The 288,358-nt window shown below is 40.5% G+C and overlaps 15 protein-coding genes and 1 long non-coding RNA gene across 16 annotated transcripts; 4 read left to right on the top strand and 12 right to left on the bottom strand.

Moving 5' to 3' along the window:
* Positions 1-65,423: 65,423 nt before the first annotated feature.
* Positions 65,424-74,266, bottom strand: LOC139288961 (uncharacterized). Its single transcript, XR_011597451.1, has 2 exons — positions 74,048-74,266; positions 65,424-65,540 (listed from the first exon to the last, which is right to left on the bottom strand). It is a non-coding gene; the product is annotated as an uncharacterized lncRNA (long non-coding RNA).
* A 948-nt stretch (positions 74,267-75,214) lies between these two features.
* Positions 75,215-79,436, top strand: foxf1 (forkhead box F1). Its single transcript, XM_070908024.1, has 2 exons — positions 75,215-76,246; positions 77,445-79,436. The coding sequence occupies exons 1-2, from the start codon at positions 75,268-75,270 to the stop codon at positions 77,606-77,608; spliced, it is 1,143 nt and encodes a 380-aa protein (XP_070764125.1). The 5' UTR covers positions 75,215-75,267; the 3' UTR covers positions 77,609-79,436.
* A 1,037-nt stretch (positions 79,437-80,473) lies between these two features.
* On the bottom strand, positions 80,474-88,086 carry mthfsd (methenyltetrahydrofolate synthetase domain containing). Its single transcript, XM_070903544.1, has 9 exons — positions 88,032-88,086; positions 87,575-87,678; positions 86,964-87,077; positions 86,792-86,905; positions 86,359-86,472; positions 86,137-86,227; positions 84,838-84,950; positions 84,280-84,405; positions 80,474-82,887 (listed from the first exon to the last, which is right to left on the bottom strand). The coding sequence occupies exons 1-9, from the start codon at positions 88,057-88,059 to the stop codon at positions 82,162-82,164; spliced, it is 1,530 nt and encodes a 509-aa protein (XP_070759645.1). The 5' UTR covers positions 88,060-88,086; the 3' UTR covers positions 80,474-82,161.
* A 4,492-nt stretch (positions 88,087-92,578) lies between these two features.
* On the top strand, positions 92,579-107,161 carry dbndd1 (dysbindin domain containing 1). Its single transcript, XM_070918463.1, has 4 exons — positions 92,579-92,609; positions 95,977-96,123; positions 100,738-100,875; positions 107,007-107,161. Exons 1-4 carry the CDS (start codon positions 92,579-92,581, stop codon positions 107,159-107,161), a joined length of 471 nt encoding a protein of 156 aa, XP_070774564.1.
* A 3,228-nt stretch (positions 107,162-110,389) lies between these two features.
* Positions 110,390-119,734, bottom strand: LOC139288617 (mitochondrial inner membrane m-AAA protease component AFG3L1-like). Its single transcript, XM_070909952.1, has 17 exons — positions 119,383-119,734; positions 117,851-117,941; positions 117,674-117,727; positions 117,457-117,575; positions 116,762-116,911; positions 116,583-116,657; positions 116,206-116,330; positions 115,825-116,098; positions 115,527-115,664; positions 115,141-115,294; positions 114,937-115,044; positions 113,149-113,274; positions 112,912-113,022; positions 112,367-112,482; positions 112,007-112,207; positions 111,393-111,587; positions 110,390-111,170 (listed from the first exon to the last, which is right to left on the bottom strand). The coding sequence occupies exons 1-17, from the start codon at positions 119,500-119,502 to the stop codon at positions 110,943-110,945; spliced, it is 2,385 nt and encodes a 794-aa protein (XP_070766053.1). The 5' UTR covers positions 119,503-119,734; the 3' UTR covers positions 110,390-110,942.
* A 3,337-nt stretch (positions 119,735-123,071) lies between these two features.
* def8 (differentially expressed in FDCP 8 homolog) lies at positions 123,072-131,952 on the bottom strand. The gene is made up of 12 exons (XM_070918340.1): positions 131,861-131,952; positions 130,598-130,723; positions 128,259-128,353; positions 127,956-128,105; positions 126,791-126,932; positions 126,219-126,383; positions 125,729-125,856; positions 124,929-125,042; positions 124,533-124,613; positions 123,914-124,054; positions 123,615-123,724; positions 123,072-123,234 (listed from the first exon to the last, which is right to left on the bottom strand). The coding sequence occupies exons 2-12, from the start codon at positions 130,707-130,709 to the stop codon at positions 123,141-123,143; spliced, it is 1,332 nt and encodes a 443-aa protein (XP_070774441.1). The 5' UTR covers positions 130,710-130,723; positions 131,861-131,952; the 3' UTR covers positions 123,072-123,140.
* A 6,548-nt stretch (positions 131,953-138,500) lies between these two features.
* Positions 138,501-139,478, bottom strand: mc1r (melanocortin 1 receptor). Its single transcript, XM_070921103.1, has one exon. It carries the CDS (start codon positions 139,476-139,478, stop codon positions 138,501-138,503), a length of 978 nt encoding a protein of 325 aa, XP_070777204.1.
* A 2,922-nt stretch (positions 139,479-142,400) lies between these two features.
* On the bottom strand, positions 142,401-159,426 carry tcf25 (TCF25 ribosome quality control complex subunit). Its single transcript, XM_070903654.1, has 18 exons — positions 159,114-159,426; positions 158,337-158,483; positions 158,143-158,214; positions 157,244-157,368; positions 156,097-156,162; positions 155,909-155,991; positions 154,421-154,551; positions 153,805-153,904; positions 152,194-152,287; positions 151,950-152,042; positions 150,253-150,358; positions 150,004-150,163; positions 149,738-149,825; positions 149,307-149,465; positions 149,123-149,213; positions 147,918-147,997; positions 147,696-147,771; positions 142,401-143,699 (listed from the first exon to the last, which is right to left on the bottom strand). The coding sequence occupies exons 1-18, from the start codon at positions 159,333-159,335 to the stop codon at positions 143,532-143,534; spliced, it is 2,061 nt and encodes a 686-aa protein (XP_070759755.1). The 5' UTR covers positions 159,336-159,426; the 3' UTR covers positions 142,401-143,531.
* A 1,057-nt stretch (positions 159,427-160,483) lies between these two features.
* Positions 160,484-163,230, bottom strand: cyba (cytochrome b-245, alpha polypeptide). Its single transcript, XM_070902509.1, has 6 exons — positions 163,099-163,230; positions 162,696-162,765; positions 162,106-162,180; positions 161,914-161,997; positions 161,706-161,787; positions 160,484-161,302 (listed from the first exon to the last, which is right to left on the bottom strand). The coding sequence occupies exons 1-6, from the start codon at positions 163,154-163,156 to the stop codon at positions 161,111-161,113; spliced, it is 561 nt and encodes a 186-aa protein (XP_070758610.1). The 5' UTR covers positions 163,157-163,230; the 3' UTR covers positions 160,484-161,110.
* Positions 163,231-163,697: 467 nt separating this feature from the next.
* mvda (mevalonate (diphospho) decarboxylase a) lies at positions 163,698-167,829 on the bottom strand. The gene is made up of 10 exons (XM_070908536.1): positions 167,724-167,829; positions 167,449-167,519; positions 166,881-166,995; positions 166,633-166,770; positions 166,197-166,396; positions 165,866-165,940; positions 165,477-165,695; positions 164,987-165,102; positions 164,709-164,817; positions 163,698-164,238 (listed from the first exon to the last, which is right to left on the bottom strand). The coding sequence occupies exons 1-10, from the start codon at positions 167,797-167,799 to the stop codon at positions 164,158-164,160; spliced, it is 1,200 nt and encodes a 399-aa protein (XP_070764637.1). The 5' UTR covers positions 167,800-167,829; the 3' UTR covers positions 163,698-164,157.
* A 1,271-nt stretch (positions 167,830-169,100) lies between these two features.
* pdcd5 (programmed cell death 5) lies at positions 169,101-172,092 on the bottom strand. The gene is made up of 6 exons (XM_070905127.1): positions 171,935-172,092; positions 170,584-170,624; positions 170,178-170,239; positions 169,961-170,052; positions 169,791-169,862; positions 169,101-169,694 (listed from the first exon to the last, which is right to left on the bottom strand). The coding sequence occupies exons 1-6, from the start codon at positions 171,998-172,000 to the stop codon at positions 169,644-169,646; spliced, it is 384 nt and encodes a 127-aa protein (XP_070761228.1). The 5' UTR covers positions 172,001-172,092; the 3' UTR covers positions 169,101-169,643.
* A 623-nt stretch (positions 172,093-172,715) lies between these two features.
* uraha (urate (5-hydroxyiso-) hydrolase a) lies at positions 172,716-174,216 on the bottom strand. Its single transcript, XM_070909537.1, has 4 exons — positions 174,163-174,216; positions 173,281-173,420; positions 173,010-173,145; positions 172,716-172,805 (listed from the first exon to the last, which is right to left on the bottom strand). The coding sequence occupies exons 1-4, from the start codon at positions 174,214-174,216 to the stop codon at positions 172,716-172,718; spliced, it is 420 nt and encodes a 139-aa protein (XP_070765638.1).
* Positions 174,217-177,027: 2,811 nt separating this feature from the next.
* Positions 177,028-186,134, bottom strand: LOC139285621 (heterogeneous nuclear ribonucleoproteins C1/C2-like). Its single transcript, XM_070906219.1, has 6 exons — positions 186,121-186,134; positions 185,422-185,472; positions 181,230-181,399; positions 180,270-180,383; positions 178,909-179,066; positions 177,028-178,412 (listed from the first exon to the last, which is right to left on the bottom strand). Exons 1-6 carry the CDS (start codon positions 186,132-186,134, stop codon positions 178,374-178,376), a joined length of 546 nt encoding a protein of 181 aa, XP_070762320.1. The 3' UTR covers positions 177,028-178,373.
* Positions 186,135-204,919: 18,785 nt separating this feature from the next.
* Positions 204,920-241,175, bottom strand: LOC139285222 (C-type lectin domain family 18 member A-like). The gene is made up of 11 exons (XM_070905736.1): positions 241,092-241,175; positions 237,412-237,639; positions 237,180-237,277; positions 236,527-236,648; positions 235,948-236,055; positions 235,762-235,854; positions 235,168-235,274; positions 234,906-235,035; positions 234,631-234,727; positions 233,720-233,811; positions 204,920-204,999 (listed from the first exon to the last, which is right to left on the bottom strand). The coding sequence occupies exons 1-11, from the start codon at positions 241,101-241,103 to the stop codon at positions 204,920-204,922; spliced, it is 1,167 nt and encodes a 388-aa protein (XP_070761837.1). The 5' UTR covers positions 241,104-241,175.
* Positions 241,176-245,626: 4,451 nt separating this feature from the next.
* Positions 245,627-251,227, top strand: LOC139287612 (fibulin-7). Its single transcript, XM_070908734.1, has 8 exons — positions 245,627-245,695; positions 247,820-247,979; positions 248,056-248,226; positions 248,829-248,954; positions 249,774-249,947; positions 250,037-250,174; positions 250,549-250,684; positions 250,864-251,227. The coding sequence occupies exons 1-8, from the start codon at positions 245,627-245,629 to the stop codon at positions 251,225-251,227; spliced, it is 1,338 nt and encodes a 445-aa protein (XP_070764835.1).
* Positions 251,228-261,182: 9,955 nt separating this feature from the next.
* kif7 (kinesin family member 7) lies at positions 261,183-269,770 on the top strand. Its single transcript, XM_070903150.1, has 19 exons — positions 261,183-261,561; positions 261,786-261,983; positions 262,124-262,523; positions 262,628-262,975; positions 263,373-263,565; positions 263,674-263,841; positions 264,090-264,248; positions 264,445-264,590; positions 264,754-264,869; positions 265,310-265,465; positions 265,560-265,765; positions 265,997-266,194; positions 266,675-266,800; positions 266,983-267,159; positions 267,241-267,456; positions 267,749-267,955; positions 268,097-268,295; positions 268,598-268,759; positions 269,085-269,770. Exons 1-19 carry the CDS (start codon positions 261,231-261,233, stop codon positions 269,471-269,473), a joined length of 4,095 nt encoding a protein of 1,364 aa, XP_070759251.1. The 5' UTR covers positions 261,183-261,230; the 3' UTR covers positions 269,474-269,770.
* Positions 269,771-288,358: the final 18,588 nt, after the last annotated feature.

Raw genomic sequence — 288,358 nt, 5'->3', positions numbered from 1 at the left:
TTACTTTATCCATTAAGAGGTCGGCATCCATTGGCAGTTTTGGCTCAAGCACTGTGGAGAGAGAATTTCAGTTTGATTGATTTTGATTTGATTTAGGTTTTCCAAAAATTACTTACAGGCTAGAGAATAACGAAATGAGAGGAAAACATTTCGGAGCGCTGGACAGGAAGAAACGAGCCAGATACCAGCGGTAAAGTCACCCTGACACAGAGACACAGAACAGACAATGAGCTCTCCCTCATAAACTCAGCAGTGGAGCTTCAGCAATCTGGCACACACCGGCATACAGTGACACACACACACACGCCACCAGTAAATGTAGATATTTTAACATGAGCACTGTCTCATAGTGGGAGTTTAATCTGTGGATGTATCTGCATGTGTGAGCTTGTTTTATCAGTAGTAGGATTTCTCTGGCCACCACCAAGCAAGGATCAATCAGGCGGCAGACAGTTGAGGGCAGACGTCACCCACACACTCCTCCTTTCAGTGAGTCCTGGCCCACCCAATCTACTCCATCAATCAATGGATTAGGTGCCAAAAACTCTCTTTCCTGATCCAACAGTCTCTCTCCCACCCCAAACACACAAACATATCACTACAGATCTTGCTCACTTACACTGCTGACCACGCTGTAGCCCACCTCCAAAGAGCAAAGGTGAATTGAGGGTGTGGCGGATGGCCAAGGTGAGGCACAGCTTAACTCTCACTGTACCACACACAGACACAGAATCACAAATATGTTTAGGAGATAAACATAACCAATAAGAGCTCATCTGATCTTTCAAGCACAATTGTGCACCAAAAAGTAGTTCAGGCATTAATTTCAGTCTACTTCAGCCAAGCAAAGTTTCTTAATGACCACCCATGCACACAAATCCACACTGACATGCGGAGCAACGCAGGCGTGCTATTCTCCTCATCAAGCGTGGGAGCCGGAAGATAAAGAGCAGATGATGCGCGCAATGCGGGTACATTTGTCTGAGTGTATACAAGGTGGACGAACATGACATGTCTGATTTCACGATCCGCAAAGGTCACAGGCCACTCCAGTGTTTTTTGGAGTATCCTGTTTCAGCTGAGTCAAGATGGGTCAGTGCGTGAGGCAGAATCCAGGAGAAGGCTTCTTTACTGGGGGAGTACACCAGAGCCATAGATCATATGAAGACAACTATCAGGGCAGGTCAGCCACTCAGTGGAGGCCCAGAAAGATTGAAGGTTGATAGGGTCGTGGGTGTTGTCTGGCTGATTATATCAATGATGTTTCACCATGTATTTCTCAGGTCTTTTGCGTTTTTACTGCCAGTACTATTCCCTTTTGAACCACCAGTTAATGGTATGGCATTCACAGAAAGGTAAAAATGTCTCCAGTAAGCTGCAGACGCACACGGATGAGTAACTAGCCACAAAAGCGTCATCAGATTTACAAACACATAGCAGCAACTATTTTTCAGATACGTTAACAGTGACAGCATCCCCAAACACTGATGTCACCTCCTGGTACCCCTGAGTGAAATAACTTCACCATGACAGCATTCAGCAGCAACACGTGCAAAAAAAAAAGAAAAAAGTCTGTCTGGAACGAGGAAACAAAAAAGTATCATGGAGTAAAAGCATTCGCTGATATAGATGGTGATAAGATTATTGGATGTGTCTTGACACACAGCCTCCTGCCATGATGGGGAGTTGGTATAGTACATTATCAGACTGCCTGGGGTAAATCAAGGAACGACATGTCTACTTTTCTTCCAGAGTTCAGGTCCAGCTTCTGGTTTATTTCCACCCTGTTCGGGTCAAGAGTGACGCACATTTGAAATGGTTAGAAAAATAATTGCTGCTTTTTATTGCAGTGGTGTCATCCCAACACTGAAGAAACCTCTCCAAGTTACTATTTGGGTCTACGGCCTGGACCCACATATTGTGCAACAACAGAACCAGCTTGGCCAGGAAACCAATGCTAACACCACAGACAGGGAAAAAAAGGTTTTATTCTTGTGTGTCTGTGTGGCAAAGCAAGCAAGAAACCGGTCAGTGAAAGGTCTTCTGTATTTTGGCATTCAAGGGAGTGCAAAGGGAGAGGGATGATGGTCATTGATAAAAAAACAAAACATTATTGTCATCACAACACAAGAGATTTGTATAATCACAATAACTTTCTATGACCATGAATGAGATCGCCTTTTAATTTTCTGCACATTGTTTTCTAGCTTTTGTGACCAAACATTTTGCATAAGTTGCTATATGGTATTTTCTAAACCTGGCTATTATAATTTACCCACCATATTTTGTTCCCACAGCAAAAAAAGTTTCAAAGAGGAAGAAATCTTCATGTTTTAAATCCGTTCTGTGATTGTTGAAAGAACTACTGCAATATAATCTTTTTTAATAATGGCACATGCGGCAATTTGTACATACATTTACATTTAATGCACCATATTTACCATGATACTAAATGAGCTAAATAATGCATTACTGTAATAACCCAATACATTTGTCACCACACATTGGTTGTGTTACAACAATATCAACAATGTATTTTGACAAGAAATGTTTCCACCATGACAAAACAAATGTATGACATAAAAAAGAAAAAATGACATTTTTCAGCTCGATACTGAGTTAGATTTTTGTGAAAGATGTTCCACTGCACGTCCTTACTGCATATCTGAGTCAACAGGCAGTCAGCGCTCTCAGCAGAACACTGACTTGTGTTAAATTAATTTATCAGCCGTGTTGTTATTGCGCTGACATGAAGGGTTAGCAGCTCAGATAATGCAATTTATACAGTTGAAACAGTCTAATAGAATAATACCGGATTGTGTTGTGTGTGTTCATGTGTATGTGTTTGCATGCCTGCATGTGTGTTTGTGGCTATGACGTACCACTTGTGTGTGTGTTAAACAGCCACTGCTTGCCTGCTTGTATTTCCCCTGCAGGGATACTGATAGTCCTTCAGATAAGCCCCATCTCCATTTACAATTACAGCTCCTGAGATTGAGTCTTTTTTCTCTAATAAGTAAATTACCTCTAATACCTTCTGTGCTGTACTTGGCTGCTCTCAGCCTGCTCAGGCCCTCATGGAAACCAGATGTTACACCAGCCTGCCAGCACATACATACACCGTCTAATGTATGCTGGGACAACGCACAACCAGCACTCAGAGGCACATACGTTCACATGCAAGCACATGTGCTCAATGGATGTGATAAGTAGTCGGTCATCTTTTTTCATTCCCTCTTTCAACCTAAGGTGAACCCTTAACCTTACCTTCAACATCTCCAATTTTATACACTTTGTTCCTCTCAACACCACTTTCCCCCTCTCCTACCTCGCTTTATTTGCCCCTCTGTCACCATCGCTCCTGTCCTTTTTATCAGCATGGCCAGCTTTATCCCCACTGGACTCATTTTTTTCACACAAAAACAAACACAGACTTTGTATTGAGGTTAGGGCCAAATCCAATTGGCTAATGAAGGTATCAATCGATCTTGAGGTGTAGCAGTGTTAGCTGGTGGGGGGGCTGGACCTCTTGGTGATCAATAGCTCCACCTGGAAGACGTATTTATCCACACTGCTTGTTTGACAGTCCTCAAGAGCTGTGTATCAATAATGTAAACACTCTGAGGCTGTTAACTATTGCTAATGATATATCCTCAGTTTACAGATGTATCCATCATTGGTTGACGATAACTTCTGGTTTTGGACCGTGGAAAGAGAGGGTTAAAACCGGTACCATATGTGGTGCCCGAAGTTTGATGAGTACATGTGTGCATGTGTGTGTGGTTGCAGAATATTGTGTGTTTATATGTATAATGTGTGTGTGTACTGTATGTGTGTGTGGTTGGGGAAAGGAGGGGGGTTAGTGGATGCTCACCGATAGTCCTCCATGAGTGTTGTGCCATGTGCGCAAGTGAACATGCTGTTTCATACCATGTGGTTTCCAAAAATACTGAGGTATGGACACCGGCCCCCTCCCCATCTCCACCCTACACAAACACACAGCCAAACACTCAGCACAGACACAGTGAGAAAGCAGAGGCTGACCCTCCATGTATGCTGTTGTCTGTGACCCTTACCTGTTTCTGTGGGTTTTACAGGCAGCTTCACACCGCCATGTCACGCATCGCCACGCCGAAGGCCCCTGAACACTGACTCTTTGTACAGCCACAGCAGTGCGTGGGAAGGATCCTCTGCCACACACTACACTGTGTTCATCTGTGTGTGTGTGTGTGTGTGTGTGTGTGTGTGTGTGTGTGTGTGTGTGTGTGTGTGTGTGTACATCTCTAGCTTCACATTTGAATTTCTCAGTGGTAGAAAGTAAGAGCATCTTCTCAAAAATGTACATTTCATGTAACTTTATATGGCTACTTATTTTAATGTATTTGTATTTTTTTACTCCACTACGTTAATCTGACACCAATTGTTACTTTGCACATTACAGATTTTGCACACAAAACATGTGATCAGCTAATAAAATATACATTGCTCATAGATTAAACTGTCCAAAAGCACATAAATTGTTCACAGTAGCTCCACATCAAAATGCTGCTTATATGTTGATTAATAGTAATCCTGTAATGTATTATCTGTAATAATTGTGATGTTTTTATCTAATGAAATAAAATTGTTTACATTTGATCATTACATTTAGCTACTTCTGTACTTGCATACATGTTTGAATGCAGGACTTTTTTATTTTACTCCTGACTGAGATTTTGAAATCAATATTTGAGATCATTAAAATAATCCAATAACAATATACGGTATGGTTGAAATTTGTTTATATATTTATGTATCAAGCAACCTATTACAACTGAGATATAAACATTTCTTAGAACATTGGGACCTATCTAATATTTGACTTGTAATAACTAGAGGCTCGGGGGCAATCTGAAAAATAAGTGCCTCTGTATAATTGAAGTGGGGAGGATATGATACATATTACTGAAGCCATAGGGTATGTTTATAATAACCAAACTTCTTTAACGGGTAGAAGAAGAAGCCCCACTCAACCCTGTTGAAGGCCTGGTCTCGTGAGAAGGCCACAGCAGGGGCTGGACTATCCATATTTCTCCACATTACGTAGAAGCCTTCTCAAATTATCTGCAGATAATGGCTGATTTATCTGTCAGGCTCTAATTTTCACATTGTGGTATTGCTACATAATTGATAATTGACCTGACTATTTCATGTAACACTGGATTTCCTCTCTCAGGGAACGTCAAATTTATAATATGAATTTTTATATGGCATTTATTGTCTTGCTGTTTTACCTGTGTTTTACGTGTATGTTGGTGTGTTTTGAAGGGTATTTTCTGTGTCTGTGTTTCTCATAAGTGTGTGTGTCTGGACATCCTTGGTGGAGGACAGTGGTGCATGTATTGGAACAGTGCAGGGCAAATGAGGCCCATCTGGAAACCATTGGCAAAGGCTGAAGCCCTGCAGCTACAAGAGCTTCTGCTGTCCTTATCCTCCTTTCACGGGGCAAAGCCTCTCTCTCTCTCTCTCTCTCTCTCTCTCTCTCTCTCTCTCTCTCCCTTCCTCTCTCTCTCTCTCCCTCTCTCTCTCTCTGTCTGTCTTTTTTTGTCTCTCCATTCGTCTCTCTCCCTCTCAGAGGTGCATACAAACCTTCATGCACAGAAACGTAGGTATAATGTAGATAAACTTTCACAGGGACGCATACATATACACAGAGTGACTGACATGACACACACACTCACACACACATAAATACACACACTAACATCCCTGTTATTGGCAGCATCTCTTCCATTCTGACCCCAGAGGGAAGTGCTGGACTCGGCTGGAGATCCCTATCATCGCGGCCCCAGAGACACTGAGCTGATTGTGTGTGTTTGTGTGCTTATGTCTGTGTATGTTCATGTGTGTGTGTGTGAGAGAGAGGTGGACATAGAGGAGCCCTGAGGCCACAGGAAATCCACAGAGACAGACAGACTGAGAGAGTGAAGCCTGTCAGAGAGAGAGAGAGAGAGGAGGAGACTGGGAGAGAGACGGGGGGAAAAGAAAGCTGAGGGAAATAGAGGTAGAGTGAGTTTGTCTGCCGGTGTCTCTCACAGAGACTGAGGTACTTTGATAGGTAAAGACAGAGCTAATTTCATCAGTGCACCTAAAGTGGTATGCTCACAGCCAGTGGAGCTGTCAGTCATCTCCATCTTATTATTTTAACAAACAGCTGTCTTGATGTAGGTGGAGGCCAGATATCTTAGAAAGCACATAACCTCACAATAAAAAATCGTAACCTCTTTTGGTTAAAACTGACCAGCATTTCTGTCCTCTAAATAGTTCTTTGAGTCATTTTCCTGCTCCAGCGTTGCTCATCTGAGCGTGGATTCAGGAGGCCGCAGCCAGAGCAGCTACCAGCAGCAGGCTCTTATGACTCAAGGCCTTCTGCTTTGCTCCACTCCGACCTGGCTTTGGTTGTCCAACTATTTAAATCTATTGAAACTTTATTAGGCGAGATGGCCGACCCATGTATGTTTCCCCTTGTGAAAGAGTTGCTTTGTAGAGGGGAGCAGCCAGGCCCATCCACGGCCCCTCAGCATGTCTCGGTCACTGTTTTCCCCTCTCCGTTGGGATTATTTTCATCTCGGCATATTGTGATTTCACTCAGGCTGCTCCTGCGGCCCTTAACAGTTCACTTCCACTCGCAGTGTAGAACCTTCATGGCCGTGCGCTCTCGTTTCACAAGACCACCCACACACACAAATTCATCTGCCGTCTCATTCGCTCCTTTCCTCTGTCTCTTTTATATGAACACAAACACACACACACACGCACACATTAGACAGAGCTCTATCCAAACAGAACAATCATCATTTATCCTCCATGATGGAAAAAAATCATATAGGGGAAAAAGGGAAAATCAGTAAATAGAAAGTGGAAAGGCTGTGTCTAAAATACTTCCCGGTGTGCTTTTCCTCCAAACTCTACCAGTGGACGTGTGTCCTGGCTGTGTTTGATTACAATGACTGGGCTCAGTCTGGGGACTTAATCTCACCGGACTCCATTTGGTTCCTAATCCCTCGGTGCATTATCTGTTTAAATGTCTGGGCTCTCCATCTACATCCCTCTCTGCCCCAGGCCTGGACCAGCATCACCTGGGGGCCTGAATAGAGACAAGCATTAGTTGTGGTGTGGCAGACCACCACTTGTCTTATATTAAAGGGTCAGTTCACCTAAATCAAGCACACAAAAATAATTCCTCAGCTCACCAACTAACCAATTAAACGTTTTAGCAGCATGCCTTTCAAAAAACAGTTACTAATTTTAGAAACTGCCAAATAATCAACAAACCTCACACATTTTTTGCTTTCAGTATAAAATGATTCTTAAAAAAAAAAGACAAAGACTTGTTGCTGTTGAGTTGTTCAGATGTAATTGTTATGCAACATGAATTAAATTCATCACTCACCTCTGTTTTGAAAATTTATTTCAACTCTTTTATTTTGGATAATATGAGGGAGGTTGCAATAAAATCATTAATTACCAGGTAATATCTTATTTATTGTATGAAACGATGCCTATCCAGCTTAGTAAAGTTGATATTAATTTTCATTATCTGAATTCACACAGTACATTAAATTAAAATAGTTTTACATAAATAAATATATAGTAAGCAGTTTAAATTAAATAAATATGAATTTAAATGAATTTGTTTTGTGTAAATACTAGTATTGTGACATCACACATTAAACAGATAATCTCAAATGTATAATATATGTTTATATAAAGTTTTATTGTTAGGATGCATTGCGAATAGAGTCAAAGACTTGTTCAGACACAAGCACATGGTCAGAGACACACAAGCACACATTCAGCCACCCACCGAGGGTTTTTAGAGCCATGGTGGATATCAGATAGATGGCAGATCCTCTAAAGCTCTAAAACTGAGCTTGCAAATTACCATCACCTCCTCCAGTCTTTCACATGCATACCTACTTTCTTTCAATCCCCCTCTTTCCTCCTGCCTCTCTCTCTCTCTCTCTCTCTCTCTCTCTCTCTCTCTCTCTCTCACTGACATGCAGGCTCTCATGTTACTTTGTGTAGCTTTTGCATGGTTTACAAGACAGTTAGGTCTGGAGAAAGCCCTGTAACTAAGACAGGAAGACCAGAGTTGTTCCTGAAAAGGCTTCTCAGTGACACTGTTTTTACTGGCAGTCGGAAAGAAAGAATTCCAGCTCATGGTGCGCTGTGGCTTGTGCACATTTATCAAGAATAACCCATCCAATATAATAAGAATTCATTCTTTTTCTCTTTCCTGTCTTTTTGATTTTGTCGTATTCCAGCATAAATATGTTTATGTTATGCTGCATATCCATGTGCCCACAAGTTACTGATGATACAGAACAAACTGTTGTTTTAATTGACTGTGAAGACTAAAACTATATTGCCAGTCTGAACACATTTCTACCTGTTATTGTTATTATTTTGACTGTAGAAGGGCAAACACAAAATCAATTCTCAAGCCAGAAATCAGAGATCCATGTGCAAAGTGTGCAGTGTGATGGAGAAGTACAGTGCAAAAAGTATTTTGGAAATTGTACAAATTGCTAATCTGACTGATATTTATTAAAAGTGTACTGTACTGTACATTGTTAAATATTTACAGAGGGCAACACAGACTTGTTTCTCATAATGAAAGGCAATAGTGAATCAGTGTGAATGTAAACTGACCTTACAACATAACTCTACTCCAACAAATACTACTATACTGACAAATACTATGACTACTACCACTACTTCTGCTACTGTAATAATGATAATATTATAATGATAATTTATTATGCACCGTTTAAAATTAAACTTAAAGTGAAGTAAGTATATTTTGCTCTTGTTTTGCGCTTATGTTTTTACATTTCATGTTGTATAATATACCAATATGAAGGATTGAGATGGTGTTATGTACATTTCAAAAAAGTCCTGGCCTCATGATGACACCAGTTCCCACTTATATAAAATGATGTTCAACTATTCACTTCCTGCTCACTTAAACCCACTCCTGAGAGAGAGAGAGAGAGAGAGAGAGAGAGAGTGCTTGTGTTTTATGTACACACTTACATTTGTGTGCGCTTATGTGAGTTTTCAGGTGTTTCTACCAATGATTTCTGTGTACACGTGTGGGTGTATGTTGTGTGTATGGCAGTGCACATGTGTATTTTTTGTATGTGTATGTGTGTGTGCGTGCACGTGTGCGACAGAAAGAAGACAGAGAGAGTACCTTGTTAGGTAAATTGTTTGACATTCACGTGGAAGATGTGATAAACAGGAAACAGTGAGACCCCCCGCAGTGTCCCATAGCCACACGCCAGGGTCATACCAAACATCCCCAACATAAACATGTCTGATACATGGACATTTATAGTTATCAGCCCTGTCAAAACATCAAAGCATAGCATGAACATTGTCTCCCTGCATACAAAAACGGATTTTGTGATATGAGTCTGACTCACAAACCCTGACAGCTGCACACTTCCTTTTATTAAAAAAAAAAGAAAAAGAGAAGTTAAAGTGCCCAAAAAGTGTGAACACATGCTTAACCAACCAGTGCTTGTGTGACCAAATACTGTATGTGATTTAACTGATGCAGTACGTACTAAAATACATTTTGATGAGAATAAGAGCTTGCCAGTTTTGGTGAGATTAGTTGTCTATACATCAATTCATATTCAATATAATTTCTGTATTTTAGATGGCATTTTTAAAGGAAAAAATATAATCTAAACTTAAAGCACCACCATCAATCGGTCCATCCTCTGAAGTCTCTATTGTTGTTCAGACTCATCTCAAAACAATACGACTGTACAGATTTTGTTCTCTACAGTGAAACCTGAGGGCAAAGTCAAAGAGCGAGGCATAAACGACATGGTTCTGAGTGTAGTACATCACTCTGGCAGTCATGTGGTAAATATTGTGTTTCCTGTCTCCTCCTTAACTGTTTTGGTAATTGGCTTGTGTTAACCCTGTGACCCAGTGACTGCAGGCCCAGGCCTGGCCTGTGTGTGTGTGTGTGTGTGTGTGTGAATGTGGTGTGTATGTGTTTGTGTGTGTCCATGAGTGCATGACGAAAGACTGAGTGAATATGTTTTACATAAACTATAATTTGATTACTGTGTAGTAATCAATAATTCAAGATTTGTTTAAAGAAAATGTTCAAGGGATGAATGGTTACTTACTTATAACTACTACTGAATGTTTATGAAAATGTAATGCACCTGCCGAGTATTTTGTATTTTACATGCATCATGTCGTTGTTTCATGTTGTTTTATTTTTTGTTGTCATGGTTTTGTCTTAATCTGTATAATTCTTCATTTTTGATTTTTGTGTACAACACATACAGGAGCTGACTTTTGGTAGGAAACTACATTTACAAACAATTACTACGACAACAATAATGACAATAACTCTGATGATGATCATGATGATGATGAGGAGGATGATAATGTTATTACAACTACTACTACTAATGTTATTTATTTTCATCCATTTCTTCCCATGTGGCTGTACTGTATGTGTATAAATATATGAGTTCACAAATGGTGCTGTGCAACACTTCTCTGGCACAAGTGCATAACCAAAATAAAAGACATACAAGTCAGATTGTGGTGGATGGATGCCACACTGCTTTGCTAATTGGATTACATACACTCTTGATCACAGGTCCACTACGATAAGGTGTTTACATGACAGTGACTGTGACTGACAATATTTGGAGTGTTGCTTTAAACTGGTGATAATAAAAATATTAAAGAGCCTGTAAACACACTGATTCAGTGCATGAGAGACATGAAAAAGATGAAAAAATGGAAGTGGCTTGGCACAGAAGTTGACATTGAGGTTGCATTAAGTAGTAGTTGTGTGATGGTCGTGTTTTCCTGCCCAGCTGCCTGGCGGCTGCATCAGTTCTTCCTCAGTGCTGAAACTGCTGTCAGACTGTCCTGCCAAGTTCAACTGAATCAAGTTTAATCCACTCTTAATTACTACATCTACTGACCCTGACACTGGTCTTAGGGTCAGACTGAGAGTTTGCCTTTTTATTCAAAAAATGGTCAGGCTAGATATCCTACCTGCTCACTCTCTCTTGGTGGCTCAGCATGACAGTGTCAGCTGTATACTTGTAACTCTATAATAGCAAAATTGAACTTGGCTCCAAGCTCCCTGGTCTGCAATGATTTGTATTTTCCATGTCATGTACACGAGGAAATAAATTATTGTAACTAAATGCCATGATTACGAGTAAACATCTACTGTGTGGGCATGTGCGTGTGTGCATTCAGTTAGTCGAAGCACGGGAAAGCTCGGGGGGCTGAGACTGGGGCCAGTTAGCGCTGCTGAGTGGTTGGAGATACAGAACAAAGGAGCAATTAGGGAGCTCCTCTGTGCCCCCCTTTTGTCCTGGGAGGCTGATTAGATTGGCTGTGACGTGCTAACAGGCGGAGGGTTTTCCGTAAACCCTCTCATCTCTCTTCCTCTGTCCCATGTACTCTTGCTCTGCAGTCAAGTTATCAACACTACAAAATCTGTCATATGAGGATTACATAAATGTTGGCTTTTAGCTTATCAGAAACACTTCAAGAGTTTGGTCTGGGAATAATGTAAGATCTTGAAAAAATAATTTGTCATGTACAGCATCTTTGAATCTTTTAAAAAGCATATTTTACATTTATTATTATTATAATTAGCATAGAGGTCGAACATGCATTGTAACACACACAAGTGCATAACAGACACTGATTTAGACTCTTTGAGCTTTTCTCAGGTTGCGACCCACCACAACAATTAAGAAATGTTTACATGATACATGATCGTTGACGCAGACTTCTTAGAGTAGATGTGTGTGTGTAGATGAAGACATTCATTCTAAAAAAGAGATACTCATTAATAAAACAAAAAGAAACAAAATAAAGTCATTTTTATATTTTGACTGCTGACATGAAAGTGAAGGTTATCATAGTCTACTATGCAGTCATATGTAAGTAGCTGCTAATGAAACAGTTCATAAATTTAAAAGAGAATCATCCGTTCAAGTTTCATTCACACAACCAAACCAAATATATGTAAATATAGTAAGTGTTCATTCATGGCATACAAATGGTTTTCAAAGGCAGCGGTGCACAGTTATGTGCCATGACAAAAAAATCCCAGCACTTTAGAAGCTGATTTCTTGAGTTAGATCCTCCTCTCTTAGTGAAAGTTTAGCATCAGTGAAATCAGCTTCTTTAGCATTTACTTGGAATAAAAACCTGCAGAATCTCAGAAAGCCCAGGATTGGCTGTGGCAGAGGGGGAACACTGGTTGCATATGTATTTTGCAGACACCGGTGTTCGATGAAACAGCACCAGCTGAGCCAAAATGACATCACAAGGGGCCAGCCCTCCAATCATGTGCCGCTTCAGTCAGTGTCCAATTAGGCCGCCTGCACTTCCACTCAGCCATCCGGCCCTATCGCAGTAAGACATGGAAGCCAGTCCAAACACAACATCTCTTTGTTTCCACTGGCACCGGCCCCTCAACAGCACTGGCCTCTCATCAGCTCTGATCTGTAACACTCGCTCATTCTGTAAAACTAATCTAAGACCATGAGTCCAAGTGTAGCTTTTGGGTGTATTTACAGACAGCTGAGCCTCATGTGGTGCACACGACAAATTTCCCACACTGAGCGAGACAGGATTGTTTTTGCAATTGAGAGGAAAATTGTATCAAAGTGAAAAGGAATTAGCGACTGTGAGCATTTTAAACAGCCCCTGAAAGATTTAATCACACCATCTGCTGAAAGAAATCACAGTCAGAGCAGCATCAGATCCTGAATGACCAGAATCCGAAGTCTGTCAATCTTTTCATGCCATGCACTCAAAAGTGGAAAACAACAAGCATTTCCCCGCAGTCAAGTGATGAGTCATTCTTTTCGTGCCATGTATGGCGTTACCATGGCAGTGCGGGGACAGGGCTATTATGGTCCATCCCCAAGGAACAGGAACACGACAGAGAGATATGAGCGGTATCTGCTGCTAACAGAGTCCATGACCCGAGTGTGTAAACAGTAAGCTTGTGTGTTAAGACAGGAGAGGACAGAGTGGGGACAGGGCTCACGCTCCAGCCAAAAAGACACTACTCTCCCAGCCACTTTCAGTCTGCTATTAAACATCCCACACTCTTTGAGAGAGAGAGGTTGAGAGCGGGTGACAGGGAGAGAGAGCTCATGGGGAACTGTTTTTGTGTAAAAATAAGAAGAGAAGTGAGCATGTAAAGGGACAGAGAGAGAAATAAGGGAAGGATAAATGCAGCATTTGTGTTTGTGCATGTGAGAAAAAGAGACAACCAACCTACGTCTAACTGTCATCAAAAACATCTATATGTGTAATGTGTATCATATAGTAATTAATGTATACTATACTATGGGTGCAACGAATGATTATTTTCATTATCAGTTAGTCTACAATTTTCTCGATGGATCGATTAGATAGAGATATATTTCAATGTCACACAAGCAAATTGAAAAATTGAAACAGAGAGAGCGAAAGTGAGCACAAACTTGTTATTTGGCCCTAAAACACACCAGAACAATAGCATACTATCACACAGTCGACGCAATTCTGAGGAAATCCTTGATGATGGGCAGACTCGGGAACGACTAAGACGAAACCTGTCTAGTAAGAGAAGACAGGCTGTTTTAATGTAATCGGCAAGCTGTTGATTCACTTCCTCACTGAATGCACCAATTACTCCAAATTAAGAGAACAACTCTTACAGAAAGCCAGTATCATATGTCCAGAAACCCCCCATCAGACAAATGAGGGTAAACATTTTGGGTGAGGTCTCTTGCATGCAGAATATACTAGAAAACCAATGAACTCTCTTTTGTTCTACTGTTTTTTGTTCATCTATATATGTCTATAGGATTGTACGTTTTAAGACATTTGTCTCCTCTTGATACTTTATCTACTTTTTGTTCTCATGAAAATTCAGTAATATCTAACTTATATATTACTGAATTTTCATGAGAACAAAAATGCAGCATTAACATTTATGCTGATGTGCTAATAAAGCTTATTTGATTTTGAGAAAGAAAGAAGGAGGCTGATACCGCTTCAAAATTGCCCAAATGAGAGAGTTACAAAGAAGCAGAGGGAATGAGAGGCTCAGGTACTGAGAGACGGAGAAAGCAATGGAAAGAGAGAGAGAGACCAGTACCACTCCACTGTTCTCCTGGGTGGTCCCAGTTAGGAGGAGTATAGAGGACAGGCAAACAGGCAGATGTAAACTGTAAACCAGCTCCACTCTACAATGGGCCAAAATGCTGCTGGCACTGGCCGCATAAACAACATGAGACTACTGCACTGACTTTTAGGGAAAGACACAGCAACAATGACAGAAAGAAAATACAATGCTGAGCTAAGGAAAATGCTGAACAATTCAAATATGATGAGTCACTAGAGTTCAGAAAGAGTGGGGGAAGTAGGACTACAGTTTCTTGAAAAGTAGAATAGTTGCCCTTGTAGTAAACTTTAGATACGCAGGTCATATAATAGCCTGCAAAGCGTTGGCTGACTAAGGAGATCAGACAGCCACACGCACACATACATACTGAGAGCTACAACAAGTAGGAAATGACACAATTTGCTTGTGATTCCAACTGTCAAACATGAGGACGTTGACCCCGGCTGAAAGGGAGCAGTGTAATCTCATAGCAATCAACTGTATGCTCAAAACGGAGCCATGGCCCTGCACTTTACCTTGTCCACAGCAGAACAGAGCCACGAGAAGGTGGGGGAGCTGGTGGAGGAGCCGGTGGACTGTGGTCGGGCCAGTGGGCGCGGAGGGGGGGACTTCAAGGGCCGTGTTTGGTGACAAATCCTCTCCTGTGGATGACCTATTGGGAAACATGCATGTCTGGCTTTCTCTGGTACACTGGAAAGGAGACATGTTGGACTGGCTGGGAGAGACAGGAGAGCAGAGCAGGCAGGCAGGCAGGCACCCATCAGACCTCACCACAGGAAATTAAAGTAAACAATCAAGACCTCGCATCCTGTCCATGAGACCACACCACGCTCTGATCAGAAAGGTTTGTGACTGTGTGTGAGTGAGTATGTGTGTGCATGTGCACCTATGGGTGTGTCCATAAGGAGAAGACTGTAGTTCAAATGGGTCAGTGTTCTCCGTCTTCTCAGTCATTCGAGGATCTGCGTGCTTCAGCTCAGTGCAAGTTGACAGATTAAGAAAATTACACATTTCCTTCCATCATGTTGTGTTCGTCATGCATATACTACTATTCTACTGAAGTCTAATCTTCTTTTTAATTTTCTACTCCCACTCACTCCTCCTCTTTGCAAGTAATAACCTGATGTTGCAAGAGCTCAGATTTTCTTGGTGTTTAGATATGTACCACCACTTTGATGTAATGGAGGTAAATTAACTTTTGTTTGTGCTTACAGCATTGAAAAATTACATTTAAAAAAGATAATTCACAGATCTCACATGGAACTACTTTCTACTAAAGAAATTGTCCCTTTGAGATGTGTGTCAGAAAAAGATGCTGCTGACAATTTGTTTTAAAGTATTTGTTTCAGAAAGGTGAACTCCAAACATGAAATTCCATTAACTTCCATTTTATTGAGGTGGAGGCAGATATCTGAGATACCTCAAAACCTGGGCACAAAAAACCCCAAAACTATATGCGTTGTTAGATACCACTAGAGAAGGGAGAAAATGTCTTATCTTATTCAGGGGAACCATCACTTTAAGGTGTATTTTTAAGCAAACAGAGAGAATAAGATGACAATCTGCTGATGTGAATCCTTATTCAGCAGCAATGAAACACTTTACAAGTCTCAAACAATACAACACACATAAAGTTAACCTGGGTGTGCAACTGCTGATGTTTGTCTAGCCTCACTTTTTTTGATTCCTGTCCTCTCCTCATCACTTCTTCCTCACCTTCACGTCCTGCCCTCTTAATCCGCCTACTTCCCCCTGGCTTCTTCTGTCCTCCCTCCTTCCTCCACTCTTCCTCCCCTGCCTCCCCCTCAGGGGTTCTCAGGTTACCACGCGTCACTGATCCAGACAAGCTGGGGATTCTTTCATCGAGCAAATTACAGGCAATTAGGAGCCCAAAGGATAACATTTAGTGTGCAGGGGAAGGCTGAAGCAAGAGGAGAGAAGGTTGTGCTGTGGAACACCCACACCCTGGACAGAGAGGGAAGAGAAGTTTGTGTGTTGTATTAGGTGTATGTGTACATGTGTAGGCTAAGTCCTGATAACCAACTCTTTAGTCCTGAAGACATGGTAATCCAGCAACCTTGTCCCCCACCCCAATGCTGGCACGCACACAGACACATTTACTCCACAAGAAGAAAGCAAATCCTAAGTGAAGAGAACCAAAATGACAGATACAGTCACAATGGGAGTGCCACACACACAGGAGTGTTTAGAGTAGCAGCATGGTTAAGTGAACCACAGCCATATAAACTGCAGCATTCTTCAGGACTTCTTCAGCTTCAAACCAATATGTCTCTCAGTTCTGTGTGTGTGTGTGTGTGTGTGTGTGTGTGTGTGTGTGTGTGTGTGTGTGTGTGTGTGTGAAAATGAGAAAGAGAGAGTGAGTGTTAGTATGCGCTGCCATCATGCATTTATCATTCTGAACTGACTGTGAGGGAAGACTGAGGAAGTTAGGTCCGAATTGGATGAATAAAGAGGAATGGAAAAATGTATCTCAGCATCTCCGCATGATGGGATTTGATTTCTCAGAGTATCTCGAAATGGGTCCAATTTATGCTGCGGGAGCTTTGCGCTAAATGCACATTTGGTTTGTGTTCTGTTTGAGTGGAGTTCACGAGGTCAACTCTCATCTCACTGATCACTGCTAATAAGATGAGGTTTCATCAAACAATGAGGAGAATACTAGAAAGCAACTCCAGATGGTTATTTTACCATTTATCAGGCAGGGAAAGGCTATATCTATCTATAAAATCGTCAACAATGTTTCAGAGGAAATAAAATCTTGACATATTCCTCACAAAAAACGTCATGACAACTCTATGCCCTGTACTCTCACATGGACACCACTCATTTGGCATGTGTTCAATCTCCTCAACTTTTTTTTTCAGTGCCTGGAATTAGCAAACTCTTACAGCAAATTAGCCCTCGCTGTAATGAGGTGAGAAAGAGAGAGAGAGCGAGAGAGGATGAGAGCCCAAAAGGACGGTGCTCTCTACAGCTGTGAACAAACCAGGGCCTGGAAGAGCCAACATCATAATTCCAGGCCTATCATTGTAATCACAGCTCCATCACAAAATGGATTTTGTCAGGGCATGCCAAGTCCACTAAGAGCAGCTCCAGTTAAACATTAAGCAGCTGGGCTCTCTCTCACTCTCTTGCTAATTTCTCTCTCTCTCACACACACACACACACTCACACAAAGACAAATACATATTAAGACACACAAATACATCACATGGCTTTGTTTGTGTATTTGTGAAGGATGAAAATCTTTTGCAGCCGAGTGTGAGTATACCTGTGTGTATGCGCATGTGTGTATGTCTCTGAGTGTGCGTTTGTGTGAGTGTGTGTTTCTAGTGAAGCCTGGAGCTGGTTTGGATTAGCTCTGTGTCTTGTTCAATCTGACAACAGTGACGTGTGCCCCGGTGGCCTGCACTATTGCAGCAGCGTGAGTGTGCGCATGTAGCCTTGCTTGTTTGTGTGTGTATTTGAAAGCATGTTTGTGCATTTGCGTGTGTGCTTGCGTGTGTGTGAACTTGTGTTTGTGCGTGTACTGGCCACATCACTGCTGGCTGGGAATGCAGGGAATGCTTTGGGATCTGACCCCACCCCTTGTCCTTCTTGCCCGGCCCACTCCAGAGGGACACTGATGGGGAGTGATGGGGGTGCTCGTAGGGGATGGAGGTGGGGTGGGGGTAGTGACAGTTCAGTAACACTCACCAGAGCCTGCCGTCCCATGTCGCAGAGTGGCATCGCCCACCCTCAGTGCCAGAAGGGAGAGTTTATTTTTTTAGCTCCTGCTCTCCCTTGCGCCGGCTACAGAGGACCACCGAGCGCGGGGTCTTTCTCTCCCTCTGCCCTAAGCCTCTTCTCCCCCGGCCGGAAGGAGATTTATTGGGGAGGGGGGAATGAAAGAAAAAATGCTTGTGACCTCCACTTAACTAGAAGTAAACACACTGCTGTGGTAGTTTAATCAAAAGTGCACGTCTTCTCTCACTGTCAGAGCAGCAGGGTTATGGGAGTGCTGTACACAGGTTGTACTGCTGGATGGGAATGTAGGGATGTCAGGGGCCTTTACGATTTCCTCAAAATGTGATGGAACATGTCCTAAAATAGACAAAAGGGGGGAACAAAAGTGCTGCTGAATTTCTGAAATAAAACTGAAAAAATACCGACAATTTATTTGACTGAGGACTAAAAAATAACACTTGTGGCATCTGGTTTGAGTGACTGAATTCAGTTTCAAGAGTGAATCAAAAGTTTAAGATGAGATATTATATATATATCAGTTTACTCACTGATTGCAGCTGTGTATAAGAGCACAACTCATCTTCGAGGATATCGCCATCTGAAATCAGATCCAATCTTCCTGCCCAGCAATTAAAACACACACACACCACTAATAACCTACATCTGTTTGACATCATTATTTTACAAGGAAGAAGTCTCTGCCACTTGTTTGGCTTTTTCAGTCCAGTGCTTTTAGAGCCAGTCTGTGGGTAAATGTTTCTACAGACTTGTAGGGTTATGATCAATACATTGAGCTAATTAACCTGGCTCAGCTCATATAAACCTGTATATTAGTTCTTTTTATATATACAGCATGTACATATTTATATAGTAATAAGCAGAATCAGTGTCATGGAAATTCTGGAAAATCTCTTCTTATTTTGCTAATTTTCCTGAAAAGATATCATGAGTTTTCCTAATTTCTATTCAATGCTACTATTAAATGTATTAATGATTGTAGGCTTCTCTTTCATTAGTAGCCAACGTATTGCAACAGTAGTTAATTTGGTAACCCTTAGCATTTATAAGTACATAATCAATCAATAAATGGTTTATAACTCACTGTAATGGAGTTACAAGCATGCAGAGCATTTCAAGTGTTGTATGTGTTGTATTTGTCAACTATATGTCCTCCGTTTAACCATTCTTGGTGTATATGCAGATAATAAATGCGTTATAACATAATATAATATATAGTTGTGATTATATCTAACCATGTCTTCGTGAGCTTTAAACACCTTTATATGCAGTTTGAAACCTGTGTATAATTTGTGTACAGCTAAGCTATACTGTGTTATCAAGAATTCATTAACTGTTTATACATCAGTTGTAGTTTCATGAGATGAGTTACAAATGTTGACCAATTGTTGAAAATATATGTAACAAAAATCTAAGCTTATAACCACATTAGAGTGTGTTACAATGTGTTATAAACCAGTTATTAATTGTTAATAAATGTTAAATATGGGGAGAAGTTTAAAATAAAATATTACTATTGATTTTAAAGTATTAAAAGCCCAAGATATACTGTGTTATTTATTTAACAATAAAACATATCACTCATTTACAGTTCAATCATATAGTTTCATGTTACAAATTAATGTAATTGACAATTTCTGAAATAATAAAACAATCACGTAAACCTGAATAATGACTTAGAGCTGTTTGATTTTCCAGTAAAATGTCTAAAACACAGGTGCATAATTATGCTGATACAGAGCGGGAGTGAGACATCAGTGTTAAATGCCAGTGATTACACCACTGTTCTTCGCACTGCCAACAGTTACACAATGTTTTTCACATATCAGTGAATAAGTTTTCCATTGGGGCCGTACTGCCAACTCTTCTCTCTTTTTTCCCTTAAAAACATAGTCACTGATCCCTATCCCACCCCCCATATCTCCATCCAGCACCTTCCAGTTCACAGATGAACAAAAACAATGTTTCTTCTCTCAGTTTCACCTTTCTGCTGTGTTTTGTACACTGGCCTGCTTCTGACCTCCTCCTGTTTCTCGTCACCTCCTGACATTTTCTGGTTATGAATTCAGTCAGTACAGGACGCAATGTGGACACAGAGAGATGTCCTGTGCATCTGAAAACCACACTGACCATTTTAGAGTAGAGAGCGTGTCTGTGGAGACATACAACTCTGTACACCACCAGTACTAAACAAACAGGCTCCTGCTCCTCTGGGGAGCCGGTGAACGCAGGTCCAGCCGTCCGATCAGCTCCCCTCACAGGGCAGTGGTTGTGTGCGGCCTGAGCCTGGCCTTCCTGTCTAGACCGGTGGAGATAGGGTTAATGAAATGCTCAACGCTGTCTGAAAGCTGTCTGAACATTGGCCGCGGCATCCATCTTCAACTCGTTCCCGCTGAAGCAGACCATCACACCTCAGCATACACCTTTGATTCTTCCGTCCCACCCCCTCGCTCTCTTTCCCCTTCACTGCCTGCCTCCTTTTCCTCCACCCTCCACCCTCCATCCTCGACCACTAACTTACACTCACTGTCACTGTGGAATTCTTCCTCTCCCCCCACCCACGTCTCTTTTCATCACACGCATGCGCCCTTTCTTTTAATGCAGAAGTACCGTTTATGAGACAGTCCTAGAATAAATGGTGGTCAGCAGTTCAGCATGTTGGCTCGTCCAACTCTCTAAATATGGATGACTGGACCCAGCCAGAGGGAAAATGTGGGAGTGTCTAAAACAGCGGCTGGACGGCTCTGCCAACAAGAGCACCTGGTCGGTGTTAATCACAGCTTAACATAAACACCGCTTCAAAACGACTGCACACATACGACCAAGTGCACGTGCACACAAACCGTCTCCTTTATGTGTGGGGACACATACACGCTAGCAGAGTGCCACACAGACACTTGCTGATGTAATACACATTGCACCCACGCAAAAGCATCCATTATTGCATTTTCCACAAGACAGCCAAAAAATGAATGCAGGAAAGCACATCCCACTAGTCTGATATGCAAAAAGGCCATTTCATTACCACTTCATTATTCAGTCTGACTTTGACTTCTAGTTAGACATTTTCTGCGAGGGGAGGATTTGATTTTGCCCTAACCAGTCACTCCAGACTGATGTATTCGGCCGCTTTGACGTCATATTATGATGACAACAAGGCTGCTTTACCCAGCTCAGTTAGCCTAAGTCCAGCAAGTTTACAGTGAATTGCAGGTGGTCAATATTAAGAATAAATATCATTCATAATTTTCGCTAAGACAGTGTTCTCTGGCAATAACGTACAACAAGTTGTTCTGATATACTTTAAGGATAATAATTCTAAAATATTTCCCTCCACCAAGTTCATTGTTATCTTGTATCAGGACACCTCAGAGTCCATTATCACTGTCACTAAATTCAGATTCCTGAGGGAATATTGCTGTTAAAAATGACTTAAAATAAAAATCCAGATGTTCCAAAATTCTAATTGCATACAGGGCATCAATGTATGCAACAATGTGCTGTAGTCACAGATTATTTAGAGGTGCAAAATGACGATAAAAGAAAACATCGAAAAATGAAACAAACATCAGTAGTCAGTCAGTATCAGATCATAGCTTAACTCATTTTTTGTAATCAGATATTGTTTTGTACTCTACAGAATAAGCTTTCTTTTAAAGATAATGGCTGGAGCTCAGCTACCTCTGTTGAATCAATAGACATTTGTCTTCTTGACAAAAGATGAAATGCAACACACTGAGGGTTTTCACACAATACACACACAGACAGAAAGGGGGTCTGCTACAGTCTGCTCTTTTCACTACAAACTGATTTGTGCAACAAGGCATTTTAAATCGGTCTGGTGGAACTTGGCCATACAAGTATTTATCTCTCTGGGACCTGAACTCGGCCATAATGGATCATCCTCACTGTCACATAAGATACAGTCATCTCTGTAATAAGTAAACACATGCTGTCACACATCAGATCATCGGCCAAAGCTCTCCAGGCTCTCCAGCGGAGGGGGCCCTTGGTCCAGCATCTCTTCCCAGCCTGTGTTGGTGTTTGTTGGGCAAACAGGAGTACACGTCTGGCCTGGGTGCTGAAAACGACCATGCTTTATTACCCAGTGCCTGGGCTTGGATAAACACAGTCAGCATGCCACGAAAAGATCGTGTGTGTTCGTGTGTGTGTGTGTGTGTTCGTGTGTGTGTGTGTGCTCATCAGTCAAAAGAAAAAGATGTATTATCTGTTTAAACTCCCTCAGTGCAGACAGGCCACACAGCAGGCCTGCTGCCTATTTCATTTCAGTTTACACAATCTGGCCTTCCTCTCATATCTGCAATACTTAACATTTTAAGTTTCCATTCCTATGTAAAGTCTGGTAATCTAATAGTATTAGTAAAGACAAAAGTCTTCATTTGTGCTTCCTTACCCTCCTGTGTAATAAGCTAATAAGCCCTCAATCTGGCAGCCACAGTGTCCAGGCCTCAACCACAACAGACCAGGTCTTGGTTTTCAGGACAGCCTCTGGTTTTACTGGAGAAGGACAGGATGATGGGATGATGGTGGGTAAATTAAGACTAGTTATGAAGAAATACATTATTGACAGTGATGGAATAAGAATTCAGATCCTTTAATTGAGTAAAAGCAGCAATACCATGATGTAGAAATACTCCTCATGGTCTTGCATTCAGTACAAAAAGTAAAGAAGAATTACCATCAAAATATACTTAAAGTATCAAAAGTATTTGTTGTGCAGAATGGCCACTTTCGGATAGTTAATATTACACCAGTGGATTATCAAAACTGACGCATTAACATGTAAGCAGCATTTTAATGTTGCTGCTTTACTTTATATAATGTTGGATTGTTTAATCTAAAACAATATATACAATTTTACCATATTTTATTCAGCTTTAAACTAACTGCTATCTGTCACATAAATATAGTGGAACAGAAGTGTAAAGTAGCATAAAATGGAAATGCTTAAGTAAAGTACAGTACCTGAGTAAATATACTTACATCCATTCCATCCACCACTGCTTACTCGTGAGTCTTTGACTGTCTTTATCCCTGCAAACTTAACAAAGGGAGATAATCCTATCTCTGTTTTGAAAGTGGGAAAATGTAAATCTATTGTGCATTTTTTTCTTTTTTCTTTACATTGTTGCGTTCATTGTAGGAACTTTGTTTTATGCTCTTTTACAGTGAAACTCGGATTGAACCTGTGACCTTTGCTTTATGGGAGGCACTGTAGTGGGCTCAATTCTCCTGTGGAGCCAGCTGGAGTCTCTTCACTTCCAGCCCATTAGTACTCTGTACATCCAGCGGTGTCTCTGTCAGACAACAGGCCTGATCCACAACGCATTTACCAGCTCACTTCACTTCTCACTCGAAGATCAACCACACAGGAAGAGAGGTAGTAAACTAGGATCAACAAGTTAGTTTCAGTGCGTCCCCTCACTTTTTCACCCTAAAAAAAAAAAACACTCACACACACACGCTCACACACGCATATTTGGTGACCTGTGTGGTTGTGAGGCCCAGACCTACCAATTCTACTCACACATTGATTAACCCTGAGAGTGTTTGGCCATTAGAGCCCGATCTGCAGAAATCAAACCAATATGTGAACTCTGTGATTAGTGTCAAAAGTGTTACAACGCCTTTCACTCAGAAACCAGAGCTCGGTGCATTCCAGTCTTGCTCCCCATATCTCTGGTATGAAATACAAATACTCTACGATGAGGGAGAGAAGCACGGGAGAGATGCAGGGTGGGGGTTATCGAGCAGCTACATTTTTTCCATGGCAATTCAGAGAACATGTCACCCTGGTGCTCCTTCTCTCCCACCTTCTCCCTCTCTCACACACACAACACACAGATACACTCACACAATCAGTTAAGAAAATATTTCTCCATCGTCAAATGTCCAGAGGCTACTGAGGCAACGCAATTCTCCCCAGTGGGAGGCAGATCAAGGCGAAGTCTGCGCTCTACCTGCTTTACTGACAGACCTCCCTGAAATCCACTGGCCTGCCTTTCAGCTTTAAAGGCAGCCGCACTGCACGAATACAATCCAATAACCCCAGAGGGCGAAGGGCAGCAATACAACAGAGGCTTTTTCCCAGTGCAGGCAGAGCCCCTGACTCTGAACACAAGCCAAAGACATAAATGCCTCCTGTATAGTTTACGGTGTCCAAAGAACCCAAAAGCCAAGGACAGGAAAGAAAGAGAGACAGTAAGGTTACAGTACAATGGCAGGGGTGATGGAAGGATGGGGAGGTAACAGGAAGGACTTTTACCACACTGCGTGGGTGATGAGGACACAGAGGCGGTGCAATGGTGTAGTAGGGATGTGTATTTACACTAGGGGTGATTTTTCTGCCCCATCCCCACCTCTGATTCAGTGGCAATGTGCTGACTGGAAACTGCAAGAAGGTCACTTTCCATTTCATGTCTTTCAACTCTCTAATAGACATCAATTTAGAGGAATTTCTGACCTCGACTTGAATATTTGACATAGAGCTGGTCCCCCTGGAGACACAACTTTCTTGTGTAGCATAATAATCTAAATTGTAGAGTCATAATTGAGATATGATATCACGTATCTCTCTTAGGGCTGTCTGGCATGAAGGCAGAGGCCGAGCAGGAAGTTAGCGATAGGAACAAATTGTTAAGAGGAAGGAAATGTTTAAGTCCAGAGGGATGATATCTGCTGATTCTGATAACACACCTCTCAGGACAGTTTAAGACACTATCGAAGTTGTGCAAACTGTACAAGCACTCTGAATTCTGTTTTTTTCTCTTTTGGTGACTGACTAATCCATGAAACATCTTGTAGAGGTTACATGACTACACTTCACATGTGACTGAAGTAATTTAAACATCCAGACTTGTTCCTTCATGGTGTTCTTACCGTTATCACCTAAAGCCACGGCAGCCTGTGTCCTCTACTCTGAAACAATCAGATTATATTCTTGTAAACTATCTGTCTGGAGTGAAATACATGGTACTGTAGCAAATGATCCTGAGTTAGATGTACGGGCAACTATCCAAGAGCCACATTAATGCCAACAAGATGCAGGTTAAATGGCATTTGCAGGCATTTTTTGTTGTCGGGTTGGGATTTCCTCTTGATCCTGAACAGGAAGTGGTTAAGAAAAGAGATGAAATGATGGGATGTGCCATTATGGAGCAATACAATGAATACCAGAAAGTTGCAGTAAAGAGATGCAGCCATAACATTTACATAAAGGATACCTATGTCTGAATAGTAATAATTAATACTAATTCATGATAATTAATTTAACAGATGGATGAAGTTACGTATTCCATGTTTAAAAGTGGCTCAACCTGAAACTTCTCTTCTTGTACAGCAAAATCATTTGAACAAATTATTAATATTATTAAATTATGAGTGTGCACAATCTGACCCAGGTCTGTGCTTTACACACATACATACCTACATGTCGCTGTAAAATCTGTCAAGTTGATCTTACTGGTTAATACCTTTATGCAAACATGGCAAGTGATCTTAATTTGTTCTTTCCAAATCTTGGAAACTTAAAAAACAGTGACTTAACTGAACAGATCTGTTTACTCAATAGAATTCAAGAAATGGATTGCCTTAGAAAAATTAAATAAACAAATAAAAATTAGTCAACAAGGTGATTTAAACAAAATGACATTCAGGGTACCTTAGGACAAGCCAGAAGCCAAACATGACCTGCCAAAATGCAATTGTGAATAATGAAATTGTAGCTGACAAATTCAAATATATATATATATTCAATTTGAACTAGAACCTGGAGATTCAGAAAAACTCCTGTGTCCAGCACGCTTCAATTTCTGGAGATTTCTGCACGCATGTGTACTGCTGAGCTGTCTCCAGGAAGGCAAAGTTACAAGTCCACTTTACTCAAGTGAACTTAGTTTTATAAATCTTTCAAACAAACAAAAACAAGTACAGTACTCAAATTACATCAGTCAAATCAAATAAGTACACTGTTATAATTTAAGAAAGACCCTAAATTATCATGCTTAGCACTATTTCTGATCCATACATAAGGGGACTCACTCCACAGAGGCATTAATCTGAGTCTACCGTCTTGTGGCTCCTCACTCCTCCCTGCCGTGTGTGATGCAACATACCAGCCTTATTGACAAGTTTTTGTTGCAAATGGAGTGTGTAACGCGGTGTGGCCGCCCAGGCTGGAAGGTGCACATGTGGGCCGCAGCCCTGCAGTGGAGGGCTGAGTCTAAGGAGGTCTGGAGTTCTTCTCTCCACTGGTTTAGTCTACATGACCAGAGGACTAGGCCCCACATCTGGACCTGACCACCATCAACGCCATTAGCACTAACACAGTGCCGAGGCACGTGTACCCAACACAGGATATTAGAGGACAACACAAGCTCTTACAGGTAGAAACATGGGAAGAGACTGTAATACTTGTCACTAATTGAAGAGCTGAATACACAACAAACACACAGATCATGTAAAGTATTTTCTAAAGGGTGTGCTGCACTCTGCATGTAAAGCGTCACATGCACGTGTTTTTCTCTTAGCGTAGAACCCCAACAACAACAACAACAACAACAACAACAACAAAAGATTGCAAGAGTTTTCTTGCTCTGCATAGCTCACGGCGTATGGCTTCATCTATCACAGTTCAGGAATGAGTGAAAATGTGTATGTGTGCATGTAAGTCTGCATGTATGGGTGCATAAATGTGTGTGTAAATGTTTGCAGCTCTGATGTGAGGAGCCTCACTAAGGTGTTAGGGGGTAGTAAACAGATATGGAGCAGAGCGAACTCTTATGGTCTACCTACTAGCAGGCCACTCACAGTTCACTACACATAGCACACTGGAGTGCTCTTTCTCTTTATGACTTTCTGTCTCTCACACACTCCGTCTTGATCTCCTCTGCTCAACTTCAGAGCAGGACACAGTATCACAGGTTAGATGCGTTTTCTTTAAACTCGATAAAGCCTCCCACCCAATCACCTCTGTTTCCACACATACACACACATCTGGGGTCTGCCTACCTCAGCCGTAGAAAACATAAGCGTCAGTTGATCACAAAGAGCAGATTGTTTTCCACTACCTTTCTTTTCTTTTTCATTCTCTCTGTCCTTTTGTGACACACGTGGGAGAGAAGTAGCATCCAGAGTCGCATGTAATGGCAAAATTCCAGCACTCGGATGTCCCCTCTTCCTGCTATTCTATATATGTCACCAGGCCTTTTTAGAGGGGGCTCTTATGGGAGCCTTGCTGGCGAGAGATTTGTCTTTGCACACTCACGCACACTTGGCATGCACATACATGCATATACACAAGTCACACAGATGCCTGACACACACATACACATCCAAAGAGGGGCAAATGTGAGGGATCAGTTGCAGGGTCTGGGTATGCCGAGGGTTGTGGTCTGACACCTCTCGCTGTCTGTGTCGCTGTCAGCCATGGGAAACACTGCTGCCCAGGAGAGCTCCGGCCAGGGGGTGACGTGATGGGGCAGGATGTGTTTCCAGTGGTGAGGTTTAACCATGCATGTGGACATGCTCAGAGACCTGTGGAGGAAATTCTCAGCACCCCTTGGCCTCTTCATCTCGTGGGTGTCAGGAGCAGCTGGCCACACACACACACACACACACACACACACACACACACACACATTTTACCCAAAAATCAGCTCCTTCACTGTGAAGCAGTAAACCTGATATCATCTTCACTTTCACCTGTTAACAGGATGTCTTTACGTGGAGTCTTCCTCGCTATTTGACATTTACTATACTTTTTTTAGGCTAAATACACTGTCGGACAATCCAGAGGAGCAGCGAAAGGCCCCTTGGTGACCATATGGTGGGTTAATAACACTAGCAGGAGTGATTCAACCAGTTCTGCAGTGGAAGTTCTGACTGCTCCCTGATGCTATAAATCCAAGCCTGTGATAAAAGCATCAGTCATTTGCATTCAAAAGCTATCTGGAATTTTGATTGTTCCCATTGCACAGCACACTGATTTCCTTTGACAAGAATATGAATGGTTTCTGTGCTAAATGGACTGTGACAATCCTTCAGAGTCTCACAACATAGCCACACGTTTTCAATCACAAACTGCACCCTACCATTTATTCTCTTCTTTCTGTCCAACCTCCCAGTGTTTATTTCGCTGACTCCCTCTCTGTAACCCATCCCCACTCTCTGGCCTGGCCCTGAAACTCTCTTTCGTGCCCTCTGATAGAATTAAGGAGTCCTTGAACCATGGTGATCACACTTCCTGAAGCAATTACTATTAAGCAGCGGTGGCCAGAGAGTGTAACATGGAGTGCTCTACAGAGGCGGGAGGCTGTTTACATGGAGCACGGCAAGAAGCCTGGTGACACCCACACCAAAAGCAGCCAGAGGTGCTTTCCATAGGCTGGTAAAAAGAGGTTGGGGTGAGTGGGGGCAGAGGGCTCAGGGGGCACCGAGTTGTTTTTACAGGATCCAAGCTGTCAGGATTTACCCACACACTATGAAATGTTAGGAAACGTTACATTACAGACAGATGTACGTCAACCTCACATGGAAAATCTGAGGTCTGGTTTCACACACTGTATACAGAGAGACAAGGAATGAAGGCAAGATGAAGAGAGGTGTAACAAAAACCAGGGTCGCTCACATTCACAGCAATTTGGAAGTTGCTTATAATATGGAGATTTTCATCCCATGGCATGGTAAGCATGTTTCAAAAATTACAGAATCAGAGTAGGTAACAATGCTTGTTTCTAAATTTTGACAGCACCCTTTGATGTACTCAGAGGAAATATACATTTTCCATTATGTTTTGAGACTGCTATAATGCTGGTATATTCATCAAAAACAAATAGAAGTTCAAGAAGATCTGAAGCAAAATTTGAACAGAATTCAAAACCAGACCATTATCCCTTCTCCTCTCTCCTATCAATAAAGCCACCTCGTCCATCCAATAAGCACCAATCATTTTTTTCAACATCATGGTCTTCAGGACAAATTCAAGCATAAACCCGCTGTTTATTTTTGGAATGGTCTGCGTTAAATCTAATTTGTGCAGGATGGGTGTTGGGAGACCCAGGAATCCCCTGCAGCCTTGGAGGAGGAAGAAGAGGAATGTGACCCCCAAAGGTCAGCAGTCCCCTCTCCCGGGTTACAGGGGCTCCTGCACAAGGGCTGGGCCAGGGTCACAGGTCAGTAGGCTCGCTCATTCGGCACTGCCCTGGCGCCTGCCGGCACAGGCCTCAATTTGTAAAGCGGTAGAGGGTGACCCCAGAGGGCCTCTCCTGGCTTCCCTGGCCAAACACAGGTCTTAAACACTACCAGCCTCCCCCTGATTCCCTTGTCTCCCCTTGACTCCCCCATCCCAAAACCAGGACCTATAGTCTAACACACACACACAAACGCACTCAACACCAATCCATCCTTAATAAGAGGAATTACCCCAGGCAGCGGCAGAAGAGAAGGGGTGGGGGGAAGCAGGTATGCCGCCGTCTCCGCCTCATTACTCAGTGGATTTATGTAGGATCATATGCCCTGTGTGTAGTGGCGCACTTGGGCGCTTAACTCCTTGACCTGCACTGTAAATAAGTAAATTAATAAATACAAAGCTAGGCTGTCTGGGGATATAGGTGGATCAGAGAAACTCAAAAGGGTTGATAGAGCAGACATGGTGCAGAGGTTGTCATTAGCAACAGATATAAGCTCCATGTACATTTATAACGATATTTCAAATTAATAAAAAATGTCATACGTACTAAAATACTAGAAAGTGGTTGCTGTCACAATAGCAGTCTGCAGCTCGTGCTTTGGAAAAAGCATTGGTAACCTCCAACGTCTGTCTGTCTGCTTCTGAGTGAGTTGCCAGTCTGTCTGTTTCCACTGATGAGAGAGACTGAGCTGTTTCTGATAGTGACTGTTACAGAGAGACCAATTATCCTGGCCAATGAGGACAGGCCTCTGACAGCATAATTACAGGCAGCCTTGCCTTGCAGCAACCATATGCCTGTGTATGGCTACCCGTCACCCAGCAGTTGGGAACAGGAGACGAGAGGAAGGCCGAGTCGGGACATGGGGGTGGGTCTGAAGGTGTCTTAATCCACCAGGACCCAATGTCCTGTCTTGTCCCAGACTCTGGGGCCTCTCCATGGGCTGCTGAGAGTCGGAGCTGGGGCCTGATTTGGCCCAGCTGGAGGAAGCGGGCGATCAGAGTTCAGTTGGTGCAGACAGAAGTAAAGTAAACAGCCGTGGTCACTGGGCAGGCCGTTAGCAGGCCTCGGACAGATGAGCAGGGGGCCGGGAAGACCACACACATACACATTCAGCCAGACCACACAGGGGCCAGGGCTCAGGGGCCTACGCACGCACGCACACGCCCCATCGGCAGGGTTCCCCTGTGGGCAAAAGCATGCTGCAGGTCAGGGCGGAGCAACATGGAGCAGAGAAGAACAACAGACTGGCACAGAGCTGGACTGGGACCCTCCGGGTGCCTGGATGAACCTTTACATAGCCTCAGAACCAGAGAGGTACCGGCAGGTCTGACCCAGTGACTGGAGACATAATCCTCCTATAGAGCAGAGCTGTAAGAGAGAGTAAACACAAACAGGAAGAGATTCATAAGTAGGCTGCTGTTCCACTGCCAAATCTTAAAGTGCATTTTGGAGAGTCTTTCCGCCTCCATGTTGGAGGCACGCACTCTCTTCTAGGGAAAAACCACACCAACATTAGCTGGGAAATCACATCATGTTGATAAACCAAAAGTCAAATAAGCAGTTGTCAACAAGATTTATTTTGAGTTATTTGCTTTATGAAACATCCCAAACAGGAAAACAGCTACATTGTGGGACATAGCTTATTGTTTTATCGATTATTGATCTTTACATTCAGAACATGTTACGTGGCACATCACATCATAGGTCAGTACATTTTAGAAAAATAGTTTTGTCAAATAAATGCATTTGGATACAGATTTTTTTCTCATTTGACAGATGTTGAATGGGTGTGTGGTAACATGAGCTTGTGTTTAGTATTTGGTGTAATTGAAATCCCTCAAAATCTCTAACTTCATATTTAATTCACTAGAATGGTATTTCAAGAAAAGTAAGACTCTGTTAGGGGGATGAAAACTAAGCAATTGTTCCTGTGTGTTGCTTTAAAACAACACACAAACATTAGGAAATTCATAACTATCACATAAAATGCCATGCTGGTTATGTTTTGCTCTCCCTCAAACCTTCACACACACACACACACACACACACAGTTAGGACTTTGGCAAACACATTAACACGCGAAGGCTAAACAAAAATAAATTGTCAGACACAAACACATACACACACACACACACACACACACACACACACACACACACACACACACACACACACACTCCTCTCCACATAACCATCAGTCTCTTTCTTTATCTGGACAGTGTCAGAATGACCCATGGGAAAGCCTGTGAATGTGTGTGTGTGTATCACCCTGACATAGGGTGGAGTGAGGAGTAATGCTCTCAATCACAATTACTCCCCACTGCCACCAGTCATGCCGCCTGCCTCGCATCACCTTACCATGCGCGCGTACACACACACACACACTGAAACACAAGGTCAGCATTTCCACTGGAAAGACATGATGTACTCTGAGTTCGGCAGCGAGTCCAAGCTCACCTCCACCGAGGATCTAGTGCAGCTGTCAGGGGGATCAGGCAGCGCAGGGCCGGACTGCACCATCTGCCTGCTTACAACACACACCCTCCTGTGTATCAGTAATCCTCAGCACCCTGCCTCCCTCTTCTTTCATCGCTTATCTCCACATTTAATACCACATTTATGATAACGAATGACAGGTAGCTTGGGCGGCGATCCCTCCTCATCTGGCCTTTATCTCATAATGGTACGAGCTGCATTCTTCCTTCTAGCACAGGGCCCTGCAAGCCTTGATAAATTCTGATCACAGGGTGGGCAAACCGCTTGCTAAAAGTTTTTCTGGCCGTAAAAGGGGGCAGTTGAGAAATAAGCAGGAGATTTGCTGCTAATGAAATATGCAGGCCTCGTATTTTGTCAGTGAGAGTATGTGTGAGTGCATCCTGCTCGTGAATGAGAGGAGGCACAACCAGCAGCACTGCTTTATTGTATCGGGAGGCGTTGTTGAGCTGACCTAGAGATTCAAGGTCTTTTTGAGTAAAAGGAAGGACTCCTTGACAAGGCCTGATTGAAATCTGAAGTTGATGCTGACGTGAGCTATGTTGGTGTTTTTGAGCTAAGCAGAAGTTGACAGTTTGTGTCTGGGGGTCAAGCTCAACAAGGACATGGGTATAGTTCAGTGTCTGGACAGGAGGCTGGGGTCACTGGGGTAAGACATGGCTGTGATTTGAGGTCACAGATGCATGTCTGAGGAAAAGGATTGGCCGCAGTTGGTAAAGGCAGAAAACGCTATTGGGAGGCAGACAGATGATTTAACACTGTGATGGGGAGGTTAGGTCAGGGTTGTGGGGAGTCCGGGGGGTTTGTGGTACTGAGGAGTCAAGGCAGAGAGTTTCAGGGGGCGCTGCAGGACACTTGTCTGCTGGGTAAGGAGCTGATGAAGGTCACGGAGCAGTGAAATATGGCTGTCAGGTAGAGAGGAAGAACAACACAGACTCTGTCCTTCCTGCCTTAACACAGAGTGTCTGGGTCCCTGCTGGGTGACACGGTGAGGTCATGTCCCGTTCGTTGGCTGAGACAAGGTTCTCACACAAATAAGTACATACATGTACTGACAAGACCCACATCCTATAGAAAATGATTGGACAAAAAGATTTGTCCTTGCAAACAGTAAAATAAGGTAAAGACGATGGGAATGTTGCTGTAAGAGACACAGTATCATCATTTTATTCAATTTTTAGAAAATCCTCATTAATGATAATGAGGATAAAACCAACGGACGAAGCTGACAATAACTTTATAATTGAATAGTTCACTTCCCAGTTACCAAATCAATGTAGGTAAAAATGTAGTTTTTAATAATAATTAATACAATGCAAACATAATGTACTCTTTCTTTATTTTATTATCATTATATATGTATTAAGTGAATAATATTTTACATATCGTTCTTCTACATCAAGAGATTTTTAACTGAACTGAATGTATTTATCATATTTTATTTAATAATTGAGACCTGCAGAAGCCTTGGCCCAAATGCTTCAGAGGACAAGATATTAATATAGCCTGTTTTCAGACATGAGGCCGGTGAGACTGAGCCTGATTTGAAAGTTGAAAGACTTTGGCTCTGATTCCACTATTGTTTGATCAGACAGGAGAAGTCCTCAGCTCTCTAAATGGGTCCTTAATGAGACTTGCACGTAGGCCACTTCCCTTTGACCCCCGACATCCCCAAGCTTGTCCCGCGATTCCTCCTCGGAAAAGGAGGACCGACTGGCGAGGAAACCTTGCTGAGGGAGTAGAGCTACAGCACAGGAAGGAGGGAGAGAGAGAAAGAGCGAGAGAGAGAGACAGAGAGAGAGACAGAGAGAGAGACATAGAGAGAGAGAGAGAGAGAGAGAGAGAGAGAGAGAGAAAGGTGACTCATTTCATTTTTCAAACGTGGGCATTTTGGTCCTAAAATGCAACAACACACTTCCCGTCTTGGCTGTTGCCAAATGCTGCGTCAATTGCGCAGGCCGTGCATGTGTATCAGTGACAAACCGACTGTGTGCAGATGGTGACCTCTGAAAAATCCTGAATAAAAGTGATGATAAAATTATTTATGAATATCACTGAAAAATGGTCAATAAAATGTTTGGACGTGTTAATAAAAAAGTGGTATGAGCCTTAACAGCATGAAAAATAGTATCACATTATTAATATTATTATTATTATTATTAGCCTGTAATTATTGTTGTTGTTGTTGTCATTTACTCTTGTAATCTTATACACCAATATCGTATACAGGACATATATATTTGTAGACTGATAGTATTACTAATATCAATATATATATACAAAAATGTGATATAGGCCTACTTTATTTTTTAGAAATAGCCATGGCTGTTGTAATGTCTATTTTGTTTATCATGTAGCCTATTTATAGAACAGTAATTTGTGAAACAGCAGCAATCCACTTTAAAACGCGGAATTATTCTCAGTGGTAAAATCCATATTCAAAGTTATGGTTTAGGTTTGTCAGAAAAAGAAAGAGACGGATGGACTCAAAGTGCACTCTGTGTCTGGCTTTGAGATGTGGACTGTCATCCAACTTTCACTGCTTTCCAGATGATGGCTTCTTTTTCTTCAGTTATTATGGCTGTCTAACACGCCCCGTACCAATGACGCTTTGCACGGGTTATAACCAACACATTGTGCATGAAACATTATTTAAGTCTGCTCTAAAAATAGCACCTGCACGCCGTCTGTTTTTCTGCTCTGTCTAAGAAATGAGTACACTACCAGGCCCATGCATGTCTGAGCCTAAATGTATTTATCATTTTGTCAGAAAAATAGGGGCGAAAAAATGACCATTCATTTTGTAACCAAAAAATCAATGATATCAGGACTGGCAATGGTCAAATGAAGATGCAGCCATTCGCAGCTCTATATCAAATTTGTTATCCCAGTGATGTGACCACAGAATAATACTGTATCAGTCATCAGTGACTGAGCAGTCTGTAAATGTTGTTGGCAAATGGGAAAAGAATTTGGCTCTAAAGACAACAAAATTCTATTTAAGGTTTTAATATCAGGTTAGTATTTCTAAAAAAAATCTAAAACCATATTTGAAATCAAATGAAACACAACCACATGTGGGATTACAGTGCATTGTCCTCTGCAGGTCAAGGTCAGGCTTAGATTTGAGCTTACTGTTCATTTTGCACACATGAAAATGGTTAGCCCATGTTCCAACCTGAAAATGAAACAACAGACACACTATTACATCAAAAAGATGAGACATTTTTAAATTTTTCACTTTGCAGAAAGTAAAAAAAAAAAAGTTTTCTTACCACATTTTATAGCTATTGTCTCACATTAAAGGTACTTACATTTTTATCCTCCATAACCCAATAAACTGTCACTTAGAGACCAGTTTAATTTCTTGGTTTGTTTCAAGCCAAGTGTCAATTCAACTCTAGAACAATAAGAAAGGCTTTCACAATACTGAACATGTGTTTTAATGTTCACTAATCAATATCACATATACACAAGCACACATACACACAATGACATGAGTGTGCGACTGAGTGACATGTATGGGTGAGCGTACGGTTTACTAATAGGCCCCTCTAGATGGCGTTAACATGCTTTAAGGTCTGTGGGTTATGATCTGAAAAGAGACACTTCACTGAAAAAGAAAATCATAATTGCTGCTCTGTTATTTCCTAACGTCTTCATAAAAAAATCATCTCATCTTTATTTCATTCTTTTGTGTCAGTGACGTCCACAGAATGTGTTTGCGTTTGGCAGCAGCTGATAAGTTGCTTGTTGACAAAAGTTATTTTGAGCGCACAAGTGCAGCATAGCATCAAAAATATGATTAATAGAAAAATGTGAGTCAGAAATTAGATAAAGAAACGACTGAAATTCTATTAAGATCTATGATGACTGAAATGAAAAAATCTGCACAAAATAGCATCTCTCTCTCTCTCTCTCTCTCTCTCTCTCTCTCTCTCTCTCTCTCTCTCTCTCTCTCTCTCACACACACACACACACACACGCACACACACATGCTCACACACTGACCGGGTCATCATTCAGAGACACTTTGCCTGTTGCCCTTTCACATATATTCACATATCTGCTGCACTAAATGCTCATAATTGATGCATCTGTCGGTCAGCTGGCAGCACATGATTGGGCTAAAACAGTCCTGCGAAGAGAGAAGGGTGGGGGGGGGGGGGGGGGGGGGGGTAGATTAGAGTCTCACAGACCCCTTATATCTAATGATTTGGGGTCCCAGGGTCCCAGGCTCCCAGGCTCCATGGCTGTGTGGTCCTGAGCAGACACAGCAGGCTCAGTGAATAGCACCCCCCCCACCCCCGGACAGAAACAACATTCACTCTCTGGATCAAATAGCAGCATAACACTCCAGTCGACATCAGATCTCATTATGGCACAAAAGAACTGTTGTGTCACTCAATATCAAACAGAGACAAGCATTTAGACAGCTTACAAGGTCAGTGTCACCAGAATGTGGTTCACCGTAGTGAGAGGATTTCACCCAGTAGACTTCAAGGTATTTTCAGTCAGTTTTCAATTCTAAATTGAATTTTGAGATGAAAATAATAAATGGACATTCTTTATATATTTTTTTCAATGCTTGATTTTTAGAAAGGAATTTGTTAATTGCTGGTGTTTCTCATGTGTCCAAGTTTTTCCTTCATCTATATATAGAAACAGTAATGGAATACAATCCTGAGGCATCCAGAGATGGAATAAAAGCCAAGGGGATCTGAGTGATTGCTACTATAAAACGTCTCCCAGGCCTTGTAGAGCTGTAAAGGACAGAGAGAGATAGTCGGACAGGCCTGTTCTCAGGCTGCAAACAGGCATCTGGCTGCCTTCAAGACAGCTCTGTCTCTCTCCCTTTTTTCTCTCCAAGTCCTGGTCTCTTTCTTTTTCTCACTTTCTCTTTGTTTCTCCTTCTATCTGTCTCTGCTCTTTCTTTTTTGCTCTCTTTTTTCCCCTTAGCTCTCTTTCAGCGTTGCTTTTCCATGTCTCAGTGTCTCTTTTGGTCTGTGTCTCTCCATGTAGAAAGCATCCAGCATTGGTCTGACAGGGCTATTTAAGGGTATGCATGCGTGTGTGTGTGTGTGTGTGTGTGTGTGTGTGTGTGTGTGTATGTGTGTATTTGCGGGGGTTAAGGCAGAAGTCTGGGGAAACAGTAACCAGAGAGTGTCCCTGAAGTGTCGGATGGGGTCACAGAGAATCGGGGGTCTTCTGTGACCCATCACGGAGTAGAGCGGTCGACAGGGAGTTCTTATCACACCGCACTGTCATTCACAAATCAACCTCTCCACACACACATACACACACACTGACACACACTTAAATGCATTCAAACCAATGACAGACTTTTCTCCTGAGTTTCTCTATATGCAGCTGTTGGCATTGCATATTTCATGTGCCAGAACAAAAACTTTACTGTCCAACCTTTATTTGTTGCTCGTCCAGTTTCCCATAGAGAAGACACAAACACACATGCAAGCATGCGTAGGCGCAAACATGCACAAGTACGCGTACAAACAAACAAATACGCAGATTGACGTCGTGCTCAGACATTATGGGGTGTTGACGTGTAATTAAAATTATGTTGAAAGTAACTCCAAGGCTAAAATGTGCACCACACGTCACTTCAATATCAAGGTAAACAGATGAAATTTCAGAGTTTCCAACTCAAAGTTTTTCTTCACATGCAAAAGCTCTCAGGAGTAAGATAAATGACGAATCATACCCATTAAATCTAAATGTACCCAAATTCCTGCTCACTCATTACGTGCAGAAAGTGGATTAATGCTTGTTCAAGTGTTTTAATTCCAGTCCTGTTTGTGTTGTGTGTGTCTCTGCCTCTATGGTGTGTGTGTGTGTGTGTGTGTGTGTGCACGCAAGCAGTTGGGGGACTAGCACAGAATGAGGAGAATTCATGTTAGTCAGCTCTCAGAGAGGTCTCAAATGTCTGTTTTCCTGACGTGTGATCCATAAATATTTGAAGTGGAAAGGGCTGCGCTGCGTTGTAGGACAAATCTAATTAACCCAGAACTTCCTAAGGGTTCCTCCGTATGTGGGGCTGCGTGGGTGTTTCTTACATCGCCAATTCACCTCCCTAAAAGGGTCTGACTCCTCATTTAAGCCACTCAAACCTTGATACATCAATCAGTCACTTGAGTTAAAGACCTGATTTTGGAAAAGGAGCTGAGCAAGACTCATTATGAGAAAGAAATGCTGATTTCTCCTTTCCATGTTGTGGCTTTTAGGTTTGTTTTTATTAATAAATGTTCATCATAAATTCTGAAATTGGCTTGAGAAGTGTTGTGGGTTCACACTCCAATTCAGGAGTTTGCTTAGACTAACACAGAGTGTTAATATAAATTTGAAATTATTAAAATACAGTGCAGAGATCCATATGCTGCATTTTGACACAGCTTCCTAAAAGATGATAGCCTGTATTTAAAGAGTGTTGCCACTGTGGTGAGACAGAAAAGAAAGACACAGACAACCATATGACCAGAGACAACCCTTTTTTCTGTCATTCTGTCCTGTTTCTCATCAGACGTTCCATATAAAGTTCAAATTACGTCTCTTGGCATTGTCTTTTACCTCAGCCCAGTCTGTGTGTTTGGTACACAGCTACAGTAGCCTATGATTCAGTGCATTATGCATCTCTTCCCTCTCTGTTCTCAATCTGACCCGGGCAGGAAACGCAGTGCCTCTGAAATACTAAAGTGCTGCTGATTCCGAGATAGTCTGCCATCCCTTTTAGCCAGATGAGACGTGAGGCCTCTTCTCCTTAAAACCAGCGCTGGAACGCCCAATTGAAAAGACGGCTTGGGTGAGGATGCAGGGGAATGAAAAGCCGTGCATGGATCTCATTCCTGAGGCCTGGGGTTGCTGATTTCATTAGAGTGCACCACACTATTAGAGCCACCTCAGTTTTGCTTTGCGCTCGCTCCGAGCCTCACATTTCCATAATGCAGCAGAGGATTCAGTTTCACACAGAGGGCCACGCTCAAACCATTTCCGCCGTAAACCGCTCGCTTAAGTTATTATACATTTTCACAATAAATACAAAGGGAAATGTGGCCAGCGTCTTGTTAGAGGAGGTTAGCTCCAAAGCCACGTCAACCCACATGGCGTTCCTGTTGGTACAGTGTCATGTGTTGACTTACTCTGTGATAGAAAAGCACTCTAATCGTCCTTCCTTTGTACATGTTCCACTATTTTTCTAGCTGATTTTTATCCGCAACACTGGCAGCCAACTGAGGAGTGTCTGGTCTTTGGTAGCTGCATGAATTGCCATAAGGTGAATGAAGGGGCTGTGTACTGTAACAGGTATATCTTCAACTCCATGAAAGATCACCAAGCCTGTTAGGAGGAGTTTGGCCTCATAGGCAACCAATGAGATCTGTTCAGGTATGCACTCTCAGGGATGCCAGCAGTTATTAGACACACAGACGGAGGGCTAACGCCTGCTCCAGATGTTCCAGCACAAGCAGCAACAGGGAATTGGATGAGACCTTGAATTAAAAAGCATCACACACTGAGCATGTAGTGCACTTCCCCTGTGCCCCTTAGAAGTGCTATTCTATTTCACTGCATACCACCAACAGTGGACCACTGAGGCAGGATAATGAGAAGGGCCAATTAGGAGCTGTTGGACGGGATGAGACATTTCAGAACAATACTGCCTTTATTATGATTTCTCAGTAGCATTAACACAGCCAGTGTGTGTGTTCATAGTTGAAGCTGCCTTTGGAATACAGTCACCAATAAAATCCTCCTGGTTTAGTATTTATTATCAAAACAACAAACAAAAAGGGGGAAAATCAGTTTTTGGATCAGCGGCAGTCAAGTTATTATATTAGTTATATATATATAAGTGGGTTTTTTTTGTTTGTATAGCTTTGTTAATGGAGTTGTGCTCCACATGCTAACCAAGAGTGGTGTGTCTCCTGCAGTGGTGGAAAGTAGCTCAGTACTCAAATACTCTCAAGTACAGTTTTGATGTACTGACACTTTCATTGAATGTTTCCATTTTATGTTTCTACTCCAAAATACGACGAAAATACTGTACTTTCACTCCTTCGACAGTCGTAGTTACTAGTTACCTTGCAGATTAAGATTTCACATACAAAACATATGATCAACTTATATGATCCATTGCTATATATGAGACTGGCCAGCACTATATCAACCAGTTAAGATTAGCTCCCCCAGATACAACCTTAAAATGCTGCTAATAAAATAATCAACACTTTGCTGATAATACTACTGTACTTTTACTTCAGTAATATTTTAAAGGCAGGACTTAGTATTTTTATTCCTGAGAATTGCTACTTTTACTTAATTAAGGTACGTCTTCAATCACAGGCCTGACATGTCCTGGCTCTTTCTCTCTCTCGCACACACACACACACACACACACACAAACATTCACACATATTCAGTATTAGGAATATATTTACACTTGAAATATGATTTGAGTGTCAGAGTTCAGTGTTAGTTCATGATTTGCCTACATGTCTATTTGTAGGTGCGTTTTCACCCGAGTTTGTGCATTTTGTTCTAACATACCTTTTATGTATAAAATGACCAAGACAGAAGTGCAAGACCATTTACACATTTTCTTTTTAACTGTGATGCTAATGAAAGGCTACTTCATATAACAAATGAGACATTACAAAGAGTTGTTTAGTCTCAGAGGTTGTTTAGTGCAGACCACCTCAGGCCCTGAATGACAGAGTGAATGTTTTCTTTTGCCTGCATGGTCCCTTGTGGCAGCAATCAACCTTGTCATTTAAAGGAGTCTGATGGTTTGTCTCAGTATTTATTATTAATCTTATACGTGTCTTATTGTAAGAAAAATGAAAAGCATTTGCTCAACACATTGCAGTCTGGTAGCCAAAGCAAGGCATTAATATCAGTGCCTATCACAAAGTGGAAATTTGTATTTGTCATCATTTCACACTATAGGTGACATTGTGAGCAAGAAAAGCTCACAGGGTCCTGCGAGTTAATAAACTTCAGGCTTTATGAGTCATGATTTAGTGTTTTGATTGTGTATTTGCCAAACCATCGTGACACTATTAACATTTGTGGGGGTGGACAAATTGAGTTTCCCAACTCAGACAGAAATCCACAGCAACTGATTCATCAGCTGCCCCAATTAATACACCCTCAAAAGGAGAAAATAGTCCATCTTAAATGGCTCTGTACTTAGGTTAATTTGTCAGATAAGACAAGATGAAAAACATCATGTATGAACCGGATGAGCTGACAAGCATCAAAGAATGTCTTTGTAGATAGTATAATTATTTAACTAGTAGTTTAAAACTTTACCCTAATGGATAAAAAACTGATTTGTGGAGTTTTAAGCTTCAAAATAATGGCTCCCCTCTTCCCCCTTCTCCCTCATTTGGTCTTATCTAGGTTGTAGTGCTTGATGGTGAGACAGTGTTAGATCATAGGGGGAAATAGAGAACATGCATGCCATGTCGTCAAGTCCGATAAGAGACTACTCAGAGTGTGTGTCTGTGTTTAAGTGCAAGTTTATGTGTAAGTCTGTATGTGTTTGTCTGTGTGTGTGTGTGTGTGTGTGTGTGTGTGTGTGTGTGTGTGTATGTGTGTGTGTGTGTGTGTGTGTGTGTGTGTGTGTGTGTGTATGTATGGCGTAGAAGAGTCTGGGTCTCTGATTGCCTTTGCTAGGCTTCCCACATTAAAGTGGCCTCTGCCTCAGGGAAAAGATTCCTGACTGCATGGCAAAAATGGAGAGGGGTGGGGAATACGGCGAGGAAAAGATATGGGAGAAGGGAGTAAAGTGGGAGGGTAGGGGCATTTAGGTGAAAAGGAGCTGCCAAAACAACTCCCAGGCTTCATCTGGCCTGCATCCAACTGTCTGACACACACTTGTTCACTCTCTCTCTCTCTCACAAACACACAAATACACACAGCTTCGCCCCCACCACATGTTCCTAAGTGCGGACCGCACAGGGGGTAGCCCCCTAACCTCCCTGCCCCCATATCCCGTTCCTCTCTTCCCCCTCTCAGCTTTAATTGAGAAGACAAATGGATCTTTCAGAGCCCACTACCACGCCACCATACATCAGTCATGACAATGTTAGCTTTATAACGGTGGGCTTGCCGTGAGCCGAACCATATGTTCGGCCCGCGCCACACGCCCGAGCAAACACCTCAATACCATGCTAATGGCGCCCCAGTAATTGCCTGTTGTTTTATTATTAAAGGTAATTTGGGTCCTAATGGAATTCATTCAACATTGTGCGTCGGCCCCACCCAGAGGGCAGTGTGGAGAGGCCACTCTTCCTGTGTCAGACATCAAGAAGCCCTTTTATCTCTCCTGAGATAAAATATTATTCTACATGATGAAACATGCTAAAGAGAGCCAGATACCATCCCCTTTTGCATGCTAGCCTCCCACTAGCCTCTAGACAATGTATTTTCCCATGGGCGGTTGCTTTGATTAGTCTTACTCATTGTTTTTCCGCTCATATTCTCAGCGAAACGGGTATCTTCTCTACTCAAATTGGAAAAAAAAAGCTTGCCCTTTGAAAAGAAAAAGGTTGTTTTGTTAGCATTCAGGTAAGATTTGATAGCACTTGAGGCTGTAAGACTCATGGGAGCTGTGGTTATTAAATGCTAACAAATATTATTATAATTATTATTATTATTATTAATACAATATTATTCTCAATAGGCATTTCAGTTCAAACAGACAACCTCGCTTTCTTGTTTAAGCTTTTCAGAAAGAGTAATGAAAGAAACAATCTATGAGGAAATATGACAAACGAAAGCGTAACACAAACTGCTAACCCTAGTGTCAAGGCATTTAAGTTAACATGCCTCACATTAAGTTTCCTCTGTGTATGAACATCTAGCAACATTGACGTTTATGTGACTAATGTTAGCTACATCTCAATGTTGCATTACTACCGAAGTTGTCCATAGCGCTCTATACTTTTCAAATGCTGCAGTATTGCTCAGTCAAGTTTGGAGAAACCAAACCAAATGCAGAGCACAAGGTGGGTAGTTCAGGGGGCCTGGGAGAGTGAACATCCCCAGGAGTAACTGGCATCAGTGGTGATTTGGGGTTATTAAGAGCCAGCAACATATTACTGAATGCACTTTACAACCTGAGGAGAAGATATTTCGACCTTATCCAGTGGATTTGTGGTCAGAGAGGTGTTAGTGAAATAATTATATTAACATAAGAAGCACAAAACAATATAACTGGCCACCATGGAATTTAATGCATAAACAGTCACAACATAATCAGCTGAAATGACAGTTTGCCTGCTAGCAGATGAGCTCATCATTTTCTAATGGCAGCGTCTGCTTCAGATTAATGTGAGAGGGCAGAAAAAGAGCACTGAAGCCCGATTTATTAAGGCTAGATACAGAGTTATGTGAGCGTGATAACTCTGAATTGTATAGCTGTAAAGGAATATGATGGAGTGTATGACAGCAGTTCATCTTAAAGAAAAGCAGATACTCCTCAGATATGTGAGAACATGTCACATAGACATCCATAAGATTTACTCATGTGCTGTGACATACTGGTGACTTTTTCAACCTCTGTCAGTGTGAGGTCACACACACATACACTTACATACAAAGCTCTGTATGTCCACTTTATCTTCAGTGTCTTTTTGCCCTCCTCTTCCTTCATTGTGATCTCTAGTGAGTTTTCAATTCTTTCAGCTGATGCATTCCTCACCTCATTACCCTTTGCTTTACCTTTTCCCTCACTTCTACCTCATTTCCATATCTCTTTGTCAGTTCCCCAACACAGGAAGCCAGTGTGGTACCCAGGGATCATCTGAGGCTGTGTGATCATCATTGCTCCTCTTCCTGCTCCCATGGTTTTTTATGCCTGGTGTCCAGCATGCCTATCCTCTGACTGGACTTACTCTCATCTGGGGCCAAAAACACCAAAATAACAATCTTCCCTCCCCTCATGTGCTCACTCTTACACTCTGGTCACTTTTCCACAGTCTATAGATACCCACATATGACACATGTCTCTGAGAGAGTGGTCACCATGACTCCATACCTCATTTTATTACATAATTTTGAGCATGTTTAGAGGTGTAACCCACAGCATGGCAGATTCTTTCTTTGACTATTAAAATGTGTCCTGGCTCTCTCTCTTTCTCTCTCTCTCTCTCTCTCTCTCTCTCTCTCTCTCTCGTTCCCAGCAGCATGTGAACATTAGCCAGGGTTTTTATCAGAGGGCTTCCAGCGGAGCTCCAGCAGGCCTTCCCATGAGAGGAGGCTACAGGAAGTCGTAGGATGATAAAACTGGGCCATTACTGGGCCAGCACAGGACCCCAGGGTTCATTACCCCCCCTCCTCCCCTCCTCCTAATCTCACTCTGTGACTGCAGCACAACATAATCCTGAACACACCTCAAACTCAATCTGTGCTGTTTTATCATTCACATGCAACTTTTAGCTTACATACTGAAATTCTGCTTGTGATACGGGAAAAGAATATGCCTGATAGTCTGACTGTATTGAACAGTTTTCAGTTTCATTTCATTTACTATTTGAATCGCTACAAATCTGAAATGTAAAAAGATTCAGATGTCTGGAGTCAGGCTAGATAGAAACAGTTTAGAGAAGGTCACTTTTGCACAAATGTATGAGAGAGATAAAAAGTCTCCAACATGAGATTCGTCAAACTCAAATAACTTTAGAGGAGGAAGTAGAATTTACTTTTTAGTCCCCCAGCATTAGGCTATTACTCAGCACTCTGCCATGCCCTGAGAGTGGGTGCAAGGAGGACACAAGAATAAAAACAGCTGCCTCTGAGGTGACGTCACAGCCTTGAACACCGCTGATGTAGCTCCCGAGAATAGTACACGAAAACATGGAGCTGCAGCTCTTGAATGGTAGCGTGGGGATGCAGAGAATTAATTGGCAGTGGTGGTCTTGTGGAAGTGATGACAGCTGATAGAGAGAGCAGCTGGAAGTGACAGCAACACCAGAGCTCAGCACCATGTAGCACTCAGCGGCAACACTGATAGACAGCAGCACAGAAACCACCAATGAAGGAAACGCAGATACACAGAGGGAGAGAGAAGTATGTTACTGATTATTTCATAACATGACCAGGACAAGATGTTATTTGCCTGATTTGTCTGTCATGTTTCTGCCTTTTCATTGTTATTACTTTACAGAAATGCTGAGAGAAGAGATGCTGAGAGGAAGTTAGATGGGTAGATTGATACCACTCTCATATCTGTACGGTAAATATGAAGCTACAGCAAGCAGCTGGTTAGCTTAGCTTAGCTGGAAGCAAGGGACAACAGCTAGCCTGGCTCTGACCAAAGGTAACCAAATTCACCTACCAGTGCCTGTAATGCTCACTAATTAACACATCATTTCTTATTGGTTTAGTCCTAAAAAAGGAAATAAAAAAAATAAGTGGAGGTGAATTTTGTTAGTTTTGGACGGAGCAAGGCTAGCTGTTTCCCCCTGTTTCCAGTCTTTGTGCTAAACTAAGCTAACTGGCTGCTGGCTGTAGTTTCATATTTACCGTACAGTGGTATCAATCTTCTCATTTGATTCTCTGCAAGGAAGTGAATAAGCATATTTTGCATAATGTTGAACTAATTGTGATACCATCTAGACACAAATGTGTTCAATACACATGTTCAATTAGTACACGTGTTTCTAAATCTTTTTTTTTTCACATGAAACTCTTATTATTCTTAAATATAACCCTCCACTGGAAAGCAAGGCTTGGTAGTCAAATGTATTTTCTTTTTATTTTCATTTCAGTTTACCAGAATCACCCTTCTTTATAGTAAGTAGGTTTATATAATGTTTCTTGTTGCTTCTGACATTCGTCTGCCAATCCAGAGAGAGCAGCCAAATGACCCTAATGCTCTTGGGACCCCGTGTTCCCCTCCCCGCTCATACCAGCAGATCAGCCCAGCTAGTTTCCTTATCTGTTCACCACTCAATTACCCTGTGCTGCAGAGGGCATTTGAAGCCTCAGACGAGCGGCCTGGAGGTTACAGTGGGCTGAACTGGGAGGAGGCACAGGCTGCTGATGGCCTTTTAACCCTCCTTACACACAGATAATGAATGACTGGATGGGATGCAGTGGCTCAGATGTAATTATGTAAAAATGTTCGTTTGTTTAATAAGCTTAATCTCTATGGCAGTAAAGTTGCTGATTATTTCATCTGCTGGTTCATTTCTCAATCTCATATACACCTAAAAAAACATTTGTAAAAATCAAGACAGACCTCCTCCCTCAGCCAATGAATGCTGAGCTGCAGTTTCCAGTGGAGGCTGACAAATAGTGTTTGACAAGTTTCAGAGAATGTGCATACCAAAGGTGAAATCAAATTAGTTGAAGAATCCATAGCAACTGTCTTTACTAAAATGTGTATCCTAGGTGGTAGTGCACATTTAACATAGAGGGGATGATCTTCAACTTTTTGATAAGAAAAATACTGGAAATAAAAAATAAACAAGCAAAGACATTTGAACAGATTTAGTAAAATGTTGAATTGTGTGTTAAATATATATATATTTTTTATTATTATTGAATATTATTCAAAAATAGCAGTCCAACAGCAAAGATACAATAATAACTGATTATTTTAATTTATATATATATAATCTTTATACCCCATCCTCATGGTGGTGGAGTGTGGTGAAACACTAAAACTGGCACAATTCCACGGTTGAGATTGTGTCCATATTGTGCAATTAAGAAATGTAGGTTCTGGTTGTCAGATTGCACCTGTCCATTACTTAATGCCAATATAGTAATAGATATATAAACATATTTCTTTTCATTATTTATACCTGATCTGTCAATGTCATTGCATTCTACTGGATTTTTTATATTAAATCTCTAATAACAACATAATTAACGTACATCAAAACTTTCATAGCAGGGTGTCCGGAAATATCACAAGTCACCCTCCATACATATATATGATGTGAGACTTGGGATACTTCCTGGTACATGGTTTCTTTTGACATTGAACAGAGAACATTTCTCTTCTTATGGTACCTAATGAGGCCTAATCCAGAAGTCTGCATGAGTCTGCCATGAGTCAGGGAGATACAGAGATGGAAGCAGAGGTGCATTGAGCTTTGAGAGAATGTGACTGTGGTGAATGGAGAGGGGAGGACAGCACAGAGAGCTACCGTCTCTTGTCATGCCTGTGTCTCTGCCTGCAGGATGTTTCCCTCCTTTTAAGGCAGCGGTGATGTTCAGCCTTCTTCAGCAGAGCAGCTACAGAGAGCAATATAGCACTTATTACGCAAAAGTCCAAGGAGCTACATCTCAATTATCCTGAGGGATGCTCTTCCCCATCACTTAAATGTCCTTCCACAAACGCACACAAGCTCTTTACAATATGATCGTTCCTGCTGTGAATTCTTGCTGTTGTTATCATTGAGTAGCTTTTGATTTTTGTATTTTTTTCATGGTGATGATCCAAAAGACTCTTTTCCATTTCTCTTTATCCCAAACACAGAAAAAAAACTCCAGTTAAACCTGTTTCTAATTTCCTTTTCCTTTTGTGAATCCCTTGGTGCCATTTAATTAACATTTCCATCCTCATGCACAAATAGACCTGTTCACCTCTTCACCTTTTCATCTCACTCTTTGTCAGTGCTATTTAACACGGGAGATCAGGTCTGATTTTTGCTACTCTGTCATGTTATCTATCATCCACAGATAGAGACTTATCTCTCTGTCAGCACCCGGCTGCTTCATATAAGCTATCACACTCTCGGTGACGGGGTCTCCTCACCTGTCCATCCGTCAAAGCAGAGACGCTCAGTGGCATCAGTGGGTGTTTATGTGTTTATCAGTAATTACAGGGGAGGTGTTGAGACTGAAACCAGCTGTGTGCGACTCAAGCTCAGCCTTCAGTCAACTGACATGCCTTTGACAGTCGACAACAGCGAGAGAGTAAAACCTCTTCAACATGTCTGCAGGTCACAGTATCCAGTGTGAGCACTACTGAGAATATGTATTCTGCCTCTTAAAGTGATAATCATTGGAGCTGAAATGGTACGCACATGGGAAGTTTTTTTATATGAAGCATGTGGTCAGCTGGAGCGGGAGGGATTCGATACCGAGCTCAAGGACACTACAACAGGGCAGATTATTACTGACACCAGAAGCCCTTTGGTTGAAGGGTGGTCCCTCCACTCACTACGCCACTCTGCCAGCCTGAATGCCATCAACAGAGAGAGATTTAAGAAAGACTTTGTTGTAGGTTTGTGTATATGTACATGCCTGCTACGTGGGTCTCATGTGCATGTGTGCAGAGATCCGACTGCAGCAACGTTCTCCCCTCTCTCTTTTTCTTCATGTGTGTTCCACGTGTTCCAGCCACATTTCTGCAAATATTTATACCGGGTGTAAAACGCTCTTGATCTCTCTCCCCTGTTTACTCTCCTGTTCTTTCTCTCAGCCGACTCTCACACTGACCTTTTTTCATCCTGACTGAGAGTGACAGGAGGGAGGGGACGAAGAGTCAAGGGGCAGAAAAAGAGCAAGTGAGTGGAGAGGGAGGTCAGGGGAAGAGAGAGGCAGCAAGGAGAAAGCCTTTGGTGGAGAGAGAGAGACCTGTAGTGAGCAAAGGGAGCAAGGAGAGAGCGCTCAGCGTGATGGATGACTTGTCATCTTATAGAAATGAAAAGCCCAATCTACCAAGCCCTCTTTTGGCTAAAGCACACAATGCAGTCGTGCAAGGAGGCCCATTGGGCTAATTGTGGAGTAATTTGACATCTGTTGACGTCTGAAAACGTGTTAGCTACTACTGAGAGAGAGAGAGAGAGGGCGGTGTTGTAATGATCCCTGCTTGATTTCTAAATGAGGCACATGCCGCTGACCAAGCTGGGTGCACACGCCTCTGAAATGAGAAAAAAAACACAGATCCAGTTACAGGACACAGTATCACATTTGGGGTCTTTGTCATCAGCTTAGCTGTATTCACAGCGGCTTGATCAATGGGGTTTGTGTAATGGTATTCAGCCTGAAACATGAAGTGATGTGCTGCTGAAACTAATGAGCTTTGCCGTTGGGTGGCCTGTTGGACACCACATACACACTTAAAAACATATACATCTCGCTCATCTTCCCAGCATTCATTTGTGATTTTACTCTATAAAATAATACTGGCTTTTCAACATGATCTAAAATCCTAATCTATGGCTAATATTCCTTGACCGGGATCAGTAACAGATCTTATTTTGCTATCAACAGCTGTGTGCCATAAAAGGCAAACACATCAGTCATGTTATTCATGTATTTTGGAGATACCTGTCATCAGATATTTGGGGCATTTTATTAAACTAACTGTTAAATCATTAAAATCTCAGTAGCAGAGGAAACATTTCTGCTGTCAGGACTGTATTAGAAAAGCTAATTCATGGATTATTTTTCAACAATTGACATTTCAAAGCTGCTACCAGGGTGCTAACATGTCTCCAGCTGTGACGAGTCCTTCAACTCTACCTCTACATTCCTTCCAGTGTAAAAGGCTGCTGTTTTCTGCCTGTGGAGGGGAAACAGAGCTGGTAGCTGGATTCCTCTGCATGGTGTTGGCAAAAGCTGTGGAAGAGGCCTTAGGATCATTAGTGAGGCTGGCATGAGAGGTTGAAGGAGATCTGCTAACACTCTGCCATTATTCTGCAAGAATGAAGACAGCTTTTCGCCTGACTCTAATCACAGCGGCAGTTTTATCCTCTTTTAAATGGCAGCTGTCAAAATAGGTCTTTTAACACAAAATTGTTGGGCAGCGCAGGCACGTTCCAAGTCTCTGCCCATAAATAAATTGCTGACCGTGGCGTGCTGTAGACCTCTGTGTCCTCCATCACACCCTGTGCACGACCTTGCAACAGACTTGCTGACTGGCCTTGCTCTCCTCTGTGCAGAGTCTTAGTAAACACCTGGCTGAAGTAAAACACAATAAAGGAGTTCAAGACAAACAGGAAAGAAAACATAAAGAAGAAGGATGCTGTAAGCAGACATTGGCGAAATGGAAAATTGTTGGATATAGACGAAGAATCCGAGGCGCGGCTAAAGGATTAGAGAAGAGAAAAAAAACAAGAAAAGCTGTCCTCTCTATGCACCAGTGCATGACATCACAGCACTCCCAGCTTCCATTAAGGCCTAATAAATGAAGGGCTAACGAGGCAGAGTGGGTGGGAAATATGGGAGGAGGGGATGGAGGGGGGTGCCCTGCCACTCCAAGCCTCTGTCAACCCCATCAGGAACACTTGAAGGAGGGGTGGGAGGGGAGAGAGGTTTGTAGCAAAGCAAGGGTGGAAGGAGGCTAAAAAAACCTCTCGGCCCATTAGAGAAATCAGGCCGGGACTCTAAAAACACCCTGAGAGCAGAGAGGCCGAGTGGCCCTGGTGTAAACATACGGTGGGTGGCAGCCCCCGAGCGCTCTGACAGCCAACGGCGGCCATGATGGATCTGTGGAGTTATCTCATTTTCCACTGTTTTAATTAGAGGCCAGGCTGTGAGCCTCGGCAGCTGGCTCTGCTGTACTGACTCCTGCGGCCTGACAGAGAAAAATGTCCACTGATACTGCTGCCAAGTTCAGCCTGACCAGAGAAAAAAAATCCTACTTCTGGGATCCATAACCCTGTTTACTGAACAGGTTGCACTTTAATCAATATTACACACAATAATTTGAGCCGATTTCTTTTCATATTTATGTAGCTTTCACAATGTGTTTCAATTTTCTAACTCGATTCAAATGAGAGAGCGCCATGTGCATAATTTGGAGGAGAAAAAAAATCACCTATATTTACAGCTAATTAGAGCCATGCATCGACAATGACAGAATGAGTTAAGGTATCAGGTATCCGTCCACAAAATGGGTCTGGAGTAGAACTCATGGTGCACCCTGTTATTAGGTGGCACTCTCAACCCTGTAATCCAGCGGAGCACCACAGTGATGGGGTCAGAGAGGATGAGCGACAAAAGACTCAAACTACCTCACACAGTTTCTGAGGGGCACATATGAAGTTTATGTCTGCATGTATGCAATTAGAGGTAGTCAGGCATAATGGACACAAAGTTTGGTCAAATTAAAAACCGCTTAAAAATGAAATTCTCCTAAAAATATTGGATATATCGAGTTGAATTTTCAAAATAATGTAATGTAAGAAAGCCTGAGATGTATTCCATAGTTGTTCTGTAATTTCAGCGCATTTAGTTGGTGTAGTAATTTTGTAAAAATCCCCCCGCCTGTAATTTTTTTGTAATTTTAACAGATTTAATTTAAAACTTATAGGGATACAGAGAATTAAAGGCTCTGTGGTGAGAAGGCTTAGTAGTGGTCATTTTGGGCAAAACTCTTCTTCTGTAATCCAAAACCAATAAAATCTATTTCAAAAACCTTATAAAATGAACCAAGAAGAAAATCTGATTTTATTTCATTTGAAAATGTCCATGTTCATTTTCAGTTGTAATTTATACTTTTCTACTCTACTGTGGTTGCAGCTGTTTAACTATAATAAATCATTCTGTGTAAAAACTAAACAAAATTTCTTATGATGATGTACATAATTTTGACTCGGCTCAGAAAAGATGGACATTACTTTAAACTTTCTTCTGCATCTGTGCACAGTAATTCAGATGTTTTATATAAATTTGGTCAAGTAGAGTCAATTAAGGGATGGAAGTACAGGCTGTGAAAGATTGAAGTTTAAAAGAAAAGCTGTTTATATTCCAGTGAAGAAAGTTGTCGATATCTGAATTAATCTCTGTTATCTGTTATTAGAGCATGAGCAAAGAATTTATACAAGGACATTTCGCAGTGATGTGTGGATAACAAGCCTTTTCTTTTTATAACCTCGTTCTCTTACTTGTTGAAAAGAGGAGAAATGGAAAGAAAGTGCAAGCGTGAAAGTTGTTTTACAGAGCGCTGGAAAAGAGGAAAATAAAATCATGTCATTGTTGTTTACACTGGACTCCCCCCCCAACTGAAGGCCTGTGTGTGTTCCTCCATTTTCACTGTTTAGGCTGTGTGTTATTGTGAGTCGGCCTCAAAGGACATTTTGAAATTCACCACCATCAGAGACCAATTTAGAGTTACTTTGCTGCGGAATATTTTTTTGTGTCCTGTGTTCACACGCGAATTCACACAGAGATTTGTTTTTGTGTTTAAATACATACATTTATTCAGTTTTGAAATCTACATAATAAAAATGATAAAAAACAATTCACCAATATGCATAACATTTTACAGATCTGATAATTTAGGCCTGTTCAAACTTTTATTTTAAGGTCATTTGTGAATATATTATTACATATGTTAAATTTTTCTGAGAACAATTATCAGTGTATGTTGACGATCATTTGAGGATGTGCCAGGCATACACGCCCACATGCATCTAGATGCACACATGGATGCTTTATGAGCTCAGCCAGTGTATTGGAGGTGAACTTCCTGTTGGCACCGTTCTGTAATTTGCCTCCTGCTCACAATAGAATAATCAGCCTGATTTTACAAACAGCCAGTATCTCACGCCTACCTTATCTTTAACTTTTCCCGTTCACTCTCTTATTGTGTCCCTCACCACGCTGCTGCTGCTGCTGCGCCCTCAGCCTCCTCGTCTCTCCTTGTTTCTCCAGCCTTTCTCTCCCTCTCATGTCCTCTCTGCCTGTTTAGAATGAACAGCGGCCTCCATTGTAGAATGGCAGGGTGTTATGACAGCAGGCTACTGTTAACTGTGTTTGGTTTGGGAGGACAGGGGAACACACACATACAGACGCCCTGCAATGCACACACATACACAAGGACATTGACATCTTCATCTCCAGAACTGCCATTGTACATGACCATGCTCACACACATACATGGACACATATGCATGCACACACTCATGCGTATCTGGCATCAGTCTCTCCAGATGGAGCTCATCCCCTCCCTGCCTGCAGCCATATTTTGACTGTTTACTCAGAATTGCTCTATATCTGGCCATTGTTAAGCCTGCTTGGCTCTGTGAATACATTCAGAAACATGTTTGAAGTGGGAGTATAGTATGTGCTGCATGTGCCAGCGGAGAAGCACTGCAGTATGTGTGTTTTCAATAAGCGCTGGGTCATGAATGTGCAAGTGTTCGGTGTGCAGACATCTCTGTGAGGCCACTAACTTGTGAACTGTTTGACCTGCGCAGGTGGGTGTTATTCTCCGAAGCGCGTCCTGCCTCCTCAAGACATTTGTTTGTACACATGATGAGTTAGTGTAAGCTGCAGCAGGATGTTTGGGACCTGAACATGTGTGAGAGTGCACATCAGTGTGTTGGATGGTTGGTGTGTGTGTGCATTTTACACCCAGACGTTACCATGAGAGTTTGCAATGCCCTTAAAAGTCGTGTTATCCCTCCTGAATTAGAGGCTTTCATTGAGAAGCTTGAAATCTGTCATTGTGTTAAATTACATGCCTCCTATAGTGGTGTAATATACTGTAAACCGTAGCTGCTGCAGTGAGAGGAAAATAAACACATTTGAATCTTAGAAAATTGTGGAAAAATGAAATGGTCGACAGAGCGGAGCCTCATTGCGCTATTGTCTTCCTCTTCTCCACATTCACATTTTCCACATTTAGCATTGGCTGCTTTGATGCATGCTGAAGGAATGCAGGGTGAGTAATCACAAGGGGGGGAGAGGGAGGAGGGAGGAGAGAGGTGGATTACACTGATGAACTGAAGAGGTGATGGAGACAATTAAAGAGGCCACAGGGTGAGAAAAGATGGACATTTAAGAAGAAAGAAAGGGAGGACAGCGAGGGAGAGCAGGAAAGAGAAGTAGAAAGAGAGTAAGAGGGGCCTCCCTGGTCGTTGTTACGCTGTGTGCGATCATTTGGGTTGATTTGGATTAATGCTTTAATTGGGAAACACACACAGACCGTTAACATCTGTATCCCATAGCAGTGGAGTGGCCGCCAAGACAAACCAGTGCTGCGTCACACTGACAGATTCCCTCCAGTAACAAGAGCACTCAAGCAGAGGCTCAGTGTGAGAGAGAGACAGGGATTTAATGGCAAAATAGTCCGGGCTTAAGACTGGGGAGCTCTAGGTCATTAAAGTGGCACTGCCAATCGAGAGCTAACATCACACACACGCACGCATACACACATACAAAGAGCATCTGTAGAAGAGCAGAGAGCTGGAGAATTACAGAATTACATCTGGTTTCACAGTATTTCCACACTGCCCCGTGTCCTGTGCGTACAACAGAAAACGACTCCCCACCATTTACAGTTCCCTGAAATATTGTTAGCTGGACGGCCTCATTGTTTTTATTTTGTGGCACTAAAAGTAGCAGACTCAGCAGGAAGGTTTGGGAAATCAAATGTCAAACTAACACAGTCAGGGTTCAAGTATCTTGTGAAAAACCTGCTGCAACTCTTAATGATAGTATTAAAGTAAAAATATGGTTCTTTAACGCCAAGCTGAGCGTGCTATCCTGTCTACATTGTGGCTGAATGTTTCTAGCTATGATATTTGAATTTAGTTACTGAAGCAGATGCCATAAAAAACTATTTCTAACTATTTCTTCATGTTGCCCAATGTGAGAAGGAATGAGCAAAAGACTCATCAAAGGTGATGCTTGACATTGTGCACATGGTTGGTCATCCACCCACAGAGGGAGATACAGTGGTGGTGTGACGGTTCACTCACACACTTTGCTTGCGTCACTGGGCCCTGCAGCATCATGAGCTATCAAGAAAATATTATGTGTACAGCCCCAAATCACAAATCACAAATGTGTTCACCCTCTATCCTTAGACCCTAGGTTCAGATGAGGAAAAAGTCTCTCCACAAAAAACCTTCAATGGAAGAAACCTCTTCACTACAGAGGAGGGATCCCCAGAGGTAAGTACAAAGTAGACCAAAGTGAGAAGAGTAACATAACAAAATGAAGAAACAGAACCGTTAGATAGATGGATTTGCCAACATATATGAAGAATAAATTGTTGTTATTCATCTTTGTCTTTCACTGAGATGGTTTAAGTTAAGTTTAACCACATTACCTGACAGTTATGTAGACAGTTTGTCTTTCATTCTACATTAAACAGCCACATATATATATCGTGTCAGTCCAGGGCTATGTGTTATGTCAGAGGGGTAACACTGTAGCATACATGAGCATAAAATTAATGAGCGCACACATTCTTACGGACAATTGTGAGAAAGTGTTTTCACTGTGACACGCCGTCATTCATACGGCCGGGCTGCCTCAGAACAATGTAAGGCTACACACCCTGTCTGTGTGACTCCATGACCTTTGGGACCCCCGTCCCCCTGACTGCCTCTCCTAGAGAGACTGGATCCCTACTACACCACTCCAGCGCTGACCCCCATTCATTTGGACCGACCCTTCTTATCAGGTCTGCCAGTTTAGGCTGTCACACACAGATGCATGTAACCAGCCCCTCCTCTCTGCTCCACCTCCTCCGCTCCACTCTCCCTAAACCATACACATGTCAAATCTCTCTAGTTTCCTTCTCATGCATTCGCACACATCTGAAACCACAAGCTGTGGGAAACCATGCTGACTCGATGTTCACGGACAGCGCAAAGAGCGGAGTCGAGTGTCGAAGGCCTCAGTTTCAGCGCGTGAGGCCAAGAAATCAGACCTTGCGGAGGGTGATTAATACAGCAGAAAGCCCAGGCTTACTGAAAGGCCACAGCATCCAGACAGCATTCCAGCAAGGCTCGGAGCGACCGTGCTCTCACACACACGCACACACACACACACACACACACACACACACACACACACACAAGGACTGCCAAGACAGCTTTCGTGACTGCTTCCTCTCGTCCCTGTACGGTTTCACATTCAACCCGCTGCGTTTGATCATGCAAGCCTGCTACATGCTCACGTCACCATACCTAATTAACAACGAATGGCGAGGGGAGACACTTACACGCACACAAACACAAAATAGCAAGTACAGTGCATACCCCACCCAACACAGACAACACACTCCTGAGCAATATGACCCCTTACTCATGTATGGATTAACAGTGCTGCCTGTCAGACACACACACACAGTTGCTCTCTGGCTGGGTACCACACACAGTGACCACTTGGTAGTAACTTACACACACTCTCTGCAGAACCGTCAAAATTATTAAAAAGGTAGTGACGTATGAATGGAAATGAAGAGGAAAAACAAACACATCGCATAAGGAAACTCCTTTATTCACTGAACGGGAGTACTGACAGTAGAGGAGGATGTTTACAACACAGATAACGACTACTCCAGGCTCCGATTTCATTTCAGGAAAGCTTGTTGCACCTAATGATCGGTTTCCATCAAAACAGCAATCTGACTTGGAGAAGAGGAAAAATCCACGGGGCGGGAAAGAGAGAGGGAGAGCTCTGACATCTTCCTGACACTTTAATGACCACCTGTCTTCACTGCAGCATGTTGACAAGTTTCACCTCAACAGACTGTATCTCGCTCTGTCTCTTGGCCCTGGGGCTTTGGGGTTTTGGCCAACCTCACCTCAGAAGTGTGAAAATATAACATGCCATCACAAGACAGCCCTGGTCTAATGAGACAGAGCCCAGGGGCATGCCCACCGCTCCACATATCAGCAGCTGGTGCAGTCTGATTAGCTCCATCGTTAACTTAATGAAGCTATTCCAGCCTCGCTATATGGATTCATGTGGAGGGAATGGAGAAAACAAACTGTTTAGATGTAGGAGGATATCTCTGTTTGTTAGTGTGAGTCTGTCCAGTTATGGGTGACCCCCTCATCATTCACCAGCAGAAAAACAAAAAGATCAGGCAGGCCCCAGGGAGTATAAACAAGGGGTGGGCCAAATTATGGGTGCTAAAATGTGGCAGAGAAAGGTGGTTTCTTTGTGCCTATTTACTGTCTAAAAATACAGCAATGCCAACCTCAAAGGACTGCGTGCCCACAGAGGTATCCATGCCAGCACCTTTTATATAAAGCATCTTCTCTTAACTTGTGAAGTGTAATGAGCATCCTGAAACGTTCAATTACAGATTTTCTACTAAGGAGGTAAACAAAGCATCAAACGCAGCTCAAAACAAAGCTCTTGATGAGGAGTTTGTAGGCAGGTAATACTGGATGTCTCTGAAGTTATGGGGGTGGAACGTGTTGACAGTGTTAGTGTTTTCCCTGAGAGAGCGGCGCTGGTGTTTTGCCATATTTACGTCAGTATTTACGCATGTGAGTCCAGGTCCTTTGAGAGGTTTACATATTGAAGGTAATAGGATAACTCTGGCCTCAACCAGCAGAGAAACAGGTGCTTATCTTGTCAAAGCTGTTGTGCTAAGCCAGCCTTTGACCCCTGGTTAAGAGCCAATTGAGAAATTAAAACAAGAAATTTGCACGCCTCTGCCCCCTTTCCCACTCTTTGCTCTTCTCTCTTACGCATGCAATCGCAGGCACAAAAGTGCATGCATGTGGTAAAGGTCAGCCAGATGATGAATCATTTTACAGCTATTTCCCAGTATCCTTTACTGGTGTTCTGCAACCCAGCTTGCTGAAGAGAGCAGTAAATGAGAAGGGAAAGAAAAAACAAAAAAACTGGAGGGTGTTTTTTTACCCAATACTGGACACACAGAGCTGAGCTTGGGGTTTCTGGCGTAATGTGGAGGAAGGGAAGATCGAGGGGTGTGAGGGGGGAGTGGAGCTCGCCGCTGTGTGGGGTCTGTTTCGTGTGCGTTCACCACCGGGGTCTGGGTTATTGATTTTCAGGCATGAAGCAGGAATATTGTCCAGGGTTTTACTTTGCTCTGCAGAGCCTGCCAAGCTCTTTCTAGTAAGCCTCCTCCAATTACACGTCTCTCTCTGACAGATAGACTGACACGTCTCAATATAACTGCAAACTGTAATATAACCGCATCATAAGACTGAGCAATAGTGTTATTAACAACAGTGAATCCATTCATTCCATTTTCACAATCAAAAAATCATTGAAAACACAGTTGTTGTTGTGGCGTCTGACATTTCAGGTTACATACATTTCATTACAACTTAAATTTAGTCTTGTGATTTTACAGTAAGGCTGTCCAAATCAAATATTTCTTTTTTCCTCTAAATGTTTTAAAAGAACCCTACACATGTCAAACAATTCATGTTTAATGCTGCAACAACTTGCAACACCTCCCCAATGATTGACAAATCAACTGTTCTCACTTTTATTTCCATGTCAAACACTTCACAACAACAATTAAATAAATGTGGCACTACTCTTTCTACCACAAAACTTTTTGACTCCATTTCAAAACTACATCTAAACCACTGGTGAAATTGTTTCAATTTGTCTTGAATTCTTGATCAATATAGTCAGAATCCACATTTATTATTGGGATTTATTTTACAACAAATAAATATCATATTTCATAACATAACAAATACTGATAACCCACAACATTTTATCTCTGTTGGTGGGATCTAATAAAATCAGATCAGATCTCCCTGTTATCGGATTTGTAAATGTTGGTCTAGTTATCAGGCTGGGAGTATGCTGCTGATACTTCATTAGCTTTTGTCATGTCCGTCATCATACCCCTCACAACACACATAAAACACAGACTCAAGCACACACACACAAATGTATGCCTACGCAAACACACATATGCATAAACACGGATGCATAAACAAGCAGCTGGATACACTGAAGGAAGAGCTCAGGCAGACCAAAGCAGACACGCAGAGCTTGGTGAGAACTAAATTATATGAGCGTTGGATATCAGTTACTTTGAAAAATAAAGTGAAGCTCAAAACACCATTTCATTTAGGATGCAACTTGTATACAATTCAAAGCAACACACAAACACCAGTGCATCGCAATCAAAAGACATTTTCACAATTTATTTTATTCAGAAGAAGTGCTATATAATGATTCTTTGTGTAATGTGAACGACATCAATCATGTGCCACTGATGGGACAGCGGTTCACTTCATAAAAACCCTCTTACAGGCACATGAAAGTTAAACAAATGAAAGCACTCCAGTGTTTTGCCGCTCAAAGAAGGTGATGAAAAATACGTGGCCATGCGGCAGATACTGGGGGCCAGGAATAACAGCATGAGGTAAAAAATAAAAAAAACTCTCATATTCATGTATTAACACATCTCTTTGGCCTCAGCTACTGACTGCTTTAAGTTTCCCTCCAAAAAGCCAAATTTGGGGAGAGCTACAGTCTGGCCGACAACCTGACAGCCTGAGTAGCCCCGTTGGTCAGGCCTCAGTCCAGAACTGTGGCTCTGAAAATTATGCAAACTGTCACAATTAAGAAATAAATGACGGCTGAATTGGTTTGAGGATTTGTTCATGTCATCCTCTTGGATGTGAATAAAATACTAATACACAATTTTTGGCATCATGATGAAAACAGAAGGGTTCACCACATCAGGACAAATTCAAAGTACAAAGAAACTATAGTAAAAAAAACTTGAAATCCTCTGCACGCTCTGATACTCCACGTTACAGAGATAGACATGAATTTGAGGTTTAAACTCATCAGAATATAATATAAATGTGTCATTTTTAATTATCGTAATAAATTATCCCTTACCAAAATAAATCTACTTCTTCTGCGGTTGTAAATGTTTAACCCTGCCTCCCACAGAAAGAAGCTGTCAAGTGTTTGGGGTTAGTTAAACTGAGCCTGTGTGTCTCCCCGGTAATCTTCAGGCTGCTGAGGGCTGTGGAGGGTAGAGAGTGGCCGGCCCTGCTGCAGCCCGAGGGGCTCAGGGCAGATCTGGGATTGAGGTTGATAATGAGCAGGGGGATAAAGTAGAGTTATAGAGGTCTTATCACCTTGAGCCCCTGGGTCACACGGCACTGCTGGTGGTCACAGGCTCCTTAATCATTACAAAAACTTACAGCTCTACTCAGCAAACAGGTATTAGTTGTATACAAAGAGATTAGTCCGCTAGAAAACTGCATTTTCAGCTCCGTGAGAAGGATAATAAATAATTGGAAATATGTTGACTTTCTGTGAGGATTGAAGACTTATAGCCTTATAGCACATTATATATTTTATTTTATCTTTTTAATTTTACATAATTTGTCCAAAATATGACCGCCAAACAGAATGTGCTTCCTAATGCAGCTGCAGCAACTCTTGAGGACAGGGTGGCTCGACTCCTGGTCAGTTGAAAATTGGCCCCTGGGTGATATCTGTGTTGGGCGCAGCACCCAGTCAGAGGGAGCTGTGTAGGGGTCAGAGAGGGAGACAGAGATGAGTGTGGTGTGGGGTCAGCCAGACCTCAGGCTGTGATTTGTTGAAGTGCATCAGACGGGAGTCGACCAGAATCTGAATAAATCACCTCAATGGCACCAGTGACAAAACCTTGATAATGCCCCTATTTTAAGTGCATTAGTGCGCCTCTAAACAGGCATTAATTAATGTGAGCCAATAAGTGGGTCAATTGTTCAGCCTCTTTTTAAGAGAACACTCACTTTTTAGTTTAAAGATCCCCTCTGGACATGTTTAAAACATATATAAAAATACTCTGCTTGGATCAATATCTGATAATATTCTGTCTGATCAGGTTTTTCCACAAAAAGTTCAATAAACGTGTTAATAATTCTTAAAAACACATCTACCGTTTCTCAATTTAATCTACGAATATGCAAATATTGTTCTTTTCCAAACTTTAGCTGCTGGACACAAGATCCTACTTCACTGAAGTCCATTTTAGTATATGCGTATCCTGGAGGCTTCAAGTTTTGCACATCACACTTATGTGAGGTGCATATTGGACCACGATTGGTTTCCCTCCAAACTAGTTGTGATGTCATAAAATCATATTTGTAGGTACACATCTTAAACTGAGAATTAAGGTGAGCACAGAGAAACTTCCCCCCCTTCACCAGAGGAATTCAAAAACTGCTTCATGGTGTCAAACTCTGCACATACATCATTCTGCACAGTGAAGGTCCAAGAAGATCCGAGTGTCGTAACAACAGCCTCCTCAACAAGAAGATGGGAAGAAAATTGGAAGAGCTTCCCAGCAAACTTGCAATGTTGCACAATTTGAAGTTGAATTTGCGCTGGCACAGCGGGGAAGAGGAGGTCAGTGGAACTTGTAGGAGTAACACGCGTGATCCCGGCCAGGATGAGACAAGCCAGTATTGTCTTACCATTACTATTCTTACTCCAGGCCAACCGCAGACACAGCAGCTGATGAGAAGATTGATTGGAGGAGGTTAAAAAGCCATTTGATACTGCTTAGTTTGATTTAATTACGTGTTTTTGGATTAAAACAGTATCAGCAGCGGTGGGCCAGCAGGCAGAGCGGCTGACAAGGAACAGAGCTGCTTTCTGCTAATCACTATCATTCCACTTGTTAGGTAACTCTCTATTACCCTTTGAAATGAAATAAAAAAATCTGAATATTTTTCACAACAAACGCTATTCAGTACTAGCAGCAGTAGTTCATCAGCGTTTCCGTGGCAACAGTGGTGAAAACAGGAGCAGGCCTCCACTTCAGTTCCCTCATGTCAGTATGTATCCCATTATGGTTGTACTGTGCGGACAGAAGAGCTCTGCCTGCTCGCCACAGCTTTATTTATTTTACTGTCTTTCATCTGCAAACCACCACCAATCTGCATCAGAGGGAAATCCACTCTGTGTATCCCATAGGTGTCATTTAGGATTGATTCCCTGGAATTAGCAAACGTCAAAGTGGAACCATGTGGCTGTCTGTCTGTCCATCTGTCTGTCCTTACCAACACCTGTGATAAGGCTCTTTAGACACGGAGACTTTGGTTATCTGCACATTAATTATGGCCTCCAGGGATCCACTGAGAGTTCACCTCTTGAGAATCTGTCACTATCTGTTAAATATTAAGGGCAGAAGTGATAATCAGCAAGTAAAATCCACTACTATCCACATCTGAGATAAACGCTTCAGAGGCTCCTGTGTTGACGCCAGATTAACTGTTTTTTCCCTTGCTAAAACATTCACCATCCACTCACCAAACACACACAACGTTAGAGATCGCTGCTGCTGATTCACTTTTAATTTGTTTCCGTCTCTGTGGTACAAAACCAACAAAATGTCCAAAACCTGCCATAAGAGACAGCAGTGTAAACATACTGATCACCTCTACTTCTCGATGGAGATTTTTTTTGTAAGCATGTTTGAGCTCCTCTGGTTAACATGACCTCTTCAGAAAAACTGATAAATCAGCGTGAATCCACTTTTAGCCCAGCAGAAATCCCAGGTCAAACAGACATAACTGGACTCCAGCATTTAAGACCATCATAGATCAGACACAGACCATTATTGATTATCATCTTTGAGCAGTAGTGGCTACTTATTTAGATATGTACGACCGTATGAACAGTGATCCATAACCCTTTGGTTGTTAGAGAAATCGTATAACATTGAAGTAAACAACGGGACCACCAACAGTTTCAGTATTGCCGAAGTTATCCTCACTGTGTTTATCATACGAGTCTCAACATCACCACCACAGAAAAACAGGGAATTCATCACAAGGTCCTTAAGTGGTTCTTTACTTGAATTCTTTGGCAAAGAGCAAGACGTTGAGGCTTAATTTAAGTCTAACAAAGTGATTTCACACGTAAAAGAGTTAGTGTAAAGAATGTTAATTAAAATCAAATTAAAAACAAAAACTACTTTTTTATTTAGTTCTTTGCCTGGTCGCTCAATGTGCCCCTTCACCATGTATTTTTAGTCTGCGTGTTTAACATCATCTCTGCTTTCACTCAAAGAAACTCTTTTCACAACGGAAGCTGAGTCCAATTTAAGAGTCTTGTCATTTCTTTAATTTTCACATTTTAAGTTCTGACTTGATGATGAGACAAAAATGGTGCATGGAAAAAAGTGTACAGTACATCAGAGGAAAAACCTGCTCAAATAAGACCTGAAGAAATATAAAAAGGCACCACCAACAACTTGCATTAAGTGAAAATGTATTACTGAAAACAAACAACAATGTGAAATACATTATGAATTAAAAATGTAATTTTATCTTTTATGCATTTCAAAAGGAAAAAAAAATACCAGTACATAGAGTATGCAACATATAACAATGAAAAGAATACAGTATGATAGTAATATTCAATATAGCAGCAATTATTGCACAAAACACCCTCATAATTACATGAATACCTCTAAACGTCTTTAGTAACATACAAATATATATATATATATATATATATATATATATATATATATATAAATATTTCAGTCTGGTGGCTGTAGACATGTTCATGTCCATCTTGTTTAAGGATCAATCAGTTTATGCATACATCGTTTTTTGCCTTAAATTTTTTTTCAAGCAACATGGCATCACTGATGTTTTTGACTGCATGAAGTAACATTTACATTTCATTGCTACATGCAGTCATTCAAGCAATTCTTCCTTCATTTGCTTGATGGAGAGAGGGAGACAGAGTTGACTGATCCTACATGAAACATCTGCCACCTGATTGATTCCTGAATCCAATCGCCCATAGCAACGGCTCGAGCTTGGGCTTTTAAAAGAGCCATTTCACCCTAATACATGGCCCATTACCAAATGGCCATTCATCACGTTAACCCTACCTCTAGAGAGCTGCCAGTGTCTCAGGCAGTACAGTGCCACAGTGCTTTCTGTCTCCAGTCAGGACACACTCAGCAGCATGTCCACTTTGCCATGACTGTGTTTACCTCAGGAATACACAAACGCAGCCTGCCGCAGGCTCTATTAACGAAGCGAGAGGAAACCTCTGCTGATACACAGAACATAGACTGATTGACCCTCTCATGTTATACACGCAGATACTGTACTTCATGTACCTTATATGTCACGTTGCAGGTTTGACAGTAATGTAAAACAGTAAATTATTATGTATTGAAAGCACTCTACATGCAGTTTATGATTTTCTCTCCCGTCCATGATCTCTCTGATGAAGATATAGCACTAAAGGTTGGTACTAAATGTTCCAGAGAGGACACAAATGCAACAATCAGCGCACTCTCATAAAAACACAGACAACTATATTTTAAAAATTTCACAAAAATAAACACTTTCGCCAAACCTTTAATTAGCATGAAGCCGTGTGCTTTAGCTGGAATTAAGGAGCTTCAGGCCCAGCTGTGGTCAGCCTGATTACTTAATAATATGGTGATAAACACAACTATCAATCAAAGCCCCTGACAGGACTTACAATTCAGGAGAGATCCGCCAAAATAAGAGCCGCTGACTCTCTCATTGTGGCGATGTGTATGGGGGTGTGTAACAGGATACTCGCTACAGTCAGCAATGAAGTTACTTGCACCAACGTAATGATGGAAAGAAATAAAGTGTCACTTTTATTTACCGAGCACAACTGCAGTAACTACAGCTGTCTCCTGAAAACAACAGTTGTGCAATCTAAAATCTAAAAGTCGCTCAGTGTGGAGGACAACAATGGCACTATGTTTGAAACACAGTAAACACACCTTACAGGCCATTGAACATAAAGTCCTCTGGAGCGCAAGGCAATATGTGTCCAGTGTGGTTCATGCAGCAATGATACTGTAAGATTCACATATATCATAACCACATTTTATACCACAATGAACAAATTCTCTTTAGTGAATTTTATTTTAGAGGCCAGAAAGTATACAGTAACCTGTAAGGCATATCAGTCACTGTCGATATAAACTGATAAACTATACAACTGATTGTTGTAAGATGTGTCAGATGAAGAGGCTGAAAATGTAACATTGAGACAGTTTAATGGATTAGTGTAAAGACCTAAGCACCATCTCTGCCTCTGAGATCTCATTTCAAAATCTACCTTGCTTGTTTTATCACAGTCTAGACCATTAAATGACTTTTGGGATCTCTACAAACTTTCATGTATTTGGTATTTTTATGAAATCTTTTCCACAAACACAGAAATTAGTCATTAGAGGTAACTCTTGCTGGCTTGCTCTGAATGATCCATCACAGGTATATACCTGTGATGGATCCGTCAGACAAAATGTCAGACAAAATATTGAATTGGCTTTTAAGTAGCAAAAATGATAATAAAGTGCTGCATAATAATTTCTTAGGCAGGTGTTTAGTTACTTTTTTTACATTTTCTTTTGCAGGAAATCATAACCAGGAATTTGAATTGTGGTAAAAGTTTTTATTTTATCTTCATATCAATATAGTATATCAATGATAAACTTGGAATCTTTTTGTTGAACTTTTAACTGTAGTTTTGGTGGAGTTTTAATTTTTAAATTATATTGAACAATCAGATCCTCTCCTTGTAGCTGAGGGGAAAAAAAAGGAAAAACATTTCAAGATGAAATACACAGTGAAATGTGTCGTCATCAAGCTGAAAACTGTTCTTGAAGAAACATGGAAAGTGTGGCGATGCAGGTTTTTATCCTATAACACCTATCCTCACTGACTACCTCTTGTTTTTGGTCCGAGTTGCCTTTTCCTCATCAACAGTCTACCGCGCTCCTAATGTTGTTGTTTTGTGTTGGTCGAAAGTCTTCGCAGCCGAGATGACGTGAAATAAATTCTGGCTCTCAGAGGTAAATCACTGCAGCGCTGGGGGACTGCAGCTATTCTCTCTCACCTCGCCACTTTTAGCAGACCGTGGCTGATTTCCTTCCTTGCGTGACTCCGGAGTGTAAACACACAGCCAGAGTGACTCATCACTATTTCTCACTTCCATGGTCTGATATAAACACATGAAGGGGTCAGGTGTCATTTTGGGGTGGTGAGTGGGTGGGTGGGGGGCCAGTATGTCTCCCCATAAGACATCTCCCATTCTCCAAAGAATTCACAGCTTCCTGTGGCCAAAGCCGCACGCCTGCCCACTCCAGTCTGGAGGAAGGAGAAAGAGAAACACAGTTAGGAATAGGGAGAGGGAAGGACAGACAGTTTGGGTGATAGATTACCTTCTCTGCCACGCTGCTCTTCAGCAAAATGGAAAGAATGCAGTTGTGATGAGCCTGTATTTCTTTTCACCCCAGACAGGACAAGAAAAAGAGTGATGGTTGGAGACAAGATGGAGGGGATAAAGTTGGGCATTTGTGTGGCACAATTTAACCATTCTGTTTCTTCTAGTGGCAAATTGATTTATAAGTCATGAAACCTTGTTTATGTGCGCCTGCCAACTTGTCTTTTGGGCCGATTGGCACTTTGTTAAAATGGGATGTCTAAGAAAGTCCTGATCAGCACTTTGCCCTCTTGAGCCCTGCGTTATTGCAGGGTAGTCGGGGTGGAAGGGAGGGATAGCCACTTCCTTTCAGGCCCCAATCTGAAGAAGGGCCAAATACAGTCCAACATCAATCACTTTGCACTCCACCGCTTTCCCAGTACCATTGTTATAGAGCAGACCAAACGGAAAGAGGCCGGTAGCAGGTGGAAATAAAAAGCCCTTTGACAACTATAGGCTAAGATTCCTCCCAAGATCGTCACAACATTTACACAAGCCAAAGGGAGCAACGTCTGGCTGCCAACACCGGTCAGGACACACACACACACACACACACAAATATTCAGTCAGCAACATTCTCATATGCACTGATACATGAACACATGCAGCCATAAACAACCATTACAGGCATTCAAACAAAGTCACCAATATTGTAATCTGCGTGTACACATGATGCAGCCATGGACATACATGTACACATGTGCACAGAACTCACCAACATGACAGTTATTGTTACAAACAAACAAAACAATCCTCTTCACACAATAATATTTGCTGCACCGCTCTGTTGAAATTACATTAAAATTGTGGTTTCTAGCAATCCTTTGCAGACAAAACCTTTATTCGATACATTTTTGTCGAGGATGTAAATGAAGACACGTAGGAGCAGATCATGGGCTCTGATTAAACAACAGCATGCTACTTTTTGCTGTAATAATTGTTTATTTTCCACAACACTCAGTCAAATGGAAACACACACTTCTTATCACTTCTGATTCTGGCTCATAATCATCAGATTCAGATCTTTTCTTCAGTAAGTAATCCAGGTGATCTTTGTCAAAGCATGACTTTTCATGAAGTACAACTTCCAAAAAAACAGGCTATTTTCTAAAAACACGGAGGTGTAGATAGTTTTAAGTTCGACATTCAGACATTCAACGAGGGTCCTCAATAACTTTTAGTTGTGCTGTGCTGAAAAAAGCTCGGCTGATGTTGCACAGGTGTTGTTTTTACCTCATTATCTGATATTGAAGCCTGGCATCTTGTGCAGCTTGACATTATGCATTCAAACTGACACTTCACAAACTTTATTTTCATCTGGGCTTCCTCCCGTTATATACACAACCTCTGGCTTTTAAAGAAAAAGCAGCTAAATTCCAAATCTCCTGTTGTCTTTTCACCTACAGCATTATCATTTACACAGATTTATTTAGATTCAGATTACATATTTCTATTTTTTTGAAGGCAAATCATGCTTCATCATTTCATTTTTCAGGTACATGGTTAAAACATTTATGTTATTTTGTATGTTTTGCAAGCAGCTAAACTTAAACATATACATATGCACAGTAAGAAGAAAAGAAGAGAAGCAGCACAGCGCAGCATTTCTAACTACTTCCGGTGCACGCCTGGCTACTACCTAATTTCTTCTTCTTCACCCTTCAACTAGCCTTTCCTTCACAGGTTGCATTACACCAGCGGCAGTTTTTGTGCCTCTCTCGTCTTCCTTCCAGCCTCTCCCTGTCCTCTCCTTTCTTTCCCTGGCACTGCCCACCACACCACACCTCTCCCACAGCTGTACTCCTCTCTTCACTTGGGATCATAGGCTGAAACCTGGCAGGATCACTGTCACATGATGCCCATGCGTGTGATGCTTCGCTGGGACCCCCCTCCACTCAGGAAATGCTCTCGGCCTTTTTCCCACCCTAGTGTTCCGCTGTGGAGAGCCGGGCATTACAACCAAATCCAGTTACCATCCCAAAGCATTCCTGACTGATTCCAACCACGGCCTGGCTCTGGGTTCCCACAGACAATGAGGATATGCTGTCATTTCAAACCGGCTGGAGAAATGGGTATCAAATTGTGAACTACCAAAGCTGTTTATGGCAGAACAGAGGAGTTTGAGCTCCACAATGGGCAATTACCATGCCCACTCACCCCCCTCCCCTTCATTCAATTTGTGGTTTGTCTGTAGGTGGGTTCGGTTGTGCTCAGATTAAAAATAGCCAACCCATTCCAGACAAAAACTGCGAGAGACATGGAACACACATTGCACAAACGATATCTCCCATTGTGGCGTGCTGTTTGGGAATTCTTAATTGCTTTTTCCGAAGCAGCTTGCCACAGGAAAATCCCCCTTCAGAGTAAAGAAAAAAAAGAGTTGGTGGGCTGCGCATAAACACCACAGATATTATGTAAACGCACATTGTAAACACATACGTATAAACCCATGTCGCCCCATGTGCACCCATCAAACTGCCATCAAGGCCGTATCAAAGGAGCTAACCTGCAGCCGAGCCGGTTGTGGCCTGCGTCTGCCCTCCCTCTCCCTTTTGTGTTCTCCACTGTGGTTTCTGCTTCAGCTCTTATTATTGATGTCTCTCCCTGCATCAGACAGACCATGATGGACCGGCCCTGGGAGGTGTGCAAGGCCGCAGGGTGGGGCACCAAACAGGCTCCCACTCACTGCGTGGGACTGAATATTCCTAGAAAGGCCCCGGTAGAGCAGAGAGGAGCGATGAGGCGGTGTAGGAAGCATCTGAAGGAACATTTTAATGTCTTTTCACTGGACTTTTTCTGGGAATAAAGAACTGGATAGCGATGCACAATAAAAATGTTTTTATCCATATTGATTATCAATACTTTGTGATAGCTGTAGTTAAACTGAAGGTGGTCATAGGAGCAGAAATCAGGTCTGCTTGAACTCAACATGCATCAAAAATAAGAAAAATATATATGATTACATTTTATATTGACTTTGTGAATTCTAAAATGAACTGCCTTGGAGAAATAAGAAATTGTGGAAAGTTTTCCCAAATTAACTCTTCAACTCTTAAAACATCAGTAACACTATAATTCAGCAGTCTACGAGTTTACATATTTAGACATATTTAGACACCCAGTCTTTTACTTTTACACATTTTTTACTTAAACAGATTTAAGGACAACACACAAACGCAACAGAGGGACAAATGTTGTCGTTCAACATTTAGACAAAATGACTTTGTGTCAATAACTTTAATTATCTTTGATGAACAAACACCAGGGAAAATCAGTTGGACTTTATCATTCTATCCCTGATAAAGTCTGATATGTTGTATTTTTATGAATATCTTAGAAACCAAAACTAAATATCCCAGAAATCCCCCTGGACCCATTTCATTGTAAAACTTGAAAATATTCAGGAAGATCTGTAAATAATTCCTAATCTATCTTCTAATCATATGATTTTGCTGTATAAATTGAGGATGAATAACAAATATAACAGCCCACACTGAACCCACAATCAGATTCTTTTCTTCATGCTTTAACCTTGAAGTCTGACCTCGAAGTAAATCATGCTCATATTTTCATTGTTTTAATATTTCTTTTCTGCATGATTTGGGTGTTTTGTCTCATTTTACACAGAAAACAGCTCACCAACTTAAACTGAAATACCAATTTGCTACGAACAGGTATTTAAAATTATGGAATATTTTCACTGCTGAGTGCTGACCACATTTGGACAGTTTGGAATTCGTAAAACCTCTGGACCTGCCAAATCCTCCCCACTGCTGTCCTTCACGTCAAATTATGTGGTACTGCCTGTGATCACAAAATAAACCAGAGAGGATTTCACATGTGCCTTTATTCTTTTTTTCATTATCTGAAAGGCAGGTTTTATTTTTCAACACACAGCCGTCAAAAGGAGACAGAACCAAATCTGCTTCAACGTGTGACACACTAGTGAAGACTGAAATAAGAAAATGGCAATCTGACTGATGTGAGTGCAGCTATCTTTAATTTGACAATATGGCACACCAGGGACTGTTGCGGGAAGGCATGTGAAGGCTCGCTGAGGAGGCCGGGGTTCTCACAATAACGCTTGTACCAATGACTCATGGATTTTGGCATGATGAGCTCCCTATTTGCAGAGCGTTGGCTGTTTTTAACAAAAAATAAATAAATACTTTGTGTTGAATGCTCCACGATCCAGGACACAAACGTCAAAAGACTACCAGATGACCTAAAACTCAGACTTCTACTGTTAAATATATTATCTAGAATTTTACATTGTATATCTAACACAATAGGCAATTAAAATCACTGATATTCAAGATTAATGTGCAAACATACATCTTATTAAATGTCTGCCATATCCAAACATCATCTCTCTATGATCAATTATAGCTGAAGCCTGCAGTTGATAATTACGCAGCACTTTGCTGCAGGTGTGCAGCGGAGGCCGACAGGTGGGCGTATGTCTGTGTGTAACACGTGACCCGTGCATCCTTCTAACCAATGAGCAATATCAAAAACAACTCCAGCCAATTATTTAGTAATTACACTGACAATAGTTTCAAAATAGTCTGTGTTAAATGTAAATGAAATGCAATGTATAATCCCCCAGTCCAAATATTCTTAGGAAAACACAATAATGAAAAACACGATTCTGATCTAACTTCCATCATTATGGCACGTTGTTACCAGCCGCCCTATATTATAAAGTCCGTTATTAAACTTGATCAAGTCGTCTATCCTCTGCTTAAATCACGTGTGAGACTTTTTTAAACAGATGAAATGCGACGAAAGATAACAGCACTGAACTAAATGTGTCTGAGATCAGATTAATTAACGCCTAACATTTCCCATCAGACTGTAACACTGCAGCAGGACGCACGGGCTGGAAATATGAACTGATATTTCGTTTAACCGCTTTTAAAACTCTATCGAGGCAGACAGCAGGGTCTGTAATGCCCTTATAGCTGGTCTGGGATCAGTGTCGTGCTCAAGGACACTTCAACTGTTAGTTTGTATGAATTACCTGAGGCCTGTTTCCAGGACATCGCTGTGAAATTGCTGTGAAAAGGACCATTAACACAAACATTTAATGTATCCACCTATCATGTAAGGGATGCTGTGCCAAGTGACTACACACAACCGGGCTCGGGGCAGCTATCTCGCCAAGAAAATTAAAAAGTCATCGAGCGCACTTCTGCTGCAGCTGATTACTGGAGAGGGTGGTGCCCATCAAATACACTTCAGATCCATGTAGAGACGCAATGCGCGCAATCAGAGGTCTGCTAGCAATCCCGTCCTTTCTCGTTCACATAAACACCACTTGAACGAAAATATACACGGCCACCTACAGCGCAGGGAAAGTGATGAGGGGGTACCCACCTCGACATTACACTGTTTTCAATTAAAGCGACAATTCTGAGTGAACTACAGGCGACACTGCAGAGACAAAGAGCCAGAAAGCCAATTAAGATGCACCTTAAAATCATTTGTTTGACAAAGAAAGTAAAAAGACAGTGGAAAGTCTCGTGTACACCTAAAAACTGTTAAAACAACTATATAGATTACATGTAATATACAATAATTTAATCATTTTTTAAATTCAATTTAGACGATGTATGCAATGGAAATCAATAAAAGAGTAAAATAAAATATAAAAAATGTGTTCATTTCAGAGTTCCTGTAAAGACGAGATAAGACAGCAGCACAGGTCTATTTTGTATTTTTTTAATCTAGAGTATTTCCGCGCAAAACAAGCTTGGCACTTGTGTGTGTGCATCTAAGAGTTACATTATTTGCAATGTTGTCCTTGATATTTTTAATCCAACATAACATGAGAACATCAAATAAATAAAATTTGAGAAATCAGTATGTTATTTAAAAAAAACAACAACTCTGCTATCAAACTTCCAGCCACGTGCAGGCCTTCTGACTAATATGTGGATTTGTAATTTGTAAAATCCGCTATGTTCATTAATTTCAGTTTTTCAACATTTATGGGATCTTTAAAATATATTTATCATTTCTTTTTTTAAATAACATTAATTAAAAAAACATTTTACATTTTCCCTCCAGATTATATCGGATCAAGACAAACGTTTTAACAAATGACATCAAACGTGTGCAGAACAAAGAAGATGAGCGTTTACTTTAGGAAAGTCGTTTGCTCTGCTGTCATTGTGTGATTATAAGTATTGCTTCAATACCTGATTCAAGTTCAAGGCGGATGAACTCACGGCCAGTTGATCGATCACTCTGTCTCACCCTGCGGCCTCTCGGTGACCCTCTGCGGCCCTCTTTCACCACCGAGGACAAAAAACTGGTTTATTTCTCAAAGATGATCGAAAATGTTATCTGTAAGTTTAACCCTTAAACATTCACTGAGTAACTTTGGATCAGACCTCAAGTCAAATTACCCTGCTGACCGCAGCAGCTGCTGGATCTATAATCCTCCGGGTGTGTTTGTCTAATTGGTATGAATAAGCAATAATTCTGAAGTTAACCATGTCGTGACTTGCACAGTGGAGTGTGAGGGAAAACACAGCCTGTAATATCATGATTTGCGCAAAAACGCGAGTCACAAGACAAATCTTAACTGTAACTATCAAAATATTATGGCTGAAAATAAAGAAAAAGGCCTAAGTTATATCTTTTGGGCCTGTTGGTGCAGCGTGCCATGGTATACAAGAGTTTAAGTTGACTGGAGGAGAAATGTAACCAATAAGAAACCATGTATGTGTACATTTATGCAGGACGATGCAACAGCGCGATTTTGAGGGGTCTAAACTTTGTTTCAGGGCCCTAAATAACGGTGAGACGGTCCGGAAAGCCTGTCAGGACTGTGCACTCTGCGGTGTACCTCCACCTAAGTGGCCGAGCATTCCTGAGGATGCAGCGCTGTCAAATATTTCATGATGGGACGTCATGGAAAAGTGCATGACTTCGTCTGCGATGGAGCAACAGGGAAGCTCTGACCTCGGGACTGAAGCCTCAGTAATGACGAACATAATCTGCCACCGACGCTGTTACAGCAACTGTCTCCTCTGAACGAGGGAAATATTCCTAAAATTCTGGATTAAAAACTTTCGTTGACTTTCGCAAGAACATTATGATATTATGAGGATACTTGTTACTTCTGATTGATTGCTGTTTTATCACTGTTGAACATTAAACTTAAATAGTGCCATAGGTGATACAAAAATACGTGATTTTGGAGGTTTTTACGGGTGAAAGAAGAATGCAGCGGGGAGTAGCTGGTGTTTTGTGTAAACATTTAACCACGGACACTGGCTTTGGATGGACATGAAAGTTTAAAAATATGCAGTATATGGGCCTATACATAACAGAGAAAGAATAACATGACATGGGGCGAATGAGCGTGTGAGAAACAAAAAGCGTCCTAATGGACTGAAGTCATCAGCGGTAATTAAAGGCAGTGGGCAGAGAGGGGACGGGAGCGCGCCGGCCCCTGGTGCGCGCTGGGTGGTCCGCGACGCTGATAAATGTTTGGCCCTCACTGCAGGCGAGTGGCCGAGCAGGGACCGGTTAAAACAATACTTACATTCATTTATCGATGGGTTTAAATCTCCTCTGCAACAGCAAAAACTAACAGTGGCACGTCTGTCACCTTTGGGTTGACAATGACAATTTGACAATGAATTGTTTTTCTCAGTTTCCATGTGGCAAACAGCCTGAAATAGAAAATAAATAAATAAAAAAGGGCAGCGGCTCGTGTTTTGGGACTGGGCAGTTCCGGTAAACATCAATAAACCATTTAAAAATTCACTTATACATCGGAATTTAATTCATGTTTAATGTTTGCTCAAATTGAACTAATAAACATGCTGCCACATTATTTTACAGAAAAAAAAAATATTATGAGAGCTACTGGAGACCTTTACGCACAGTCTCCAAACTGGTTTTACGCACAAAAAATGTCATCCACTAGTTTTTCCGGCGTTATTTTCCATTGTGTCAAAACCAACAGTCATCATGAGTATCCACTAGAAACAGTAAAGCCGGCAGAGATCAGAGGCACAACACGCTCAACTAACTGAGGCAAAAGGTTGCAGGCTGCAGCTATCGAGATCTCCAGGGAACAATAAGAAACCTACTGTCAACAGTTTTAGGTTATAGACTGATCGTCTTTCAGTAGCTCTCGCTCACAGCTGTGTAAAAGGCAGTACAACGACGTAAAATTAAGCAAACACAAACAGATAAACAAACTGGTGCGCATGAACGACATTATAGGGCTTAAGCCTTAATTTAAGCTTCGTTTTTTCTGATTATCCTATGAGATATTATGTCACATAAAACAAACCAAACAACCCAGCTTTTCCTTTGAGGGGCACAGTTCTGCTGGTATTCTGACTGAAAAGTGTTAAATCCACTTTACCTTCATTGCTGGATCATTCGATGGTAAACTGCCTGCAGGAGTCGATCTCAAGTCCCCGTCCGAGTTTCTGTGCTCACAGTTCGGCAGAGCCTCCACCTCGCTCCTCCTGCGTCTCTGCGTAAATATTATGACTGCATTGCACAAACAATATTCATGTGTAAAAACGTCCAGGACGCCGCGAACAGACGGGCATATCGCATCAGATTGAGTATTAGCCGATCTAACGGGGCTTTTGCTTGATTTTTTATTTAAAGAAGGCCAGGGAAAATGTTTACATCTTGCTGTATAAACATCCTGCCCATGTTCCTGTCTATCTTTTACAGAAATCAGGAGGGTGGTTTGAATATGAGGGGGCATGTTAGCTGGTAAATGCTTTTCATATGATAAAAATGTTTTTTGTTTTTTTTTATAAATTTCAAAAGTTTAATAAGAATTGAGACATGACCTCTGTGCCGTGCTGGTGCATCAACCATGTGGCCTGAAATGGAGAGATACTGACTGCACGGCAGGTTTATGAATCTACACAGTTTATAGTGCTGAAAATAAGAATTGAAATCTAACAAAGTCACATTAGAAAACAAGGCGATCACAATCTGCACCCAAAGGCCCTGTAACCAGTATTACTCTCAGTGTGATCATGTAATATATTATATAAGCCATCTAAATGTCGTCCTGTTCTATAGCATATAGTAGTATATGGGCTATTATTACGGGCTATATGGGAGATAGATTCCATATTTCAATGTAAGGAAGGGGAAAAAAACATTTCCCTGAAAAGTGAACGCACACAGATGTGCATGCTTACAGCCCACCACTGGAGTAGGAGGGAACTGGGCGGGTCCCAGCATTAGGATGGCCAAGACATCCAGCTTCCAATGCGCTGATGGCAACAGATAAGTAAAAAGTGAGCTCCTCGGACGCACGACAACACACCAACTGAAGTGGAAAGCGGCTCCTGTTCTGCTCCTTATCCCATTTCGGACGCTGCGTACAAGGCGGTACGGCTTCAGACTGCTGCAGGACTGATCCACGAGCAAGAAGTCAGAGTTAAGAAGACAGTCTCGCGTTTGGCTTGTGCGTTAAGTTTGCCTACGGTTCGGTTTTTTTTGTTTTTGTTTTTTTGGGTCTTTTTATGTCAGCAAATTAGTATACGGCTTTGTAGTGTTTACAGGTGGAAAGCAACTACTTTCGTTTGCCATCTCCAAGACTAAATTGAACTAATGACGGCAGAGGTCCAGCAGCCCCCAGCGCAGACTCCTGCCCAGAGCAGCCCGATGTCTGCTCCGGAGAAGCCGCACGGACAAACGGCGGTGATGGAAACCGCCTCTTCCACTACGAAAACCAAAAAGACAAACGCAGGGATTCGCAGACCAGAGAAACCCCCGTATTCATACATAGCTTTAATAGTCATGGCTATCCAGAGCTCTCCGACCAAGCGCCTGACGCTCAGTGAAATCTACCAGTTCCTGCAGAGCCGCTTCCCGTTCTTCAGGGGCTCATACCAGGGATGGAAGAACTCCGTGCGTCACAACTTGTCCCTGAACGAGTGCTTCATTAAGCTGCCCAAAGGCCTCGGTAGGCCAGGGAAGGGCCACTACTGGACTATCGATCCGGCTAGTGAGTTTATGTTCGAGGAGGGCTCCTTCAGAAGGAGACCCAGGGGTTTTAGGCGCAAGTGCCAGGCGCTGAAGCCCATGTACAGCATGATGAACGGCCTGGGATTCAACCACATCCCCGAGTCCTACAACTTCCAGGGGAGCGGCGGGGGCCTGTCCTGTCCGCCCAATAGCTTGTCTTTGGACAGCGGGATTGGGATGATGAATGGACACTTGGCAGGTAACATGGAGGGGATGGGTCTGTCCGGGCACACCATGTCACACTTGTCGGCCAACAGTGGACATTCCTACATGGGAAGTTGTACAGGATCCAGTGGGAACGATTATGGCCACCACGACAATTCCGCCTCCCCTCTGCTCACCAGCGGAGGGGTCATGGAGCCTCACCCCGTCTACTCGAGCTCGGCCTCGGCGTGGGCTCCGGCCCCTTCGGCCTCTCTGAATAACGGGGCCTCCTACATAAAGCAGCAGCCTCTGTCTCCTTGTAATCCAGGGGCCAACCCGCTGCAGCCAAGCTTGCCCACACATTCACTAGACCAACCTTACCTGCACCAGAACGGGCACAGTACTACAGATTTACAAGGTAAGCCCAACTATCTCACGTCTCCTTCATCTACTTAAAAAAAAAACTGTGACGTGTTGAGTAAAAATGCAGCGGATTTTATAATGAAACCCTGTAAAAATCATAGGAAGAAAACTGCAGCAGGAGTATTTACAAACACCAAGACCATTTAATTACTAAGCAATATTTTCTACGTTGGGTCAAGCCTGATGGTTCACAGATTTTAATGGTCTTACGCCAAATGTAGGCCTAATGGAAATGTTGAGCAGCCTCCCATTACCTCATCTGAATATCGCTGTATTTATTTAGCTGTCAGTAAACACAGGCTTATATATATATATATATATATATATATATATATTGTACAAAACGGAAGGAGATTTCAAATAATATTAAAGAAATTTAAGAAAATGACTCAACTAAAAGAAACACACAAAATACAGAACTCCAAAACAAAACCCAGATATCAGGGCTATTAAACTCGCACGCTCTCAGTTTCTGGAAGTGGGGAAAAAAAGGGGACGAGAGGGCAGAGACTGCCGGGACAGTTTAAAGCCGTGCCAATCTCCGGACAAGAAAAACAAGCACGGCTTGGACCAGCCTGCCTTGCCCCGAGGCCCCGAGTCCTCCGGGACTGGCGTGCAAGAGGGCCACTATCAATTAGCCCTGCAAGCCCGCCTCCCCTTTTCACTATCTTAATCGTGCCTGCTAAATGGACGTGGGGTCTATGAGGAATACACACATGTAGAGTGAAGCTCCACATCCGGCCTCTACAAATCAAATACAGAATTGATCTTAAAACATAATCGTTACATTTAGAGAAAACGCTCCACATAGAGCAAAAATATGGTAGAACAGGTGTGGAGTATCAGGATAGACACTCCGTCTAATTTAACATAGATGTTTCAAGTTACTACAACTAATATTAATCTATTAGGCCTATTATATTAATATGATATGTTAAGACGTCTTTTATTACTAATAGGGCCATGCATTAAAAGTCAAGGCTAAGGCTGCTCTAAAAACAAATGTCCATCACTGATAATTGACAATTAATTAACAGCCTACAGAGAGTATTTATATAATGTTAGAATTATATTATTTTTAGACGTTTTTCAGAGCTTTAATCAACATTCGTAGAAACTGTCTCATTAAATTTTCTCGTGACATTGCACATCTTCATTGTTTTTAATCTATATTTTAAAATACCTTTCCGCAGGTATTCCTCGGTACCATTCCCAGTCTCCAAGCATGTGTGACCGGAAGGAGTTCGTCTTCTCCTTCAACGCCATGACGTCCTCGGCGATGCACTCACCGAGCAGCGGCTCGTACTACCACCACCAACAGGTCGCCTACCAGGACATCAAGCCCTGCGTCATGTGATGCCTCCGCGGACGGTCTGCAGAACCAGAGGACGGTGTCACAGACTCGAGCCGCGCGGCAGAGCGAACAGAAGCGAGAACAAAACGAGTAAATAACCACTGAGAGACAGAGAGAGGCCTGCCCCAGCCCTGGAGAGCGCTCACTGCCATCAAGTAGACCGGACTACCTTTCTCTACTGTTTCACACAGCGGCAAAGACAACGGAGACAGGCCAATCACAAAGCAACCGCATAATAATAATATATAATAATAAAGACTTTTTCATGCCATCAACATCGACCAGCGGGGTAAAGACTGGCTGTATGAAACCCTGCTGCTGTTTGGTACTTAGTCCTGCAGAGCGGATGACTACCACTTCACACTTTTGTTCATGTTTATTCTTCTTGTTTAAGTAGGCCAATGTAAAAATGCACACGTCCATTTCCTCCGTCTGAAGTTGTTACTTTTATTTCCTTTGACAAATTAGACTGAGGCTCTTCTTCTTCGTTTGTTTTTGTTTTTTTGGACTTTCATACCAGCGTTGAATTTTGAAATGAACAATTCTGGACATCACATATATATATGTCCATGTATACTGTGTAAAAATGATGAAGGCACTTTTTGAATAGCCTATAAGCGCAACTTTTTATTTATTCTGTAGGCCTACATATTTTAATTTCAGGCGAATTGGCCAAGGAGGTATATGCTTTATTGGCAATATTTGTCAGGACGCTTGTTATTTGTTTTAAAATGAAAATTGAGGATATATTGTAAGCACTGTTATGTCGTTTGTGTTAGCTAGACCATTACTTTCAGCACTGTATACTTATATATTGTTAGGAAAATTAGCAAGGGTCCATCAGTGAGGGCTAATCTTTAGGCTATATTACAACAAATCATTTGTAAGAAATAAAATATATCTGTTGGGCTGTTTACGCCTAAATCCACACAAAAAACAAGACATATTTCGATTTCATCCCACACCCATAATTCATGGTAAAACTCTGTATCTCAAGCCGGCGATCATTGTTACACAATCAACCCAAAATTGGCAGAGAGAGGTAATTTGTTTTTCCTTAATCATCACAATATTTATCATAAATCAACAGAATTCTTAATACATGTATTGACTTGCAATTAATCATTATCAAACTGAAAAGGAGGGTAAACTGAGTTCATGTGGGTTTAATCTACTAAATATTTGGTGACGCTGAAGCCAAAAATGTAAAGCACAATACGGACATAAGGTCCACACTATAGTACTACAGCAGTACTACAGCAGTACTACAGAAAACTGTTCTAGGAAGTTCACAGTGGTGTCTTGTTATATTGCAGTAAAACCTGGCCTATCAGTCTGAGCAGGTCAAGTCTGTCACTGTAAACTGACATTAAAGGAACGAATCTGATTTTCCACAAAACAATGATTGATTATAGATTTAAAATAAATGGCTTTTAAAGTCAATCGCATTACGCCCTCTATGTGAAGACAGTGTCCGCAGCAATTAAGGCGTAACGAATCAGAGGCAGAGATCTCACTCGCGTTTGGTTACAGGTCGAAAACCTGCAGCACTGCTCTGGTACGTTTACAGTTGTTTCCTCAGAGGGGTGTATGCTGAATATTTCAGGGGAGTCCGAGATGAATAAACATAAAAAAAAATCCCAAACTAACTGATAAAAGACAAAAAAAAAAGGTTGAATGGGTTTTACATAAAATATGAAAGGATGCTCTTAAAAAACTCTTTACCTGTTAAATATTACAGAAATATCCACCTCAAAATGTATGCAGAGGCTTGGGAATAAGATGCAATGGAACATGTACACAAATAATGAATAAATGTCTTATCACACCATGGAAATACTACATAACTACAAGTAATGTTACAAATTACTAAAGGCACACAAGTCAATTTCCCTACATAACCTTCTTTGGATTCCTTATTATTTGTTGATTATAGCAGTTGTAAAGTTTCTAATTGTTAGTTTTACCAGCTGGCTGCATATTGCTGTAATATTAATTTGAACTTATTTGCACAAATAAGAAAATGAAGATATCTTTAAGGATTTTAAATTATTTTAGTTTGAATTCTGGAGAAATCTGTCATTTTGAACATAATAACAGCTCCTAATGTAGAAAAACATGGTGGGCAGAAATCTATTTGTGAGCATCCACATAACCCAGTGCTATTACTCTGATGCACCTCTTGTAAACTACATGAAGGAACTGAATTGTAATTTCACGTCTTTTTTGTTAATTTATTCTGTAAGTAATGCTGTTGAGGCTGCAACATGCTGTGTTTGAAAACTAGAGAAGCTTTGAAATCTCACAACATGACCACTGCCTGAACCCCAGTAAAATGAGCATGCCACGGAGCGCAGGGGCAGCACATTAACAAACTGATGACATTTGCCGAGGTTCAGTTCTCTGGCGGGGCTGAGGGAGCAAGATGGGGCTCCACAGCTGTTCCCTGACCAGGCCTGGATGACAGCTCCATAAAAAGCCTGAGGTCTGCTCTGTGCAGACAGACATGCTGTGTGCTTGTGTCTCAACACAATCAGGACTTCAGTGAAAACAGGACACTCAGTCTGGCGCTGCAGACTGACACGAGAGTGATCAGTTACCAGGTAATAGTCGCAGAAAGACACAGCAAAAGAAGCAGGTTATTGGGTGCATAAGTCTGGATGAGTGGCTTGTATTGTGCTACTCTTAGTATTTCAGTTTGACTTAAACTCTTGTTCTGTTTACTACTGCAAATAGAGCTGTTCAAAATGACGCGTTACCCGTCAAGAAAACACTAACTGGATACATAATACACAGTTTGCTCTAAATCACAAATTTAACAGCTAAAACAATTCATAGTTTAAATATTTATTTGTATTCGTATTCCAATCCGTGGTGTGAGATATCATGCATAAGTTTAACTTTAACTAACCTTTAACTACTGCCTCTTGAGCAGAAGAATCTGTTATTTGTACGGATAGTTTGAGGGGTAACAGACTTTGTTACAACTGGACTACGACGATGTAGGAGTTGAGGTTTTTCAGAGTTTGCAGTTTAAACTCTAAAAAGCACAATCAGTACAATTTCTTTAATCTAAAAAAATGTGAAGATGCGCCATCCCTCAAATATTTCTCAAAATCAAACACTAAGACACTCAGCCGAACCAGTACAGTCAAACACTTTAGTAGAGAATGTTATAATGTGTTACAAACAGATGCACTAACACTAGAACAGTTCATGGTAGCATATTGGTTCTGTTAAAGGGTGCAAATGGCTTCATACTCAAACTGACCCAGACAGAATGCCATGAATGTTATTTTTTATCAATGAAAAGGTACAAATATCACTGCTTAAATGTACAATGTCTATTTCCAAAATATTCAGAAAAAAACCTCAGCAAGTAGAAACCAAAAAAACAAAAGCTCAAACCTCTAAATTGGTTATCTTTAAATAAAATAGGTTTAGATGTTTATAATCTGATTCTAGATCCAGATCAAAATCAAAATACACTGATAGACAATCATGTTGATGTTTAGAGAATACTCAAGTTCTGGGTTATATGCAAGGACGAATTGTGCAGATTTTCAACTGAGTCAGAATCCTCGTGACAAAATTATGGCTATTTAAATGCATCTTATTGCTGCGGTCTGTATTCAAAATGGCATAACAATTTGCTAATATGTTCACGTCTTCTAAATTTGGTTAAAACTGCACAATATGCTAAAGATTTATGGCAACTTATGTCAAATTGGCCACATTTATTTCACAGTTTAGCAATGGAATATGAAAAACATAATGTTTTTAGGGTCATTCAAATGTTACAGATTTTGTGAAGATTGGATGAAATTAATTTGAGTAGTGAAAAATGTGTTTTGCAAAAATATTCAAAAAGATAGAAAATGTGTGTGGTCAAATATTGGTGTGGCCTATATGGATGTAAAAAAGGTTCGAACTAGTCATTTTACTACTAGACTTAATGGGTCAGGGATCATCAGGATTGTATGAAGTGAATAATGACCACATGGTGGCACTATCTGCAACAAAAACTAACCAGTTCTTCTTTGGCTCATGACCTTTGTTAAATGTTTGTAAAAATAACCGACAAGCAGACAAATGGGTCTGAAAACATGACCTTCTCAGAGGAGGTAATTAAAGTTGGTTGTGAAAATAAAACCTACTCAACAAAATACTGTACATACAGTCTCAAAGGGAAATAACTAACTGTGTATCTCTAAGAATGACCAAAAAAGCACCTTCAAGGAATGAAGGCTCTGGAGACACACAGAGAAGGAGGTGTGTGTGAATAAACAAGGCACACAGATGTAGTGATAATATTGTGAAATGATATGTACAAAATACTTTTCCAGTGAAATGCTTTATGATGCTGGGATTCAGCAATTGCATATTTTATCCATATTTTGTTAAGCTCATTAGCCGTAGCAGTCACTTTAGATGTCTAAGGTTCATATAACTGAGGTCAACAAATCCAGATATATAAAAAAAAGAAAAAACCTGAACTCTTCTTAAGGCATTTAACGTTGCTCCACAAATAATACTTATTGGGCTGCTTATGGCTGTTACTGCTCAGTCACTTCATTGGTGTCACTCTCAGTAGATTTCGGAACTGTTGACGGTCTTGGCCTCCTATTAGACTGACCGGCCCTCTTGCCTCCCCTCTGGCTCTTGGCCAGCTCAGCCTGCAGATTGTGACCATTCAGATTGAGACCCTGCAGGGCCTCCAGGGCCTGCTCTGCAGCCTCAGGGTTGCTGTAGTCCAGGAAGGCCCTGTGTTGAGCTCCCTGCCAGGTGAGCCTCAGTGGGGCGGCCTCCCTCTCTCTGAGAGCGGTTTTCAGCTCACTAACACGCAGCCCTGCAGGGATCCCCCCCAGGTAAACTGTGGTCACACTCAGAGGGAGCTTACGTTGAGACATGACTTCACTTCCACCCTGCTCTGGGCCTTTCTCCTTAATGTTCCCTCCACTTCTGCCCTTTCCTCTCTCGTTGATTTCTCCCTCTTTGCCTCCTCTGCCATCTCCTCTGCTTTCTTTCCTCACCCTAGCTGGGCGCTGTCTGGGTTTCTGATCGGACTGCTCTGCTCTTTTCTCCTGTCTGGATTCTCCCTCAGCATCCTGCTGTGTGTTCTGCCTTGGCTTCCGTCTGGTTTGCCTTCTGGGTTGACCTGTCTGCAGACCGGGCTCTGCTGCAGCAGGAGCTGCCCCGAGTGTTACATCCTTTCCGGCCTGTTCCTCCAGAGCACGCAGCTTCTTCAGGATGGGGATCTTCTCCAGCTTTTCTGTGTCCAGCTGAAGACACAAAACCGGACAGGCTCAGTAAGGCTGAAAGGGGTGGGGTGTCAGTCACACAGAGCGAACAAATAGTACTGCTCTGAGCCAACACACCATATCCACAGATGAGTTAAATTAATAAAACGAAAGCTGACAAATGAATTGGTATTATTCCATCCTGCTAACAGCCTGTGCTACAGTAATAACTATCTTTATAGCAGCAGGACATTTCACTTCCCAAGCAGTTAAAAATAAAGACTGTTCTCTTGATTTGTTGGGCGTTTAAGTGTGTTGGCAGCCTTTGATGCTAACCAGTCCTGTAAAGGATATACGGGGCTATTGTTTTTACACTGGCCTGCTTGACCCGTCGTTCCTTTGCCCCTGCAGAGCCAAGCTGGCTGGGCAGAGCAGCCTTTGATGATCAGACATGGCCTTCCTGCCAGTGAGGTCACTGGGTCCTGTTTACTTACAAGCGTGTCTTAAGGAACCCAGAGGTTACACACAAACGCTGCACATGTTCAGAAGATTGTCCCCATCATGTCTGATTAAAGACAAATTATCAGGTGGAAAAACACACGGCATCTCTCTGCCAGTGATTTAAAAATGATACACACACACACAGTTAACCAATTATTGTTTTTTGGCTGTTTTTTCCCCAATGTTTTTCAGTCGTTTGTGTTTATAGCTGGTTATTAAGTATTGAGTATATATACTTACTGTATGTACTGTATATAAAAAAATATAAAACCCTAACTCATTTTGTTATTATTACTGAATAAATGAGGGAACAGAAAATAAGACAAAAAGAGTAATACTGTGACAATTATCATAGTTCAGAGAATGAAATGCATACAGAAGCAGAGCAGATATGAGTCCTCTGATGAGGTGTGGTGTCATTACATGTCCATCAGAGGGCAGTGTCGCTATTTAGCAGGCTAAATATTTTGTTAGGCGCTCTGAGCATCTCTGTACAATAAGGTTATAGCTGTTGCAGTTCAAGTTACAGCACAATTGGCACACATACACTTTATAAACAAAATGATCTGCTGACATTTTATTCTAATCTGATTCTGTAAAGATTATCTTATTTGTATATCACTTTTTAGCTGCCAAATGCTTATTTCCTTAGTCTGAAGCTGACCTCTCCTGCCTCCATACTATTTTGCATTAAAAGAATTTCATAAGACTAATCCATTTTAATATTATAATATTAATCCCCCCCCCCCACAGGGATCAATAAAGTATTTCTGATTCTGATTAAAACATTACATTTGAATTGAAGGATTGAATCATGGATGGAACCAACCTTAAAATCAAATAAACCTGAAATTTAAATCTCATGTACTATAGGTCTGTATTGTGGACTTACAGTAGAACAAGCCACAGCAAAGAAAAGTTATTTAAATTTACCTTAGTCCAGATGATTCCCTGTGGCTTGGGGATCTGGCAATCAGTTTTAATAACTCTGGTGGGTGTGAGGATGTAGTCAACAGTCAGGTCATGACTTTCCACTAACTCCTCTGGAATATCCATCACCTGAAAACACAAACACACCAATTATTAGGATTTGTTTAAAATCATATTTTCAAGTTAAAATTATTACTTTTGCTAGTTACAATTTCTAAAATATGAGTGTACTCACATTGGTGTATTGGTGTAAGTTGATGACCTTTGGAATTTATGTCAGGCACTTATTTTTGACATTTTACACACTACATGGCAAACTGCTGAATTGAAAAAAATATACATAATAGATGAAAATATAATTTTATCTCAAGACGGTGGAAATAACAAGCAACACTTAACAAGTGATATCTTTACTGCTGTGATGTTTATATTTGATAAAGTGACTTAAAGCGCAGATAGCTTTACGTAAATGATAATCTAACCTCTACTGAGCAAGATGAAAAAAACAATCAAGTCCCATGACACAACATGTTCTCTAGTCTGGTGAATGAGTAAACTCACCTGGCAGTCATGGACAATAGTAACCACCACAGTAGACTCATCCACAGCTCCCATTGAGGCCATCATGCCATACTCCATGTCAGCGAAGCCCTCTCCTTTTCCAATCCGAAAGCCTGCAGGAGAAAACAGGAGCCATAAGAACTTCTTTTTAAAAAGGCAGGTTTTACATTATGAGATACAGAGAATAACAGTCGTATTTTCTTGCTTGGACTGTATCATAGATCCACTTTATGAATATAAATCAGAAATAACCAGCATCTGCAGCACATTCATCATTTAAAAACAGAGGATTTTTAATCTATAATCTGCACTGAATTATAACACACTGACATACATAATGGCATCGGCTGTAGAAATGTTTTCAATTCATAAAAATTACTTAATGAAATGTAGACTGATGGGAACATGTAGGGACCCTGTGCAGCAAACGCTTCATGAGAACCATGTGGTGTTGTAGACTTGGAGCTATTTGGAGATGTATGCATTATGGTAAACATGTCTGTTTCACCGCAGCAGTTACCTCAGGCATTTTGAAAATGAGGATCAAAATGCATTGTGAGTGATGGGACAATTTACATGGAGGGCAGAACACAGCAGAACCCACAAGGAGCGAAATGGATCTGATTATGCACATCTGCCCTCATTCTCATTTCTGTTCTTCTCCCTGACAGGGTGTCCTGGTGCCTCAGTGGGCTAGAAACACATGCAATGATCACCACACAATATTTAATATGACTCAAGACCTTTGTGGAAAATGACAGGAGACTGAAAGGGCAAGTCATGTGACAGTGTAATAAACAACCCTTACAGGATATAATTCCTAGTCTTCAGTACTGGTTTAGCAGGGACAGTATCTAATAACAGACTCTGAGTCTTTGGTCACAGAGTCAAACTCTGCTGCCCATAGACACTGTGATGTTCATCACACTGCACAACACACAGGTATAGGATGGAATAACATACTGAGGATTCTGCTGCACATAAACTCTTACCAGTCGTTAGTGTTCAAGCTGAAATAAATGTAATTTCTCTAAATCAGCAACAATACAGGCCACACATGTGGCTTCAACTACTGTTTATTTATGGGTGTGGAGTGTGTTTTAATCTGTTTTTTGTTAGACTTTATATACTTTATTGTCTGTGTGGTAAAATTGGACTTGGGCTCACAGCACATGTTAATTATACCATAATTATAAAAAAACATAAAATTGTAAATTTGCTAAATCTTTAGGCTCCCAGTATTTAACTGAATTGGTATGAAGTGGTGAACCGTTGGTGGAAATGCCAACTAACAGATACCTTTCTCTGAGACCGCCACAGAGCCAACCACCACCAGGTCTACCTTCACTTTTGCATCCAGGCCAACAGGCACACTGAAGTCTTTCACACCCTGAAGGAAGAGGTTCAGCAGGCAGGACGAGAAGAAAAATAGGAATATGTTAAATGTTGGGGGTTTATGAATCATAATGGAATTCTGGGTGAAAATGTTAATCAAAATATGTAAAATCAGCAAGTTCAAACCTGAGAGGAAGAGCATATGCGTAGCTGCTCTTTGCTGGCCCCCTGGGGAGGAGTAATATTGTTGAAAAGACCGGTGCGAAGACGAGGAGTTGGGACCAATAAAGTTTTCCGCGCCTGCGAAGATTATCCCAAAAATTAGCCACCAGACGTTTACAGTTATTAGACGCAAAGCATTGATGTGTCTTAAATGAGGGTGTAGTACAGAAACTTGTAAACTTATTTAGCAAGATCTGGGGTCTAATAGAGGATTTGTAGTCATTCTTCTTAAATAATTCTTATGATGATTTCTAACACATCTTAATAATTTAAACTCCCACATGAAGGTCAAATTGACATGGTTACAAAACAGACAAGACAGACTAAACACATTTCTGTAATACAGCCTGAGGCACTCTTGTTCTTGGTGTTTTTTCCCACTGCAGTGCAATGCTACCTGTAGCACTGCCAGCCGGGCACCCTCCAGAGGTTTATCAGGATCCACCTTCACCTCAGCTGCCTGGGTGAACACCTGCAGCTCAGACACCCTGGCACAGGCTGTAAAAGCACCCTGGTTGAGAGGAGAGGAGGTCATAAGGGTTGATGATAGTTTGATAATAGCAACTTACTTCCAGAGTGACAAAGCGTGCCTGCTGCTGGGGTCTGTCTGGGTTTACTTTGACTGTCTGGCTGGACTTGAACTCCTGCAGGTCTGCAAGCCTGTCGCATGCTTGAATTGCACCCTGGCCAGTAAGTACACAGTGAAGGACGCGCATAGATGCACAGACAGAACAGCCATTAATCATTCATAATTCAAGAACATCAGTCAAGAGCTGCTGGGCAAACCCGATACTCTGGTGTCATTATTGTAGCAATGTTTTTACCTATAATAGCATGTATTTTCTTAAATATCTGTTATTTACAATCATTTAACATGTGACTTGACCCGAGTGTGTGGTTTGCCATCTCTGCCATTTGCTTGAAATATAAAAAATGTGTGTTTTATTCTCTTGTTTGTACTCATATTTGTAATATATACTACAAATATCACTAGACTAGACCACCCTGTATGAATAAAACATAAATGATGGAAAATAACTGATATCTGATCAAGACAGCAATGTCAACCATGTATATTTGAGATAACAGTTCAGTTGCCAGTGTATTCATTTGGGTCACAACTACGTCGCAACGCTGGGTTGGTCCTGAACTGCTCCTTCAATTAAATTGTAAAACCTGCCTTGAAATTTGGGATTCTGTTGTGAACAGGCCTTGGGAAATTGGCCAGATTATTTTCTTCGATGTAGTCCCAAACTTTCTGACGGATGTCCCATTTCGACGCCCCTGGAGAGAAAACGGAACAGACACAAAGTGAAGCAAGACGAAGCAATGTTAGCTAGCAAACCGTTTATAGCTGCTCCACATTAGCATGCATCGACATTCACTTTGAACGATTTAAGAAAACAACACGAACATTTAACTTACCAAGATTTATTTGTATAACAGTCTCCATTATGTTATTGGCGATACAGACTAGTCTCCTCTACAAGGGAACAGGCTTTATGACCAATTCAAAGTGAAGCAAGACGAATCAACGTTAGTTAACAAGCTAGCTAAACATTTACAACTGCTCCACATTCGCATGCATCGACATTCATTTTTAACGTCAGAACAAATGTCACGAACATTTAACCTACCAGGATTTATCTCTATAACGGGCTCCATTGTGTTATTAGTGATACAAATTAGTCTCTTCTTAAACACTCGGTTACACTACACGCAGTAAAGTCTTACACGTGAGCTCTGTAACATAATACCGAAGAACAGCTGCTTGTCAGTGTTTATCATTTCTACGGCGCCACAGGAAGGTCAATCTTAACAAAACGCGAAACCGAAGGCGTCGTGTTGTGTAAGGCCTGAAACTGCCAGGCAACCAAACGTCGGCGAAAATACGTTGAACAAAACAGCGTATTAAAGCACAGGTTTGAAATACCTGTTCTTTACGTGAATATGTCTAATTTTGTTTAACTGAATTGCTCTTCCATCTCCTACCTCTAGGCTACTAGGCAAGGCAAGTTTAAGTGTGTTTAGCACACTTCATCAACATGGCAATTCCAAGTGCTTTAGAGAAGACAAAAAAAGTGTGTTTTCTAGTGGTGGTTAAGCACACTTTGACCTGATAAATTCACATTACCAACTTCATTTGCATAGGCATAGCAAACAATGCATTTGTGAAAACGCAAGCTACCCTAACCCTGAAACCAACTTAAAATAGCCTTTTGAAGCCAGACTGTAACAGTGATATCTGGGATTGTGCTGGTCAAGCTGGTTTAAAGTCTAGATCAAGAAGGTTTTATGTTCAAGTCAGGCAGCCAGTGATGGGATTAAAGGGGATGACATGGGAACGTTGAAGGGTGGGATGGAGCATTCTTACAAGGGCTGATGCAAATACTTGAGGTGCCCAGCCACATGGATTTGCAGGAGTCCAGAACTGAGACGATTATAGCTGGAGGAAGAGGATAGGCAGTGCCCCTGTTGAGGTAGGGACCAATTCAGCATCTGTTGTGGAGTACAAACCAGCAGGATGGGGTTGTGGTTCATTGTTGGTCTTGCCTGACAGCTGGTGGTCTTGAATGACACAGTAATTGTTGGTAGTCTGTAATTGTTGATGAACATAGAATGTGTGGGATGTAATGACAGACAAGTGATATAATGTAAAGATGTGGGGAAACACGAGTGGGCTCTGAGGAGCACCAGGAGAGGATACAGTACATGATAGCAATCGCGTAAAGTGTGGTCTGAAAATGTGGCTACTCAAAGGCTTTTTAAATCTGGATCCCCAGCCACTGTAAGCCTTTTGTCATTTACTCATTATATGAAGTCATAGTTCTTCAGGCTTTAAGATGAAAGCAGAGAAATTTTGAATCTGAACATTTGGATTCAGGTTTCAGGTCAAGATTTATGCTCAGAATAGTTGCTCTTGTAGTCATTATAAATAATTCAATATTGGGCATATCACCACCAAGGACACTCATATTCATTTTTTCCATTTAGAAATTCAACATTCCTTCACCAGATGTGTTCAGTACCTCCCTTGTGTGGTCAGTTGAAACTGAAGGAGAAAGGAGGAACACATTGTAATGCCACTCAAAGGCCACAACAAGCTCTGTTGAAACCCTGTTTTCCCAGTACTGGTTTTGCTGGTTTGCTTAGTTTTTATTAGATTTTAAGATAGTTTGTCAAGTCACCAAGCTATGTACGCACACACACACAGTCTCTCTCTCTCTCTCTCTTCTTTAAACGACACTACGCCACAACATTTTCTTAAATTTTACTGTAACTCAGTTAAAGTAGAGCACCACCTGCAGGCCTTTAGATGTCACATGCTGTTCAGCCCAGTAACTGAACAGCAGAGATTTATTATAAAAATATAATGTCCAACCACTTTCTATCATCTCTATATTTTCCACCATCTTCACCTGAATTCTTCTGGACACTGCATTCCCAAAGTCCCATGAAAGAACCGCATCTCTACACAGTGTACTTTACCTCCCTGAAATTATCACATTAACCCTCTGCACGTGGGCCCTCATGGTGCCTGAGTCATGTTTCCCGCAATCATACTGGTCAGGACTTTGCAGTGAAATTCCAGTGGACGGTTGTGTTTGTGGCGGTTTTCAAGTAGTCGCAGATGGTCTGAAATATCCCAGTGAAGGCAGAAGGCTCGGAGAACAAGAGCTGTTTGACAGTCTTTCCCTGGTATTGAGAAAATGAGGAGTGTGTTCCCCTGCTGGTGAGCACTCTTCTATACATGGAGCTATCAGAAGGGAAGACGCGAGGGGGGAAAAACATTATACTTGTGAACTTATAAGGCTCTTTGTAACAATAACTTTAATACATAACTGTCACATCTGTATTTAACTGGATAAAAAATGAAGAAAAAGTGAATTTAACTTATTTACATCATACAATCTAAAACTTACAAAAACATATGAGAATTTCAATTTTGATAACACTTAAAAACAAACTCTAAAAAGCGATTTGTAGAATTAAAAAGGCAAAATATCAACAACAAAATTACATTTATGTATATAACAAGCAAATTGAAAAAGATGACAAAGTTGCAATTGTAACATTTCTTGTTTGTAAATATGTTTCAGATTAAATGTAAAAGTTCAATTTTATTTTACCAGTTTAATTTCTGTGGAACAGCCGACATGTTGAAGTGTCATAGCAGGAAAAGTGCAGGTGTTTTTAATTAAATTAACATTAGTTAACATTAACAATGGCTCAGTTTAATTCAACTGCCCCTGAAATCCACCACAGTGAGCCAGCATGAACAACACCAGGACCCTAAAACTGAAGCAGCTAAATGGAATTCAGCCATCACTTGTTTTACACCTGTGCTTTTCCTGCTGTGACATGTCAACATGCAAATTAAATATTCTAAAATGTAAAGGACAAACATTGCTTTTGCTCTGTGATTTTGTTAAATGCAAATCCAGTATTGCTCCATACTGCATGATATCCTAATGTGGCAAAGATGTCGGTCAGTGTGGAAAAGTTCTTTCACATGCCACTTCTGTCCAAGAGAGCGTAAACAAACATTTGGTGGACAATTGTGCAGTACACAGGAGTGAACAAGTTCAACTGCTGTGCTCTCTAAATGATTTCACAAAAGTTTGAAAGTCTCTAACACAGTTTATTAGCTGATCACGCAGGTCTGTTACCACACACACGTGCAAAGATCCATCCTGCTGGTTTGAAGTTACTTTGAAAACAGCAAAATCAAATTGAAAATGTTAAATGTGGATTATCCATAATCTTAGCCAATGATTTATCCTGGATAACTACTTCAACTTTTTTTTTTCCAATTAAGAGATCTATTGTGTTTACATTGTTCTTAATTTAATGGCTAGGCCGGCTCCTGGCCTTCCATTACCCTAATAAAACCAATTCCATTAATGTAAGATAACAGAAAACAAATGACTTGATATGGCATGTGTTTGTTGTCTGCTGTGGCCTGTCTGACTTAAGTCTGTTTTGTTATTTGTCATTATGCACGTGCAACCAAACTAGTTTCCCCTCTGGGGATTTATGAAGTTGCCAAATCTAATCGATACTCCATAACATTTATTTTGGGGGCCAAATAATAATGTTTTCTAACTAGAAAGGAGCTAAAATTACTCTTTGTGTTATTGCCTCTGGTGGACTCTAGTCACAGACGTAGATGGAGGGCTGTGAGCCCACTCTGTTGATGGTGGTAGAGTTTGTGGTTTGTGGTGGTTTTCTGGCATGGCAGCATAATCACATGATTACTTAAAGGTGTCAGATCCCACCACTAGAGGGCGAGCCCCACCAACAGATTCCCTTCAGCAGAGAGGCACACCATTTCCTGCTTTTCTGAAGGTATGGCATTCAGATTTCCATTAAGGCTCACAGAAAAGTAATTCCACGATGGGTGTATTTATTATTTTTCATGATTCTACACCTGTATGTCCTGTGTTTGCCTCTTTTAATCATCTGCCTTGCTGTCATCCAGGCACCATGCCTGAGCTGTGTATATTTGACATGAACTGACCCATCATCATCATTAAACAACTTGCCTTCAAGTATATTCACAAATTGTTATGCCACATCCGTGCACATACACACAGGGATACTCATTCACACACAGGCGCACACACAATTTCCTCCCTCCAGTGGTCCATAAACCTCCCTGACACCCCATTCTCTCTTTGTCTGCCTGGGCAGGCTGCCAGCTCAACCCTCCCTCCCCTCTCTTCTCTCTCCCTCTCCCTCTTTTACTCTGGATCTCTCTCTCTGTGTATTCTGTATACCAAGCCAAGCTTCACAATGCTGCATTTACTAAACCAAGTGGCTTAGAAATTTGCAGTGATGTCGCTGTTCCCAGACCTCCCTCTCTGTGGTGGACGCGCTCTGTGAGGCAGTGCAGCACTCAGACAGCTCTGATGGCAGAGTGGGGCAGGTGGGCTGTGCGAGAGGAGAAACCAGCATCACCTGTTTGGGAAATCTAGAACAGAGGAGGACAAAAAAAGAAGGAGGAGGGAGTCTTTGGAGAGTCGAGGTCTCGCTGTGTCTACCCGTCCCGCCCTACTCTCTCTCACATGCACACACACACAGACACACTCTCCCCTCGCCTCTCCCTACTTCCCTCCCTGTTTGTCTCCTCCACTCTCCGATGCTGGTGTGGTGAACAGCAGGACACTCTCGGATGAGCTGCATGGAGGCACAGGGAGGGGCAGGGAGCCCAGGTAAGAGCCATTTTCTATTCTTTCTTTTCTCTGTTCAAGATGCATGTTCAAGATGTTTGTAATTGTACAGACACTTTCTCAATGGTGGGACTGAATGATATTTGTCAGAGGAGCTGCTCTTGAATCATGTCTCTACATTATTTGTCTAGTCAAGATTGTCTAGTAGAGTTGGTCCTTGATATGTATGTTTTACAGGTTTTTTTATAGGTTTAAATGTAGCAGTGCACCAGGACTCTTTGATAATTTTCCCCATATAGGATCCAGTTGTGGAGGGTTCTTTTCATATCCACACACTGTAGGTCAACCATGCAAAAGCTGGACTGATGAAATACAAATTGCAGCACAATAGTGGGCGCATATGGCCTTTGTGTAAAGGCCATCCAGAGAAGCTGCTGTGTGGTAGCACTGCTCAGTCCTCAGTGCTCCACTATTGCATCCACTAACATCTAAACATTCAATGGGCTGATAATTTTAACTGTATTAAATGACATATCCATGTAGGACAGATTATAACATTGGCTTTGATAAATAGAAAGATATGCAACTCATAACGTACAAAGTGAGGCAAAGCAGTAGAAGGGTGGTTTATTTGTCAGTATGTTACATTAGCTGCCTCTGAACCTGCAGTGTTCACTCAACCACTATTAATATGTTGCTTTAATACTCTATTGTACCTTGGGGCAAAACAATGTCTCTGCAGCCACTATAAGTTGCAATTTCAGCAGTAATATTTTTTTTTTTATGGGGGATGCTTTTGTCCTGCCATGGCTTTGTTCCACTTATCATTGTTTACATACACTACATGTCCACGCTGACCACCAGAATGAGCTGCCCATGATAAACTGGGATATTATTTGTTCATTATGATGGGATTGAATTAGAATGAACGTCATTATTATGATGTATCACAGGACAGGGTCACAAAGTGTGACTTCTGGATAACAGTGTTTGTATTGTGGCTGTTCTAAACCAACAGCCACTCTGAATTAAGAAATTAGCAGTAGATAAACCATTTCTTGCCCTACTTGTGAGGATTAGTATTAATGTTGCTAGAAAATGCACCAAAAAGACCATTGCAGAGTATATTGTAAAATAAACAAGCATTACTGTGAAGTACAGAAGATAGAGAGCAATCAGTACGCACAATGAATGACCTGGCGAAAAGGGTGCTGGGATGTTAATCCCTCCTGTCTGCGCTACAAACATTGATTTATTGAACCAAGACACTGAGTTTGATTCAACTTTTGGCAAACATACAGAATATCATTCTCTCTCTCCTTTCCTCTCCGTCTGTCTATCTAGGGTTAGATGATTCACAGACAGTCACGGCTGACAGCTTGAGACAGGGTCAGCCGTTGCCTGAAAAGACCATATTTCTGATAGCCGTCTATCTTTTGCCAACAGTGACTTATATTTGCAGTGTCTTCGCAGCCGGTTTGGCAGGTGGTGGATAGATCAGGCCATCTGGGTAAACATGTCCTCCTTTACATGCGGATAATACTGTGACTTTCTCGAAAGCTCTTTTCTTCTGTCACCGATTAACATCGTCGCTGAGAGCCAGACTCATCTTCCACCAAAATACTAAACATTGGGGCATATATGAGCGCACAAAACGAGAAAACTGTATAGTCAGAACAGCAGGAACCTGTGTAGTTACACAGGTGATCCTGAGAGATTCATTTTGGGTTTATTTGTTTATGTCTTGGACGGTATGTGTATCTATGGTCTAAAACAGTAATTTCTTTATGTGACATACAGTAAAGCCATGTGTATTCCTGATAGAACTCAAATAACTCATGAAAACATGGTAAATGTGCTTTTTTTATTAATGGTGCTGCAACCTCAACAGCCCAGTACTCTTGTGATGACATTTCCCTGGAAAAAGGTTGATTTTAGGGTTAATGGAGATCTTGGATGGATGGATGATAAATGATCTCAAAATAATGGTAGAATGGTCAGGAACAGTAATCCAGCATGATTTCTACAAAATCAGTGTTTGCTGAAGTAGGTGATGGAAGTGAAAACCGAATTTGATGGTCGATAGTCCAAATATTGAACAAACATTTCTTCATAACAGCAGAGAAACGTTATATTCTTTTGGTTTGTGTGGCTCCTCGCTGGGGGAAATCAATCAATAGCCAGCAATGAACACTGAGAGTCTCAGGGTAAAATCAGAATCCATCATGTTTTGGCTTGGCTTTGGCTGTAACACACTTTACATCTAAAATGAGAAATTCAACTGTCGAGGACCATACTGCAAGTAGAAATGGCCTCACCAGCCATCTGGTCCATCAGGATGCTGCTATACTCCCACACCACTTTCCATCCGCTCTGCATGTTATCATATAAAAAGCCATACTGCCATCATTTTTGCTAAATGTTGCACTCCAGATGAGTTTTCTTCTGTTATAATTTCCTTTTAAATATAGTTCTGTAGTTGTCTTTACTTTGTTGATAAATCTATTGTATGATTTCATCCAACATTGATTTGTAGCAACCAATCATCATATCATCCTATCACATAGAGGAATTTCAGCCTCCTGTAATTTGGAAATTGAGGTAGTTTATGTTGTAATTATAATTCTCTGTATTCTTTCAATTAAAAGTGCATCACTTCTGTGCTCCTGTCCTTACCTCAGTCAGCCTCACCACATACCCCGCTGTGTTTTCAGCTGTGTCAACCAGGTGAACAGAGTTGGTGCATTCTCCTGCATTTGAAGGGATGCTATTTTAAGTCCCTTCTATTTTCAGACTTTGTTAATAGTCTGTGTGAACTTGTTTTTCTATTTTGAATGGATGTTTGAGATGTTTTCTTTTTCCAGCTGGCATGAGTGAAGAGCATGACCAGGCTCTCAGAGTGCCTTTTCTTTAGAGAAAACATTTAAATGACAATAATGTAACAACTGTTGAATTGTATGTATTGAAAGAAAAATGGACAAAGAGTAAAATTGAGATATTCAAGCATTACATGGACAGGTGGTGCAGTTACCTGGGGACTCATGTCAGGTTTAGATTTGGTAATTGAGTTTGAAAACACAACATTGGGTACACAAGGAGGATAATAACTGAACATGACTGACTGGCACTGGAGCAAACGATGACTTCTATCAGTACCTGTAATCTCTTAAATGATTTCATCCCCTTCATTACCCCAAGATGTGTCTTTGCAGATTTTACTGCAGATTTTACTGCCTTAAATTGTTCTGTGTAAGATCTAGACCTGAGATCTACAGGAAGTTAAGTAGTGCAAATCAGCCAGCATCTCTAATGTGATCTTTTATTAAAAATCTAAAAACCTATGATCAGTATATCCGCCTTTTTATTCTCTGTGCTTCCTCTCACGCTCTGTTTCTGTGTGTCCTGACAGAGCCCAATAAAGACATCCAGAAGCTGCTGAAGCCCTCCAGCTCAGGTGACCTATCCAAGGAGTTGTTCCAGCACCCAGCAGGGGAGGGGGAGGAGGGCGGCCTGTCTGGGCACACAGCAAGCCTGCTACATATCACTGAGAAGCGACGTGAGTACCTGGGGGGGAAGAGGTGAACGTAGGGTGATATGTGAAACTGTGATGAATATTCATTGGTGGTAAGGAGGTGTCACGGGCTAATTATGAATGGAAAATGCCTTAAGCAGGATACCTGATCAATAGTGCACTTGCTCAAGTGTCTCCAATATAGAAGGAAATGAGGAATGTTAAATAAGGCGGGCAGAGGATATCCTGCTTCTGTTAAAAGAGTGTCTTATCAGTGACAGTCACTACTGGATCAATCCACAGTAAAATATAGTAACACATAATGAATCTGTGTGAATCCTGTGGAGCACTAATGCATTAGTTACACACATTTCACACGTATAATTCTGGACTATCTAAGTCCAGGTTGAGCCTCTCTGATCTTGAAACCCCCTGAATGATCACTGTCTATTTTAGGTATTCTGGTCCCACATTCTCAGAGACCACTGCAGCTTAGCCTTGGTTGAAAGGACTCATTGTGCATCCGTCCCATACAGAGCCCTCCCTGTACGTGCCTCACTCAGAGCCCAGGGCACAGAGCCGCAGAGACGGATACTGAGGCTACATGGGTGACAAGGCAGCCTTTATCTGCTCCACTAACTAAACACTCAGAGAGACAGCGCATTCAGAGGCTAACGTCTGTGTCTCTGTGAGTTAATGTGACCCACTAGCTGTGCCCACCTGACAGGTCAGCTAACAGTATGAGGGCTGTGAAAGATCACTGCTGCTTCAATTGTTCACATCTGAGAGAACACGTAATCAAAAGTATCATCCCTCTTATTACAGTACATTAATTCTCACCACTATCATTGAGACATCAGGAGTCAAATTTACCTGCTCTATGAGTTTTATGGAGATTATTCATTAAAGTTTTGTGCCACAGAGCCACATTGCAGCTTCATCTTGAATGGCACAGAAACAAATTCCTTCCCAGTGCTACAATTTTGTCTCCAGAAAGGGGGACCTCAGTTGATCCGGACTCATCTGCAACATTTATTTTTTATGCAAACAGCCTACTTTAAAAAGACAACATCTTAATATCCCAGATAAGAGCAAGTTGTCAGTTGGTTTGTGGCAACTTAATCACTGAAAAACAACAAACCCACATAAAACTGCAGTGCGGATAAGTTGCCTTTTGTTATTGTTGTTGGGTGGATGTGCAGGAATTGAAGATTAAAAATGCATGGTGACTGCTGTTTACTATTCAGAGAGCGAAAAAGGTGTATATTGTTTGCTTGTATTGATCTCTAATAGCAGAAAACACGAGTCAAAGGGAGGAACAGAGAAATGTGGGGTTAAAAACACATCTGACATCTTATTTTACAGCTTAAATTAAAACATGTCACACAGCTCGTCTCCAGTAAACCATGCTTTATTCATCTAACATTTTCGGTTAACTTGCCATCATCATGGTGGTGAATAAAGCATGATGTACTGGAGAAGAGTTTTGCGACAAGTGCTCACTGGTCTGTACTTTGCGTTCCCAAAGTTACCTGTCAGTTGTTGATTAGGAAACAATGCAACATAAAGTAACTGGACTGGGTTACAATGTTAATGATTAAAACTATCAAGTGGTGAAAGGACGAGTGCCTGTGGGCTCAGTCACTGTGAGGAAAAAGCACTTGCAACAGAATATGTTGTATAGGGAGAAAATCTTTTGGCATTCCTTGTTTGATGCTATCTAAATATCTCGTCTTCGCTCCATCAGAGTCAGACGTCATTACAAGCTGCTCAGGCTGGACTGATGACCTCAAATGAGCCAGTAGTGAGGGAAGGGGATTACACACAGCCAGCATGCAAGACGCATCCCTGCTCTGCTCTCTTATCTCTTCTCCCAAATGTGAACTCCTCCCTATTCTTTGTTCCGTCAGTTGAATTTATCTGTACCTTTCTACATGCAGGAGAGGAACGGGAAAGAAAATGAAAAGAAAACCTTTTTTATAGAAAATCAAATTGACAGAATGCAAACAATGTGATATTCTGAATTAAAGAAAACACAATTACTCTTCAGTGAATTGGAGGGCTGTTTATTTCACACACATTAACTAAAAAGGCATACATATTAAGTGTGAGATTAAGAGCATGCTGAAAGATATTTCAAGAAGGAGTCAAAATGGATCAGAACACACAAATTCGACTTTATGGGCCACCAAGCTGTATGCTGTAAGAAGAGGCGGTGGTCTTCCATCCATCCATCTGCTTCAGGCACAAAGTCCTCAGTTTTTTTTGTCTCAGCATGAATTCTCTATTGTCAGTCCTGCCCACTGGCGTCTCAGAGCTCCCCTGATTGGCTTTTGAGATGGAGGCAGTTGTTTCAGTGTGTCTGCCTGGGAGAGAAAACGTACTGATCAATTATTCAAGAAGAAAGGGTGTGGGAGAGGAAAAAAGAGATGGGGAGAGGTGGTTAAAAAACAAGCACAGCAGAATGGGAATAACCTTGTAACCAATCGAAAATAATTGCAGAGAATAATGCAGTTTTATACGCCTTCCTTCCTCTTCATCGTTCTGTTTCTTGCCTTTGCCTCAATTTCTTTTACATTTACCTTACTACGTGGCTTCATCTCTCTCTCTCTTCTTTCATCATTCTGCCTCTCTGCCTCTTCCTCTTTTCTCTTCATCCCCTCCTCCACAATTTCCAGCCTCCCTGTTTCACTGCCTCCAGTTTCTTCACTCTTCCTGAAAAGGGGGTCAAAAAGACTGATAGCTGTATAAGCAGGTAGCTTCCTGTAAAATATATTCACAAACACAGTCAAGAAGCAATCTGAAGTGATGGAAAATATGAAATGAATAAAAACAAACAGGTTCTATGTGATTCTTGTCAACCAATAATTGCATATTGCAGTGTTTCTCCACTGAATACAACCAACACCTATCAGACAACAGACCTAGAAAATAAAGCTTTGGATGTGAAATACTTCTGCATGTTGACTGCTGAGCCTCTCCATTGCTGCTGTTTAATCATATGTGGTGCAGTGGTTAATGGTGTGATAATGGAGTTAGTGGCTATCTTAACCCTTTAATGAAGTTTCATGTAGCTCATGTAGTTATTATTTGTCTTAAAGGTTTAAAGAGAATTAAAAAGGCACTATCACCTCCATCCTCTCTTTACTGCGATTTTCACCTTTCTTTGTCTTCCCTCATCTTCATTGTCATTCTCTCTCCCTATTTCTCGTTTACGGTTTCTAACATAATTTCCTGCGGAGCATTTATATGCTGGCCACACGGTCACTGTGGCTTTGTGAATATTCATGCATGTCATATCTACCTGGGTCATGGCCGGCATGTGACCCTGTCCTGGATATGAACATGACAGTAAAACTGGACGGTAGAGCAGAAGGTCTAGGGTGAAATAGAGGACAGGTGAGGTGGGTCTTTGATCGTCTTGGTCGCCTTTAGTTAAAGATGGTTCATGAGGACTGAAGTTTCATCACTCATTTCTTATTTGTATTCTCTCATTGTTCGTGCTTCCTTATTTTTCATTCCACGTGTCCCCTGGCATTTCTGGTGTTGAGTGTTTTTAATATATTTGAAACGAGGCACAATGACCAGCCACCGACTTCAGCATGACAATCAGTCTTCTTTTAAATCAATATGTGCTCTATCAGGTGGACAATGCTGGGACTTAAAAGTAGCAGCAGACAAACAGCAGCATGATAGTAGGCTCTGCTTCTTCAGTCTGAAGCATTGTCTTAAACAGCCTGGAAAACAGCAGGCAAACAACATATGATAATAACAGCTTTCAACCTGTCACGTAACCCATTGTTTTCCCCACAAGGTCATGCCCACAAACACCCAATAAAGTGCTCCGTTCAGACTTGATGTTGCCTGGCAGGCAGGCGTCCACTGATTCGTAACGAAATACGAACACACCTCCGTCTGCAGTGCAGCCGCCAAACATCTTTCTCACTATAATGGTAGATTAGTTCAGCTCTGTTACACAGAATTGGTTCCTAACTTGGGTGATGCGGAGACAAGCAGATGTTCCTGGACCCTTGCTAGGCTTTATGTATGTATTACAGAGTCTTTGAATAAATTTCACTTTACATACATTACATTGAGATTTAAGCTTTGTAGGCAGCCTGATTGGAATGCTAAGCCTGGCACGTCAATGCACACCACATGTTGTGTGCAGCAGCCTGCCGACGAATCAGAGGCTTGTGCAGAAATGAACAGGTGCAACACACCCGGGAGAAAGATGGAGGTCACAGTGTGTTAAAGAACTGGCTATTTTCATCTCCACTGACTTTAGCTCTTGTTTCAAAAACACACAGGTGTCAGGCTGAAACAGAGACGCTCACTGATACAGTGGTGAGCTCAGAGGTAGATTCAAGAAAGCTACTGTGTGTGAAATGTTTCTGAAGTAGAGAACACTCAGCTTTACAAGAGATGTACAGATAAAAGAGTACAAATGTTCTATGTTGAAATCAATTTCACAATAGTGCAGCAAGAGCGAGTACAATGAAAGAGATTCAAGAGCGGCATTGCATGATGGGCTGTGTCTTCAGAATATATGTAGTGCCACTTCCCACACTTCATTTTAATGATCCACTTTTCTTCTGCACTGCCAGCAAATATGAGTTAATCTCCCAAATTCTCCTGTTTTCTCTCTCTGGCTTGTAGAACCTCTGAGTAGTGTGTCTTCTTTGGAGGTCCACTTTGACCTCCTGGATCTCACTGAGCTGACTGACATGTCGGATCAGGAGCTGGCTGAAGTCTTTGCTGACTCTGATGAAGAGAACCACAATGAGTCCCCAGCAGGTAAGGCCTAATGAAAACAACGATTCACTCAAGGGTCACAAAGACTCACAAAAATGTAAATAATGTGCACATGTACACTGCAAGCAATAGACCATGCACTTACATACATGCACTTAACATTTCAAATGTGTCGTTTAGGTGTGCAGGCAGATCTGCTGAGCCATGAGACATGCACATATTTTAATGTATGCAAGTGTTAACACAAATCACAAATTATTATGAGCCATGTCGTGTGCTAGCATTTTCTTTCCACTCTTTTGCCCTGTAGCTTCATTTTAAAAAAGCTTGGTTGGGTTAGTGACTTGCACATAAAGCATTTTCCAAATTAAATGTCCTCCTTGCATTCCTTTACCTCAACTCAGTGACAAATACCTGTGTGTGTGTGTGTGTGTGTGTGTGTGTGTGTGTGTGAGTGTGAGTTTCATATAGTTATGGCCCAGCAGGGTCCTAAACAGGCCTGCTGAGCCATAATGATTTGAAGTGACTTCTTCAGGGACTCATCAGAAACATATTTCACAGTGTCATGGATAAACTGCTCTTAAACATTTTAAATGGTCTCACTCTGGTCGATTTTTATGAGAAACAATTTTATTTAGATCCTATCAATCATTCTTGAAAGTAGGAAAGAAAGGAAACAATGTTGTGTTGAGCCAAATTAATCAAATGTGGTAGATGGGCTTCATGTGCATATTAAAGAGCAGAGACAGTTCACCCTGCATGTGTGTCACAGCGGCAGGTACGGGATAAAAATGATTCTGTAAAATGAAGCACAAAATCTTTGCCATGTTTTATTTATGACCTGGGAGCCTCATCCTGCATGCGGACGGTGAACTCTCTCCTCCTCCGACACTCCTGCCTCTCAGCATGCGCACAGGATTTCATGCCAGCTCAAGACTTAAAGGGCCACTGACACCGCTTATACAGTGCCTTTCAAACATCGTATATTCCATACATGGACTGTCAAAACGTTTAAAGCATCAAACTTTCCTTGATAAACATGTCAGACTTTCAATTGTGATGCTGTCATCAACTAGGGGTGTGACCAACCCTCATACTTTGTTTGGCTGAGAATACACAATAAGTTCAAAACAGACATTCAGTGACAGGGCTGACATGGTCATGATGGTCACATTGTGGCAGTGACTTAACAGAGAACCTAAAGGTGGAGGTTGATCACATGTGTATGCAGAGAGATATTGTTTGAATCCACTGAAGCACAGTGCTGGACGAAACCGATTTTGTATGTAAGGACATACATTTCACTCTAGTGGGGAGACAGACATTTTAAAACTTATATATCAGGGTTTTCCTCATATTCTTTCTATGCTGCTATCACTTTTATTTTCTCTTAGATTTCTTATTATAGCATCTCCTCCTTCTTCAACAACATCGTTATCTCCCTTCCTTCTCTTTTCTGTTCATTACTAATGTTCCATATCATGGCACAGCTTGTTATGGGTGAGTTATGGTCCCATTGGGCCATCTGTGCGATATGCTGCTGTCTTCAGCTCCACAGCCAATCATTTAGATTAAAGATGTTATATAGCTCTTAGTGCAGGGGCGCATCTTATGCGATAACCATTTTCTTTGTTTCTTAGTAAAACCTTGTGCATCGTTGAGTGTAGAGTACTCTGTGCTCAAGTAAAAACTAAAACTGAAAACGGTCCAGTTTATAATTTACACAGTGAGGATTCTTAATTAAGGCTCACCCACTTTATTTCTCACTGCTGCTAGTGATAAGACAACTGTAGTGTAAGACAGGTTTGTTCCATGATGGTGTGGTAATCATACTATACCAACACTAGATCATAGGAACAGATTTATTTAAACCTGCAATAGCAGTTTTTTTGTGCAGTCCAGTATCTCACTTCTTTTAGCTCTATTTTTGGTCTCTACCAACTCCTGAGAGAAATATCAGGCTCTTTAGCAGCTAAGCGCTCCACTATGTTCACCAGCTAGTCGCTGACTGTGTCAGTCTGCTGTTTGGTGCCGCAGTGTTTACAAGTCTGTAAGTAATACTAGTATATGACATTTACCTCCCCATGTTCCACAGCCAAGCAGAATAAACAGTTTTAGCTTGTCCAACCTTTCCAACTGTGCTCTCCGACACAACCACACCAAGTTTCCTCAAACTCTTGTTTGACCACAGCTGCTTTTCAGTAGCCAACTGCAGGAGATGCAGCAGCCAAGAGGCTTCCAATCCAAGGCCTCATCTCCGCTGCTCTGCCTTCTGTCAATCAGGATGAAGTCCTGCTATCAGGAGATACTACACAGCTGCACACACTGTTATGGTGTTAAATGATTTCATTTACACAGCCTGAGATCTGTGAGAAAAACTAAATCTCAACAAGGATTCAATGTTTGCTCACTCAGAATGACATTTTCAGATGCAAATGATAACCTCATAATAACCTGTGTCATTCACTCCTGTATTTTCACCTGCAAAAATCACCTGAATAAAAATAGATTGCCATCTGAGAATGTGGCAAACATTTCTTCCTTGTTGAAAGTCTTCAACCTTCCAACATAAGATGTATTATTTTGAGCAGCGCCTTTCTTCAACTTGCTTCTCTCACTTCTACCTGTGAGCTGTTTTTGTCTCACGCTCACCACAGACACAATCCTCCTCTACTTCTCCCTCCGTCTCTTAGCTTGCCTTTATCCGTCATTCCCAATCTCTCTCTCTCTCTCTCTCTCTCTCTCTCTCTCTCTCTCTGTCGGACTCAGTTTGGCTTGTACAGAGGAAGGATAACAATCCCAGATATTGGTCATATGATCACCAAAGACATAACTGTCCCAGTGGTTTGAACATCACTGGAGCTGAATGTGCCAGTAATTATATGCAAGTTAAGGTGCTTTAAGTTGTTGATAAAAGTGTCCATCGAACATCTGATATATTGTGTAGGAGATACTATAGGATGCTAAATCTCGATTTGTTTTCCACCATACGGAGTTGTTGCCCTGTCGCATATAAATTTGTCATTATGAAAATAAATTTTTCTTAATTCTGCAACAGTATTTTAGATCATCTAAAACAGCGAAAGTATATGTTTCACACAAACAAACATTTTCTATTGTCCCATGCAGATGTGCTGTGCAGACAATGACACAATGACAGTGGGGTGTGTGTGTGTGTGTGTGTGTGTGTGTGTGCGTGCGTGCGTGCATGTGTGGGAGAGAAATGATTTATCCAAACACCAAATTATTGCACAAATATCAGCTGTGAGGACCAGCTGTTCTGTTTCATCTGGATTCCCTAAAAACCTCCCTCATTATTCAGCCCTGTAATTTCATGCAAGATGATTTTTGTCTTGAACAACCCTGCTGAAACTATAATAGCAACATATTACTAACTGAATTGGGACAAAGACAGTATAATGAGTGTAAGTTGGTTTAAGGACTGCAATTTAATTAATTTGTGTCAACGTTTGCATTGTAAATGTGTTAGTATTGAGCTGTGTTCTGTGAGCAGTAGACTCTATGTGAATATGCTGAGTGTGTGCCACTGTGTGGATGCCATGTAAGCGTTGAGGGAGAGGTTAAAGGAAGTACAGTGAGGAGAGGAGAGGAGAGGGAGAAGATGGGTGAGCGAGTTCATGCTAAATGTAGGTTCCTGAATAATTCACTTTTCCCTGCTGGAAACAAGGCCTGGTGCTTCAAATCCATTTAAACAGTTACCATAATCTGAGTAACTACACTAGCACATTATTTATGGATGCTTGTGTCTTGTTTGTTTTGTTTACTCTGCTGTCTGTCTTTTTCCATTTTCCCTTTGTCAATTCCTATGTTCCTCTCTTCAACTTTCAGCTACTTGGCAGTTTAAAGCCTAATTCAGATCATCATTCTTTCAGGGACGGTTCAACCAAAATGAGTGAACATGATGAGTTTTACTTCATAGCTAAATTCCAGAGAGCCGACAACATACACTAATTAGAGATTCATCAAGCCTCTCTTTCTGGAAGGCACACAACAAAAGGCTGACTTTGTCCAGTAGGTTTGCTCTTTGTTTCTCACTCAAATGAGCTTGATGAACCATAAAGTTTACCCACATCCCAGAAAAACTACCACAGGCATAGCTTTGGCCTCTTTGTCGTTGGAGCGGTAACAGGGTTTTTAACTGATGACACTGCGGACTATAACCTATTGTGTTTCTGTATGGTTGATTTTGTTTTTCATGTTCAAGTAATATGAGTTGTTTCAGAGCAGGTATTTGACCAAGGATGTGAAGGGATGAAGTGATGCAGAAAATAAGGAACAGAAACAGAAACTCATTGTCCGCTCATACTACTACTACTACTTACTATGCAGCATGTAATGTATCATTCCCATTGTTTGACTGCATTATATAGACAGTGTCTCCCAAGAGGTTACCATCTCTGACAGTTTATGTTTGGTGTTTGTGGTGGAGGACAGAAAGATCTCATTTGAAAAACAACTCTACAACAAACACCAGCAAAATAAGTATTTTTTTTTCCAATCTACTGTCAAAGATAGAAAACCTGCAGTGATGTCCCTCCTAAGGAAGTGAAGCATGTTGTATTCTAGCCCACAGAGAGGCGGTGCAGCTTTCTGTCTTGGATCATTCAGTGGTGATTTATCCTGTAGGAGCACAAGACCACTTTTTATAGAACAGCTCCTTTGAATGTAAAAAGGTCAAATGCCAGTCAACTCACAGCCTTTGGGGCAGCTCCAGGCTTTTGAAGACATTAGAGATTATCATCTTTGAAAACTACTTGCCCCACTTCACAAACACTAATTGGGATGTGCTAGGATTAGCATACACAAATAAAACAGGTGCTGTTTCCCTAAAATGGGTTCAAAGACAAGGACATTGTCACAAATTTGGTGTTCTACAACAGTTGTTGTCCCTGTACCTTCACAGGTTTTCTGTAGGAGAGTCTATTGTTTCAAAAGCATTAAGTTATGCAGCAACAAGCTGTCTGAAGAATCTAATGGCTGCCAGCCAGCAGCACAGAAGTAATAGAGTACAGTACCCCATAGCTCAGGGTACTCTGTGTGTGTGTGACAGCAAGAGAGCCAAGGGAGAGAAAAAAAGGGAAAATCTATGCATGTTATGGGGAGGTATGTACTTACTTTATCCCTCAGGTGTGCAAATGTTCTTCTGTGTGAGCTTTTCAATTATTTTCTTGTTCATTTGTCAAATGTCAGGGCGAAAACAGGTAAACAGAAATCAGAACAATGCACTCAAGGAATGCAAAAATTACATGCCACACACACACTCACACATTATGCAGAATGTGCACATGGCAGACACACATTTATATAACTACGTAGACGCGACAAGCAGTCATCAGCAGGTGTTCATGACGCTTGCTGCAGCAGACTCCTTCATGCTGCTGAGGAGGTTGTTGTCTTTCTCATTAAAATCCAGTGGAGACGCCATCAATCTTCTGAGATCAATATGTCTTTTCTACCTCACCCTTCCTCTCTCTCCCTTTGTCTCTCTCTAATGTAAGTGAGGATATGGATGTGGCTTTAGGGAGATATATAAGCCAGGTACTGAGTGTGACCTTCACTTAACAGACCTAACATTAGACTGATATAGGCAATGTCAGGCAGAGCGAGTTACCAGCTGTCTATCAGTCATTCCCTCTGTTGTTTTGTTGTCCTCCCAGTAGGTTGGACATCACCACCAAGTGGTGCAAAGTGGGACTGAAAGAAAAAAATCAAAAATTTGGTGGCCAATATTAAAAATACAACAAAAGAAACAGTCGGTATAAGATGGCCAAGTTGTTGTGAGTTTCAGCAGAGAGGTTGTTTATGGTATTTATATATTTCCTGGTTTATACAAAGAGAAAGCAGCTTTGTGTGTGAGGAATACTCTTGTGAATCATTTTATATGTCCCTTTAGACATGTCCCTAAAATGTAATCAGTGTGATCCCGGTAATCTTACAATCTGTGGCCTGTCTAGAAATGGCTGGTGTGTATGTGTGTGTGCAGGTATGCTACATAGACTAAAGGCTTTTAATGGCTGGGAGAAAAGTAAACAGCAACTATCTTGCAACTATTTAGTAGGTTTATATGACATAAAAACGCTGCATCTATATTTATGTCTGCCAGGACTTTGGATTCCTGTTGGTAACAAATAGTGGTGTGTTTGGTTCCCCAGGTTCCCACCAGCCTGTGCTGCCCAGAGGTGGGTACATGCGCTCCCCCTCGTGGACACGCTGCAGCAAAGTCGAGACCCCACGAGAGAGAAAGCACCACAGCGACTCGGACACCGCAGAGCCCTTAATGAAGCTGGAGAGGCCGAAGCAGCCGTGATGTCTGATGTGAAACAGCTGGACCGCAGAGAGAGAGAAAACCCAGAGCCAGCCAGACACAACCAGAGTGGGAACACAACGCGGACCAAGAGGCCCCCATCTGCCACTGTGCACTCACATAACGTTTCATGGTGCTGAACAGACGAGTTCTGGTTCAACTCTGGACTTCGTGCTCTACGCTCTAACTAAAGATGTTGAGATGTGCAATACATACACTCTCTCTCTCTCCCTCTCTCTCTCTCTCTCTCTGTCTCTATCTCTCTCTCTTAAACACACACACACACACAATCATAGTTTTTTTTCCATGCAAGGGGTTCTTAATGCACTCTGGGCTGCCAGATGATTTTAAGCTTTGTTTTTTGAATGACAGACAGGGTATGAGGTGAGCAGAATATTAACAGCACCTCCATCCTTACAGCCTCTCAGGGTGGGAAATAGTCTGGACAGCGAGATTGGTTCCTAAATTCTGTCCGCAGCTTGTGGCTAGAGCTTCCATGTGAAGTTCAGATGCTGGGATTCACATTGAATTACCAGGATATGATCTGAAACATAAATCAGCAGAACTGCTCAAAGTAAAATATCACGCTGAGGCTATTACTTAATGTGTTGGCTTGAAAATGTGACTTTTCTTCTCTTTTTCTGTTGCCTACAATTAAGGTAACTTAATCAGTGGAAGTGCACGTCAGTGAGGCCACACTCTTTCTATCCATCACACCTTCTTCATCTTAATGAAGAAGGTGTGCTGTTATTATAATTGCCTAAAAGGAAACATTTGCACTTCTTTCACTGAATTGTATTTACAGTGCCCCACAGAATTATTGCCATTTGGTGCAGATGACACAAAAGATAAACAGATCAAGTAGTGAGCTATATGCAACACACTTTTCCATACTCAAATACTTTTTTTCAAATTTTGTTTAGATGGAGGATTTCTTTATCATTTAAAAAAATGATGGCTGCCAGAATTGCTGCTGCTACGGTAATTAGAGTTGGTCCTTCAAAGTTGGGAGTCAAACTCCATCAACTTGATGGGCAATAATTGATGACGTTAGAGGTGAAGGGAGTCCGAAGGACTTCAGTAAGCTTTGTGTGAATGCCAAAAATACAACAAAGTGCCAACAATTTTGTAATCATCTTTTAATAGATGAATTGAACTCATGATGCAATATTTCACATCTTTCTAAGCAAAAGGTCGATAGCCGATTACTTGATTTATTTATCTCACGTGTAGCTTGTCTATACCAGGTGTGCCAATAATTCAGAATACTGTGACACGATGGATGAAAAGTGACACTGGGATCATAGAAGAATTAATAAAAGTTGTGAAAAAGTATGTTTTATTGTATTGTTTATTGACTACACTTTGGAAAAGCAGCCTCATTCTGTTCTGTGTGGCGGGAACATGTGTTTTGAGTTTCACAGTATTAATTTACACCACTATGAACAAATCTGTGGTCTTCTTTATATACAATTCATTGGTGCAATATCAAAAATTTAGCAGTAGGTTAAAAATGAATTTTGTGTCCACTGTAGATACTGTTTTCATGTCAGTATCAATGAAAACAAATGCTTAAATAAGTGTGCATAAGATTGTAGTATGTGTTATTTAACAGCACCACACAAACAAAATGGTGGAATAAAAATGTTGTTAAAACAAATGTTTAAAAAAAGAGACGGAGAGTAACAATATAGTTCTTCAATTTTTAGAAATTAGATTTCCCTGAAAGAGAAATTGAGGACTGACAAAACAAGATAAAATAAAAAAACAGAACAGTGGGGTATAAAAATTGTTTAATATCTGCGTGAGGCTGTTTCATTTATTCGGACATCTCAATGTAAAATCCACAAGTAATATTCATAAAGCAAGGACATGAACAGTGCATTGTCAAGCAGGCACAAAACACACCATATTTTTCATACACACTGATATACAACCAGCCTGCTCATCATTTATTAATGATTTTCATAATGTGGATTTTGACACCAGCTAACGATGTTCCAGTGACACGCTGGTCGGGGCCATCTATTGGAAAACCTGATTAAATTCCTTTAAAAGGGCCCACGTTGCTCATACTGCAAGATGTCAGTTCAAGTACATTTTCACATTAAACCTGTTTACTCAGCTCAGGAGTTACTGGTTTAACCATTACGACAGTATTAACATGATGATAACAGTGTGTAACCAACCCTTTCAGGAGCGGTCCTCAAATACATGAAATGAGAATGCTACATGAATAGTTATCTATCTTAGCTTGCTTGGCCCACAATTAGAGAAAACATTCAAACATAAGCCACAATTGACTGAAAGGATGACTTCATGAACAACAGCAATTTGTTGTCATGTCAATGCATGTTTGAGGAGGGTTTCCAGGTACAGAGATGAAGAAGGCCACCTAATCCCTCCATGGAAAAGCCAGTTAATCCTGACTTTACTTTGAGCCCTCACTCATTTGTGTTATCCATATGAACTACAGTAAAGCACAGCAAGCATCATCCAGGAGGTCATTTCATAAGATTAACAAAAAAAAAAAGCATAACCAGACTGTGTGAGTATTATGACCAATTGTCCAGAGGATAATGTCATTTTAAGGCAGTTAAGAATACAGAGACTGTGAGGTAGTGTGAGTGAGTGAGGAGTTAAAAGTTTTAAAGCAAACATTTCTGCAGTGTGCTGCCATTTCATTAGCTTATATTTGCTTCTTTCTCAACTCAGTTGTTCCCAGTTCTAAAGTAACCATCAACCTAAAGTAATGGATGTCTACATCAATGCTGACTCTTATTACTTCGGGACACTGAGGAGGAGAAAACAACCTACAGTACATGTGATCCAATAACATTTGTAATATCAGTCATACGTGCACAAAACAAATTTACAAACATGGAGATTTAACAGCTGCCTTTACTGATAAATTAATGAGAACCAAGTTGAGGAGACTTGAAGTCTGCTGGAAGACTATAATGGGACGAAAATGTATAACGTATCTATGTTGGGACACAACGTCCCAGAAATGTAAGAATGTCGTCATTGTACAATGATGTGAAGAAAGATTTGAAACAGTCAAAAGTACCTTTGAAATTAAACATCTGCAAAACAAGAGAAGAAACCTGGTTTCACCACTCAGAGAAAACATTTCAAATATTTCACTATCAACATATGAAGTGGTGGCTGAGACTGGAAGAGTTCTTATTAGATTTACAGATTTATGGAAATCTTTAGCACTGACTAAAAATAAGCATATATTATGCTGAACTTAAGTAATAAGAGCAATGGGCCTCAGTATAAAATGTATCTCATGTGATACCAGCACAGTGTGTAACTGAACAATACACACTAATGTACCGGTCACATGATGTCAACATGTCACATGTTTTTTTGTGACCTAAATAACTTTCCTAAGCATGACTACAGATTATTCTGTGGTCTGTCTGTCCGTGTCATTGCACTGCAGGAGTGAAGAAGGCACCTCTTGTGAACTGAAAGCCACAAACTGCACTCTTCACAGAAGTGTTAGCTTACTGACTTTAAATTGCCCTAACATTCAAATGATGAGTATTTTTTTAAATTCCCACTGGAACAAAACGTCCATAAAGAAATTGCATAATCAAGGCCATTTAAGACCTGTGCAACACAACACCGTCCCTCACTTTGCAGCTGTCCGTGAGATGAACAAGGGATTTTTTTTCAGTGCCCTGACAGGCTGCAGTCTGGACCAAATGGTGCTGCACTCGAGAAATATTCACCTAAATCCAGTGGAATATTTGCATTGAGGCTGCGTGACCACCTACAGGTAAAGGGCTGATTTGTTTTGCCGATTCTGTGGGTGTTTTTCATCCCCTTTGTTTTTGTTCCAGTTCTTTAGCCCTACAGGTAGAGACGTGTCCTCCTCAAATTCCCCCAGCCCGTCAACAAACTCTTCATATGATGACGTCTCTAGAAAGGGCCGAGATCCTAGCAGCTCCACCATGTCGGCCTTGTCCAGAATCTCCTTTTCTAGAAGACGTTTCGCCACCTGTAACACATGACCAATAACAGTAAACAACAGGCATTTTAATGACGATGGCTAACTTAAGGTGCCATCTTCCTCACAATCCTTCTAACCAGTGTTTGAAAATGCTAATTTAAGCAAACCACAAAAGAGCCATCAATTGCTGCTTCACACTGTTCGGTGATCTGCTCTGAAGTACTTTTCGTCTTTTGAATCGTTCTCAGGACAGATGATAACAGTTCTCACCTTCTCCACCATTTCTTTCTTATCGGTGACGAGCTGAAGTGTTCGCTGGAAGGCAGTATCTATAAGCAAGCGGACCTCCTGGTCTATAAGCTGGGCTGTAGGTTCGCTGAAGGGTTTCTGAGTTACTATGTCACCCTGCTGAGGCAGGTCAAAGGACACCTGACCCACCGCCTCGTTCATTCCAAACTGTACAACCTAAAATATGAAGAGAAATGAGCACTGTGAGTCAAATTACAACGGTGTTGCTTCAATTCAAACCAACCACTTCTTGTGTGGCTTAGGGTCTTCAAGTTGGTACTGTAGCAGTTTGTCTGCAGGAAGCTACTTGTTCGTGGAGTTCAACTGAAACAATAATATTAGCGTTCAGTGACTCGTGAGCTGCTGTTTGAACATGTATTCTACGTTCACTTAACATACAGAATGAAATCACTCATTTTGTAAATAGGGTTGTCGTTCATTATTACCTATTTTTAAGTATTAATATGTGTCATTACCACATATTGAACTACTTCTATTTCAGCAGAGAGTATGACTCACCACTGAGTCCCAATCACATAATATTTCATTAGTGTATATTTTGTATCCATGATCACATACAATAGTTAATTGATTACCTGTGCATAGGCAGACTGCGTGACTTTCCTGAGGTCATCCTGTGCCCCTGTGGTGATTCGGCGAAAGAAAACCTGCTCAGCCACGCGACCCCCCAGCATCATGCACATTCTGTCAAACAGCTGCTCCTGATTGAACAGGTACTGTTCCTTGGGGAGATACTGGGCATAGCCCAAACCTTTTCCTCTGGGAACAATGGACACCTGAGGGAGTACATTATAAATCAATTTAATTATCAATATAAGTGTTTGGGGAAATCCTAAAGTGATTGTAGAAGGTAAACAAAAGAGGATTATGCAAGGTCTGCAGAGGAATTCAGACAGTCAAGCAGCAGTGCGAGAGAAAAGAAGTGGTCTGAGTACCTTAAGTAGGGGGTCTGCATGTTCTAGGAACCAGCCCGTCACAGCATGTCCTGCCTCATGATACGCCACAGTAGTCTTCTCTGGAAGCTGCAGTACCTGAGTCTTTTTCTCCAGACCTGAGAGCAAGGAGCATGTTATACCAAACAGTTTTGTACAAGCATTCAGTAGATACAGTTGAGGGGATGGTGTCTTTATCTTTGAGTAATGCATGAAATCACACTGTTAGTACAGTGGAATCACATACTTAAAAGGGAAGTCTCAATGAGATATATTAGGACATATTGTAAGTTACTACATTAACAGCCTGTATGAATATCAAGCACTAAGTTCATATTATAAATATAAAATAGTATCCAATATAAACAGTATGACAGTATATAATTGATCAAAACTTCATACTATAGAAGTGTATAACAAAATTAACCACTTTAAGACCATTGCTTTTACTACGAACTAACATAATGAAGGTGTATAACCCATATCTAACAGTCATCCTATGAGTATTACTGTCATAATATCAAGTGTTATTACATTTGGTCACTTACCTCCAATAATTCTGTCGACTGCCAGCTCAAAGTGCTTAGTGCTGACATGTTGGTTGAGGTGACGTGCAGCTATTAGAGCGGCCTCATTACACACATTAGCAATATCAGCCCCTGAGACACACAGGGAGACACAACAACCACGTTAGACTGTGGTGTTATAGAAACAAAATACAGCAACAGATACAGGAGACGAACTCTTTGAAAGGATTAACATGAACTCATATCTCTTGTTCTTACCAGTAAAACCTGGGGTTAGTGCAGCTAGCTTCCTGGCCAAAGGCTCTACTTCTATACTGGAGTCCAACTTCAGCGGTCTTAAATGCACCTTAAAGATGGATGCCCTGCCTTTAATATCTGGTGGGCCTGTGGAAAAAAAGGCAACAAATATTATCATGTATTTTATGTTTCAGGACATCTTCTTTTTACTCTAAATTACTTCAAGTCAAACTGAAGCAGTATAAAAGAGGTGGTGAAGGACGTAAGCTACAGAAAGTCACATATATTTTGTAGAGCTGTGCACCAAATCCTGTGCAACAAACTGGGCAGTAAAGTGCAACGCTGAAAGACATTGCAAATCCTGTGACAGCTCTTGCTGGGAGAGGACTGTTTTCATGGACAAGCAAAGTCAAGGTCAATGCGGACAGCCTCTCAAAAATCTGAATATTTTGGAGCGTATATCTGGAGGTCTGCTGAGAGTGACACAAAGGTAGTCGAGAGTAAAGGAGCATTTGAAGGACCCTTTAACCTCCTAAGACCCAAGCTCTATCTTAATTTCTCTTTGCTATTTGGGCTTATTGGGACCTGATAAGTATAAAAACTAAGCATCATCTGTTGACATGATGTGGTTCCGCATACGGGGACAATTTTGAATTTCCATATAAGCAGAATTCAGTATTATGGTATAACCCAAAATGTGATGCCCACGCATGTGGATGCCAGGTCTTAGGAGGTTAAGCAATCATTAAACTTGTAGCCTTATTAGATTATTTAACACAATGCATTATTCATGCAGGTTAAAGCTGCATTTATTTTGTTTAATCTTCATTATGATGTAATACGTTATGTAACTAATTAGTGATCAAACATTAATTAGTTATGTGACTGTTTTTTAAGCATCTTTATCCGGCCAATACTGTTTACATGTAACAACAGAAAGACTAAAGGAAAGGCAACACAGAAACTCAACAACACAGTGCAGAGCGGTGTGTCCCATCCCTCATGCTGGCCTCCAGTCAATCTAATCCTTCTTTTATGGAAAGCCAGCTCTCTCATTTTGACCCACTTTTCTTTGTCAGAGAGAAAACTGCCCTGCCCACCATTGTCCAGCACTGCTGGCGCAAAGTAAATTAGATCTTAGCAGGCAGAAAAAGATCAACCATTTTAACCCCAGAGATAAAAGCGCACAGCATGCAACACACGCTTTTAATGACATAACATGCAAACAGGTGCACAAAACAAAACAAAAGCAAATCTAATAAGGTCGAAGCTCATTTGTATGGAAACCATTCAGTGAGTACAAGATATGAGTGTCTGTCAAGCGTAGCAAGTTAAATCTGGGTCTGTGTGGTGTGCAGTAGTCCACAGGTGGGGAGGCATAGTAACATATTCATGCATCAACGTAGAATTATAAAACCCAAGAGGGGAAAAAGAGAATAAAAATGCAGGTCTGAGAGGAAACTTGAGTTCAAAGGAACAAAAACTGCATCACAAAAATGGAAAAGTCAGCCTGGTTATTTGGGATGATTTCAGGGGCAAAATGTAAATAAAAACCTGTAGATCACTCTTAATTTGCAATAAGTGGTACTGCAGGGACAAGATAGCAAGGAGGTCGGTTGCTTAAGTAAACCAAATGTATCTTAACTAATTTAGAAATGACAGTAGACTCACAGGAATGTTAAAAACAAACTAGACAACCTTGACAGTGATAAATGATGATGTAGAGAAAAGATTTAGAGATAAATGTCATTCATTGAAATTAGAAAGCTAGAGAGGAGACAGCTGGATCAGATGAGAGCTATACTTTACCTATGTATATATGTCGATCAAAGCGTCCAGGCCTCATCAAAGCTGGGTCCAGGATATCAGCTCGATTGGTGCCCGCTAAAATGATCACGTTAGTGCTACTGTTGAACCCTAGAATGATAAAAACAAATAGCATACAAACAATAAATACTGCACCAGGAATGGGACAAAGGCGCGAACACTGACAGAGATTACATAACTGCCTACCGTCCATTTCCACAAGCAGCTGGTTGAGGGTGTTTTCCTGCTCGCTCTGGCTACCAAAGTTCCCTCCGCCTCTCTTCCTGCCTACTGCGTCGATCTCGTCAATGAAAAGGATGCAGGGGGCATTTTTTCGAGCTTTGGCAAACGTATCCCTTATCTAATATGGAAAAAGCAAAGAGATGTTTAATCAGTATTAATTACTACCGTAGTTAGCATCATTTCCAACAGTGTTATTAATGTATTATTTAAACATAGAGAGAAATGCAATAGTAGATTGTCCTCTATGTTCGATCTTCGACTTCACAATTCAAAGAATTATTGTGTTTACAGATGATAATCAGCTTCCAGACTCCTTGGCAGAGTCAAGAGGCATTTAGCCCAATACTGACCCGAGCTGGTCCCACGCCAACGAACATTTCCTGGAACTCTGAGCCATTGACTGTGATGAATGGGACGTTAGCTTCTCCTGCAGTAGCTTTAGCTAACAAGGTCTTGCCAGTGCCAGGTGGACCCGATAACACTGCACCCTGAAAACAAAGGTGTTACTGTGTTACTTAATGACCAAAACAAATGACTCAGTGAATACATCACCAGGTGGAGAAATTTCCCTCCTAATTTTCAGCTCATACACTTACTCTCCCCCCCTACCCTATACCACAATCCTTTATGATATACAGTATGGCACACCTTTGGGATCTTGGCTCCTAGGTCCTGGTACTGCCGCGGGTTCTTCAACAAGTTGACAAACTCCAAAATCTCCAGTTTGGCCTCCTCACAGCCGGCAACATCCTTGAATCGAATGCTGATGTTGTCTTTTATTACCTTGGCTTTGGATTCGCTCATGCTAAAGGGGTTTCCCCGCCCCCTACCTCCACGGCTTCCTCCCATTGGTCCCTGCCGCGTGGCAAAAAGTAAAAAGCCGACCAGCAGTAAGGTTGGGAGAATGCTGACAAGGAGCGCCCTGTGGGGAAAGAGAAAGCAGCTCCGTTAGCCATCAGCATCAACATGAGCAAATCCAAAATGCATAGAAGTCACTTCAATATGAAAGTTATCAGATGAAATTCTCACCCATCACTTTCACTGCTGTAGAATACAGGTACTTTCTGTGTGCAGTCCAGGCCCATGTCTTGCTGGGCCATCTCCAGGTTGTGCTCAAATGAGTCAACACTGCCAATGTTGAACCACAAATAGCTCTGAAACATACAACAGAAAACATATAACATGCAGTATACAATATATGCTTATACACTTTAAACAAAGTAAGACTGTATTACTTTTAAAGAAGAAATTACAAGGAAGAAATAAATTCTTCCTCTAAGAAATGAAATTAATAAATTTCATAAATTGCACCATTGTTCCTTTCAATAAACTCACGGGTTTTGCTGCTACAGCCTAAAACTAAATCATGATTCGAAACCAGGACTGACCAACAGAGTGCTACTAACCACTTCTGATGTTTTCACTCCATGGGCAGGAATTACTTTGACATACTGTTTATTCACAACCTCCAGGTGATCCACCTGCGTAGAGAGCACAATAATACATATGTTCACATGGCAGCAGAAACAAACGTGCAGACAAAAAGACACCCACATTCAGAAGATTCCAAAACTCTGTCTCTCACCAAGCCTCTGCTCAAGTAGTGGTGCACAAAGTCCTTCCAGGAGATCTGGACCCCCGTCTCTCGGAAGTAAAAGTATAGAAAAGTTGAGGTCATGCCTGCTGCACCTATTGCAATGTTCCGCACAGCTTTTTCATCCCAGGGAAATTCCTCCTGTTAGATAAAAGAAGTGTCGGAAGAGAGAGAGACCAATCGATTAAAGGTGTCAGCATGCCAATGGATAACATGCCTCTCTTCTCACCCTGCAGCTGCAGCATGCTGCCTCTCAGAACAACTATGAGCACATTTTTAACAGTACAGTGTGACTAGTACAGTACTATATGTTAAAAAATCAAATATCAATTTCTACATTTGAAAGTTTAGAAAGTCTGACAACAATATATCAACTTATATTGATTTTCTATATTTCTACATCTACTATAACTATATCATATCTACAATAATTGTATCATAATATAAGGATACTATTATAACAGTATTACAGACCAGGATAGTCATTTATGTGACTACCAAATTATTGAGAATGCAACTTTAACTTGCACTAATAAGTAAGTAGAATCAGGTTTAGGTTTTACCTTAAAAAATCTCAGGTTCCAGCATTTTAGTATTCGTTATTAGTGTTTCTGTGTAGTGTATTTTACTGAGCCGGATTTTAATAACTGAGGAAATAACAGTAATATTCTGGCTGTGATTCGCACCTGAAAGCGTGTCCACCAGTGTGACTCTTCCTTTTTCCCTCCTCTTTGTTTTTCATCGCCATCATCATTTGTGTCCCGCCCTTCACTTACAAGAGATTCTGGCTTTTTGGTATTTTTATCTAAAACAGTAACAGAAAATCAGTCATACACTGTAGAAGAACTGAGAACAGAGGATGCATATAATGCTGCTTGTGACGATGACTCAACCCTTCCTCACCTTCAGCTGATTTGTTGACGCTTTCTTCACTCTTTGGGAAAAACTTTTCAAAACCTAAACCAATTCAACAGCAAACACACACACACAACAAAAGAATTACGTTCAAATGGCTCACACTGACCCTAAAAAGATTTAGGTCAACATTACATGGTGTTACAGCATTAGGGGTGTAATTACCTCTTGGTGGTTTGTTTGAGCTGAGGAACCGAGCGAGTGGGAAACTGTGTTGATGTAATCCTCCACGTCTCCGTTGGATCAGCGACGTCTTCTGAAATAAAGATACTGTATGATGAATTTTAGCAGTGAAGGCAGCGCCATAAAGACAAAGACTTGTACAAGAAATATACAGCCGAAGGGCCTTAACTCAACATGCTATATGCTATATAACAGATGTTGTTACACCTCATGATGATCCACAGTCCCATAGTATCTGCAGCCTTTATGAATCAGTCATGCAGACTAGCTTTCACGTTGGTATGAGAAATCTGTCCGGCAACATGTTTTCTTCCAAACAACCCCAAACAACATTATTTTCAGGCTTACTGAAATCTCATTATGACCAGGGCCTCCTGGCCTGTGTTACGGTTAACCTAATTTCATTAAGTCATTACGACATTGTTGCAGATAACACACTTATATTCGACACCGAACAGTTTCTATAAAGCTCACATGGTGTTTACTTACATATCTGTCACCTGTGCATATTAAACACGGCTGAAATTATTCTTAAGAGGTTACAAGCCCTGTTGGAAGTTGCTAAAATATGTGTTTCTTCCACACAACTGCAAAATGTTTGATCATTAGAGCACTACTGATCCTGGATACTCTTTAATCCCAATACCATTATTGAGAATTCTAAAAATCAGACAATATTATGTAAACTGATTTTGTCTACTTACATTTTTCATATCAAGATATACTGGAGTAAAGATGTGTTATTGTTGAAAAATAAACTTGATCATTAAAAAATAAAAACATATTTAAAATGAGAAAACCTCAAGTCAAATAAACATTAAAATGCAGGCAATAAAACATGTATAGCAATTTGTATAGCAACTAAGATATCTGTAATAACCCAGTATCCGCTACTAATATCAGCCTGTCAATGTATCGCTGGGCTCTATTTACCATGCAAAGTTCGCCAGAGAGAGAAATCACAGGAATAGTGTTAAAATACAGGAGATCAATGTATCAATGTAATCCATATTTCCATTCCTTTTTACAAGAGTCATTCCCCAATGGAAAATATCCCTCATGTGCCAGCTCTATTCAATAACTTGAATCTATTTTAAAACGTGAATGCGACTGAATGAACGAATGAATTAAGAATGAACACAGTAATGGACACAGACACGCCCCCCTCAAACAAAACATTATGAAACTGAGGAAACCGACTTATAAACGAAGCATTATCAAACGGAAATATCGTGAGAGTACAAACAAAGTTCGTGCAAAGGAAAGACACATAAACAGTGGTGCAGTTTGTTTGTTTTTAGGGGGGTCTGATGCCTGCACGGAGGAACACTGTGTTCTTTCCCACGACAGACCTGAAAAACAGTCTCACAGAGCTGCAGCTCATGCAGCTCACTGTTATTCAACGAACTTGCAAGTAGCTGTTTGCTAGAACACGTTTACATTCATCGTTGTTTTGTCTGAGAGGACTGCAGCGAGTTTGCATAACAAGAAGAACAAAAACTATGTCACCGTACCGAGGCGAGTGCGCCGCTGCTGCGAAAAGTAGCTGAAATTGTGGATAAGTCTCGGCTCCACGTCCGGGCCGTCCGAAACCGGTTCCGAAAGTGCCCGACACTCACAGAGAGCAGCCCCATCGTGTCAGCTACTTGCTCTCTGCTTCACTGGACTGATCCTTGCGAGCCATCAAGAAATACCGTACACCAGATGACAACAACCACACGTCATCTCGCGAGAGTTCGGTTACAAAAGAGCATCGGGAGGTTTCAGATGAGGGAAATTTTTGCCCTTTAAATTAATCCGAAAGGCAGATTTTTCTTTCACAATTTGGGGCTTAAATCCTGTCCGGAAGGCCTCCAAGCTGACGCATTCACAGTTCTTTGTTTAGGAAATAATCTTTTTGTCTGGCAGTCTACAGATATGTCAACACATCCAGCATTCATTGCGTCCAAGAGGGACACGTGGTCATGTGGACGGTGGTGATAAACTTTCCACCTCCCTGAGAGAGGATTTCCTCCATGGGGTTGAGGAAAAGTGACGCCCCTCTGTGACTGGAGGAGATGAAGAAACGCCACATAGTCTCCTATGATTATATAATGATCACTCCCCCTTTCTCACCTGGCACAAGTCTTTCATAGAAGTCAAGGACTGGAAACAGGCGCTCAGGGGTATATGTATTTTTGGATGTAGGTGTAGCAGAACGTAACACATAGTTTTCTAATTTACAGTAATTTTGTGTTAAGTTGTTTTTGTTGACATGTTTGTCAACATGTGCAAAAATGACTGTAAATACACAGAGTTTTGGTGGTTGAATTTGAATGAGACAGAAACAGTTCATGCATTTCCAAAGATGTGGTCATTGAATGCATTTTGTGTCAAAGCAATGAAGTGATCAACAGTTAAGTCTACACTGACTTCTGTTAAGCTGACTGTGTGAAGAGTTCTCAGTATTTTTTGTAGCATGTTTGTTTGGTTTTTTGTTTGGTTTTTTCAAGAGTCAACTTTATGAGACACAGGATATTATAGGTGGGTTCACTGGGTTCATTCTGTATTCATGCAGCAGTCTGTATGAGACCAGACTTGGTATCATTTTCAACTGCCTGTTATATCTTGTATTTTAAATTCTAACATTAATAATAGTAACATACATTACAAGGAATTTGCCGTGGTCTGAAGGTGCTATTGTTTTGACAACAAATATGTAGAATATAAAAGGTAAAATAAGAATAAAAATAAAAACAAGATAAGAGTGGATTTGAATGAACAATGATTGGATTTGAATTTGGGTCCAGTTACACAGGTCATACTGTACTTTGCATGATGTTGCATAATGATTGGCGGGAGTCCAAGTCCTGGACCTGGACATTTCACTATATAACCAGTGGTGGAAAGTAAGTACATTTACTAAAGTACTGTACTTAAGTACAATTTTGAGGTACTTGTACTTTACTTGAGTATTTCCATTTTCTGCCACTTTATACTTCTACTACTACATTTCAGAAGGAAATATTTATTGCTTTAACGATTAGTCAATGACAGAAAATTCACTATTCTCAATTTTGATCATTGAGTTATCGGTTTGATTTGATTGGTCTTCTATGATTGTAAACTGAATATCTTTTTGACTGTTACCAGACTTTTGAAGATGTCCCCTTGGACTCTGGGAAACTGGGATGGACATTTTTCACAGTTTTACGACATTTTATAGACCAAGCGATTAATCAAGGACTAATCAGTAGACTAATCAATAATGAAAATGATCATTAGTTGCAGCCCTAGAAATACTGTACTTTTTACTCCACTACATTTATCTGACAGCTATAGTTACATCCAACTTTAAGATTTTACGTAAAATCATGATAAAATAAACTACCCAGCAGTATAAAAACATTTTTAAACGCTGTGATTTTTAGTTTTATTCATGTTTACAAATATTACAGATGTAAACAGACGTTTCACAGCATCACAAACCATTCAAGTATTAGTATTAGCTTGTTGTTTAACACCTGTCAATAAGTTTGAGAGTAATGCATGGGTCAATCTTGCATCTTGGGGGCTACTTTTGTTGACAGTTGAGTAACAGATTGTACTATTTAACATAATATGTACATGGATTACCAAATGGGCCCACGGGGCAGAGGTGGTGTCAAGGGGTCAGGTGAGGGGGCCAGAGAGCTGCTAGCTAAAAAAATAAGGGAGAGTCTTACACATCTGAGCCAATGGGGCCCATTAAGTCATAATTCATCCATGAAACGGTGAAAGTTGAACTTGACTTGATCACAACACTGCAGCTTTAATGCATTTCATTCCTTTATTCATGCACTACTTGATGTTTTACACGTCTGTCCATTTGTTTGAAAAAAAACAAAACATCATGCTGAAAGATAACACAGCCAAAACTCATTGTTTTAAAACAAATACTTAACGCCAACATTTACACATTACCAAAGGTGTCACTTAACATCTTTGTCATCTCTGGACAAAATGTGCTATAGGTACTTCAAGACTGAAACCATTAACATGATGGTAAGTGTATTAAGATGTTTGGATGACGGCTGTATGCAACCTGACAGTCTTAGGCACACAATGTTCACATCTATCTGCTACACTGCACTAAACTGAGCTGGATTAAACACAGACCCAACTGTCTACAATGAGTTCAGTATTGAATGAAAACATATTGAACTTCCATATTCCTTTTCTTGTACTGGCAATGCATGCTTTGATTATACATCTGTTGCCAATATATGTATCTGTATTTTAAAGTATGGTTTTATTGATTGTATATACACAACCTTTCTTGACAGCCAGTATGCAAGCCATATCATTTTTTTTTCCAGAATCCAGGGTGGCTAATTGACAATCATCAAACTCAAAGCAGGCCTATACTTTAAGGTAAAAATGGAAAATGGAATGCTGAAAAGAAAATATTGCTTTTAGGCCTGGAAATATATTTTTAAGACCTTTTAAAGTCTTAGTAGTATGAGACAAACAGCGTTGGAAATGATGATGGAATATGTATAAATAGGGGAAAAAACGAAAGTTACAGTGATGTTATGATCACATAGTTTTACAGATTTAATTAATTTCTTATTGTAAACACATTAAACACTATGCATCCTACTAAGTTATATGACCTTTTAAACTGATGCTCGGATATGACATCTCAGTGCAAGGTCACTCACTTCACTTTTTTTAAAATAAAAACATACAACTGGAAGCTGAAAGGCAAATTTCTGGTTAATATAATGTAATGATTTTGTCTTTGGATGCTGGAGTTGTAATCCTTAAAATTCAAAACCATTTTTCGTATATGGCAACCTTAAAGTGTAGTATTCAGCAAAAGTTGGCAGTATAGATTAATGCAGTCGAGGCTTGTAACAGTTAATATACAACTCCTGCATGCATCACCTCTACTGATGAGGTGGCTTTTCTCTATAGGGCTTTTATTTTGTACATTTATACAAGCAGACACACACACACACACACACACACACACAAACACACATCAACACGAATCACTCACACGAACACACATACACAGTGTTCAGTACATCCAATTTTAGTATGGATTAAAAAGTTGGATAAAAATATATATATATTAATTTCCAGATGGGTTTCTAAGTACCCTGCTTCATTATGTAGTGAACAGGAAGATAAAGACACTACAGCTCTGAACAAATGCACAAAACAAAAGACGAAAAGCTTCTATCAGACTTTCTTGATCACAAGGCAAAGTGCAACATCCAGTAACAACAGGTGGTCCGCTCCAGAGCTATGCATCTTTCACGTCTGACTCCTCGTCCTGCTTGCGGTCAGTCATTCGCGTACATCGTGGACAAGTTGTGGAGTTGTCATAGTAACAATCTCTAAAGAGACACATAACAAACACCAACATATTAATGGTGTCCGTTTGGGTAATGTGTTGTTTTTCATTTTAAAGGGATAGCTCAGTTCAACTGTACTGTTGCTATCTACAGTATGTTCAGTGGGACAAACTCATTAATACCTTCCTTATTTCTCTGTATGCAGTTTGAAGGTTTGTTAATTTGTGGTCTTAAACAAGATTAGCCCAATAACTGGACGTCTTTGGGATTACGAGTCGTTCCACTCAAAAGTCCACTTTTCTTTTTTAGAACTGAGGCACTTTGTACCTGTTACCACAAATGTTTTCACAAATACATTTTAAACAGCTTACAATCACATAATTTGCATTATTTTTCATTCTGACTGGTTGGTGGTGACTAACCTGTGGAAGACGGCAGAGCACTCGTGGCAAACTGAGGTGTGACTGTCAAAAGGGAACAGGATGTCTCCTTCCTTGCACAGCTCACACACAAATCCTTTGGCCTGACAACGCTACAAATACACACATACAAAATGGGACAGAAAGTCAGGGTTTCAGGACGGTTATGTGTTTTCTACTCCTTCAATAAGTACCTATTGCCTAATAATAGATACTACAAGGTTACGTTACGTGTGACCACACCAAAGTATGCTTACTAACAAAGGGAAGTGATTAGTATTGTTCTTTGTGCATGAGCTCACCTCACAGTCTAGTTTGATGTGCTTAGCAAACATGGTGTGGATCTCTGTGAGGGAACAGCTGAGTCTGCCACTGGAGATGTCAATCAAATCCTGTAGTGAGTACATGTCATCGTTCTCCACAAAGTGCTGCCGATCGTGTAGCTGGTGAACACAAACACAAAAGAAAACTATTTATGAAAATGTCTTATAGGATCGTAAAACGTATGCAACTTGCATACCATGACACCCAACCCTGCAGAGGGAAAATATATTAAATAAATGTATGAGATCATACTAACCAAAAAGCACTTAAACGTGGACTAAAACAGTTTTTTCAATACTTTTGTCTGTTGGAATGCCTTTTTAACAGTTTCACAAATATCAATGCACATGTTGCAAAGTTCTAACATACTAGGAGGACAAATTACAAAAAAGTATTTGAGCTGATACTGAACTTGTCCCAAGAATAGTCAAGTCAAGTTGACTGTATTTGTAGGGGTCTAATGTCAAGTACAGTGTCTCAATTTAACATCAGGAACCTTTCTCCACTTCCACCACACGGTGGTGCTGTTAGATTGACTTTGCACCATGCAAAGTCAATCTAATTTGTGGTGAATAGATATTGTAAACACATGCTGACCTGTAGTAATAGCCGAGCCTCCATGGCCTCCTTACAGGTAATAAAATAGGGTTTCATCAACAGAATATCTTGGCGCAGTTTCTGTAAAGGAAAACACACATTTTGCTGTCAGTCACACTTAATGATCTCTGTGCTAACAGTACTCCATACAAAAGCTGTTTGATTTTCAGCATAAAAGCACCTGTTGCAAAACATGGAGACAAAGTGCCAGAAAGGGTTGGGTATAGAAACAACTGTAACAGTAACTATAATGAAGATGTCAAGGTTAAATAATTTCAGAAGGGATTCCAGGTTAAAACTGATAACACACAGCTGTCAAAGATAATTAGATACACTGATAACATTTTACTTCAAGCTCCGCAATATCTTACAGGGTCTTTACTAGTGCCTACCCACCCTGATCTCAACCAGTTCCTCCACAAAGTTGAATAGCAGCGGGTTGATTTCTTTCAGCTTCAGCACAGGTCGTGGCATCATCAGGGCCAGGTAGCGCAATGAGGAACGACAAACCTGAAAAAGAGGCACCCTGTCAGAATACAGACGGGCTGAATACGCCCACATGAACACACTATCACCCCTTTTATACCAACACAGTGACGTGGGTTAAACCAGTATTGGTAGATAATGCGCATAATCTGACCTATATTCCCAAAACCTCCTCCTGACCTGGGTGGAACTTGAAAGTGGGTCAGATGCTGACTGGCTTTCATAAACAGGCATTTCTATTAGAGATGGGAATGTAATTTAATGTTATTGGAACAACATTAAGCTGACTCCCCTTGAGACATTTTCTTAGACTCGACAAAGCTCCTTTACAGGCTGTGTAGCACTCCTCACGACTAGCATATTGACTTTGACATATGAAATAAGTGGAGTGCCCCCTTAAGTTGATTTGATGCTTCTGTAATATAATTCTGTGTAATTCTGATGTTTAGCAGTAGCATTTACAGTTGCAGTTACAGATCTGAGTCTCTTTCAACAGCGACAAACGGACAATAATACACTGTATTGACACATCCAAAGACTCAAACGCTGCTGTAACATGTGTTAAGTAAACCCACATCATACACTCATCTCCTGTTTGAAAGGGGTATTACTAAAGACGTCTCATAGATTGATATATAAAAGATGAAGGGCAGAAGATGTTTTTACATGTTGAGTGGCCACACGTATTCTATGGTGGCTGTTGAGGGTACCTTGCGTGGTTCAAACTCCCAGTTGTGGATGACGCGAGCTGGGACAATGGCTGTGTCATTCCAGTGGCATGTGCTGCAGTAATATTGGCCTGTGTAGTCACACTGTCTGGCTTCACTCGGCACGCCCCCTACAAGATAAATACGGCAAAGTACAGTCAAAACTATTATAAATAAAATTATAAATAAAAATGTTAAATACATTTCAAACACCCTGATTGAACATGTAGTGTTTGGACATGTAGGAGAGAATAAAGATTTCCTGAAAATGATTCCATGTCAAATATGTGCACACTCAACTTTTCTTAGCTCAGTAATTTCGAATCAGCAACTTCTGGATGGCTGTAAAGTAACCTTATGTACAACTTTGTGCACATGCCTATTAAACTTAAGTTCGATCAGTTCAAATCAGCCTACATAAATCGCTTTTATATCTTCTGTTTCCCTATTTCAACTTGCCAAACACAAACTAACACAGTACATTTGTACTCACTCAGTGAAATAGGAGTGCGACATTCTGCACAACGGTAGTCTTGCCGGTCTAGTCCTATCTCAGGGCAGATGCTAAGCTCGTACTCCGACTGGTGGCTGACCTTTGACCTGACACAGGGCTTTGTGATCATGTTCATACACTTACTATGGCAACGGTAATAACAACCTGAAACAAGAAAGGGACAAACACACACATGATGACATTACCACTATACCCAATGGGTTTGGTACGATCGGCTGGTTAACGGATTTGAAGAGCTGCACAAAGATGCTCCCACTGAGTCCACTTTTCAGAAATCAATTCTGAGAAAATTAAATGGAAACCTGACAAAATAAAATTAAAATCTAAAATATTGAATCAAAGTCTGAGAATTCCTGTTCTCAGATAGTAGCACATCTTAACATAACAGTATGCATGTGGAGCTTTGAGAGAGATGGTGGGATTGCAAATGAATCTCTGAGGAAGCACCATATTGTGAGCTCATGCATGGAGCACAAAAAAGGATACTCAGATAGAGCTGGTATGATATTTTGGTGCGGTATCAGACTGATACACTGAGTAGTGTGTCTCACCTGTGCAGGTATACCAAGTCTGGATAAGGCCCCAGATGATAGTGCTACATTTGTCACAGGTCTGTTTCACGCTCTTGCTCTTTTCCTTGGAAAAGCGGTGCTCCAGTAGGACTCTAAGATTAGGCTCATCCTCCTCAGGGTCCTTTTAAAAGGGACAAAGTGCCAAAACAAAATTCACCAGGACATCCAACAAAGCAGTAACACCACCTCCTAGACTACATTAGGCGTTCATATTATGATCTGATACAAACTCAATAAAATTATTTTATTTGTATAGTCCTTCTGTTCTCGCTGTATGATCCTCCCTGAAGCATCAAAGACAATATCTACTTCCCTGACAGAGCTTGCCTGTTCAACTTGCATCAGATGGCAATTCAACATTCAGCTGCATTTTTATATCACAAAGTGCTCTGGGAAATTTCCTTTTAGTATACAGCACTGCATATGACATTCAGCTGCTTCACATGATATGGTTCCAAATGGCACAATATCAGTAAAAACTTAAATAACTCTTTTCCATAAAATGCAACTAACTGATAAATGGATTTGTTCATTCTCGTGTCCTGCAAGAAACTAGATTGTAAGTAATACTGCACTATGTAATTTAAAGAAAATCACAAGTAACGGAACAGATTTGGAACATGAGGAGTTTTGCAGGACGTTGCTGATCTCCACAAACTTGCTTATCACCTCATCAGTCTCCAAGAATGACTGCAATGCTTGCTCTGATTTATCTCATACAGGGCAAAGTGATACAATGAAAGCTGAAGAAAACCATCATTTGAAATGTGTTGTTAGCACATAGAAGGCCCAGCAAGATTTTTTATGATCTTACCTCTCTGACAAAGATCTCTACCCATAAGCATTACTTATCAGCTACAGGCCAACTACAATACAATTACATTAAAAAACTACTGCACCCATTAGGTTATTCTTAACCCTTAAATTATATGTTTTCCAAATGCACTTGAATGCAGCATTAGTTTCAGGACATGCCTCTCCAGAAATACAGTAAAAAGGCACTCTTTAGATAATACAATGCATTCCACAAAACTGAAAGCATGCAAGAGAAATGATATTAAGTTTAACTGATTGTCCCACTGAGCCAGCACCAACAACTACGCTATCACATTATCCACTTCTCCATTCACTCCTCAGTTCCAACCTTAAGCTCCTGCAGTTTGAGACGGAGGTGGATAAGTTTCACCACAGTGTCCTTCTGTCTCTCCGAGTGCTCTGGCAGCTCCAAGATCAGCTTTTTACACTCCTCTATGGCCAGTTTCAGCTGTTCAATGTCGGACGCCACAAATGAACCCTGTCAGCGTGAACAAGAGCAAAAGCATGTCTCAACATTCAGTAAATAAAATAGGACGTTCTGTACGTAAGCACTCACAGTTTTACAATATGAAACAGTTTCATTTTTTTTGTTGATAGTTGAGGCGGACAGCGGGAACAATGCTTTACTTACCATAGGCCTTGAGAAGTGGTCCTCAGCTAGACCAAGGTCCATGGTACGATCTGAACTGTGGGTTCTGGTCCCAGAGAACAGCTCAGGCCTTGCTTCTGAAAAGTGGGCAACGTGACATAAAGTACTGTTCTTCTTGTAAGCATACACACTATGCTCTGCTAAGTGCACTCAGTCATGCATGTTAATTTCACACATATGACTGTGGTCACTCAGGACAATCCCTTTTTTTTTATCAAAAGCTGAAGGAGCTGAAGTGAGTCACAGGTAATTGTCTTATCAGTCGTGGTAATGTGTAACCAAGCCACTCCTACTGTGTCATTAAAACTGCTGCTCACCAAACTGAATGAACGTTGAAATGCTGATCACTTGCGCATCTACATGTTTACAATCAATCTGTTTCGTATGGTATGCTTCGAAATCTATTAAATAGCAGCGCTAACATTCTTCTTCTCTATATGGACAACTACTGCTGCTACTATCAACTATTTTTGTACAAAAATGTGTTTCATCTGTGGTACTGTACATGTAGAGTATGACTGTATGTGTGCTATGTGCATTGGTCTCGAAAAGTCCAGACAAATGTGAAATGATTCTGATCCTCAGTAGATGCATGACTTCACAAATTTGTTTATGCTCACAAATATCTGTTAATACTACCATAATACCATTATATGCTGAAAATATCACTTGCAGGGAGACACTCAAATGACACATAGTAAACAAACTTACTTTCAATCTTACAGAAAAAGTGCAGACAAATGCGGTTGTTACCTGCATACACCTCAGACCAAAACATGTCGAGTGAATTCAGCCTCTCAGTGCCAGACAGAGAGAGGACGACGAAGCAGAAAGACACGAATGATACCAGTGAAATCAGCTCAGCTAACAGTGTGTCAGGCTTGCTTGTTAAAAATATTCGAACAAAAAGTGTTTTATTTCCCAAATCCTAAAATACAGGAAGCATTACTAAAGTACTGCTTACACTTATGCTTTTCGTTTCCTCTGGTTGAGCTACAGTATTTCCAACTTCCTTTTCCATGAGCTTAAAGTTGCCCAAAACTGTTCGTTTGTTCTTTATGTATCAGGATCTGTTCTAGACTAGATAGAAACTGTTTAACCTGTGTAAATATTTGAATGAAATAATTACTCAAAATCAGTTTCACTAGGGAGTCACTGTCCTGTACAATGAGTGAGCCACAGTGACATGATCTAAGCACGTAGTAGCCTCACTGTATTTGGAACTGTAAGTTTACATCTGCAAGCACGTGTCATTTAGAAAAGCAGAAACCATGGTCTCAGAAAACACCTCCCACTGCAGCACCCATCTGTTTGTTTCTGTGAATTTGTGAATTAGTAAATTAGTAAATTATAGTTATTTTTAGTAGCTTTTTTATAACATATTATAAGCTTTTTTTAATTTATTGTTTTTATTTATTATATCTTGTCTAAATTTCCCCACTGAAGGATTAATAAAGGATTATCTTATCTTAGTAAGAACATCTCTATATTAGGCAGACACCCATAGATCAGTAAAATAATTTATCTTTATCCTAACTCAAGGAGAGCCGGGTATTTTTTCCTCCTCATGACAATAACATTTGTTATTTTTACACAACATTGACATTAATAAGCCTCTTTTCACAGTCGACCAAACCAGACATCTTTTCAGAGAATATTAAAACGATGGCTGGACGTCTGCCAAAGTAGACTAGACACATTTCCTCAAGATAGGAGCTGAAAGGCGTTAATTTCTCATCCTCCCAATTCTATCGACAGCACTTCAGCATTTAATTTCTGGGATTTTCCATGATACATCGGAACGTGAAACGGGGGTAAGACAGAGTTGTGTTGCGCTTGAGTCCTTCTCCATGTCTTTTGGCAGATCCCTAGAGTGAAATATATGACATGACATATCAGGTCCAGGAGCAGTCTAATAATGCTCTTAATCAGCTTTTCATGAGGTCTTTGTGACCACCAGAGAAAATAAACCCATAAAGTGAGGTGAAGTGCAGTATGAGTTGCTGTCAGTCACCAGAATAAACTTTGTTTTCATTTTTCCATGTGGGTCAGTGTAGCGATAATGATGCAGAACAACAGTCACCAAAACTGTTCAATGAATGAGGTCCAATAAATGATGTTCATATGACTTCACATTTACACCTCTTGGTTCATTAGTAATAAGTTAATGTGTACATGAAACAGACTCCAACCTAAAGCCAACACTATTTTTTCCATGAACTGAACTACAGGTGTGAAAGTGACCTTACAGTGGGGTCATATATTCTACACTTGAGATGGCTGTATCATGATTTGCCTGTGAAGAATTCGGCAAACTTTACCATGCTGTGGGGGCGTCTTGCCTCCTTGATGACCATCTTCTTCTTCTTCTCCGCGATCAAAGGGATTGAGCCGGGTTTGGCGGAAAAGTGCAAGTCTCTCATCATACTCCATTTCATCGGCTACATCTAAGGAAGACAAAATACATCACAGTTACACTGGTTCATTTCTCTTGTGTCTTGTGTCTATGAATTGAAGCAGGAAGGAGGACCATGGTCGTCTTTTAATGGAAGCCAAAATGAGTCTGCATAGTTATTGTGCAGTGTGTTCCCATTCAGATCCCAATCAACTGTGCTGCTTCTAGCCAGTTTAAGTAAAGTAACATCTTTCAACCTTGTTATAGGGTAATTTTCTCAGACTTTACAAAGCTACTCCAGAGCCACAGAAGACATACACAACTGTTTTCACAGGTTGAGTAGTACTCCATTTGACTAGTAAACTGACTTGGACACCAACATCCATTTTTTGCAATAAATGTCCAAAATGAATAATGTATTGATGTGTTTAGAAACCAGAAAACAAAAATAGCATGACCAAAACATGGACTGTTTTTCATAACAGCAACAAGGAATGGAGGTTTCTTAAAGAGTTGTAAATTGAAAGTGATCTGCAATAGATCTGAAGTAGCTAAATGTTAACAGGTAACCTCAACTAGCTTTGAGTTCCCAAAAGGCTGTGGTACATGAAATAAAAACTATGTGATTCACATTACCGGTATGCTGGTGTTTTGAGGGTGCGTGTCAATTAAAATGGCAGACAGAAATTAAAACCACAGCACTCCTATGAAAATCAATGCGCCCTATTCAGATGGACAATAACAACACTGTCACCTAGCAGACTGCAAAGCTGGATAACAGGAAGTCATTTTTTAAAGAATGATCCAAATACAGACACTCCATTCACTATTTATCAGTGTTCTCATCATCGAGGGCAGCTCATGGGGCCAAGCAAGAAAACACCGCAAAGCCCGAGAAACGTTTGAAGACTCTCCTCACCAATTATAACCAATCAGGACTGCAGTTGACAGTCCTCCTCTATACAGCGGCAACCTTGATTATGTTTCGAGTACTACTGCTAAACATGTTGGATACTGAATATAATTAATCACAGCTGTGCAAACAATATTAAGAGGGACAGCACCATCAATACACATATGTCAACAGTCAGCTAACGTTAGCTAGCTAACTAGCTTTCAAAACAAACCAGTCAGTTGTTTTGATGCCAATGTTAGCTAATTTCACAGGTCGGTCTGGTCGGAAGCTTACCCCGTTGTTGACCTTATTTATCATCAAGGAATCGACAGTAAAATATATTCTATAGTCGACGCTTGTAGTTAATATGAACAGTTCTCCCCGTGTTGTTTTGTCTCTGTCACCAGCAACATCATAAGGCAAAAAGAGGCAAGTCAGCCATTGTTGAAAAGAAAATGCATTTCCGGTTAGCATTTTCAAAATAAAACACTTCATGGCTGCCATGCAGTAGCATTGTGTGATTAATACGAGGAAATTCAGAATGTATTTGATAAGTTACATGTACTTAATACAAACATTGAATAGAAACATGCTGCCTCTTGTCTAAATGTGGCATATTAAGCTACATTACCTTATACCGAAGTAATGCTTTTACTTTGAAAATAAACGTATCTAATGTTCGGTCTCTTTCCCTCTCAATGAAATATTAGGTACCTTCCATGTAACCTCCTCAGAGATGAAAAAAACATCACCTTCAAAGTGTAGGCTGCATGTCATGGTAGGGCTTTCCTTTCCTTTAATGCATTGCAGTTAGTTCCCAGAACATCTAATAATAACTGATTAATTAGTAATTGCACTTCTTATCATACCATTCAGAGCTTTTTATCACATTTTCATGCATAGCGTCTCAAGAAAATCAATTAAGGAATGTGTTTTTCTGAACCTTTTGTCTGACAAATAGAATGCATATAGTTGGCCTACTTTCTTGTGAAAATCAAAATGAAACTCTATAAATGCCCTTAGTATTGCAATTATTTTGCCTTTTCAAACTTTCAAGTAGGTAGGTGTTAGGAAACAACAGTGCCATCTGATTGCTCAATTGCATCAATTAGGCTGGTGACGTCACCGACCTAAATTGTTTGTAAGATAGAAAATCAATATATATCAACTCAATACAGCAATTTCAATACAGTATGCTTGGTTTAGAAATTCCATACAATTATGCCAGTTTGTCATATTGTCTGCCATGCTGCATCTTTAGTGTAAACACACTGCAATGGCCACTTAAAATAAACTGAAAATTTACAACTCAGAGCAGGCAATGCATTTATATTAGGTGTGGTATTATATTTTAGATGTTTATGGGAAAGCGGCTGCAAAGGCACGGCTTGTGTGACCTACAACAACCAGGGATTGAAATGAAAATACTGTTAATGAAAATACTTTAACATTTCAGTGGAATATGAGCAAATTAACTAAAATAATTTGTGAAGTTTTGAAGATTTCATGCATATTAAGTTTAATGTGTAAATAGCCTCACCAGCAGTTGACAGTCTTTTGAGATGAGTACAGAAGATAACAGAATTCCTATTATAGTATTCAATAATAATAATGTGGTCAATGCTTATTTAAAATGCTGGCAAATATTAACATTTACAACAGTTTGGCAGTTAGTGTAAATTGTGATCATGTGGGGTTCACGTGGAGCTTATTTTTAGAGCATTAAAGCAAGAGCTATGGGGGGTTACCACTATAGTACATCTGCAGTACATGGAAAAGACAGCTCTTAAAACAAGATCAATCCATGTAAATGTGTCCATCCCTGAGGGTCAGAGCCTTGGTTTCTGGTCATATGAATAACCTTGAACACTTATAGCTTGAGTGTGTTTGTTGGTTGGACGGCAGCTGTGGGGATTTTTATTTGCTGTGAACAGAGCTGCTTTGTGCGGCTAAATGAAATGACAAGTAACGCTAACTGTAAACGTGCTGCTCTCTGCAAATAACACAGTCACACTTTGGTCATCCTTTGGGCTAATTAGCGATAATTACAGTCAAGTGGAAAATATGCAATGGCTCTGTCTGCTTCCTTATCTTATTTACTTATTATGTTATTTACTTCATTGACAATGATGGAAAGTCTTTAAGAGTATTTGTAGAGGATTTCAATATGACATTCATGTATGTGTATATAACATGCAACGATTGTCCTAAACTCAGGGTTGTTGAGCATTTTTATGATAGCAGCACAAGTTTGGTGAAACAGGTATAGGGTATTGTCAGAGCGTGACGAGAGTGATACCATTATGATCTTAAGATAAGCACATCAACGCTCATGTCGTCCTTTGGCTTTAACCGTGTACTAACAGGAAGTTGTTTCTCTCTCTACCTCTGATAATCACCCAATTAGCCAACTGGCTAATAATTCTACTTCATGCCCAGTATGGAATACCAATCCTGACTTAAAAATGAAATAATGAAAAGAAAATACAAATTCAGTAATTAAAAATAATATGACACTAAAAGAAAAATAATGAGATTTATTCATTAAGCATTTATAGATTCATTTTAAAATGTATTTGGCATTTTATTTATTCATTTAAAATGTATTTATTTTATCACTTCACTTACAATATACCGGTCAGGTTTGGTCCTCCATAGTCCCAACCAAACTCTCAAGTACGTGGACTGCATCTTTTACATTTTTGAATCAAATATTTAGCACAAAACAATTTTTATGTTTCTTATGTGAGGAAGTTAATATTAATACCAACCATTTATTATTTTGTTAATGTTATTTATTATATTATTATCCCCTTTAAAACGCAAAGCTTTCTTAAATACATGCACACATATTAACATATCACTTACTGTTGGTCTTTGCCCTTGGAATTAGACTCTTGGTAGACTGTTACTAGATGGGATGAGTTGTATTAATTAACATTACTAGGAGAGGTCCTCCACCAAATAAAGCCACACAAATTGTGGCTTTTGTCTCGGAGCTTGAATGCCTGCTATTAGATGTTGTCCTGTGTGCGAGACAGCACTTCATTAAGGAATGGCTTTGTGTGGCTTTGTTTGGGTGGCGAAAGTGAGAGGCAGAGCTTGAAAGTGGGTACCTCATGCCAAAACAGTATTCAATCAAGAGCATGAATAGTCCGTGTGCACAAATGATTAAATCGAAGGCAGGAATTACTCATTCGAGAGCACTAAGTATTGAATTGAGAGTACATATTAGTTACAAAAGTTACAAACCAATCTAACAAAAGGCTCAAAGCTATGAGGCCTGCAGCAACTAGCATCTAGAGATTATTATATGGTCCAGGTGACCAATTGTTTTTAGACACAGATCTCTGATTATCACACTGAAGGGTTTTTCATTCATTGTTGGTTTCATTTTTAATTCTCTGAAACACCAAAAGCTCTGCCAAAAAGAGCCAGGCACAAGTAATACAATTATGGTAATAAAACAGTCAGTGCAAAAACTTAAAAAGTAGAGCGTGTAAAAATTCTAAAATTGTATCGCAAACATACATTTATTTCATGACAATTTCATTTAATTGTTGCTCTCTTTTGCTTCCTCTTTTAAAACGCTAAAACTGTGAGTTTACATTTTATTTAATTTTTTCCAATGATGCCCATGTGGGTGAACTATAATAAACCCAGGAAATCCCCTTCAATTATGTTATTTAAGCACAGCAATTGAACTAGATCATGAGTTTAAAAATGGAGCATTTCAAAAACATCTCTGTTGTGTTATACATCAATGGCCTTTCTGTCTGGTGAGAGTAAATGTTGCACATTGTTTTTCTATGAAGCATAAAAAAGGGTTAAAGTTGAATGTAAATATGTTAAAGTTCAAGGACGTGTGATCAAGCTGATGTCTTCTGTCTTGACATGTGATCAAGTTGATGTCTTCTGTCTTGGCTTATCACCTGCAGATATTTTAGAGATACTTAAAAGGTGTAATGAATTGAGACTTTTTGAGACCATGAACAGCAGACATAATTTGATAACCGTGGGGTCCAGTGTCAAGTTTATAAGCCCCCTTAGAAACCTTTAGTCTAGCCATGATTTGACGCTGAGAAAGCCCCTCTTTGCTCAAAATAACAATTTGACTTCTGACACTTTCACTCGTTTGGATGCCATGTTTCCCACTATCACAATGCTACTTAATAAGCAATAATCTGCTGGAAACTTGAGGCACAGCCATATTTATAACAGGTGAACACTGGCTGCAAGCTGAGTTAATTGAACGAGCCTCCGGTAAGTAGATCAAATCCAGTCAGAGTGTCATCTGAACTCATGCTTCGATGGAAGGATACAACTCAGAGAAATCTGACCTTTTGTACGAAGGAGTTAATTTGGTCAATGCCACACATTTGCTTAAATTTGATTGCTGCCCTAAAAATAGTGAAGAATCAAAATATTTCTTCTTCATTTTATATTCATTCATTTTCATAACTTCTTGTGTTTTTAAATGTTTCTGAATCCTCAAACTTTGTGATTATTTCCAGGTTATTGTGGTCTCAGACTTTTGGACCCCACTGTATATCGCCTTATTTGGCACCTCTGACACATCCTATAGAGCTAACTGCACAGCCATTTCCTAGAGAAATTGCAGACTCTTCTCTTGTTAGCGTGCACATGAATGAAGCCTTTGGTTTGGATGTTTGGTCTCTAATAGCTAAAACGACCATCTAATCGAGCACACTGTAAAAATTAGGAAAAACCATGGAAAATATATTGGAGGGGTGATCAATCATAATAATCATTTACCACAAGCTCTTGTTGTTTTGGCCTCTTTATTTGAGACAAATATATAACATGTAAACTGTATCAAGGATTACATATAACACATGTTCCTTCTATAAAATAACTGTACAACATAGTCCTGTTTTGCTCAGTTTCAAGTTAACAAGGAATGCATGCTGCAGTCATTTACAATATGTGCTGAATCAAGTTTACTTTAGGGCATATACTGAATCATTGAGTACCACAGTCTCATTACCTTTAATAGAGGTTATTTTCAAAGATTTATATAGCAGATACCAGACAGCCATACTGTACATTCACAGTCCTCTGTAACAACTCCAACGCATAAAAAATACAGATAACAACACAATGATATTAAAACAAAAAATACCATTAAAAATAATACTACAAAAAAGTAAAGTGAGTTATAATTCAAAATCAATAGAAAAGCGACACTGAAAAATATCAAGGAATGAATTCAGTGAAAACCGTGGGGACTGTGTAAATTATATATTACTCAACAGCAAATACTCGAGCAAGCATTAGTCAGTTACTACAGTGTACAACAGTCCACATTATTATCAGTACTTAACCTGCACAGTTCACACTACATGGTAGCCATCATCTAACCAATAAAGTTGAATTTTTTTTTTCTCGGCAGACAGCCTGATCATGGGATCTGAGTCTTTTTCCCTTAATTTGGAAACACCAGTCCCAAAGCATTTACACTACTGTGTGTGTGGAGAAAGGATTCTACACTTCATGGCAGATATATGACTGCATTTCAGTTTTTCTAAAGGAAAAACGGTCAGTTGGAGTCTAAAATGTAGGTCCTATTTTCAACAAATCCTTAGGATCAATAAAGAATAGGATATCATAGGATAAATTAAATTAAATTAAATGATACAAATATATAAAATGGTAAGCTTAATTTCCAGAGATTGTATTTTAAGTACATTTCAGGACAGTTTAATCTATTGAAATTGTTAATAAAGTCCATAGTTTTGATGGACTTGAGCATCTACGCCAGTTACATAGACAACAAAGTATTTACAAAAAGTTCCCCACAGACACATCAGGCCCAAGTGTCTCATTCCTTTGACCTGCATAACACATCAGCCTCCGAATCTTTTTTGCACATTTCAGAGAACCACACAAACTTGCAGAAATATTACTGATGTGCCTTCTTTCATAAACCCTCTTGTGCCCTGGGCATCAGGCCCACCACCGAGCGAGGCCGTTCATGTGATTTTTCCTCAGTCACGCGGACATTTATTTTTGGGGTAGTAATTCTCACACAGGGCCACCCAACAGACTGCAGCAAGCGTTTTTAAGATGACTCATATCGTTTGAAGGCCAACTACCACTACAACTCATATTTCTTCTATGTCCTGCTCTTCTTTGATTCAACTAATGATCCCGGCCAATACATTCCCAAATAAATATTATATATTATATAATAAATTGTTATCCGTTTTAGCTGCATTAATTCATTAGAATTAATGATTCTCTTTTTTCGGATGATGCGCAAATGTGGACATTATTTCAAAAGAGGAGGCTGTTAATGAGTCTCACTGACTGAGAACCCGATAGGCTATATTAAAGATATGCAGGAAAACTACACACTAACATTCAGTAGATATAATTTAACACATTTCCAGTTTATTTCCTTGATTTCTTAAAGTGTCAATAGCTTATCGAAGCAGAGTTACGACAGATCACATATTTCAATCAACAAAAAGAGGCACTTTATATAAGCCACGTGAAAACCCCAAGTTGATTTACAGAGGAAACAATTTGTAGTCGTTCAACGAAAATAAAATGCTTGTCAGTTACTTTAATTTACTACACTCTGAGGATCTCGCGTAGTTTTGAGAGTCACGGCTGGATTGAATGTCCAGATGTTTCACAGTTCAGGAACCTGTGCACGGAGTGGCGTAACGCAACAATTAATAAACACGCAAATAAAACTGAAGCCATGCGTGGAGATGATCATAAAATCCACGATGAGATGTACAAAAGTGTTTATCAGAGATGTTATGTTATGTAGAGTGTCGCGCGTTGGCATCATGCATCAGCCACGGCTTACTTCAGCTTCTGACACAATGTTGGCCTAGATCCAGGAAGAAGAGGTATTGTTGATAACCTGATGCCCTCGTTTTCTTCCTATGCGTGCACGGTGTCACACGCCGAAGCACCAGGAACACAGGACCAGCTCCTGCAGGGTTTTACGCAGCTCCTGGCTCCGGTAGGCGTAGATGAGCGGGTCGATGAGCGAGTTACAGATGATGAGGATGAGGAAAAGGTTAAAGTTTCTGAAGAAACAGTTGCAGAATGGGCTGGTGGGGCAGGTGAGGATGAGGATGAGGTGGAGGAAGAAGGGGCCCCAGCATAAAATGAACACCCCGAGCAGGATGGTGAGGGTAATCGCTCCCTTCATGCTCGTGGACTGGCGTCTGCTTTTGTGGAAAGCCACGATGCGCCGGGAATGCACGTGCGCCAGGACGAACATGTGGAGGTACAGCACGGCGTTAAACACCAGGGTGATGCAGAAAAAGGTCACGAGGCACACGATGACAGCGTTGTCGGTGTGGTACACGATGAAGAGGATGCTAGAGGTGATGCTGGCCAGCCACACCACCACGATAATGGTGACGGCGCGCTGCGTGGTCATGATGCTGTGGTAACGCAGCGCGTAAAAGATGGTGATGTAGCGATCCGCAGCGATGGTGCACAGGAAGGAGAGCGAGGACACCACGGAGCTACAGATCATCACGTCGATTACGTTGTCCAGGTGGCGCAGCATGCCAGGGTGCACGTCCATCAGGCCGTGGTCGTTGAGAAGCATGAATATGGTCTCCACCACGTTGCTGACACTGACCAGCATGTCGGACACGGCCAGGCAGCAGATGAAGTAGTACATGGGCGAGTGTAGGTTGCGGTTCTTGATGATGGCCAGAACCACGAGGATGTTCTCCACCAGGCTGATGAGCCCCAGCGCCAGGAAGAGCTCCTGGGGGATGCGGATCTGCACGCAGCCCAAAGAGTTTCGCTCTCCGGTGGTGGAGTTCGTTTCGTTCCCCTCCATAAAGTCATTCAGCGGGCTGAAGTCCACATGGAGGATGGAGGGGTTATGCAGGGACCTGTTGGTAATTTCCATGTCTGACTTCTATGTGAAGACTGCCCACTTCACAGGCTGTCCTGGTGGATTTAACTGCAGCACAGTGTCAAACTGGGTAAGGAGGTGTCATCAGTTTTCTCTGCGGTTTGGAGAATACTTCGGAGTCTGCGGTTGCAGTCACACGTTGTCCCACAGCCAGTTGGGGAAAAAAAAAATCATGCGTCTCGTCCGAGCAGTTGTTCAGATGTTGAACCCATCAACGCGTTGACTGTCAAATATCCACTAAGCTCGCCTTTAACAACAGTCAAATGAGCGCACCGAAGCAGCCCGGGGCGTTTGCGCGTTTGTCCGTGTGAAAAGTGCGTCTTCTTCTTTCCTTCTCCATCAAAACATTGAGCTCACACTTCATGCTCTTTCACTCTCATGGGGCGCCCGAGCCGCCCAGCTCATCCGCCAAACTCCTCGTATCCGTTCACACTGTTATGACCAACATGGCGACAGTGAGCAAAGTGTCTTTGGTACCTCGGGACTGTGACTGTCGTTGAACATTTCTCAAAGTGATGCTGGAGTCTGAAGGCGACTCCTCCTCCTCCTCCTCCTCCTCCTCTCATGCAAACGTCAGCTGGGCTGCGGTGCTGTCCCAGTGATGTCTGACACGCGCGCAGTTATGAGGGAAAAAGGAGAGGAAAACAGGGCGGCGAGAAGATCCTCAGCTGAACAAAGCATGGCAGTCACACATGGAACATCTTCCTAAATCTGTGACAAATGCGCTGTAATTGACCGGTAGAGAAAATATATGTGGAACCAGACGTTTTTGAGGAGCCCAATAAACATGTATTTGGTCATTTGCAGTTTAAAAGATGTCAGAGCGTCTAGTTTAAAAGTCATCTAAATTAAGTATTCCCATTGTTTTAACATCAGTCAAATGTTTCACAATAGCTGCTTCACAATGAAATATAGTCACTTCAACGCCTTTAAAACAATCGTTACCTTAACCAAATTTAGCCCCGCTTTAACCTCGCTACATGTAATGATTAGATTTGATGCTGAGACAGAATGGCACACTGACTTACTGTAGTTTCAGTTTAGGCTTTAGGATTTATTGACGAGACTGTTTAATGTGTTGCATTATTAATTTCACAATGCAATCTATAAACAGATATAATTCCATTCATGGGTGTAGTTCAGTCAGGGTTTTTTATTTTCAAAGGCCTGAAATGATCAATTAGTTGATCAGCAGACAATTAATCTACAACTTGATAATCAATTAATTATTAAAGTATTCTTTTCTGGCAAAAATACCAAACATTCTCTGGTTTTAGCTTCTCCAATGTGATGATTTGCTGCTAAACTCGGTTTCATATCATTATAAACTGAATATATGGGTTATGAACTGTTGTTTGGACAAAACAAGACATGCGAAGATGTCACCTTGGGCTCTGGGAATGTGCAAAGAACTTTTTTCACTCAGTTTGTGACCAAATGATTAAAAGAAAGTAATCTGCAGAATATTCAATAATGAAAACAATCATTAGCTGCAGCCCCATTCGCACTTTGCATTTTACAGAAGCTAGGTAGGTTGAAACAAATGTTTGCTCTCTTTTTTGGAGCCATAGTGAGGATAATTATGTTACCGATTTAGATTTGCTCCAGGCCCAGGATAGATTCTGAGATCTAGTTGAGATTTAGTACCTGTTGGCATTTTCATTAACTATACTGTAATGACTAATTGTCTGTGCAGCAGTGGTGGGAACACCGGAGAGTCACATCAGACAGACCCTGACCCTCACACACAGCTCCTTCTGTGGCACTGATAAAGCCTTTCTATACTGCCAACGGATCACATGAGATGCTCTCACAGCATCAATGATAGCTCCAGGTGAACTAGGAACAACAATATCATTTGAGAATTAGCACACGGTGTTATCATGTGACTCACTGAGTCACCAAGTTAGTGTATGGACAACTACAGTATGTGCAGAGGGTGATTTGTTCAAGTTTATGTGCTCTTTGGGTTGACTCTAATATTTTCTGTCTTTAATAAAAATATGGAGTGCCAATTGTGACTAAAAACTAAAAAGAGATTCATAAAAATAAGAGCTCTAACATGTTTACGTTACTCCAATAATTATGACGGAAAACCAGCAACATCAGAGTGAAGCACTGGTAAAATGGTGGAACACAAAGGGATGTAGGTTATAAATGATAACAGTCTCTTGGCGTTTTGCCAGCAGTTACAGCCTCAAGTTTTAAGTGAGTGAGGTCATGGGTATCCGACTGAGCGAGCAAAGGAAATGTTAAAGTCAATTTAGAAAATTCAGGCCAATTCTCCGTTCTTGTTTTTTTTTTTTTGGGGTGGAGTGAGCCACAAATAATCAAATATGGGCCAGTCAACTCAAACTGAAATGTGAGAATTGGTTCCAAACAGAGCGGGAGCGAGGGAGCATAACAGCAGGAGAACAGCAGCCATCCTGCAGTAACAAATGGATTTACACAAGGACAAAAAACATACTGCAGGTTTTCCAATGAAATGATTATGTGACAAATGTCTGTTTGGATACGACCGAAGAACAGATTCCCACTGTGACAGTTTCGATTTTGTTTAGTTCAAATGCTGAACTTAGCAGGAGATAAGACTAAACTTAAATCATGTTTATGGAAAATGAAATGTGAACTGGAGGCCCACCCACTCATCGCTTGAGTGCATCCAAAATAGAAACAGGATCTAAAATGTGTTGGTGATTATTTTTCCCATTAGAAATGATTGAATTTGCAGCATCTTTTTTTTTTTTAAAACACTGTGATGCAGAACTGTTTTCAAATAATTCATTAATACGTTTAATGTGTTTGCTCCCAACTGTTTTGGAGTCTCTCGCCATATTTTGGAACATTTTAGCAAATTATTTGGTTCTGAGGAGTGGGTAAACACAGTTGTTATTTATAAAAAGAGCTTCACATATATTGACTTTTTACTTGATTTGTTTTACTTAACATATTTCTTTTTACATCAGAGTAAACTCTGTACAAGATGATTATGGTTACAGCATCCCTTCAAAAATGCTTCTCTGAAAAATGGATTGTAATTTCTCATAACTGGTTGGGCGGGAGGATCTCAGTAGCAGAATAAGTTTGTTTCTTTGAAATAAAGATCTAAAGATTAGGGTATGAGTTGCTGAATATGTGCTATTACCAACGACAGAACAACAGTGGTAAATATTCCATTTGCAAAAAACAGATTTAACAGATTACAAATGCTTGTCTGGCTCTGAATTTAAGCATCAAATATTTCCATTTTCCAGTAAAGCAACAAGTGTATTCAACATGATTAATTAGCTTTCAGTTTTCACCTCTGCAATTCTTAAGTCATTGAAAGTTAACATGGATTTCAATGCGTTGAACTGATTTCCCAACGATTTGTTTTAGGTTATAAGAGCTGTTGGCCTACGTCAATGAGGATAAAAACGTTCTTTCAGATTCTGGAGCAAAAAAAACAAGAAAAAAAAAAAACACCCTATGTTAAACTGCTGCCAAGCAAAACTTTGAATTTGTGATACAGAGCTTCCACTCAACAACTCAACTGTTTCAAATTATTCTTATTTCATAAAGCAGTCCACTGTTTGTGAACATGGAAAAACTCTCCAAAAAAAGGAAGAAGAGCAGCGGCCATTACGTGCTAGTGTTGTTCAACGCACGACTGGAGATGTTGGAACTTCAAAATGATGAATTATTATAAATAACACCATCAATTTTAGTGACATGACAGGTTCAACCAATCTTGTTTTCTGAGTCTGGAAAAAAAGTTCCCCAGGTTCACAATCGCTCCAGAGTAATTTTCTTTTATCAATGCCACTAAAGCAGAGGAGTGGACAGGCTCGTAACACCAAGTCATCTCTTCCTTTCACTTCAGTAATTGTACAATTGAAAAAAAAAAAAAAATACTGTTCAGTTGTCCCACTCCATTTCTTCTTAATTATCGTAAAACAGAATTAAATATTTTCATTTTTCTCAATGTCATTAAGTTTTTAAAGTTTCTTCGTCTACTTGATTCCTCTTCATCCACACACTTAAAATTCCACCTGTCTCCCTCCTCTCTCAGTCCCACTCCTCCTCATCTCTGTAGGGGTTGTCCTCTCTTGGTGGCTCTTGAAACCTGATGTTTGCCAGCATGTCCCTCATTGCCACCATTAGACGATTCACTTCCTGGTTCAGCTCCTGACCGGCTCGAGCCACTTCCATGTCATCCTCCTGCCTCGGTCCACCCTTAACAAGAAAAGAGAGTTCATAAACAAATAGCTAGACTCCAAGTGCTTTCTATGTTAGTGCTTGGCCATTGCTAGTGTCGCAGTTGTTGGCTATAGACAATCACTGACATACTGTATCTGATCATTTTCTTATATTTCTTAATTTCCGACTAGCTGTCAGACCATAAGGATTTGTCCAAATGTGTTTTTTTAAAATTTCATAATCCCACAAGCAGGGTTCACAAGCAAATGTACTTTTATGATGTTTCTAGAAACACAATGTGATGAACATCCGTTTGTGTGTTGAATAAAGCATATCAATACCAAGGCAATCTAGGTTTGTGTTACATAACATATCATGTTGTTTTCAGATACGTAACTCTATTTCAACAGTAAAAAAAGGGGAACTTTGCTGCATATCTTCTCTAGTCTTAACTGTATTTCTTTTATCCATATTTTATCTCTTCCTCTCCATAAGTGGATAACATGATCAGGATAGATAGAGCTGTCCTGATGGAAACATGCCTTGGGCCCATCTGTTAACATCAAGCATGTATAGCTGACCCACATGATGTTCTATTGCTGGGTGTACCTTATATGTATCCTACCGAGGCAGCAGTTGGTTTGTGCTGCTCGCAAGCAATGGACTAAAACACCAATGATGAGATAGACTAAACTCTGTAACTTCAAATAGTAAAGCTTTGTATACAATGATGGAGTATGCACCTGCAGTCTTTGCATAACATTTATGATCCGTGAGGTACACACTGTTACATGTTAAGCACCCAAGTCATCGTAAAATTGTCAAGGTCTCCTCGTTTGGACATAAACCAAACTCGTTCAGTGCTTAGTCTGGCACCAATAACATCCTTTAAAAGCACCAATTATGGACCAATACAGATGGTTGTGTTATTGCAGGAGTCTTACAAATTATTCTGATGGCAAGTTTTTGTTCGTAGAAAAATAAAACGAACCCAGTGGAAACAGGTTCCATCCATTTGTTGCTTTCAGCCCATTCATCTAATACCCCTTAAATATAGGAGACGCCAATATGACGCGAAGTCCGGCACAGCGCTTTTTTTTGTTGTTGCTACCACTGAGGGGTCAGAAAATTTCTAGTTTTTTTATGACACAGATTAAAAATGACCCTGTAGTTCTGTTTACAGTGTTACTAAACTACACTCACTGTCGGAATCCTCGAGGTCTAACAAGTGTGTTGAATGCATTAACGTCCTCGTAAAACATCCAAAAGATAGATCATTAAAGAAAATAAAATGCATAAATTGTGCATGATCTACATCTATGTTCACTGGTGTCTTCTTTCCTGCTTTTGCCGGCACGTGTAGATTAGTGGAATACTCTGAAATGTGGCAAAAATTTGTATCACGTCAACCACGTGCTCATGCGTGTGCACAAGAACAACAAAACAGGGACCTAATCATAAACACATTCAGCAGCAGCAGTCAAAGTGGTCAAAAACTCAACTGGGTGCTGATCTGACATTGTTGTACCATACAGAGTATATAAAAATATTGCATTGCAATATTAATATACATCTATGTACATTCGTACATAAGTTATTATACAGTGCTGAGACTGATGATGTTTTGAAAAGATTAAGCCTCCAACAGGCCACCCTCTTCTGTTTCTTCTTGGAAACGATGCTATATCACACATGATGAAATCACAAGTTCCTGAACGCATTTTCCACTGGTGTCAAAGGAACATGACAGAAGGGCACCCGCTGATGCTGTAAAAGACTTCTGATTCACTCTTTAAGCAGTGATGATCTACTGCGGACTAGCAGCACATTTTTAGATAGCGTCAGTCCCTGTTTATTATGGGGGCTGAACCTGGCAAAAATGACAAAAACGCACATCAGTTAAAAAGTGTTGGATGTCCCACAGGTCCTCACACATAAACAGCAAAGTAGTTAATAAGTACCTTGATCTGTCTCCTCTATGATTAAAGTATGTTTAGGCTTTGGACAGGATGCAAACTCTACAGTCTACAGTCTTGATGCCACACGCATCAGTCATACAGTCTTGGTCACCCCACGACAAACACTGGTGAAGCGGTTACTAAAATTGCATCGATTTAATTCTATTTTACATATCTAATAAAATGCCATTTGAGATAATGGTATATATCTAATCCAATCAAATGCCATTACAGTACTCCTGCAGTGCTGTCTATACTCATACATAAAGTGAGTTTACAGTGTGTGGGACTTCTTGTTCTGTACCCTGTAAAAAGTACCATAAGAGTTAACTGCAGGGAGGCCTGTTTTTGTCGGTCTGAAATGAACAAATCCATAAGTTCCATTAGACTTGGACGGAAAATGATAATTCTACACCTCGCTGCCGTGCTTTACATCAAAATGTGTTTGCCTTTCTGTAAATGGGTCCTCTTTCACACAATCTCAGCCAAACCACAGTCCATTCTGAGGGAAAAGGGGGTAGGCAAATAATGTGGAGTAAATGAGCAGAAAGAGCAAACACTCATTTGTTGCTGAGGACTATGGATGACTCAAGAATTGCAGAAGTTTAATTTATGTAATATCACCCCCGACTTAAACCGACCAATATATTGCTGACATTTAAAATCATTTAAAATCTAATTATAACTCCGGTTAACTGAGTGAATTTCTACAATTAAAAACAAAAAGATGCCGTTTTTTTCCCAACTGGCTAGGTAGCGTCAAAGTAACATCCACTTCTTTGACAAAAAGATCTTAAATAATCCACTTTCTTTCAAATGTGCAGTCTCAAACAAAAAGTACTGTATAGTACCCCACGAGAGTCATTGAGGGTAAACATGGGAAGCCACAGATTCTGATGTCTGTGTCTTTTGCACTCAATTTCCTGTTTTATAAAACATTCTCAAACATGAATATAGTCTGCGGGACTAGCTGCACAGTGTAGCTGTTTTGGATCTCAGTTCAGCCATCACAATGAAGGCCAGGTATTGTAGAAATGGTTAAATGGTTAAGTGTGAGCAGAAAAATGTAATGTACTCTACTAACATATTCCTAAGATTTTGTTCCTATAAATACAGGTAACATTCAAGATTGACAAAATGTCCTACAATAATTATGGAGCAGAAACCATGATGACTTAGCCCTATAAATTAATAATCAATAAACATAAGCATGAAACTTCTCTATTAGGAAAGAGACAGCAAAGCCAAGGCCACAAACAACTTTGCACTTTGTGAATGCCGTTATTGTTTTGTTCTTCAGTGACATAGCAGGAAATGGTGAACAGAATTAACTGTAACAAGGTCATATGCCTTCCTTGATATTTTTCAGTGGTCATCCCCTTAGGGTGACCATGAGTTACTGGAGGAAATATTCCATCAGTCAATGGTGTGTATTAAGATGTTTTCCCAGATCGTTTACCAGTTCAGATGTTTCCACCATCCCTGGAGGGTCCTGCTACTAAATGGTTGTATCTGTGTGATATTCTAGTAATCGTTAAATACACAACGCAACCTTGAACACAAATTTATCATTGTGCTAAACTTACATTTGTTGTAAACTCAACAAAACCAACAGACAACTCTCAGGATGTCTCGCAGGAAATCAGAGCATCAAAAAGATAATTTATGATGTGAGCTCACACAATTAAGACATATTGGTTATATTCGAATGTAGAGCTTAGAGCTGCTGCACATGATTTCACCACATGGATTATTTATTAGTTGTTTATACGTTTTTCATCTTCAGATGACATCACGACAGTTTGCACTTCAGGTTGAGGAGGGACTTGCTCAAATTCATTAATTATAACTGAGATGTACAACATAACATAAATAACATACGTAAATTCAGTTTTAGGGTGTCTCTGAATATTTGACAGCTGAAATTGTTTTTAAATTCATGACAAGACAACTATCTTTCCATAAAACTAACTCTCAAATCTTTATTGCCCCATGAACTAAACAACCACTCATCAATTCATTTTTCCAGACCTATTTCCGACCAGACCTATCTTGCCTGATCCATGCGACTTACCTGAAGGTTGAAGTTTGGCAGCAAAGACCGGAAAAACAGCGACAATGTACTCTCATTGGATGCACCAACATGCTGCCTACATGCAGACACACAAAAGAAATCTCATTAAAGCATAAAAGCAAAGTGAAGACATAAAGCCAGTTGTTGTGTAAACCACAATATTTGCATCTTCTTTGACTGTACAATGAAATTTCATGCGCACAGATGCGGGTCCTCTGTTACCTCTCTGGTCGGCTATATGATATCACTGAGTCCAGTGGAGGCAGAGGGTCAAAGCCCATTACAGGCTGATTGGTCACCTCCTGAGGGTATAAAACAAAAGAGAAAGATTAGAGTCACTTCCTCAGGGATGCATTAATACTCCAGAGGTTATCAGCATTATATTGATACTATTGTGCTACTTAAAAGCCAGATGTGGAACCAAGTTATTGACCCAAGTTTTATCAGCTTTGTTGTTCCAAAAATCATGTGCAAAAAACCCACAATGGAGGCTTTGTGAGGATCTTCTGCATGGCACAGATATATATGATCGTCTGAAAGTCTGCAAGTCTTTATTGGTTATCGTTAAGTTTATTACACTTCTTCAAGGTAAAAAAATCTTCTAATCAATTATCAATGTATGTTGAATATATGACATATCCCTCCCTGAGGACTACCCTACTGCCATAACTTTTAGCCTGAAATTGAACTATTTGCAGAATGGTCGATGAGTAACTGACCACAAGCCACCACAAGTTAAATCACATTAAGGGAAATGTTGGGCCTTTCTCTTTAATAGTAAAAAGGCGAGGCTGGCCACAAAGTGGTTTTTCTAATCTAACGGTTTGGAGGCTGATCCGGCAGCGTTGAACTATATGAGGTGGAGCACAGCAGCAATCTGTTACAGTTATGGCTGCAAGGTTTTGTGTGTGGAGCACAGTCTTCTATTATTTCATAATTCAAACATCTAAATACGTGTGGAAAAAGAAGTAGCAACTACACTGACGACAAAACTAAATTATCAGAGAAAAATTTTGCTTTTTCCATACTAGATTTGACAGTTTGATCTATCAACTGGTTGTGTTTTCGGTATAAATAAACATACAAAAAATAAAATACCATATGGGCATCACTGTCATCTCAAGTTTGATCCACAGATGTTTTTGGTAGTGTGAAATCTGATTTATAAATCAGGGAGGATTGGAGCATGTCTGTATCAAGACAATCTTAGATTGGGACCACAGGGAGTGAGAGGTCACATGTTTCTGGTACTGTGATTATTAATTCTTTTAACTCCTCTGGCTTGTGATATTTGGAAAATTTGAAAATGTACAAGATTTTGATCCTCTTGATGCCCATCACACCTCGAGTGTCTGTTGGTGAGTGGTCTGAGGTCACTGCAGATACAGTGAATTGTGTTAAAGGTGTAGTTGCTGATGGTTTCTCACTAGAGGCAGACTTGATGTGGCTTCTTTGATCTCGGAGAGGAGGACGTGACGATGGATGTTCCTTGGAGCACTCTGGTACCTCTGCTTTCTCCTAAAACAGAGTGATGAAGGTATGCTAGCATATGGAGCGTAAATGCACAGAAATATGGACTTGTGGCAGCAGAGCAGCTCATTGAGATCTTACTTGTTTTGGCAGTCCTCCACCAGAGGGTCTTTGGCATCAACTCGGCGCAACACCTCTTTCACAGACTCTTCCAACCACAGCATTACTGCTGCCTCCCTCCACAGGCTGCAAGTCCTCCCCACGTACAGTGCGGTCAGTTCAGCCAGGGCTGGGGGCTGCCTGGAGACAGAAGGTAGGATGAGTTTTTAAAGTTAGGGTAGAAGAGGTGGAGAAAAACATAACAGAAAAGCAAAATAGATCAAAATAAAAATGAGAAAAATTAGGATAACAATAAAGGCCATGAAAAGGTTTATAGCAATAATGCATGTGTTATCATTAATGGCTAAATGATATTGAATGACGGACACCAAGCTATATTCATATAATAGAGATAATTTGGCACTAATTGTTGGATTTGCAACACTCCCAACACCACAGGGAGGATACATTACCCTATCTGACTCTTTGGGCCAAAGAAGGCATGTGAGGTGACTGTGGCATCTGGCTGCACAGTACATAGATCCAGTAGAGGCATCAAGACTGCAGAAAATAATAGTTATAGCAACATAAGCAGGTGGAAATGTACAACTTCCTTGATGTGAATGGCAAGTAATCCCTTCTATTTTATAGAAATCATTTTAGTCATGCCATAAACAATGCGAAGAAGTGACAATCATGTCTAAATATCCACACACAGGTTCATTTCTGAGGATCTAACCTCCAGGGAACATAATGAGAGCATCCTGCAGCGTCTGGTCAGCCTTGTGTCTTTGTTTGTCACTTTCTTCAGGATCCATATCTTCCTGCTGGCTGAGATGGAAATGGCAAAGTGCTGTGGAGAATGCAAAGTTTGGCAGCTGGGACAGATTTCTGTGCTCCTAAAAGACAGAAACAAACCATTTCTGTATCAGAATGAAAAGCTACTAACACGTATATGCACACATCCGCCCATGATAGCACACTTTACCTCCCAGTCCTGATATAACTGGAGGAGAGACTGGTATTCTCTGGAACGCAGCATCAGGAAATCAATGAGCAGAAGCATGCAAAGTGGGTCAGAGTCTGGGTCCAAACTAATAAAAAAAAAGAGTGGCAGACAAGACAAATGATAACTACAGGCACTTGTACATAAACATAAAAAAACACACTTTCAACCTGTGGGAAACACTGTAAGCTGTCCTTAAAAGGCACTGATGGTTATAGCTGATATTTAGCTATAATTCAAAGATTTCCACTTGAAACCTGAAACATGAAATAAATAAGATATCAGAAACCAGATAGCATCTAAAACACCACTGCGCTGCTATTTGCTTTCAGAGTCAATTTTGAAGCTTGGGCAGCTGACTAACTGAAGTAACCATGGAGTGGCTTTGCCCCACATTGTCAGTATGCTATGCACAAATTGCTACTGACAATGACAGTGAAATTTAAAGTGAACTTTTCTGGTTTCCTTCAAAACCCACCACAATGCATTTAATACCATCTAAGAGTGCATAATGATACCAAATATGGTTTGTGTTCAGAAAAACAACAAAGGAATAAAAATATGACTATTGTTTCTTTTCTCTGAAACAATGGATTGACAGTGTTAAATCATATTATATATGTGAGACACTTCTTCCAACAGTGCTTTTTAAGAATCTGTTATCAATCACGTGGCCATTTTAAGCCAACAGTGATTTAATCACTGCTGGTTGGAGGGGGGACAGCCGTCAGCTTTTATTCCCACAGTGCTGCTTTACAAAAGGACCAGAACATAGCTGTCATGAAGTCAGGAAGCCAGAGTCTGATGAAAATCATAGATAAGCATCGACCATTTTATGGGTAGGCTGTAAAGCTCAAGCTATGGCGGACTGATGGCAGCAGTGTATGGGAACAGCCCTCTTACTGTGTATAAAGCCTTATGTAAGGGGTTAGCAGCATGATACAGGAGGTTGGAGGTTTTATCTTATGTAAAGACATTGAAACACTTACATTGACTGTTTTGGGATTTTATTTTTAATGTTAAGTATAGTATCATATGTATCACCTAGGGCAAACACATGATCTTACTGATTCTCTCTCTCTTACTGATTTAATATATGGGGAAAAGCATTCAACTGTACACCTCGTCATCAATAAAATAGCACACACTAGGAATTTGGAAGATTGGTATCGGTAGTCACACTCTGGCGTTAGACAACAGACAAAATGTTTTCGTTTACCCCCTGTGCCTGAACAGGACTACCAATGGCAAAATACCCAATAGCTGATTTAACAGTCTTTGAGGAATATCTTCCAAATCCGATGACTGCTGTAGGTGGTTACTTTATTCAGGGAAATGAGAGTTCTTTTTGTTTAGCCAGAAAGCCATGTGATCATATGTGATACTATTCGATGGGATGCCAAATAAAGAAACTAAAGATGCAACAGCGGGAAGAGAGTGTCTAAACTGCCACCTTGCTTCTTTCTGTAAACATAGAGTGCTGATCAGAGATAATGGGAACAGAGTAGATAAGTTAGTCAATAAAGAGACCAGGAAGATGATGGCTGTAACTGTGGTAAAGGCTTAAGTTATTGGTTGACCGTGTATGGTTTTCTGTATAAACCTCTTACAAAAATGTTTCTGTTTCTCTTAAAGTCTATAGCTCCTCTGTCCCAGGTCTCATACTTTTCCCTTTGTACCTCAGGATCAGTTTGCAGTACTCCAAAGCCGTCCGTGGGCATCCTCTCCTCTCCAGGAACATCATGTGCTTATAAAGAGCCAGGTAAAACGCCCTATAAACAGAGATGATTGAATCAACGAATTGCTGAGTCCTTCAAACACAGTTTAAGATACAAACGATCAATCAATCAAGTGTCTCAATGACACCTCACAAAGGAAAGTGTCTAACATAAACAAAAAAAAGAGGAAAAAGAGGCAACCAACCTGTTCTCTGGTCTCAGATAATCAAGTCTGCTGGTACCTGAGGTCAGACTGAATAAAGGGTGAAAAGTGCACTCAAAGCTGTACAAGGCCCTCTCTGAAAAAGAAAAAAAAAAAATCAATAATAATTTATTTATATCCACAACGGGTATGGCACAATGTATAGAAAGCAACTAAACACAGCTATGCAACGCTGCAGGCGCTGGGTTGCGTGAGTTATGTTCTTCATCACCTCACCAGCAGGGCTTTGCATCCCAAACACCACAACTTCTCTATCTTAAGTGAATTCAACTGATAGCATGTTATACATTTGCCTAGGAATAAGACAAATGCCTTTTGTTAAATGATCCCTCTGGTCCTCTACATAAACTACTTTAGCTGTCCAGTCGAGGAGAGGGCCTGTGATAACAAACATAATGTTGTGCTTTGCATGGAGCACGAACTCTGACTTTTTAACAATGGAGGTTAAGTTTAAATTTTTCAAAAGCATACCGACACCGAGCACTAAAATAACCATACTTTTTTTGCTTGAAAATCACACAAAATATAATTTAAATTCAGCCCTTTTTCATCTTATATCAATCTCTTGAATCTGTCGAACAAGTAAACTAGCAGTACACTGACAAAACTAACACACTACAATGCCCACAGCACCAAAATCTGCTGTGAGATATTAAATGCACTGACCACTAGGTTCCTTTAAAGTAACAAAATGTACTTTTTCATTAATTTTTCGGATGATTTCTCTGTTAATTGTAAGGATGTTGCGTCACACTAATCTATACATAGTACATATAACCAACACCTGAGAACGTTTATCTTTATTACTACAGGAATTTGGTTGTTTTCATGGTATTGCTTACCAACTAACAAAAAAAATGTAAACAACAACAAAAACATTATGAAGTCAACAGCTTGGTAGGTGCCTGATAGTCTGTATGACGACATGTAGTTCGATAAAGATATTGATATGATTAAAATGCATTCATAATAGGAATACCAAATCATACTGACTCTGGTGTAACTGGTGTAAATTGATTCAAATTGTAAGGGCAAAGGGAATTGGGATTCTTCATGTGCTTAATGAAAGAGGTCCAAGCCACATCCCTGCTGGGAGCAAATGAAGCGATGAATTAATCTTAACAGATGTGCAGTATATGCCTGGTCTTCTTCGCCATGATGAAGAACAGACTTGAACTTATGAAGCATAATAATGTCTGAAGAGGGGCTGTGTTATTTCATGTCTATGCCAAAATCTTGCATCTAAAAGCATAAAATTGGAACAGAAGGAGCTTGTGTATTGAGCGGGCTCTTTTGGAGCCATGGAGGAATAACTCTGCATTCAGCTCAGACTTCTAGGTTTAATATTTTATAATAGCTTAAAGATATAGTAAGGAATCATTGTTATACACTTAACACAACAAGTTAATGCCTTTAAGCTACATTAATCTGTTGCTCTTAAACTGCTTCTGGCAGTAATTAAGTGGATCCCTGGGAATGATTTGAATGATTAATGATTTAACATCTGTGTCATTGCTGGGCCCATAACACATTTACAGTCTTGTCTTTGGTGTAGAATTGATGTAATTTATGAAAGGAGCCCATGATTCTCACCGATAAGGTCCCTGGCCATTTCCTGATCCTCCTGTATGCGGCAGACGTCGGAGAGCTGCAGCAAGGAGTCAATGTGGTAGGGGTTCAGCTGCAGCAGGGCCTGGAGACAGTGGTCAAATTGACAGAGATGGACAAAGACATAAAGTCAGAATAGAGGAAATGCTTTCAACAGAAGAAGTTGGATTACGATACAAGATATGGGTCAAAATGTAATACAAATGCATCCACACAGATCATTTGGTTACACTATCCTTGTGACTGTAGATTTTTTCATTATGTTTACATGCATATGCAGGCCAACTGCCATTGGACTGGGTTTTAACTGTAAAATAATACTTATGCATGCATCAATATGCATAGTCACAAGTTTATGTTATAGCCTTTGGATCTGAACACTTCTTTTCTGAAAAATCACATTGCAGTTGTTGATTGATTATACTAGCGATGATTCAACAGGATGATTTCATGGCCATTCAGAACATTGTCTATGCAATGTTACGTGACCATTCTTTCCACCCCATATCATCGATTATTTTACGCATTCCTGGCAACATCAATACTGAGGATGCCTGATTTGACATCCTCACCAAACTCACGGACACCAAAGTGCACTTACCACAATGTTGTTGGGATCCATGGACTCGACAGCATCCAGGAACTTGAACTGTACTTGTTGGTAGTCCCGACTGTGCTCAAAGGTGAAGTGCTGAACGCCATCCTTTGACTGCAGTAACGTCATTGAGACTCCTGTGGAAGAGTCAAGCAAGAGTTAAGAACAACAACACATGAAGAAAGCAGCTCAAATAGCATTCATAGAATTGAATAAGAATGACTAAATAAAAGATGAAATGAGCACATTTGTGTTAAAATTACAAAATTAAGCGATCCAGTTGTAACTTGCACGTCACGTTTGAAGTCACTGTAAAAGTCTGATAAATAACCTACATTTTCATCAACAAACGCCTACTGAAGCAGATGACATATACAGGGAGTTTGTCTGTGACGCTTCACAACCATTTTGTTTACCTGCGGTTCAACATTAATTTTAAAAACAACATTATTTCTTAATTAATATAAATAAAAAACAAACATGAGTTATTGAACATATTTCTGACCATGATTATTTGTTTGCCGTTTGTGTCTACCAACAATCTGACTGTGCTAAAATAACTGTAAATTCTCGTGGCTTTATAACAAGATGCAAGACATCCTAGATGTGAGCGGTGATGTAACATTGCTTTATTGCGACTGGAGATGTTATGAGTGGTGACATCAATTGTGTTAACAGAATGACTGTTATCCACAATTTTTCAACAAACAAATGTAATAAATTTTTGGTCTGAACTTTATTATGAAGGAACAGTCTGAGTGCGTCAGAAAATGTCTGAACGATGTGCTTTGTGTACTGATAGGCTGGGTTTGTCACTTTAATAGCTGTTGAGATTCGTGGGAAAAATCTAATCTAACCATGGCAAGAACATATATATGAATGGTGACTTTTAGCACAAAAACAATGAAGCAGTCTTGATGACGTCTGTATAACAACAAAAGCAACATTCAAACTATATTACACTGGTTAAATCTAAGAATACATATTGTAATTAAGATAGTTAAAAGGCTGTCACCACTGATGAATCATTGCTTACGCTTCCTTCAGGCTACAAGGTGCAGAACCACCAGTGAAAGTGCTCAGGGCTGTTTATGTGCTTATTAGTTTGAATTATGTAGAATAAAAACATAACATATTAAGAACTCTAAATTGCTAAACTAAGGCTAAACTCTAATATAATGACTTAATATTACTAAATATGGCGATAGAATTTCATAACATTTCAAAAGAGTTACATAAGAGCTTGTCACAACTACAATTTTGCGTGTGTTTAGACAAATCTTAACAGACTGGGCCACCGCAAAGCCCATAATGTTTTAATTTTTAAAAATCAGAGTCATGTGCGGTCAAATTAATTAATATTGTATATATTTTTCAACTGTATTATTCTATTATTTTATGCACCAGCTCATAGCATCAACAAAGGACAGTCATTAAATGATACATTTAAAAAGGTAGAGGCAATAATTCAGATAACTGTGAGGAAAAGCCTACCTGGGCGGCTAAAGCGAGGCCAGCTGTCCTTAGGATTGGTCATCCAGGTGCTACGGTGAAACTGTCTGTTTCTCTGTCGAGGTCTGAAAGAAAACAAAAGAAATGAGCACAAGAATATACTGTATACATACAGAGGGAGTGGGTCATCTAAATCCAAACAATCTCAAACATTTTTCTTTCCTTTTTACCTTTGATCCCCTTGAACAGCTCGAGCTCCAAAATATCTCTTCAGCTCCGTCTCTGGGTTGAGATTCCTGATGAATTGACACAGAAAACGACGTTCAAATCTTGACAGGCTAAATGACGTGATGTGGGCTAGCTGAGGAAATACATTCCAAGGGAAACTAGGAAAGACATGTCAGTCCATGTCTGCTCTAGACTCTACAACACTAACGCAACAAATCAAGGCATATTATTTTCCTGTGATTTCCAAGAAGCAACGTTGACAAGTTGACTGGTAATCCTACTGAACAGTATAGTGTACATATGGAGGGCAAGATTAAGTAAGTAGAGCAGAAGATTTAGTAAGTCAGCAGTCTTACCAGGGGGACACCCAATCCAACCATCATAGTTTGTGACCGTCAGTGTACAGAAAAAAACAAAACTACGTAATCTGTATGATGTTCTGCCTGTTTTGAGGTTAGCAAAGTCAACTGATAATAAATGTCTTAGTAGTTGTTTATTGAGCGCATATTATGGACAGGATGGCTGCACAGAGTTTGCACATTTAATTGGGGCCATCCATCGTACCAACAGGTGAGCAAACTGCTTGCTCAGTATCATCGTGGTGGCATAGTTGAAAACAGCAGCACACGTAACATCACATGCTTTGCTATCAACACAGGTCATTTGTCTTTGACGGCTAATTGAAATGGACTGCTCTGACATAACTGGTTGTGTGGCCAGAAGTGCAACATATTTCAACAAGTTTTAACAAATGTTGATTCACTGTAGTGCATCCCCTAAGACAGATAGCCTCCGAATTTTCTTTTCTTATGTGAGCCAAGCGCCACCACATGGTGACAATTAGGAATCACAGAAAAGTGTATAGTAAGTGGGGCCACTCTACTAAGTTGAGTCATGTCAGCTGTGCACTGGTCAAGAGATATTTTAGCATTACAATGTATAATGGTGTTCATTTTGAACCATGTACCACCAGCTTAAATGTATTTAACACAATAACTACTGGAATTATACAGAAACCATGTAAATGTACAGATTAATACTTGTCACCACCCAAGTCAAGTCTGGGTGGGGAAAAATATTAACAAAAGAAAAGCATATCTGATCTGAGTCTATTTATTTTGTCAACATGAGAGATGTTGATCCCCTCACCTGTGCTCCACGTGTAGTACAGATTTCCTGTCAGGGCCTCCGCAATCCTCATTTTGCAAACTCAGACCATTGGGCTGCTCCAGGTTCTCCAGCAATAAATCAATGTTATCATCTGGTCTAGCCTCCTGAAAATCATAAAAAAAACCCCACAGTGAATTAAGTGAGATAACATTTAGTTGTTGTTCACTTGCCAAAAGGAACTACAGTTTTGTGTATTGTGTGTGTGGTTTCTGGCACTGAAGAGTGAGTGTAGGATTGTAAGATTGTATGAAATGAATGTACAGGGGAATAAATTGTGACTTAGTAGCTAAAGGTTATTGTTATTATATTGTAACAGTTAATCAAAAGTAATAACATCTTATTGGTAAAAGATCTCACTTATATAGCGCTTTTCAACCTTCACGGTTCCCAAAGCGCTTTACAGCTAAGTCTCATTCACCCATTCACTCACACTTTCCCACACCGGGGTTCAGTGTCTTGCAAGGACACTTCGACATGACATGACACATGCTTTAAAGAGTAGAATTTTATGGAGTGCTTGTCAGGTGGGGAAAATGTGTTTTGTCCTGGTGAGCAGACATCATTATCTTCAACCTTAAACTAGGTACACAGTGAAGTCTGTATGTGTGTGTGTGTACGCATCAACCAGTTACAACCTGTTATTAAGGGTGATATTATATCCAAATGGGAAGTTCTTGTCAGACATTGACTACTCAAATACTGCTCACTTTGCCGTTTTTCTACTACAAATGTTACAAAAATATGAAAATAATTACAAATGTGATGATATAACATGTTATTGTTTTTATTTTATTGATATAACATGTTATTATTATTCATTATATTTTTTACAACTGTCTTGCCATAGCAGAAATAGAATCCCTCTTCAACAAATGTACCTGTCCACCTTCTGACGTCACTTTTGTCTTCTTCTTTTTCTTCTTCTTTTTAACTCTGTCCCCAGACAAGGGCTGTTGAAGAAAAGAGAGACAACAGTTTAACAAATGCAAAGATGCACATTTAGATCCGCAGAATATTTAAGTCAAATCAGGGGTCACAGAAAGACATCCTTCTCACACTGCTTTATCTTTACCTTTGTAGATGCTTCCTCTTGTTTCTGATCTGGTTTCTCAATGTCTTTGTTATCATTCTTTTCTGTGCTACTTGTTTTATTTCCATCTGGTTTCTCTTCCTCTTCATCAGGTGAGATTTTCTCTGCCTCGTTGTCTGCATCACCTATCTAGTAAAAATGTGAAATCGGCAAGAAAGTGTGTTGGGTAAAGCAGTGCTAAAAATGAGTAAAATCCCACTTTTTTATAATTAAACATTTCATCACAATAAGCCCCTCTCCGCACTTTCAGTTCAAGTATTACTACATTCATGATATCACCTTTATCAAAGTCACAATGTAAGAATCCACAATCAACTTGACTTTATTCATATTGAACAGTCACATCTGTACAAAATTTGATGAAGAATTAGTAGATAATTATCCCTACCTCAAAAGAGCTGGAGAGGTAAGTTGTAACCTGTACATTTCTTAGCTTTAAGTCTCCATTTTGTATCACTTTAACAATACAATTTAAAGGCTGGTAAACATATCTGTTGTATAGCACACTGGACCTTTTTTGCCAGTGTTTTCTTAAGGTTGGTGATGTGGACCACTTCCCAGTGATTCTCTAATGGGACAGACCTCTTAGCTAAACATAAGCTACAACATAATGTGTCCGAGTTTAGTTTATTAAGCTGAGAAATTGGCTAACGGCTAGTCTGTGTTAGCAATGTTTGTCAACAGAGAGCTCGCTCACATAACTTACTAACGTTATATTAAAAGTAACATGCAAGCTGAGGAATTACACCGTCGCCTTACCAGTTCATAAATGTTGCTGAAGTTTTTCTGAGCCTTGTTTTTCTTTGCCTTTCGGCTGCTGCCTTTGCTGCTAGATGGCGGAGAAACATTAGCCGTGTCCAGCTGCTCCTCCTCACCCGCAGCCTGCTCCTCCGGGCTGTCACCCAAAGTTAGATCACCGAGATCCAAGGCCTCCTGACCCCGCTGCTTCCCTTTGAGCCTTCGCAGAGCCCGGGTAGACATTGTCCGCTGCTCATGGGACACATACACTGCAATATTCCCGATTAAAATAGTTTTTAGTTAACTGACAGACACAGCAAACCAAGGAAGTGAGGGTCAATGCCATTGGTTTCTTTTTCTTCTTCTTCTACATGTTTAAGCGCTTCTGAGTGTATTACTGCCCTCTATAGGATAGATGAGAAATTGCACCAACAACAATTCATTCCTTTTATGGAGCATATTTTTATTTTACATGGTCCACTCACATTAATCAGCATCACTGTAAATGTGCCAGTGTTAGCCAGTTTTTTTAAATTATTTTCTCTAGGGACAAATATTAAATTATCCATTCAAACAGACAATACGCAAAATCAGAACAGGTAAAGGACAGCTAAACAGAGGATGAACAGCTAAAGAGTGTGACAAGCAATGTTTCTTTGATGCACTTTGATATTGTATCTCATAGAAATTTGTATCAATTGTTTTTAAATTTCTTGAAGTTAACTCTCTAATGTAACCCATACTGCTCCAAATTAACCCAGTCTGTTTCTAGTTCTCTCGTGCAGCAGGAGGTGGCAGCATTAACCTGTTTTCAGTAACTCTGCACTACAAGCTGGAAAATACACTCATTTACAAAACACCTTATTGTGTTGATTATCGGTTAAAACAGATCTTATACAAGTAAGATACTACAGGAATTTAACTTGGAAGTATTAATCAGAGGCATTAATATAACAATACTGAAAATCCAGCAAGCACTGTGCATTGTTGGTGTGTCTCACATGTTACAGCCCCACAAACTAATATGAGGAAGTACCATTTTAATTCTGTGGTTAACACACAGACTCCAGCTGCTTAACAGGTCAGCTGTGGCCAACAAAAAGAAAATCTTGAGATATGAGGAAAGAAATGTCACCAAGGCACAGAACGTGTCTCACAACCAGCAGTTAAGCCAATCTTAATACTAATACTACATTGTTTTCCATCTTAAACCAACAAGGGATGGCAATGCGACAAAGTGTGAAAAGAAACATGTGAGATGAGAAAGGGAAACTCTGATGTATTGAAATTCAGGGTTTTGCGAAAGGAGGAAGTTGCAAATGTCATTACTTAAAATAATCTTCCAAAAGAAACTTACGACAAATGAAAGTACAAACACAGACACTTTATGATTCAGGGTGCACAAGGGATTTATTTACAAGACGTCAAAGTACAGAAACAAAAATGAATAAATGGCTAATATCAGCCACATACTGCCAATACTAATATGTCAATTTAATCCTAGCAAACAGTTGTATATAGTCCTACAGTATTTTGATCAGTTGACTTCATGTGCATAATACAATATATTGTAAGATCTATGCATGGCAACAGAATTCAATGGATGCAACACAGTTTAAAATATACAGTGGTTGGCGCAGAAAACAGGTATAGGTTTGCCCTTTTATGACAGCAGTAAAAATCACCTACAGTCTTTTGACGTGACAATGCCTGTATGTGGTTGCCAGTTAGCAGCTATAGCATTGCCATTTATCTTCTGTGGCATGTTTTTTTTTTGTTCAAAAGTAAAATATGACATTCAACAGAAAGATATTTCTCTGCAGGTTGAGGTATGAAGGCATGGACCCAACAAGTAGTCCAGTCACTGGCTTCACTTTTTTCAACTTCAGAAAACTATCAATTTGTCCCTAATCACAGTATCTAGTGACATCCCACTGAGATTGGTTTTGATGGGTTTAATTGTACCAAGATCTCGGGCAGGCAGGGGAAGGGATACAGAGGGTGGGGCACTAGATCGGTTACTCGTTGGCAGTGACAGAGATGGGGTTGTCATAGGCTGCTCCCTCCAGGTCGTCAACCCGTTTCCTGCGTGTCTCTGGAGGAGGTCTTGGTGGTGGATTCTGAGGAGGATTCTTGATGCTGTCTCCAACTGGCTTTCGGATCTCCTTCCTTGGAAGAATGGGCTCCCAGTGTTCACCTCGGATAGCTGCCTAGAAAGCAAGAAGAAGCAAGGAATACAAGTCAGTAATGGTTGGCTAGTGTAAAATCAAGTTAAACATGCTTGAAATCGTTCAAATCCCAAAAACAATGATGGAGTAATAGTAAAGTAACAGAAGCCCTTATCCTGTACACTCACAGTTGTATGCATAATTAGAATTCAATGAAAGGTGCAGCCTGGAAAACTTTGGATTGCCACATCTAGTACTGTTGAGGACTGGTCAGATTTCATAAGTACATGTCTCAACAGAGGTACCAGTAATGACATAATCTCTTCCTTGTTGCCATTTCCTTGTTTCCGTCAACTGGCCACTTCCTGCCTCATCTAACACCTTTATCAAAGCAGCATTTAACCTGCTCTACTGGATATTAACATGGTGAAAGCTACCAACTTACCACAAGGTAGATGAGGCTTGCAATGCCGAGGCAGACACATCCAAGAACAGTAGCAAGCATAAAACCTCCAGGCACACAGATACTGAGAAAGAGAGAAAGAGATTTTGAACACAAAATACTTTTATGACAAGTCTTTTGTTGGAGAGACTGAGTGTGAATGAGAGGAATGCCGTCGAGCAAAGGAAAGTGGCAGATGTAGTAAACTCACGCAGCATGTAGAAATGCTCTGACATAGTAGTTCCTTGTCAATGGCCCAAAGCTTTTTACACACACAGTGAAGCAGTATTGGCCCCTGAGGGAAAACAAGAGGCAGGAATGAGCGATCATCACAGAACTTGTCCTCAAAGCACAGGCAACATGTTGCAAAAAAACAAAATTGTCGCAAAAAGGCATCACTTACGTTCTCTCTACACTTGTGCCCTTGGACCTCTTGCTTCTGGGATACTCAAGTAGACACACAAACACCCCAGCAGCGCTAGGTATCTGTCAAGGCAGTTTCATCTTGCAAGGTTCACTAAGTCACAAAATAACTATGATAGGGCATCAAAGCAAGTTTAAATAAATATCTGTGACCCTGAGCAGGTTTAGTAGTTAAAGACAATGGTGGATGGACTGATTATTTCTGACATAAAGGAGAATATATGCAGTGCCAAATGAAAAAAAGCAACTATACCATGTTGTGTTTTCATCAATGTAAAACTATCATGAAACACATTTGAGACTCATTATATATCAATTCAAGCCTTAATACGGTAGAATATAAGGCCAGGTTTAAATGTCATGTTGCCAAATCATAGCGCTCAGCCTACTGTGTAAAGTACCAAACGTGTTACGCCTACAGTATTTAAATTTCTGTAGATGCCATCATCCTCATGTACACATTAACACACAGACAGCTCAGTTTTGGTAAAGAAAGTAGATCTTAGACCACAAAGAGACAACTTGAGTGTTACTCTTTAGATTTTAGTTTACACAAAGTATAAAGGATACACTGCATATGCAGCAAACTGCCAGCCTCTGAACTGTCCGGCCACCCCCACAATGCCTCCAGTGAGGAGAACTGGAACAAGGAAACAGGAAGATAAAATTAAAACTTATAACAAACAACACACCTTTTATGATTCCACTCAAAAAGGCAAGCCCGTGGTGAATTGTGTAATTTCTTTTAATTGCAGGTTAAAATTTTACAGTTGATTGAAATTAGTTAATGTTATGCTGTAATAAAATCTATAAGTATTTTACTTTTATTACTAATCAAATTTACTCGATCAACAAACTGGTGAGGGCAGCTAAAACATCGCTGCAAAACTGCTCAAGTAAATTAGTCAGACAATAATTTCTATGAAATTGGGTTTTTTGGATTTTCCTCTTTAGAAAAAGGTTTTATACTCACTGAGTCCCGAAGCCAGAGCCTGCTCATTGGCCCACATCGCCCACTCTATCTTCCCCATTGCGTTCCCCTGAAGTGCCCCTCTGAAAACGGACTCTCCAGACAGCAGCTCGCGACTCTGTTTCTACAAGAAAGCGTCTGCATTTAGTCTGCTGGGTGCGAGGTGTGTACATAGGCAGGCTGGGGAGGCGGGGCTTATTCAGTCGTCATTTCCGAATAGCGCGGGCCTACAATGGCAGAGGAGGGGCTAACCAATCAAACTCCCCAGACAGGTAAAGTAATGGTCGAACAGGCAGGTGTAGTTCAGGAATTCAAATCTTGCTAATTGTTGTCTGTCTCCATGTCATCATGACTTTCCATAAAAGGAATGATCCTTTCGTGTTTTCATAGTTGACTCAAACGTGATTTCAAGCGCATTTTTTAGTCTGTGCTTTGCTATTATACCATTCTGAACATTTCAGCATTTCAAGTAAGGCACATTGGGTAGATCATTGGATTTTCAGTTTCTTTGCACAGGACCCTGCTAAAAAAAAACAAGCAAAGCAAACAAAAGATACAATTATATTGACTAAAATATATTTTATTTATTGTTACAGAATTGACATAACTCATGTATGTACTGTAGGCCTGAAATTATGTTGAAAACAATTAAAGAGACCATAATTATAACACCCTCCTTACACACAAGGATACATTCATAAAGCACAAGCATTTGCTCGGGTCAGAGGGCACAAGGTCAGCTGCAGTGGTGAACTGCATTTATGGTTCAGTGCATCACCCGTTAGTCAAATGTTTCTAAAACAGGAGTTACCTGTAGACACTGAGAAATGTAGAGAGCTATACAAGAACATACAGGAATAATGAACGAAAAAGAGATCAGGAGAGACACACCAGCACAGTTTGAGAATTAAATGAAGACATATTAGCATCCACAATGGTGAGGAAGGTGCCTTGCTGTGAAAAACCTAGTTACATACAATATGACTAATGTAATTTTTGATCTCTGCCTGATTGGCTTCGTTATTGCTCCGTGGAACTTTATCCGTTTAGGGCCGCAGGGCATCACTCAGTGTTCTTAGGCAACCCATCAGATCCAAGTAGATGCTGAGCGGGATCCTCCACAACACAAGGGCCTGGTCCAGCCTTGAACACAAAACAAGGAAAGATCACGTCACTGACTTAAACCAAAGAACAGACTCATCCTCTGTACGCGTGTCTGTTCGTTAACATCTAAAAATGCACTTAAAATCTTGTTCTAATAAAATCTAAACATGAAAAGAGAGTCGTGTTTAACAAACATTAAAAGGTCAGATGCTGGATCAGTGAAGCAGAGGAACTACTGTATATCACAATATGTGCCTCAATTTTCAACTGAAGTAGGGCAACACGATGTTGCGTAAGAGCATGTAAAAAGGAAATGTGGACATGAATCCAAACTCTCGCAATCTGACAACTGATATCATCTTTCTATTGTATATTGTGCAGCCTGAGGACACAGACACACCAAGACATATAAATCAAAAAGAGATAACATTGATTGTCAGTTGCTGTTTAAAGTAAACTGATAACAGAACTGGGCTGCAGAGTGATTACATCTGTGTGTATGTGTGTACCTTGGTACTAATAACGTAGCTTATTCCCTTTGGCATGGGCTCTAGACCAATACTCTGTTTCAGCTCCTCAGACAGAGCAGCACGGTTAACTGGGAGACCCTGAATAAACCTGCAGAGAAGAAATAATCATTCAATGACTCATTTCAAAGAGGCTGAAAGCAAACACACCGTAACAAACAACAGAGCCAAAAACACCCATATATCATTGTGTATTATTTATTTTTAGATTAATTGATTAGTTTGTATGACAGCAATAAGTCTTATAACTGTAAACTCACTGTCCTCCGTTGGTCTCTGGGGGGAAGAAATGTTGAACCACCTGAACAAACTCAGGAACATGCTGCTGCAGAGTGAAGATCACAGCGTTGGGTCCTGCATCAAACGTGTACGCCAACTAGAGGGAAACAAGTAGACTGACATATAAGTTCATATAAGGTCATATAAGGAGAGTTTTTCTGTTCCCCAGTTTGAAAACCACCCGACAAGTTTCACATCTTCATTGCACCATCTTAGAAACAGCTGCATGAACTGAGACAAATGTCTAATACGAGAGAAAAACCCACATACACTTAAACAGCAGTGATACAAAAGTAAGGAGGCTACAACTATACATGCTGTATGGAGTACATTATTATAAGACATACACGCTGCCACAGACAAATGAGCTGAAGAACTTTACACATTTTAGCTCCATTAACTACAAATGATGTACTGTATAATTCATGTGACTGCCAACCATTTTCCAAGACATTTCACAGAGTTGCTCACCCTCGTCTCCCCGTAGTGTCTGTTGTAACGATGCACCAAATTGATAACCTGTTGGGAAACACTGTTGAGGTAGAAGATGGGAGGGTACGTGTCAAGGCAGGTGGCATGGAACTGGTTGCTGTCCTTCATGGTGAGTTCAGCAAATGCAGCAAAGTCCTTTCTTCGCACCGCTTCAATCATCTCCACCATCCGGCCTGGGGCGACAGACGCAGCCCGGTGCTACACACACACACACACACACACACACACACAAATATAGAAAAGGTTGACACAGACCATCTTGGGAGTAACAATAAGCTTTAATGTCTAAATGGACAGTATTGACAGCAACAGTATTGACAGCAATGTTAGTACACTGAGTAATGTAAGTTTGAGGCTGAACACAGTACCTTTAAGAGACAGCTTGTTTGTACGCTGGTTTGCATTCCAGAGGTGCTGCCCACTGGCTTCCTCTCAGCACTGGCCTGTGACATGGCAAGTGCATTAATTAAGCCTCAAATAACTTTGACTATTTTCAATTATAGGGTGCATTTTGTGCACTAGTTAAGATGCTTACTCTACATGTTACACAAGAAATTGTCATTTATAGAAGTAAGAAATTAAATACATAACTTTCACAATAGAGCACAAATGTGCCGAGACATAACTGACTCACATCTTTCATTCAGTCTCATTTAGTCACTTTCAGTCTCTCTCAAACACACACACAAAATGACCTACCACTAATACAAGGATTCTGAGCTCCGGCCAATGAGTCTCTGGCTCCACCTGCTGGGCAAGACTGTCCTTGCCATCGTCTTTCTGTCCCATGATCCACTGGACAAACCCTCCATACATACTCCGGCATGCACTGCCCGAGCCTTGCCGAGCAATCCCAGACAACTCGCCCTCTACACCAAACACCCGGGCCAGAGTGTAAACTGTAACACAGTTACGAAAGAGGGAGTAAGAGCAGGTGAGACTGGGTAAAAAGAAGATGTATCAAATATGAGATAGACAACACATATTGAAGAACACAGCCAACATACTATAGTTTGAACTTATCTTATTCTATGCTGAAAAGCAGCTTTCAAACTAATACTCTAGTGTGTGATTAGTGCAATTTGAGCCTATGCATTGAAACAGAGCTTACACACACACACATACACACACACACCTAGACAAGCGAATCCAGCAGCTGAGGAGGCGAGCCCGGCAGCAGTGGGGAAGTTGTTAACAGAGCAGATGTGGACTTTGTGAGACAAACCAGCCGACTCCAAATCGTTGTTACGTCTCTTCCTTGCTAATCGTCGAACTAAATACAGAAACACAGAAAAATGACATGGTGGCCTGCACTCTCGCTAACACCCAGTTTTTGTCCTTTCTGTGCTTTTTGAGAGGAATAACAAAACAGACAGGACTCACTCTCTCTCAGACAGGACTGTAGCCTTGGATGGGTTATGTCCTCCTCTTTTCCATTGAGCCATATTCGATCTTCCTGAAATGATCTGCTGGTTGCAACTGTTGTGGTTGTTTTCAGCTTAACAGAAGGAGGAAAACAAGTTGTAACTATCTTTTTACTAATACAATGCCACATTGGAACACTTCAGCCTCAAGATACCTGCACATCATTTATGTTACCCATCATCCAGGCGCAATTCAACGGCAAGCTCAATCCTATAATCGGAATCATGTATTTGTACTATCTTGCAAACTGCCATTATTTTTTCAAAGAAATCTTTTACTGTGTCACGCAAATGTTGACACTATATTCTAAAGCCAGCTCTGTTTGTCAGTATATAGTTTTGCCAGACGCACAAGTTCACATTGCAAGAAGTAGCACAAGTGAATATTTTAAGACTGACCAGTAAACACAAACATGCTATGACAAGCACAACTGAATTAGCCTCTTTCTACACTTTCATTCATATGGTGGCAGGAAATCACTCTCTGCACAGGAGCAACAACACTGACTGACAGTTTTTTTAAATACCTGGTCTTGATGCAATGTGACGCTCAGAGATGAGTTAATGGGCAGAATTAATTCTTCATTTCTCTTCCCCCCTGAAAAGTAAGTAGTACACAACTAAAGTATTATCAGATTGATACAATGAAACAATATGAATATGCTCGACACTGAATCATCCCTTTAATGGCCAGTATTCGGTGAGACATGAGACACAACTCACCATACAAGACACACATGTATTGACAGGATTTAGTTTACTTAGCGTCCCAAAGCTAAACATAAGTCGAGGTGATACTTACAGTATTTGATGACAGCTATATTCACAGGAGCGGCGCATGTGACTATGTTTGGCTTGTCCATGCTGTCCTCAGGCATAGCTGTATATGTGATGTTTGTACTGATAAAACTGTACCTGAATGTTCTGAAATACACTGTACAAGCCTCTTCTCGTGTTTAGCAGTTTAGCTAACACTGTTCAACCTCGCTTTTGCTCGAGGTCTCTCTCGATTGGCTAGCGTCGAACATGTGGCTAACCCCGCCACCAATCAGAGCCGAGTTGTTGTGATTAAGCAGTCGGAATAGCCAATCAGAGATCATCTGACCACGGTCGTGCGAAAATGGGGTAAGAACCGAGACCATCCCACACCCGGTGTCTGGCTCACCGTATCTCAGTCTATGAGGAGGTGGGGTTGATTAAAGTTTATACAAAACTCATATGGATTATAAAAACCATATAACAGTTTAGGGAAAGTAAAGGATTAATGTGAAATTAAAACAAAAATTTGACTGAAAGTAATTTAAGTGAATATCGAAAGTAAAAAACTTAAGTTCAGTGTGATACAGTGTTGTAAAGAAGTACTTAAGTATTGTACTTCAGTACAATGTTGAGGTTTCCATTTTATACTACTTATTACTTGTGTAACCTGTGTATGTCATACGAACTATGCATTACTTTGGTACTTCTACTTTTTTAAATATAGTACTTTTGCAATGGGGCATTTTTACACTGTGGTATTATTAGTTTTATTTAAATAAAGGATCTGATAACTTCTTCCACCACTATTGTTAAGGTAACCGTTTATTACAGTAGTAACTCCTTTTCTTGTACGTATGTAGGAACACCAAAGTGCAAAGCAATGATAAAGTTTAGAATATAAAAGTTAATAGAAGTATCACTAAGTTGTAGTGTAACTAATTCAAGGAAATGCAACAGTAGTAGGTATTTCCTTTGGTTATTCGACTGTGGCTCGTTTCTTTATGTTGATTGTGGAAACAAAGCTTGCTTATTAGCTGTAGGGTTATTGGACTCGACACAGAGCACTTCTTACAGATTGAAAATCATGTTTCTCCTTTATGTTAGATACATTTTGGGAATCTGTTAACTCTTTTTTTCTGAAATGAAAACCAAAATTTGAGATTGTTGATTCAGCAAAAACAGTCAATCATCCATAAAGAAACAATAAGTCAACCTATTCTATGGAGGTGAGCATACAAGGTGTTTCTGTTCTCGCATGGAGCAGAGCCACAGAGATACAACAGAGATAATTGTGTGCCTTGACCCAATGGAACATAAACATAAATGTAAAACCCCCAAATTGAAGGTTTGAACACTTCTTCATATAATAACTGATCATTTTAGAAATGGTTCACTCGAAAAACAAAAATTTAAGGCTTTTTGAAATTTATTATGTAAACCTTTTAGATACATGTCAGCAAAAAGAAAAATATCCAAAGCTAATGGGATGCCGTCCCTTAACAGAGAACAATGTATTGTATTCACAGAACAGTCTAGATAAAATGCAGCAGTAAAATTTGCATTTTATCTAGCTTCTTGTGATTGAGGAACAGAAGTCAACCATGGTGAAAATAAAGAAAAAAAGAGTAACTACAGAGAGGGACTAGAGGAGTCAAACAGTGCCATGAGCTGTCAGGGGTACAACACAAGCAGTGAAAATCTGCAGCAACTTGATTGAAAAGAGGTTGCAAAAGAACACTTTACTTTCTGTTCACTTTGACACTGTATTTATTCTACCCCCCACCACTTATGCCACAATGTCAACTCCATTTTGTTGTTCTTCCCTCTTGGTATGTCGTTTCCAGAGACACACAGAAGCTAGTGTGGCATCCCAGGATTCAGCTAGTCAAAAGATGCAATCAGAGTCCCAGTAAAGTATATCCTCTCCCGATTTCTTGGCTCATCCCAGGGCTCCAGTTTGAAGTTAGTAATCATCATCGTCGTCATCTGAGTCCATCACCTTCCGTCTGTTGAACTGACAGAGTATAGAGCATTAATGATGTAAGATAAGACAAGCAGGACAAGTGACAGATAATGAATCAAACATGGGTGACATTTCAGTGGAACTTACTTTGACAGTTGTCTTCTTATCTGTTTGCTGGCTGACGTTTTCTAGAATCTCGATCAAGCCTGACTCCGAAATCTGACAAAAGAGAAAATCCATTCATTGCACTGCTGGCATGTGGAAGAATATCAACAACAGACAATTAGTGCTCCAAGCATCTCAGGTCATTTTCTTACCTTTCCTCCTAACTTTCCAAAACGAGCCATTTGAATTAGATAGTTTTCAACTGCTTGGGCCTTCTCTGGCTTCACCAAAGCAAGATTGCTCACTGAAAAAAGAAAATGATTTTACCACTTTGTGTTCACGTGTGTGGTATTTATAGGTATACATAACAACACATTCATCACACAATACAGTTTCAATGGAGCACAATAAACCTGATGGCATACTTACATCTGGCCCGAGCAGACTGGTCGAGAACTTGAGCCAATATAGAGTTCCTCATGTCTGTCTCTCTGTGAATAAAAAGTAACATTATCATCACATACCACAGCACTACCTACTACTGTTTGGATCTAGTACTGAGACCAGTAAAAATAAAACAGAAAATTTCATTTATTAAACTGTCAACCCATCAGAACACCAGCTTGGTCCTACAGCTACACTGGCAGGTTTAATATTGTTAGCGTTCATAACTTTCTTTAACTAGTTTGTAAATAATTCAGTGCACAGATGTTCTTTAATCTAAAGTATATTTATTTGAGTAATAAAGAGTTTGCACTGTATATAAGTAAAACTACTGTATATAAGTAAAATTAAATCACTATAAAGTACATGTATGCTTTTAAATGAATCTTACCTTTGCTTGGCCTCCTCTCCTTGCTGATTATTTGAAGAATCCTGAAAGAATATGTGAGACAGAACCATCACATACAGGTTGTATTTCTGCATTAAACTATCTGGAAGATATATAACCTGATAAGGAAAAGGATTTCATACCAGCCAATGTTCCCTTAACGGCCTCACAAACTTGTTTAATAACTATCAAAATGAGATTCCCCATGCTTCTCTTGATAAAACTTTGGTTTGATTAATCGATTAAGTTTTCTTAAGCAAAGATTCAATCACGTTTCAGACTAGAACGTACTATTTGGCTTGTATGTCTGTATCCATCTTGTTAAGGTTGGTAGTACAAATACTAATGATAAGTCCAGGATTGTTCTTCTTTCTTCGTTCTATACTTGACAAAGTCTGTTATGACGTTTCTTATTAATATATTACAATGTTGTCCATAATCAAAACCAAACCCGCATGGTATGCTGTTTTTCATGGGAATTTGGCACATCCCCTGAAACATTTCTTTACAAATACTGCAGCCAATTCTGAATTTAAGTCTGTGAAAATTTTTAGTTTGGTTCAAGAACTGAAAGATGAAGAAAGGAAGGAATCAAGAGCCCTGAGCGCTAAAGCACAACCAATACTGGATTACTGAGGCTGATATTGATCAATATTTGAGAGTTTACAAGATCCTATAACAATTTATCAGCTAATATTAGCTTTTAAACATAAACATCAATGAGCATTGTATATGTGTGTTCAATGAGCTGAGACCTCACAGCACTGATTGAAATCTGCTTTAACCCAGATTTTCACATTTTACTCATAAAGGATGCCACCATATCATTGTTTTGTTATACTACAAATATATATCTATTACTGTCATATAACAAAACAGTTACATGTTACTGTTTGTTCAGTTCATTATGTAGTAAAGAAACACTTTTGTTCATTAAACTGTTCTCACTTAATAGTATAACAACAGATAATCTAAGAAAATACTCAACCCAAACTAAGCTCACCAGTCTACTGTCTACGTGTGAATTTGGCCAAAAACACCATCAATCATTTTTTAAAAACTCGTTTTTCAATTTTGCTCAGCTAGCATAACGCTGTCATCGTCAGAGGGGTGTGCACTGTGTAGTCGAAACGAAGTTAGCAGTGCCAATGGCATGATTATTGGTTATTACTGTGATTTATTTCGCGAATTACCGAGTTAATTACAGTTCATTTACATTGTATGTTCTATGTATATCCCCGCAGTGACAGTTAGTTGTGACTGGTTTAGCTACATTAGCTAGCAGCATACTGAACTCAGCATCTCCTTATAAGGCGGGCGCAAACACGCTTCCCAGCTCATGTTTTGTCCTTACCCCGTGCTTTGCCTGTAGTTCCGCCATTCTTTGCCTCCTAATTGCTTCCAATTCGTCGTCTGCCATGGTTTAGGAAAATAATACAGACCTCGAAGACTGAAAAAGGGATGAAGAAACGCAATGTAATGCACTCTAAACTCCCATCAGAGGCAAGGCCCTTCCTAGCTCAGGGGAGTGTAATCAACATCGATAAAACCGATCCAACATTCAGGGTAATGAAATCGAGCACAGAGTAAAGCTCGCATAAGAAAATGTACTTTTACTGGACAGAAGATTTATGAATTTGTGGAAATATATAAAGTCACTGTTAATTATAGTTCAGCTATGTGCTCATTTCTCATATTATAGACCGATTTATTTAATATTATAACCAATAAGTAGGCTAATGATGTTGAAGATGGGGATGGCCTCAAGTGTCACAGGAATTGACAGGGTTTGGTAGGGTCCTCTTTTTGAGAGTACATGTAATATCATTTATTTAATGGTATTTGTACAAAATGTACAAAATGTGAGTTTTAGACAGTTCCATTTAGTATAAAATACAGGAATGCTGCTGTTTTGAAGAAATATTAGCAGATGGATTCACATGCATGTTTACAAAGTTTACAGAAGAGAAAGACATTTGACAATAAACACCTTATTTAATAGGTTAATGTTTAATTGCAAAAAAGTTATATTGATTATAACATCATTATTCAAATGGAAGGGAGGAGCATTGTGTCTTGTCAGTTGCCTCTGCCTGATAGATGGTGGTAGCTTCAGATGGTTCATCACTTGATCTCTAGCTCCCTCTGTATGTACTATAAGAGAAACGACTCAGGAGCAGAGGAACGTGGTACTTTTGGCCAGGGTCTTTTATAGTGAAGGCAATCTGCAACAAAACAACAAACATGAAAGAGATCAACAATTAAAGTAAGACTCATTGTTAACAGCATCATATGCCACTGATCTAGTTACAAAAATATGGGAACACATCACAACACAACACTAGCAAATAAAGCAGCAGTATACCTGAGGATGGAAGCTGAGGATATTAACGTCACGTCAACACATAACATTTTAAGCCTTTCCTCACCTCAACATATGGGTAAAAGGAGGTCTCTCCCATACTCTCCCAGTACTGAGCAGTCTCAAAATGCATTTTATACACTCCAGATGTAAACATTTGTTTTGTGATGAGTCCTGGACAACGTCCATCATCATTAGTGGTCCTGTTGAGAAAAAATATGAAGACCTATGAACAAAGATATACCTTGTACAGTAGTAATATTTGAGATTTTCCTATAATCATACTGTGATTATATGTGTGGTATTTTGCATATGGCTGTTTTGGCTCATGTTTTTACCCTGTGGTTATCAGACTCCAGGAATTAGTGGAGGGGTCTTGTTGATAGAGACTGAGGGCCATGTTCGAGCCAGGGACACCCATCGCAGTATTCAGCACATGGGTGGTCAGAGGACTGGGTGAGCCTGCCATTGCTGTGATCTACAAAACAAGGAAGTAAGACTTTAAATTGATTATGTGATTCTGAAGCAGTCACATTAGACCATATTGAAATTTCCATGCATACCTTTTTGACGTCTGGCAAAAACTTCTATTCATACATTCCTAGGTTTCTTAAAGCCACATCACATTCACACAATTTCTGGAAATTTGGTAAGATAAACAGCTCTATCAAAGTTTTCACACAGTCACCATGTGCTTTCAGCTTCCACCATCATTAATGAAAAGTTAATTAGTTTAAGAGAGAACCATCAAATATGGACCAGAGAAAAAGAATATATTGAAACAACGCATGTATATGGGAGTTATTTGGGAATGCAAAGTGAAAATCCTGCTTCAGAACATCAGAAATGATAATGCAGATTTATTTTTTTATGCAGTAGTTTTGTCAACTAATGAAATTTGAAAAACAAGCAAGTTGAACATGCAAGTTGTGATTTATTAAGTATAAATCCTGAGGATAACTGAATAACTGGATATGCCTCTAATAGCTACAGTAAATAGTAGTTTTCAATACAAATAATAACATCTAACTGTAAATGATGGTACATAGAAAACCAGGATATAGGATTTTACATTTATGTTTTAGGTTTGAGCAATTATTAGATCAAATGATTTGTTATCAGTGACTCAACGATTGACTATATAATATCACTTTACATTTAGCCTGTTTAATCAAAAATCTTCTCTTTTATTATATACTTAGCATAAGTCTTGTGCTTACCTTATTTTCAGGCAAAATATGACCCTTGAGTTGCTGCAGCCTGTACACACTCATGTGCACTGATGAATAAAATCCAAACTGGGTCAGCAGTTTCAACCAAAAAATTTGATTTTATGGTTTATCTAACAGCATCAGAAGTTTGTCACATTGTCGCCATACAGTCCTGCACGCTGTCCTATTCAGTATGACATTCAGTACACATGTGCTTATCTTTTTGTCAACAGAAGACTGGTTGTGCAAGAGCTCATTTTGTCACTTTGAACTCAGTGGGAAGGGATGATCCCAGTGGACGGCTCAGAGGCTGAGGTTAGATGAGCACAATTAATGGAATTAAAAGGAACAAAGTCTTTTTTATTGTCTGACATTAGCATGTTTGACTATTGGGTTAATGAACCCTAAAAAACACAACCTACAATTTCCTGCTTGAATTCCACAAATGAATCCACTGACATGCATGTGCTGTGATACTCCCTCTCGCCCCCATGATCTCTTATTTTAATGATATTCAAACCCGAGTGTTCAATGTAATATTTCAAATGTTTGGAGCTAAATGTTGACAACAAGCACAGCTCTGTAAAAATTAAACATGGTTACAACTCGCAGTTGGATTTCTTCTTTGTGATTTCCTGTAGTTCTAATGTACCAAGCTGTGGCAAATGCTGGCTTTTGATCCCAAGTAGCTAATGTGCACCGCTGATTATATTGTGAGGAAAAATTACATTGAACATGATAGAAAATGATCTGGCAGAATGTCCTAATAAAGCAACTTGAATCTCCCATGTTTAGATTGTTGTTTTCCTTGTTTAATAATCAGTCATTAATCGTTATTGATGAGAGGTAAAGAGTAAATTAAGGCCATGGTGCACAGGGATTACCTCATGAGATTTTATTGTTTTTCTTCTCCGATACAACCGTCAAAAATGTTTGTGGCATGAAAGGACAGTTCTGTAGGAAATACTCTGAACAGAAGGTCCATTTACTAAGCTATTCCCAGAGCTTTCTTCCGTATCCCATGGCCTTTATCAGCAAATGGAAGAAGACAGCTTGTCATCAATAAATAAATTTATCTGAACAATGATCATTAATTATTTCAAACTACATTTCCTGGTGCGATTTGACATAGGTCCTGTTTGTGAGGGAAATTTCTGTTAGAAGTTTTCTTCTTTTTATATGATCATGCTTTTGCTAGTATGAATAGATGTTGTGTTATATAATCACCCCATGATATTACAATGTTTAAGTATGTTACAATGTTTAAGGTTGTTGGGAAACTAAATATAAGTAAACTCATAATAAAAGAGTTTAGCCTGGATGAGGGTTGAGACCTTTTCCTGTGTTCGAGTGTTTCTGAGAATGTTTATAATATGTCTGCACAACAACGGGATATATGTGTGGTGGAGTGTGGGTGGCGGATGTTGGAGACGTACGAAGGACAAGAGAAAGAATATTGTCTCTTATAGCCAAGAACATGTTGTGACCAGAAAGGTCGATAGGTCGAAAGGTCATATCTGCTCAATGCTGATGATGGCTATTATTTTCAAATAATAAATATCGATGACAATCTGAATATTGTGTCATCTGGTATTTGAAGTACCAACTCTCATCTGTACTAGACAAGAACTGATCTTTACGTTTCCACAACAATATCTAATATTTTTCCTGTTCATTATTTGAAAACTTTACATCATGACCTAGTTTGTCTTTTGATTCAATATTAACCAAAAACATATATTCTTTTGCTGCGTAAACAATATTGAACTCTGCACAAAATCCCTTCTCTCATTTTATGCGACACCAAATTATTGTAGCATCAAGGGTAACACAAAACCAACCAACAGTTATTGGTATAGACCATTTTCTCCCTGTGTGGCGTTCTCCTCTTGTTGTTAACTATGTCAATCTGTCTCTTCCTCTTTCATTCGTCTTTCTCAGCCTAAGATGGCTTTTCAGAGAAACAGCTGGTGGTGGAGAGGCTGCAGGAGGCTTTATCCATCCGTCCATTATCTGTAACTGCTTATCCTTTTTTCACCCTTGGGTAATACGTGGCTGATCTTGTGCCGTGTAGTGAGTCAGCAGGATGATATGTGCTTCTGAAGAGAGTAACAGATTGGGAGGATTGTTCTAAAATCCTTTCTTTTTTTAAAAAAAAGAAGAAATAACTGTCTGCAGAAACAGTATCTCTTGACCTGTTTTCTCTTTGACTTGGCTGCCATGTTGTTGTTACAGGAGTTTAGATTTTGGAGTCCCATCAGCAATGGGTGGAAACTGGTGCAGTCTGAGTCTTGGCAGTGTTTGTAGTATCCTCCATGCAACACAGCAGCTCTCAAAGCAACACACACACAGTATGGATGATACTGTGCACCATTTTCCCTGAGGGTCAGACTGATCTTTGGTCAAACCAGCCGTGTGCTGAAGAGGCATGTGATCACATGATCCAGCGGCCCGCTCTGACTCCCAGAAAGCAAGGAGATCAGCTTTCCTCTGTTCTGTATGGATTACTGTATGTGTGGTATTATTGTATGATTTATACACTTCAGATAAGTTGCATACTGTGTGGTCCAATTTTGAAAGAGTTCTTGTACTTGTAACAGTTTCATGATGTCATAATTGAACAATTTAGGATAACTATTGATATTTCACATTATTTCTATTTTCCCACCAAAATGTTTGCTTCTCTTTCACTCTTTTCCTCCGTGTCTATGTTGGTCTTTCAGAATAAAAACACACTCCCACAGGCTGTATTTATACTCAATATGAAAATACTTTTACTACTGTGATGATGAGTATTTCCACTTGGCTTATCTTAAGAATGCAAACAAAAACATGTAACACCATAGGAATTATAATAACATCGTTGTTTTCTTTAAAAAACACATGAGAAGTCCTAAAGCAAGATTAAAATCAGACAGTTCAACAATTACAGTAAAGTTTACAATAATACACAATATTACACACTCACCTGGGCCTTTGCACATCTCAAAGTGCCAAATACATGGTGGAAGAGAGCTGTGACATTCCTTTAATACATTTAAAGAGAAAACACTTGAAAGGTGTTTTCATATCAAGGTCATTATAACATTTGTTTCCAGTCACACTCAGAGAAGTAGCTTACTGATACAAGCAGAAAACAACCTGTTTCTCTCCTGAATGATCAGTGTGACTACTCAGTCTCTCAAGGTTTACTGTGATTCACTCACTCTGAATAGCTAAAGTCTGAGATCTTAGAAGAATACAATAAAGAGGAAGAAATGAGTTGAGTGTCAACAAAAAGCCCTCTCGAAAGACCAAATTTGAGAGCATACAGATTTCTTTCACAAGTCAAAATACTTTGAGATCCACAGAAGGGATTTTAATTTTACAGCACATGCACACAATATTCCAGTTATTCCCTTATTCTGAAAAATGATTATAATAGTTAAGTGAGCTGTCTACATGGTTACATATAACCACAATGCTTCATTAATGTTCCTGGTTCTATATTGTTTGTTCCTGATCAAATTAAAGACTAAAGCATTAAACAGAAACTCATTAATTCTAGAAGAGACGAGTAAACGCTTTAAACTTCCTCTAATGTCGTATTTCTTTGCTGTGTCTTTCTTGGGAGAAACTGGTGAAGCAGCAGAAACATTGTAGCACCTCTAGTAAATACCCCATCACTACACATGAATTATTACTGTATGTACAGTCTGATACTGGCATATGCTGCCTTTTTCAGAAGCTTTTAATTTGAGCAAGATAAACTGGTAAACTGCTTACATAATGTTTTAATCACAGAACTCTATTGTCTCATTTGGATTAATACCGCAATATTTGGATTAATGCTGGAATATTGGTGTTCGTGCAAACCCACCGCTTAGGCAGGATTATAAAAAGTTTAATTCACCACCTTGCTTCCAGGTGTCCTGTATAATTACTCTCTGGATAAGATCCCTCTCTTCCTCCTATTCTCAGTCCGACATAACAAATTCTTCTCACTCAGATCTGCACGTGCTTGGTGGAGTGTACAAGTCACCTGCGTCAGTGTTTTTGTTTTACTTCAAAGTATGGCCACAGAAACTGAGCTGTTGTGATACAATTAAATGTATTGTGTTGTCTGATATGTACACCCTGTTGGAGGGGAGTCGAGCCTCTTGATATGAGCGTTGGTGTGGTGGTTGTTGTTCTCTTCCTCCATGTTTGGCACTTAATCCACGTCTTCTCATTTCCCTCCCTCATATTTCCTCCTCAGGGTCAGAGCTGTGGTTGCTCATCTGTGACAGACAGACAGACAATGACAGAACAAACAAAGAGACATTTCATTAAACTGCAAGCTCAGAATGACTAAGTAAAATTGAATTGTGCCAGTATAAATTGATTTCACAGTAGTTGCTGTTTTGATGTCCATTCACCTCACATGACAGGAACATCTGGTTATCTTGTCTGTGTCATTTTAAAGCCAAAGCCATTTTTTTTCTTTAAATAATGTTATTGCAAATAATTTAAAATCCAAATCTGGTCCCTGTAGGAAGTTTTCCTACAGTATGTATTATTGTTTCAACTTTAGACATCGTGGTCCTGACAGACAAAGAACCACTGCTTAAGACAAATTAACAAAAAGGGACGCACCATTTTGACCTTTGTCATGAGTCTCAATAATATCACCAGAAACTAGCATCATGCTGTAAGGACACTAAAAGCAAGAGGGATGGCCCTTTTTACTTTTTAGTCATTCCCGAACGAGTGCACAAAGACTTCAGGTGCATTTACCGTGTGGTGGTCATCATCGGGCTCCCTCAGGCCAGGGCTCTCCCTGTGGATTCGATCGCGGGAGCTGGGGGGAGAGAGGGAGGAGAGGGAGTGCTCGGGGCTGCTGGCAGACAGAGCGTACGGTGAGCCAGCTGGACTGTCCTCTCTCAGGGGAGACCCTGCAAACACAGGAGTGAACATATGCACACACACATTGAGTTTAGTGGTGAAGACAGCTTTGGTGTGGAGCTTAGGCCCTGTTTCTTTTGGAAAGGAGTGTGAAGAAAATACATGTTTACTGTGGGTCAGAGACAAAAAAAACTCCGTCTGTGCACCTCCCACTGACTTCGTATGAGATGACAGGCAGAAAACAAGAGTGGGAGTGACAGGATGAAGGACAGATCAGGAGATAGCAAGGGGGAAGCGAGAGACAGGAGAGCTAGATAGTGAGGGGCAGGGGAATCAAGTAGAGCCGGAGATAAATTAATATGAAGATGAGAGCTATCAATCGCCCAAGGTCATTCAAAGTAGATAGAACACACACTCAGTCTGAGCTCACACGCACACACACTTTCCTGAAGGTGTGCACCCACAACTGCAGTAGCTACAGAACACAATCTCTTTTTTTCCCCTACACTGTCTGTTTGCATATTCAGCCTGATGTTGTGATAATGACTTCTAGGTTCAAGGTTACAGCTGTCTTTGTTTTTTTTCCAAGAACATTTAAGCGTAGCAGCAAGTGAAGATATATTGCTCAGAGGAAGGTGGACTGCACCAGATGAGTGGTGTAAACTGTGTTTAAGTTTACGATCACTTTAATTAAGATCGCAGTTAAGCCAATTTCCTGAGGAAGGATAATAAAGCTTTGTCCTGCTCATTCCCTGGGCTGTTTCTCTTGTTGGCAGGTGCAGTAACTGTACTGTGTCCAAATGTCCACATGAGGGCAGCAGCAGCTCCTCCCGCCATGTGCTACTGTCCTTTGTCCTTTTTTCTGAAGCTTCATCAGTCAGTTACTTCATCCACACTGTTTGTTCAGCATGTTCCATAATTTGCTCACAACCATAAATCAAGACACCCACACTCCAGTTGATATCGGCCTTGATTCAACTTTTAGAAAAATCCTGACTGTAGGGAAAGAATTAATTCGTCAGGTAAAAGTGTGGCTGTGCTGGTGCAGTGCATTCCCATCCACCAGTTTCCCTGCGGCACAGATCCTGAATCATTTTGATTGGGGTTGTGACTGGTGGAGCTAATCAAGCAGAAATCTGAAAGTGGCATATCGCCCGAGTCCGCTTTAAAATGTTTTTGATGTGCGAATAGATTATCTATCATTCGATCTCGCACCGACCTGCCTCCACTGTCTTTGTGAATGAGCGTCTCACCTTTGTGGTCATTCCTCTGTGTGTCCATCCTGTCAAGACTGTCAAGCAGCCCATCGATCTGTGTCTTTATCAGAGTCAGCTCCTTTTTAATCACCTGCAACTCCTCCATGCCCACTGCAGGGACAGAGAGAGAGAGAGAACAGCAGGAAATTACACAAGCTGAACAGTTCTTTAGGGAGAGCTTTAAATTAATACTTAGACAAAGTGGGAAATGCATTTATTTTCTTTCTTGCAGAGAGTTACATGAGAAGATTGATACCACAGTCAGTGGTATCAATCAGTAGTTGTTCAGTAAATATGAAGCTACCCCCCCAGGTGGTTAGCTTAGCTTAGCATGAAGACTGGAAACAAGGGGAAACAGCTTGCCTGGCTCTGTCCAAATGTAACAAAATCCACCTACCAGCACCTCGAAAGCTCACACATTAACACATTACATCTAGTTTGAAGTGCTAAAACTTAAAGACCTGTAAATTGGGTGCAGTGACTTCCTGGGGTCCTGTCCCAAATAATAACATAACCCCAGTAAAACCACAACTTCATCATCATTCGTCATTTTTACATTTCAGTTTTTGTACGGATTAAACAAGATATAATGCGTTAATTAATGCACTTAGAGGTGCTGGTAGGCAGATTTCTTTTTTCTTTTTGACAAAGCCAGGCTAGCTGTTTCCCCCTGCTTCCAGTCTTCATGCTAAGCTAAGCTAGCTGGCTGTTGGCTGTAGCTTTAAATTTACACTATGGTACAGGTATCAGAGTGGTGTATATTGCCTCATCTAACTCTTGGCAAATAAGCGAATTTCTCAAAATGTGCTGTGATGTCAGTAAACTACACAGTATATTGTGTCTCTGACTACTTTATACTAAAAGAATGACAGGCAAAAGATATAAAGACCCTAGCTTTATATTTAGCATTGGATTAGCATTTTTTTGTGTGTGATTTAGTCCATTCATATTACTCACACTTGGCTGTGGTTGAACTAGTGGAGTGGGCTCTGGAGCTTTTGGAGTGGGTTTTGTCTCGACTGCGTCTGTGCCCGGTGGAGTAGGAGGAGGAACGGGATCGCTTGGCCAGACTGGGTCCCAGGGGCAGGGGGGACAGGGATGCTGGCACACGTTGGTAGTCATACACCCTAGAAATTCAGTAGATACAATTTTATTATTTTTTGGGGTGGGGGAAATGTTCACCTTCATCAGACAGCAAAGTAGACAGGAAACAAGGGAGAGAGAGAGAGAGAGAGAAAGGGGGGGGGGGGGGGGTGGTAAGACATGCAACTAAGGTCAGCGTCTCCAGTAGATACAATTTTAAAACAACTGATCTTTAACTGTGTTCATGCATCAAGTTTGCTGATTTAATGGGGAGGTGCTCTTAAATTCCACACAGTCCAATCATGACGAAAGAGAGCCTGCTCACAAGCGTGAGGATGGAGTTAGAAACAACATAATTAGCCATATATTGGTGAAAATGACTAAACTGATTATATAGATGGACAGCAGCGAAGATAATTATTCTGCAGATAGTTTGAGCTGTCCACAGCCTCTGGTCTCTGTGAAGGAGCAAAGTTTAAAAACTTTTAAAGCCACCATTCAAGCCTACAGGTGGTTTCGCAAGATCACATTACAGTACTGTATCAACAACTATCAAGCAACGAGAGCTGGAATAGAATATCTGGTCAGATTAGTAGGCTAGTCTTATTCTTATTCTTTGGCAGAACAGTTTCTAATTTAAATCAAACTTTTGCCAATTTTAGACTATTTTACTAATCATTTGAGAACTTTGGCTTCAGTTGGCTTCAGAAAGCATGAACAAACATTTATATTTCTTAAAATAAGAAAAGTATTATTTTTGTTATCAGTATTGAAACTTGGGTATTGTGCTGGAACTGACATTGACAAATATCAAATCCAGCTCAAACAAAGAGGTGATACAAGCTAGGAAAAGGAGACATTAAAGGAAAGACAATGAAGAAAAGCGTCTGTTCAAGCATCTCACAGATGATTATATATGATATTTATATTCTATGTTCCTTTGTCTTTTATTTTCTATCTCTGCTTCTCTCTCCCTGTGTTGCATCCTCCCTGTGGACAGCTCCATGTCTCTATCTGTCACTGAATGTAATTGGTTCTGTCAGAGCCAATCAATAGCTCCCCGCCAGGCTCGTAGTGTTGGTGACAGGGGGTGTATCACAGTCAAACTCTATAGTGCTTACAGAAAAGACACTGTGTGTTTGTGCATGTTTCAACAAAAAGCAGAGGTGCTGTTGCGATTGAAGCAGTGACTGAATGATGACCTCACATTTGACCTCAACACCCATTGACCCCATGACCAGGTGAAACACAGCTACAGGATCAAAACCAACCAACCACCAACGAGCAAAGCTGCAGGAAGGGCAATCTAATCTATGACTGATTAGACTAATGTTTGTATTTAATTGTAGCAGCTGTTAATGCAGCACCAGATTGTGAGTGATTTGGCTAAAAAAACAACCAAAAAGCATAGTATATAGTAGTAGTATATAGTCCTGCTATGTATAACAATAATTCCTAATATCAATCAGTAATCAATCAATTAACGTGACCTGGATCTAGTGGCAGAAAATTGATGGATGGATGAACCAATTTAAAAATAATTAAAGTTAATTTAGGTAATTGACACTTTCCCGTTATGAGACGATGAGTTTCCTGCTGTAGAAAATATTCAAGACATTTGCAAATTAAATTTAAGACTTAGGTCTTTTTTTGAAGGAGATGAATTCAGGGCTCATACTGATCAAGTGGTCAGTTCAGAATAATTTCAGATGCGTTATTATTGATTCTCTGTGGTAACAGCAATCCAATTCAACTGCATCTAGTCACAATCTGGTTATACCTGGATCGAGGACAGTCTGAGCACAGCCTAAATGGTTTCTGCAGAGCCAAAAGCTTTGAAAAGCTCCTCTGCTGTATATCTCAAGCCAACAACATGGAGGCAAGCTGTCAGCCGCAAGGACTTGGAGTCAGACAGTAATGTAGATTTACTGATGGAGCTGTTAACCAGTCAGACGCAGCCCGGCTTCCTGAAAAGTTTTACCCTTTGTTTTCTGTGACTGTGTTCTTAGGACATCCACAGTCCTCACACGCAGACACACACACATCACAATGTCGCATAAGGATGAAGTGTATTAGGCCACCGTAAGTGTGTGAGATTAGAGGCTTTGAGCATTGTCCATGTGAGGAGACACAGAGACCAAAGACTTATGGGAGTTTAAAGTCCTTCAGAGCAGTTTGCAGGGGCAGATAGACAATGTGTTGTTACACCGGCTTTGAAGTGTCATCTCAGAAAATGGAAGCTCAGACAATAAGAGACCGTAGACGAGGGCGGATTACAGAAAAGTGTGTGAGTGTGTGTGAGAGTGTTTGTCTCTATGGATTAGACCCCACACGGAAAGCAGCTTTGTCAGCTCGAGCTGTTATCTGTGTGTTGAGAGACACTTTTCTCTCGTGTTCGCACAAGAGGACAGTGGACAAAAACAGTCATTTCTCTCTTTCCCACATACTGATGAGCACAAACAACAAACACAGAAACAAAAACACGCACACACACACACACACACACACACACACACACACACACACACACAGTCCCCCACACACTCACACCCAGAGGCAAATACATGTGCGTACATACACACAATTATGCACACACACACACACACACACACACACACACACACACACACACACGGAGCTGTCAGTAGTGCTGGCCAACAGCATAGGGAATAATCATACACTGTGTTAAAAACAAATTGAAAATCAGTGGTGAGTGTTCCCCCCTGAGCAAAGACAGAAAAATGCAGAGCAAGGCAAAAAAAACAAAACAAAACAAAACAAAGAAAAGATGACAGTTAATACTCAGAGCAACAGAGCATCAATATGTGCGAGACAGGCGATGGAATGAGGTGTATATTCTGTGTATGTGTGAGTGTGTGTGTGTGCGTACACTATGTGACCACCTTCTTTTATTCAGATGTGCTGAATGAGAGTTTATGAGTGAGGCCTTGGGGATGTAGGAAGGTCCCTGCGCAATTTCAGTAAAGGACCAATAATGCAGAGCAACTCTGAGCGGAGCCCAGTGTAACTGACTACCTCATGTGCCTATACACTGCACAAGCGTGTATTCTGTGGAAAAAGGTAAATACACACCACAAACTAACTGCCGAGCCAGAGTTCATGATAAGCTCTCAAACAAGAGTTCAACTTCAGTGTTTTTCAGGGGAATTATATGACACTAATGTATGGTTGTTGTCAACAAGGAACTGCACGTTTACTGAGAACTTGTAGCCTGTGACATTTTCCCAACAGAGAATGTCATGTTTGGCAGTGATTTTCATTCACAGATAAAAAAAAAGATCTGCTTTAGTCAGCTATAAATACAAGAGTTTTAGTTAAAATTAGATACTAGTTGTTTCCTGTGCCCTAAATTTTGTTTAAGTGTACATACCAGGAAATAAAAGCAGTTCTGAGAGTTTCGTTAAGAGTTAACAGTAGTTTTCTGTTAGTTTGGGTTGGGAGTGAGCAACAACCTTTCCTTCACTGTCAACACACATGGTACAAACATACTGATAAAATATCTGCATGTGCCAAAACTGTCTCATCCTGAACATTTCATAATATAATGTCATCAGCTTTCATGCTGAAAAGGCACACTGATGTCTGTGGAAAGTGATCATTGGATCATATTAATATGCAACCCTCATGTAGTATGGTGATTTAGAGCTATATATTGCAATAAATGCTTTATGTATTGCCTCTGTCTCAAATGATAGAACTAAGTCAGAGCTAAACACAGAGTTAGGACGTTGGAATGGGACCACACCTCACAAATCCACCATCTGGGTGTCTTTACAGTAAGTGTGCAACTCTATACGTGTAAAGTGTATGTCTTCGAGTGTGTGAGTGTGGTGAGTGAGCTCCTGGCTGTTGAATTGTAACAGACAACACTGTAAGCAAAGACAGGATGACTGACAGCTGTGTGGCAGACAGCGACGGGGAGCGGAGACGACTTGGGATAGCAAGGATGAAGAATCCGCTTTAGCCTCTCCCTTTAGCCTCCCGTGACACAACACAGACAAGCAATAAGGTGTGTGAGCTGCCATGCGTAGCTCTCTGACAGTACCTGTCATAGTAGTCCTCGTGATAGCTGTCATAGTCCAGGTCGAACTCGGATCTGCAGGAGACAGAGACAGAGGAGGTGGTTAGTAAAGTATGTGTCAAAACTACATGTTGCACTTTTACTGGGGCTATCACATGTTTCAAACAGTACACTTTGGCTGTTGAGTCAGTGTGTAAATGTGTGTGAGCTTCAACAGAGTTATATGGTGCAACCACTTCATCCGGAAAGAATGCTGCATTCATGATCTCCAGCCAGCCAGAAAAAGACATTGGATTTGTTCTGCTGCAGCATCCAAGGTGGAAAATCCATAGAAATTGTCTCCAACTGTACCACTCACTGAGCACCTCCATGTGTGAGCTTGGTGAGGAAAGCTGTGACGTGTGTGTATGAGAGAGAGAATGAATCAGAGGCAGGTGAGTGATGTGACAGGAGTGAACTTATATGGGCTGCTAGCTGGTGTGTACCTGCGGAACAGACCAGAGAAAGTGGAGGAGAGACAAGTGACACTAAGCCAGAGCGAGATCACATTCTGGTGTGTCAGACCTCAGCATTCCTCTCTAATCCCCACACAGAGTCGCTAATAATCCCTCCATGTTGCTCACCCTCCCTCTGTCTCTCTTTGTCTCTCCCACTGACTCAGTCCCCCTATCCGTCTTTGGCATTCTTTCATTTATTGGTCATGCTTTCTCTTTGTATACTCACCTCATTTTCTCCATTTCTATATCAATCGGTCCTGCAATTCAATTTAATTCAATTCAAGAGGTTTACTTGCAGGATAGCCATATCTATATTATTGGTGAAAAAAACGTGATATTTCAGGACAATTCAACATATTTTGGGGACAGAATACTGGCTACTGGCTGTGGTCATGCAGCTCACCTCAAAGAGGAGGTGCTTTTGTTTGTACGTCAGGATAAACACACACAAAAAAATGCATCTTGTGCATTTGAGGACACAAAAAGCAAGGAGGGCATTTCTAATGAATTCTCCTGTTACTTCCTGTACCTGTTAAGGACACGCTGAGAGGCAGGAGGACAGAAGAAAAGAGAAACAGTAACTCCTTAGCTGAGCTAAGCTTCCTGTTCTTCAGGTGAAGTCAGCCAGAAGAGAGAAAGAAAATAACAGCTATTCACAGAAATCCTCACTGAGGGGGAACTGTAAGCTGCTGTTCACTCTCTGTTTGTTTCTTTCACGTTGGCATTCACTGGTTTACTTTGGTCATTGTAATGTTTGTAGAGCTCTGTGGCAGACAGAGTAATTATCATTTATTAATTAAATCACTTCTTTTTGTAAAGACGTTTTGTAAAAGCTTTTATTCTATTTTTAAATTTTGTTATTTCAAACATTTGACTGCATATTTTATACGTTTTAATATTTAAATTCTATAATAATTGATATATAACAAGTAGTTATAATAATAATACTTACTATTATTATTGTTAAAATATGTGATTCTTTTCAGTTAAAACTATATCATAATCACTTAAAATGTATTAAAGAACAATTAACAATGATAAATGCTTACAAATGTCCTCTATTATATACTAATTCATGTTCAATTATAAGAATTCCATACACACATGTTGATATGAAAACAGTATATGTCATATACATCAATTAGTTGTTAATTTAACCACTGAATGTTGAATAATAAATCGTTGGTTATTCATTTTGTAATAATGGTCAGGTCATTACAAATGTCACCATGGCACAGCCATGATATGTGACACAAACAGGTCTTTTCACATGATTTAGTGACAATAAATCTGTGACAGGTAAGCAGAGCCCATTTAGACTGTAATTACATCCAAAGTGAGCAGCCAAGTGCCTGGGTCACTGTGTGTGTGTGTGTGTGTGTGTGTTTGTGTGTGTGTGTGTGTGTGTTTGTGTGTGTGTGTGTGGGTGTGTGAGAGAGAGAGAGAGAGAGAGAGAGAGAGAGAGAGAGAGAGAGAGAGATGGACAGCAGGGTCACTAAAGGCTAATTAATTTCTTTTCATAATTTCTCAAGTGCCAAAGCAATCCATTAGACATGGCTGGCTATAAATCATCTCAGCTTCAGCGTGCCTGTGTGTGTGTGTGTGTGTGTGCATTATAGGCAAAGACGAGTTGCTTTTTGTGAACAAAGCACCCCTGAGATTTCCTCCAACATGCACACTCAAGACCCACCGAAGGCAGAAAACCATCAGTTTCACAGCAGCTGAATATATGGAAGAACCTCAAAGGTGTGTGTGTGTGTGTGTGTGAGAGTGTGTGAGAGTGTGTTGTTAGAGATGTAGTTCAATTGGCTTAGAGCCTTGACAGATGCAATTTAAATCTCACTGACAATGAATCAAAGTGACATTGTATGTGAGATTCTTGTTTTGTTGATTGTGGTGACATCTCTGGTGATAAATAATCACTGCTGTAGTCTTTTGTCCTGCACTTCTTTACAATCAATTCACAACATTGTCAACAGTTCTTTGTTTAGTTATCTGACCCGACAATTAAAAGAAAATTGAAATTAATACAATATATACAAATTATGGTCCAAATATGTAGAATTTCAGCTCTTGCCTAAATGTAACAACATCTGTAGAGATGGTGAAAATCTCTAAACATGCCTGAACATGTTCTATAACTGTTTAGTCATAGCACATCGCTATAACAACATAACAGATCTGTATTGGACAATAGATCTAAAAAGCAGCAGCTTAGGCCCAACATGAAGAAGTTAGTTTGAGTAGATTGTAGCTAAAAATAGCAAATAATCTAGTCCAAATGACGAGCCACACATTTAACTTTTCATCTTTGAATGTTTTTGAAGGTAAATGTTTGGTTTTTGAGTTGGATACTGTCCCATTTTTTCCTTTGCAGTAGCTAAAAGACAAATTCATCTTTTTTTTTGTACACAATAACGTACATTAATGACTGCATGAAATTAGGTGTACATATACGCACGCACAGTTATACTGTACTCACACAATCCATGAAGCCTATGTGTGCAATAAACTAAAATTTCCCGGAATTAATGAAACGGAATAACAATTTCATATCATTTGTCATGCATAGTACAAAGACTTGTAAAGCAGACTCATCGCAGGAAAAGAAGGAATTAGTTCCAGTTACTTCATTTTAACACCTATTATGCGCTCTCTTTCTCCCTCCTCTGAAAATTGTGATGGTCATTGATTTGCATTTCAATTTAGAATTAGGTGAAGGGCAGACATGTTTCATGACTGTCTTGTGCTCCTTTGAGAATACAGATTTAAGACAGAATGCAGGTTTAGTTAAAAGTGATAGAAGATGATACTGAAGATTACTGAGAATGGTCTTAAAATAACAGAGCGTAATAAAAATAACAACCTGATTTCTGACAACTTCTAGAAGTAAAATCAAGACGACATGGCCATAAACCCTGCTGCTCCCCTACCCCACCGAACAAATCCACCACAGGGACACAGGGCTGAGAGCACCACATGATCTAAACCAACCACCAGGATTTCATTCATCTGACAACAAAAACTTAATTTAGAATTAGCAACACTGAATAAAATGGTATCGTCAGCATATAGATGTATTCTATGTATTCTATCCTATGCACAAAAGGGAAAAAATAATTGATATAAATGAGGAGCCTCAAAATTAATTCTTGCAGCTGACAGAGTTTGATATGATCAACCGTATCAAACTTTACATCAATATAGAGGTAAAGCCTTTCCCTATTGTCGCATTTCAGAAAGGGTCGCTATGGGGGGGCCTCCCAGCATGCATTGTGGCGATGGATTTATGAATGTTAAGATTCATTTTGTGTGTGTGCGTGCATTTTTAATATGCTCATATTTGTGTTCCTTAATATATTAATTGTTCCCACGCTTTACCTGTCACCACAATTAGTCATATGAGCGAATGCAGACTGTGAGTGAAGTTGTGTCTATGACTTGCCGCGTTCTCCCTAATGTGAATACAAAGATGGGTTTGTTCCTGTGCTCATGGTGTGTCTGTTGCTACCAATGAAACTGCTGTTCAGATGAAAATCTGTCCTCCAATGAGTTTTTCTGCCAGATCATTGTCTGAACTCAGAAATGCACTCTTGTCTTTTCTTGTCTTTACCAATAAAAACAGCTGCAAAAAACAGAACAGCTGCAAAAATAATGAATAGAGAAAAAAAGTGAGAATCAACACCAGACCTTGCAGACTGCCCCCCCCCCCTTCTTTTGCTTTTTACATTTCGTAATTTCTGTCTGAGTTTTTTCACACATATTAACAAACTTGTTCAGTCATGCTTTCTCTTGTTAAGAAATAATTCTCGGGTGAGACATATTCCCTCCTTTAAAGTGCTGAGAAATGAATCCATGCTTGTGTGTCTTCACGCTTAGATTACTGTAATTCTCTATGTGCTTGCCTCAGCCAAGGAGCTGCAGCTCGCCTTCAGCTGGTTTAAAACACTGTAGCTCATCTTTTAACAAAGACAATGCACAGCGAGCACATCACTCCAATGCTGGCCTCTCTCCATTATCTACCAGTGGAGTTTAGACTTAAATATAAAACTCCGGTAAATACCCATCAAGTAGTACTTTTCTGAATTGTTTGAGCTTGTGTTCAAGTACATGTAGCAAAGGGAGGGAGACCATGCATTTGCGTTTTTTGCGCCTGTAATTTGGAATAGTTTGCATCTATGAGATCATCCAAGTGTAAGGACTTTTTTTAAAGAGAAAAAATCTCTGAACTCGTTTTTATTCCTTCACTTTCTGTCTTATGGATTAAAACAAATGTTTTGTATTCTTTTGTATTCGTAACAACCCTGCTTCCCTCACTTTGTGCTTGATGGTTTTAATGGTGAAGCACTGTACAATTTGTTGTGAAAAGTACTATGTAAATAAATCTTTATTACTTACATATCTAAGCTCCCCTCACTGCCCCTTGTGGGTTTGTATGGACTCAATCAAAGTGCATATGCACTGCTGAATCCTGAGACAAATGTAAACACATAATAATATAATACTCGGATGAAGGTCTAGTGCTGCAGCTTTACTGAATATGATAGCAAAGTTCAGTCAAGAAAGCTTCAGATGCAGAAAGCGTCTTTATTTGACAAATATAATGTGGTATGTCTCATGCTCTGGCCAAGGTCTGTGTGACAGACAATAAACTTGGTTTTTGCAATGAAGATAAGTCAGATGGTTTGACGTCTTTTCATTGCACACTTCTTACATGTGAATTATATGCGGTAGCTTTGTTAATATTTTCCATTCGGCAACTGCTGATGACAAAATTAAAATCTGGCTTAATAACGGACTGGTTACGGGCCTTACCCTGTTCCCTCTAAGTTTCATAGCTCCTTAAACTCCCAGCAGTGACTCCCAGAGCTCCATATCTTTTGTGATACAAACGCAAAGGTCAAAAGAGGTTGTTACATTGCGTACATCAAAGTGGAGTGCAATGAGACACTATAAAAATTCAACTGATGAAACCTCAGGACAGACCGCTGTCTGTCCTAAGGGAGTAGAAAACACCCCAGTTCACACTAAATAACCAGTCTTGAAATCTTTTTGCAATTACATTACAAAAAGGTGAATGTAAAGTGTGGAGGGCAGCTAACAGTTACTCCTTGCCATGATTAAACATTATGTTTTCATATATGGTACAACTTTAACACACACACACACCTGCTCGCCACTGACAAACGATGTCATTCTGTTGATAGTGGCGTCAGATAAGAAAACGCCTATATGTGTAAACTCAGCTACAAACACAGGGTGCGTTTACTAGTCAACATGGCCCCCTATCCAGAGTCATAGTAAAATATGACAGAAACATAAAAAACCTGAATAATCACGAGAGAACACATTGGAATACAACCCACACCTACACAGAGAGACTGACAGCAGCATGCAGTCAAGAAGAAATGAGATTACTGTGTAAAGACTGTGCAGTGGGATTTTTCTTCTTGCCCTGCCAAGAAATGAGAAAACTACATTTGTGTTCATGGATTGACAATTAGGGGGAGAGACAGAGAGTGAAAGAGTAGAAAGAGAAGAAAGAAACACCACGGGATATTAAGGGTGAGTATGATCACGATGAGAGCAGAGACGCTTTGATGGGGGAGGAGGGGAAGATGAAGGGAGTGCTGGCAGCTCGTTCTCCCTCTCAGACACTCTCTAAGGACAGACTGAGCTAATCTACTCCCTCTTTCCCTTTTATTTAATCACTGTCGCTGTTATTCTCTCAATTTCACTCACATTCACAGTGTCTTCCTGTAACCCTGCCTTTTTTTATTGTAAAATGCACATGAGTGATTCTTCAAATACGCCTACCTGCATTCAATACACGCATGCATATACAGTAAGTATGCGCACACTGAGGCAGATAATTATGACAACAACACTGTTCATTATTTCAGATGGATTTATATCAATTATATGTGATATGTATGCCACAGAAAAGATGACAGTCATTTCCAGTCATTTCATATACGCTACACCCTCCTTTTAATATCTCTGGTTCCATTGAAGGCAATATTGATAATCAGTGAGCAAGACTGCACTATGGAAATATTTGATTTTTGTAATGAAGTTCCTTGATTTTCCCAGTATATATTATATATTATATATTATATTGCAATATCAAGTTACCCACATCATTATAGAAGATGTTATCCATATTGTCAACCCTTTCACACGCACACAGCAGCTTTTATAACTTGTCCTGAGGGGGAATTAACGTTTGACAAAGAGCATCTTTATTATTTGCAGAGAACCTACTTAAACATGCACCGATCGCACACTCTGCTGCTTTAATCAATGGCGTGTGCAGGATGGTAGCCGATCAATAACACATCACCATGTAATCTGCTCCTTGACATCCATTACTGCTTGGCCCACTGGTCTGCATCATTTGGATATACTGTATGTACTGCAGGATGGTGATATACAGCTACAGGGCCAGAGCATGAGAGGTACTAGAGTAATGGCAACTCCAGGAGCTCACACATTTATTTTCAATGTGCATCAAGGTTAAATTATGGCCTGAGAGCAATATATTCAGTCTAAGGAATAGAGGTACATAGATAAGGGCTATGTGTCAGATTGCACTCATCCTTCCTCACTTTAGTTTAAGTAGCCCTGACTGGCTGACAACCCTTTAGGTTTGATTGCAGCTACACCGTCAAAAAGAGGAGCAGACGAGTAGAGCATTGATAAAGAGGAGCTGGGAAGTGCTGCTGCATCAATAAGGCATTGAACGGGATCCAGGACAAGAGCTGGAGCATAACAGGCAGTACATGTCAGACAACAGGCATGCATCAGGGAACAGGAGACTCAATAAAGAGTGTCCCACAGAAGAAAGATTTTTTTTTCATCAGAGTGCATCCCTCTTGTCCCTTCATAGGTGTACTCATCAGAGGTAAACTAACACTCAAATGGCAGGAGGAGGCAGTGCCACCTTGCCAGAGCTCAAGAGTGGATGAAGTGGAGAGGACAGTGAGAGTGAAAAAGGATGAGTGGAGCGTTTGTTTAAGAGACAAGGAGGATGTGGACAGAGAGAGGAATGAGTCAGATTCCCCTACAGCTGTCAGGGTGTGGACATTCCTGACTGATACAGTGGGCTTGTAGGATCAGCCATGCAGGGACGAGGCGTGGTGTAGCATGGTGTGGTTAGTGCTTGTTGCATTTTTTTTTATTGTTGCTAGGCAACCACCGAATTTGTCCTTAGCCTAACCGTGATATTGCTGTGAAGTAAACTCACAGATCTCTCCGCCACAGAAGGCCCGCCTCTCAATTCATCAGATTGGACAATGGGGAAAAAAAACAAATAACGCTTTTCTGCTCTGAGTTGAAGTTTTTATAAGTCTAAATGCAACGCGCCCAGGGCTATTGAGCCGTGTGCAAAATGCTTATTGCCTATAGAAAACAACAGGAAAAATACTCCTCTCATTGCAAAAACTGTGTCCTGTCTGATCAGGGCTTTACTGTTCAATTAGCCAACCAGACAGAGAATGTCAGAGATGGAAATAATGAGCGAGTCATTACCTGCGAACAGTAATGGAAAACTGACATTGGTACTAGACGTGTGAAAAATGTCTATTTGACACAATAAAGTCATGAGTGACGGTGTTTTTAAATGTTTTCCCACAAGGGTCAGAAGACGGTGTCATTAAGTCTGTAACCATTAAACTGTAATGTCACCACTTGCAGCAGGGCTTTGATCACACTGCAACTGAAGAGGTTCAAAAGACTGAACAGAAGCAGAAGTTCTACAACACTGAAAACATAAAAGGAACATGTCAGTGAGAGGAAACCCGGTGATGTTGCAGATACAATATGGAGGAGGATAACAGGGAGAGGGGCTCACTGTAAATGGCCCTGGACTGTCTAAACACCAGATTAACATAATCTTCCTTTCAAATCAGACAGGGTTACAGGTGTTTACTGTGATTAAAAGCCCAAGCCCCAAGAGCTTTTACATTAATTGCTCATTTAGCACTCTTGCAGGACAGGACATGAATAAATAAATAATACTGTACATGATTTGCCTCCACAGTAAAAACACTTCATGAACGAGGTCTGGGGACCTCTGGTGAACGTGTAACTGGATAGGATGAGGAGGATGTGATACAGGTTGGCGGTCACGGTGCAGACAGAGACACTGAGGCTGAGGTTGTCGATATTGGAAGGTGCAGGTTTAATGAAGCAATATCAATAGCAGTATTTGGCTGATTGGCTGTAGAGCAACCACTGTGGCAGAGTGCTGCAGAAAGGGATGAAAGGAAAGCTGACATTAGACAAGGCATATAGGCTACATGGGTAATGTCAAATAAACCGCCAATAGGAAATAAATTATAAGATGTTGAACAGATAATATAACTAATAATTTCACTGCTAGACTCCCATTCGTGTATAATCAAGTCTGAACGGATGCTAGATTTGGCCGGCCTCTGTTTGGTACATAAATACATAGCTAGACTAAAAATAAGATCTCAGAGCCAAAAACTTAAACCTGTGAATTCAAACCACCGGAAGACATACAGTATAATATATGTCTGTGTGTGTGTGTGCAAGCTGCAGTGATTTCTGTGAGTGTGCGTGCACAGTGTGTGGGTGTAAGTATGTCTGCACACCATAAATATGTGCATATGCAGATAAGTGTGGATTTAGCCCGATGTGTACGTGCTGTAGAAACGTGCTCCCCTCAGTAGTGTCGACAATGTGGCCTAATCCTGCTGGAGGCAGAGTGTTTGGAGTGGGATAAATCCAATTCTTCTGCATGACTTGAGACCATCTGCACACAACTCAACACATAACAAAGTGAGCAAATGATGCTACTTTATTTTTATTTTTTTAACCAACTTTGAAAGGGTCTTCTGAATTAAAGCTCGTAGTTAGAGCTCATGAAGAAGTGAGAGGTGGTCGGAGACGAGGGCAGGTTAACATGTCATCTGCCTGTTCGTGATGCAGTGCATGTACTCTGTGTATATGTGTGGCTTCTCTACAGGAGGGCCAGCTTTAACTCTGTGCCATTCATCAAAAGCGCTCGGTCTCACTGGGAGCAGTAATTGGAAATTACTGAGTTCAGGATATTTAGTGCTAATTAGCAGCATTACACAGCAGTAAGGTGACAAGTGACATCCAGGGCACTCACGGAGACCCCTCCCCTCCACCCATTACCCATAAAGAGCAGAGGCGACTATCCCTGTCAGAACCGACTAAGAGCGCAAAGTTAAAAGGTTACCCGAGGCTGCCTGGAGTAATTAATCCTTCCAGCTTTTTCAACTCTGTCAAGCCCCTGCATCGTTTTCGTGTCCTGAACTTTGCTGTTGTCCTGAAATTATTGAAGAATTAAAAGCTAAAAGTCATTTCAGCTCAACTGCATGAAGGGCAAAGCAGCATGGTTACACCGAGCTATAATTAACTTCTCGCTCGCCACCAAAAGGAAAGTAAAAAAGACAAGACGCTGTCACAAAGATACCAAAGCTCTGAGTGTGTGTGTGAGTAGCTGTGTCTAGTTAGACTATGTCATCCAGCCACGGAGCAAACAAATCCACTTCTCTCCTCAGGATCCGATCATTTAGGGGATATCTAGGGCAAATAATAAGCTGCCATTCAGAGGGGCCCTCACGAGAGCTGTCTGTGGGTTTTAACTGTGATCGACAGGGCTGACATTTACTGAGTCAACCTCTGACTGCGATCCTCACCGGACAAAACTTTAACCTCAGCTAACACTAGCTATGCTAAGTCAACAACCTCCCTGTATCTGCCTCACTTCATGTTAAAAAAATAGAGATTGAAAGAGGCAGAAATCAAAAGTGAAGAGACAGATGTGTTAAAGGAGGGAGACAAGTGTACGACTTTGAGACATTGTGTTTGTACAGCTCAGACAAAATCTAAATGGGCTGCCACTGCAGATCAGGCCTTCATCAGTAGGTATCACACAGGTTAGACTGAAAGAATAAATGGGGTGTAAAGCTGCAGGGAGGTGAGTCAAGTCTGTGTGTGTGTGTGTGTGTGTGTGTGTGTGTGTGTGTGTGTGTGTGTCCCTCATGGAGAACAAAGGTCATAAAAAGGTCTGGCTTGTTTTTTGCTGATGCATTAATTAACATAAGTTGGTGCTTGTGTACTGGGCACTGTGGAAGAAAACCAAGCCACAGCAGGGTGTCCACTTAATGACCTGCCTTTCAATCAGCATCTGTCTTTGTATTGTGGCACTTGGTTCTGGGGAATTGCTGGTTTCCCCCTCGTATGGAGATTTTTCAAGTCGTATCCGTTACATAGAAAGAACAAAAGTCACATGAACAAGTCCTGATGAACCATGTGAGAATGGAAGCTGCTGGGGTGTCTGCAGCTGCAGCTGCAGGAGGGCAGAGCTCCAGAGAGCTCCATGTCCAGAGAGGTGACGCAAGATATTGAATGTAAACGTCACTGGACGAGTGTCAGTGGGTGTGAGGGGGGCAGTGACTTCTACATTTGCTGTGGAGCTTCTATCTTCAGAGAAATGTGTGAGGCCTTTCTGCTGTTTTTAATAATCCACGAAATGATTGCAGAGACTCAACACAGTGGGACAGAGAGGCTGAGTGGACTGGTTATAGTGGGACAGAGAGGCTGAGTGGACTGGTTATAGTGGGACAGAGAGGCTGAGTGGACTGGTTATAGTGGGACAGAGAGGCTGAGTGGACTGGTTGTATTATGCTTTGAGAATGCACGAGCAGAGACGATGAACGCAGAGCAGATTGTGGAGGACTTTGCGGTGTACAAGACTTGCAGAATGACGTTCAGACAAGTGAACAACAACAACAAACTCACTTGAGAAGTATAATATTCTAGTACTCCACAGTAGTAAATCTCTCCCTGTCTAGATTTCTAGAGAGCGACTACCATTATTTGGTATTGTGAGCGGATGCATGCATGTATGTGTACTTGGATATTTCACTGTAGTGAGTGTCACAGGGGTCAGTGATATACTGTAATACTCCACTTGTACTCACACACTTTTTATATACTCACACACTCATCTTCACTCCCTCTATTGACCCTGCTAACCCCCATTACCCCTCTGTGCTGACGGAGAGCTTTTCCAGTCCAGGACACAGAAAAGGCTCTCCTGCTGCCTCCCAAACGCTGACATGCTCAAAGACACCCCTCCCCTCCTCACTCTTTTTCACTGCACTCCCTCGGTCTCTCGTTGCCTGTATTGCTCTCCAGTCCTCACCCTATCTCTGTGTCATTGTGCAGCTCTCTCCCTGTCATCAAAATTAACTTTGAGTTAGTGTTCTGCGTGTTCTGGTCTCTGGTGTTGCTCTGTAAAGTTGCTGTCATCTTAAATCTGGTGACCGGAGCAGCAATGGGAAGTGAGAAAAAGCACTGCAAAGTCCACAATCCCTTAGAAACATAAATGGGAACACTGGCCACTAGACAGTAATAACAGGACACTAGAGTCTACAAAAGTTATCAAATACCAGCAGCCATCTTATTTTTCATTAGCTCACAACTTTTATAGTACCACATGTTCATTGTGCTTAGTGTTTATATGGTTTTATTTTTTACTGGAACTGGAGAGGCAGGTTCCTCCCCTAAGCTGACTAACCGTCTAAACGCAAGCGGGTATTGATTGTTCTTCCTCCGGCCTCTCACACAGCCTTGCTGAGGACACATTAAATGTGTTATAAGTCATTAAGAGCTCCAGGCCTCAAATCTCACCTGTCTAACTTAAAATATATTGACATATTGTGCTCTGACAAAATTTTTATTTTTTTGAGGTAGCTTCTAGGTGTGTACTGATGCCTGTGCAGTGTGTGTGTGTGTGTGTGTGTGTGTGTGTTTGTTTGTTTTTGTGTTTATGCACAGTATACCCTCTCTGTACTGTGCTGAACACTGGGGAGCAGTGTCAGTGTATGGTTGTGTTGGGTACACGCAGAGACATTGAATCTGTGTGTGCTTGTGATTGTGGAAATGTGTGTGTGTGTGTGTGTGTGTGTGTGTGTGTGTGTGTGTGTGTGTGTGTGTGTGTGTACAGGGAGCAGGCTCGTCCTCTTGCTGCCCCGGGGGCTCAGAGCCCATTTCCTGTTGTGCAGTGTGATAAGTTTCCCTGTCAGATCCTCCCAGCACCACTATATTTCTGATAAGCTCCACTGCTAGTTTTCTCGACCTCTGGCACAGAGATCAATTTGAGATTGATTCAGAATGCCCTGCTGGGCCGAGCTGGAAGATCAATTTGAGATGGATTGTTCACGCCAGGGGGCCAATGACACGCAGTGCAGTGCTCACTTGCTTTCCCTCCTTTGCTTTCTTCACCCCTCACTCTCCCTGACTGTTGTTATTCCTTTCTCTCCCTGCATTTTCCTCTCCTATCTACTCCTCTCTCTTTCAATTGTTTCACACTTGTCCTCTGCACTGTTGATACTCTGTATTACATGCTGCATGTCTTTCAACCTTTTGCATCAATCCTTATTCATGCCTCCTTTTTTCCCGCTCCCGCCTGCTTCCCTTACTTTGCTCCTCCCAGCATCGAGTAGGCAGTAGGGATAGAGATGACTTCATTAGCAGAGGGACCAACCCCTGTAGAGTGATAAGCCTGCAGGACAGGGGAGATAACTCACCTGGCTTGGTGATGCACACAGCCACAGAAACCAACACACACACACTGAAATGGCTAAAAAAAATATATTTTTATTTTCTCAGTTATGTGATCATGGTCATTCTTGCCACCCTGCCCTGAGCTAGTGGTGTCACCACCGCTGACTCATGACCTTCCTCTACAGGACATCTTGTCTACAGAACCCATATCACTCTCTCCCCTCCGTTCTTCAGGCCCCTCTCTCTATTCATCCTTCTGCTACCTTCAGTTGTTCTCTGCTGTCTCAAAGGCTTTGGCAGTGGCCCTGAAACCAGCAGATGCACTCTCCTCCTCCCTTCTCACTGACCTTTTCCCCAGCAGTACATCCACCTCTGACTGCACTGACCTTTACCTACAGTACAGCCCCCGTCATTTCTCCCAGGAACAGACTGCAGACAGCACATCGTCTGTGCATCCATGCAGAGAGAAAGCCGACAAAGGACAGAGGGAAAAATGAAAATGGCAGTTACACTGTAAAACTGATGCTGAAGTGGAAGGGGAAGGTACAGTAGACTTTGATGAATAGTTAGTGGGCTGGGGTTTTTTTTTGTCACGCCTTGGCTATACACTTTCTTGCCAGTGATGGTCACTCACCTGCTCTCTCTGGGAAGGTGTGTTAGTACATGTTTCTGATGTTAAAACTGTTGCCAATTCACAGCAATTGCATAAAAATCAGTGGTATATTGATGTCGCTGACTCTTTACAATTAAGTTTATGAAGTGAGTGTATTTGTAACAAAACACAAAAGAAATCATCATTGTGTCTGTGATCTTAATCAAAACTTTTTCAGGCAACAATAGACCAGATTACATTGATTAGAATGGCTGCACGCTCTCGGTCACAAAAATCTAGTATGTGGCACAGAGAGACAACATGTGCACAGATGTTTTTACTGGGGTGGACTTTGATTGACCACAGTTCTTGACCACTGTCGGACATATCACACTTCAACTTCTCCTACTTTCATTTACAACAAGACAGAGATTTATAGATTTATGTGATACCACACATAGAATCTTGCTGTATTGAGCTGTAGGTCTTAAACATGCACCAAGCATGAGCAGGTTTCATGCTCGTTCGACAGTCAGTCAGACGACCTAACTGGCCGCATGGTGTCTGACATGACCAGAACAGAATAGCTACTCCCCATGAAAACACTGACACGCAGGCCAAGAACACTCTCCACACTTCATTTAACTTCATTTTACCAAGGTGCAGACATAAGCAGAACGGTCTTGCTATTTGTGAGGAGAAACTAAATGGTGAGAAATTCATCACTGTGAACTGGAGTATACGCTGAAGTGCTTTTCAATATAAAACAAATGAACAACCCAAACCAAAGTCATGCTGCGGTGGGTTTTTTGCCTTGTTTTCCTTTCTTTGTTGATTTTCTGAATATATATATATATACATATATATATATATATATATATATATGTGCTACAATGACTTCTAGCCAAATCATCAAACACAGGACAAGTACTTTTATGTCCTGTAAGGAAATTAATGTGGTAGTCTTCAGGATGGTTATTGTACCCTTCACAGAGTTACACAGGCTCAGTCACGAGCTCACCTGCATGGATCAGGAGCAACCTGTGCACTGTTCATAACCTCACATTCACACTGGGGACCAGTGAGGGGGTGGGGTTCAAACAATAAATAAATATGAGTTATTATTTGCCACCCCTGTGCATAATGCAACCCCCTCTTTTTGAATAATGTTTATAACTGTCATTTTTTAAGAGACAATCAGGATGTTGTGTGCACAGATTTAACTGTGGATGGGTGTCATAACAGCTGGCAGTCAGCTGTTGTGACAATCTGAGTGATGCCACAGAAATATGTCCGGCAGAAAGAGGTCGTTCATCGAAACGGGTGAACTTCAACACAGCTTTCTTGACTGCAGATTGCCTCCATTTGCCATTTGCCCTTTGCTTTTTCACTGCTTGTGGTGGTTTTACAGATGCCAGCCAGCCGAGCCTCAGGCAAGATACACATTTACAATCTGACAAAATAAGTGACACGTGTTACATGGGAACAAATGAGATGGAGGACGTGACTAAAAATACACTCCCAGTAAAAAAAATTCCCAATAATGTCACACTGCCTCTGAAGAAAACCTTAAAGGATAATTCTGGTTTATTACATTCCTATCCATTATGGAAACATTACACTCACCAAAGTGATAGCTGAAATGAAGGAACACAACAACATCACTATAACAAAGTATGATGGGGTAAGATACCAGCGGTCCGATCGTTTAACCAGATATAAACCACGCACAACTAAGGCAAGTATGGGAAGTCAAATTTGGAAGTCAGTCTGTATACTGTGATCGATGTTTATGCACCTGACAGTTTGGATTTTGTCATTCACCTTTGTCTTCTCTTCCAAATATGTTTGACCTGTATCATTGCCTCATCTTTATACTGATGTTAACACATACCCAGAGTTAACTTATACAATGTTACCATAACCAATAGAAACAAGAAACAATAAGACCCAAATTGTAATAAACCAGAATTATCTTTTTAGTTGCCCTAGCCCACTTACGTGACCCATTTCCTGTCACCCTCTCATCCATCTTTGTAATATCTGATTAGCCTTTAAGTCGCGGCACACTGTGTGTCACAGAACAGATAGGACATCATCACCCACTGCTCCTGGCAACAGCAGAATTCATACCCTGATGCCTCCACCTCTCCTGCCCCCGTTAGCCTCTTTGAGCCTATATGACAGATGGGCCCGCTGCATCGTTTCCATTCTAACTCATACTCCTCTATGACCAGCCCCTCTGATAATTAAAACAGATGAGAGAATATTAAAAGAATGAAGCGCATGGTGAAAGCAGACAAAAATACCAGAGACCAGATGCTCAGCACACTCTGCCACTCGGTGATCAGGCCAGTCCCCTCTTCACTGACATGCAAAATGGAGCAGATAATAAAATGAGCACTATAATGACCAGAACACAGGCTGGACATTTATACAGAGGACGGTGCGACCACACAGCCACAAACTAAGGATCAGTGCCAGAGGATTGCAGAGAGTCCCTCAGAAGTTTGGTCAAAACATCAGCGAGGGAGAAGAGAATTGAGCTGAGCAATTGATTTTATTAAAACTTTGGGTCTGGAACTGAAGCAAATGTGGGATTGTTAGCACGATTAAGTCCTTACTGTTATATTGCACTGCTGCCTGTTCTGTAACAGTAAGGGGGTGGAGAGATAAAAAAAAAAAAAAGCTTAACTACAGAAACCTTAAGCCCTTGTTAACCCATGCAGCCATTTAACTCATTATCTAATGAATCATTAAATAACTGCATATACACACACCACACACATGAACCTCCTCTGGCACCTGAGCCTCCTTATACAGGCCATACACAGTACAGTGAGCTTTTGTAGCAGTGCACTGGAGCACACAGAGGCCACGGTTGCAGCAGCAGCAGCAGCAGCATCTGGGCTGTGAAATGCTCGTCACTCTCCCTACCCCATCCCTCCTTCCACAGCTGGGGCTCGCCAAGCTAGAGGGGACCTGTGACAGTCAGAAAGCACGGACGATAAATGATGACAAAACCCTTATGTTGTCAGGGTCGCTCTGGAGCAAATAGCCTGGGGGGAGACATATGAGAGAGTGGCAGTGGGAAGAGAGGAGGAAGAGGAGGAGGAGGAGGAGGAGGAGGAGGAGGAGGAGGAGGAAAAAAATATGTGCCAGCTATTATGAGACAAGAAATGACTTGGACTACATTAAGACTTGAAATAAAACAAAATTGATAATCCAACTTTCTAACAATAATAACAGTTCTGAAATGCTGGCAACTCGCATGGTGTTGCGTGAGCAGATTACATTGCTTTAGCATCTTGGACATGAGTTGGAAAGTTTGCTCGCAAAGTAATCTAGGCCACAGGCAGTAGTGTTTGTTGGCCAGCTCTGTGAGAACAGTGGGAGGAGGGAGGAGACGGGGCACACTGCTGCCAGCAGCACAGAGCAGGATTATTGGAGTCTGGACGGAGAGATCTTTGGTGACTGTCTCGCCATGATTTACACTTGTGACTTTAGCTGTATTGTAGTTTCTCTTTCTGGGAAATGATCATGTAGATTGGCTTGTTTCATTTCATTTCTCTCACTTTCCCTAGAACTCTAAATCCATATAGTGCTACGCAGGGAAAAGGATAAACACATTTAGATGCTGGCTTCCAATAAACATACAACAAGCAAAACCATTTTAATCACTTTTTATGTTTGCAGTTTCACATCATGTGCACTTGACTGTTTTAGCCATGCTAGCAGAGTGACTCCAGGGAAGGTAATGTCGGTGTGTCAGCCCACTTTAGTCCAGACTGAAATATCTCAGCAACTATTTGATGGATTGCCATGAAATGTTGTACAGACATTAATGGTTCCCTGAGGATGAATCCTGTGACTTTGGTGTTCCCCCTCCAGCGCCACAATAAGGTTATCATTTGTGCTTTTTATCAAAATGTCTCAAGAACTATTGAATGGATGACAATAAAAGTTTGTACACACTTTCATGTTCCCCCTCAGGATGAATTGTAATAACCTTGGTGAACCTCTGACTTTTCATCTAGTGCTACCATCAAGTCAAAAATGTAATTGTCCAATACTTTTTATGACTAAATACCTGCAAAACTAATGATATTCCCATCAGCCTCATCTGTACTTGGTGTTTTGTGCTAATTAGTAAACGTTAGCATTCTAAACTGAGGTGGTGATCAAGGTCAACATTAGCCCCACCAGCATGTAAGCATTGACATTGTGAGCATGTTAGCATGCTGATGTTAGCTTAGCTCAAAGCACCGCTGTGCCCAAGTCTCGCCTCACAGAGCCGCTGGTGTGGTTGTAGACTATACTCTTGTTCTTTTTTGTGTGTCAACAGGCTGGACAGGTTCTCAGTTTGGTTTAGACGACTGAATGTGTCCATAGACCTGAAATGGAAAAAGCTTAAATGGTCTGCTTTAAATCCATGTAATCTCTGTGAAAAATCAGGTGGGCCCTGGTTATATCAGGGCTGATACCTCAGGTGTGTCCCATTTGTGGTTAGTCATTGTGTGTGTGTGTGTGTGTGTGTGTGTTGTATGACTAACCTCATTAATGCATGGCCGCACACTGTTGAATAACTACATGGTGGAATGGGCAAATAAAGTGTGGGGGGTTTCAGGTTTAGGCAGAGATGGTCAGAGGGAGCACAGGCAGAGAGCTGGATTAACCGTTTTGAAGGACACGCTGGGGACATATATATATATATATAATATATATAATGTCCAATACGGCAATATTTATATCATTACATACTACTGTATGATGTGATGAAACCAACAGAGGAAGGAAATGTTGCTGCCAGAAATGAAAAAATCTGTATTTATAGTCCCAGTTATGCAGAAGACAGAATATTAATGAGATTTGCTGATTAGACCCGGTACAAACAAGTTGGCACTAATATTATTACATCCGTTAATATTAATTTCCTCTTCTTGATTGTATTCCAAACCTATTTTGCATTTTGGTGTCTAAGGTGGATGTCCTGCATGCAAGTATTTCAGTATTATTTATTATGTTTACTGCAGTTGCTTTAATGTTAGTATCTCTCCTCTCACTATCTCCTTTGTCAGCAAAAAGCCTTGTGTTCCTGTATTTGTGCAGCTACTCACATCAGTTTCATTATCAGTTTTTTTAGATCTGTGCAAGTGGAACATATGTTTTCAGGAACTCAATAAATATTGACATTTTTGCAATGCTGGTGTCTCCCTTCTCTTTTCTGATTAAGTGATGTTTTGCCATGCTTATTGTTTCCATGTGTGGACTTCCAGGGGACGTGTAGGAGAAAATGCACCGTCAGAGTCGGTGGGGTAGGAGCTAAGAAATGAGAATCAGCTCGAACTTCACACACACAGAGTACTTTCTGCTCATTAGAGGAGCTCGAGCCTACAGAGCTGCAGCCAGAGTAAGAGATGCAGTTCAAGGAGAGAGTTGGAGGTAAGAGTAATGAAGGCATGAATGAATTTAAACAAGCCCCACACACTGCCGTCTCTCCCACTGCCGTCCTATCACACAGTTAATGTTAGTGTAGCTTCACGGCGCTGTATTGACCCGCCAGTAATAAACAGTAATCAGCTCCAATCATATGTGTGCACTACATCAACAGATAGATTAAAACATTGACTGATGGAGACAACACCTCCGGTTAAAATCAATAGTAGCTTACATACACAGCTGGTATGAGGCTAATAACGAATAATGCTGCATTGATTGCAACGCTGAGGTGCAGCTACTGAGTTACAGATAAAGGGCTGCAGCAAATAATAGAGCGCGGGATTATCTCTGAGTGTGTGGGGGTGGGAGTGTGTGTGTGTGTGTGTGTGTGTGTGTGTGTGTGTGTGTGTGGAGGGGGGGTTCATACTCACCCGTAAGTGGTGTTGCTGGCCCTCTTACTCGCTGCCCTGGAGCGGCTGGACTTCAACTCTCCACTCATGCTCATGTCTGCACAGAAGAGCAACCAATTAACTTTGTGCTGATGCAGTAAAAAGCATCATAACACAACAGGGGTACAAACATGGTTCGAATTACAGGGGTGGATGGGGGGGTCTGACCCCCTAATTTAGACTTGGACTCCCCCAAGTCGGGGGGTCGAAACATTTATCCTTCTTATCTGTAACTGTTGATATTACAATATATTTCCCATACCTCACCGTATCTGTATCTACCTCACCTGTTCATACACCACCTCACTATTTATTCAAAATGTTTAAGTGCAATACATATATAGTCACACACTTTAGTGCAACACATACATACATATACATTGTTATTGTATATATTTTTACCTCATTTCACTTAAATACTGTAAATGTGTATATTTTGTATTTTCATTTCATTTTTCATTTCACCTCATTTCACTTAAATACTGTAAATGTGTATATTTTGTATTTTGTATTTCTTATTTTTATATTTTGTACAAACTTTTAGTTCTAAATTATGCTACTTTCTACTCTTGAATGGGAGCACCGGTACTGTACAATTTCCCCCCGGGGATCAATAAAGTATTTCTGATTCTGATTTCTGATTCTGATTCTGATATTCCTGCCTGGAAGAATCCTGAAATATATTTTCAGACACCCCTAAAGTGGACCATACCATTTCTTAACCTTGGCGTTAGTAACGCCTCGTCTGCCTGCCTCACTCCCATCATTGCAGTGGCTGGCGTCCTCATTATAGTCTATGCTCTCGCATGTGTCGCGCAAGCCAATGGAGATGCAGTAGGTTAATGTAAGTAGCTAGCTAGCTAGTTTAATACACTAGCAGTCAATAATAGCTTACATACTTTTATTACATACTTTAATTAGATTAACAGATCATTTGATTGTGTCTACGGATGAACGCTTGCACTTTTGCTCGAGAATACTTTGTTGGTGACCCCTGACTACAGAGGAGGTGGTGTGGTACGTGCCCTGTGAGATGGTGTAATGGATTTGATTCATCATCATCTACAGACTGCAGATATACGTTAAACAAGCAAGATGCTGTAAGGATGACGAATGTTCAGATGATTAACTAACCTGCAAACCCTGTAGATTGTCTGGTCACGTTTATCCTACACTCAAGTTTACTCTTTATTTGAGCAAACTTAACCTCATCTGTGTTAGTTGTTGTCATCATTTAACATGACAATGAGGGCCGGCAAATACTGAAAGTGGCTGTTTTTCACATACATCTCCCATCACTCTCTGATGATTGCTTCTGCCACTCCAAGCCAGCTGTTCACCTCCATTTTTGTCTCCCGTCTGCAAGTGCACATGAGAAACCTGGTGCAGCTTTGGACCCGTCTCTGTCTGTCTTTGTATGTCTCTCCTGCAAACACCTCTTCACACATGATCCAATGGGCCAATTAACCAAGAGCCGTCTTGATTACAGGATATGCCAACAGCTCACTGCTCGTGGCTCAGCAGTGATTTACCAAAGGTGAGTGTAAAAAAGAGAGAAAAAAAGGCGAGGAGAGGAGAGGAGGCCAGTCTGACATGGACAGATGGGTGGTGAATGGAGTGTGACTGGGCCAGCTGCACATACACTCACACAGCGTGACTGTCAAATGGCTGGAAGCTACAATTAATTAAGTATGGGTTGGAATGTGTGAAAAGAAATTTAAACACGTGTATGTGCGTTTACCTCCCACGGCAGAGATAATTTTCTGACAGTTTACAGTCAAACAGTGACCTGCTGGATGGCTTCTCTGCAGCCAACAGTGTCTCTGCTGGTGAGGAACTGGCCCCTGCTGCTGACACCACAACTATTACTTGCCTGAGCCTGGCATGCATGCACACCCAGAAAACTCCTACTGTGTAGCACATATTAAATAAACAAAAGAAAAATTAAATGTAAGGACATGTTTGAATACCTCAAAATGCATTTAAGTGGAACTATTTGGGGGAATAATACTGGCCAATTAAAAGAAATATATATGATAATATGTTTTTTTTTATATAATGCATATATTGTTAATTTAACTCTAACTATTTCAGAGAGTTGTAATGCAGCCTCTAAGACCAGAAAATGACTCAAGTTACTGTAAGGGATATCATGTTATTACAAATACTTACTGTAATCTCACTCTGATAACTAGTTTCATATCATATTGCCCACCTCTACTGGTTAGGCCATACTTGTTATATGCCAGGGCAGTATTTTCATGTGACAGTAACTACACCTTCCACCACTAAGATGACAGACAACTGACACCTCATGAGAAGAATGATGTGTATCAGGAACAAATCTCTTTGAAAACACAGTGGACAGTTCCTAGTCTCCACAGATTAGGGCTGAAGTGATTGTATGGCAGAAGGAAACGAAACTGAGTTTTATGATGTGTTTGCTGAGCAACATGATTGACTGCATGAAGGAGCCATTACACAGGAAGAGAGGGGAGGATGCTGCTGAGCACAGTTGTCTCGCTCTACGGGTGCAAAACCTCAGGAGGTAATCAGACCGCTATTTGGTAAACAAAATCCTATACGCTACAACTAGCTTCTCCAGTGCAGACACACACACACACGTATTTTTGGTTAAACGTTTGGATTACAGCTTTTACATTGTTAATTTTTAAACATTTTTTTTGGTGATTTGCTGTTTTGAGGTTTGTGTTGAACTTATTTTGCAAAAAAATAAGTAAAATTGTGTTTCGTTCCTTTATTTCAAACTCAGTTTTCCCACTTTGCTCCTTAAACACAGAGGCCTATATAAATACCACTTATGGCAGATGATAATAACCCACATTATGCTCAGTAATTGTGTTGACTGTGGGGATGACGAATGTGATGATAATGGTGATCGATATTTGTTGTTAATGTGATACAATTATACATTTTTCTCTTACCGTCAATTCATGGTTTATAACACACTATAATGCAATTGTAAGCAAATATAAGGACAGTGTTTATTAATGTGCAGTACTAAAAATTATAACTTCTCCTATGAAGACATATTTTATATTACTACAACTGAGTTTTACCATATTGTCATTCATTATCTGTTTATACAGCAGCATCCACCTATGAGTGCCCACGGGACACATATATATTAATAAACACATCTGCTTACATATATAAATATATAATAAAATTGATTAAATGTTTATACACTGCTTTTAAAATGCTAAATAGGGGATGTTAAATTAAAGTGTTACTGATACTGATATCTGATCTTTTGTTTCTCTTTATTTTTTTTATTACTCTTTCAACTTTATTTTTATTTTTCCTTATTAGAGTTTTGTTTAGCTGAAAGGTTTAAAAAAAAAGAGAAGAAAAACATTGACTCCAACATAAATAAACTCATTAAAAAAGAATGATAGTACGGCTACATGTTGTGTGTATTGAAACGGCTCAGGCTTTGTACCTTTTGGACATTGTTCCATCTCGGTCGTCTATAAAACAATGTAAAAAAGACAGCACTAGTATAGTAGTATAGTAGCAGGAGTAATATGAAGTAGTACATGGAGAACTGATTCCTGATCTCTGAACCATTATTTTGCCATTCCAGTGGTAAGTTTTCCTCTTCATTAACACAGATGTTGGGATGCATCAGAAACAATTATTGTACATTATATTGCATATCACAAAATTGCCTGTATGGTGATAGTACCATTATCATGGGCGGCATGTCATATTAACATTGTACATTGATTCATGATTCTCACTACACACCAGCTGAATGAGGGACAAGCCCAAGATACTCCAGCCAAAAAAAGTACCGATAAATCACACAGAAATCAAACAGTAGTATCATCTAACAGGCAGCATGCTTGTAAAAAGAAAAAAAAAAAGGAGCAAAGGGCACCAGAGGACAGATCAAGGTCACACACGATCAGCCATAATGAGTTATAAAGCCTCAGCCTGTGCCTCGGTCTACAGTCTGTCACTGTGCTTTGTATCAGCGGACGTCAGGCTGAGTGCCAGACTGACGCTTAATACTGAGCCAAACTGAGAGCCGGCTTAATCACACTACCTGGAAACAAAATTACACCGTAACAATGTGGAAATTATTCTGAATCTCCAGAGGAGGCAGGAGACTGGACGGCCTTTGAAGACCCCAGTCAGTCAGCATCCACCCTGCTGAAGTGTCCTTGAATTCTCTGCCAGCTCCAGGAAAGTTGCTCTGTCTGAACCTGCGCTTTCACCTCCCTGCATACACTGAAAAGACAACTTCTCTATCAGGGTCAATTAAGTATTTTATTAATTTTTTCCCCCCACATTACTACTTGTTATTAGGCTTCAGGTGATTCATAATGTGCGACCGTAAAAACTCAAGAATGAAACATGAAGACAGTCATGGACTCAGCAGAAACACATAATTCATGCACAGCATGCATTTTATATTCACAGACTTCTCTGGCAAGCAGCCTCATCTTCTGTGCAACCACATGTGCACACGCACGCACACGCACACACACACACACACACACACACACACACACACACACACACACACACACACACACAAACACACTACTACTGTTTTCCCAGAATTGTATTCTTGCTGTTTGGAAAAAGGCCAACATAATTTACCTTGAAAATAGCTAACACAGAAATGCGCATAAGAAAATATTATTTGCTACTGTATGTTTAATCTGTGCACTTTGATGTTACTGATTTGTGGGAGATGGGATAATAACATAATCTGATAAAAACATTACATTTTCTGTCTTGCATCATAATTTTCATTCTTTCTGATCCTTCAATTTTTCATGCAATGGGTTGCACCGCATCCTTTCATTTTTTAGATATTTTACAATTAATGTTTAAATCAAGTCATTTCAGAACAGCACACAGACACTTGATGACTGACACAAACATTTTCTGTGATATTTCAATCTAAGAAAACATAATGTTTTGTAATCCTGTTTACACGTCTTTCTTTTCTCAAACATTCCACCCAAAGAGACAAAAACAAACAAAGCAATTATGACTGAACGCCTTTGCAACAATCATTGAACAACTGGGACTGAAAAAAAGAATTATGCTGCAGTAAGATATTTTTCTGTTCTTGTCTTTTTCTGTATTGTGCATTTCCCTTTATTACTGCCACTTCTTTCAGTTTAATTGGTGATGACATTGTTAAAAGCTTCAACGTTTTGATAATCTTAGCTCAGAAAAAAGTTGCCAAGATAAAATGCTATCTATTATGAAGCAGTAAGTTTGTTCCACTCTTCAAATACAACAAAGATTGTTTCTCTTGTATCTTGCCTTAAACCTCAAATGGATTAGATCTGCTCTGTTGTCACACTCTCTGTTTGCATCCTGCTGTGCATTTTGCTGATGTTTAAAACATTTTCTGGATCAGAAAAGAGGCCATTCCTTGCTTGTTTTCACTTCAATACGCACGCAGCTTTTTAGCCTTCTCTTGCCACAAAGTTCATTAATCAGGTCACAGTCTGGCACCCTACATATGAAGAGAGGGTAGTTTGTCAAATGTGGGTGTAAAAGTGCTGCATGCCTCTTGCTGACAGGCTCAGCACAATCTCATGCATCTTCTCCATTTCCTGCACTGCAACTGACCTCAGGTCAGATTTAAAGCCAAGCGGCAACTATGAAGCTTTAGCTTCCAATCTAAGGGCTAAATGTAGTGTAATCACAGGCATCACTGTCAACATTAAACAAGGATTATAACTCCAATTAGAGAGAGAGAGAAAAAAATGAAGCAGATAGAAAAGATAGGGAAGCTTGATATGAATAGATGGCATGTTGAGAGAGATGCTGGTGTGTGCCAAACAGAAAGATTGGAATATATACCAGAGCAGCGAAAAAGGAGGCGAGTGAAAGCTCTTGCATTACAGTGAGGGAGATACAGTCGTACCATGACTATACATGATCTGAGTTATAGACCCTGAAAAGATCCCACATCACAGCAAACCACACAGAGGCAGCCCAAGATTCACTTTCACTTCAAATTGTATTGAACTCTTCTGAAGCCTTCACTTTCTCAACAGAATAGAGTGCTGTTTCTGAACTAGTGTGGAAGTTGTGAGGAGATGTAGCCGCTCTGCCTGCATGTCTGTAAAGTGCCCTGATTAGAAACTGCTCACAAAAAGAGATGCACTATTCGTTCTACAGCTGAAGAAAAAGAAAACAATATGTATGCTTTAGTCCAGCACCAGAGAGCAGGACTACAGCGTCATTCATCCTTCGGACATTTCTGTCTCACAAGCCTTTATGCCCACAGAGCGAGTGCTGACCTTGTCAATGTGAGAGACAAGTTGAGCTGCTGAACACATGCAACTGTGCAGTTTTGATGAAGTTGTCAGAAACACCTCTTAAGGCATTACAATGTCTACATCATAACCTCGAGACATCCCACACATCCTTCTTTACACAACCATCTGATTGAATCAATGTGTAGGTACGCAGAGAAAACCAGAAAAAAAGAAAAAAAATGTAAAAAACAGCCATGAGGCAAAAGTGAAAAGGGGAACCTGGGATTCAGGAGTGTACAGACTAGCAAACACAGGCTGATTCTGTGAACAGCACGGCTTGTAAAGGGAAAGGCAGGAGATGGGAGGGGAGAGCAAAACATGAGAGGCACACAGTGGAAATATTGTCTTTCAGAAACACAGTGCAGCAAGCAAACATCCACTAACACATTCTTGCACACACAGGAATAAACCCGAGTATACTCACATCTTGGGCTGAACAGGGTCATATCAGGGAGGCAAAAACAAGCAGGAATCTGAGAGAAGAGAGACTAGCCGAGGATTTCTTTGCTTCTCTCTTTCAACTCACTCTTTTTATGTCCTCACTCTTGCTTTGTATGTGTGTGTGAGTGTGTTTTCAGGCTGCCGTTTGGCTGACTGCTGTGATACTACTGAGTCAGTGACAAACCAGCTAGAGAAGCACCAATGGGATGTACCAAATGTTTTCCTGTGGCAGGGGTGGGCAGGGGCGCAGTGGGCTGTTCCATTAGCAGGAGAATTGGCAGGAGGATTGGATGAGTGTGCAGCTGGTTTCCCCTCAGCAACAGGAGCTTGGCTGGAGCTCAGGGCTTACAAATTCCAGCCAGGCAAAGAGGAAGCTGCCGGAGTGTGTGTGTGTGTGTGTGTGTGTGTGTGTGTGTGTGTGTGTGTGTGTGTATGTGTGTGCGTGTGTGTGTGAGTGTGTGTGTGTGTGTGTGCGTGTATCTTAATACACCTGTCAAAGAGCAGGAACCTGAAGAAACAGCTGTGCACTTGTTTCACGTCACACTGAGAATGTACAGACCAAGAGACTGTACACTCATACAAACAAAGAAAATGATACATGCAAACACACTCAAAACAACACACACAAAAGACTTGACATGTTTTAAGGGGATCATTTATGTATTAATTAATGATTACCTAAATCAGAAGCACACACAGTGTCCAGCGTGATTATGTAAGACAAGAGACAAAAGGGTTAACGACCAGTACCTTTGCTGTCTCACTGCAGTATATTTGATGAACTAATGAGAAATTATAAATAGTAAACGCTCAAACAAACAGTGACTTAATCTCTACACTAAACATGAATCATATTGAATGGGTGAGCTACATGTAAACAGAAACTGAAGCATTTAATAAATCTCCAGTAGTATCATTATTATTACACATCACAACATTATTTCCATCACTGCGATCTTGACTCTAATCAATGCTGCAGCTGAAAACACACCCAGCAGAATTACTTTTTACACGTTGTTTGCGCGTGCACACACTCTAATCGTTGTTCCATTTTTTTGTTGCGCGGTGGTTGGAGCGAGAATACACCTGAGGGTGTTTAATCTTTCTGGCTACCGAGGAGAGGCTTTCATGTGGGTTTAATTAGCTTCTTTAACAACCAACACAGAGTAAGACTGGCTGTAAGCCAAACTTTAATCTTAGTCAACTCTAAAATGATTATTACCTCTTTTCACACTACACTTAACCCAGGCACAATTGCATTATTAAACCGTTAACCCTTGAATAACTGTGCTCTCAGTAGTGTGACAAGGAGCTAAATTAACCCTGGGCCATAGGTCTATATGGTACAATAGCACTGAGTTAGAAATGTATACTGTGAAGAACAGTTTTTCTGGTTTAATATCGAATATAAATAACATGATTTTCATGCTGATGGGTACAATTAGATTCAGCAGTTGTGTTAATGTGTTGTTTCCACATTTAAACCAAGCTACCATGTCTGCTCGGATGTTTATGGTGAGGTATGTATTTGGTCAATATTACTCCCTAACGCCTGGAACAAGAACATGAGGATAAAATGGCAGTCGGCTTTTCTTATTAGCTGTGACTGAATGTGGAAGGTGAGCCTTTGTGGATATGTGTCTGTGTGATTTTCTTTCATATTTACAACACATACACCTCAGCTGGCCAAACTGCATCAATAATATCAGTGAATATTGCAGACAAAAAGCAATGAATAAAGTTGGAGTAGCTGGAAAAAAAAAGGAATTACAGTCTAGGTATTACAAACAGTATCCATGTGCTTGATATAAATCAATACCCTTGACGGTATACTCTGTGGTACCAACAAGAAATGCTGAAGATGCCAGTATAATGTCACAGCAGCCCAACACGGATGTATTATGAGATTTAATACAAGTTCCAAGACAATGCTCCATTAATTCCAGTTAAAGTTGATCACCTACTGGTTTATTAAGAGAGCTGGATGTAGCATGGCAGCCTCACTGTACTACAAAGATCTCCTGTGGTCCAGAAAGCAATTACCCCATAGAGCTACTGTAAGACATATCTGTGACTTAAAAACTTGAAAACTTAATAGTCTTAGTATTTTTAAGTTATACTTTTAGTATTTTTAACCAGCATTAATATTTGTAAAACATAAATCAGAGCCCAGAAAAAGCAATTTTTTGTGCATAGCATCATCTCAGTGTAAATGCACAGTACAAACATCCACACCGATGGACAATGTGGAAGCCTAACAGGAAGAAGTGCGCTGTGCACACATGAATAACCGAAAAAATCCAGATAAGACTTCTGGTGACTTTTAAACTATTCTGTTCAGATTTTGATGATTCTTTTGATGAGAATGTATTTGTTTTTAAATGTATGCGACAGTTGTGGCCAGATGTTTTTAAAAAGGTTTTCTGGGCCAGACGGCATCACATCAGCCCAGAGCTGCTGCTGGAGGCTTCCTAAGCATGCGGGAAATCAGGAATATGTACAGACAGTTCTCGATATATGTGCAAGAACATACACCAAACATCAATGTACTCAATATTTATAACTTTCTAGACTGTGGTGTGAGACTTGGTGCATTTGGGTTCACTGTCAGCTATCAGAGGAATTAAAAAGAGAAACAGCAGAGAGGCAAGGGGGTTGAGAGAGGGACAGTAGGGAGAGAAAGAGGTAGTGGAGCAGAACCCGGCTTGATGCAGCCCAACTGACTGACTAGCCTAAACAGAAAGGGCTGAGGGGGAGGGCGAAGGCAAAGAGAGAGAAAATTAGCCTGCAGGCTGAGGAAATGGTTGGAATGAGTTTAAAAGTACAGGGAACAGAACAAGTATGGACACATTATGACAGAGGGAAATAATAAGGACAAATGACACAAAAAACTCGGAGTGCAGGAGAAAAACAAACAAACAAACTAGAGCTGATGTACAGGAGCCTAGCTGAGGAAAAGATTTATATTAGGATATACTAGCAGGTTTGAAAGTTAACAGAATACATGTAAACAGATTGAAACCATTAAGGTTGAAGATGGAACATGATTTGTGTTCTGTTACTTCACAAAAGGTCATTGATAGACGAAAAAACTCGTGATTCTTATTATTATTATTTCTAACGAAGAAGTGTTACTGTAATATACCTATTCATTTATGCTTGTTTTGGCTGACGTACTCAAGCTGTGCTTAGCCAACTGACAAACTGACCAATAGCAAAGCATATAGGCTGTGGGCTACATACTGTTGATGAACTCTCACGAGGTGGCAGGCAGCCATGCAGAGGTTCGGCAGTCAGATAGTAATGACTGAAAACAAAGAAATGGTTGGCATCTAAACCTTGTGAAACTTTTTTCTACATAGAAACTTAAGTGTAGAAAAAACGAGCTTCATTTTTGTTGGTTTTGTGATGGATCGTGAAAAGTCAGTACGCGATTGATAAGTAAGATCCTTACGTCCTGGTTCTCATTCATGCTGCAACCACTAACTGCTGCTGCATTCAGAAGAAGCAGAGTAATTTAAAGCCAAGTCACAGCTGAGTTCTCATAAAGATTGAAATGCAAATTGGCTGAAGAGAGAACCTGAAAATAAGATATCAAAAGTGTAGAGCTCAGTATGAGCTTCTGACACCTGTCATTGCACAGGGCTATTTTTGACCACAAACTTCCAAAAATGTCTCATTTAATACTGATTTTTCAAATTTATGTCCATTGTGGTAAAAACAAGAAGACAAAACAACAAAATGCTAACATCAAAATAGTAATGGAGCTCACTCTGGCATCCAGAACCCAACTGAATTATAACTGGGGACTGAAAAAGAAAGTTCTTGTTTCTTCCTATATTTACTAACCATGCTTGCTATTTCATGCACATTTTTTATTTGAGGGCTCATATAATTCCTGAATATTCATTTTTGCCTGGGAGAAAATGAACTTTTATTCGTCCAATATATTGTCTTCTAGTTATTTTTTAACCTTTGGTGTCAGCTGTTGCTGTCCTGACCTCAGGGACGCTCCTGGCTCTGCCTCATCAATAACACAAACCAATGATATTCATACACACCATGATACACTTTGGGTTATTTATGTCTTTGCAATGTCAGACTGAACATGCATCCCTGCACAGTTATGAAACAACTTAAACTATAGCATTTTGCTCTTGTAATACAGTAATTTACAGCATATACAGAACAGAACAACATTAATAACATGAAACAAAATTAAATGAGACATATTACATGGCTTAGTTTGGTTTTCTTTCTCCGTATCTCATCATCATCAGCAGCAGCTTCTGGGCCCACTGACCACCTGCCTGTTTTCATCTTTCAGTTTGGCACATTCACCTGCATCCTGCTTTTCTGTCATGTACTACTTCTGTTTCTATTTTTCCATTTTGTTTAGAATCCGGACTAACGCTGCACTTATGTTCTTTCATTTTATCCACATGTACAACATTAATTAAACATGTCCTTAGCTGGACAAACACAAAACAACACTCAAGTGTGTTAGATCTGTTTAGGTATCTGTATGCAACCTGAATTTTTAATGAACATAACTGCAAAGTTGCAAAACTGAATGTATCTGCAAAATATTCATGAATATTTTTCATTTGTTTTCCCCACAATATCCACAGAACATCCACTCGTAGCAGCTAAAGCATGATTAATGTTTTTTTATGGTTATGTTTAAAGGCACTTTAGCACGGCAGGTTAGGGGACCCAAGGGAGGCAGTTTTACAGGCTCAGGCAGCACTTAGAAATAGGGATATTGTAGGGCAGGTACTGCATGGGCATGGGGGATTTGGACTGAGCATAGCACAGTCATCATGGGGCAAAGCAACAGCAGTTGGTTGGAGGAAACTGGTTTTAGAGGCAGGAAGAGGCTGCTAGATATGCAAGAGCAGTCTCTCAGGCAAAGCAGGGTCGGTGGATGAGTTGGGAAAGAGCAGAAAAGAAGAAATTTAGCTGGAGGGAAGTGTTGGTCATGGAAGCAGGCAGGATTAGATTCATGCTAGGAGCAATTTATGATGTGCGTACATCTCCCCAAAATGTCAGTAAATGGAGAGGCGAGGACCCGACGTGTCCTTTGTGTTCAGTTACAGCTTCACTTCGGCAGGAAGGTGTAAAACAAGCCTGTCTCATGAGCGATACTCCTGGAGACTTAACCAGACGCAGTAGAAATGACCTATGAGCATGCAGAATGGTTGATAGCCTTAACATGATGTTAGCTGTTATTTGCTAGCATGCACCCTTCCCTGCTTACTACCCCCCTACCACACTCATCTTCGAACTTGGCATTCATTTTGATCTCAACTACACATCTGTAAAGTTTAATGACTGCATCTTGCACGGTTGTGAGGCTATCAGGATGACAATATCTGTCCAGAGACAGACAAATAAACACCTGGCAAAGTACTCAAAACCGCTTCTATGGTCATTCCCACTGTAGTAGGTGTTTCCAGGACCACACACAGGCTCACAAGGTGGAAACAACATGCTGTCGCGGCTGGTAATAAGGCCGGGTCAAGCTGCCAAATATCTGCTCTTTGCTTGGGTGAGAGCAGGATTTAAAGGCAGCTTAAAGGTAAGTTAGGTCAGGACTAGAGAATAGTGTCGCCTGTCAGAGGGTGCAGTTTTATGACGGCGCAGCCTGATACCCACTGCAGGGCCTAGTGACAGGTCAAAACATAATTTAACATGAATACTTGGAACACATCTTACTGTGTATTGATAACCATGATATATAAACGGAAACACTCCGTTTATTTGTATGAAAGACAGAGAAAACCATCAGTAGTTGTGGTTCCTGTCAGTTTTATGAGATGACTCGGAGCCAACATGTCTCACACACCCCTCGTGTGTTGGAGTGTTCACACCCAGAAAGATGAAGCACAGCACCAACACCCAATGAAAATCAGCGTTCACCGAGGTATTACTGTATCTTGACATGATAATCTTCTTTTTAAATGCACCACTGCACTCTTTTCCCCCACCATAGAGCACTGCAGACAGCTCATACATTATCATTGAGTGCCTTTTCTCTTTCCTTCCCCTGCTCTCTCTGTGTCACACCCACTGACTCCCCCTCACACCATCCTCCCCCGCCACTCTCTCTAGCTGGAGTGTTTCAGTGTGAAAACCTCATTATGTTCTGCTACTGGACCTGCAAACTCAATTGGACAGAGAGCTACAGTCTGGGTCTGAGCCAGTGTGTCTGCATTGTGTTTTTGTGTGAGTGTGGATGCATGTGCATACATGCCTGTTTGTGTGTGTGCAGGTACCTGTATATGTGATCAGCGGTGAATAAATCAGGAAGGGCTCCATCAGTGTGACAATGCCCAGGTGGTGAGATTTTCGAGCACTGGGTAACTGTGGCAGCAGCGTGATTTGGCCAGGCTGATGATAAGATGCCTGCGGCCAGCTACACATTTCATAGGGCTTTAACTGGCACCTCATTCACTCTGCTTTGCTGCCGGCCCTCAACTATTACACTTAACAGACCCTCTTGTTCAATAAAAAACATTCTTTAGCACCACTGTGTCTTTTTTCATTCAGTATGTGCATAGATATACATTACTGTGGGACCTTCTGATTCATTTTTATTTCACAAGATGTAAAAGTTTCAAAATCTGGATATAATGGAGAATAATCTATAACCTTGGAGTCAACACTTTTTCTGCTTTGACTGAAAAATGTGAGCCAGTGTACAGTGTTGTAAAACAAGGAATTAGACAGCACCTTTGTTGTTAGGATTTGGTTTTAATGCCGGTAACTTGACTGTGAGATAACAATGTCTCCTCTGTCCAGTTTGATCTCAGTTTTGGATGAGGCTGTCTCTCCCTGGAGCATCCCTCGGACACAGAACACACACACTGACTGTATGCCGTTTCCAAACTTGTGTTGTGTGGAACAAAGAAAACTGGCTCGACGTGGAACAGAGCAGGTTCCTCAGAGGATAATCCAACTTATATTGGCCAGTCTCTGATGAGCTATTCAGAGGGAGGATTCAATTATGCTCCGAGATTGTGAGAGTGTAAAACTCAGTTAACTTTGCATTAGCGCCTCTTTCCTTGCCTCGTGCAATGAGACAGACACAATGGAGAGTGTGGCTGAACTGAGTAGCATTCTCAAACAGCCCCATCCATCATCCTCCACAGCCCTATCTTTCTGCGTCAGGGATAGCCCTGTTCACTCAGACTGCCCAGCTGTGACGAAAAAAAACCAACTTCTTAACTAACCAGACATTTCTGCATCAGCCAGAGAGCCTGACAGAAATCACAGCAGAGAGAAACCCAAAACATACAAGAACAAAACACTACAGAGGAAACATGAAAATAAGTCTGATTAAAAACATCAGATGACATGTTTGATGACGATATTTGCCCTAATGCATTTTGAATAACAGACTAATAATCCTCTACCTAAATGCTACAGAAATAATAGATGTTCCAATAATGTTTGTGCAACAACACTAATTTCTGCAGAACATGGACGAACCAGTACATCAACTGCTGAATCCAGATGGAGCTGAATAATCAATGAAGCGTATAATATATTACAAAAATACAATGCAATGATGCAATGATGTTGACTGCATGAGGTAAGACCTGAACACATTAGCTGCTGTGCACAATTCAAACAATTTCAGGTGAAAATAAGAAGAAGTACTTTAGTATTTGTATTAGATTATACAGCATATTAAATTTAAATCAATACTAAGTAATGCAATTGACATTTGATTTACACTCACTTAAACCTGCACTAAATTTGATATGACAAACCTGTTAGCAAACAGTTTACACATCCAGCAGACATGGAGCAACATTATCATTCATTTGGAGTCGTGTTTCTGGCCAAAAAGCAAATGTAAGTCCAATATCTGTCTCTTTAGCTGCTAAATGCTCCATAATGTTCACCAGCTAGCTGCTAACTTTGTCTGCCTGCTGTTTGGTGCTGAGCTGGTAGCGTGCAGTAGCCTTTTTAGAGCTTGCTTTTCACAGAAATAACTGCCTGCTTCAACTGGAAAAGAGGTTGCAGAGAGTGTTGGGACTGGAACAAATGCATTGTTAAAATAAAAATATTAATTATAGCTGCTTTAATGTACAAACAGTATAATCAAGTCTATGACCTTTGATTTCATGCTTTGAGATACTCCGCAAGGCACAAACTGCTGCTGATGTTAGCTGCAGGGCAGATTACGCTCCACTCTACTTGTGCTGTAGAGAGAAGAATAAATAGATGCCTTAATGGCTTTTTTAGCATTCTGTTTCTGGTGATTTTCTCTGGCCTACAAATGACACCTAACTAGATAATTACTGAATATTATAGTTATTTTGTCATCTGTCTCTCCCTTTTCTTTCTTTCTCTAAACCTGCGTAGTGTTTTAGGTCATATAAAGGTCAGTTTCCACTTACCTCATGTAGCAACATTATGCAAGCTAATGGTCTAATGACACGTTTCCTCTCTTTGTTGTGAATGATTACAGATCAGGTTCAATTTCAGGCCAGAGGACAATGTTTTGGAATAATGTAATGTGCTATATAGGCCTGGAAATAGGTTTGGAAATGCGGCAAACTGTGTCTATGTGTGTATTTGGCCAGTATATAAGTGGTATTTTGGTGTTTGAGTGGGGTCAACATCATATGCATCAGATTCATGCAAAACAAAATATTCAGAATAGTGTTGTAAATAAAGGACCAAGTACAGACAGGCCGATATCTAAGGGCTCTGACGGTTAGAGAAACGAGCCTGTGAGGTTAACACAGTTTGAAATCTGGATGGGGATATTTGTGCAGAAAGTGACTCACCCCTCCCCTAACAGCTACCACTGAGGGTAAACAAGGTTGTTGTCCAGAGAGAAGTGGGAACAGCTGCTGGCTGGTTTTCCCACTTACAATATGCATTTGCAATATAACATAATGATATCAATGTTGTAATTTTTCAATCCTGGAGGTTGGTGGTTTGTCACTGAATGTATGTGAAGCAGAAAGGATTATAAAAAAGAGCAAACAAGGTCAGCAAGCCTTCCTTGGATGAATACAGAACAACATTGATTTTAGTGTATTTAAAAATGTCTCTAATTTGGCACTGATCTGGGGTCTATAATCTTATTTTCATCGAGTTCATTTATTTAGAAATATGAAGCCATTCCATATGAATACACATCGTATTGTTTTCCTCTCTGCAACTATGGATTTTACAGAGCAAAGTAAAAATCAATATGTTGCTTTTATATGTAATAGAGATGAGAGAGAGTTGCAGCACACGAGGCGTCTCTTTGTCTGATAACGCACCTTGTCATGATGATGTGAAGTGTCTCTGCATATGTCTGCTGCTTACTGTCAGACTGTGTAAGACAGACCAAGACTAATGTTACTGGAAAGTAACCAAAGCGATAATGACTCATCCCAGTGACTGGACAATATCCCTTAGTCACAAATCGTGTGTGTGTGTCTGTGTGTGTGTGTGTGTGTGTGTGTGTGTGTGTATTGTTGTTGTGCATATCAAAGCCAGAGCAACTGGTGAACATAGTGGAGCTTTTAACAGCTAAAGGGACAGATATTTCCCTCAGGAAATGGTGGAGACCAAAGCAGAGCTGAGAGGAGAGCATTGGACGGACAGTGGATTTGTCACGTCTTCAAAGGGATGACGATAAAGTTGCTCTGTAAAAAAAACTCCTTTTATCCTCCTGGCGATCCACCAGGAAAGTAAACACATCCTTCACGTAAGATCATGTGTGGTGTTTTTGCTATCCTGTAGCCATGTTAACACTATTATTTTGCTCTTAATAAGCCAAGACGACACAGACTCACTCGCCTGACAGTTCAGTCGTCCTCACACAGTGAACAACCCTTCAACAGGAGGGTTGGACTCCTTCTGATGACAGGATCACATGTGTGACTCAGGTAATGAGCGTCTGATCAGTGTGTGTGTGTGTGTGTGTGTCTTTTTGGCTTGTTAAGAGGAACAAGTTTGTATCAGTAATGATGAAGAGGCGGCCCTTTTTAAAAAGATAATTGTCACCTACTGCTGTGAGTGTCCTGCTTTTTGTCAGGTCTAACAACCTTCATGACAATAGCTCACTGCTTCCTGGTTATCATCATTTAACCAGCTGTGTGTCTGTCTCGCTCATAGAAAGTCAATGTAGCAGGTTATCCTCACCCGATGCATTGGTCCTCTTCATGCTTTTGCTCAACTTCTCATCTGCTTGCTCTTTCTCCGTGCAGCAAAGGACACACTTCCCCCACTCTGTCAGGCCGCATCACTCTTTGAAGTTAATGAGTCAAAACTATCAGTCGTTTCGCTTTTAATTAGAAAACGGACAGAATGATTACATTTTTAATTGAAGCTGTCATTTTCAATTAAGATATGACATCCTTGAGAAGCCCTCTCTTCTCTCAACTCTTTTATTTATTCATTTATCAGCAGCCTTCTCAAGATGTTCCACTCATTTGCCTCCTGATCTCTTTTCTCCTCCTCTCCTTGCTGTTAGGGACCTTTCTCATCGGTGGATGGTGGCAGAGGCCTCTGTTGTCAAGCACTTCCACTGCTTTACTAGCCTTTAATCTTATTTTTACTTAACTTTATCTTACAATCCTCTCTGATCATTCCTCCTTGGATTCTATCATTTTGTCTCCTTTTATATTAATATCTTTTTCATGTTTCACGTTCAGCCCTTTCCCCCCCACCTGCTCTTGAACGTTGCTTTCCTCTCTTCCATATTGCATCTTATTCTTCTACAAGCATCCCTCCCTGTCTCCTCTTAGATATATGGTTCCAATCAAAGGTACGAGGAGATATTTAACTCTCATTGCATGATAAATATGTTACATTTGTATGGTGAGCTTTTGCCCACAGGACACTATTCATCAAAACACAAAATGCTAAAATACATCACATCTCATGAATGCCAAAGAAACCATCTATGCAAATCAGTTAAAAACACCACGAAAAGACTCTTGTACAATATACATTTTAATATATATTAAATTAGTCAAAAGAAATAAGAAATTAAATGCAACCTTGTAAAGTGGCTATGGTCCAGCGTTCAGAGGTTGAATAGCTCCGGGTAACATACTTCTCTAAAATCGATACGTTTTGAACCAAAGTTGTCTACATCTTCTCCCAGAAGCTATTTCCACAAAAAGGGTGAGAGTGAGTTTCATAGATTGAGGAAAGGGACGATTGGGAATAACCAGTGATTCTAGAAGCAGTCTAAACTATTTCTTCTTACAGATACTTTTCTGTAGAAAACAGGCTGTACTGCCAAGCAAAACTTTAATGGAAAAAAGTTAACACCCTTCATCACCCCATCATCGTACCTTGTATTTAGTTGAGCTGCAACAAAAACACAATCATTGGCGAGGTATCTTTGTGTGTGAACATTTGCTTTCCTATTTAAGGTTGGCAGCAGAGTGTGAGCACAATGCTCTCCAGAAAGAGACTGTAGGTGATCAAGGCAGGGAATTAGTGCTGTGGATCTCTCTTGACAAATGTAAGCTAAAAAAGGTCCAGGATGGCTGGCTTTCAAGGCACACTGTCATTTAGTTTTATAAGGCTTGAAATGTGACATGTCTGCGTGGATTCTGATAGTAAATATCTTATTCATTTCATTTTCTTTTCAGAAGTCTTTTATAGCATTTTAAGCATTGAACTGTGAACCATGAATCTTTCACGCTGTTCAGCCAGCTATAAGACATGACCTTATAATAACAGATTAGGAGCATTAAAATATTAGAAAAACGCAAACGTACAAGATTGTGTACTTAATGTTCTTTAACAGGGAATTAACTACACACACCATTAAGTGTGTACGCAGGGGCTTTGCTGTAGCCAGTCAGGAGGCACACAACAGGATGTTCAGACTGTAAAGACAGACTTTGCAGTTGTTCAGCACTGTTTTCCTTTTGTATCTATTTTGTTTTTGCAATTGCAAGAACATCTTGTTCAACCCTAAAAGCACGTCATGTCTGACAGGGAAATGATGGTGAGCAAGTTGCTAACCAATGGAGTCGACATTGTGCTTTTCCTGGTTGTCAGCGGGAACGGCAACATTGGTGGAGCTTGTTTGGGGATTGCTGGGTATTGTCCTACTTCAGAATATGGGTCTAAAATTAATTTCTAAAATATGAAATTAAAAAAAGCTTCTAAATGAACATATTATATGTTACAATTTCACCATATTCTAGCTCATGCTAAGTTCACATTATAGTTCACATTATAGTTCACATTGAGGCTTATAATTAAATTCTCTATGGATATTGTGAATGCTGTTTTTAGTCGTCTGTGCATCCTATGAACGGCTCAACAAAGCAGATTTTGCAGTAATTTAACTTTAATTAAAAAGTAACCAGGCTGAAGACCAGTGTTTCACTGCTCTCTCTGGTTGGAAGTTTCTTTTTCACCTCATCACTGGTGGGTGTGACACGTCAGAGGTGCACCTGTAGCCACACCCAACAGTGATGTCACAGTGTACACACCCTGCAGTACACTTCCACATCACTGCAGCAAGGTGAGAAGTTAAACTGCACTGTAAAACATCATACAGGAATTTAGTGGAATCAACTAATCTTTTCTCATTAACGTAACATAAATATAATATAAGTTTTATTTATTTCAAGTTAATTCAATTTAAAATATATATTTTCAGACCAGCAAATTTGTCTGTAATATTTGTCAATGGGAATAAAAGTTGTTGATTAAACATAATATCTTAAGAACCTACATCTTTAAGTTGAACCAGCTCAAAATGATTTACAGTGCGGAACTCAGCAATAACAAGATTTAGTGAACATATGGGGTCCAGCTGGAAGAGTGAAAACTCACTGAAGCTGATAAAATGAATTTGAGAATGTGTGGTTTTGTGTACAACCTACAATCTATTAATGCAGTGAGACATAACGTTGCTGAGCACAGAACAATTTAGTTGTTTTATATTAAATACAGTAATTATCTGTCATTATGTTTGTACCCCTCCACTATTCCACGTTTCTGTGCCTTAATCATATATTTCCTTTTCTTCTATATTCTTTGTCCTTCTCGCCCCTCTCTTTCCCTGGTCTCCTCTATTGTCTTCCTCTGATTCTCCTCTCCTCTCGTCCTCTCCTCCTCCAAACCCGGAGGAGTGGGTGGCTGCGGCTCTTTACGGTCCATTTCCTGGTGAGGAGGCTCTTGAGTGCAGCCCGAGCCATTCTTTCCCCGTACAATGCTGTGTTCTCATTAACTCTTATCAAAGTTCATCTTGCATCCAAATGCTGTGGGCCGCTCAATACTGACTGCACTGAAAAGAGAAAATGAAAAAGACAAAACAAGCGGTGGAGACACAGAGAGAGAGAGAGAGAGAGAGAGAGAGAGAGAGGGCATCATGTAGATAAAGGACGGAGAAATAATGGTTTAATGGTGATTGAGGACGGGCAGAATAATCACTGCAGTCCTCTGACTAGACTGAATATTGGTTTGATGTAAAATTAAACTGTGTTCATATCTCAAACTCTGATAAGCATGTTTTTTTTTCTATAAACCAATACTTGTCTTTGTCCATTTGAATTTTTTAGAAGGTGGAAACTAAGTTAGAGAAGCATAAATGGTTCGGACAAATAATTAAATAGAATTCCTAATCGTAATTCAATCTTGCTCACACAATAGAGGCTCTTTGAATGCCCTCACGTTGTTTGCTTTCAATCCAGCATCAAAAGAGAAATGCCGATGCCAATACTGACAAACCACCACGAGGAGCACGGCAGAGATGAAAACACTGTCCCAGTTCCAGTAAACAGAGGACACGAGCAGGTGGAGACGTAAAGCGAGTGCTCAGCGCAATCCTTCCTTGATTTGCTCAGATAATTAGAGATCCCCCTGTAATTTGTAAGTATCTTCTACCTCTCCTCATAAACATTACATGGCTACTCCTCCTCCTGTATCATCAGATCCTGCAGTGCAGCTGGATTTCCTCATTGAAATGTAAAGAGCGATAATTGGAGACTGATTGCAGCCTTCACAAGACGCTTAAACACATAAGAGCCCTATTTACAATAAGGAGGAAAAAAATCCTGCCGTCTGATGAGAGCTTTCATCTGAACACCCGTCTTGTAATATCGTCTGATGGATAGAAATTTTTTACTTGGTGTCTGTTGCTACCTTCGAATGCAAATTATGCCCCGTGCCAGCCAACGTACTGCTATAAGAGCCAACACAACTTGTGCCCAGTTCTCATGAAGTCCCTGTTAATGACATCAGCATACTCAAAATGTCAGGAGGCAACACTGTTTTCCAGGGCTGAATGGCGTGATGTTAGTCAGGCTTTACCGCCATGATTGGCAGATAATTCTGACAGAGGAGCAGTTTAATGATACGACAGCTTATTTAATTAATGTTACAAGCTCACAGGTCACACTGTCTTATAGCTACAAATGGACACAGTATTTGGTCTTAAATGAATAGCAGAGGAAGGATAATGTTGGTGTTTGTCTATACTTTTAGTTTTCTTTCACCAAAACCAACACAAAGGCCAATACTCAATACTCTTAATAGAATAATTTGTTCCTACTGATTCCGATTGTTCCTGCTCATTTGTTCCTATTTTTAAAAAGGCTAAATCATTTCGTGCAACAGCTTGGCATTGTAGTTTTTAGCAAACATTACTCAAACATGAGTAAATAGTGCATTTGTTGAGGACTATTTTTAGCTGCGGATTAATACACATTTACTGCCCTAGTGAATATTTATGGCTTCAGGATGGTGATTGTTGGATTGGCTTAAAATAAACTACAGTGCCCATGCTCATTGTAATCTCAGCCAGTACAACAGTGTGGCTGACCGATTTGTTCTTAATAGTTTTTGGACAACAATGGAGCTCTAAGGCACAGAGGAATACGCCATATCAGGCTTCTTAGTCGGATCAATTCAGTTTTGGTTTCGGCCTTTTCAAGAGATTTGTTGACAATCAGAAAGGTATAGAATTTGTCCGAGCCATGGTTTGAACACTCTCTCTCTCTAGCTCTTTTTTTATTCTTAACATAACTATTTCTGTCACTTTTCATGTGCACAACAGAGTGCAACACTATGAATGTCTTCCAGGAGACTGTCTGAAATTGTGCGCCGTCATCCCTGTTGACAACCCCCCCTCTCTGTATAACCCAGCCTTCAGGCTCTTCAAGAGACGAGGTGACGTACTGTATCTGTGCTAGCAAGAGACAGCATTGCCCAAAAAGCTCATATTGCTCAAATTAAATGACTGAATGCTTTCTTTCAGCATGCAATAGTTTGCAGTCATATTTATAGACTGTGCTCTTCTTTGCAAGTAGTTTTATGTGACAATTGTCAGACATGTACATTTATTTCAAATACATGTTAACAGATATCACAGAACATTTTCCGGTTGTAAAAACTGGGGAGCTTCTAAAGAGGATGGAGAAATGTGTTTGAATTAGCAGTGGGAATAAAGAGAGAAAAGGTTTTGGAGGGAAGGTTGGCTGCAGAATAAATGAGGCGTTCAAGAGGAGTGTTTTTGTCTGAGGAGAATCTCTGAGTAATCGTCAGTGCTGCAGTGGGTGATTATTAGCGGTGTTGCTTAAAACAAACTTATCTGGCTCGATGGGTTTCTTCTCAGCTCAAGGCTCTCAGAGCCCCACGGCACACATCCACTTTACTCGCAGCTCAGTAGCGTGAATACTTTGGAAACCCTTCACCCTCCATCGTGACTCTGCCTCAGCTGCCAGATAAACGCCCAGAGGAGACTGTCTGATACCATAAACACCAGCAAAGAAGTTAACCATGATGGATGGTCTCGGAGAGTGTCTCCACTTTTCTCAGGAACTCTGTCCCCCAACTCCAATATTTAGGCCTTTTCAAATCAATAACTCATGTCCTGAGTCTGTGTACATATTGTGCTGAATACACCTCTTGAGTTATTTAGTACAAACTGCCTGTGCCCCCAAAAGAATCAGGTCTGTAAGGAAAAAAATAGTTTAGGGGATTAAATGTTCTTTGTAAAATGAAAATACAGCGACTAATGGGTGTGTGTGTATATGTATGAGTGACTTGGTATTGCTTAATGTGTGTGTTTAGAGACAGCCTTAGGTCTTTGGGATGGCGCTGTTCTGCTGCTCCCACTTTAATTGGCTGCTGGCCCCTCAGCCTCGCCTGAATGGAGAGTCATTTAGGGACCTTTCACTCTCATAGAGGATTGTCGGTTGCCGCTGCAGGAGAAATTGCATTCCTGTTTCCATACAATGGCTGGTCTGAGTCGGGGATGGGGCAATAGTATCACTGTCATTATCATGACAATGGAAGCTAATTCCACTGCCACTAGCGCCATTCTGAAACCCTCTGCAGCACCAGCTTATCAGGGGGCACCATGAGACCAGCAGGAAGCTACGCGAGCACCGCATCTGAGGCGAAGATTCACACATACAGTACACACCCACAGACACACACACACACACACAAGACACACTCATACTTTGTTTAGAGAGGCTGCCATAGGCGTGAACCAACACATCAGCAAAACAAGTTTATTAGACAGCACATCTCACTTAGTGACATACTGTGCAGCCAAACATTAATCTATATTAATGTTATGTTTTCCTCAACATGGACATGATTCATGTCTGAACCAGTGACGGAATCATAAATGTCGAGGAACAATCATTATTCACAACAAAATAAAATAAACGTAACCTCTACAATCCCTGTGATCCATCAGTAGCTCAGGCAATTGATACCACTCTAATATCTGTTTGTTCAATATGACGTTGGAACCAGGAGACGGTTAGCTTAGCTTAGCATAAAGACTGGACACTATTAGCTGTTTTTAGTCTGCTGTTGTAAATAGTCTGGCACGCAACGCTCCGTTAAACCACAACTTGTCGTTTTTACGCTTTTTTGTACATGTACCTTTGGTGTAACTCATCATTGAATTTATTTTACAATACTGTTTTTCACAGTTTCACAATTGCCTCCAGTAAAAACCTCTTAGGCCAAGTTCTGTCTTCAACCTTTAGTGGAAGTGTGTTTAGCTTGCTGCATAGCTGTGCACCTAAACACATAGTAGAAAGAGATAAACATAAAAGACTACGGATTAAACAAGCAAGATAAAACATGTTAGTTAGAGATCCTAAGAGGTGCTGGTAGGCAGATTTTATTCACCTTTGGACAGAGCCAGGCTAGCAGTTTCCCCTTTGTTAATAGTCAGGCTAAGCTAAACTAACCAGCTGCTGGCTGTAGCCTCATATTTACCGTAAAGACGTGAGAATGGCATCGATCTTCTCATCTAATTATGCTGAACTATTGCTTCCAGGGAAGGATCAGACTGTGAATGCAGTATGAGACAGGTACATGCAACAGTTGTTTGTTGCAGAGAAGGTGTTTGAGGAAGGTTTCATTTTATGCACTGTAGAGGTACTGTAAAATGTACAGAGGTAAAGTAATAAATGTGTTGAGTTAAGTGGAAACTCAGTGGAGCTGAAAGACAATTAGGATGTTGGTTTGCTCCTCTTGCTTCCAGCTGTTTAACCCTGTGACCTCATCCCTGTTTTGTTCATTTGCAACATTTCACTGCAGCTCTGCACGTTGGTCTGACCCCATTATCTGCAGCCTTTATCCCTCTCTTCCCTCTGATGGGAGCATCGCCGACCATCCAGACCTTCCTCTGTTCACTGAGAGGGCAGCGTGGTATTTGACCTCGGAGCCACCATTAAATACTCACTGACCTGATCCACATTTAAACCACACACACGCACAAAGCAAACACACAGGTTCGCACCTACACACAGAGAATTCCTGTGGTGTCTATTGGTAACACATCTCTCTTGTTCGGTGGAAGTATCAGGTTCGGATCCTCAGGATTTACGTCATACATTTACTAAAAATACAAAAACAACACATTAACGTAGACTAAACATAATCCCTCCTTCAATGTTTTAAAACTTTAGCATATGACATAATACAGCCTATATTTTTTTTAAATTATTTTTACCAAAGAAAAATAGACTTTTAGTCCTTATTTTGTCCTGTACATGCTTTGAAATCTGTATTTAGACAATCCTTGCTGTAAGTGAATTGCTAAGATCGAATGAAATTTAAGTGTAGCAGATCAAGAAACAATTGCTGCAAAACCATTTACTGTACGTTTAACCAATTTATACTTTTCTCTGACAATAATTCTCCCTGTTCATTTTACTAATCCATGTTTCATTGTTTTAACTTACCGATCAGCATTGTTTATCTGTTATTACAGTTTCTCTCCTCTTTCCTCTGGAGTCATTTACTTGTACTCTACATGCAGACAGATCCAGTTTCTTTGCAGGCTGCTGAGTCACTGTCAGTGAGCGCTGTGGGCACATCAGCAACAGAAACACATTACGCACCTTTGAGGAATCTGTTTGTGGAGTTATTCTGACAAGAGGTCAAGTGAATCTACCGCCTCCCTTCAGGTTCAGATTCTTAGACTGAAGGCAGCCTCAACAAACCTGATACATCGCAGTAATTTAATTGGTAAGTGTGTGTTTCTGAAATATTAAATGGCATAAGCAACAGTATTTACATATTTGGGACATTTACATTACCAGTCTTCCACAAGATAGTCATAATCTTGATAGAGGCATTACTGTAACAGAAACATTAGCTGTCCAAGGTGCCGAATCAATCTTTCAGCAAACAGAGGCCAGAGGTTTTTCATGATTATCCGGATCAGGATTTAGACACACTAGATATGTTATTTGGGGGGAAAAAAGCAATTTTATCTATTTTTATAATCTCACTAACAGAGGCGGCATGGTGGCGCAGTGGAAAAGCTATATATGTGAGATCATTTAACAGTTCGCTTTTCCTTTCCGACATCGAAGCGTAAATGATACTTATTTTCATAGACTTGTCTGCTCTGAAAAAGTGTGATAAAGAGAAAACAAACAGATTTAGAGAATTCTACAACCTGGTTCATCAAAGTGATTACTACTAATAATAGTGCACATATACAGTGTGTTTGTGCACCATGAGGCGCTGTTGAGCTTTATTTGAGCTTTAATTATCTAATTCTTTGCTTTAGTGTTGTTTTAGTGCTGCTGTCCAGTCCCCACTGTTCTTTGACAAATGATGGTGGTTTCAAGACAGCCCACCATCATAACTGAAAGGAGCCTTCTCTTTTCTTTCTCCTCAGCAGCATTAAGAGAGCTGAAACATCCTTTAATGATGGCAGACCAAATCGATTTCGAGATCACATGAGGGCGGAGGACGGAGGAGGTACAAGAGAAAAGAGAAGAGATGTAGGGCAGTGAATGGCAGCCAAGACAAACTGTGTATTTGTAACATACAACTATTTAATGATAAAACATTTGCATTAAACATTGAAACATGTACAGTATATACATTACATCTAAACTAATGTACAATGATTGACAAAATATAGACCAACAACAGTGGCCATTGTCCCAACCACGTACTGCACATCTAGTTTCAGTTCTGTGAGAAATCCAGGTCACCTGCCACCCTCCCACCGGGCTATGTGTTCTGCAGCTGCGAAATACACACAAACACACACACACGTTATAGAAACACTGCAAATATGTACAAAATGTGGCATGTTGAGCACAAAAGTGCTGTAAAAAAAAAAAAAGGAAATACAGTTAAATGAGCTGAAAAAATTTGGTTTGTGTCATAAATCCCCAGTAATCCTTCAATTCTACTCAAACGTGACTGTGAAGAAACCATTAATGATGTAAAACATGACATAAGTAACTAAAACTGCAGACTTTTTTTCTTGCATATGGAAACCCATAAACACACACATACACACACATGCACAGTACAGACAGTACTCTGGAGACACATAGCTTAGTGTCTGCCTCAGGCTGTGTGATATCCACTTATCATTTTATTACCAATTAACACAACACAGCAATGAAGGCTGGAAATTACTCTGATGGGGTGGAGGGCTCTGTGTGCTTTTAATCAGCTGAATTTATGCATTTCACTCTTTGTTGCTTCAATGAAATGTTGCTTTTATTTCGAGACGACGGGTGGGACAATGATTGATCAAAGAATATTCACATAAATTTAGCTCTGTTAATGACTGCTACACTACTGTAGCTTAAAGGGTAATTCTGGCATTTTTAAATATTTTTAAAAATTTGGGGGTCTAAATGAAAAGTTTTAAACTTTCCAAAGATTTATATCTCCATGTCTTGATAATTTATTTTGTTTTACAAAAATCACCTTTTATCACAAAAACGAATAGAATGAATTGATAAATAGTAGTAAATGGCAAATATTGATCACATATGCAGTGTATGTCTTTTATAATTGAGATTAAGTCAACACCTGTTTAGTATTTTTACATAAAATGTTGTGGATTTAATGTTATAAATCCCCAATAATGTTGTGGGGCCACCGACTCATTAGGTGAATAACAAAACTACAAATACCACACAAGAGTTAAGAGGTTGTAAAAATGTTGTCCTGGCAACGTTGACCACATTCAGAGTAGATCACTCTTTCAGCTATGACTGATCAATACCAGATTACACACCAACCACTTGCAAAGGCACAAACAAGTGGGTAAAACTAAACATCTGCCACCATCTCATTCCTTACGATCAATGTAAGTGGTATGTCTGGGTCTAAACACTGCAGGCCTTTGTGGAGCTGACGTATATTGATTGTTCAAAGGCTCTTGATGGCGAGCACTGAGTGCCATTGATTTAGACTGAGTGCCGTGTTTAAATGTGTAGGCAGGATCACAAAGAGATTTCAATGTTGTGTTCACATCATTAATGGACACACTGGATTAACATTTTACACTTCACCCTGCGGTGATTATCACTGACAGGCTACTATAGCTAATACTATTTTTTATGTTAAACGCTGAGTGTGCAGCACAGATTTGAGCCACTTTCAGTTCTCTGTTTTAGTTTTCTGGCCTTCACGTTTACTTCATGACTGAGTCTGATTGCTCTGATAAAAAAAATAGAACCTTGAACAACCATTTCCAGCAAACACCCACATATTTTTCTCAGGAGTGGTGGACCGGGCGCCCACTTGGTTTAGGGGTTAAGGCACCGACCATGAACCGCAATGTCTCTTGTATTCTCTCTTCTGTCATCTCTACTAAAACGAAAAAATGCTAAAAACATTATTAATTAAAAAAAAGGAGTTGGTGGACCAAACCAGACCTAAATGTTGAGGGAATATTATACTTGCATTCATCAGTCAGATAGTCATGCTGGGTGTGAAATTAGACAAATGTTGTTATCCGGTATAATAAGTTGATGGTTTATCAAGACTTTGTTTCTGGTGGTCAAAATGGCCTAACTTTACTGTAAACAGGCTGCAGGAGTCACTCAGAATCACAGTTATTGGGGAATAGGCTGATCCTTGATGTAGTGACATTACTTTAAAACAAGGAAGGGTGTGAACACAAAAGTCAGCCACCTTCCAGGACCCCTCTGCACCGATGGCAGGAACCCTTTCCCGATACCATCTAGGAGATACTCTCTCAGAATGGCCAGTCACCACCACCACCACCCATCATGCTCAGGCAGAGAAAATGGAGGTCGGACACAGGACACATATCACCTGCATTGAAACCTGTTCTAATAGTAGAGACAGATCTGTTTCACCATGACGTCCAGATCTTATTGTTATTGTCTGGACAGACAGCATGCCAAGTTTTGGGGGAAATGTGAGACGACAAGCCAGTCTCCCTTGCAAGTCATCTGAACATGCTGCTGCAGTTGAAGGAGTGCAGCCAACCATGCAGCCAAATGTGTTTAGTTTTCAGAGGCAAAAGGAAAAGTAATGCTATCGGTGATCAGCTATCTGGTTTTGTGCCCAAAGTATGTCAACAATGGCAAATAATAACTATTCTGAATTCACATTATTGCCTGTATTCCTCACCTCACATTTGTAGGGCGACACAGTGACTCAGTGGTTAGCAAGAAGGTGCACCAGATCACATTGGGTGGTAATTTGTACAAAAGAGAACTCGCCCCCTCAACACTTTCATCCACCCTCTCCCAGAAGGAGCCTTACCATGCAGGCAAATGTATCGGTTCTGCGTTTTACAGCGCTGGTCGTTCCAGTTAAAGGCACTTGACGCCTGCAGCTCCACGCAGTTTCCAAAGCTAGACAGAGAAAGAGAAGGAGTAGGAGACTCTGTGTGCTGAGGGTTTTTTGAGCTGCCGATTAGAAACGTTTACTGAGAAGATGAAGGGAACAAAAAACTTTTGGGACCAGTTTTGTTTGTTTGAATTGCTAATGAAGCTGTATGAAGTAGACAAACCAGCAGAGGATGCTATTTTTGCTTAAGTAACTCACAAAACATACAAACACAGATTTCAGATACAGAAGTAATAGTATTTCACTTATACATGTCTAAATTATTAAAACTAAAATAATAACTAGTTTTATAGTTTATTATAGAACAAGTAATTGCTGATAGATAGATAGATAGATAGATAGATAGATAGATAGATAGATAGATAGATAGATAGATAGATAGATCGAATGGAGTGAGGGAGATACAGAAAGAGAGAGACATCTAGTGGTCAGGGTGAAGGGTGCTGGTCAGCCAACATCACTGTCTTTTCCTGGTTAGTCCATATATAAACATGTCATTTATTTGAGACAACGTTTGTGGATATAATGTCATTTTACGTGCTATTTAAAAGCTGGATTTTATTTCAGAGATGTAAACGATAAAAGACCAAACTATAGCAATCTCTTGCAATAATCTATGTCATACATACTGTAGATCTACGGCAGACACATCTACAGATTTGAAAAAAAAAGCCTGAAGCTCATATCAAAAAAGTAATTTTCTACATTTCAGATGATCTGTTGTTCGTGTGTTTGTCTGTTTGTTTAGCTCCATTGCACTCAGCCGTCTCTGTTTATGATGTACTCTGCAGTAGCTAATGTCTGTTAGTGAATGTGTCTCTTACCCTTGGTTGTCAGGTTGCCCAAAGGCAAAGCTGCTGAATCTGGGGATCTCTCCGGTGTCCCAGCGAAATGAGTCTTTCACAGGCCTATATGTCAAACCTGTGGAGCAAAAACATTGCTGTTTTATCCGCGCAGCATCTCAACAACCTCCACCTGGTAGTGCATCTGGTCCAAACGACAGCAGAGTCTGCCACCTAATCTGGTGGTGCTGTTCAGTGTTAGAAAACATTATGACATTTTAACATTTATTTTGGATGGCCAAGATAAATGACTGTACCAATCCAGAAGTTTCGTGTCTCAAAGTCAGTGTTGGTGACCTCGTTGCTCGTCTCCAGCTGACTGAGATAAAACGCCAGGATGTCCTGAACCTTCTGGTTGTGGATGTGAGCTAGAATACCCTCTCGTTCCTGGTGGTTTAAACAAGAGAAAAGGCCACACTGAAACCAGGATGACAGTCCTTATATGTAGATTTCTATGTTGTACTGTGGCTGTGGAGCTTGTCTCACTCTCTCAGTGGGCAACACACACCTGTCTCTCACCTGACAGTGACTCTTGGCTCCATAGTAGGTGTCAGCCTCTGAAGACACCGTGAAGCAATCACCATCTATCATAACATCACAGCTGTGGAAGGGAAACTGCACTTTCTCTGTTGGGACACAAGCCGCCAAAAATACACTGAAAAAGAACAATAATGATACTCACCATCCATCATGGCTCAGGTTCAATGAACACACTGAAATATACTGTAATATTTTAAGCCACTACAGTTGTAAATATGAATGAAATTTGCAGAATTATGGTCAGGGAGATTAATAAAAGAAACCCAAATCAAACCTTCAAAATCATTTTGATGCATATTTAGCCAGAAGATATAAATGTACAGAACTACATCATGTACATTTACACTGATTAATTAAAGGTGTAGAACTGTGCCACTTCTACTTGATATATACTGTAAATCTCAACTCAGCATCCTTTAAGATAAATGCAGAATGTAGCAGGATGTAGATGAATTTCCTCAGTATGTGTGTGTCTGTGCATGCTGATTTTTAATCCAATATGTCTCTCAGACTACAAATTGCTGAGGTGTATGAAAACACAAAGGAGCATATACTAAAGCACACTGCTTTTACCTGCACACTCAGCACCACCATAGCCAACATCACACAAGCAAGAGCATTCTTCTTCTTTAAAACGACCGTGTATGCACTGCACACTGCACCGTACTGAAGATATAGAGAACAGACTAATTAAATCAGGCCTGATACCAATATGTACACTATCTTGTTGCTACTGCTCTTGGTGTTGATGACTGTTACCTTGGCAGAGGCGTCCGGTGAAGCCAGGGTCACACTTGCACTTGCAGGATGAGATGTTAAGATGGCCGTGCTGACCACAGCTCATACGACACGGATTCCTTGGAATCTCTGATAACAAACACACAGAGAGACGCACAAACACTCAAAACACTTCATGAATGGCAAACCTGCATATAAGATAAACAGTGAACTTAAGATTCCATAAGTAGAAATATTACACATGTATGTGCACATCTACCATCTTTGTGAAATTGGACTTGATTTGCGTTGCCAACTATCGCTTAACATGACATTGATAGTAGATGTGCAGAAATGGCCTTGAGGAGCATAATGGACGTAAGTACAGTAGTGGTAGCAGTGATAGACATTTTTAAATTCAAATTTTATCCTTTAAAATTACTATGATAATGAATTTATGTATAATCCTTGTGGAATTCCCTAACGAAACCCATTCATTTGTATAGCAAAGAGCTCACTAAGTGCTCCCTCAGAAAGATATTGTGAATGTACAGTCGCAGAAATATGTGCTTCTGTAGCAACCCCATGTATATATATATATATATATATATATGTTCTTACCACACAATCCACCCACATGGTCCCACAGTCTAAAGCAGCCAGACATGGAAGAGGTGCAGAGAGAGCAGTACAGGCCCATCTTATAGGGTATCACCAGCCGACCGTTCACCTCCCAGTTACCCCTGCAGCAACACAAACATCCAAATATAAGATAAGATATACTATCTGATGAGCTCTAGAGGATTGGCAGGGGGGCTAAAACCTTATTAATGTTCAAAATGTCAAATAAAATCAAATAAAAACACAGAGCAGGGTCTTGATTTTACAATAACCACATTCTGAGACCTCCATGCAGGTAGTTTCACATAATATTTGTACCAAGGACTCCCTGGAAGGCAGCATTGATACTGAGTGAATTATCCTGGTGACATAAAGTAAACGTGGATTGTAATACAGAAGATAAAGTCTTAACTCTAATAATTAACTCTTTTTCTCTGCATGCAGTGACTTGCAACCTTATAACCTCGTAAACCTCATATAAGTATTTCTGTTTTCAGCAGCATAATGAGCTGGACTGCAGATGAAATTGTCTGTTTGTATTTTGTAAAAGAGTATTCATTTAAAAAGTATTAATTAATACATTTTCTAAACCATGCTGTTCTCAGATGAATTTAACGATCTCATTTTTTGGGCGGAAAGTGTATAATTGTTACCCAGGGTAATATGCGCAGACAAATATCTCCCAGAGGTCTCCTTCGCGCAGACACAGCTGGCTGGCACAGCCCACGTGACTGGAAGTGGCCCACACCAACTGCACAACAACATAAGGTTTAGACACATAATCAGCGCTTTTAAAGGAAAAACACAAATACGAATATCTACGGGGTGTCTGTAAAATCACGACACCACATAAACATAGTACAGTGTGTATCTGCTTGTTAATACCTGTGTATAGTGTTGACAGGTGGCGTTCTCTCTACATTGCCCACTCGCGTAGAGAAAATCTGCCCCCTCCTCAAACCAAGAGTGAATGATGTCAGAAAACGAGGCGACACCATAAGCAGAAAGATGTGTGTTCCAGCCGATATGAGATGAGGAGTGTTGAGAGGAGGCGTCTGTGTGACACAATGCTGCTCTCTCCTTTGCAAGTAAAGCCAACTTCTCACTCCACTCCTATGAAGACAGATGAAGGAAGATTTAATAATATCACTACACATCTGTCATTTTTTTACCTTTACAGTAAAACTTGTTCAAGGAAAATGTTAATTTTGTAACACATATTTAAGCCTTCTCTAGCAGTATCGTGCATGCACTCAGGGGAGGTCTACTGCTAACCAACACACCCTGACTGTAGTCAGAAGTTAAACGTTAAAATTACTTTACTGTATCTGTGCATCTCAGAAGCTTTCTTTGTCTTTAGATTATTTAAAAGCAGATCTGTTTGATAAAATCAAAGCTTTTTAACTCTATACTTTTCAGTATTGGGGTCCGACAAACCCTTTATTATCAGCCTTGTCACAGGTCAGCTGCCTCATGTCCGTCAGAATCACAAAAAAGCTTTTCTAGCACTTTTCCAACAGACACCTCAAACATGAAGGCGTTCTGCAGCCATTTAATTCTGCACGAATAATTCATTGTTTATTAAACTGAATACTTAATTAACAATTACATCAAACAGGAAATATTCATCATCAACTCATTTAATTATCAAAATATATTATTGGGGTCTGTTGGACTTGGAGCTGCACTTTAACCCTGAAATGAAGGTCATATTGTACTTTGTGGACTCTGATTAAATCTGGATGAAAGAAATACTCTTTGGCATGAAGGTCATTCCTAATAGTACATGAGTGATTTTCTTAAGCCCACTTAAGCCCCTTCAGGGGTCGGAGCCAGTCACAGAGTACAGCGGGCGGGCAGGGAGACACCTTGGGCAAGCTGCCAGTCCATGGCAGGGCCAACAAACACAGGCTGACACTCATTGTGTGCTGCACTGGTATAAACACTTCACTAAGTGGCACATTCTCCAAGATTTGCAGTGGCTGATTCAAATAAACGAGCGGTCACCACACAAACTTTCCGCAATCACTCAACAGACACACAACATAGTACGAACATCACTTCAGGTACTCTCACTATTAGGAAAGTAAACAACATGTGGGAGGTTACAGACTCAAGCTTTCTATGAGAAATATAATAAATGACTGAAATGAAACAAATGAGTGAAGTTGAATGATTATTATTACCACAACTTTAATTCATTATACCTCCTAAGAGGACTAGTCAGTTTTAAACTCTCTTGGGTTGCACTTTCTAATAGAAGACCGTTTATTAAGGGTTTATAAGTTGTAAGTAAGTAGCTTTATCAGGGGTTAATAAATTATTTACTAACGCAGATTAGTTATAAGCGGTATTAAACAGTAACGCATTACTTAGTAAGGTGTAATGTGATTCATTTTTCCGTAATTACAGTTCTTAATCTCAGTGACGCTCTTTTACTTCAACATTTTGCGGGTCAACTTGTTCACGTCCAGAGACTGCTGCAGAATGTGTTTACATGTTGATGTTTCCTGTATTCTAAGAGTCAGAGTCAGATTCGAGTCTGTGCAGTCTATTAAAGACGGAACCTCCTAATAATTTCGTCTCATATTTGTCCAGCAACTCTTTCTGTTTGGTTAGACAGAGTTTGTAAATTCGACATCAGAGGTATGACTGACTGATGTGTGGTGTAGAGAGGCTGAGCCCCCATGCGTTCATTGTTTACCTCAGTCACCGGCTCACACTTTGATGCCACCAGAGGGGTATGAGGTCACCGAGCAATATTTCATCTAAGACATTTCATTTTAAAGCATGTCATGTTGTATCTGCTGAGGGATTTGAATGTCTCACAAAGAAAGATGAGTTTATATTCTGGTTACCCTTCTTTGTGGCACCATCAACAAACTGCTATATTGTTGTATACTCAATTAGTTAAATTAATAAAGCTTCATATGTTCTGCTGTGAAGCTCTGCAGATCTGCGTTAAAATGAATGGTTGGAGTTTCGAGAGGTTTCGAGAGAGATTAATAAGATTATATCTCACAAACAGAGGTCATGATTTGCATATCAAAAGTAAATACTGGACTTTAATTTGTCTGTACTATATATAATCTGTCTTTGAGAGCGACGGTATGACCTCATAATACTTCTTAGCTTCAAGAGCGCAAAGAAAATCTGCAGACAGGGCATTGGGTAAGAAAGGGAGGAGCATCATTCATTGCTAAAATATTGGTATTTTATCTCACCCTGAAAGCAAAGCCTAAAGGACTATATTATAATCACTTCAACACAATCTCATCACAATGCTTACTGGTTGGTTCCTGTGTGAAAAAAACCAACCCTTATTCAGATATTCACAAACACAGCCGAAGCCTTGAGCCTTTTAACGTTTATCAGTAAAGCTCTTTAATATGCCTCTTCAGCTCAGCAAAGCTTCCTCTGAGGGTTTTCACAGGGAAATTACCTGTAATACCAGAGTTGTGAATCCAGAATGATTATCCACATCCTCTTTTTCTCATTACTGCCTTATCAGTTGAGAACAGTTCTCGGAGACTGAAGAGCAGTCGAAGAAAAGGGGCTCAGTCAGTACGGGTGGCTTTGAGGATGTAATCTATGACAAAGTGACAGTTTGCCCTGGCACAAATCTCATATTAGGCCCGGAGGATATCTAGCGCATTGTGAGTCTCATAATCCATCGTTACCTCTTGGTCATAATCACATGCAGGCAAGACAGTTGTGCAGATAAGCGCTGTACAGCAAAGCAATAGATGGAGTAAGATAGGGAGAGGATTTAGCCGGGGTGTTGTGCAGAGAGTTGCATTAAAAAAAATCCTGAGTCAAAAATGAATATTAAGAAATGTTGCACATTCAGCAACACCTCACCATGACCCTGTAACTGTTTCTATCACATATTAACTAAATGTGTTGATCATTAGTATTAAGAGACTAAAAATGTTGCTTAGTTTTATTCTCATTCTTGTGAAAAGTATAACTTCATTGTGTGACCCTCACAAGACTGCGCACAGCTAATTGATTTTGGCTTCGCTCTAACTGTCCACACTATCACTCAGCCTGCAGCAGAGCAGAACAAATGGGGCACTAAGACTACTTTTTCAACTGTTGAGACTATCAGCGCTACAGAGGAAGACAGCTCAACTAAAAACCTTTTGTTATCTATGCCTTTGTTTAGTGATTTTGCTTTTGAAAATGGAATATTTTTGAACTGTAGACGTGTACAGGGACGGGGACAAAGCAAATGGCCACAGTCTCAAGTGTTCTTCCTGGTCATATATGTTGTCATGGGAGAACAGCAGACATTTTGCTGATTAAGTGGTTTGTGTGTGATACTGTGCTCTGCCTGTGACTCTGCTGCTGTACCTGGTGTAGCTAGATAGAAAAACAAAAACAGAGCTCTCAACCACATTTTCTGGACTGTCGTTCTCTTTGTTGGCCTCTGTGAACTTAAGGTGTAGACAGTGTACCACAAACTGATAATGTTGAACTGCCTTGAACTCACATTTAGCAAGGCGACAGCGTTCATACCATTCAAACACACACAGAAGAAACAGACAATAGATGCCACAAACCATTTTTTGCATGTTAGCCGCCGTGGGTTTGACCCAGCTGCGCAGTCTATTGTGATGGGCAACAATCTGCGAGGGCTCCTTCACCCCGAGCCCTGGAAGAAAAAACAGACATGCTCATTTACTATATACCTCTACTGCCGTTGCTATGGCAACGGAATGCAAATGTGTTGGCGGGATGTTTGAGTGTGTGTCCGAGAGTGTGTGTGTGTGTGTGTGTGTGTGTGAAAGGTTGGAGCATGGGTTAATAAAGTCTGCCACAGTTTCACTCACAATTCAACTCAAGGGTCACACAAAACTCAAAACCATAGTTTTACAATTTTTGTCATGTAGTGAGTGAACAAGCATCCCCTCAAAACAGATTTAAAATGCTCTAATCATCTGTTAATGTACACACACACACACACACACATGCCATTGCACAAACTCAGGATGCTTTAAGTCACAATAAATAAATAAACTACATTCCTCATTAATAATTCCCCAGTAAATAAAAGGTTGCAGGGGAAATTATTAGCATTTACAAGCACTATATAAACATGCAGGTATAAATAGATAATGAATGGCAATACAACACAGTTGTAATTATATAAAACATGTCTTCATGAGAGAAGTTATAATTGTTGAAGATACTGTACATTAACAAACACTTAAAATGTCCTCATATCTACTTGTAACTACATTCTAAGTGTTGTAAAGCATTTATTATAGGTGTTTACTGTTCATAGATAAAGGGGTTAAAGTGTTACCAATTCGCCTTACTTTGCAATCTTGGAAGCCATGCATAATAAACTCCATATTAGAGTAAACTGGGCTGAACTAACCTTTTAGACTCGACTTTGATCTGATTTTACTCCTTAAAGTTTCTTATTACATCTGAGCACATTTCACCAAAAAGTTAAAGAGTAGGGACTCAGCTCCCCAGTGATGGGTTAATCATTTTGCCATGTGTTTGGCAAAGTACCATGAAAATGGTAATTTGTTAAGCTGATGCCAAACTTCTGTAGCACAGCAGGCAGTGAGACAGAAAAGTTGGGCTGCTGGTGCTTTGCCAGATGGATTTGGACCGCTAAGAAAGCCCACTTGAGTCTACAGCCTAAAGGAATGCCACCTGATGGCAAACATGGGATAAAAACTTCCACTTATAAAATTGTATTCTCTTAGACTTACTTGCTATAACTTAATTTACATCAAGAAAACTTCTATTTAGCATGAAGTAGTTCATCCTGCACGACGAGGTCTCAAAGTGTCCCTCGAGGCCACATAACTCGCGCACAAGCTGAGGTGTGTTTACCGGTGGTGGTGGACTTCTGGAGGTCCGGTGTGTCTCTGATAATCCGGTTCGCGTAGATCAACGGAGGCAGCAGAGACAAAACGACCAACAGATCCAAACGCCGGGAAGCTGTGACAGACCCCATTGTGAGCTCCTGAAGTGTCTCCGACAACAGCGGCCACTTGCTCTCAGTTATTCTGCCTTCTGCTCCTCTCCTCCCTCTTTTCTCTTCAACAGCTTTCAGCGCGGGCTGCAGCGCGAGCACATGGCTCTATTCAAAGACAGTTCGCTATTTTAGACTGTAGACCTACTGTAGAGTCTCATTTGATCATAAAATGTATAATCCGTCTCTTTAATCCATCTGTTGTTTTTCTACCTGGTTAAAAACCAGCAGAAATTCCCCAATGTATTCTTGCATGAACAAGGAACAATAGGTCCTCCTCATCCACATGGAGGATATTACAGACAGAACCCCTCCTAAGACAAAATAAATTCAATACTGTATAATTACTGTTTTGTTAAACTACTGGAACAAAAAAAGCAAACATTATGACTTTAAAATTACATCAAATCAAAGAAACGTTCTCATTGCACTATATTATGCTTTTACTTTGGAAATACATTAAAATGTGTCATATATTTCTTATTTAATAACTTCACTTTATAGTGCAGACATCACAGCAGATGGAGGTGGAAGCATTGAAATCTTTTACTTAAGTAAAGTAACTATACTATGGTGTAAATATGCAACATACATACAGCGTTTTAATGTTGTGATTGGTCAAGTTTTGACTGTTGGGTATTTGTGTGTAAAATCATGATCTGAAAAGTATGAAAATAGTAAAGTACAAGTAAAGCACAAGTATCTAAAACTGTAAGTATAAGTATAGTAACTGAGCGAAGTAAATATGCTTTCCACCAATGACAGCAGGTGTGTCATAGTGCCTGTCAGTCACTGAGGACAAAACATATGAATCATCTCTATCATAATTTCCTACTCTTGGTTGAGTGTTCATCATTGTTAAATGAGGGGAAGTTTGTTTTGACGGACTGATGTTCATCTTTCAGATGAATCACCACAGATGAAACTTTATTCTTGAGCTGTATGGACAGGTTGAGTTTTTTTTATTTTTCAGCAAATTGCGTTTGTGATATTTTTCGAGCTATTAAAATGCAGCAGAACATGAGACCAGATAGGTCTGAGTGTGGAAAGGTACAGGATGGAGCTGTCTGTCTGTTTAGACATGGTGACAATGTTTTTTAAGGACCCGGTGTGGGAAGCATGAATCACAATTCGCACACTGTAGGATGATTCAGTGTCTGGAGCTGACTGCAGCGCAACACAATAGATTCCCACTCATTCCTCTCCCTGTGGGCTGAATGTGTTTTGCACTGAGGATTCAGTCCCCAGGCCGCCTAGTTATTTCTTATCTCTTCGATTTTGCTGCATCAGGAAGAGACTGTCTGACCCTGCTGAGCCAAACGACAGCTGTGCGCGCAGTCTGTTCTGGGCTCAGTCAGACACGGCCGCCCACTAAGATGATTTCTCAGGTGAATCCAACAACCAAAGGAACCACTGTAATCTCCTTCCTGCTTGAGCTCAAAGTAGTGCTCAAGAGCCTGAGCCTCCTCATTACTCTTTGAACTTCCGTGGTATCGACTGACCGACTCACCGAGGACATCTACACAATAAATGTTTTCTCGACTGCAGCATAGTTACACTGAGACACACTCACATCTTTATCATTTAATTTAAATGATCACAAAGACAGTCTTACTTCCTCCATAGCCAGTGGCGGACTCAGCCTGCCTGAAGAAGGGCAGCTGCATGCGGTGGGGTTAAGAATATAATTGTTTCATTATGTGACTTAGATTTAAAAAAAATTAGAAAATTAAAATATAACTACTACGCCTCTGTAATAAAAACACACTGGGAACCATTCATTATTTAACCATTTAGAGGCACTGAGAGGCCAACTAATTTCCAGCACATAGGGCACCCTAGAGGGCACTGCATCGCATTTTCTCCATTTAAAGGGCACCCATTAGTGCCCTTCAGAGTCCCAGTGTCCGTAGCCAACAGTAGAAAAGAAGATGCTGATGATACAGACATCTTGCAGAGTGAAACGCACAATATAATATTTACTTCGTCAGCCAGGACAGCTGCAACCTGACCACCTGATCAATCATTTCTCAATAGCAAGACAGTGTCTCTGCTTACACAAACATGCAGTTTCATTGTTTTACCTTATACCACCATACCGACAGATGTAAGAATGGTGTGTATATATAACTGACTGTAGCTGTTTATAGGTCAACTGTGAAGAGTGCTGAGTTTCAAAACAGCAACAGGGAGCCGAGTGGAGATGTTTTGGTTTACTGGTGATGGGAGGCTTTCTACAGCAGTAAGTCAGCATAGTTTGGTCATGCAGTCATAATATATAAATGGAAAATAAATATTTACATCCTGTCATCTTCATCCATCTTGTTGTATTCCCTGACTTTACTGTCATGGCTGTACCACTGCCCAGAGCCCACTGTCATGATATTGCCATGTCAGGCATGTGTGTTGTTTTTTTCAGTCCAGTACTCAGTACATGAATGCATGTATGAACATATTCCTGCAGAGGGCACAGCTTCTCTGTAGCATTTCTCCATCATTGAACATTATGTCCATCACTGGCAGCAAATGCAGCTTTCTACTATACATGTATTTTTTCATCTACACATAACTGACAGTATTGGCTCGGTTTACTCTTGTGTTTACGAGTGTTATTGTTGTAAACAAGCCTTTAAAAACAACAAAAAACATTAACCGGTGATAGCAGGCTCTAATCTTGTATTTTGAATTTTTTATGGTAGAACCCTTTTGTTTGCATTTTGCAAAGCACACAAACATGCCTGCGTCCTTCAGAATGATTCTCATCTCATATTTCTGGATGGATCGTTCATGATCCAAAACATCTTTTCTTGCATAGTTCATTTTTCTTTAAACAAGATATAAACTAAGCTGCTTTGACTGGAGAGGAAGTGCCCTCCAAAGTAAAGGGATAATAACGTGGTCACATTTTTCTTGAAGTCTCCCTGATTGGCTCCTGAAGAGTAAACCCAACATTCCGCAGTGGTTTCGCAGCAGCAGCTTTTCCACGGCCGACTGTGGTCATTCTCTCACCTGGAGTCCCTGCACACACTCAAAGTTCACACTGCCTGCAACACTGAACTCATTTGAGGACTGATCATCGACTGGACTGGGATCAGTGGAAACATGTTTGCGTCAACTGCGATTGTCATCACCTTGCTGTGTTTCTGCTCGCTCCATCCTACTTTTGGACAGGTGAGTGAGTGCAATGTCACAGGATAACGAGATAATCAATGAATTACTGGTTGAAAGCATTCTATCTATTGAATTGATTCATTGATTACAATATGCCTCTTGATAACTATCGTGAATGGCTTTAAAGGCAAAAACTGCTCAAATCTGAGTAACCTCTCTCCTCTTAAATACACAATCGGTCCTACTGTGAATGTCCCTGCTCGGCATCACATAGGACATTTTTGACATTAGGCAAACCTTGAGTCACCTTCACTTTGCATGCAAGCTTCAGGAAAAAGACCCCAGAGGCTCCACTGAATTAATAAATAAATCTATACCATGCTTCACTGCAATCCTGCTAAACGTTCCCAAAAAGCTGCATCAGTCTGTGAATAACTCTCTTTTGGCCTTGAATGTGTTTGTCTTTGTGTGTCATGGTTTAGGTCTTGTATGTGTATGTTGGCTAAAGTTGCATTTCTGTTTTGTTACGTTTTAAATAATTCAAAAAATCAGGCTGGTACTGTACTGTTATCCAGTGCTCCAGTAGTGCATGCCTCCTACACACTGTCACCCAGTTAACATGAAGCCATGAGAAATGTCACTTAGCACAGGCAGAAAGAGGCCTTTGACAGCCACACTATAAACACCAGCCTCCCCCCGACCGACTGAAGTCTCTCCAAACCCCAGTTCTGTCCAAATCAGAAAGGTGTTTTCAACAAATATTGACTCTTCTTACATAACTCTGGCTGGACGAAAACACTAATTGGTTGTCTGAAAACATGCATGAGAGGACAGGGCAGATAAAAAACAAGTCAGTGCCACTCCTTCGCCCCTCCGGGCCAATAGAAAGGGAGGTTGTAACACAGGTGATGTTTATGCTGAGGGCGTTTATATGCAACTGACTCACCCCGAACCCCTAAATCCACCACATCATAAAGAGTAAGCGATTACCCATAATGCAAGCTAAACAGATTTTGCTGATTTCACCCCCCTAAAGTGGCACATGGCAGTTACATAACTTTATGTAATGAAGATTTTTAACCCTCACACAGGGCCACACCTAAAAACCACATCACAAGAATAGTAAACTGGTTACTTTCAGAGAGAGTTCCTGTGTTTATGACTAAGTTACAGTATCTAGCTTTGAGGAGGAGGTTCTTGCTTGCAAATACTTACAGTGGCCAAACATACTCTGATCCTGCTGCATTTACTGCCTCATATAACAGCCCAGCCTCTGTGCTGCACAGGTCTTCAAGTGCACCCCCTTCAGCAAACTTTTATTTGTTTACATGCAGTGGAGCTAACTCTGATTTTTAATTAGGTACACCACCAAAGTCACTAAGTTTTGGTAATAACAGTGATTTTATTTCATACTATACTTTTAACAACACCATCTACTTGCACACTTAAATTAATAGATTAAGAGAGAAGATAGGCGTTTGAGGTGATCAGAGTGTTTTTCCCTCCCAGCAAAATTCAAGTATGCACACATTTCAATTGTAGACAGATGTGTACAAGTGCAACATAATGACTGAGTGCAATGAAAAGGGGAATGTGTGGTTACCATAGAAAACCTTTTAGAGGTAAGTACATTTGTCTGGCTCAGACACCATTAAAAGAATAAAGATCTTTTGATTGTAAAAAAAAAAATCTTTAGCATTCTTTTGAGTCCTGTGAATGAATGGAAAGGTTTGAATGAATGGAAAGTTAGTTCTTGGGCTAATACATCAATGACATCACTGGCTTGTGGTCCTGTGGTCTCTTTTTCATGTTGACAAATATTTATTTTCAACTTACCTGAGCCAGAGGAGTAGCTTTTCTGTATTCATAAATTCAGCAAAAACAGTATTCCAAAAGTTTTAACACATTTGTAGCTTTCAAGATCCACATAGTAACACTATGTGTAGTGCAATACGCTCGTGAATGCTCCTCAATCTCCCCTTATCAAAGTGACTGAATGAAAGTACTGACAATCATGTGGCTACACTTTTATTTAACACATAACAAAGAAAACAATCTCTATATTTGTTTCACTCAACATAACATAGATTTTTGTGATCTTGTCAGTAAATTATAGCTTTGGACAAGTTGTGAAATATTAATCAACACTGAATGAAATTACTCATCTTCTCTGTTTTGTTCCAGGACTGTCCTAGTAGACAGGAAATACAAGGCTCTCTGAAGCAGGTCCAGAAGCTTCTCTCAGCCCATGAAGCTTCGTACTTGCAGAGTCTTCGCAACCTGAAGAAGAAAATAAACCTGTTGCAGAGCAACGCAGGGAAGCAGACCACAAGAGCCATCAACAGTAGGCAAAACCCTCAGAAAGACAGATTTATTCAAATGTTGAAATATCTGCCATTCACCTTCTACTTTTCCAACAGGTACCTGCCCAAAACTGGAGGCCCCCATCAATGGAAGGAAACTTGGCAAGTCACACAGCGTGGGCCACGAGCTTCACTTTCTGTGTGACCCTGGTTACGAACTTGTGGGAACAGAGAGCAGGGTTTGTCAGGAAAGCCTGACCTGGAGCGGCCAGCAGACGACCTGCCGAGGCAAGAGACCAGCACTGATATTCTGCTACTACCTGGCCTCACTGTGACGGTCACTTTCTCCACTGCCTCCTCCTCATCCTCTTCCCACCAGAGTCTCTCCTCTTCCTCACCCTGACCATCACTCACCCTGTTATCTAACCCTCCGATCACTTTTACAGCCCTGTCATCGTCCTCTTTGTAACCTTCCCCTCTCCTGCTCTCTATTGCTATTCCTCTTTTTGTGCATTATGCGTGTCGCCAACATTTTTCTATGTAGAGATACATTTCATATGTGGCCCATGATCATATTTCCTCTTTATGTACTTTGGTCATTGTCCAGGGAGCTTATTGAATGCTGTGACATGCGATATTCCAACCTCTATCTCCTCTGACAGCTCGCCGACTTTAAGATAACAGCTCAAAGGTTGTTTGATCCAGACAACACTAACATTAACTCATCTTCTCCATTTTGTCCTCATTCCCTCTCTAACATACATGATGTCATGTTCTCTTATCTTTAAGCATCAAAGATATTTGGTTGCATATGTCTTTGTATGTCTAGAAGGTTCGAATGTAGCGATGGAGTTTCCTTGTATAACCTTCCTCTCTGTCTTTTCCTGCAGACATCAATGAGTGTGCGTCCTCTCCGTGCATGAATGGTGGGACATGTGTGGATGAAGTGAACCAGTTCTCTTGTGTCTGTGCCAAAGGCTGGTCTGGAGCCACCTGTCAGAGTCCCGTGCCAACATGTAGGTATAATACACAACATGTTGAAGATGTAGTTTTACCTCACCATCTTACTGTTGTTCACTTATAGATAACAAGCTATACTTCACATACCTGGATCTTGGGTTGCACCACATGGTTTTGTTTTTTTTTCTCTGTTTATTTAATATTTCCATGCCAACATACAGTTTGTTACTGTAGGTAACACTCAGCCTAATGAGCCAGTGTGTGAGGAGTTTAAAAGCTTTGCACCTATGCATGTATGGTGACAAATCAGGTCAGACATGGAGACTATGGTCCAACTGATGCTGGATTTTTAACACTGATGTCAATATTTGAGAGTTTTAAAGTTCTGATAATGTCCAAAAATTGAATGGGACATTTTACAGTTGAAGAATAAACTTGTCAGTGTTTTCTAGTGGACAAACTATGTAATGGAGACACTGTTGAATTTACACATGGAGAGTAGCTACATATTGACGCTCACAATATTTTATAGGACTGACAAAAGACAGCTTTTCTGCCCTGTCAAAGCAAAACGTCAGAGCTTCATGTTGAGATAAAATCCAGTCACTCTCCTCCTAAATTCCATTTGGTACTTGTTGTTGTGACTGACACTGTCCAACATCACACATCAACAATGTCTGTCACACATTGTCCATTAATGATTGACTGAATGAATGCATGAATGAATGAATGAATGAATGGTTGACTGAATGAATGAATGAATGAATGAATGAATGAATGAATGGTTGACTGAATGAATGAATGAACGCTGCTGAGCTCCAGGGAAGACACAGAGCTACTGCTTACTTTTCGTCTTTCCTGTCTTCCTCATTCAGTCTTTGTCACCATGACAAACACCTCCGCAGCCACCGCTGCTGCTGCTACCTTGCCTGCTGCCACCACTGGGCCCTTTGTTCGTCCATCACGTTGCACTATAGTGCAGGGGACCACCCACTGCACCTGTGAACCCGGATACACCATCTCTGGCAGGGACAGCAACACTTGCACTGGTATTACTAATAGATGCCCTGTAACTAAATCAAATATACACATGCATGTGTACATGCAAGATGTTAACTGTGTGTGATTTTCAATTCAGATATAGATGAATGTGAGCTGTTCCATAATGGCCAGGCTGGGAAACTGTGTTTACATGCTTGTGTTAACACCCCTGGGGGCTACCGCTGTTCCTGTCCTGTCGGATACAATTCAACCCGCGATGGACGCAGCTGTAAAGGTGCACTTATTATTATTTATTTTTCTGTGTTTTGTTTTGCTTTCATTTTCTTAATTTTCAAGTATCTGCATTCAACATTACATGAAGTATTCCACAAGATGTTTTCTGTTCTGCCAAATGCCACAGTGCAACCAACACCGCTAATCTAGTGTCCCATTTTTATATATAACACACTTGCTATATACTGTGTTGCTTAGACTGCATGTAATAGAAACCCTATTATGTTGCATATTTAACTGCAAGTTTCATCAAAAATGGGTCCTTTCAACATGGCTCCAGAGAATGTAATTCTAGTACAGTATTATGATGATGATGATTCCCAGCTAACCTTTCTGTTTGAATAAATGTCCCACTGTGTTGATGTTTCCTCACAGACATTGATGAGTGTGCCACCAGACAGAACAACTGCACAAAGGACCAGGTGTGCATTAACACGTACGATGGTTTCCAGTGTGTCCGTGTGGACTGCCCCAAAATCGCTCATGCAACATATGTCAAGACGTCACCTATGTGAGCATTATCCTTTTTTACATCCAAGTTCACTTCCCATTGTACAGATAAGATTTAATTTGAGATGCACAGTAACATGAAGTCTTAGACCAAATGAAAACCTTGACGGTATAATGAGTTTGATTCCATAGATGAACTCTTTCAGCTGCATCTTCCTCAGTTTTCACTTCTTTTCCCAGGCGTTGTGAACGTAACCCCTGTCCTGTGGACAACAAGGCATGTTCTCAGGCCCCGAACTCCTTCTCCTACCATTACCTGGCTGTCGTGTCCAACCTGTCAGCTCCTCGCGTCATGTTCAGGGTCTCAGCATTACGTCCTGTGGGTGACACACTTCGCTTCTCCCTGCTGGGGGGAAAGCAAGCTCGGCGCCACTTCACGGTCCAGCGTTCAGACCGTCTGACAGGTCAGCTGATGCTGGTGAGCCCCGTGCAGGGTCCTGCCGCGCTGGAGGCGGAAGTGGAGATGAGCGAGCTGGAGAGACGAGTCCAGCTGGGGAGGTACATCACCAAAGTCACCATGTTTGTTTCCCAGTATGAGTTCTAGACAGGGAGGGATGAAAGTGGAAACACACTTCTTTAACACACTGTGATAATCTGATGTATCGTGGTGACCATCTGTAAAGTCGCCTGTACTGTTAAAAGTAAAGGAGTTGCTGCAGCCAGGTCTCAAAACTGTATGAAAGAAAGCATGAAGCAGCATATTGACTCTTGAGTGACAGATGGATTAACACCTGTCTTGTGCAATAAATGTTTTAGAATATGGGTTCTTCAGGGAAGTTGGTAATAAGCTGTAGAAGTGCAAATTGAGTGATGTGTGTTTGGGTGACTTAACTATAAGAACAAGAGTTTTGTATGGATTAACTAAAACATATTTATTGCACAAAGATAGAAATGAGTGTAGGAGACATAAAAGGTGAATGATGTAGCAAACAGTAAAACAGCATTCAACTGGAGGAACCAGAAAATATGTAGGCAGCCCACCCTGAAAGAAAGTGCTATTTTTGTAAATGACAGTCCCGCTATGTTGACATTTATGTTATGTGTATTGGACATGTAATCATGACGTGTGAAGATTGTCTGTTACTCTTCACTTTTTTTTAATAACTATATTCTGGTTTGAGTACAGCTATAATAGTTTTGCCTCCAATGCAATCATTAAAACATCATGTAAACCCTAAAAAGTTTGGTCTTTTGTTTGCAAATGCATAAAATGTTGAAAAAACGGCACTCTCTACCTTCTGAAATATGCAGTAAGAGCAGTCTGGTATATATATATATACAGTATATATGAGCAGTGATATATGTGAGCAGCGGTTGTTTGGGAAACACTTGAGTTCTCGCAGCACAGAGCAGTGCTGTTCAGCAGCTGACAGCCAAAGACAGGCTGCTCAAAGAGCCACTGTGTTCTTGCAGTGTAGGAATAACTTTAACTTTTAAATTTGCAAAACAAGTACACACAGAAAAATGCACATGTCACATGCAAGTTATGCATGTGTGATAATTTCCCTTTCATGAGGTGTTTATTTTGGAAAAATAGTGGCGAGAAGCGTGATGAAATATGTCACCTCCGTGCTCCACTAGCCGTCTCTCTCTACTCCTTGGTGTTATACAACTCTCTGAAAAAAGATACCACACAAAAGTACGTGTGTGGATAGTGAGGCACAGTGTAGCTTCAGCGGAGACAAACAAGATGTCTTTAGTTGCAGAAGGGGCTCCACACTGTGGCTGAGGCTCACTGATGACACCACCGAGGGGCGCGGGGGGAGCTTTAGCCACGGGATCCTAAAACGAAATTGCACGCTGTGTGAAGAAAAAAGATGGAGAGAGATAGGGAGGCAGACAGAGAGTGAAGGCTGAATAGAGAAGGCTGAATAGAAGACGAGTCACAGTAGTCAGTCAGTCACTGGCTGAGGGGTGCAGGCGGAATTAAGAAGTGCTGTCTTTATTACTGCTGCAGAATAGACCTCTCACCATCTTAATGGAAGAATAAGCAAAGGGAAAGGTGAATGGGAGGCCGCCCTTATGTCTGTCCCTCATGGAGAGGTGATGATTCAGTATCCAAAGTTCAACCACACTCCTGTCCCCCATAGCTCTCATCCCAGAACCCAAATAAAACCCTCCTCTACTCATCTACAGCTTATTCGTTCTGTGTTTTACCTCTGCATTGCTTGTTGCGAGGTCCAGCCTGGTGCACAACAACCACATACACAAATATATACAAACTGGGCTCTGAGAAAGTGTGAGAGCTGTTTCACTTTTCACCTCACAATCCTCTCTTTTCCTCCCCACCTCTACCGTATCATATTACATTCTCCTTCTCGTCCTTCCATCCCCACTGCTCCATCCCCTCCACCCTTTCTCTACAGCTCTCACCAATGTGGCTGAGTCACACCGTGCAGATAAAAACCCCTCCTAATGAGTGCTGGCAGTGTGTATGGGACTGAAATCAATATCCTGATCTCAGTCTGGTTGTGAGGTATGGTCATTAGAAACCAGAACACTCTCTTTGACGGCAGGCTGGGTTATCGCTGGTACTGACTTTTGAAAGGGAATACCTCGGTTTCGTCTGAACTTTAATGGAACAAAGGAGAGTGTGACTGGGTCCGCGGAGGCTCCAGAGAGTGCAGACAGGATTCCACAGTCAGTTTGGCTCAGGGCCATTCAATGTGGGCATGCAGGTGAGGGGAGGAGGAAGGGAGAGGGGATAACAGGCATGCCAGTAGTGCCCACAGTTGTTGTGGTCAGGGAAGCTGAACTTCCCTGTGCTGCAGGTCAGTACAGTACTGCCTTGTCTAATCCTAAATTAGACACCTGATCTGCTCTTGCACCATTAAGACATTGATGCTTTGGTCTTCTCTCTTTTTAACCCCTCTCTCTCTTTCTGTGCATGCTCAGCTATTGTCCAGTCAACAAGCACGTCAATAAGTACTTTTATTGTTGTGTTTATGAGTCTTTGCAAAAGAAAACCTGTGAATGTTCATGTGCATTTTCAAACTATGGTGTTACACTGCCCCCTGCTGCCCTTAGGGTAGACAAGCTGCACACTCACTGTTAACAGTGAAGCCATAAGCCAAACATTGTTCTTTCCCCAACAGCTGCTTTTACTTTCAAATGGATTTGCTGGTTTCTTCAGCTTGGTGTGTATTGTACAGTTGTACTGTACTTTTATTTCTGAGGTCAGCCTCAGTTGGGGTTATTTGTTAGAGCACATGGGCTCAGACTTGTAAGACTGATATACTTATATTGGTCTGATGCCGTTTTGGCAACAAACAAAAAAAATGTTGCTGAATATATTGAGTTTATGAAAGATACAATGTAATCATTAAGAATCTGAAAAACCTAATAAATGACCCATGCTCTTTCAGAGTACAAGATTTCCACTGAAAAGGATTTGAAAGTTCTGTGCTCCACACATCACACCATAAGAAATTAGAAACATGAAGCTTGAAGATGAGACATCACAGGACAGGAACATTGTGACAAAGTGATGCAAAACTTTGATTCTGTCAACTGAAGCCAACTTAATCTAGTCACGATGAGTTAGTATGAGGAGTATGACCATTTTCTTTCACATACAGCTTTGTTAGAGTTTGTGACTCAAAATGACTGTCACTGTCAGCAGCTAAAGTTGACAGATGCATTTTGGACTGATCTGATTAAGAAAATGATCAGACAAAGCAAAAAGGAGAAATGCTCACTTCTTGTTTTGCATTTTTGGTGCCAAATTTGATGAGTTTTAACATCACAGCCAAATGGTTTTAATCAGAAATCTGTTGATAAGCAATAATAAAGGCATCTCAAAGAATTGCTTACTACAGTGCAGTTAAAACCTACTGGGAGACGGATACCTTTTTATGGTTTTAGCTGTACTCCATACTTTCAAACAATGACTATTACGGAAGGCAGAATGCCAAATATCCTAACTGTGAATCTAACACACCTTCAAATTAAAGATGAGAGTCAGAACTTTAAAATCAGTGTTACTTTTTAAATCCATGAGCTGAAGTACAAAGACAATACAACAAGGAAGGCGTCAATGTCATAATGCTTTCTGACTGCGTTGTATTTGTCAAGGGGTATGCCAGACTCTGTGTAGTAGTAATTCTTGGGGTGTAATCCTTTTTCACAGAGGACATTTAGACATGTCACAATATTACAGTCACAGATGTAAATAATAAAATGAATGATGGCTGAATTCCATTTAGCTGCTTTAGTTTCAGGGTCCTAGTATTGTGCATGCTGGTTTACTGGGACACTCGGATAGTACAGAGCCACCTGTGACTTTTCCTACTGAGACAAGTCCAAATGCTCTGCTGTGAAAAAGGTCTATTGGGAAGGGAAACGAACACTTCACAGAAAAGCTGTTGAAAAACACAAAAATATGGTTCCAACAATGACTACAAAGGTTAATGAACGCTTCTGTGGCGGCCTCAACATTTATTACCAGATGGATTCTTTTGTGCACTTTGTGCAAAGCAAATTCCCCTAGGGGCAATAAAGGTTTCATTCATTCAATCGCTTTGACGTGTTCCTGTTTAGCAGTAATATTTTCTCTCCATTGATTATTATTAGGCCACTATTATCAAACAGGTCATATCAGCTTTTGTTGTGTGAATAATGTTGTGATTATTTTGGCTCAGAATGTGAACAAGAATGTGTATTAAGAATTGCATTCTCACAGTTACACCATCCTTTTTCAAAGCAATTTGTTCTGGGAAATTGTCTGCGTGCTAGAGATGCTTTGAATATTTAATAGGCCCAATTAACACAGACTTGTAGAGGAGCACCTGATGTCCATGAAGCTCTGTTTTGTGCATGTTTAGAGGACGAGTCCGTTAAGTTCATGGGTAAATATGAGATACAAGTTGGCTCATTATTTTGCACTCTTTCATTTTTATCTCTGAGGCTATTTTGGTAGGAGGAAACATTTTGGCTTGCAGCTTCAATTCTTTAAACATGTTCACAATCACAAATAAACCTTCATTCACAGGTCTTGGAGCGACTGTAGACATCAATTTTAATGGATGTTGGCGTGGCTGCACTGCACGCAAGAAGGGCTCATACTGATCTCTATTTATAGTTTCATAAACTACTTGAAGAATGACATAAATTTAACTTATTGTTGTCCTCATTGATGAAATCTTTCATTTTTTTAAATAAATTTTAACTTATCAGCATCATTGTTCTCTTATCATCAGTTTGTAATGTCTAAGAAACTCTGCAGGAGTTCACACCAAATAACTAATGTTACTTTTTGATGGAGGATCACATCGCAGCCCCTATACAATTACTTACGACGTGAGAGAAGGTACATCAATTGAGTCTGTCTGAACAAAGCCCTGATAATGAAACAAAGTCACACCACAACATCAGTGAGACACCTAATGACTGAACCCTGCTGGGACTTTATTTAAACGCATTTTTTTTTGTGGTCTGAGGTCTGGCTTTATTCAGCAGCATCGTGGTGCCACATAGTACTCAATGTCAGATCAAGTGTGAGCTCTACACGTGCCTTTGTGTCAGAACATGCCCACCCATGAGACGAAGGTTGAAGGTGATGATTGCGAGGGGCAAATCAATAGTCGGGTGTGAACTTTTGTGAAGCTCTTCTGCTTCCAGCGGAGTTTGTGACAAGTTACAAGCTTCAGTAAAATAACAAAACAGACAATAATCATAAATAGTTTGTAATATAAAGAATAAGCTCACATCAATGAGCATTTTATCAAAAAACATCAGACAATTTGTTCATGAATACTGAAAATTGTACACAGTGTATTAAGTGTGATGACAGAGAACAGAGGTATTGATCGGTAAGGACACCTAACTTTCATACAGCAGCAGTCAAGCTGACACCCTTTCAAATGGACTGATCTATTCTTTGGGGTGTTAGACCATAGTTGCACAGAGACAATGTGACAAAGTCCCACGGTTCTACACAGACAACATGCACACATATATTTTTGGAAGAGATGTATAGCATAGTAGCATTTGGAGCTGTAAGCTTGTGACGTCAAGATGCTATTGGGCCACTTGTTACTGAGCTGCTCTATAAAAGACAACAACACACTGTTCAGCTGGTAGGTGACTGGCAGACAGAGGAACAGCATGGACAGGTGAGATAAAATGATACAGAAATCCATACACACAGGACACGTGCAGAAGCTGAAGAAAGGTTAGTGAGCTATAACAAAGAGGTGAGTGTGTGTATGTGTGTGTGTGTGCGTGTGTGAGAGAGATAGAGAGACCAGCAGGCACATGTAAGGCAGGCTTTGTAAGTGTTTTTGCAGAGACTTTCAAGTTAATCCCATTGTACTTGTATTGTTTCTTTTTCTATTTCTATTTATTCAATTTGATATATGCATTGTTTATTTTCGATTTGAACACACTGTAAAACTGTTTTATTATATTATAATATTACCAGCAGCCGAAAGAAATACATATGCTTAATTTGTAATTTTGATAACTCCATATTATGCAACTAAAGCAAAATATGTTTTCAGGGAGCTCTGCGGGAGTGAGACTCAGCTCAGCACTATGATTGAATATCAGCATGAGCAAATGCAGAAATCTGCATATAACATGGCATCAAAAAACATGTCTTATGGTGTCCAACTGCAGGCATCAACACTTCCCGCCACTGTTCAGTCTCCCTCTGTGTAGTCATAATTGTGTGTTCATTGGGTCAGTCATACTGTAGAGATTAGAGTCATTGTAACGCTTGTCGACGGAGCTCAGACAGATGTAATGAAATGCAAGGAATTGTATTCAGAGACTGCTGGACCATTGCATTGGAAGACACACAAGGTATGCAGTAATGTTCCTCTCTATCAACAGTATGAGGGCACTCTGTTAAAAGTAAGTACAGTATCAGACTCTTATTGTGTAATTCTCCACAAAATAACCAAATTAACCAACCAAAAAAGTTCAAAAGGCCAAATACTGTATTTGTACATATGTAAAACAGTTTATTGTACTAACAACTCTCAAACAGGATGTGTTTAATTATTATTTTGTGATGTAATTTTAAGATTTTTGTGGTGTGCATGGGATACAGCAGGTAATCTTTAATTGTGTTTTATTATATATAAATAATAATAATAATATATATATATATAATATATATATGGTCTTGTGCATATTCTCATGCAGTTGAAAAGGAAAACAGGAGGCAAGCATGGTTTGTAATGGTTGATTGAATCTTATGTTTCAAACCAATTTTATTATGAGTTCATGAATGAGTTTGACATTCTGTGTGCACGTGTTTAAGTTTAATCCTAATGTTAACTAATACTTTAACTAATACTAACTAACTAACTAACAATTTCTCCTTTTCTCTGTTTTTCTAAGGATGAAACAGTGTTTTGAAAAACTGAACTAAAGTCAAAGCGAATGTTTTGAATGCTTTGGAAGATCAGTGATTTTGTTGCTGTAAATAAACTGCTTAGACAACAAGTCACAATCTGCCATAATATTCAAAATGTACCACTCAGTAAAGATCACATTGGAAACTTCGTGTGGACTGCTATTTGAAAACAGACTGAGCTGTTTCTGACTTAACTAAAAGCTCCTGTTGTTTGTTTTCACAGTTATTTTGCCTTTATTATAAAAAATGATACTAATATGTCTTTGTGAAGATAATGCAGAGGTGTCCATTGATATACTAATATTCCTAATATGAAAATGTTGCAGAATAAAGTTGTTTCGTCCTATATCTCAGTTTGTTTAATTAATGCAGCTTGAGCATATTTAACAGCTGACTATTGCCAAAATGTTCACAATATTTTTTGTCTGAACCAAACTAAACGATGAGTATGCCACAGACTTGTTGTGTAATTACTAACTGCATGAGTATTTTACACATAAACTCCTACCTGATAGGTAGATGGAGGGAATCCTGTATTATCTGTATATCCATTTGGCTATGAGAAAAGATGTATGTGTATATGAATGATTTGAGACGACAGACCCTTACATATCATACAGCGAAGGTTTGCAAATAGGTTGTGCTGCCACTTACGGATACACACAACGGCCTCTGTCAGTTTGGAGTTTGTGGAAGTCATAAAATATTGTTGTTGGGGGTTTTTTTGCTCTGCATTTAATACGATTCAATTACATGTTATGTTTCAAAAAAAACTTTTAAATAATCCCACAGCACATTTGTTCACTTTGTTTATTATCCTAAGACCCAAGCTCTATCTTAATTTCTCTTTGCTATTTGGGCTTATTGGGACCTGATAAGTATAAAAATTAAGCATCATCTGTTGACATGATGTGGTTCTGCATACGGGGACAATTTTAAATTTCCATATAAGCAGAATTAAGTATTATGGTATAACCCAAAATGTGATGTCCACGCATGTGGATGCCAGGTCTTTGGAGGTTAAGTGAGTAATACTTAGTCTTATGCTGAATTGTCACTGGTTTTGATCTCTCTGCATGCTGATGAGGCTTTCCACAGACCACACCCAAAACTCAGCCCAAAGTCTCGGGCTCCTCCTCCTTGACTGCCCCTCAATTTCCATTCCCCCAAAAAAGCCACTCCAGTGTTATCCTGACTCCATGGTAGAGGTTCTGCCACATTAAAGTAAGTTGTGTGAACTGTTCGTGGTTATGAGAACTCACAATCAACGCATGCTGCTTGACGATAGCCGTTTCTTACGAGAGTTATGAAGCAGCACTTCTAGATAACGACGTCCAGCCTCATCCTCATGTTTTGTTTTTGCTGTTCGGACTGCTGGCTAACTGGCTAACTTTAGCTTAGCTGAAGTTATCTGGGAAACAGGCGACCAGACCAGCGTCTGAAATTTGGGAAACTTGTTTTAGAACATTTGGATAAAGCCGACATGCGTTTCTTATGGATAACGGTGCCTAACGCATTTACTTTGTTAAACAGTGGTAACGGTGGCTAGCTAAGATCACCTTGTTAACATGGTTCAAAATAAGTTTACTTAGCGTCACAGTACACTGGTGTTTTAAAATGCTATCTAACGTGATAACGTTACTGATGACGGTAACCTTTCTACGTGAACCTAAGTAGTCAAAGTTGAACAACTTTCCGTAACTGTTGACTTTACGAGGTTGATCCATGTCGTCTCACGTAAACGTTACTGTTAGTAACGTGCAATAACGTTAGCGTGAAGTTACTGAGTCACAACTGAGCAACATTGTTAACTACAACCTTACTTGATGATGTGATCCTACATCCAGTTTTTAGTTTTTAGGCGTACCAAAGTAAGTTAGTAGGATGCTGTGTTTAAAATGAAGTAACGTTAAGCAGAAGACGGGTCCATCCAGGTCCTAAATACTTCTGTTTTACGCAATACAACGTTCAGGGAAGCATCTCTCTGCTGATATTCTTGGAGGGAGACCTCGTTCAGTTTAGATGAAACGTTTGTATGTAGCGGCAGTAAAGCACTGTGTAAATAGTCTCAAAACTAAAATCTATGTGTCATATATATTTGTCAGGTCTTTTTCATGTAAAGCAGCTCCAGGATGTGTTGAGTTTGCATTGACAGTGTCTTAACATAATAAACACTCACACACTTGCATGCTGACAGCTCTTGTCTGCTATTATTGTTCTTCAACAGCACTGTCCACACCCTGAGTGTTTTTTAAGTTGTCAGAAAAAAAAGGAAAACAGGTAACTGGTCTTAAGTTTAAATATGTATGCAAAAAAGCACCATACAATGTAAACTGACTCAACTGAGGGCAAGGTGAAGCATTTATATATTGTAGCTCAAGGCAGGACAATATTATGATATATAATGTGAAACCATATGAATTTGTCAGAGATGTTGCCATACCATTTATACAGAGGTATCTGTCTCTTTATTATCTCGGGCTATAGGCCATTGTTGGCATGTATGCAATGAGCAGGGCTGCCCTTTATGCCAAAAAATATTTTACCGTGAGTATCTTGACTTGTCAGGTATTTCAATTTCTTGATTAGCTAAAATCAGACATTCCTCTCTGGTTGTTTTATCTATTAACAGTGTATCAATTGACTTTCCATAATATTTACTATATCGTAAATATTCTATATATTGATATTGTATTATTTATCCATATCACCCTCTCCTACTGTAGCTCACAGGATGAAACAAGGCTTTATCAGAATCAGAAACACTTTATTGATCCCCAGGGGGAAATTTGACAAATTATACGAAAGTTATGATAAAGGAATAAGGGAAGAAAGTAAGAAAGAAAACGAACAGGAGCAACTGTAACAGGCTGCATGCACGATCGGCGCATGCGCACGCATATACACATACTGTACAGGTTCTCCTCAGATACAGGATATAAAGTGGTTGTACAATATGGTCAACAACCGTTGCCTGCCTGTACAAAACGTGTGCTTGAGCTGCTTGGCTGGTTCATTGCATTATTATGTCAATCAATCTCATTATCATTCATAGCTATATTACATCCTTCAGCCATGAGATGTTGGAAAAAACCTTGACAGATGATTTCTATCCCCTCTAGTGGCCCAAAGATGATCCATACATAGCAGAGGACCACAGGAGAGCTCACACGGTGCAGAAGAAATGTCTCCCAAAGTGCCCGGTGGCCAAGGCAGAGGGGATTATTCTGCAGTGCAAGTAGCTGTCCGTGTGCGTCCCCTGCTGCCGAAAGAGCTTCTACACTGCCACGAGAGCTGTATCACCGTGGACTCGGAGCTGTGCCGGGTTACTCTGGGCCATGACCGACACTTTCTGTGCGACTACCTATTTGAAGAGACTTGCTGTCAAGAGGAGGTTTATTCTGTGTCTGTCCAGCCACTCATCGATGCCTTCTTTCAAGGTTTCAACGCTACAGTCTTTGCTTATGGGCAGACGGGCTCAGGAAAGACTTACACCATTGGAGAAGCTAATATTTGTAAGTTATTTATTTCATCTTTTCTTTCATTGTCCACTTTGGTTGTTGCCAGCTCAGTTAATCTTCTATTAATATGAAACAGGCTCGACGGGTTAGATCTTTTTGTATAATATGATTCAAAAGAAAACAAGACCAGATAGAAAGTACACATCAGTTGGATTTGTCAAACAAAGTATGCACTGTGCTCTAATCCAGTAAAATTAGCGTTTTAATTGTGTTTGTAGGTTCCTTTAGAGATGAGGAGCAGGGCATCATCCCCAGGGCTGTTGCAGATGTCTTCAAGCTGCTGGATGAAAATGACCTCTCAGACTTTTCTGTCCGAGTGTCCTATCTGGAGGTCTACAAAGAGGACTTCAAGGACTTACTGGAGGTGGAGACGGCCAGCAAGGACATCCACATCCGGGAGGATAAAGGCAACATTGGTATGAGATAGGCAGCCATTGTTGTCTTTGAGCATGTTTTTTTGGTTGTGATGAAATGTTATGCAACATTATACCTAATTTGAAATGGTTTGTGCATGTATATATCGGCATTTTATATTTTTGTCTGTGTGATTTCATAGTTTTGTGTGGCGTAAAGGAGTGCGAAGTGGAAGGTCTTGATGAGGTGTTGAGTTTACTAGAGTCAGGAAACACAGCCAGGCACACTGGTGCAACCCAGATGAATCCAAACTCCAGCCGGTCGCACACCATTTTTACCATGTACATGGACCAGCGTCGGGGAAGCTCTCGCCTTTATGGGACTGCTACCAGTTCTGGACCACAAATGTTGTCTTCCAAGTTCCACTTTGTGGACCTGGCAGGGTCAGAGCGCATCTTAAGGACGGGAAACACTGGAGAGAGACTGAAAGAGAGTATCCAGATTAACAGCGGCCTTCTGGCTCTGGGAAATGTCATTGGGGCGTTGGGGGACCCCAAGAGGAAAGGCTCTCACATACCATACAGAGATTCTAAAATCACAAGGTACATTTTCAATAAGTTCATGAGATATTGTAGCACACCATTCTAATAGACATTGGTGTAAAATGTCTTTTTGGTTTAATTTATATAACCCTTGTTTCACCTAGGATCTTAAAAGACTCTTTGGGAGGAAATTCCAAAACACTGATGATTGCCTGCATCAGCCCGTCCTCCTCAGACTTTGATGAGAGTCTGAATACACTAAACTACGCCACGAGGGCCAGAAACATTCAGAACCAAGCGACAGTCAACTGCAAGCGCGAGCCAGATCGAGTGGAAGGGCTGGAGCAACAAATCAAGGCCCTACGCAGAGCCCTTGAAAATCGCCAGCGTTCAGAGACCCGCATCATTTCTCACGCTGATCCACACAGGAGGCCTCGGCTTGGAGAAGGAGAGATCAGCAGACTGCAAGCCCAGAGTGCTCACTACAGGACGTGCACTGACACTGCGTACAGGTTAAAGCACATTCATTGATCAAGTTAAATTTGGTCTGCATGATTTTTTATGTGCTCTATTCTGTCGTTAATCCTCCATTTGGTCTATTTGTGCAAGCCACCACCATAATATGAACCATCCTAACGCCACATGAACCAAATTTAATCAGCTCAATTCGAGAACAAGTCATGCTTGGAGACACGTTTTTGAGTTTACACTGGTTTGTTAGCTTGAGGAACCAAGAGGAATACATGACACACTCGCTGGCAAACAACAGAGTTTGTTACCATGAAGCTATAGGTGGTATCGTCTGTATGAGGCTTCATTCAATCCCATCCTGAGTGTGAGATGTGTGTTTAGGCTTAAGTAGCATCAGTGATTCCTTCCTTCAAATGTTCTATTACTAATATATCACAGGTTGCTGCGGGAGCTGCAGAGTGAAGGGGCTTTGACTGCAGAACAGAGTCTGAGAGTGAAGGAGTGGCTGTGCTCAGTGGAGGAGGAACGGAGCGGACTGACCACTGCCTCAGGACCAGACAGCGGCATCGAGAACAGCTCCACTGAGGACAGTGTTGCATTAAGGAGAGGAAGGCCTTCTGTGAGGAACCAGGTGTGTCTCTTTCACACGCCACAAAAAAATTGAATGTGTCAGTCTAAATTTAGGAATTTCAGGTATGCACTGATATGTCCATAAATGTGTGTTATAAATATTACCCAGGATTCGGAGGTTGCGGAGGAGAGGTGGAGTCACGAGCATGAAAGTGAGAAAGATGGAGATAAAGAGGATAGTATTGTCCAGCTTCAAGCACAGATCCAGCGGTTGGAGAGAGAGAACACAGATTTTTTAGCGGCCCTGGAGGACGCTATGGAGCAATACAAGCAGCAGGTGAGATGCAGTGGAATTCTAATATTGTTTTTCCATTAGTGCAGTGTTTCACAGTTAATTCATGGTACGCCACATTCATTGATTCATTTGCATTGTCACAGCAGGGTTAACCAAGCAGTGGCCTGCTGTAATATGGGCCAACTTTGGACCCAAGCTGTGTCAACATCACATTACACTGATTTTCAACACGTTGCTTTCGTTGTCTTAGATGATATGTTACTTATTTGATTGCTCTCCTCCTGCCTCAGAGTGATAAGCTGCAGGAGCAACAGGACTTGATAGCTGAGCTGCAGTGTCATCTGTCTGCTCCAGGGCTGATGGGCCTGGGCCTTAACTTGAGGTCGCGGCCACACACTGCCCCCATGGGCTCCATGCAACACAGTCAGAATGGAGGCACGTACAGACAGGTAACCAAGTGGTAGAGCAAGCTTTTCAACTTGTGGTGTTGTGTAGATATAAAAGTTAAAATGTGGTAAGAAATGGAGGTGCATGGTCTTTAATGTTATAGAAAGGTTATAGGAAAAGGTCCATACAGTGACAAAGAACAGAGTATGTCGTAGCCTGCTTGTTTGTAGATCTGTGGGTCTATCTGTGTGGGTACAGGTCAGTCCCGTGGGCTATCTCGGTAAAGGGCCTTGTGGTGATCAGGATGGTGGCCTCTATGAGGAGCAGGAGATCCTAGGAGGAGCAGAAATGCAGGACACGGAAGAAGAGGGCAGTCATTCCAACCTCATCCGGGAGAGGCGCAAGTATGTTGTGTTTATGGAAATGATCGCTTGCAGCTTACATATTGTGTGTGAGTGTTAATAATACTGCACACATTACAGACTGATCATGTACAGACAGTGTCATTGTACATTTGCTCATGTTATGTGTGAAATCTATATAATGTAATGCTTATGATTCTGTCAGGCATGTGAACCTGACCTGGACCAAGAGGGACGTGCTGTCAGGAGGACTGGCAGCTGGTGGTCGAGGGCTCATATCTCTGTTGCATGACCAGCACCCCTGTTTAGCCAGAAAAGCATGTAAGTCTAACAACCTTAGAAATAGATTCATTTTTGCACAAATGTTGTTTACACATTCACAATATTTTTCTAGAACTACCCTATTTTTCCACACATTAGCAAATTATATCAGTTTGCACAAATCCAATTTGTGATATGTTTGCATGTTCACACATTGAGAAGCATTCACACCCCCCGAACATTTCCTATGCTTAAACCTTTTAGGATCCTTTTTGACCCACGCTCTCCGGTTTTGCACCCTGTCTTTGTGAAGAAGTTGCTTTGTTTCACCAACGCACAAATCTAGAAACTTTCCACTGTATCTCACCACACAGTGATGCTCAGCTGATGTTTAGGCCTGCAGTCTTCTGGTGAACTGAGCATGTCGGTTTCCAGGTTTGAGAAACACTGGACAACACCCTACTGACCTCTTGTGTACTATCTCTCAAATCTCTGTGTAGCCAACTCCAGTACCGGGGAGGTATCTGTGCGTGAAAGTCTGAAAAGTTTTGAAGGCGTTTCAGAGTGGGGACTTCTTCAGGCACAGCAGAAGATCAGGGAGCTGTCTGTCACCATCCGCATGAAGGAAGAACTCATCAAGGAGCTGGTCAAAACAGGTTTTGATCTCGTTACCCTTCCTTAGCTGCATCTTTTCCAAATAGAGGTTCTCTTCTGTGTTTGTAAATCAATTGTTTGTGGGCGTTCTTTTAGGTAAGGATGCTCAGGCCCTGAACAGGCAGTACAGCCATAAGATCACGGCTCTGGAGAGTGAAGCTCTGCAGGCTCGACAGGAGCTGCAAGAGGCCCAACGGCAGCTGCAGGATCTCGAGAGGCAAGAGAGAGAGATCAGCGCGACAGACAAGACCAGAGCACAGGAATGTCGCAGGAAGATAGCTGCTGCTCAGAGCAAAGTTCAGGTTTGGCTGTCACACCTCTGTATCCATGCCTAATAACAGACAGCTAGAGGTTGAGTGATGCTCATCTGTTTGGCATCTGAAAGAATATTTTTGTGCAGCTAAGCTACTATTTTAAACCCATAAAATAGTTCTTCCTTGATGACTGTTTCCCTCATATGTAATTAACAACAAAACACTTTATTGATATTCTTATAAATTCTGAAAAGGAAAATGTGTTTGTTCTTGCTTTAGGTTCTCCGTCAACGTCAGAGGGATACCGCTCGCCTCGCTAACCTTCCTGCCCAGAGTGAACGTCGTGTGTTAGAGCTGGAGCGAAGTGTTCAAAGTATGAGGACGCAGCAGGAGCAGCTGCAAAGGCGGCTGCGCCAGGAAAGTCAGCAGAAACGACGCCTAGAGACCGAGATGCAACGAAGAACTCACAGAGTCAAGGTATGTCAATAGTTACACATTGTCACATATTCTTCATAATCATAATCAGAAGCTCATTGAAGTCATTCTGTCAGTTAGACAGTTGTAAGGAACGGCTAGAAAGATTCTCTGAGTCTGACTGCTGTATCACTGTAAATGTACAGCAGAGGTTTGCCAAACCATATTCTGGTTTTAGTCATTGCTTCCTATGCTGAATGACTGACTTTAGAACCAAGCTAGTCTCAGTTTATCGCAAATGTTTTTTCATGTGCGGTTATTTGGAATAAGCAACAATTTAATTTCCAGCTCGCTGCAATTGTTTAAGTAAAATGTTTAGTGTCACCACCACCCATCTGAAGTCCAAATGTCTGGCAGTGGTTTAAAGGAAAACATGTCAGTATACAGTATGAAGGCCAAATTTCCAGAGATACTTTTGTTCTCTACTACTCCAGTAAGTTACCTTTTATCTTCCTTTCTTCCACCCCACCATGCCTTTTGTAGGAACTTGAGATAAAAAATGAGCAGCAGCAAAAGATCCTGAGAATAAAGACGGAGGAGATTGCTGCCTTCCAGAGGCAAAGACGCAGCGGCAGTAATGGCTCTGTCATCTCGTTGGAAGAGCAACAGGTGAGACAAGGACATTAGTCACACAATGGTTTGATCTAAAATGCAGCATCTATTTTTAATGTTAAGATTTTGTTATTTTGGTTGTGGCATTTTGTCACTCCCCAAGAGCCTCAGTTTTGTGTGTCTGTGTCTCTATTCCTGCATGATGTGTGGTCTTTTGTCTCTTGACTCCCTGAGAGCAGAAGATCGAGGAACAAAAACGCTGGCTGGATGAGGAAATGGAGCGGGTACTGGACCAGAGGAAGGGGCTGGAAGATCTGGAAAGAGAGCTCACTAAACGAGAGGAAATCCTGGCCAAGAAAGAAGCCCTGCTACAGGAACGCAGCGGACTGGAGACCAAGAGGCTCCGCTCCAGTCAGGTATCAACAACCACGAACAACTCAATTCAGTGACACAGGAAACTGGCAAATGCTGAAAATCTTTCCTCATCTTCCCTCCAGGCCCTGAGTAAAGACCTGGTGACGCTTACAGGACGTATTGAGTCACTTGAGCGAGAGTTGAGTGAGAGGAATGGTCTTCTTCGCAGCAGCAGTGCTCAAGACTCGCAACAGATCCGCCAAGAGATCTCCAACCTACGTCAAGAGAAAGATTCACTGCTTAAACAAAGAGTGGAGCTGGACGATAAGCTGCGGCAGGGTAACCTGCTCTCGCCTGAGGTCAGATATTACTTTGGGGTTCAAGCAGCAACAGTGTCCTCTGAACAATGGATAGGATTTGTTTTTGTGTTCTCACAGCACTGATAGCCGAACATACTTTATTATTTGAAAGCGATATTGCTGTGCTGCAAACACATATTAAGTTCTCACATGGCAATAATAGGAACTTTGACTAGAAAGCATTCGGCAAGCAGTAACAAGTCCTTGCTGAAACTGTAATATCACCCGCTTGTGACTGAAAGTTCATGTTCACAATCTAATAAAGTCCATCTGTTCTCTCTGATGTTTCTAGGAGGAGCGAACACTTTTCCAGTTTGACGAGGCAATCGAGGCTCTGGATGCAGCTATCGAGTACAAAAATGAGGCCATCACTCAGAGACAGAGGCAGCTGAGGGCTTCTGCCAGTATGCTCTCCCAGTGGGAGATGAACCTAATGGCCAAACTCAGTTACCTGTCTGCCTCTGAGACCAGAGCTCTGCTGTGCAAGTACTTCGACAAGGTCTGTGTAACGCTCAACCTGAGATTCACCAAAATGCTTTTCGACACATTAGCTAGTTGGTTACACTACACTGATAGAATTTAAACATCAATAACATTAAACAAAATTGCCATTAGTAATCTCAAGTAATGTTTCCTCCAGGTGGTGTCTCTGCGTGAGGAGGAGCGTAAGCTACAACTTGCCCTGGCTGAGCTGGAAATGCAACTAGATGAGCAGCAGAACCTGGTTCAGTGGTTGGAGAACGCCCTCGACCGCACACAACTCGACACAGATCGCCGGCTCACGCAGCAGCAGAAGGAACACGAGAGGAGTGTGCAGCTCTTACTGCAGCAGTGTCGAGGTGCGGATCACGTGGACTTTTTACCAAAACAATATATTATCTCTCACTAAACAACGGTTGCCTGCATGTGTTTTATGTGCTTTCACCACTTATAGTCCTCACTCATTGGTCTACACTGGATACATTTTAGGTTTACAGTTAGAATATCAATTGGATTAAAGTGAGGGTAACACTGAGGCCAAGTGAAGTTATTTACCATTTTTTGTTAGCATATCTTCTGTATTTTTTATTAGCTTATTTCCACAATCACCCATTAAAATTGATGGTATTTGCATAACCTCGTGTATGTCCTCCCCCCTCAGAGCAAATAGACGAGGGCCTGGCAGGAAGGCAGCGGCAGTTTGAGGGATGGATCCATAACCTCAGCAAGGAGCTGAACCACTACAAGGCGGCAAATCTAGAACTAAGCAACAAACTGAGGGAGCTCTGTGGTTCAGCCAGCCAGCCAAAGGAGCATGCTAAAGGTAAACCTATTATTAGCTGCAACTACTAATTATTTTCATTATCCATTAATGTTTTCATTATTTGATTAATTGATTACTAGTTTGGTCTATAAAATGGAAGAAAAGGAACGAAATCGTAAAATAAAAGGCCCCAAAAATCTTCCAAAGCTCATGGTGTAAGTAAAGTACAAGTACAGCAAAATTATTGCTTGAGTAAATGTACTTAGTTACTTTCCACCACAGCTGTTTAGTTTATATTAGTTTAAACAATAAGAGTAAGCTCAGACTAGTAGCACTCACGTCTGTAGGTAATACTCACTGTTGTCAGACATGTGTTGTCTTTCAGTTGTGGCGTCTGATGGTAAACCAGCAGTCATAGGCAGCATGGAGAAGCTGACCCGCGGCCCCGAGGACAGCCCAGGAGGCAGGGCAGCGCCTGACAAACCTCCCCGGTCCAGGGAGGAAATGCGTGAGCTGGTGAACACCCCTCTCCCGTCCACGTGGAGACGCTCTTCTCTCCCCACAGAGGAACCTGCCGTCATGGAGGAGTTATGGCTCCAAGCGGCTGGGGAAGTTCCCGCTAACCGTGTAGTTCAAACTGGTCTGGGGTCCTGGGGCGGACCGACATCCCTGCCTGTGGTCAAGTCTCGCAGAGAGTCCCGACGCTCCAGCCTCAACATCGGACCACTGACTTCAAACAATGCATTTATTGACGTACGGAAGAATCCTGTCTGAAAATGAAACTGGTTTCTGAAATATTTTGGCGTATTATTCGTCTGTAGTTTTTATATTTCAATTTTTGTACTTGTATATAAAGTTTTTTAACAAACAAGGACACCCACTGATTTTTAAGCACTTTCACTAAGATAATATGTTTCCATTTCATACAATAAGTGGTAGGTATGTGGTCTTACCAGCCATTAAAGTCAATAAGAGGTGAATCATTTGCATCATTTCAAAGTGAGATTCTCTTGCTCTCTAATCATGTAGTGTTTTTACCTTCAACAATATTTTAAATTAAAATGTTTTTGCCTTCCACACTCATCTGGCTTGTTTTTTCATTTCTATTCAAGTCGAGGCTCTTTTCTGGAAGGACTTTTATATGAAACTCTAATTTCTTCCACAACTTGTGACATAAGAATGGGGAAATTATTTCAGTCCTTTTGTCAGTAATCCTTTTTAAATCGATAGTCAGGTTGGATGTTATCACAGCTGATGTAGATGAGGCATGAAAAGCTGCTGTGAAATGTTAGAGTAGTGTGGGTTTAAGTGCAGCTGAGATCAGCAGGGCAGGGGTGCTTCTAGGAGGCCACAGCTGGCTGTTGAGCCCATTTATATGAGGGAAATTCACTCAGCACCCTAAACTTTACAAGGAGAAAAATGCAAGAGATCGCTAACACTGCAACCTTTTTATTCATGAAGATCATCAGTAATACTACCTGGAACATCAAGAACATGCGTCTGTTCATCCTTAATTTCTTCTGAAAGCCAACATTTCAGCTGATCTGACGATTGCTGACTAAAAACTATTTATATTCATTCTTAGTCTCACATTTTCAGATTCAGTGTGACTTACGCTTCCAGAAGATTTTATTATCTCTGATGTCCATCCATAACCTCACTTAGAGATCACAGAAAAAGATGCTCCTAATAACTACAGAACTTAATTGAGAATCATTGCGTTTAAAAATTTTCTTCTGTATCAAAGTAATCCAGTGATAGTTGTCTGTATATCCATGGGTACTTTGCAAAAAGGAACTGCTTATAGCTAATTCTGCATACTTTTAATCATGTCAATTTGGCAAAATGTAAACAAATATAGCAAAAGAAAAAAAACAGGGCTGAAGTTGTGGCTCACATCTAACTTATTGACTCCATGGCAACATTATATTTTCTGTTTACATGCTCCAAAGCCCCCAAATTACAGGAACTGTAGTTCCAAAAATATCCTATAAGAAAAAAGGATAGTAATAGGAATGACAAAATATTTCTTTAACTGGTCCCTACATTGGAGTAACTGTTACAGGGAAAATCATGTGTGAGATGTGTGAGGTGTTTTCACCATCTGAGCAGTAGAGGGCAGTATATCCTCAGTATTTCACAGGAGTCTGTAATATTTCTGGACTCATCCCCCACCCCCAGACTGAAACTTGGATTCTTTGCAAAAATTATTTCTTTAAAAACAAACCAGATTAAGAGGAAGTTCAAGTGTTATTGCTGATTTTTGATATTTAAAAGGAGCAGATTTAAAGGAGGGAGCAATTGAATTGAGCAATTGAATTCAGCTCAATGGGTACCGTAGATGGGGGTAAATGATAACACAAATGGAAAGAATATTTTGCAATAGATACATCTAATAATAAATCAAATATCAAAACAGGCCTGGCAGCGGGGAAATTGACAGAGATGATTCAGCTCATCTGAGAGGGGAAGGGCTAGTTTCAGGACTCTGGACATTCCTATGTAACAGAGGAGGTGGGGTACAGTGTATCTTGGGAGATTCATGTCCTAACTGCTTTGTGCTGTGCAGCATAGAAAACTAAACAATTGCTATTTAACTCACCAAAGTAAATCTGAGTTGTGCTGAGCTACATTTTCCTGTAATCTAGGGATGCATTGAATCCCACAAACACTGGGCAACTACAGACACTTAACACTTCATTAAACTTCATTGTTTCTCAAGGCCTATGATGCATGTACTATAGTCCTTCTCTCTTAAATAACCCTGTGGAGTTTTTAAACACTATGGTGCAGTAGAGCAAAACCTTAATGAGTGTGTTTGTGCCTTTTTCTGTCCCAGCCCAGGCATGAGAACACACAGACCTGATGCACATTTCTTACAGATGGCTATAATGCACATCATGAGCCAATGAAAGAGGAGAAGACCATGTGTAAATGCAGGTGGGCTTTGCTTATATTTGATAGGAAATGCACTCAACATGTTTGGCCTTAGAGATACACACGACACTGAATCTAGGGGGCGCCAAAGTCAGACAAATTCTCTATAGTGGCTTTAAGTATTGGGGAATAGATGACAACCCATCATCTCTTTCTTTAATCTTTACAGGTAATACCAGTATGTGCAGGAAACAAACTAGTTTAAGAAAAACACATCCACAAAACGGCCATCATCAACAATACGTCCTTGAAATTAAATGGAAATTACCTAAAACATTTAATGACATAAGACTAGGCCTAAAACACGCTGCACAGTTGAGCTATTGATGATGTAAAAATACAATAAAATGAATTAAATTGTGTTTTAACAGGTTATATTCCTCACAGACACAGAGTTATGAACACAGCAACTTCATTCGAAAAATAATTGACTCTGAACCGACAACATTATAAATCCTGTATGTGTGCCACACTACCGCACCCCCAAATCACTCACATACACACGCCGGGAGACCATATCCGATTGGTTATCAGCAGCTTGCCGTCGGCGTGACGTCAGCGCCGCCGCGGGGAGGAGGCATTTAGAAAAAAAGGCAGAGAGGAGGTGAGAGGAGATCACTGGAGGCTCCGTCAGGGGACACAACGCAGCCTCAGGACCTCGGACTGAAGGGAAACACACTTACACACTGCGGATGAAGGCCCACGTCTCTGCTCGTCTGACGGGAATCAGCGCATGAATCTGGGGGAAAAACACACCTCCTGATCACGGATACAAACACACAATTCAACAAGGATATCTCTCATCCACAGCCTGCCTCGGCAGACGGTTGTGGGATTTATCGATCTGATCCACGCGCTCACCTGTTTGTCAAGCCGAGGCTGCACAGAAACTCATGTGTCCTGCACATCTGGAGCCCGAATGATGCTACCGACCGCCGTCACCCCCACATGTGGATGTTTAAGTCTCCGTGGGCGCCGGAGGCATCTTGCACGATGTGAAAGTGAGTCTTTTGCATTCTGTGGTTTTGATTAGTTTCCACCAGCTCATATCATCTGCAGGCGTGTTTTAATGAATGCACCTCATTGTCAGCCTGCAGATGCACTGTCCTAAAATTTGACATATTTTAAGAACAGGACGTTATAGACGCTCCGCATTTATTCAACCGTTTTATATTCAGTTCTAATGTTTCAAATAGGGTTCACCGTCAAAGCCAGAACCAACAGATAAAGTCATAGTGGGCTATTATGTCCAGTTTACGTCGCCCATTAGAACGAACTCACATTTCTCGCATTAAAATCGCACATGGAGTAAAGCTACTCTGGTTTAACCTAGAAGACAGCTGTTTATTGTGACAGTGAAGCTCGAGTATACAGGCCTGTTCTGTCTTACCAAGAGCCCCTCACAAACCCTCCAAATACAACTTCACACCTACAGTGAGAGGTTTTATGAATGTGTCTTTGTCTGTAGAATTGGCTGTAGACACAGTGCAGACACACTCTCAAGTCTGTTGCATTTTGAATATGTTAATTTATAAAAAGGCTTTGATAATTGCAGTAATATGTGTGAGACTTTTCTCCTACATATACAAAGAAAGTGACGCATGCATTGTCAGTGCATTTACTCCCCAATTAAAACGACTGACGTCAGACGTACTGAAAAGCGTGAGTTCATCATGAGGCTATTATGAGTATAGATTATAATATAAATATAGTGAAGGGCTGTTTTTTCAACTATAGCAAAATGTATTTGGAGGAAAAAAATCATACCTAAGTGTATAAAAGTGACTTAATGTTCAGAATTCACTATCTCAGTGACAGCATCACAATAAAATTATATCAATACTAGTAATACAGCAATGTACATGTGGTAAAAACTACTATAAGGCATTAAGCACTCCGGCCTATATGTCCCCTGATAGTGTCTGCATCCCAAAGTTTTATAGTAATTGTTAAGCAAAACTGTAGAGGTAGGTCTTTAATGAAATATCATGAGGAGCTAATTGAAATGTTGAAGCCTGTTCTCTTCTCAGAGTAAAGCAAGGGGCGTTTTCTTAGATTTGAAGGTCATAGAGACAGAAAATAGGCACATATATACTACATGTTACTGTACTTAATAATGGCGCAATGTAAAGTGCAACAAGAGCCGGCAAAATGCTTCAAAAAAACAGTCCCATACTGTACAGTGTGTCACCATATCTCACTTTTGTTCATATAGTTAGTTATTTAGCTGACTTTATTTGCCTCAAATTAATTACAGTCAGTCCACATAGACTTGAGGGATGTCTGTGAGTTCCAGAGAGAGAATACATTTTAAAATGTTTAAATTGTAGATGAAAACTATTGAACTAAACTATTTCTATTTGATTGAAAAGCTTTAAAAAAAAAAGCTGTTTTCAGTTTTGGAAAAGTTATAGAAGAAATTTTAAGTTTGAGGTTTTTCAGTTGTTAAAATCAGTAATTAAGCATGCATTAACTCCGTAATAACTGTCTTTGTTTCCAGGAAGCTTCAGACTTACCTTTTGCTGTTGCAGCAAACAACGGAGCCTGTTCCTGTCTTTGGTTATCTAGCTGTATGAGTGTTAATCATCCGTCATAAAGCTAGATAACCGAAAGTAGGAATGACCTCCAAACCCTCAGCTTCCTGCATTCATGAGATTAAACAAAAAGAAAAACACAGATGCAAGAGGACAAGACGTCTTTTCAGGTACGTTTTGATAAGCCACGTAGTTTCTTTAATCTGAACATGAAAATAAAGACTGTTGGAGTTTTATTGGGACTATTAGAGCTGCAACAATTAGTCGATTCATTGATTTAGTCGATTGACAGAAAAACGATCAGCAACTATTTCTGTAATTCATTCAATGTTTTTCCCAGTTCTAGCTCCTCATTTGTGAGGATTTGCTGCTTTTCTTAATGTTATGTGAAAGTAAATTAAACATCTTTGGATTTTGAACTGTTGGTCTGACAAAATGAACAATTTGATGACATCATCTTAGGCTTCAGTACATTGTGTTGGACATTTTTCACTGTTTTCTGACATTTTATGAGCTGATTACTCCATAATGAAAATAATCATTAGTTGCATCCCTATAGTCACAATAAGACAGACAAGATCAAAAATAGATCTATGTCTTTTTATTTCAGTGTATGAAATACCCCTGTGCAAAGTAAGATATGTCCCTCCGTTTGGCTTGCTGACATAGTAAATATCTCGTTCCACTGAAGTTTACAAGTTTCTTAATGTTAGTCTCTTATTGAGCCTTCAGTAATTATCACACATCCCAGGTTCAATTAGCCCACTTAGAAGGTCAGACACAAACAAGATTTTCTGACATTGTAATATCTACTCTGTTTCCCTTTTTTCTGTCTGTGTGATTTCACTTGTCAAAAGACAGAACTAACTTTTCTGAAGGATGTCTTTATCATCTGTATCACACTTTCTCTTTTAGAGAGAAAATATATTTGAATCCTTTACACACAGACTTCTGATATCTACATGATACCATTTCTTTCGAGTTGTCCCCTCACTAAAGTCCCCGTTGAACCTAAAACAATTAAATACATTCACCAAAACAAGTGAACTGCTTCTCAGTGTTACTATTGCTTTGATAAACTCAAACTTCAGATAATATAACTTGAATCTACTGCCATTACAAATTGAAATGTAAATCATGCTTTTCATTTATAACATTCTTAAAATGTAAATTATACATTTCTTTAAATAATTGTATCAAAACAGATGGTCCTGTACTTTTGCTGCCATGGTGCTGAAAATGATGATGGAAGAAAACAATATATGTGGCTCCATATGGAGATTTATATAGTATATAGTTTACATAATGTAGTTTTATTGTCATTCAGATCTACTGTAGATTTTACATTAATTGATTGTCAGCCCGCCTGCAGATTTAAACGTCCACTATTTCCACTTCCCTAACCCGTTCTGCATATTAACAATAAAACAAAATATCTGACCAAAACAAAATGCTCAGATGAACCAAAACATCCCTTTTTGCTGGTGTTAAAAGGCATCATTTTTATTAATGCAACGATCCTTTTATTTAAAAAAAACATTTGATGTACAGACAGATGATGCAGCAGTTATATATTGACAACATTGTTACACCAGGTGTTGGAAATACAAAGAAAATGTTTTTTTCCCTAAATCTAAATGGCCACCAGTGTGACATCTTTACGTCTCCCGCTGTGGGACTGCAGGTTAGAGCTCAGCCTCCTTCACTGCCAGAACATCATGTTGTCTGTAAGGAAGCCATCTTGACGGAGTCTCCCTGCCGCCTCTAAAATGGTTGTGTTGGCACATAGCAGGGACACATTAATTGTTCCATCGTTAGCTGACTATCAAACCCTAATCAGTCCGTCTTTAAGGCTTCCTGTCTTAAGTCTCCTCTCTGGTGCGATCAAGATGAAGCTAATTAGTGAGGTCACATTGCTGAGACCTTTTAAAGGCCAATCAATGAGTCAGTGTACATCTGACTGCTACTGTAATTGAACAGTGACTGACTAAATCACTGATTTAGTGGCAGACTATCTCATGACATTTGATTACAATTGAAGCAGCTGGAACACCTCTGAGATCCCACTAATGTCACGAGTGGGGAAATAATCAGGTAAAAAGTCCTGCAAGTCTAAGTAGTTCAGTGAGGTTTACAGAAACGACACACTGTAGTACACTTAACCTTGACAAGCAAATATTGCAAACAACTCTTAACAAAAATTACCCCTAAAATTAAAACCCTGATTCAGATTGTTAGCTGCCACTTTTACAGTAAGCATGTCAAATAAAAAAAAACCCAAACATAAATACATTCACAGATATCTAATAACACACACGTCCTTTTCCAAACTCTGGACATTGTAAGGTAGTTAAAAACTGCAATCACATGTCACCCCTTATGCTAGACTTTGCCCACATAAAATGGCAAAAAAAAATTAGATCTAAATCAATATATTCAATAGAAAAGAAGAGAAAAGCTAGGCAGCTGAAAAAAAATATGTGTAAATAAATAAATAACACTAACCTTTCAGATGCTTTTGTTTATTTGTTCCTTTAAAAAGAAACACCATCTTTCAATTAAATGGGCCAAAATATTGTGATCTTACATTTACAGGAATTGTTAGAATAACACCTGTTTGAAAATATAGTAGATAAATAAGCCTTATTAGGCCTTAAATAAGGCCCTTGTATGACGCTTCTTCCTGAGAACTGTCTCTCCTTTTTGGCGGAGAATTAAAGGCTGAAACAGCAGTCTGTAAATCTTCTGATCTGGTAAAATGTTCATCAGCCCGTGTTAATTAATGTATTAATTATCATTTATCATTTGATGTAATGGGTAGAGATACAGCCACACGAACAATGAAGATGGAAAGAAATCTGAATTTATTTTTCAGCAAAAATCCCCATCAAAGCGATGATGAGTAACAGAGGAGTGGAAACAGTGATGTTCGTTAATTAATCAATAAACGTGAATTATAGTAGATACGTCAGACTGGAGAAGTAGGCCTATATTTTTGACCTATTTTCCGCCAGAGATAGTTTACAGTAGATTTATAGTAGAGAAAAATATAAATGTAATCGTCCCTGTTTCACATCACAGAGATGCAGTAATGTTATAAACACATGACCAGGTTGAACTTGAGGTCCACTAGCAGGCTTAATTGTGTCAGGTGAACTCAACAGTTCAATACGATTAAATATCTATCATCAAATAACATTGTACATGTTATTTTTACCAATACAGCCCCGAGATAACAGGCTCCTTACTCACAGAGCGGTGTGTTTTCTCCGCAGTCCTGGCACTGAGAGAATGAACCTCACAATGTGCCGCAAAAAATAAACGCTTCTTGCAGAAAGTCCTGATCCGACATCAGCGCTCTCTGTTGGTCTCTCCGCCAGACCACTGCTGTGGGATAAAGCAGGCCTGCCAAAAAAAACAAAAAAACAAGAGTGGCCTTACAAAAATGGAAAATAAAGGAAACAATCACGCAACTCCCGCCGATAATGAATAGGAGCCAGACAAGCTCTGCATATTAACATAATTGCATAGAAACGAGGGAAGCAGAGAGCGTATTTAAAGGCGCAGCAGCCCCCTGCACGTCCCCCTGGCCGCTGTTATCTGCCTCTCTGCAGGACAGTATGGGAATATGTACGGGGAAAATGGACTGTTTTATACTTTCATCATGTATGGTCGATTTTTATGGGCATTAAATATTTTTTTATAAAGGTGCAGTGTGTAAGGTATCTAATATGGTTCATCCTTAAATGAAACATAACCTGGAGTTCAAAATGCAGTGCCCAGAGGCCTATATTAAAAGCAGGAAACAAATGTATTTTGCCTGTAAATAAGAACACATAACTAGTTAGTCTGCATGCAGCCCTTGAAAATCTCCATATGTTTCAAAAACAGGGTTTCAGAAATACTCATTACCCCCCCCCCATGCACCCTGCCCTAAACACTTTGACCAGACACCAAGAGTTGGATAATAATTTGTTAACTGCTCATTTTCCTATTGAAACATAAAGAAAATAGTTTTAAAAGCAGTCTCCAAATTGCCAGGATTTAAATTCTGGTGTGGAAAAACTGAATCCTTTATTATTTATTCATTTATTATTGGCTCAAAGGTCGTCATATTTAAATATATTGAGTTTAAAAATACTGAAAGCAGCCTACATAAACCAAGTATGTGTAAATTCTTTAATTGTAGAATGTAATTTCCTCCCAGGTTGTTAAAACCAACATTTCCAGAGAAAAGTTAAGAGGACATGACCTCAGTGAATGTCTTTGCTTTGACTTGTTTTTGGGTTTTTTTATAATTTGTCTTTATACAATTTAAAACCATCAAATGCTGCACAAAGTGGCCGTTATTGATACTAGTTAAGACTATTAAGTTAAACAGTCAAAGCGCGTCGCTGTTCTCAGAATAAACTCCACAGTGTTTTATATTCTGACATATAATCATATAATGAGTTTTATGTAACAATGTGTGTTTGAAGGCTGTTGTTTTCTCATCAGGACAAAGACAAGTGTTGGTTTTACTAGGCAGCGCCACGGCTTGAGAAATAAAAGGGGAACTGTTCCTTTATTAGACACCAGGCTGTAATTAGACAAGCAGCTGGGGGGAGGGGCAGGTGTGAAGCTGGGTGATAACATGAGCTCATGCAGCTAAATACTGTAAGACTACCAACACAGAGCACATGAGTAAATCAGCCTTATTAGCTTGTTTAAAAATGTATTTCATTCTTAGATTCAAATATTTCTGTGTGTGTGGACGACTCAGTTTGATTTGTATTAGAATTAATATCATCCTCGTATAATTAAAAACCACCAGAAGAGAAATAATGCATGCGTTTTAGGGCCAGAAATAAATCTAATATTGTTGCAGTGTGACAGTTAAAATGATTATAGGAGAAACAACAATATCTATAAATCAAATTGAAATCATTTCTTATTTTTCATTATCTTCTCATTTAATTCTTGAAAATGATTTTTGAGGAAAACCAAGCATTTGATTTTAGTCCGATGTACAAGCCGTTAATGGACAAGCACAAAGTGACCTACACCTGATATGCACCTGTACACACATGAAGGGCTGGTGATGCTCAAACACAGTGCAGCTCTCAGAGGCTGCAGGTCGGTGCGCTGCAGCTGCATGAGACCCCTGTTGGTAAACAGTAGCCAGAGTCCACATTATCATTCTGCTCCTGGCTTCGCTCCACAATGGCTGCTTTGTGAAAGGAGCACTTGACAAAGGTCCGCCACTTCTTTTTCCCAACATTGTATATGTGAGCGGGCGCTGCAGTAAACCCTGGGCAATGAGGTGGGAACGTCGCGCCAGACCAGACAGTGGCAGATGCCTGCATTAACATTGCGGCCATAAGAGTGTCTCCTGGAAAAGTTGGCCCTTTGTCTTCCTGCCTCTTTATGTCTGTGAGTGACTCCCTCATGGCGAGTGTATGACTGTGTGGTCTCATGCCAGAACTAATGTTAATGAAAACCACTGCGGCCATTGTGTCAAATGTGTGTCCTACTTGATTCATATCACTAGAGGGAACTCAATAGAGCACAGTTCTCTGCCAAATCTGAACAATTCTCCCATTTGCAAAGAACATTTAGTTTGGTTTAGTCATAAATAACCCACACTTGTCCAAATATTCACAAAACAAAAGACGCTTTCTATCCAGTGTCGGATCTGAACATGAGAAGACAATGATGTCAAAAGACGCATGACACAGGATGAAAACACTAAACGTTAATATACATTCTTGGTATGGTAACTGTCACTTGAAAGCAGGTTGAAAAATGAAAATAAATCAATATTACAAATCCTAGATCCTGAAAATCTCTCAAACCAAACCGATATATCAACATTTTTGTTGGTGAGCAAGACAGACAGAAGACATCTAAGTTAAAGCTGTTATCGATCATTGATTTCCTTTGTTACATCTGTGCCAATCACACCGATTTTAAAGAGGGACAGATTTAAAAGATTGATATAAATACTAGAAGTAGAAGACACACGAATGTGCTGTCTTCAGCGTGTTTGGGTGTCTGAGAGAGACAGTTGGCTCGATTTTGGGGGGTTAGATGATCGGTCTCTGTTGCCATGTGTCAGAGGCATTTTAACAGAGAAGGAGACTTAATTCAAATATAATACAACACAGAGATCAGACTGAGACTGTGGAGTTAAACCAGTGATGGAGAGCTTTAAGATGCTTTCATTGCCAGGTTTTGTTTTCTACTGTGAGACCTTCCTCTCACCAGAACAAAGCCACAATACAGTATACGGGAATGACCCGGGAATGGCTCTTCTGGTCCAAACAGGCTCATATCTCAGCACCAGAATCTGTGTAGAACGGGAAGCCCTCCTGAAGACAGGACATTGTATGTGTCACGTCCCTGCAGCCTCCTTTCCCTCCCACAAGGATACCGCAGCTGCGATCCCGTCTTAATCTGAGGATACACGCGATTATCCTGCTACGGCTTGTTCTTGGCTTTGTAACAGCGACAGGGGACCTTTCACAGCTCCTTTTTTCCCATGGTCGAGTGGGTCTGAGCAGCTAAGACCCCCGATGTGGACCAGTCACCATTCATCGGCTTTAGGCTGGAGCAAACAAGCACGTCACACCGACCCTGAGGCAGATAGACGGAGATAAACACTAAATGATGAAAATATTAGCCACGTTATTATTGAGCTGCAGCTCCTCACAGTAAACTCAAAAGATCCTGTTGTGATCGCTTCTCTTTACCCACCGTATGACTTAATGATTGGAGAAATCAGAAGATCATGTTTTTTGTGCATTTCACAAAAACTAAGTAATAAATAGTAACAATATTTGGTAATCTGTGTATATATAAGTCTATGCCACCAGACTACAAAGTAATATATATGTTATAATATAATAAAAAGAACAAATTAATGATTCTTATTCTTCCTATTATTATTATGATTATCATTGTTATTTCATTATTATTATTATTATTTGTAGAAGTGCAGTATTTACATGTATTAGCATAGATTAGTCTTTATTTTATTCTAACATTTATATTATTTCTGGTTTTATTTCTAATTTCATTATAACAATTTATAATAATGTAATTGCAATGGAACCTTTTATTTCTATTTATTTATTTGACCCCCAAACAAATCAACTCAAGATCCACTTTCTAGGCTTTTGATTTAAATGATCCTAAACCAGCTACAAGCCAATATAAACTCTATATTAATGAAACATTTGTTCGTTCATGATTCACACAGCAGATCTTTAATGTTCACAACATATGAAAGTATTTTCGGGAACTAAATCACAGAGGAAAATCTCCCAGGAGTTAATTTCCATGCTCCCCCGCCAGTCGTTCAGACTGTCAGTCAAGTTCAAGTTCACAGGGGTAGAAATGTCTCGACTCTTCATTCACTTCTGTCGCCCCCAAACTCCTCCTCCTCCCTCCCCCCTGTGCTCTGCGGTGACTGCATGGCGTTACTATGACAGAGGGGCTGTGGCGTTGTTATGGCAGCAGGCTGGACAGCCCGGCTATGTGCTGGTGAAAAGGACAGCCTGTCAGAGAGAGAGACTCAGGTTCCCCCCAACAGCTGGGCACAGGCACCCCCTCCACCCCCTCAGGCCTTTCAAACACCACATAGACCCTGGGAACACCAAGAATTTCACATTCATCATCCACACACAACCTCCTCTCTCTTCCTCCCCAACCAACTTTTGTGTCCATCCGTGCATCCATCCACCATTTAACATCACTCTCTACCTACACCCCCCCCCACCCCCACCCACCCACACACACACACACACACTTAGAGTAAATGCTGCACCCCACTTCATTGTGCCCACCTGTGTTGGGTAATCAAGTAAAGGATTTCAAATTAATAAACAAAAACTGAAATAAAAAGAATAACGACGGTCACTGTATGTGTGTGTGTGTGTGTGTGTGTGTGTGTGTGTGTGTGTGTCTGTGTGTGTCTGTGTGTGTGGGAGAGAGAGAGAGGGAGAGAGATTTTGTTGAGGTCTCATTCAACTTTGAGCATGAAAGGCTGATCATTTACATAAACTGCATGCTGTCTGAGGGGCTTGGGGGTGGCAGCCATACTGAGAAAAGATATGAGAGAACATGAAAAAAGAAAGAAAGCACGATCCTGCATTGTGGAGCTGCACGAAGAAAGAGGAGGTCTGAATGAGAGAGAGGGTGAAAATTGGCAAAGAAAGGGTCTTACCATGTCTCCCAGTGGGATTAAATTGTCCAGGAACCTCTTTATATATAATTTGGTGAATCTGGCGGCGACATGGCTGCAGGGCTGGACTCTGCTGCCTGATCTCCACATCAAGCTCCTGCCTGAACTTCATCAGACAGGAGTTACATGCAACCAGTTAAAGAAAAGTGTAAATGTTCAGAGTGGACGTCATGTTGTCTGACTTTACCTGCATGCAAAGAAATGTCAATGTTGAATCACAGAGCTGTGTTTGGTCCCTTACGTTGTTTTGTTTTTGTCTTTTTTAGAGAAAAGGACCATCGTGATGCTGGTGCCACACAGCTGATGAGGATCTTCAGTCAGTGTGTTAATCACATGGATCCACAGTCCAATGCATGCAGCAATGAAACGGTTCTCTGCCACATGCATGGATTAAATACAGATGCAACTAAATACAGTTTTCATATTCTGCCACTAGCCTTTTGCATAAAGCAGCTTTGAAAGTGAAAATGCTTTGAAAAAGAAAAGACTTCAGATATATTGATATTTAAGTGTATTTATTTTTGTATGACATGTAGCTTTTTGTTAAAATGTGGATGGATTTCAACTGAATGTGATCTTTGGTTTGCTCTTACGTAATATTGAGTTTTTGCCTTTGTATTTGATTATTTTTATCAGCATTTGGATGATTTTGTAAGACCTTTAAAAGAACATGTAGAAAAGTTGCTGTTTCCATTCATTTACACAGCATTTATTCATATGGCATTAGATATTGTCAAAGCCAGCTGAATTACATGTTTTGCTCTTTACTCAATAAAATAAATGTTGGAGAATATGACGAGTGTGTTATTGTTCACCGTGTTGGAACAGTTCAGAGGGGCTGGTCTGTGTCAGCACCTTGGACAGAGGCAGCCGACTGAAAACAAGCAGCGCTGCACGTTTTCAGCCATCTGGAGACGCATGTAGTCTATAACGTTTTTTTACATTATAAGGCTGTTTAAATCTATAATGGCCTATACGCTATTTTTTATCAGCAGTTTATGGCGGGAGAAACAGAAACAGTCTTTCGTCTTTCTTTTGACGGACAGATTCATAACATTCATCTCTGTAATATCCCAGAAAAATAAACGAAACGAGCCGTAAACAAGTAGAAAAGAGGGGAAAAGAAGAGTCGGGAAGGCCTCGGCCTACATGAATGACAAAGAGCACAAAAAACGTGATGGTTAAACAAACTCTGACTATGATGGAGGCTGCCAAACGGACGAAACTGATGGTTTAACAAGACAATCGCCTGACTGCATCCCTCCATAAAATGTGTCATTAAAAAGGCTTAATTGTGGGCAACAATCCAAGTTGTACTTTCACTTCTGTTCTCTCGTGTCATCTACTGATGAAATCCAGATGACGGTGTTATAAATCAGCTGTTGCTTCACTCGTCAGTAACATGACAGGAATCTGGCTCACAGACTTGCTTTGCTGCAGATTATAAACTGCCTCCCACAGCGCGCAGGCCTGACGTCCGGAGAGCGTCAACCTGCTGCAGGACAGACGGAGTCACGACCTTTCACTCTCCTGGGACACAACTTGACCCGACACAAGCCGACAGACAAGTGCGTGCTCCTTTGATGCGTCCGTGACCCTTCAGATTTCAGACTTCCGGTTTTCACTATGCTGACACACCGCATTTTGGTTTATAAAGCCATGTCACATTTAGGCCCATATCTATCTACAAAATCTTATCTCACTCTCTCATAGAAAGAAAGAAAGAAAGAATGAATTGTGTTGTGATATATAAGTGTGTCCCCAAGGCCTTAAGAGGAGTCAAAGGTCATGCTCACTTTTTCTCTCATTTGTTAAAGGCAACATAGAAATACAGTAAACACGAAGGAACATTTCTTAAAAAGTGTTTGATCCTGTCTTGATGCCACATTATGCTCAAACAAATAACATCAGAAACATTTTCAATCAGTGCAATCTTCTTGAACAAAATACATTGTATGTGGACACCCCCGTCCATCGACGTTTGACTTCTTTTGGCCTATTAGTGCCAATTAAAGAAGAGCTGGCGGTGTACATACATATACTGTGATATTTTAGACCATAGCGAACAGTTTGGGAAAAGATATTTCCTGTCTAATATCACAATGCAAAAGACAGGTCCAAGTTTGGTGTGGAGGAACTTGACTTAGACCTCGATCCCACTGCATGTGAACTGGAACAAGCCCAGCCTTCTTCAATCTACCAGCATCAGTGTTGGACCTCACTGACGCTCTCACTGATCAATTAATCATTTCTCCTCATTTCATATTTGTGAGATGTTAAAAAAAAAAACGTGTAAAAACAATAGTGATGCATGTGAAGCTGCGTCAGACAGAGTCGAGCGGAGGAGCTCGTGAGCTGCCGGCTGCAGGTGTTCTCTCTCACGGCACTCAGTGTGTATTCATTCATTAATTCGGCTCAGATTTTCTACTTGTCAGCAGATAGAGATAGATGTTGTCTATTGTGGTAGGAGGGACCAGAGGTCGCGTTTCTCACCAAAGCTGAGAAATTAATTTTCAGGCTGTGCTGCAGAGAACAAAGCACACTTTTATGTGCTGCTATTATAAACTAATACTTATTGTGACATCCCGTTCATTAGGCCTACACTCAAATCTGGTGTATAGGCAACATTTACCACGAGACAGGACAGAATTTGATACTTATTGTTTATCAAAGCTGTCGCGTGAATGTGGCACTCAGAAACATCATCAAGTACATTTCACTGTTGTAGTAGGAAGTGAGACGTTCAGAGTGAACTCAGACGTCGTGGCTCTGGCTCATGAATGACGAGCAGGCAGCTGTAGACCAGGTTTGTGTCTGTGGAGGGCTGCAGATGATTGTCCAGTCATTTATATCTTCCAACTCAGTGAGCTTTAGGTCTTGTACTCTGCGTTTGCATAAGAATAGAATCAGGTCCTGTGAACTTCCCCAACCTATTGACCCAGCTCCCCAGACATGAATAGCTCTGCTTTGAGGCTCCCCAGCCTCTCAAACAGGCTTTAACCATGCCTTAAGTCCCAATCATGGTAATTTAATATATCTTAAGCCCCTGGCTGTTTTGCTGGAGCCCCTCTACAGTTTGTTTTAGGCATTCTCTGTTTCTCACCTCATCAGCACTACTCCTTTTTGGGCAAATTTAAGGGGCTGCTGGGGCACCATAGTTCCCTTTCAGCAGCTAAATAAGCCTAGATTCCATATAATTAGAAAAACGTTCTTTCTTATTATTATTCAGTCTTTTGATTCAGAAGAAAGATGGAAATCTCAGAAAGAAAAGATGATAGCTGAAGAACAACATGATGAAACAGACTGAGGCTGCCTTAAATGCATCAGTGTCTCATAAGTGGCAGCTCCAGATCCAGTAAGCTGCAGTCTGTCATCAGTGAATTTAAAGTAACTACTACATTTATATATCATATATATTTATATATATCATATATATTTATATATATGATATATAGAGACAATCTGAGAACACCAGTTGTTTGTGTGTAAAACTGTGAATTCTTGATATTTTCAGTGATTTATATTTAGACTTTCAATGAAAAAGGCACAAAAACAAGTTAGGATAAAATCAATTTACATGTAAGTAGACTGTATTATAGTTGTACTTCTTACAATTCTCTGCTGTTTTGGGTGTATAAATAGTGAAACAATATTCTATTACAATCTTGAATCGTTCTATAATATTTTTGAGTCATTATCACTAAAGATCTTTACATTTTTATAGGAGCCTGTGCCGGTTTTCTTGTATTATATTATATATATACATAAATTGACAGAATAATAAGTCAGACTTATAGCTGAGTTTGTGCTGAAAAAAAGGACACAATGCATGTAGAGGAAGGACGGTTTAAAACAACGACATGAACAGATAGGAAATCGTCAGAAATTAACCAAAGCTAACCTGGACTCCAGAGGGTTGTAAACGCCTCCACCGATGAGCAGCTTGAGAGTCAGAGAGTGTTTTCTTATTTCTTTCCTCCTCCACCTCTTTTTGCATTTTGAGTACATCATGTCAGACAATCACTCTTTTTCAGCCTAACGAGGTTTTCTACAGAAGTATTAACTCCTTATCTCCCGTAAAGACACATATAGAAGCTATAGAAGTTATCAAAGCAGGTATCCCATACTTCCCAAAATGCACAGGAGCTGCAGTGACCTCTTCAGGAGAGTAGAAAAAGACTTTAACCATGACTGTTAACAGGTTTGTTTGTTCTGCAGGTGTTAAATGTGTGTTCTCTTATAGTGAAATAGATTAACTTCTAAATTTGTCAAGAACATCATTTCTGCTAGAAAGGTAATTGCCAATACAGTATTATCAGTGGAAGGGGTGCAGGAAGATCAGCACCTAATTATTATGACACTGCTTGGCTGTCTGTACCACTGACCACGAGACAAATACTTTCTGAGCTACAAAAAGCAAAGATAACACAACAATACATTGTGACCATGATGTTTGAAGAACTTGTGTGTGTTTCTTCCTCAAAAACAGTTAATATCTTCATGAGATTACAGAAGATGCTTAGGAGGTACTTGTATCGTGTCCACAAATAAAGGCAAGAACAGAACTAAATATAAGTTTATAAATGTGGAATTTGTTGGTTTTTACAAACAAAATGATTTCTCCTCTCTGTTCAATGGCTTCTGTGGCTGAATGAGTTTCTGGAGATATTTTTACACACAGAACCAAATGCATGTCTGGGCTTGCAACATGACTATGCATGAACCACATGTGCCAATTGGTTTGCAGATTAAAATGCCATTTAACTGACCAATTCTTTTACTGAAATAGACAATTAAAGTGATTCCAAAAAATGTAAGAGGGCTCCTGGTACTTATTAAAGCTTAATTTCCTATAATGACATTTAGAAACAAAGGTAATTAAACATAAAAGCCATGGACAAACAATAGCAAGGTGCTTGTTTCTGGTTATGTAGCACTTTACAATACATGGTGTGTTTGTAACCGCAGCTGTAAATTGCATTAAGTTACTGTTGAAGATGGCCATTCAGCTTGAAGACAGTCAGTGTGCCTTTTACGCATTTAAACAAACAGGTTGAGGATGTCCAAATGAAATGTTTGCACTTGATTCTCCACTGAATACATTGGTTCAACCTCTTCATGGTTGTCATCTGACTAACAGGGAGTGAACTTGTTTGTCAGACTCAGATTTCAGTGTTACTTCGTCTGTGTTAGTTTATTACAATTAGGACTATTTAAACTAATAAATAAATGTGTAACTCAGCCTGTTTCAACAAAAAAAAGTACTGAAAACAGTTTGTTGAAAACATAGTTGATAAGATTTTATATTTTAAGTTCTCTGTTGTTTTTATGATTATTCCACCCAGAAAAATACAGTGATTTTCCATAAACCAGATGGTTGGATGCATCTGAAGTTAGTATCCTTAAAGGCCATTATATTTTGCTATTTTCATAATGATTTACTTTTTTTTTCTGCTCAAGAAACCTGCAATTACTCCATAAGGTTAATATCGTGTTCATACATTTTTAATTCTGAAGATGTGTCCCTGAATAATTTGTAACTGTTCTAATTTAAAAAGAGGGTCCGAGGGTTCATATGCTGGATAGCATATTAGTGTACTTCTCACTAAGGATAATGTTTTTTCAAGCTGGTTGTTGAACTCACAGTTCAGGAAAAAGTACTTGAGACTGAACACCATCCATCATTATAAGCTACTCGATTCGGATGTGAGGTTTTCTGTTGCTCCGGTTTGGACACCCTGAAAAAAACCCAAGACGCCATAAATAACAGTGAGCCCAATTTGTAGTCAGGGTCACAGTGTTATCTAACAGTGGAGTCCATTCAGCAGCATGAATGAGATGAAGCTGGAGCTGTATAGAGTGTGAAAGAGAGAGGGATGCTTTCTGTAAATATAAACTGAACCATGTGAACATGACCAGTGTTATGGAAATTGAGGTGTTTAAAATGTTTATGTACTTGTAAGT

This window comes from Enoplosus armatus, chromosome 1 (genome assembly GCF_043641665.1).
Source record: "Enoplosus armatus isolate fEnoArm2 chromosome 1, fEnoArm2.hap1, whole genome shotgun sequence".
In the NCBI taxonomy this organism is placed as follows: Eukaryota; Metazoa; Chordata; class Actinopteri; order Centrarchiformes; family Enoplosidae; genus Enoplosus; species Enoplosus armatus.
The sequence above is the reverse complement of the archived record's forward strand: the minus strand, read 5'-3'. Positions and strand labels throughout refer to the sequence as shown.

What these genes read in the sequence shown, in the direction of transcription:
- foxf1 (XM_070908024.1), top strand. Translation starts at nt 75,268, where the DNA reads ATGACGGCAGAGGTCCAGCAGCCCCCAGCGCAGACTCCTGCCCAGAGC. An exon ending in CAGTACTACAGATTTACAAG is followed by an intron (nt 76,247 to 77,444) that starts GTAAGCCCAACT and finishes ACCTTTCCGCAG; the next exon opens with GTATTCCTCGGTACCATTCC.
- mthfsd (XM_070903544.1), bottom strand. Translation starts at nt 88,059, where the DNA reads ATGGAGCCCGTTATAGAGATAAATCCTG. An exon ending in CCCGGCTGGCAGTGCTACAG is followed by an intron (nt 86,473 to 86,791) that starts GTAGCATTGCAC and finishes TAATCTTCGCAG; the next exon opens with GCGCGGAAAACTTTATTGGT. An exon ending in CTATTGTCCATGACTGCCAG is followed by an intron (nt 84,406 to 84,837) that starts GTGAGTTTACTC and finishes TTGTGTTTTCAG; the next exon opens with GTGATGGATATTCCAGAGGA.
- dbndd1 (XM_070918463.1), top strand. Translation starts at nt 92,579, where the DNA reads ATGGAGGCACAGGGAGGGGCAGGGAGCCCAG. An exon ending in ACATATCACTGAGAAGCGAC is followed by an intron (nt 96,124 to 100,737) that starts GTGAGTACCTGG and finishes TCTGGCTTGTAG; the next exon opens with AACCTCTGAGTAGTGTGTCT. An exon ending in CCACAATGAGTCCCCAGCAG is followed by an intron (nt 100,876 to 107,006) that starts GTAAGGCCTAAT and finishes TTGGTTCCCCAG; the next exon opens with GTTCCCACCAGCCTGTGCTG.
- LOC139288617 (XM_070909952.1), bottom strand. Translation starts at nt 119,502, where the DNA reads ATGGGGCTGCTCTCTGTGAGTGTCGGGCACTTTCGGAACCGGTTTCGG. An exon ending in ACTACTTGAGCAGAGGCTTG is followed by an intron (nt 116,658 to 116,761) that starts GTGAGAGACAGA and finishes CTCTCTACGCAG; the next exon opens with GTGGATCACCTGGAGGTTGT. An exon ending in TACAGCAGTGAAAGTGATGG is followed by an intron (nt 116,099 to 116,205) that starts GTGAGAATTTCA and finishes CTTTCCCCACAG; the next exon opens with GGCGCTCCTTGTCAGCATTC.
- def8 (XM_070918340.1), bottom strand. Translation starts at nt 130,709, where the DNA reads ATGGAGTATGATGAGAGACTTGCACTTTTCCGCCAAACCCGGCTCAAT. An exon ending in TCAAACTGCAGGAGCTTAAG is followed by an intron (nt 126,933 to 127,955) that starts GTTGGAACTGAG and finishes CCCTTTTAAAAG; the next exon opens with GACCCTGAGGAGGATGAGCC. An exon ending in ACATCAAACTAGACTGTGAG is followed by an intron (nt 123,725 to 123,913) that starts GTGAGCTCATGC and finishes GTGTATTTGTAG; the next exon opens with CGTTGTCAGGCCAAAGGATT.
- mc1r (XM_070921103.1), bottom strand. Translation starts at nt 139,478, where the DNA reads ATGGAAATTACCAACAGGTCCCTGCATAACCCCTCCATCCTCCATGTG.
- tcf25 (XM_070903654.1), bottom strand. Translation starts at nt 159,335, where the DNA reads ATGTCTACCCGGGCTCTGCGAAGGCTCAAAGGGAAGCAGCGGGGTCAG. An exon ending in TATCTGAGACCAGAGAACAG is followed by an intron (nt 152,043 to 152,193) that starts GTTGGTTGCCTC and finishes CTCTGTTTATAG; the next exon opens with GGCGTTTTACCTGGCTCTTT. An exon ending in TCTCATTATGTTCCCTGGAG is followed by an intron (nt 149,826 to 150,003) that starts GTTAGATCCTCA and finishes TATTTTCTGCAG; the next exon opens with TCTTGATGCCTCTACTGGAT.
- cyba (XM_070902509.1), bottom strand. Translation starts at nt 163,156, where the DNA reads ATGGGGAAGATAGAGTGGGCGATGTGGGCCAATGAGCAGGCTCTGGCT. An exon ending in GGCACAAGTGTAGAGAGAAC is followed by an intron (nt 161,998 to 162,105) that starts GTAAGTGATGCC and finishes GTTTTCCCTCAG; the next exon opens with GGGCCAATACTGCTTCACTG. An exon ending in AGAGCATTTCTACATGCTGC is followed by an intron (nt 161,788 to 161,913) that starts GTGAGTTTACTA and finishes TCTCTTTCTCAG; the next exon opens with TATCTGTGTGCCTGGAGGTT.
- mvda (XM_070908536.1), bottom strand. Translation starts at nt 167,799, where the DNA reads ATGCCTGAGGACAGCATGGACAAGCCAAACATAGTCACATGCGCCGCT. An exon ending in TATAGCTGTCATCAAATACT is followed by an intron (nt 167,520 to 167,723) that starts GTAAGTATCACC and finishes CTTACTTTTCAG; the next exon opens with GGGGGAAGAGAAATGAAGAA. An exon ending in CCAGAGACCAACGGAGGACA is followed by an intron (nt 164,818 to 164,986) that starts GTGAGTTTACAG and finishes TCTTCTCTGCAG; the next exon opens with GTTTATTCAGGGTCTCCCAG.
- pdcd5 (XM_070905127.1), bottom strand. Translation starts at nt 172,000, where the DNA reads ATGGCAGACGACGAATTGGAAGCAATTAGGAGGCAAAGAATGGCGGAA. An exon ending in AACTACAGGCAAAGCACGGG is followed by an intron (nt 170,625 to 171,934) that starts GTAAGGACAAAA and finishes ATATTCTTTCAG; the next exon opens with GATTCTTCAAATAATCAGCA. An exon ending in ATAAGAAGACAACTGTCAAA is followed by an intron (nt 169,695 to 169,790) that starts GTAAGTTCCACT and finishes ATACTCTGTCAG; the next exon opens with TTCAACAGACGGAAGGTGAT.
- uraha (XM_070909537.1), bottom strand. Translation starts at nt 174,216, where the DNA reads ATGAGTGTGTACAGGCTGCAGCAACTCAAGGGTCATATTTTGCCTGAA. An exon ending in ATATTTTGCCTGAAAATAAG is followed by an intron (nt 173,421 to 174,162) that starts GTAAGCACAAGA and finishes CTTGTTTTGTAG; the next exon opens with ATCACAGCAATGGCAGGCTC. An exon ending in TGGAGTCTGATAACCACAGG is followed by an intron (nt 173,146 to 173,280) that starts GTAAAAACATGA and finishes TTTTCTCAACAG; the next exon opens with GACCACTAATGATGATGGAC.
- LOC139285621 (XM_070906219.1), bottom strand. An exon ending in CACGAGGACTACTATGACAG is followed by an intron (nt 181,400 to 185,421) that starts GTACTGTCAGAG and finishes CTGAATTTCTAG; the next exon opens with GGTGTATGACTACCAACGTG. An exon ending in CCGATGATGACCACCACACG is followed by an intron (nt 178,413 to 178,908) that starts GTAAATGCACCT and finishes TGTCTGTCACAG; the next exon opens with ATGAGCAACCACAGCTCTGA.
- LOC139285222 (XM_070905736.1), bottom strand. An exon ending in GTCTGCGCATATTACCCTGG is followed by an intron (nt 236,649 to 237,179) that starts GTAACAATTATA and finishes GTGTTGCTGCAG; the next exon opens with GGGTAACTGGGAGGTGAACG. An exon ending in TGGTGGTGCTGAGTGTGCAG is followed by an intron (nt 235,275 to 235,761) that starts GTAAAAGCAGTG and finishes GTGTCCCAACAG; the next exon opens with AGAAAGTGCAGTTTCCCTTC.
- LOC139287612 (XM_070908734.1), top strand. Translation starts at nt 245,627, where the DNA reads ATGTTTGCGTCAACTGCGATTGTCATCACCTTGCTGTGTTTCTGCTCG. An exon ending in GACCACAAGAGCCATCAACA is followed by an intron (nt 247,980 to 248,055) that starts GTAGGCAAAACC and finishes CTTTTCCAACAG; the next exon opens with GTACCTGCCCAAAACTGGAG. An exon ending in CCAGCAGACGACCTGCCGAG is followed by an intron (nt 248,227 to 248,828) that starts GCAAGAGACCAG and finishes CTTTTCCTGCAG; the next exon opens with ACATCAATGAGTGTGCGTCC.
- kif7 (XM_070903150.1), top strand. Translation starts at nt 261,231, where the DNA reads ATGTCTCCCAAAGTGCCCGGTGGCCAAGGCAGAGGGGATTATTCTGCA. An exon ending in GAAGAACTCACAGAGTCAAG is followed by an intron (nt 266,195 to 266,674) that starts GTATGTCAATAG and finishes TGCCTTTTGTAG; the next exon opens with GAACTTGAGATAAAAAATGA. An exon ending in TGTGCAAGTACTTCGACAAG is followed by an intron (nt 267,956 to 268,096) that starts GTCTGTGTAACG and finishes TGTTTCCTCCAG; the next exon opens with GTGGTGTCTCTGCGTGAGGA.